This window comes from Falco peregrinus, chromosome 11 (assembly GCF_023634155.1).
Source record: "Falco peregrinus isolate bFalPer1 chromosome 11, bFalPer1.pri, whole genome shotgun sequence".
NCBI lineage: Eukaryota > Metazoa > Chordata > Aves > Falconiformes > Falconidae > Falco > Falco peregrinus.
In genome coordinates this window covers 25455557-25720031 of record NC_073731.1, presented here as the reverse complement: position 1 = coordinate 25720031, position 264475 = coordinate 25455557, and the positions used below count along the sequence as shown (strand labels likewise).

Sequence of the window (264475 nt, the reverse complement as noted above, 5' to 3'; positions counted from 1 at the left end):
GGGCATGCACTCTTATTTCTTTTATTTATAGGTTATGTATATATCTCCATATGTGTGCTTATATCTGTAGGTGAACACACTAAATAGAGTATATTTAGTTCTGGCTGTGTTAGCGCTGGCGTGATACAAGAGGTGTCCCCAGCTCCTCAGCACTGGTCAGCTGATGGTGGAGTTTTCCAGATGTTTGGGAAAGCAGCTCTTTCCCTGTAGCTGATGCAGAGAACATCCCTGCATTGTATGAGCAGTGTGACTGGAATCGCTCTTTGCACATTCAGCACCATGTTGCTCTGAGCATGCATGATTTGCCTGTCTGGAAAGGTAGAGGTTCCCAGCTAGTCCTCAGCTCAAAGCCTCCCAAATCCTTGCAAGGGCCTCTGTGAGCTCCTAGTTCTCTTCTCACACAGCTGGCACTACCGACTGCGAGGGAATGTCAGGGTTCTTCATTCTTCTGGGAACAAAATAATCCAAGAATTGGTTTACTCAGGGTAAACAGCCATGGTCTAGCTAGCATGCCAAAACAAGTTTGTTGACAAACTGGATATTAACCCAGTTTGGTTGCTTAGCTCATCAAAGTGCATTCACTTTTATCCCAAATAAGAACAAGGCTGTGTCTGGGGCTCTGCGTGGGGCCTGACTCTGCAACCCTTACTTGGTCAAAACTCCCACTGATGCAAGCCCGTCGTGGTAAGGATTTGTGTACGTGCTAGTGGTTGGAGGAGAAAGGAGTATAAACTCATATGTCTTCTAAACGTGTTTCATGGCACCAATGACTAAGAGAAAGCTTAGAAACACTTCCTGCCCTAGAATTTGAATATGTTTTGGTCAGTAATGCGTAGGAAAATGCTGGCTCATCAGAAATTAAAAACATAATAAAGTAATAATTCTTGTTATCTGAAGATCTGCTTTGCAGTTGTTTTGGTCATGGTTGTTACTGTTATCATCTTTCAGACTAATAAGGTCACTCATTCATTTAATAGCTCAGTTTAATTTTGTTTGGTTATTACTACAGGCCTCTTGTCTCCCCTGACTAAGAAAATGCAGGGATGATGACTGAGGAGCTGCATGGCAGAAAGAGTGGCCACAGAGATTGTCCCATCATCCCCCAGCCGCTCTCCAAAGAGACAAAACAGGAGATAGGCAATGGGCTGAGCACAAAAATGGCCTGCAAGAAGGATGCTCCAAACCCTCTGAGACCTACACTAAAATATACAGAAAGTTATTGCTGCTTCAAGTGTCACAAAGTCCTGCTTGGTGCCCAGCGTGAGTCACAGAGCACAAAGCAGGGCTCGGATGGTGGCGGCAGTGCAGCCCCCGCAGCTGCAGAAGGGTGCAAACAGCAGGCAGCAAGGGGAAGGCTGTCATTTTGGGAAGGCAGGAGCCAGCAGGAGTGTTTTGTTTGGGATCCACGTTTTGAGGGGCTGGAGGAAACCTTGACTCCTCACATCAGAAATGAAAAGGACCGACTGCTGTCAGTAGAAAGCCCTGGGTAGTGGTTGCGATCTTTTACCCTGATCTCTGAGAAACCTGCACAGGCCTGTGCTCATGCCTGGGTGAATACCCAGTTGCTTTGTTTTTTCAGGCAAAGGGAAAGGATGCAGAGCACAAGACTTAAGCTCTTACACCATTATTATTCTGAAATGTGCTCATTCTCTGCATTTTTGCCAGAAATGACATGTTTATTTATGATTAAACAACTTTGTTTAGTGAGGAAACTAAGGTGTCAGTCAGCTTTGTAGGCATTTGTCTCTCCCGAGGGGAGCTCCAGCAGTGAGTCAGCTGCAGCTCCCCAGCACACAGGCAGAACGGACTCGTTGCTTTGTGCCTTGTGGAAGACAAGCCCATATGCCTCCTTCTCCACGAAGCCAGCTGGCTGGTGCTTAGGCCACTTTTCTTCTTGGTTGCAAGGATGTGCTGGGTGGGAGCAGTGCAGCCAGGCAAGCGCAGAAACCCCGAGCCCTCAGGCTCAGCACAAGGCTGGTTTCCCAGCTCCAGCGCTCCCTCCGGACCCACCTCAGATGATCTGTAGTTCATTTAGTGACTGGCTCAGACTTCAGCACTGGGAGGGTGGATGTTCCACCATCTTAAGAGTAACTGAATCCCGTCCACAACTGTAGCAGTGATTTCAGACACTGACTTGAACGAAATCTTTTCCCACAATTTTAAAATTTAAATCTCAACGGCAAAAAGGTGAGAGGCTCAGAAATAATGCAGGAACAGGTGACCATGAGATGGGAATAAAACAGAGCAAAATCTTGGTCTCTATTGCCTTTCATTGCACCAGGACATGTGTTGCGGAAAATGAAATTAAAGACCTGGCAAATATTTGAGAGTAATATACCTCCAGCTGCATGCACATAATAAGACTGCAATAGCATTAAGGACTCCCGAGGTCATTACAAACTACAGATACAGGGCTCCTTGGATTATTTACTTTCATGAGGGACACTGGACAAAATGATATGTACTCTGAATGTATGTAGACTTTGTAAATATATTATTAGTTATAGTCAAGATTCTGATACTGCCGTAAGTATCGTTAGAAAGTAAAATCTTGGTGAAAAGTTAAATAACATATTATTTGGGGGAAATAATTTAAGCCTCCAAACAAATGAGGTTGTTGGTTTTTTTCCATTTTAATAGGGACATGCCTCTTACGAATACTCTTGTCATGTATATTCAAAAAAAAGTTTAAATATGTTTAACAGGCCAGAACTTGTCTCAAGGTCAATTGTACTGAAATTTATCCCTAAATGTAGTTAAGTTTAGGTCTTCACATTTCCTGGGTAGCTGCAGATTTTTATAGTTTTGATGCCATCGTGAGAAACTTCCATAAGAGTGTCCATGTAAGAATTTCATATGAAAACAGTAAATAAAAGCAGCATTTGTCACTGATCAGCCTGGATCTCTGGGAGGAGTATAACAGAATCATACAGAGCTTTACTGCGCACCTCCAAGGCCTCTGAAACGGTATCAGCAAATTTATTTCACAGAAGGAAGACTAGCTCTAAAAATCATAGGTTGCCAATGGTCTGAATAAGCTAGTAATGACATTTGCTTTGTCTCTGAGTGTGCCTCTGATTATTAGGCATTATATATTGGTCCTACATTGCTAAAGATCTCTGTACTGGCTCTTAATAATCATTGCTAAAAATAATTAGTTTCGATTGTTTCCTTCAGCTTTGATATCTCATCTTTCTTTTGACGCCCCCAGTCTCTACAGCCACAGCCAACTTCTTCCCACATCTGAAGAGTTTCAAAAAGGAAACTAGCAAGCCACCGTAGTGCTGAGGTAGAACCACAATGAAACCTGGGGCAATGGCATCTGCATGAATTTCAGCCCTTGTTTTCATCTGCTGCAGTCTTTTTTTGACTCTTGTGGCGTTCAGTAGTGGTTTCAAACTTGCTTTTTAAAAATCTCATTTTCTTTTTTTCCCTTTTTGTAGCTTGAGTTTAGATTGCTAGAGGAGGTAAGGCTTGGGTAATTTTCATGCATCAGCACTGACAGTACCTTTTTTGATACTTTATTGGAAATACCAACGCTCTTAGAAAAGACTACGTATCAGAGGGTAATAGCAACAAAAACATAGTGTAACATGTTGAAAATACCTGTAACCTACTGCAGTATCTTGGTATCCTTTTTACCTGAAAATATTTGTTATGAAGGCATGTTAAAGAGTAAAGTGACTATTTAAATACTTACAGGTACTTACAGGATTCCTATCACAGCTGTATCTGAGATATCACATAAGATGTAACACACCACTGCATTAGAACTGTGAACCTGGGAAGCTTCTCTAGCTGTTGCTCAGCTGTAGACCAGTGGTGCAGAGGGACTAAATATCCTGTCCAGGAACAGAGAGGAAGCCAGGGACAAAGGAGACAGCAGACTCTCTATAAGTAGTCCTTCGGGACCCTCTGGGTACAGATTTAAAACCAGCTTTAGATAACCCCAGGAGAAGGGGCAGGATGGCAGAAAGCCTGCAACAAGATGCCTGGTGTTCTGCCATTGATCTTCAGAGGGCCATCAGAGACCAGGAGTGGGGGAAGAGTTGGGAAAGGCAATTAACCTAAGTGGTCACAGATGTTCTCACTCTGCATCTGCCCTCTGCAGACTTCAGTGGTGTGGTTTCTGTGGAAACAGAAACTGTGCTAAATGGAGCTGCTATCCCTGGCAGGATCTAATTTTTCCAAAGATGTATTCTACAGTAGCGCAACAAGAGCTTGTTGATGCAGAAAGGTGCAAAGCTATGCTGCAGCAGCGTTGCATGTTCTGATGCAAACCAGAACAGCTTTTGATCCAGGAATAATGTCAGGGTCTGATATGAGGTAACCCAATAAATGATTCTGTGACAGGGAAGTCTCTAACTGTTGCAAAGACCCTACATAATTGTCAGTGAGTGCAGGGTCAGTCCCAACAGTCTTTCCTCCCCCCCATTTGAAAGTGACTAAGGAACGAAAGATTTCATGTAAACTCCTGACTGCAACATTTAAGCATATATGTGTGTCTGTGTGAATGAATATTTTTTTACTTACTTCTATTTCATATTTTTATAATATCTTGTTTGGTTCAGATACCTTGTTAAGTGGACTAGGTTGCATTTTACTGAGTCATTCTACCACTTTAGAGGCTTAAAATAGCTTGGGATGTTGGGTACTTTTTTTTTTTATCTCCCCCCCGAATGCCCCCCCCCAAAAAAAATAACAACCCAACAACAAACAAACAAACAAACAAGCAGTCTCCCTGTTTTGTTTTCTGCTGATTGCACTGAGCTGGCAGAATAACCTTAAAGATAATTGACAAAATGACAGGATAGAAGAAAATGTTGGAAGGGAAGAACTGACACAGGCATTCCTGGACTTTTTAACAGTTAAACCACAATGGCCTGTTCAAGTGAACACATTGCTCCCACAAGAGAAAGTAAATTTTATCCCTTCCAGAATTTGTATGTGGAACAAAATGTCGAAGAAACACTTACTGCCAAGAGTTGTACTGACCGTGTTTTGAAGCAGACTGAAGGCTAAGCTGAAATCTGTCCTGCCGCCTTGGAGGTTGTCAGAAGCAAAGAGAGGCCATCTGAGCCAGAGCTGGCCATAACCTTGGCTGCACAATAACCATCAACGTTTACTTAAAAAAGGATGGATTCTAGAGATCTCCTTTAAAGAGTCCTAAGAGGGTGTGAAATGACCAAGGGAGAATGATCGGCAGGAGGGTTTGCTTTGCGTGGACTCAGTGACTGCACAGGAACAACACCCCAAAGTCAGGCGCGGGGGGAGGGGAGAGGAGAGAGGGGAGAGGACTTTACTCTGGGTTACCTGGTCACCCCCGAGATGTGACAACTGAGCGTACGGGGCTGTAGCCTGCCACCATCATCTTGCAAAACCACATCATCTTGCTTTCCCAGCCTGTGAAGGGAAGGTGCCTGGGAAGAGACAGGAGAATGTTGCAAACAAGAAAAGAAGCACGTTGTCACATTTTACTTTTTAAGTTAGCCAGAGAAATAAGAAACAATGTCAACCCAATTTTCAGAATGAGCTAAAAATAAACCGAAGGGTTTATTTTTGGATGTACCAAGTTATCCAGTAGCAGCTCAGCTTTACAGCATGTAGGAATAGGATCCAGATTCTGATTTTGGTTATATTGCTGGAAGTTTTCCATTGGTTTCAAAGATAATTAGTAGTTTCACCAAAGTAATTTGATCAGAATTTGGCCATAGATCTATTGTTCCTTGATGTGATGCACTTCCACGTAAGTTTTAGTGGAAAAATAATTACTAAAAAAAAAAAATAGAAGCAACATACTTCACAGTTTTTTGAGGTTTAAATGATTTTAAGTGTGTGCTATATGTATGCTAAACATTATTATGCATTATATAAATGCATAATATCAGGCACGCTATTTTCGTCTTTGCCCACAGCACAATAATGACGTTTCTGCAGTAGGATGAAATGCAACACTATATTTAATAAAGGTTATGGATTACGTTTGTATTTCATGTTGTTAGGTGATATGCTGCTTCTGATTATCTAGATCACTGTTCAAATCTGGCAGGGGTTCACCATGTCCTCCTCTCTGACACCTGGCATGCTTCTGCTGCTAAAGGGAAAGTTGTTCCCCTCTGTAACTCATCAACACCACTGAAAATGCTCTGTGATGGTGCCAGCATTTACAGGGGTGAAAAAAATACCAGTCTTTATTCTGGGATAACCTATTCAAAACTCAACTAAGCAGTGTTGGTAATAGTGACGTAAAATGAATTAAGAACATATAGCTAAAATGCTGTCAAGTCCAGCACTCCAGCACCTTTTAGGGGCACTAAAAAGCTAACTAAAATATCTGAGAAGAAGTTTAGTAGGCTAATGGATTACTTAATATAATAGTTCCTTTTTTTAACAGAGATCTGGGATGGTTGCAATGAAGTATGGGACAGAAGATCTCATTGGAGTACCAAAACATTTCCCAGTATGGTTTGCAAGTCCATCTTTGAGAACACTGAAGTTTATTTCAGTTGCAAAACTGAAATACATATGTAGAAATTTTTCAGGTTAGATTTGTGTCTCAAGCTTAACTTTTGGCACTGCTCCTGTATTGCCAGTATCTGCCCCACAGAAGTACATTGAAAATCCACCTGATCAAATCTTAAGGCCTTCTGGTCAGTTTTTATTGAGCTCTTACTAGAAACAGCGTGCAGTAGTTCAAATCCTGATGGATAAAATGCAGCTGAGCACTCACCCTTCCCTCTGATTTCCATAGCAGTTGTTGCTGAGTAAGAACTGGATGCGTCTCCTGCTCCTGCGTCAGGACTGCTGACATGAACAAGTGGGAGGAGGATCAAGCTCCAGCAAGGACAGGCTTCAGAAGCTGGTCCATTCTTCTTTCACACGGATGGGAGTGTCACAGCGCACTTTCCTGCCTAATCAGTCTCAACCCAGCCTTGCACAACTCAGCCTGTTTTAAGCTTTTAACCAGGGTGTAGGAGTTCAGAAAAAAAACCACCTCCCTTCCCCCAAGAAAAATGTAATTGCAAGGATTTGTTTTGATGTAGCATGTACAGTAAACTTGAATCGCTGTAAGTGAACCACACATTTGTGCGACTATTTTTTCTTTCCCTAATTTTCATTCCTAGTTAGCTATTCATTTTATTTACCTCCTTGACTGGATCTGACTCCCAGTAAGGCTCGCAGTGGAGCTGCCGAAGCCATGATCCCCAGGGCTGTAAGAGAGATCCTCTCTGTTGACTCCGCTGGGGCTATCCCAGTATATACCAGCAGACAGTCTGGTCCCCATCATCATTAATGCAGACAGCCTTCCATATGACTCATCTTATGGGCCAAAGCAAATGTTAATGCACAGTAGTAATATCAAAATAGCACACGGGGATAGGTTCCACTCTCCTTGTAATTGTGTTACTTATTCTCTATAACACTTATTTGTTTTAATACTCAGAGAGATCAGGAGCCTGGCGCATTTAAGGCGTCCTACAAACAAAAGCCTCAATGTTACATGACCTGCACAAGAAACCAGGCTTATATGCAACTTCAGTGTCAAGATCATGGTCCTTACAAGTTCTCTAGACCTCTGGTGAAGCCAACACAGAGGCTTCAAATTTATTCTTCTGTTAACAAGGTCAGAATATGGATCTTGGTTATCATTATTGCCAGTACATAGCATGCCAAGATGTGGAGGACAAATGGAAAAGCAGTCTAAAATTCAAATTATGCAATAAATGGGCATAGCAAATAGCAAAGCAAGAATGGAATACCAAGGGACAAAGCCAAGAAAATGATTGTTCAGTTTAGGGAAGATGGTGCAACAAAACTGACTAATATTTAACAATTACATACTCACTGTAGAGTCATTTGTTGTGACCAGCAATAAGAAAATGAATGTCTAAAGAAATATACGGCTTGTCCCCCTTAATATAGCTTCAAAACAATACCATCAATGAATATGGGAATTCCTTGACAAGATGAAAAGGAATATAATCCTACCTCCGGTACTTATACAGACTCTTTTACCATGGCACCTGAACATCTTTCTCATAATAGTCCTCATATTCCATGCAATTGGGAAGCTTTAGAGCTGGCCCAGAGCAGCAGGCATCCCTGGGAGGGGGTAGGCTGCCAGGGGTGGCACAGCCGGGATGGGTTGTCCTAGCCTGAGTGACTGATCCCTACCTCCTACTAGCACAGCTGCTGGAACCATCACCCAGCAGCAGCTCTCCAGGGCTTCCCCATCCCATCCCACCCCATGCCATCCCATCCCACCCCACCCCACCCCACCCCACCCCACCCCATCCCATCCCATCCCATCCCATCCCATCCCATCCCATCCCATCTTTCTCTTCATGTTTACTTCTTGTTTCCCTGCAGCAGGACTACGCTGTGATCTCAGCCTCCTTCCGCTCTATTCCCAGAGCACAGAAGATCTGGAGAGAAGGCTGTGAGTGCTGCTTCTCTGGGGAAAGGGAGAGCTGTTGCTTTTTGGAGAGAGAAAGTAAACTCTTACTCTTCCTGTCCCCATCTGCATTTCACTGATCTTACCAGCCCTCCTCACTTCAGACATGCTCAGTGCAACTACAAAATTCTTTTTTACCCAGCTATCTCGGGATTCTTGGGAAATCTTATGCCCTTCATGCTAATGGGAACAGAAGCATGAAAGAATAAATGAGGCTATCCAGAAAGTCTACAGTAGAGAGACCCAAAAAATGAATCTTCTCACATGCAGGCTGTTACCTTAGCTACCGAGACTCTTTTTGCAGAGCTGTACTTTCTATATGTTAATCCAGGCTTCTCTTTTCTTTTTCTCATATTTTTGGGTCTTGAGTTCATTAAGAATGTTTTCTTGCTTCCTCCGACAATGTTGATCAACAGAAATTCATTTGCAAGTGTATCTAGGTAGTAAGAAACTTCTGCAAATATTTGTGCAAATGTTCTTCCAGTTCACTAACTGCATGCTTTGACCATCTTGAAACCTTCCTGTGGGTTGGAAAGACATACAGACAGGGGTTAGAAATGGTGCCATCTGACAAATCAGGCCAAACTATAGGCAGCTGGTATTCTAAGCAGTTGCCCTAATGCATAATTCATGAGTGAGCCGTTGGCTGCAATATGTTTTAGCCATTTATCAAATAATAACAAGCACCAAAGGCTAGATCCTGTGAATGGATTAATGGGGCTGATTCCTGCACCTTGGTATGAGGAATGTGTCTTGAGGCCCGTGTTTATGGAGCTACAAATTTGTTCTTTGATCTCTTACCAATAATAAGACTAAAGGAATGCAATTTTTGTCGTTAATATTTTGCTTAATGTTAGTCCAGGGAAAGGTTGTTAGTATTCTATAGCTATCTCATCAGTCGCAAGGGACATGTCATATACATTAAAGGATACAAATAAATAATTAGCATAAAAACTTCCTAATCCTAAAGTCAAATATTAACATCCTTCCTTATTTTTTTTCTTTTCTTCCTTTTTTTTTTTTTTGGCTTATGGTGAATTCTTAAAGAACCTAAGGCTGAAAGGCTGAGAGTGGTAGAATTTTGGCCAGAGATTACAAAAATAATGAGATAGCCATATGCCTGCCTGTCTGTGCCAGATTTCAGGCATATAAATCCACAGTAAACTCAAAAGTTAAATATGCAGGGAAGTGCTTTATGATGTGACATAGTCCTGGAGTTTGCTCTGAACAAAAGAAAGTTCAATACCTAGTACCTATAAAACAAGAATTTTTGGAGGATAAAACATATTCTTCTCTGGATTAAAGCTGCTCCTTTCTAAAAGTCTGTAAAAAAACCTAATTGCCATTTATAGAAACAATTTGGTTTATATAATCCTTTCAAATATGCCTATTTAATTATTTTTGAAATTGAATATTGTTAGATGTTTCTGAAACTGAGTTATGAACCTGTACATAAAACCTTGTAGCAAAAGCTCTGCTTTCACCTTGCAGCATTAGCATTTAGAGCATTTTAAAAGGTACAATAGTGCCGCACGTTCGAAGCAATTCCAAATTCCAATTAAAGAGTAACATCATGTTAAACAGTTATAAAGTTAAATATATGTACATAATTTATTAGGTATAGCATAAAATTTTTTTCAAATGTCTACACACATCTGAAAATGGTACTTATAACTCTATATTCATACCTGTATGCATAACTGCACACCTGTAGATAGACTAGGTAGAGGCGTATAGATAGTTCAGATACATTCCCAAGTCATCTTCAGTTTTGTAATGTGATCTGAAATGTAATTTCAGATACTAACACAGTGGGAAAGAACGTGATCTTTCATAACAATGAAGCAATTGTTTATTTTCTCCTTCCCATTTTGTTGCAGATATTAGACATTTTGGGTTACTTATTACCATGAGATAATTCATGCCAGTCTGCTGAAGGCACAAGCAAGGCAAAGTGTTTCCTAATTCCCAGAAGGCGTGTGTTATCTTGTGGTGTCACACATTGCAGTGTGACATTTCTTCTTGATACCGGTAAATGGACCGTACTGTATCCAGGATATAGCTTTTTGCTTCCGTTAAAATCTCACTTGTAGTTCCCTGCTTGCAAAATACTTCATCAAGCTGGATAGTACAGAACAAAAAAACCATGGAGTGCATGTAGCACTGCGATTTTAATAAAATCCAGAGAAAGACTAAACAGAAACGTATGACTGCTGAAAAGCTAAGGGGCTGGCATTTAGGTGAAAGTTGCTGTCTTTACTCTTGGGGGGGGGGGGGGGAAAGCATATTGATAATCTCGTGCTACCGATGGGCAACAGTGTGTGGATAGCTGTGTTAAAATAAATTGTGAACATAATGGAAACGTATTATTGCTAACTCTTTTCAGGATGTTGCTGTCGGAGCCTGACTATAACAAGGTTTCCTAATTTCAGTCAGAAAATCAGGTGAAGAGCCTTGTGCAAGTCTTTTCCTCCCTGGCTGCCTGTATTCAGTGCTCTCAGTCAGGAACACATCCAGGATGCATCCCAGTTTTCAGACGGCCTCTAGTACTGTCGGCTCTGCAGTCAGTCACTTAGAAAGATGGGCAAATCTGTGTGGTGGGCAGCCATGTTGCATCACCTCAACCACCCTCTGGGCCCAGAATAAGTTCTGACTTATTTTTCCACACATTGGTTTACTCTGAGGTGGAGATTCTCCGTGCTGCTAATGTCTGCTCAAGGGAGATGTAAAATCTCCCTTCTACGAGATGCAGGAGCAGAAAATAGAGGAAGACAAGCCCCAGAATCCATCACTAATTTCTGATTGCAGCATATTTTTCTCAATTCCCCTTAGCAGAGTCTCATTTCACTACTTTCAGCTCTTCATTTGAGTTTAAAGTCCACTGAGATCAATATACAATGAAAGTGGACATGAGAGTACAGATCAATGATGGAACATAGAGAGTGAAACAAGGATGGAAGCATGGAGAGTGAAAATGATGGAACAGACAGTCAAAAGGGTCTACTAATTATGGCACTTGGGGACTTCTTTCAGAAACTAAGGTTCTTCCAGATTCCCTCTAGAAAGGAATCTGCAGCCACTGGGCACCTACACTTTGTGTCAATAATTTATTGTATACTGCCGATGAGGCAATACAGCCCTTTCTTTATGTACAATTAGCTGTTACACTTGCAAATAAATTCATGCATATCGTATTATAAATGTGATCTTTAAACCCCAAATTCTTCTGTGTTTCAGAATCATCAACAGAGGAACCTCTTTCTTCTGTTAAATGGGGACATTCTCCACAGGGAAATCACATATACCATAGGAATGATCATGACCCCGGTTATCTTCTAAATACGGTCACAAATCATCTTTTCCTTTTTGTTGGTAAAAATCCCCCATATTACTTTGGAACATTAACAGGCAAAGATTTAGCAATAGCTTTTGGTGCTTCAAATGCTTTCCTTCAAGAAAAAGGAGGAAAAGACATTTGGACTGGAGGGAACTGGGGAGGCATGCTGACTTGAACACAGTTAGCTGCAGTAGCATGACCAACATGAAAAACAGATTTTTTGCTTGTGGTTTTCTTTTTCCCCAAAGTTGTCTGTGGGACTAGCTCCCCTACAGATGTATTTCTTAAGATGACAGCCTCTGCTTTGCGTCTGTTACATACAGACCTGAACATGGGCTCTGAAGTTTGAAATTGGATTTCCAGTCAGTCAGAGTTCAAGGAACACTTGGCATTTTGGCTCGGTTTCATAGCTAATTACATGGGGCAAAATCCCAGCTGTCTTGAAGTCAATGGCACAAATCCCTCTGGTTTCAGTGGGGCAAGAATGTCACGCCTTGCAGTTTAGAGGACAACTACAAAACCAAAAGAACTATGATTCTGACCATACTGTGTTTATATCATCTTTATTAATGCCCATGCTCATCATGTCATCAGTCTACTGGATCTATCCATTTCCCTTACTATATATTTGTAAAGGTTTCCCTGCCTGCCTCTTTCTGGAGTTCCTGTGATCTGTTCAAGGGGTGTGATCTTCAAACGCAAGAGACAGAAAGACCACTAGGAAGTCCATGAACTTGGATAAAATGCTGATAGCGTTCTGGAATTTAAATTCCAAATCCCAATGGAGTCACAAGGCAGATTCCATTTATTTTAATTGTCATTACATCAGTTCTTTTTAGTGCTTAAGGAGTACTGGACACCATCAGATAAGATGTGCCAAAAGTGTTCGTCAGAACAATTTGGCAATAAACTTCTGTGTAGCTATAATCTTTATTTTTTTTTTTATCAGCACATCTTCCTCAAATATTCCTGGCTATATATGGTATGAACTTTTTGCCTTTATTCAGCAATCTCCTTTTCAATTTCTCTTTTTCCTTAAGGCAGCCTGTACTAGGACAACATGAAAAAATTCTGGAGTGTGATCCAGTCCCTTGCATTCATATCTGATAAACAGATGGTTCTGTGAACTTCAGGCAGCGGAGGAATATCGTCACATTTATGGTTTTAGTGATAATGCAGACAGTTACTCCAAAACATCATATGTTACACCAATATTTTGCACCAACTGAGTAATGCGGAGCATTCTGCTAAGGCTCCTCAGTGTGCTTTTTCACAGCTGGGATGCTGTCAGCCCAAAGACAATGCCTGCAGCAAGGAGCCCCGCGCTCCCACAGACGCTCAGCTCACTCGAGGCTGGATGGCAGCCAAAAGGCTCCTGAAACATTTTCCATGGGCTACATGCTAATGTATATTGCCTATGTGTTAGTTCTTTCTAATGGCAGGATGGTTTGCAGCATAGCTGCTGGGCTGGCTTGGAGTCCACTCTGGAGGTGCAAAGGCAGAGGTCCCCTCTGTAGAATTAACGGTGTTTTCTATGCCAGCTATGCATTTACACATAGATACTGTGTTGCGTTACTTTGTTTGCTCAAAGCTCGTTAAACTATGTGGTGTTTGAATAGACCCCAGCCGTGGTGGTTTATAGCATCCTCCTTGCTGCCCACTGTTGTAGCTCTGACCTTGTTTGACTGAACAGTGTGGTGTTCAGGGAAGACAGCCTCCAGTGTGATGAGACGGCCCTGTATTCTGCATGCGATGGTTTCTCTGGCAGCATGCCATGGGATGGCCAGCATGAAGTATAGGAGCTGAGGGCCTGGAAATTAATGTCCCTGCTTCTTCTCTAGGTATGGGTTATGAAGAAACTGAGCAAGCACTTCAGAAGAGCATTTACCTGCAACAGCTGTGCCCAGTGCAGCACCACTTTGGGTGCAGCGGTGGGTGCAGCAGGGTAGAGGGGCCATCCTGGGGTCACCAACGAGAGCAGCTATTGCACGGAAGAGCTAAAAGTTCCACTCATGCCTGCGTCAGCAACAGGCACACACACAGAGAACTCCTCTCCAATTTCCACTCCGGACTGCTAATGGCTGTAGCAAGCCAGTTTTGCAATGGCTGATCAACTGTAGAGGTTGTTGTTATATAGGCATCTGTGATTTTGTGAGAAGGTTGCTGCTGTATCACTTATTTTTTATTAGTTTATTAGTTGCGCTGCATTTCAAACAGTTTAGGAAAAGTCCTTACTGACAAATGGGCTTTATCAAATACCTTTAGCAGGTAACATGTTAATACTCTGAGTACTAATAACATAAAAAATAAGATGACCACAAAAAATTAAATCACATACCCCAGGTCACAGGTTCCTTCTTTGGTGAAGAGGTAATTTATGCACACCTAAGTTCCTTTCACGCCCTTCATGCAAAGACATCATCAGTGAGAATGGTTGTTTCTTAGTGGATTTTGACGTATGTCACTTCAGTGCTCCATATCATGACAGACGAAACACCTTGCCTTATGGTTCTCTGCTTTCTAACACTTTTTATCCGTTGGTTGGACAGGAGAAAACAGTGGTATAATTCTGAATGATGTGTTTGCAGAGTGCTATGAATACGCTCTGGAGTAGCTGAAGTCAGTAGGAACACCTGTGTAAAAGCTGATGTTTCTTAGCATCCTGAGTCAGTCATGCCAAGCGCCTGGTGGGTTTTGAACATTTTTGTGAGTGCAAGAGAAAGATGCTGAAGGACTGGGGGAACGGGAATTCAAGAGATCCTCTGGGCATGTGTAAGCCAAAGAGGACATGTTGGCGAGCTGCCTCCTGTGGTCAGGAGACCAGAAAATAGCTGGAGGGAAGGAGTGTCATGTAAGCAGGAATATGTGTTTGCATTTACTCATACTTGCAGTTAATGGCATGGAAGGATATTATGCCATTTATAGGTGGTACTGCAATGAAATTTTGCAGCTGAGTGGTATCAGAATAAGTTTATTTTGTGATAAATAATAACAGAAAATAAATGTAAAAGTATAGGTAGCACATTGTTTCTTGAAAAACAAGCCCCTGGTGAATTGACCTTTTGGTAATTAGGTAGGTAAGTAATAAAACAAGCAGATGGTGTAAATTAATGGAATACAAATCAGGACCTCCACTGGAAAAGTGCTAGAGGTTTGCAAACCACAGACCACTGGTTAAGAATGACCACTGTAGGTAATGCGTTTGTTCTCAACCACCTTCTGCAGGGTGGGACTGCACATTGCATGCTGTGGGAGGCCCCTCCAATCCCCCCCGAATGGTGTATCTACTCCAGAGTGCAGTACTTCGGGATGTAGTCATTCAAGCTGATTATAAAAGAAGTTAATCCATGACATTCCTCCCCTGCAATGCCTGTGTCAGAGCTCTTTCCAGGGCAATGAGCTCCATTTCACTCCTCTGAGGATTCTCCGGGAAATGCTTTAGGGCCTTCTATTGGGTTACGTCCAGTAGCTGCTGGAACAGATCCTTCTCTCGCTCTTTTTACTTTTTGAACTACATGTTGGCCATTCTGCCTGTACAGTACCTACTGCTTCGGGGTAACTGTGGCATCGAAAAGCCTAAAGCAGATTTTAAAAAAGAGAAAGGGATTTAATATTGTGCCTTCTTAATATCAGTCCTCAGGCTAAATGCAACAAACCTGCTCCCTTAACACTGCTTCTTCAGTTCACACTCTGGAGTCCAGATGAGGCAGTGAAGTGTAATACAAATTGCTTTTGCTTGCTGTAGGTCTTCATGTGGCAAAGATGAGATGCTTTGGAACATGGCAAGACAGGGGACAATTAGCTAATTAGCTGGGGTGGGGTGGGGGGCTGTGGTGGTTCATGTAAATAGAGGACATCAGTCAGCAGGTTAGCAATTCTGCTGTACCCCCGGTTCTCTTTGTACAGGAGGATATTGCAGCCTCAGGAATCAGAAAGAGCCTTGCAAGGGTCTTGTGCAAGAGAAAGGACTTTGTCATGATGGTGGCCCAGTGGCTTTAATATTCCTCCCTGTGCTGGGCTCTTGTGCAATTTTTAGCCCTGCTGATTTGTGCAGCATTGGCTGCTCTCATAAATCTCCTGCCTGAATCCCAGTGCATACACAAGATCAAAGGAGCTTGCAGTGGGTTTTACGCTGTTTGTTTGGCTGCCTTCAGTGCCTGCGCTGCAGCCTTGAGTGCTCTGCAAATAGCTAACCACCACAAAATATTCAGAGCCTCTGCCTGCAATACTTCCAAAAAATTGGCCCAGCTTGTCCTTGGGTAGTTCACCTGGAGGTCTCTAGCTTTGCCTTGGTAGAGTGGCCAGCACGGTGTAGTCATTATTCCCTATTTGTCTTGAAAGTGTTCTCTAAAGGTGTCTGCATTCTGGTGGGTCTCCTGAGAGGCACCACAAAGGTCTGTCTGTACGAGTGCCAGTAAAACTTTATCTCTCAGAAAAAGCACGCTATGGTGCTGGTAGTTATTCTCCTTTAAAAGAATAACCAGTAGCAAATTCACACATAGTATTCCAGCCTGGGGTCTTTATAGACCCCAGAACTAACCCCATATGAAGTGCTGACCCCAAATCCTCTAGCTGCTAATCTAAATCTCACCTGGAAACTTGGCAAGTCCCAGCCCTAACCACAACTTGCCAACACTTACACACCATGCAGCTGTGAGGTGTGAGGCTGCAGTGACCATGGCCTCTGCCTGAGCCCACGAGCTGCAGCAACAGTTGTAGGAAGGAGAGGTATGGAATATGGGGTGCTAAGTACAGAAATTCTGCAAGACCATTAAGATTTGTTTGCTTTTGCTAAGTTGTTCCTGATGGTCACTTTCTTATAAGCCTTGCATGATGCCTCTGCTTTCTGCTATGCTAGTTTTCATTTTACCTCTGAAAATTGCTTTCAGATAAGACGTGATGAGGCAATTCAGCTTTGCTCCGTAGCTCCATTGCAGGGCTGCAGTCTATCATTTCATACTGCTGCTTGTGGCGGTCACGAACCACGCACTGCGATTTTATAGTCCGCACTTCTGTTAAAAGAGCAGCTAGTTCTGATTTCTTCAGGCTGAATATTTGCATGTTTATAGCAACCTGCTCCCTGCCTGTCTATGCGAAAATACAGGTTCTGTAATCTTCGACACAGCTGTTCACATGTGGAGTGTTTTCTGGAGACTCAAAGCTATGTGATCAACGCATGCATCTCCTATTCCAATCTGAAAGGTACAACTTTGTTGTTTTGTTAAAATCACAAATGGCCTGTATGCACTACACTTTATAGGGAAGCTGGTGGGGGCTGATAACGAGGTTTCTACCCCCACATCAGCCAGCCTTGCCTGCAACAGTGGCCTGTCTCGCATTCTCAAGCTGGAAGTGATAGTATACCGGTATGTAGGAGCACCTAATTTCATTTTAGCATCCATAAAGGGTTTTGATCTCTTCTGCAAAATTAACTCTGATTGTCATTTGATAAAGTAACTTGATGAACTTATAAAGTAATGGGTACAAAAAACATTGCAGCAGCAATTATCTTTTGCCAGACGATTAATACAGTGGAAAAGGGTTAATTGGGAAGTGGAACAAATAATCACAGAAATATATATACTGTAGAAACATAATTTTGAAGTGTTGTTGATCTCTTCCAACATCATCATGTAGTCAATTTTAACAGAGGAAATCAAGACAAATATAAGCAGTTACTGCTAGAGGTGAGCAACATACCAGTCTCTTAAAAACTTCTTAAAAACACTGACTGACTTCACATTCCAGAGACTCCACAGAGATCATTCCCTGGATAGTGTTATGAATCATTTGCCCATCCCAACGTTTTGTTTGAACAACTACTCTACTAGTCATCTGATTTGTCAGACAACTGGATGATGTCAAATTTCTCCTCTGTGTCTCACTTTGTGCCCCCAAGGCTGAGAAAATGGATTGATTTTAAAATGGGACCTATCGTGCCAAATTTCCTGAGCACTTCAAATGAATACTCTCGCTCAGTCATGACTAATGCCTTCTCAGATTCTGAGAACATGTCCGTGGCTTGCATGCTCTCCTGTTGGTTGAATAACAAAGAACCTCCATTCATAAAGAGATCTTTCAAGAAACTTCTTGTAAATCAATCACTGACAACTGCATAGTCAGTCTTCTTGGTCTTTTTGGGTTTTAATTAAAAAGTTACACCAACAAGTGATGACAGACACCAGCAGCACAGTCCAAATACATCTGAAGATGAGCACGCAGGGCAGGTTACTGTGCCACTCACAGAGTATCAGCTGAAAATGACCTGCCGTGTAGAAATAAAAGCCAAACATTAAAAGACAGATTATTTTTTTTTAGTTCTTTGTGGTTTGTCTAAAGCCAAAACGTGCTCTCTGCCTTTCTGCCCTAATCCAGGCCTACATGCAGCCCCAGAATAAACAAGCTGACTGTACTTAATCCTGCATCATTTGACAGCATGACATCAGCATTCACTCGGTGGTGCTAGCTTACAGGGAGTGGTGGAATGGCAGCTCTGTGTTTCTTTCCATTCGTATATTCCCCTGAAACACACTTTATTTAGTGTTTGCATTTTAAATTAATTAACATGTTGAGGAAGGAAGCCTCTGCTGTAAAGCTATCCAGCACTGAGTGTGTCTTTCCCTTCACATCACCTCCTCCTGGCAATTTTAACCAGCTTGTGAGAAGTATCGACATGCATCCTTGCAGGATGCCAACAGATGTTCATGCAAAACCAGTGAAGACCCAGAATTGACAATCCAGATGATACGAGATGAAAGGAAAGCAAGGCAGTATCATTTAGAGGTTAAAACTTCTCAGGCTGCCTTTCAACATCATAAAGAGGGAAAGGGAGAGAGAAAGGACAAATCAGTTTAAAATTACTTCTTTCAAGGCAGATAACCTTAAAAATAGAGAGAAGAAAGCTGCTGATTTGGGTCTTGTGAAATCTTCTGTCCCTAGACTCATAACGTGTGTAGTTTTCTGCTTGGTCAGGAAGTAGAGATTAAGGATATTGGCCCAGACTCACAAGAAAAAATGAGGCTCATTTGGAGACCTTTTTTATCTTTGACCCCAAATATGAAAGTTTACATTTTTATCATTCAGTTAGTCAACTCCGGATTACCTCAGATATAGGGACTTACTGAGGATTTGTAGAAGTCTTTTCAAAGGGCTTTTGTTGCTACACTATGAAGTAGTTCACGCTGGCAATTTCAGAATTCCCCACTGGTTTTGTTTTTGTTTTATGTCAAGAGGTGCTTCATACAGCTTAATATGAGCGTTATTATTTTGCTTTCCATTAATAATTCAATGTCTTAAGAAAGTGCCATGATTTTGTCTATTTTTATCCTTCCATTCTTTGTAGCAATGTCTGAGATTAAAGTAACTAGAAGAGGGTAGAACAAAAACAGATCAATTTTCTCAACTTTATTTTATCCCAGCACATTGCATAGCTTTTAATTTCTCACTTTTTATGCTATTTCACCTGCATTGCCACTTATGGCGTAGTTCTACCCATGGATCCAGCAGTACTGACTGCTGCAGTTATGTAGTATTTTATTCTCTGAACCCTGTTTTCCTTGCATTCTGAGTACTCAAGGCAGATCATGGCCTTAAAATTTAACTTTCTGCCTATTTTTTCATTACAAGAAGATCCTTTTAGTCTGTGCAGGTTTCCAGGAGTGCTTGATGCTTGGTGCACCAAGTATATGCAGTGAATATATGTGAGGTACATTACTTGCATGGCCCAGCACATTTTATAGCTGGTAGTATTTGAGAAATATATTTCACTGTAGAAAAGGCAGAGCACAATGTTATGCAGGCAGGCAGATCTGCTGGGAAAGCAATCAAAAATATTAAAAAGAAAAAAAGAGGAGAGAAAAGGTAAAAGACCAAATCAATGCTATGTAGTTAACAACTCTGTAACAATCAATAAACCCCTGGACTTCTCAGAGACAGGCAGGGCAACCACAAGAACATTTACAGAAAAAAAATCAGTAGTTACAGATCAAGAAATAACATGCTTATTCATAACTTTGTCATTACAGAGAAGTGATAAATTTGTAGGAGGAAGCCAAACGTATTTCCCTCCTCCCGATAAATGATTTTGCCCCTCTTTAAAGAGCCATAATTTCCCAGACAGAGAAGTACTCGTCCATATCTACCATACATTCTTTTGCTGAGGTTTGCATTATTGCCTAAAAAAACCATATGAAACACTTTGGCTGGACCCATAGCTTCTAGACTTTTCTGTAACATCCCTCATGACAAGGCAAGGGTAGCACTGTGGTTAAGGTATGGCATTTGGGCTCAAAATATAGGGGAGCAATCCTCTACAAGTTATCCCAGGCCTCCTTTGGCAGAGAGCTGTAGGGCTTGTTTTCCAAACTGACTTCTGATTTTCGTTGTGTTTGGGTTTGTTTGCCCAGTTGGAGGCCTGGCCTTCAACGCTCTCAACTCCATATGAAGCCCGTGGGACCCGCAGCTTCCACCATGTGCAAATCAAGGCCAAGATGCTCCCAGAACAACCAGAAGTGGCGTATCCCCAAATTAGAAGGCATGCTTGAAAGTCAGGTTTTTAATCTCTTTGCGATAATTCAGAATACCTAATTTAGGTGGCTGGGGACTTAACTGACTCTGTAAGGAGCCTAAGGCTCCTATGTGCCAAGCCAGAAGCTTAAAGGTTGGCAGTGTGAGTTTGTAATCCCCTGTACAATGGGATACCGTCCCATCGCACACGGGCACTGTGAGGCTGAACCCCTGCATGTTTTTGAAGTGCTCGGAGTGCGTCAAAGACAACATATAGAAAAGTAGAATAAGCCTCTGATGAGCCTCCAGTTATGCCAACCACAGGGACGGAGTGGCGTGCTACCAGTTCCCCCCCCAGCAAAACCCCTTGAGCGGGGCCAGGTTAAACTACGTGGAGAAATCCCACCAGCATCAATGTCCCTATGGCAGGCATAAGGGGCAATGGTGGGCAGCCAAGCAGAAGGTTAATATATTAATATTAGGGGCCTGAATCTCATCCTTTTTATTCTCGTTCAAACCAAAAGCATCTCTCCTGAGACAGATGGATTTGCCTCTGTGAAGTTCCTTCAGTGGAAATTAAAACCAGGCTCTGACTGACAGGCTCCTCACTTTCAGCTGCCGGTACGTAGGCAATAGACGTCGACAGTGAGAAAGGGCTTAAGATCTGTTTAATCCTCTTAATGACTTATTATATGTTCTAGTGAGTTTGATGTCATTTTGGGATATCATCCAAGACTAATAATAATTATGATACTATTGCATGAGGATTGGCTTTTGCCTTTACCGGAGCCCAGTGCAGCAGCAAGGAGGAGAGAGAGGAGGGAGGACACAGAGACCCTTCACGGCTTTTCCCCATCCACATTGTGCACAGGCACCCAGGGAAAACTCATTCTGTCGTCTGCAACACAAACATGCTTTGGATGAGGGTCAAAGAAAGAATAATGGCGACGCTGGCGGCTATAACTCTGCCAAACCCCTTCCTGATGTGGGATTTACAAAGGTTATCATGGACTGGGGAATAATTTCAAAGGACTTCTTTATTGCTATGGCCTGGGGCCAGGGGAATAAACCTGGAGCAGAGGAGGATTCTCTTTACCTTAGGCTATTCGTTCTAACTGTGAACACAGAGTGGAATTGGACCTACCAGCCTCTCCCCTCCAGAGGATCCCCAAAGTCTCTTCTTACAGCACCTGAAGAAAACCAGCTGCTGCTGGAGATGAAAAGATTAGAGCTGAATTTGCCGGTACCAAAAGCACATTGTGTAACACTGTGGAGGGAAGAGACTGGGCCAATGTCAGGGGAAATACGTGCTCCTATAACAGCAGGAGAGAGAAGCCAAGAACTGATTTCCAAAGCCCCATGTGAAATTCCAAGACTATAGAGATCTATTTTAAAAAAGTTAACAGATAAACTCACAAGTTAAAACGGGAATTTTTTAATTCTCTGAAGCCTGTGGTCTGAGGTAAATAGCTTGTCAGCTCTTTTGGAAGTCCCAGCCTTCATTTTTAAAAATGACTTCTATTTCTTAGCAGGTGGTTATTGCTTTCTCTAAGTCGGGCATCATCTAAAGCTCAGGTGAGGCAGTTAACTTTCCTCCTCCTAAAATCAAGGTTTGGGTGCTCCAGGGTAGGCACAGTTGGACTGAGGCAACAAATGGGAAACTCCTGGAGAAGGTGTTCGATGCTGGGAGACCACCACTGCCAGCAGGACCTCCTCAAGGGGTCTGGCCTTGTTTGAGCATTTTTACTTCTTCTTTTTTGCCCCCAGTCCCTCGTTTCTTTGAACTCTGATGACTGCTGGATCACCACAGCTGGTAGGACTCAGCATATGCCTTTTTTTTTTTTTTTTTTTTGCTTTCTAATGGAGATGTTGTGTAATCTTTGTGTCCTAGGCAGGTTGACATAGTTGTGGTTTGTATATGAAAGAAGGCTGGAAACTTTCTCTCTCTGCTGTCGTTAGTCAAAAGGCTACGGCACAGTCACCCTGGTTTGGCTGTGCCCTACCTTGCAGCATGGCAGAGGTGCTCATAGACCAATTTACCTTTTTTTTTTTTTTTTTACTGTGTTTATTGTGGTTTACTGTGCAATATACTAAAGCCCCAATTTCCACCCTCCCCCATCCTTTATTCATTTTCCCAGTCTCTTCTTTCCATGACAATCACAGCTGTCATCATTCTTTGCCTAAAAACAATTCCTAGCCAGTCAGGAAACAGGCTGAAATCCTGGGAGTGGCCATACGCTGCTGGCAGCTTTAATGCACATCCTTCCCATTGGCATTAAAGCTTGGGGTCACACGGAGCTGATCACCATGGACCGAGGGCAGGGCACGAACATGTGTGTGCAATTACAGGACTTACCCCTCAGTCAGTGGGAATTCAAAGCCCATCCCTAGGCCATTATTAATTTGGAATCTTGCCTTTTGCTCAGGTAATTAGGATCTACTTTTGGATGACGCTAAGTACACCTAAACTCCAAGTAACTTCAATGGAAGCTAAGACCGAGCTTTCCAAGCATTGAGCATAACAGAACAACAAGAAAACCTACCCCTGACCAGGTCTCATTGCTCGGCTAGTTCCCTGCTCAGAAGTGAGCTTGTTTCACAGCCCTGGAGCTGATCGTCTTGTCCTACGTGGTAAGACTGATGCAGAAGAGGTTTTCTGCTGCAGATTCCAGCCTGTGCAGCTCCTTCTTGGAATCGCTTCTGAAAATGAATTTACAGCTTCAAGACTACACCTGCACAGGAGATGCCTGTGGCAGTCAGTAGGGAATGTGGCTAATTAAATAGGAACAGATTTTCAAAGATTACTTCATCCAAGAAGCAAAAGCTAATAATTATATGGAACAAGATGATTACCTGGAACAAGATGATAAAACTGCTAATGTTCCTGTTTATAATATGACTGTGAAGTTTCTCTGTTAATGCTGGGCTGCAATGCATTACGGTTTATTTTCTAACAATACAAGAAATAATGCTGCCAGTATTCTGTCAGAATCATGCTTCTCTTCCAAATAAAATTCCACCTGGAATTGACCCATTCAAGTAACTCCCACGTTTTTCTTTGCGTTATCCTTACCTGGGAGGAAGGAACGCTTAAGAATGGAGAACTTGGTTTTGCCTCATATATTGATTATATGTGGGAACTTCAGTAGATGCTGAAGGATTGGTCCCTTCGTTACAGGAGGGAACACTCCCTCCCCCTCCATTTCTATGAGATGGCAAATTGCAGTCAGCAGGGTAGATCTGTGATCCTGTGCCTCCTCTTTTGTGTGATGAAAATGTGCTGACGCAGGGGCCACAGCTACCCCCCTCTCCTGGATTTTGTTTTAAAAGGAGAGCTCTGCCACTGTGTGCGCATGGTCAAAAGCTACCAGAGATCGTTTGTTCATTGTCAGCTGGGGGTGGGGGGTGATTGCAGGGTGTGCCCGAGCCATATATTCAGCCATTACACAAGAAAATACACCAGTTAAAATGTTGATATTTCATCTGTCATTACTGAGTTAACACCTCTGACCTCTCTGTAGCTCTGTGCAGGCTCCACTCTGCTCTCCACCCAGCCTCTATGCCTTTTTATTTATATTCACATTTTTTCTACCTTTCTCTATTTCTTTTCAAGAAACCTGAGGTTCTGGCAGCTGCCAGTTCTTACGGGAGCTGCCAATGTGTTGTACCACGAGCATAGCTCAGTACAAGCGCTGTCTAGACTCAACCACAGTACTCTATATTTTACTGAGGACCCTCTGCAGAACATTAAATTACTGCTTGTCTCAAAACCAACTCTTCCTCCTGCTTTACCATCTCCCACATCTTCCCTGACGCCATTTATAATGACCTCCGCAGGTTAGCTTCAAAAATTTGGAAGCATCTTGGCATCTGCCAGCCATGTGAAACCTGCCCCGAAGTGAATCTTGAGAGTGGGGGTCAGCATCACTGGGGGTTCGATGCACCACTTAAGTCTTTGCAAATTTTTTAATTCTTTCAATTTCTGTGAGACAGGTCACATCTTGAGAGCTAAGTATGACTTGGAAAGGCTTCTTGGATCAGGATTTAAGGCTTTATGTGGACCGTGTCTCAGGGCTGGGACCTGCATTTCTCTATAGCCTTTGGTGTGCCTGCATAAAATCTCCGACAGGAGGGATCCTGGAGTCTCTGTGTCCATAGGGCTGAGCAGCCATTTCCAATTAAAAAAAAACTTCGATAAATAATGGCTGTGTTTCGGTTGCTGTTTGTTTTTAACCATTTGTGCAATACCTCAAGCCAATTGGCAGGATTAATAGGTTAACAATGCTATATTAATTAATATCATAAAATTGCTTTGAAGGAGGGAAGAGCTAATTAACTACGAAGCATTAACACTCCAACCAAGGGAGAACCCAAGGGAAAAAGTCTACAGTGTAATTAAGAGAGAATACATTTTTCTTCCTGCCCTAGAGTCTTCCCATTGTCACAGTCACTAATGACTTTCACTTGGCTTTCTGAAAGGTTTTCTGCTCTCTGTCAACCGATGCCACGCATAAAAATACCCAGAGGCAATTTTTATTATTTTTTTTTCTTTCTCGACCTTTTTTTCTGGTGATACCCTCGATGCAAGCTATGAACTCTCCTCTTTCCTTTCCCACTGTGAAATACTTGTGCAGCTTCTTTCTTACACGGTGGTTAAGACCCAGTCTCCATCCGCCAGTAACACAGGCACGGCAGGAGAACAGGGCATGCCGCAGCAACCCATTCCGTTCTATACTTTCCCTTCCTACTGTACATCCCACATTTTTCCTGTGAATGTCAGATGACTCACTGATTTATTACAGCCTTTTTTTTTTTTTTTTTTTACCTAGTTGGCAGTCAATCTGCTTCAAACCACACTGCATTTTATTCATTTGCCGTTCGCTAGTAACAATCCTCAAGAAACAAACAAACAAAATGACAAATTACAGACAATTAAGGGGGAGAGAAATTAACAAAAATGTGCTTGCTTCTATAAAATTCCAGCTGTCCTGAGATGGGGTTTGAAATGAAAGCTTTCTGCCTTGCTTTTTATGTTTGGACTTCAACCACCTGCGCAGCAAATGTTTGTGAAGGTGCCCCTGAGTGAGGAACTGGGGAAGGGCACAAGGAGAACTCTCAAAATAAACATTGCATAAAGTGAAATAGCTACCTTCTTGCTGTAAAAATATCTCCATGCTAGCGTTTAAGCTCAGTTCACCAATGGCATCCAGGAAACAAACATTTATAAATGTCTAAACCGGAATTTACAAACATGCAATAACAGCTTCAGTGAACTAGCCAGCAAAAACTAAAATCTTTGTCCAGATGAAAATGCTTTAACTACACCAGTACACTTGAAAGTGTAGAACAAACAAACTAATAAAACCCAACTGTAATACTGAGGCATGTACACAACATACAGCTTATTCTCTGGTGAGAAGTATTTTCATGCATCTGCAGCAGTGACTTTGCCTAATTATTCTGTTTAAGAAAAAATAATAATATTCAATTAAATCTATTTTTTTAAAAGCCCAGGACTCCAACCTATACAGTCCTTCGAAGTTATTACGCTCCCCCGAGCTCTGCTTTTGTAGTGGAAAGCAGTTTGTCCAACTATACACCTGAGTCAGGGGGTTCAGGTCTGAGTCCAACATGGCAAATCCAGCTGTGTGGTATCGCCAGGAGAGTGCTGTGTCATTACAGAGTCTGTCTTTCAAAGGAGAGGTTAAATCAAACTCCCTAATCTCTGGATGAATAATCTCATTCTTTTCCTGAGAAAACATCTCACTGAGCAAATAGAGTTGAGTCTTGCCCGGACATGTTTTCTATAGGTGGGAATTGGTAATAGGTGGATGAGGGTGTGGAATGGCCCTTCTTGATGAAGTCTCTCTACATTAATCATTACATGTCTCATACACGACAAAAAGTGTTGATGGAATAGGTTTAGACATACTTCTGAGTTAGAACAAAACCCATGTCACAGCAGCTCAACAAACATTACTTTTCGTGTTGGTGGTTGTCTGGTGTGATGCAATGGAAAATTGCTAATAAAATTCCGATGTGCTGTCAGCTCCTGTGAACTTTATCTGCAGGCAGGAGGGTGTCACAGAAATAGAGCAGCTCCCCAGGTCTCACCACAGACACCTTCTGAGACAGGAGGAGGGGAAGTCTGAGATTACCATTGTGAGAGATGACTTTTCGCACAAAAGGAGGTTTGGCTTTGAGGGCTTTGCGTCTTTATTTTATTTACCCAGGGTTGAATTTCCTTTATCACCTTCTATTAGTCTGTTTAATCCACACGGGCCAAATTCACCTGTCAGCTTTATAGAGGTAGGCAATGCACCATGATCCCTGTCACTGGGCCAACGCTTCATGTGGGGAAAGGTTCTTGCCACCTCTTCTGAGAAGCTCCAACACCTATAGTTTGTCTCACACTTTGAAATCTGGCAGGAAGAAAGTGATCAGCACAGAAAAGTACCTTGGTTTCCTTCTGGTAATTTCTCTTCAGATATTGCCACAATGGAAATGATTGAAAACTTACTATTTCCTCAGTCCTGGAGGAACTGCTGAAAGAAAAAAAATATTGGCAGCACATCAAAATTGTAGCTGATTACAAATATTCTTAAGAAAGGCATTCACGCACCACCAACGCAGCTGCGAGAACTGATACGGCACTGGCAGCGCCTGGAAACTGCCGGAGCAGATGGAGCAGCAGGTCTGGGAAGGAAGAGCGAGTCCAGGCTTCTCCAGCCATCACCTGGTGGTGTTCCCTGCCTGAAAGACACCCAGGATCCTGCAAGAGATTTCCTCGCCCTTCCTCTCCCCACATTATTCCTTGCCATGTCCTGTGGGTGACCTGTAATAGGGTCTAGCGGACAGGCTGCAGGCTCTCCTGCCGGATATTAGTCCTTATCCCTTTTTAGAGAATCCTGTCTATTCTGTGGGTCACAAAAACCCCCAAACTACCTCCAGTCCAGCCCCAGGCTTCTTACCCATTTTACTTTGGGTTGACTGGTTGTTGCCTGAGGGAAGAGCATTGCAACCTGGCACTTACCACTTATCCCAGCTGTCAGCCCAACCGGCAGGTCATCCATAGCAGCCTTGGGAGAGAGCTGGAATAGGTTTGGGACTGTTGCCAGCTTTCCTCGGTAAGGCCAGGGAGGTAGAAGTAGCCTTGATGGTTGAAGTAACTGAAGGTGGAGCTGAGGGTCCCCTCCACCAGGCTGAACAAGTGTCCGTGCAAGATAACGAGTATCCATGGCTCGCTGGGACGTTCGCGCCTCCCACCTCAAGCTGCCTTGACACACAGCTCGCCAGGCATCACTCTGCTCTCCGACGGGAGAAAGGTGGCTCTAGGAAATGCCTTTGCAGTGGAAATCCTCAGGGTGGCAGGTTCAAAACCCAAACCTTTGACAAATCCTTTTGTGATATTTCCTTACAATGCCATTGTTATCATGTACCATTGCCAGTAAAATAATTTACTTGAGTCCTTAAAAAGTGGAAATACAAAATGGGTAGAAATCCATTTAAAGCTAAGGAAACCGGTGGGATAGCAGAGTTCACCTGGACTTTTGGTAGTGGAAATGAAGCAGAGCCTGCACTCAGCCACGAGTACTACAAAAATCATTGCTCGCTTTTTCTTCACAACCCTCCTCCTGGGCTTCTCCAGCTTGTCAAGTTTAGTGCAGTTGCATACTTAACAGCTATGCCTCAAGCATGTTCATTTAAATGTTCAAACCAGGAAGTAATTATGCAAAACCTTCTTGCAATATTCACCCAGTTCTAGGGCTGCTTCTCTGTATTAGAAGGAAAGAAAAACAGGTAGAAAAACATACGTTGCATGCAATGTTCGATATACTTTTTAAAACGTGGGGTTTGAGCCTGAGGAAGCAAGTGACATCTTCTGCTTCTCTTACATTTTTGCAGGGTGTGCATGAGTCAAGTTTGAGTGTATGGCCAAAAAACTGATGCAGACTTGTGAGCCAAAGGTAATATCCCCAACTTATTGGCACAAAGCACCTTCCCTTGCAGATACTCTTCACTGTCGTCATTTGGCTCTTTATTTTTAGCAGCTTCCAAAGCTGATAAAATATATATTGTTACAAACATTTTGGATGTACATTTTCAGGGCCTTACGACCATGAAGTCATTCTTGTGTCTGTCATTCTTTCCATTAGTGATGAGCCCAAGGTGCTGAGCTTATTTCTGAATCCAGATGGGTATTTGGAGCCTGGTTTTTCATCTGGGCACATGATCAGATGCATTCCCTGGCTAAACACATATCAGTATGTGCATTTTTTGAGTACAGAGAAAAATACAGGCAGCTTTATGTTAGTACTGAGTGAGATGATCAGTATTTCATTCCATGCAGAAGGCAAAATATGATGCAATTGTAATGAGTGAACATAAAAAGTGGAATCCCCACAATCTTCTGAAAATTTTAGCCTGTTCTATGTCTGTCTGGGTTCAGCATCTTTTCACACTTCCTTATTTTTATCTTGAGAAGGAAAGAGAGTTGTCTAGACTGGATCCTTAGAGCCAATTAGCAGGCACAAACACAAAGATTCGGATGGGAACCTTGTTATGCATTTGCACCCTGTGTCCTGCAGGATAATTCATTCCTTTGGGAATGCACATAGTACAGACGGCTATATTGTGCTACAAAGTCATACTGAAGTTGGTATTTAGGTCTTTTGAGACTGCCCAGGCTCTGCAGCAAGAGCCTGGGTAGTCTCTTGGGGCTTGTCCTGGAATCAAAAGTTGCAGTTCCTGAAAGCAGGAAGATAAATGCATGTGGTATTTTCTACGTATGCTGTATACATGCCAGCTAAGCTCCCTTTGACCTCAGCTTCAAGATTTATTACTTGCTGCAGAGTGATAGTTTCAGCTGCTACCCAGATCAGTGTTCTGCCTGGTTAAGGGACCCGGAATGGGTACAGGGTTTTTTACGCACACCCCCAGCAGGCAGCACACCAGCCCTCCAGGGAACACGGCAACCTGTCTGTAAAATGGGCATAAATAACCCTTACTTGTCTCCGGTGTAGGAAGCTTAATTAGCAATTTTAGATAATCTTGAGATCCTCAGAGGGATGGTGCATATGCCCATAGAGTGAGTAATTTGGCACAAATGTGTTAGCACACCTACAACTTTATTACCATGTAGATATGCTAGGGCAAATAGAGCAGCATGTGTCCCAAATGCTGTGAAGACAAATAGCTCTGGAATTGCCCAAAGGCCTCTAGCAGAAAAGAGGGATACACCTACTGCGCACATGCTTTATGACAGCACATACTGATATATCACTAGCCCACAACTTTTCAGCCCTATAGAAAAAGACACCCACAACCACGGGCTTTCTGGCAGCACAGGGATACACCTACAGTCCAAAACCTTTCAGGAACCCTTAGGGATATAGTCACAGTCGCTACTTACTGGCAACACACAAAAGATACGTCTGTAGTGTGCAGACTTTCTGGCAACACAGCTGCATCCCCAGAGCCTGGTTTCCCACGAGCAGTGATATACCAACCATACCACATCCCTTAAGGCAGAGAGATGATACAGAAACACCTCACATTGCAAAGGGAAATGCCTTTGAAAAAGAAAAAGAGCTTTTTTAAAAAAAAAAATACACTGGATAACAGGGGCTGTAATTGTTACTTAAGTGCCAACAATGTCAAAAGCAATCTGTGCGTGCAATGAATGCTCAACGTTAAGAAAATTCATCCAAACTGAATAGTCTGTATGTTCTGCTGAGCTGTACAAACCACGAGAACTCCCTACTCTTTGTGGTTTATGTTTCCACCAAGAACCCGTAATAATGAAAGCACTGACCTAGCAATCAGCGTTCTGAGTGCAGGCCCCGAGATTGCTCAGTTGGGTAGAATTTCTTTCTCTAGAAAAAGAGCATGTAATGCAATTAATCCAGCTAGTGCTGCACAGCACATTAGGGGACAGCCACTCCTCCGTTTGAACAAAACAGCTGGCATTCCAGTATTCCCTTATTTCTGAGTACTTGACTGTCAAAGCTGATGATGTTCTTTGACACAGGGAAGACAAAAAGCAAGGGAGGAGTTATTTAGTATTATACAGCAGATACAGATTTGTTGTTATTTAGGTTTATATCTAGAATAAAATACTCTGGGATTTACTTTAATCTCCACAATGGCCTAAGTCTGTTTGGATATGCCGGTGTTTATGCTATAGCTGATCTACTGCGGATCACTCAGACCCAGAGTTTTTCACATGGAGATTGTCCTCACGTTATGCTCAACAACTATTCAAAACGGGGTCCCGATTTCCAGGTGTTTTGCTGGCTGCAGCTGAGTGATGTGCTGGGTATGTGAAGGAGTTTTCTGTTACCTTGTGGCTTTTGCTCTCATCTGGGAGGGCAGCCAGGAGGGCTGGAGGCAAGTGGCTGCCAGGCTGCTGTTTGTTGTCTTGCTCAGTCCAGAGCAGCCATGCCGCTTGCCCAGCACCATGTCCTTCAGGGATTCCAGGAATGAACAGAACAGGACATATCTGCCACTTGCACACCGCCAAAGGCGGAGGAGAGTGGAGCCAGTACTCCCTGTGCAAAGAAGAATATTACCAGAAGTCATTATTAATGACTTGCCAAGTAATAAATCTATATCACTTAAATTTTGTCTATCATGCAGCAATAAAAGACGCCCATTACCCTGTAGGATGTGACTACACAAGGGCTCTGGAGAAATCCAGGTTAGGGCTTAGAGTTTCTTGCTCAGGCTTGTCTCCAGTAGACATAACTCACCAAGAGTGATTCTCTGCCTTCTCTCTAGCTCATTGCTATAGCCCAGTGGTCGACCAGCTGCACTGCACATGTTGGTGAGAAGATGCTGGCTGGAGTACGCCTTCGGGTGAGAGCCTGTGTGTAAGGGTGCTATCCACTTGGGGTAGATGCAGATTTTTCTGCAGCTGAACCTCATTCGCCTTCTTCTGTGGAATGAAAGGCAGAATAAAGGCCCCGTCCGTAGGCATTGGGGAGCCACAGTGACAGAAGGATTGCCCCGTGGAGCCTCCAACACTAGAGACTGAGAATTGTGAAGACCTGTGCGGTTATGAGTGAAAGGTGTTGCTTCCCTCAAGAACCTGCATACACGGCTGGAACCGTGAGATAAGCTTTGTCTAAAGATATTTGACAGGTCTCAAAAATGGGACTCGGCATAGCTGCTTCCAGCGCTGTAGCTTGTATGGGAGGTTCAACATAAAGATGAAAACAGAGGTGGCTGAAAGGAGACTGCCAAGGGACTGATGCACTTACATCCCGACACCTTCTCCTGGACCTTTGTGGGGCTCTCTGTTTGCTGCACCGTGGTTTTGTGGGGGCACTGACAGCATTCGTCGTGTGCTAGTGGAGCTGGTAAACTGCACTAGTGGAGCTGGTAAACTGCACTGTTCTGCTGTATGGTAAAATGCTATCAACAGTGTTTACAAAAAGAAAATATAGTCCATATCTTTATGGAAAGCTTGTAAAATAAGTTGCTGGCACAGCTTGTACTTAATGGCAGTGAGAACTAAAATGTATAACAATAATAATAATAATAATAATAATAATAATAAAGTAAGTCTTAAGGCTGGCATCTTGCACAGGAAATTTAAAATGAAATATTTCCAGCTTGTTGGGTTATGCCTAAGTACAGTATGTCTTGCTAGGCTATGTCAGGCTCCATTCCTACTTCAAAGTTTACTTTGATCTTCCTTTATTTACATTAGCCTTTGCCACAGTATTCACAAAGGCTTTTCAATGACTGCTCCAAGTCATGTATTACACTCTGCTAAGCCAAGATTTAAGTCAGTGTTGTGGTGGTGCACATTATCTGGAATAACGATAATACCCCCCGCAGTATGAAGTATTACCCTTACTCCTTTAACGCACACACGTCAGAATTTATGCCACTTCAGTGGTGCTTCCAGATAATTAGGGACAGTTTCTAACCCAAACTCCCCAAAGTTCTGTGAAAGTTGTCTTATAGACCCAAACCTTGTATTCAATATGCTTTTTCACAGTGTGCTCCCTCAGAATGGTCCATAATGGCACATAACAAGCAAAGTTATGGATTGCTTTGCCCAGGAGAGGTACATAAAAGATTGCAACAGGACAACCAGCCAAGTAAGGATCAAGCTGGCTATCAAGCACAGTGGCAGAAAGTCACTCTATATCCCGCCTATATGTGTCAGGGAAGCACAAAACCTGCAGGGTTTTTGCCTTTTTTGCTTAGCTGTAAGCAAGCTGCATGTTTGAGGGTGACACAAAACCGAGCCCTAAATGCAGAGTCTTTTGGGCATGTCTTGGCCCTCCCTTGCCTGATGCCATGGGCCAGGGCAGGCAGAATGGTGGCTGGCTTGGTCATTGCCATGGAAATCACAAGACAATGTGGCTTCTCTGTATTTCTAAACATCCCAAGGATGAGGTGGGAAGTTTCAGAGTGTTAGCTCTTCATTTTTTTCATTACTTATATCCAGGTCTACTTAGGAAGTATTGTAATAATAACACTGTTACAAGTGTCACCATAAATTTGGTAACATTTTGCATTGTAAAATCCTAGATTTTTTTCCCCTCCCACTGACTTCAGCTAAGTAGCTGAAAGGATGATGCAATGGAGATGACCAAAGCATTAGGCCATGAGTTTTATTTTCATTAAGGCCTTCTTAGATTCCTGTAGAACGAGGGAATCCTAAACCCAGCAGGTAAACTGGCAGTGAGTGTGAGAGGACCATGAATGACTTTGAATGCAGATTTTATTCTGTAATTTACGCTTGTCAGAAGGCTACACTAACTATATCACTCATGTAGGGTGTGGAGTATGAATATTCCACCACATTTTCCAGAAACCAGACAGTTGGTACAGAAGACATTATGCAAACACCGAGCTTCTTGCTCCCATTAAAAATCTGTTGCAATCCAAGTCATGTTCCAGACTTGAATGTGCTTAGGAAAACACAGAATTCTTTAGATTATTATTTTTTTTTTTTACTAGCTATCTACCGGGTTTCCATCACAGTTTAGAAAAACAATAGCAAACCAAAGAATGCAACCTGACAGCCACATTGAAGGGTAAGGGAGGAAAGCCAACCTCATGCCCTGCAAAACACACATAGGAGAATGCCTAGGAAAATATACTATTTTCCATAATGCCATTCTAAGAACAGTTGTATTCTTACTGGTATCTGTTGTTGCAGTAAGTTTAATTGACACCGCATTTACATAATGGATTTTTAAAAAACAACAATTTCACATTAATTACTGCAAAATGACCGAGTGGTAATAAATCAATAATGAGAAGCTATGGCGAAATATTTGGATGGGTTTATTTAAAAATAGACCCGGAATTACTACTTTGTGAGCTGCTGATTTTTCAGTTGATTGCATTATTTAAAATGGAGTGTTAAACGCTATGTAATTCTCATTTGATATAGCATGTGCAGATTGTGAAAGGAATGGACAGACAATTAGAAATCCAGGAATTTAGATGTGGCATTGGACTCAGTTCATTTTTCTGTAATTGTCTTGAACTTTCTGTGTCCTAATTCCTTTGCCTTTCAGTCTGAGGAAGTAATCTTAATAAAACACTGTGACATCACTATGCGTGGTTTTATTCACAAATACAATCCGTTCCCATTTTACAGACAGAAAATACAGTGACGATTTTCAACAAACACTGACCAGTGGGTTTTAACCTTAACACAAGCCTGGGAGTGATGCCGACTATAAACAAAGGTCACACCCTTCCTTGCCTTAGTGGATGGCATGCAGTTTGGGGAAAAGGTTATTACAGTGATGACGTGTAAAACAGAAGTAGGACGAGAGATGACTACCATATTCCAAACTGGAGGTAAAACTGGGGCTGGACGCATTACTCTTGTTACCACTGACACCACTCATCTCTATTGGTAAGGAAAATAAACAAGCGGAGAGATTGCTGTATATTAGAAGGCTGTGTCTGCTGCTTGTTCTGGGTTGACTGGTTATAAAATCAGCAGAGCATCTGGAAAAAGAGGCTGTAGGAGGTATTGTCTGTGGGAAAGGAGTCTGCAAATCCTGTGGAGCACAGAGGCACCACTGATTAAAGATAGGATGTGCTCCTTAAGCTCAGACAGAAACATAAACACTCCTAGACTTCAGGATATTCAGATTCCAGATTTGAATGCTTTCCATTATAAAATGCAGGGCATTTTTTTTTCAGGATCCAAATCCAAACTCCATCAAGTTCATAAAAGCATGAATGAAATGCTTTTTATACTTGAAGGCCTAATCTGAAGTGGCTATAAATCTTTCTAGGTCCTTCGATCTCACTGAGAATCTGACCTAGAAGTTTTTAATGTTCTGTTTTTTTCCTAAACTTCTGTTTAGGAAACTTAACAGCATTATCAGTCATGGACTGGAAATGTTAGAAATGGTTCATTAAACCTCACAATGCTGAAAATTTCATTTTAGAGAGTCATTAGTGGAAAAAATTTAATGACCAGATCTTTCTGTTCAAGAGTGTATTGTAACTCATAACAGCAGGCAATTTCTTTCCTGAGAGATTTTTTTCTAGAGGTTTTTATTTAACGGAATGAAATCCTATAGCTCCTGCTTGTATGATTTTTTTCTCTTTAAAAATAAAAAAGCATCGTAATTGCCATGAAAATTGAATTGCATTGTCAGGTCACCATCCTGGTTGCTGTGACCAACAGGGTGCCTTGCAAAACATTATTAATCTGGAAGGCTTTTCCATAGTAGGATCAAAGCTTTCCTGACCTGCCACAAAATCGTCTTGGGTTACACAACTGTAAAATAACACAGATGATGTGTTAAGAAAAGTATAAAACAGAAACCCTGTTACCCAGTCTGGGTGAAATGCCAGCCCATTTGGGTACCCCCGTGCAGTAAGCCAGCACAGATACAGAGTAAACTTCAACCGGGGAGAGGTTTAGTCAGAGAAAAGACAAAGCTAATAATTCTTAAGCACCAAACCGAAAAGCTTCAAGGGCCCTGTCAAAGAAATGTTCAGCACCATCTTGTGGCATTGTCACTAATTCAGCTAGTTGGTCTTTCTACTGTGGAAGCTACCCGACTCTTGTGGTTTTCTCCCCTGAAGAGACCCAGTCAGAGATTTCTCATTTATAAAGTAAGAGGACAGCTACAAATCTGACAAAAAGAGCGAGTTTAGGACTAGCAGTCTTGTTAAAGGTAAGATGTGCTCCTCGTGTTCAGGTGGGAACATAAACTTTTCAGCCTTGCTCTTACTACTTGAAAAGTGCGTAAAAGCTAAAATTAAGGAGTGTTTATCTAAAAAGACAGGAGCTAGGTGAGGTGACATCACATATCCCCAAAACATGATGGGGCAAAAGGCGAGAATGCCTATACTCAGCATAAAATTTTTCAGTCTTCCTGACAGGGCTGTGATCTGGGTCCTGCCTTCCCTTACGCTGCCAGCATCCAGGAGGAGGCTGGGATTCCATCACTCCTCTAGAAACAGGCTGGGGAACAATGCTCCTTCTGATGGCCTAGCCAACTTTCCTTTCTCCATAAGATGGGGTCAACTTGGTGCCAGCTATTACTGAAATAGAGCTGCTGCCACATTTGCTTACATATCTGATGCGTTACCAGTACCTAAGTCATTACTTGTAGAATGCTATGCAAGATGTTCTGCGTAAATGTGTATATAAAACCACATCATGCTTTCAGCTAAGTTTATAAAATACTCCCACACAGCTTCACAGCTTCAGCCCAGAGTTCAATTGGGCCAAAGAATGGAAAGAATAATTTATGGGAAGTTTTCAATATTTGGGACTAATGCTGCTTTGTCTCACTTTGTTCAAACAACAAAACCACCCAGCTGAATTGCCTTGTTTTCTCCACATCCGTGTGTGAATTAAATTCCACTGTGAGCTGCTTGGTTCACAGATGTGAAGTTTTTATCCAGTTCAGAGGAAACTCTGGAAAGTCATCCTATCGTTGCTTGCAAGCTGACGTTTTTCTGTCTCATCTACCTCGGTGCTTTTCAGCCTGTGTTTGTGAATAGTTTTAGTTCACTCTAGTCTTTGTTCTCTGCTGAGATTGATAAAACATTCCAACTTGAAACAGCACCTGGCAGGGGGGTTGTTTATTTTTAACACAGTTTGTTGCAGCAGAAGTTGTATTATTGTTACCAGATTAATTTCAGAGATCATTGGATTCTTTGGCTTCCACCCACAACTAATGTACACTGGTATAGCTCCACAGACATAGTATCTCCTGAGGATCTGGCTACACTTTTTAGCGTTCATATGCTACAAATGTTGCTAATGCATAATGCACATGTATATAAGTATCCATGCATTTTTCAAAGCCTTAGCTTTAAATCTTGAAGCTCATCCAAATCACTTTTATGAGCCCTTAAGTGGCAAAAAATTAAATAATTAAAAAAAAAAGGCGAAAGGATGTAGTACATTCTTCAATTCTGAAATTATTAGTTAATCAGAAAGCCATGATCACGCCTTGAATTAAAATGATGGAGATGATGTCCTTCTCATAATAAATACCTGCTCATGTTAACCTCTGACAGCAGGGAGTGTCCTTGTAGCTGGTTGCAGCCTTGCAAACATTTGTTGCACTTTGGTTTGCCCTTCCCCAGAAATCAGGAATGGGATTTCAAAGAGAATTAAAGTAGGGCTTTTGAGGCAGCACTTCAGATAGCATCTTTCTGCTCTCTGAGACTGCATTCAGAGCCACAGAGGATGCTGTACCACAGCTGGGAGACATGGAAGCCAGGGAACCAGCTTATGAACTCGTTGTGACTTGTGATACTGAATAGCCTAAAAAGACCCCTGAAGGGGTTGATAAGGGTAATGCTTTGTTTTTTAACAGCCCTTTCAAGCAGGGAGTGAACACAGGTTCTCGAGGTGCACCTTGGTGCTGTCAGCACCTGTGGTCTGGTGCAGTTACCTCTTTTCTAAAAAAAAATAAATTTGGGATAAGCCCAATTTTTGACCAAAGGTGAATGTACAGAGATATTTTTTTGACAAATACAGTGTTAATAGGTGTTGAATCTCAGATGTGCTTGATATTCAGTTTAGCTCTCAGTTTACTTGCTATTTAAGTGAGACAAGGCTGCACTTTGTTGTAAAGCTTCAGTCCGTAGCTAATGTAACTCCTTCTTTGCCTTTCACAATAAATCAGGTGAAACAGAGCTTTGAAATAAGACACATGCAGACACATGATTTGTAGTTAGTGGTCACTGCAAGATATTTTAAGTAGCAAAACAAGTGGATAAGATTACTTTACCAGAAAAATTGAAGTATACCTGGGAATGTATATTAACCAGATGGGTACCAGGAAGACTTCCCCATGCTTTTATGAAAAATTGCTTTACAAACAGATGCCTGATCTCTAGCTGAAGGGATTACAAAATAAATAGCAGACTTGTCCTTCTAACTGCAGCTTAGTGAATCATTGATGGTATGTCAAACTCGATGCACATCAATAAATTGACTTAATGTAAGTTATTGGGTTGGTTGTTTAGTTTTGGGTTTTGTGAAATGGAATTTCAGTCTTTCAGGAATATAGTAATGTGAACTGCAGCAATGGAGTATCTTGATGTACAGGAAATGAAAAAGGAAGAATTATCAAAATTCAGCAGACAAAAGAAATTATCTACTTTGGGCTAGAAGAGCAGACTGTGGCCTTACTAACTTATACAGGATAACTAAATGAATTAATATTCAGAAAAAAATTCTAAAGCTATAAATTAATATATAATAATGATAGATAAACTAAATGAAGAAAAAAATAATTGTTTTATTTGCAAAAATGTTAGAAAAAGATACAATACTCAGTAGTCAGTTACTGAAAGACATGCCCATGAATGCTTTCAATATGTTTTTAAAGAGAGACTTTCTCTCACCGTTGCCTGTCTGAAAACTTGACAAATGAAGACTGTTAGTTTTTAGTGCAGGATTACCGAAAACTTTTTTTTAAATAATATTATTCAGCAGCTATGTTTGTCTTTTTAAATTAAAATAAAGACATGTCATTGGCTTTGACAACAGATTTCTGTAATGCAGCTTCATATCCGTTATCTACCCAAGCCAGCAATTGTGCGCAAAGGGAAGAGGATGTTTTCTTTGAAAACAGAAATACACCAGTCCTGTGGGGCAGCGATGTCTCTCGGCTCTTCCTGGGAGCAATGCTTGTCCCAGGATACTTTAGAAAGAGGGAATTATGTATAATTTGACAAGGAGCAGGCCCATATAACCCTACAACCAACCTTAATAGCAAAGGGGTATGTTTGATTCCTGTGACATTGAAAGGATTAACAGCTGAGATTGAATTCAAACCCCTCTATTAATCCACTGGGCGAGCATAACATCGGTATGAGCACTGGCGGTGCACTCGAGACATTATTCTGTCACTGCCCTCTGTGCCTTAAATAATTTTCAACATCAGTAATCATGGCGTGTGGCTTCCCCACGCTTCTGCAGGACACCTCCCTGAAGGATGGGGCAGCTCCTGCCTTCACCTGCTGCAGCATCGGCATGGCTGAGAGGGCTGGCCATGGGAGGCTGCTGCCAGTTTCATTTCCTTTGTCTGGGAAAAATTCTGTTTTAAAATGCTTTTCTTCCAATTTCCACACCCGTGATCTCCCAGGTGGCTCCTTGAGGTGATGTAATGAGGGTGAGAGCTGCTTTCTCCTCACCACTGAGGGGACTTGAGCCCTCAGTACCCTGTGTCTCCTGTGAGCAGGAGAGGACCCTTCACCACCTCCTGGCAGTCTAAGCAGCGCGGCACCCCTGTGCTCAGGGTGCTACAGCATTGGCCTCCCGGCAGCCTCTGAAGTCCCGTGGCTCATTAAGTGCTCTGAACCTCCATGCATCCAGGGCACACGGTCCACTCCTGCTCGTGGGTGAGCCAGGTGGTCACCATGGCTTGACAGATCTCCCTCTGCAGCAACCGACCAGCACTGGTGGCTGCCCTGTGCTAAGGGAGGGCTCAGGCTGGGAGCCAGGCAAGGGTGACAGCCCTGCAGCCAGGCTGCATGTCACCCTGCGCCCTGCAGCCCTCTGTCCCCACAAGCAGCTCCCCATGAGCCTGGTGTCCCAGATTCAGCCAGGAATGACCACTCCAGCCCTGTGCCAAGGGGCAGCTGGAGGCAGTCCAGTGGTTCCCTCTGACTTCCTCCCAGTATGATCCACCTCCCCACCACTGGAGCAGGGTGTGTCTTGGTTTCATGATAGTATCTTATGGAATCTTAGTGCTAACATAAACATTTTCATGTAGGACCTTGCTGATGGTGGAGTATTCCTGTGGAAATTTTCAGGTGGAAATTTGCTGATGGGGTAATGCTGTTGTGGCATTTTTCTTGTAGTTTGTTGATGGTGGAGTGTTTTTGTGGGAGTTTTCATGCAGGAATGTGTTGATGGTGGAATACTACTGTAGAAGGACTGCTGGGTTTATTTTGATGTGCAATGTTGGGGAGGACAAGAGTGGTTTGGTGTGAGTTGGTGGAACCAGGACTCTTGACAGGGGCTGGTAGGTGCAGCACAGAGGGCAGGGCTGAGGTTGCCTGTGCAGTGTGGTGGGACTGGAGTGGAGAGCTAATGCAGGTGCTTTTCCAGAAGTGAGGAGAGTTGAGACATAGCTGGCTGCTTCACCCCTTCTGCCTGGGCTGAGGAAGGCCAGGTGGAGCTGAAGTGCTTCCCCAGTAATTTGCTGCACCACTGTAAGCCTGAATATACAGAAATCTGAGAGAAAGCATAAAGTTTGTGGGAAAATCTGTTTCTAAGCTAGAACATCTATTAAATAGGCAATGAAGTTTCCTCTGCATGGAGTAGATTTGGATAGAAGTGGCACTGTTAAACTTTATTTCAAGCGAGAATTTTGAAAGATATTGAAGTTTATTTCAAGAGCAGCCACTGTACATTATCAAATAAGATCATTTCTTATAGTGCTATTATAATATAATTAAATAAAATTCAGAAAGACTCTGGATTTAATTAAAGAAGAGGAAAGGCAACACAACTGTTAGCTTTGTAGTGAAAATGAAATAAAACCTGTCTTTCATGATACAGGAGAGTATTTTATTGTAATGCCTTGCCTACTAATTTACTTTGTATAATAAAGACTCAAAGTTCAAAGAAAATCTCACCTAAATGAGAAAGAAATCAAATAAGGTGGGTTTTGGTATTAAACCTGAACTACACCTGCTTGAGGAGAAAGGTGGGGGCTTGAAACTGGGAGTGGAGAATGTTGCAGTCAAGAAGGGTGTCTTCTTTGGAAGAGACGGGCTGTGCTTTTGGGAGTGATGGGGATGTGTTTTGGCTAAAAAAAGAACAACACTCAAGGCTTGCGTCCTATTTCGGAGTGGAGGGCAGTGCAGCTGTAGAGGCGGTAAGAAGGAAGGACGCTAAGGGCTGTATCCTCTTCGGGAGATGTGGGGTTTGTGGTTCAGAACAAGCACAGGTGGGCTGAAAATCAATTTTTAGAGTAAAGTAGAAACATGTTTCCCAGCCCAGGGCTATGCTGAGCCAGCTGCCCAGGCTCCCTCTGCACAGTGACATGATCTGGAACCAGGAGTTAGCGTCGCTGTGCAGAGGAATTTGCCTCATGATGAGAAATGCATCTATACGCTAGTTTAAAAGAAAAAAACCCTCACGCTACTGCATTTGGGAGCTGTTTGAGCAGGGGTTTTCCTATATGTGGCAGAAAGAGAAAGAGTAAATCAGACCTCCAAAGCTAAGGGGGTTGCACAGCTGTATTCCAGGTTCCCCTCATGTGGGGAACGCCTGTTGGCAACAGATGGGCTGTTAAAATGCATGGGAGGTGCTGGCGGCTCTGGAAAACGGAGTTTTGCAGTCTTTGCAGGTAGCTGGGATATTGGCTATGTGAACGTGTGAAGCACGTGCAGGATATTGCTACACTATTTAGATCAATTAAAAAATACAAATCACAAGACCATTGCAGTCAGTTCAAAACCCAGATACAGTGGGCTCCAAGGGAGGGCACTGAACCAGGCTGCAGTACCAGTGCAGGTTGGTTTCCCTGCTTGGTCAAGGAATCTCTAGATTCCCTAAGTTAATCTGTTTGCACTGGGTTTCCTTTTCCCCCTTTTGTTCAGTCACCAAAAGACATACAGAAAGGAAATCTCTAGGAGCTGAGGGGGGGTGGCGATGAAAGCTATCTCCCTGGTAAGAGGAGTAAGTGCAGCTGTGTGATGTACACCTGTCCCGAATCTTTTAATCTTCCCCCAGCAAAAATAAAACCCCAGCCTGCCACCTATAAAGATCATAAGTAAAATTATGGGGCACAAAGCACACGGAGCCACATCTTGCCAGCACCGGGCACCGGGGTGTCCCCAGGGCTCACTGGCTGCCCCCGGCGTGCCCGGGGGGCTGCGAAGGCCAGCAGCGCGTGGGTGGCTAGTGTCAGGGCCAGCGTGGCCAGCAGGCCCGGGGCAGCGGTCGTGCCCCCATGCCCGGCACCGGTGCGGCCGCCCCTCGAATGCTGGGCTCCGTGCTGGGCCCCTCACGGCCAGAGGGACGCTGAGGGGCTGGGGCGCGGCCAGAGCCGGGCAGGGGCTGGGGAAGGGGCTGGGGCACAATCCTGCGGGGAGCGGCGGGGGGAGCTGGGGGTGCTCAGCCTGGAGAGGAGGGGGCTCGGGGGGGCTGATGGCTCTCCACAGCTACCTGACACGAGAGGCTGTAGCGAGGCGGGGGTCAGTCTCTTCTCCCAGGTAACAGCCTACAGGACAAGAGGGAACGGCCTCAAGTTGCGCCAGGGGAGGCGTAGGTTGGATATTAGGAAAAATTTCTTCATCCAAAGGGTGGTCAGGCATTGGAACAGGCTGCCCAGGGAGGTGGTGGAGTCACCATCCCTGGAAGTATTTAAAAGATGTGTAGATGTGGCACTTGGGGACATGGCTTAGTAGGGGCTTGGCAGTGCCGGGTTAACAGTTGGCCTCAGGTGATCCTGAAGGTCTTTTCCCATTTTAAATGATTCTGTGATTCTATGGATAGCTGGAACAGCCTCGTACAGAGGTGAAAGAGCACTTCTGGCTCTGTTCCTTCTCAGATTCCAGATGAAAGGTGTTTTTCAGCCTTTGCTTGCAGAAGTTCAGCTTATGCTCCCTGGGTTGAGGGAGCGTGCTTCATCTACTGGTTTACATTGGTACACTGTAGGCTTTTATTCTGCTGGTGGTCTGCAAAACTCAGCGTCTCTCGTTTTAATCTGGTATAATGACTTGACATTTAAGTCACATTCCTCCCGTCTGCAGAAACACAGCCACAGAAAGCTCTCTGTGACAGGCCACTGTTAGCAGGGAAGTGCAAACAGGTTCATTCCCCTAGCTGCGAGCTGTGGTCGACTAGGACAAAGTAGTTAAAAAATGAAACAGTAAAGTTTCAGAGGTCTCCTATAACTGATTATTTCCAGCTACAGCCTGCTCCTAGGGTGACACTTGAGGAAGTTAATTAGTGGGTGTTTTGGCTGTCTGCTCAAATTATATTTCTACATTCAGCTAGGTCAGAGTACCCAAACAATAAAAATATCTTCTGAAAGTCAGAATGGATTGCTCTTTTATCCTCACTGCTGCCATTTTTCAGAAATCACTTGAGCAAATTTTGTAGCTAGAGGTGTAGGTGGACACCTCGGAAGAGAGCAGCCAGGCCAGGACCCACTCCTGTTCCTGAACCAGCGTGCTCCCACGTACTGTAAAAGAAATTGTATGTTCCAGGTTTTCATCCTCCACTTTCTCTGATGCACAACCAAGCCCAAAACACCTCACAGAAAGTTGTGCCAGGGGAAGAATCCTCTCTGTGTCTGCTGCAGCCCCCCAAAGCTCAGATTGCATGCAGAAAGGGGCCCACCAGAGAAAGCTCCTTGATCTGTCACAAGATAATAAAGCATGTTGCTTTCTTTTTTTCTTTATTTAATATTTATTTCTCTTTAGTTAATATCCTCATTCTGTTCATATTGTTCTGAAAGTGAATAACCTGTGCAGTTCTTGTTTTGCATGATACTGTTTCCTTAAAATGCCCACAGGAACCTGCACACACACATTTTTCTGTTGAGATGTCCGCTGGCAAAAAACGTTAAAGGTGTTGCTGTCTACCCTATTCAGATTTAAGGTTTTTCTTTATTTATACAGGAAGCAAGTATCATCAGTGACATTCACATCTGGGCGCAACTACAAAAATCCAAGAGTGTTTGTATCCAGATTGCAGGTTGAAGCTTTTATTTGAGAATGCATCATTGTTCATTCCCCACCTGTGGGCTCGTCTCAGTGAACCAAATTATTCCTGGACAGCCTCAAACTCCACGCTGAGAAACCTTTTACTTTCTGGAGCTACCCTGTTCTTTCAGTTAAAAAAAAAAAAAAAAAAAAGTCAGCACATTGACATTTTCTCTTCTGCTTTCAGCTGAAACAAATTACTCTTGCTACTAATAGCTGTTTCCACAGTCATGCACTGACTTCTTTAATAAAACTAAATGCATATAAGTAATACAGTTCAGTTGTTGCTGTTACTGACCTTGGTGTAATACCTCTGAGCTGGTGGGGGGTGGGGGGGGAAGTGGATTAGGAAAGAAGAGGACTGAAAAGGTACAAGATTGGGAAAAAGGAATGAGTTCTTAAATTACCACAGGTCAGACAGAAATGCTTAAGAGAAAAGTAAGATATTTAATGAAGTTAGAATAAAACTGGTACAGCAGCCTGAGTCTTCTGGATGTTGGCATATTTAACAATATGATCTGTTTAAATAGGCCATCCACAGAAACGAATCTTGGAAATGAAAGGAAGACAACACTAGATTATATTTTGCTAAGCCTAAATGTTATTATCGTCATTCAACAGGAAAGCAGACAATTTTCACTGGACTGGCTGACGTCCACCCCTGTACCATCTTTACCATTAGAAAAACTTCTCACAGCCCTTTTCCCAGCTCACGCTTTCCTTTGGCAGCCCCTTTGTGTTCCCACTCCAACTGCAGGTCTAGGATTTCACTCAACCCAAACCTGAATTGTAACCCTAAAAATAGCCATAATCTCAGGATTATCCTATATGGGCAACCAGCCATTACCCAGGAAAAAGGTTCTTACAACCCAGGTCTCTCCACAGCCCACACTTCCCATTGGGTGCCCATTTCTAGCCCCACTGCAGCTGCAGCTTTCCAGGCTCACTCTTTCTCTCAACCCTAAACCTAAGTTTTATTTAGGCTGAGCCTGTAAAAAAGCCCCCCAGTTATTGTCCAGATGAAAAATTTCTCATGGCACAGTCCTCTCGGCAGCCTATGCTTTTCTCCACTATAATCCCTTGTGTCATGGTTTTCTTAAATATCAGAGGTGCAAGAGGAAATCTGTGCAAACCTCTGACTTTCTTCATTTTCCTTATGTATCACAAAACATTTTTATTCAGTATCTTTAATCAGGCTGATGTGTTTAGTCAGGATTTCCAAGAGGAGCAGTCTGAAACTAAGCAGGTGTTGACGGTCTCTTTTTTGGTGTGGATCACTAATTATTTGTATAGTACAAACCTTCTGAATAATTCTTCCAAAGAAATAGCAATACCTGAAGTACAAAATCACAGGAAGAAACAATAACTATATTCAAAATAGACTCACCAGGAAACAGGAGAAAGAAGAAATTACTCCTGAACATGCACATTTCCATGGAAGATTTAACAAAAAATACAGGGGAGCCAATTAAATGCCTTTTTTAGAGTAGTATTTATAGATATCAGAGCTAGGTGTACAGACAATTTCCTTTGGAAAGTGGTGTAGTTAAATGGACGAAAGTTAAATTATAGTTCCTGTACTGGGGAATTGAATCTGCTACAGGATTGTCTCCTAAGTCAGGATATGCAGGTTTGCTGTAACTAATGGTTAAATTACCACAATTGAAAGAGTTGAAAGTTTAAAATCTTCCAGAATGCTAGGCCAGGTTTTTATTTGTTTGCTTTTCCTCCTACTCCCAAGGTCACAGATGTGCAATGAGAGCTGAAGGAGAAGGACATGCAGATATCTTGATAAAGAGAGTAGAAGCACAGTACTGATGAGATATCTGCAAGCTTAAAAAGCAGATATTCAACAGGTTTCAGTGGTTGTGTCAGAATTTTGTAATAGAATTTAGTATGTCTATAAAAATTAAAAAAAGCTTTTGAGTCCATCATTACACTTTTCTAAAAATTCCACTCCTGAATGTTGGAAACATTAGGTGATTTGAAGAAATGCTTGGTAGAAATATTTTTGGCATTAACAGAATGACAAGAGTTTAGATTGCCCTCCTGAAGGTGGTTGTAAAACTGTTCAAATCCGCAAGAAAGCCTGAGCTAAGCAAGACAGTGCATGGAAAATATCAACCTGCAAAATGAAAACTTAGAAAATTCATAGCTGACTAGCCCTGGAGGTTGAAATGAGAGCTGGGCAACATTTCTCTGCCATTGCGGATGCCACAAAGCCCTGGCAGAACTAGGTCATGGTGCCCAGAGACCTCAGCGAGGGTATCTGCCGCCCTCTAACAGCCACGCGTCGGAATCACACGGTGGTTTTTACAAGTAAACTAGAAAACACCCGAGCAGATCCTGCCCAGAGCTGCACACCCTCCTGCCTCCTGTCACTCCAGGAGCACGTCCTGCTCCTGGTTCACCATGGCTTTAGTGCATGCTGCTTTTGCCTGCCAGCCATCACTCCTCGGATTTTAAGCAGCCATCAGAAATGTAAAGGGACTATGAGTATATGCATAGCTTGGAGTCTCCCCTCCAACACCATCACACTTTACAACCAAACACGAAGAACCCTTCTAAAGAAGAAAGGGTCTTTTTTGTTGATTATTATTATTATTATTCTTATTATTATTCCCTCCCTCAGAGGCTGTGCCTTCTGCTCACGTGCAAAGTCTGATTGCTACTGAGTGAATGACAGCTGCAGTTGCATTTAAAAAAAAAAATAAATTCTCCCAAACTAAGTTTTAAAGGCACGTAATCTTCCTGAACCTGTAAAAAAAGTGTAAAAGCTAAGGAATCGATGTCCATGCTACAGAACTTAGGATATCTTCTCCCTAGACCCACATGCCTGATGTATATAAAGAATTACTGCTGTTTCGGAGATGAGATTGTGCAGAGGTGGCTCTGTTAGCTACTCAGTTTGTTTCCACTTCATGAATGTAATACTCTGACAGACTCTTGATAGGATAACAGCATAAATAAAAATACAGAAAATAAAATTTTCTTCCCGAAACCTATACAAGTACGGTTGCATAAAAAGGGGGTTAGCATCTTTGTAACGATTTGAAATTAGTATAATAGGTATATCCAGACAGGATCGTCTTGAAACATTTGTTTAAAATGTCAATTTAGAAAGTTGTTTATGTAAGTACTGTAATGGAACTCTCTTTCTGCGCAATAAACACACGCTGTTCTGTGCAGACAGTTTGAAAGGGTGAAGAGAAACTCTTTCCCTGCCAACATAATTTCTTTTGAGAATTTATTTTTCATGCTGTTTAGGTCTTCACATCTGAAGGAGAGGTCTAGCTAAAATAATGAAGCTGAATAAGACTGTTATCCAGTAGTTCAGTTCCAGTTTTAGAAACTAAGCAGCTAATACTAATGGGATTAACTCTTAGCCCACTGGCACACTTGGTGCTTGTGACACTGGCCAATCTAACAAGCCCATGGCACTATGAAGTTAAATAAATTACATAGAGCTTAAAGCTAGCAGCTGCTCTGTCTCCCTTCTTTATCTAGAGGTTGTTTATTTCTCTCAGGAGGCACAAATCATGCAGTTTTCATAGTTCTAGCCAAGGCCTGTACTCCTAACCACTTCATCCAGCCCAGCAATACACAGCTGCTTGCTTTCTGCATGCAGTACATCATCTCAGAGGCATTTATGGATGTTCCCTTTTCCTTATGTCTTCTAACAATGAGAGACTGACTTTGGTCTCTGTTTCTCTGGAGTTACATACAGAAATTAAAAAAGTTAGTAAAATCTCGCTGAGTCGAACAGAAGACAAGAAGATGTAAACGGGTCCTATCTTAACAGACATTAATTCTCCATGATTATAGAAACAAATTGGTTACCTACAGGGATTTAAAAAGCAAATTACTATTTGCTTAGCATTTGAGAAAACATGTTCACAGGTCTTTAAGTACGCCTTAATAAATTGGATTCTGATTTTGATGTGAGTTCCCATCTTGGTTAGGTGGGAAGATGATAGAGACAGCACTTCAACAGAAATGTTATGGCTGCAGCTTTAATCCAGTTTGCAAGTCCAGTCAAACCAACCCCATCCACACTATTTAAAATAATAGTGCCAACCCCGTTTCTGCTCTGGTCATGAATAACCACTGCCATGGATTAAAGAGGACTAGCAAAACTTTTTCCTTTCTAAAATGTCTGTGAGAATCTCTTTGGGTGCTGACTGTAGTTTTGTAACCTTCTGTGCACGTGTGGATAAGCCCCTTGCTACATGGATATTTGTTAGGAAGAAAGATTTTTCTGAGGGTGATAAGAGAAACCAGTTATCTGTTTCCTGCTGATGGGGTGCTTCCTCCACAGGACAAAAAGGAAATAATTTAGAGATCAATGCAGAAACATGAAAGAGAAATTACAGACAACATTGTCTATCTGTGTTCATCTCTAAGATATACTTAGTTTAGTTTACTTATAATCTCCTCTCTTACATTTTCTTTCATGTTTCTGAATGTGTAAAATAAGAAAATGAATGTGTTAAACAACGAATGGTAGTTTGCAGGCTCCAGTTTTGTGAAACTTTTCAGATACTACCACTACCCTGATCTCAGCTGGAAAGGGCTGTGTGGCTTACAAACAACAAATTTTGTGGTTCTCAAAAAATCACTGAAGAGCACTGCTGAGACTCAGCGCTGAGCTCTTCTGTTCTTAAACTGTAGATGAAAATCAAACGTAATGCTGGGCTGTAAAGCTTACTTTGGCACAGATGAGGTTGAGATTTATCTCTGTGTATCGGAAAATATGTCTACTGACTGTTGACCAGATGTATTTATTTCAAAACCACACTATATAAATGTATTTGTCCAGGATCTACTTTTTATTCGGTCTCAAACTGCTTAAATCTATGTAGAGAGGAACCTGCAATCACCTGTATTTTCATTTACTGTTCCATTCATGCCATCATCTAAGCTACTGCAGAAAATAACTAGCTTCACCTCTTGCAGATCTTTAACTAGAATCACCTTTTAAGCTGATGGTTGATAGACAGGGAACCCCATTTTTATCTAAATCATAGAAAGCTGCCTCAAGCATGATAAAAGAAGAATTATTTGCATGCAGAGACCTAGGATAATTTCTTATCACTTTGACTGCCCTCCAGGAAAGATGAAAGCAGATGCAAAGAAATTAAGCGTTTTGCCAAAGCTGTGATAAACCAATTGCTGTTAGAAACAAAACCTGCCCTGGCCCTCAAAATTCCTGTCTGGACACATACAAGTAAAGCTAAGACAAACAGTATGTGAAATTAGGGGTACTGGAAACGTGTATAGACAGTGCAGATGCCACTGCCCCATTTTTGCAGCATCCCAATATCCCTTAGAAATGTTGCAGGAATGCCTTCCCCTGCCCTAGAGGGCTTCTCTAGAGAAATACATGGCAGTAAGCTAAAATACCCAAACAAGACCAAAAGAATTCACTACTTGGAATAAGAATTTTTCTCTTGCTTCAGGGAATTATGGTGATACATTGAACCAGCATGATGTGGATGAATGTAGTTTGGTCTGTTCTATAAAAGAGACTCTGCTGACCCATGTCAAGCTGTCTTGCACCCCCAAGTCCTGCCACACCACTGTGGCTTGACAGCTCAGGTCTGCCTCTGGCTTGCACTCCAGTAGCGATTTCATTACAAGGATTTGTGGGTGGCTATTAGCACTCTAGCCAGTTGTTATGTTACATGTTACGTTATTCGTAAAACTTCTACACAAACCCAATATTCTACACACAAACTTTAAGGAAGCATTTCCCCGACTTCTTATGAATGCTTGGATAGAGACTGGTCCTTCTTTTGCCTCCTGGTGATGATCACAGACAGGGGGCCTATGACAGTGTGATTTTTTATTAACTACTCTTCACTATTCAGTATATATTTACTTCCCTCTTTAAAAGGAAACAAAGGACAAAAAAAACCCAACCAAAACTGAACAAAAATCCCATGTAAGTAACCAGTCACAGATCAGAAACATATCAAAGGAAAACTTGAGAACAGACTGTAGATTGAAAATAATTAATCCAAATAATCCTACAAGTGTTCAGAAATCAGGCCATGTTTGCAAAGAGTTTGCAGACTGAACAACTCAGTAAAATGTTCACTGGATAAGATAGCTGCAATGAATGCTTTGACTACTGGAAGGTATCCAGTTAGATCGACTACAAAGGCTCAATTTCTCAGCCCTTCAGCCAGATTTATCAGCCCTAAATCCCCCAGATGGCACTCAACTCATCCTCTAGATGGTAAATTTGCTTTGCTGACATTCAGGTTTTCTCTCATTAAGGATCATGAAGACTAAGCATCCGTTCTCCTCTATGTTTATCTCTCTTCTTGATATTTCTTTCAGATCTGTGACACCAAAGTCTCACTGTAATGAATAAAGACATTGAAAAGATGAACTTCAAATACAGAGAATGTTGGGGTTTTTTGCTTGATTGATAGCATGTCAGCAAAGTAGGAATGATACAGCATCTATGGATATGTCAGCTGCATTCTTAACAATACTGAAACCAAAAAAGTCCCTAACTTTTAAGCATCTCTCCAGACAGTTCTAGCTTACACGCTGAAAACCCATATATATAAAATATTCTACTGAGACAACCAATTATTTAAAAAAAATGTACTTCAGAGATATGGATTGTGTAGGAAATCCATCTTGTTGGACTCCGTTGCTGAATAAGCCTATGAGATTTAACTATCTTGCTTGACGTAAAACTCAAAGTAGTATCTGAAAGTTGACTGAAGAGATATCTCTGAAGTAAGATCTCTTAAATTCTGTTGCTGTTATTTAAGAGCAGGAGAAAAATAGAACAAATGATTGACTGATACCCACTACGAGCAAAGCTGTGTTGCTGAAAAGCAATCACCTTACTTATTTCTCTCTGCTTTTGTTTTCAGTATTCTGAACACCAGAAACCTGTGTTAAACTTGCTCAGATTTCACTCACATATTAATTGTAAGAATTCTTGGCCTGTACATTTTCCAGTCTAAATATTCAATATTTGAATTCTCATTCATACTGATTTGTCATAGCTAGACCAAAAATTCAGTGGGGTACACATATGCTCCATGACTGGGGGTGGTGTAACTGGTAAAATCACGATCGTAGTACAGGGTTTTTTTGGCAATGTTCTTCAATATTTGCTACTTTTTTTTCTAAGACTGTTTCAGCCTGTGAAATTATGTGCTGAAATATTCATGAAAAGTGAACACAGATGGGAATAAGTACTATTGCAGTGAATTAATGACAAAACATTAATACGCTCAGAAAAACTTGCATATTTTTCCTTGGCTTTTATACCTCTAGAACAATGATGTAAGAAATCAAGCCCAATAGCCAATGTGCTTTTTCATGGAACACTACACTCCGGATTCTGAGGTCAGGGAACTCAGTCAGTACAAAAGAATGAGAATTGGCCATGCTTAGTTAGCACTGAATGTCCTTATTGGAAGAAAAAAAATAATATGGGCTATGCATGAATGCAGTAGTGACATTGTTAGGGTTACAAAAAATATATGGTGAGTCCCCAGTCACTGCGCAGTCACCCAAGGCTGCTGCAGGCTTGATGTCATGCAAGCCAGGGTGGCACAAAGAGTCAGTGGTGGTAACAATTCCCCAGGACAGAAAACTGAACTATTAAATTCCCTCACTTTTTCTTTCCATATTATTTGTCTCCTATTAGAGGTGTCTGTGAGGCTGTGTTTAAATCAGGACCAGCGAGAGGCGGAGGTGGAAGGTTCTGTGGCAGCACTTTTTGTCCACTTGTTTGTGTTATGATAATGTCCTTGAAGATCCTAGATTTGGAGCTTTGCTGTGTCAGGTGATGCATAACTATAGAGACAGCGCTTGCCCTGAAGAACACCTAATTCTCTATTTATTCCTTCTGCTTGGCAACACACATCATTCCCTCTGTGCTTTCAAAACCCCTTTCTGCTTGGACACCTTTTGTTCTCCAGTGCAAATCACAGCTGCTTTTTCTTTTCCTTCTTGCTCCTGCCTGCTCTTCAGCTGTATCTTGTCTTCCTCAAAACTAATTTAGTTAATTCTTCATTTTAAAACCAGGCTGTGGTGCCTGGTCCACAGTTGCTTAGCAACAGCTGCCCTCCGCATGCAGGGATAACAGGCAAGCAGGGATGCCAGTGTGTGAGTCTGGCCCAGGAAGGTGAGAAATAAAGGAGCAAGACAGATTGCCTCCCTCTAGGCTTTGAGGTTGCACATTGTACTGCTACACGCTGGCAGAGATGTCGCAGGGGCAGGGTTTGCTTTCATTTCCAGAACTGGTTTTTCAAATAAAAAATACTGTCTCAGCGCAGGACAGGAATCAAGTGCACATGACAAAGTGCAAATTTTGGATGCATATATAGAAATCTAAAATATTCTATTATTAAGCATTAGGCATGGATTACAGTTAATCAAATCCCAACACTTACAACTTCACATAAGCCCGAAGTATACCAGGGAGGAATGTGATAACTTTATTACACAGAAATTAGAGGACTAAGTGTTTCAATGTCCAACTAGGAGGCCTGGCATTTCCAAGGTGGGTATGTAGGATTTATGGTACAGATCTCTTCTGTCCCAAGACTTGCCTTCCAAAAATGCAGAGGAAACTGTGCGAAGAAAACTTTTCTCCACTGTCTACAGGTATTTGTAGGTGGTAATATGCCTTGGCTCTCTGTTAAAATAGTGTTTAAACCACATCTTTAGGTGAAAATCAATAAATGCAAAAGGGAAGATCCTTGAGTGAGCAACATCAATCACAAACAATCAATGATGAAAAGAGATCCAGATTCTCTTAAAAAAATTACCACCTAAAAAATAAAAACCTGGAATATGAATTTGGGATTCAGGTTATCTACAGTTTGGGTGAAAATATTCTTACAATTGAAGGCCGCGATAGTAAACACATGTCTCCAGAAAGATTTGTGAATAAAATTTCAAGAGTAGTCGAGATACTAGTCTTCGTGCCTTCCACATTATCTTAAGTTGCAAAGGATGAATCTGGGGCAAGGCACAGCCAGACTTTTTTTAAGCCTTACAGGCTGTTGTAGAGAAGTTTCAGCTGGAGCTGCCTGCAGTGGCCCACCTAAGTGTAGAGAGGGGAAAAGGCTGCTTAAATCCAGGCTTAACCCAACTCAGGATGATCAGACAAGATGTACTGTCTGCTCCTCCATCTTCACTTCTATCCTGCCTTTGCTGTGAATCAGAACATCTAGTCTAGGGACAAAATGGAAATAATTTCTTCAGTATGTTGTTTTCCCTCCACAAACTCAGGTCTAGAATACACTTTTTCTACATGCAAGAAATGTAATATATAGGAAAAGAGAAATATGAAGTGCATCTTTCCATTCTCTGTTCTTCAAAGACGTTTACTCAATTTCATAAACTATCTGTAACAGCAGTAATGAATCTTCAGGCTTCTAGCCTTGTACCAGTTCTGCCTGGTGCCTGTGTGGGAGCTCGGGACAAAGAATTCAATGCCTTGTCCACTGGATAGACAGAAAGGTATGTTACAGATCTCTCAAGGCAAATAATTTTGTGACACACAGCTCTTTTTATATCTTTATATTTTTATATAAAACTGAATTTAGAAATATATATAAAGATATAAACATGAAAATTGATGTTCAGAGGTGACAAACCACTGTAATTTATATTGAAGCTTTGGCAAACACGGATATTTGGCATATGTGAGACAGACATCACATACTCAGGCATCTAAGGATGAAGTTCTATGCTTAGCTGTGATTACACAGCAGTGAAAGCGTGGTGCAAACACAAACGTTTGACTGAGATCCTCCATATTCTCTCTGTTCTCTGCATTTTATTGAATGCTTATTAATTCTTACTCCCTCCCCATGAGCGCTAACTGCATTACTTGGAAGCCATTTATGCATGTATTTCATAAGGTGATTGTTTGTATCAAGTTGACATTATGGTATAGAAGTGTCTGCTATAACTATAACTAAATTGCTGGTTTCATTTTTGGTTATTATCAAAGACCAAAGGCAGGACTCTACATATGATAGTATAATCACATTCATCCATGCTAACTAGCATGAAACAATCGGTAGAAATCATCACTGATGATGAAGAAAGCAAGAGTTTTACCCACAGTACTCCACAGATCTGTGGATTAACCCTGAGTGAATCACCAAATATTTCATTACCTTCATTTTCCCGAATGAAATTCCCTAACATCCATAATTATGTGTTTTTGTAAACAGCATTAAGGTCTCCAAATAACAGGACCTATGTAAATGTGAAGCATTGTTGTTACTGTAAATGTATTGTGAATTTTGGGTATTAATACTTTATCTGAACGGCTTCAAGAACTTTGCTTAATATTTACGACAGAGATTTTTAAAAGTTTTTTTTTTCTATAACTTCCCATATAATTTAATATTTAAAAAAGAGTAACTATAGAAGAAGGTATAACAAACAAACAAAAGGTAATTCAGTAACCAAAGCGGTAATGTGAGTTCATCAGGGATAATCCCTGTCTTGAAATATTTGTCTTGAAATCTGATTTTGGGTGGGATGGAGTTTATTTTCTTCCTAGTAGCTGGTATAGTGCTGTGTTTTGGATCTAGTGTGAGAATAATGGCGATAACACACTGATGTTTTTAGTTGTTGCCATGTAGCGTTATACTAAATCAAGGACTTTTCAGTTTCTCAGGCCTTGTCAGAGAGAAGGCTGGGGGGCAGAAGAAGCTGGCAGGGGACGCAGCCAGGACAGCTGACCCAAACTGGGCAGAGGGATATTCCCTATCATAAAATGTCATTCTCAGTATATAAATTGGGGGAAATGACTGTCCTGGGACTGGCTGGGCGTCGGTCAGCAGGTTATGAGCAATTGGGTTGTGCATCACTCATTCATCCCCCTCCCTTGAACTTTATTTCTCTCTTTTTGTTATCTCCCTTTCCATTACAATTGTTATTAGGAGTATAATATTTTACTGTATTTCAATTATTAAAGTGTTCTTATCTCAACCCACGGGTTTTACCTTTTTCTGTTTGACCTGTCCATCCCACTCAGGGAGGGGAGAGTGAGTGAGTGGCTGAATGGCACTTAGTTGCTGGCTGGAGTCAAACCACAAGGAATATTAACTCATTTGCTGAATTATCCATTACCTTATTTTATGCATTAATTGGTTTCTTGGCAGTTTTGTAACTTCTTTGTGTACAGCAAATCAGGCAGGGATGTGACAGTGTCTTACAGTGTTCACTGTTCCCTAAATAAGGAAATTTTTGTACGTGCCAAAAGTATCACTAAAGAATGACAAACCAGGTTGTCAATTTTTTGCATACTCTTTATTTATTCACTTGACATTACTAGTGACTGTGCATGTTACAGATCTAAAATGTCATCATTTCCCCCCCATAGGCTTTACATGTTTAATTAGAGCATCTTCAAAGTCATTAGCCATTCCTCAACAACAGTGCTTTCAACCTTTCCCACACTGTGACCTTATTTTCAAAGAACCTCCTTCCCATTGGCACACAGCAAGCATGTAATTTTATGCCCGTTCAGAAAATCAGGATTCAACAACTCTATTGAATAGGCACAGGATTATTCATCTGCTTAAATTCAAATCTAACCTGCATATTGCCTGAGGAGCCACAGATTTTAAACGTAAAAACAAAATGTCCCTGCTGTTCCTAAGGGCAAAACTGCTAATAGGTCCCAATTACTGCAACAAAATAGAACAGCTGAAGACATTTAGAAGTTGTCAGGGTAAGTTAAAGGCAGTTCTTTCAAAATCTGGTAAGAGATTTTCTGGAGTTTATAGCCTGTTACAGTCTGTGCCTTCACGACAGTCCAACTAGATTTGTTGGGAATAAAAACTCTCTTAGTAAAAATGCATTCAGTTTTAGAAGGTGTTTAAAGACCACCCAAAAACCCCAGACCACAACCCAAAATTTCAGAATGACTTGCTCAATCATTTCTGCTTTTAACTACTAAAGACACACACATACATTGTTATCTACCAAATAAGACGTGCGAAAACAAGCAACCATATTTTACACTAAAACAAAAAGCCCTGTAATAGGATCCATTAAAAACAATTGTAAACACCTGTGGACTGGGCAATTTCTATTTCTTCAGGGCCCAGAAAACATCCCCTGGTGTTCTCATGCATGTTTTTTTTTCTTCTCCTTGCCCTAGGGGAGATTTTTTAGGCTGTGGATCAGCTGTCAACACTATACCGACACCGCTCTACAGCAAATCTCGGTCATCACAATCACTTCCGCCACTCAGATGCCTCAGTTTCCACAGAAGGAACAGAAATTGGTCGACATTAAACCAAAACAAAAGCTCTCTATTCAGGCTGAAAGACGGCCTGTCCTCACTACCTGTTAAAGGTGTACCCTAGTCATCCGGGTGACATAGGCCATTAGGGCCCTGCTGGTTTATCGTTAGGCCTGGATGATCAAATTGTGTCAGCACCTCACAGCACCCTCCTTCAGAGCCGGGCCGGCTGGGAAGCTCTCGTGTCTCCCCTGCCAAGCACGCAGTCGCTGGCATCAGTGCCAGTTACTGCCGCTGGCTGCATAGGGAGCTGGCCCTGAGCAGCCCACACAGCACTCGGTGGCTGCTCGTCCTCCCGCCCCTGCCAAGCCCGGGCGGGCCCAGCCGCTCCCCGGTGCCGGAAGCAGAGCTGCCCCCGAGGCCGCCATTCCCCTCAGGAACGGCGGCGGGAAGCAGCGCCCGCCACCGCCGATCCCGCCTTTGGCAACGGCGAGCAAGCCACGTCGCTGCCCGGCGGGGAGGAACGCGATGCCCGCCCCGCGGCTGCCGCCACCTCCGACCCGGGTCGCTCCTCCCCGGGCCGCGGCGGCCGGCCCCGGGCGAGTGCCTAAGGGACCACGCCGCCCCCGCGGCCGCCAGCCGGGAGCCCGGCAGCTCCCGCGGGGGGGGGGACAACGAGGGGGGTGGGGGTGCCTCCCCGCGCCGCGCATGCGCCCTGCGCAGGGCCGCGCGGCGCCGGCCGTGAGGGAAGTGGGCGACCGCTTCCGGGTCGTGCGGCGGCGGCGGCGGCAGCACCATGTCGTGCACCCTCGTCCCCTTCGGCCACTTCCAGGACCTGGAGGCGGCTCGCGACTTCCTGTGCCCTCAGCGCCGCCCGGGCAGCGCCGCGGCCGGCAAGGAGAGCGGTGAGTCCGCCCCTGCGGAGCGGGGCAGCCGGGGGCCCGGCGGGGCCCGGCCCGTGTGGGGGCGGCGGTGGCGGGGCTGCTCCCCGCGGCCCCCTCGGGCCTCCGTGCGGCGGAAGCCTCGCCCCCCCCTCCCCCCGCGCACGGCCGCCGGGGCCTGGCCCCACGGTGCGTGCGCCCCTGCCCGCTGGCCGCAGCGGGGCTGCCTGGCGGCGGGGCCGGGGTGCCGGCTGGGCTCTGGGCTCGCTCCTCCCCGCTTTCCCCGCCGTCCCTGGCCGCTCGGGGCTGTGCCGGTGGCCGGTGGCCGGTACCCGCCGGTCGCTCGGCGTCGTTGCTGTGGCAAAGGGTGGGTGTCCTGCTGCAGCTGCTCCAGCTTCGCCTACAAGTTCAGACTTTCCTGCTGTCCGGAATTTCAGGTGTCCGGCCGTTCTCAGCTGTCAGTCCTTATGCTGTAGTGTGTAGGTGAAGCTCTTTGACCACAGACCCAGCGTGCCACAAACTTCGAGGTGAAAGTTTGGAGTTTTCTTGCTTCAGTTGTCTGAAAATGTTCTAGTAAAGTTAACAAACCTTACACATGCAGGATTACCTAATAATGCAAAATGTGCTTAAAGCATACGAAAGCTTTAGCTTGGCACTTAAGTTAAGAGACAGTCTTACAGCAACTACAGTGTAAAGTTGTGGAGCAGATCTCTGTTGTGTAAGGCAGCGCTGTGTTCTCAGCAGAGAAGAAGGACCAACAGATCCATGCTCAGGTCACACTATACAGGCAAATGAAGCACTGCCCGGTGTGTTAGTGCCGTGCCACGTTAACTGTAGTTGGCTAATGTTTTGGCTTTCTGGCAACAGCATGGAAGGGAAGGTTTGAAGAGGTTAGTGGGGATGTTTGTAAAGTCCTCTCAACTGTAAACAGAGCTATGAGAGAAAACAGCAAGGTGCTTATTTAAAAAACTTAAAAGATCTTGGGGGAATTAAAAGAGAGGGAGATCATAGGATGGTTTGTGGTGGAAGGGGCGTTGACAGTCCATCTAGTCCAACCCCCCTGCCATGGGCAGGGACATCTTTTAACCAGATCTGGTTACTCAAAGCTATGTCCAGTGTGGCATTGAATGCTTTCAATGATGTGACATCTCTAACTTCACTGGGCAACTTGTTCCAGTGTCTCACCGTCTTCATTATAAAAAATGTCTTACTAATATCCAATCTAAATCTACACTCTTTTGTTTTAAACTGTTGGCCCTTGTCCTGTCACTACAGGTCCAGGTAAAAAAAAATGATGCAATAGTTGTGAAAAAGTTTTAAAAGTACACTGTATGGTCAGCTAGTTAACTTTACCACTGAAACTTCTGTATGCATGGTGTTGTACTTCCTTTTTGTGTTTAAGATTGAATGTAATTTACTTTATGGTTGAAATCACTTGGAAGAAAATACTTCTGTAAGGATTTTATACAGCCAGCCTACATTGTGCAAAACTTTGGTAGAAAATGGTTATGTGCTGCTACTAGTGACTTCAATAATTAAAGCTCTGAAAAGTGCATACAGATTCCGTATGGCTGTTCTTTTTGTATTGTCTGTATCTAAAGAAGGGATTCTGGAACCAGTAGGGTCCTGTTAGTGCCTCTTGAATACTGAAGATAAACGCAAAATACTGTAATGTATTTGTGTCTCCAAAAAATTTCTTGCTGAAAGAAATTAAAGTATTTCTCTTGTATTTGGTGGTACATGTGAGAGAAGTTTGTGCAAAATAACTTTTGATTACTTCTGGAGTGGATTTGTCAAATGGCAGCTGTAAAGAGAGAAAATATTTATTATGTTGTAAAACTATAAAAATGATAGAAGCAAAGAGGGTGCATGTACTTCCATTTTAATGGGTTGGTTGTATTCTGGGCTATTTTTATATTTGCTCATGTAGTCAACAAGGCAGAGTGTTCTAATCAAGTGTTTTTCAAAATATTTCTCATAGTCTTTGAAATCTTTTGGATATGTGCCTGTACATATATATATATATATATTTTATACCACAGCTGTTTTCACAGTTCAGGATAAATGAGCATAAAAGTAAGCATGTGAGAGTTCCCAAAGTAACTTTTATGTAAGATTATAGATCAGTCATTTTTAAGCAGAATTCCTTAGTGCATTCATCTTTGACAGGGAGAAAACACTTCCACAGCTTGCAGAAGTTGAAATAAGTAAGTTGTGGAGGTATCCTAAGTCAGAGAAAACTGAGTTTGGGTGTGCAGAACAGGAGATTCTTTTCCCCTTAGGCTTGTTCCTTCAAGTCTGCTTTGCTGCTGCTGTGTGGCATAACCAACTGAACGGTTCAGCTGCAGCCTTGTTTTGAACTGTGGTTGAGATGAGGTGATACAGATCTTGCGTTACTGCTAGTTTCTTGGCCTTGCATCCACAGTTACTGCTCTGGTTGGAAATACTTCATTCAGTTTTTCATTCATTCTCTCTTCCCTTTTTTTTTTTTTTTTTTTTTGCCTACATACTAATCCATTCCTTTTTCTTTGTAAGCAACTGACTTGTTGCATGGCAGTCCATAATTACTGCCCTTTCTTTTTGATGTGTACCTTGACTTTTACATTGATCACATGGAAGAACTTTTTGCTGTAAGTAAAGTGTAAGTGACGAAGTGTGAGAACATAAACCAAATCTCTGCTTCTAATGTTGTGCACCAAGGAAAGAAAAAAATTCTGTCCAATCAAGTTTTTGTTTTTGTTTTTTTCTAGTGTACACACATGAAAAAATCCATCTTATTTGCAAAATGTGATAAAACTTCATAAGTGTAACAGAACTTTACCACTAAGAAATTAATGGATATTTAACTGAAAAGAGCAGAAAACTGACCAAAAAAGAGACATAACATTTTCTATAATCTTTATAATTTGAGGAATTTAACTACAATTTAATTAAAGTGATGATGTCTCTGTTCTTCCATTAGAGTCTGAGCTTGAACTGTGTGTTTTAAACCATTTGATAGGCTTGATGACAGCAATTCAGTGGCATAGCCAGGTAGGACTGCTCCTAGCTAAACTTTGGGGGCGTTAAGATGAAATAAAGAAATTGGTACTTTCCTGGTGTGTGGATATTTTTAGGTCTCAGGTGTGCTTATGTCCCATTACCTAAATGAAATTAATAAGAAAAAAAAAACCCCAAAACCAAACTTGCCCTTGGGAGTTCCCAGGCAATGTCACCTGCATCTGTGATGTGAGCTGGTCACTTTAGGGTGGTGTGTGGCACAACACAGCTTTGAGATGCTGCTGCTTATTAGGGGGGAAGAAAAAGTTTTCCCCCCTGATTTGGGGGGTTGCCCAGAGCTATGAGTTGTCACTTTGCTGCTTCTTTTTACAGTAGGAACAATGACTTAAGCCTGGCACAGAAACTCTTCTCCAAAATCCAGCCCTGTTAACACTGACAGTGTCCTAAAAAGTGCTCTTGAGCCTAGTTCCTCTAAACCAACATATTTGGAGTTGTGCTTGCACGCTTTGCTTTATCTGGATCAACTAATTAAGTTCAGAAATACAGAAAGCCAAGCTTTTCATTTCAGAATTGCAAACAAGGTTACAAATACATTACAAAATCAAATTCTAGATGGCATTTAGCAGTAGGGTTGTTCTTAACTGTTTCTGTATCCCTCTTACTGAATTTGGTGTGTTCCCATTCTGACAAGCTCTTTTGTGTTGCGTTTTTAATCAGAGTCTCCCTTTCCAGATTGCATTATATACATTTAAGATTCCTTTCAGTTTTCATATAAAATGTCATAAAAATACACTCTCTATCTGAATTGTGTTATACCTGTAATTGTTAATACATTCTGAGTAGTGGGGAAGAATATATGACATGCTCTCAACACACAACAGAATGGTGTCAGAGTACTTTGTCCAAATTACCTTTGCACCTGAGTCTTTTGCTGCTTTAAGCGCCTCCTTTACTGGGTAGACTTCCTTCTTTCTTGCTATAACTTAAGCTGTCACTTGGACCTGAAAGAAAGCTGGAATACGTATGTTTTATATGTAATCGGTTTCATTTCTTCCCTGTGCTATATAGCATCACAAAGCCCCCCTGCCATGGTACCTCAAACTTTGGTTTTGGAGCTGTTAACAACTGTAAGCCATGGGAATTTGCAGCATTACTTGAAAGAATCTTTGTAGTACCTGGGTTACTTTTAATTTGATCATCCTTTATTCTGTTGACAATAATTGTGACCATCTAAAGGAAGAGAAATTGCTCAAGTGGTTCTTTTTCAGATTTGTGAGGTAACTTAGTTTGTAATTATTCCCCCCCACTCCCTTATGGATGTCTGAAGTGATGAGAGAGAACAAGTGTAATACTAGTCTCAAAAGGGGCTTCCTAGTAATGCTGGCAAAATAACCGAATATATTTGTCAGTCCCCATGTTGGAGGAGCTTTGGTAATAGATGGCCTATGATTACTGAATGGCAAGAAGATGCAAACTATTTCTGGAATTCCTTGGCCTGCAGAGAAAAGAAACTGCTTCTATTTCTTCACTAGTTATGCAATCCAATGGTATCAGAATTGCAGTCAATATACGTGGAAAAAAATCTGAAACTCTTGCACTTCAGTAATAATGCAAGAAGTTATTGCATATTAACTTTATACATTCTTGAAGCATGGATGGGAAACAAGCTGGAAGATCATAAACCTGACAAACAACACAAGTGCCATAACTCTGAATGTCACCCCCTCTCCCTGCCCCCTTCTGTCCCACAGATTTTATTGCTGGGCAGGACATCATATTCCCTTTGGTCAGCTGGGGTCAGATGTCCCCACTCTGCCCTCTCCCAACTTCTTGCATACTCGCAGCCCACTTGCTGCAGGGCAGTGTGAGAAACAGAAAAGGCCTTGACACTCTGTAAGCACTGCTCAGCAACAGCTAAAGCATCAGTGTGCTTGTGTGGCGTGCTTGTGTCATCAAAAATCCAGAACATAGCACCATACCAGCTACTATGAGGAGAATTAACCCTATCCCAGCCAAAACCAGTACATTAGGATATGAAACCAAACTATGCATAGCTTGGTTTTATTTATCTTTTTTATACATACAAGGAGTGTAAATATTAGCTTTTTGGCTGAAGTAACTTGATGTTTATGGCAAATAATCTGAAACATGCTGAGGACAGATTGGTGTGAAGATAAACTTGCCTGTTGTAAAACTATATAACAATGTAGGTAGGAATAGTTTGACCTTTGTTGCTTTGGGGGTCCAGTTTTCAACATGTGCTCTTCTGCCTGGGCAAATACAAGCTTTTCTGGGCAGGCCCGTGCCAAGCATGTCCTGTGGTAGGTAACCTGCTGCGTAGAGCTGGAACATAGACCTGAGGGCAGGAGGGAAAGGCTTCTGCTGTGTGCCCCAGGTCATCATGCTGCTCTGGGAGGGAGGGCAGTGGCAGTTCTCTGCACTCAGAGTTATATTCTACCATTTGGGGAAGAAGTCTTAGACTGAGTAAAAACATCATTCATATTGAATTTGACCTGTTAAATGCCTATTAGACCTCATTGGTCTAGGTTTGTTGCTAGTGTTTCTCCTCTGTTGTCTTTAAAACAAAACTTGCTTATCATTAGATATTGTTCTTTTGTGTATGAAGTTTGATAAATATGCTTGAAATGAATTCTGTTATACATTAACACCAGTGGTGCACACGTGCAGCATTTAAAGCAGCTGTAAAGTTTCGGGTGTGCTGCTGATGGCATTTTAATGCTGTATGCTTCAAATTATAGAGTGAAGTGGTTCTTATAGATGCAGTAGATGAACTTGTGTTTTTGCAGTCTCCCCAGTAAAGCAAAATCTGGAATGTTGCTGCTGCTTTATCGAAGTAGGGAGAACTATTTACTGGACATCTGCTAGTGAGAGATGGAGGTGAATGGAAATGTAGATTTGCACAGGAAAGCTTGACTGTCCCAACAAAGGACTGGAAAAAGTGAAGAAGCTGCAAGTCAAGAACTTTTTAGGGCTTGTTTAGGTATTGGTTACTAGATAACGTATGTGTTCTACAGTTGTTAGTTCTGATCTGTAATGTTACTAAAGGAAATGATGGGGTATTTCTTAAAATCTTCATTGTAAACAGAACTTCAATCCTGTGTCATGTCTCAGTTGAACAACCTTATCAGGTGCCGGTGCGTGGGAAAGCCTCTGCAAACTGACAGCTTCTGTGGCACATTTTGTAATTAATTGGCACGGGTGAATAACTGTTTTGAGTTCAAGTATGACAGGTGTATCCATCTGTTGCTTCTCTGTCCATTGTTTCAGAGGTTGGTTGTCCATTGTTTAATACCTTGCTTCACTAGCCCTTGCATAGGTGAAATGTCTGAATAATATGGATGAGGAAACATTAATTTCTTTTTTAGAAGAGGATTAATGTATGGAAGAAAGGAATGCATGCAGGGTTTTGAGGAAGACGTGATTAGTGCATGCAGCAGCTGTCTATGCAATGTAGAGGATGGATCTGAAGGAGCAAGCTTGTAAACCCTTGTAAGCATGAGGAGGTGCTGGCTTTGCAGAGCAGGTCACAGTTCTGGAAGATCTCTGCAGCTTCATGAGTGGGGTGGTGCCTCACCATTACCTCATTTTTCCATCCTTTTTGATTTTTCTAGCTTCATCTGAGGAATATGACAACTATGAAAATGTAGCCATTTGCAAAGAGGCAGCAGGAGTCCTCACAGTTGAAGTTTTGTGGTGGGTGTTCAGACTCAGAATTGAAGTGGCCGAGGTTTCTTGGAAAGGTCGGTCTTTTCTGTGCTGTAGGGAAGGCATTGGCCTTACCTGTGTTTCTTGAATATCCTTATGTTTCTCTCTGGACGGTGGCACGCTGACAAATTTCTTTCCTCCGTGAGTTTTATAGGAAGGAGACTTTGTTGCCTTTTGAGATAATAAAATGCAAACAGAAGTAGCATTTTGTTAGCTATCTTAAATTAAGCATTGAAATTAAGTTACTGTTTTCTTCTTGTGGTTTATATTCAACAGTATTTGCCATAATTTTCCTCTATATATTTGTACACTGGACAATTCCCAAGCCCAAACACAAGATGAAACCGTGACCCTTGGAAGCTTGTTGCTTGTATAGTTGTGCCTGAAATAACTGTGCAGTCAGATCATATTGATGATGACACAGTGACCCTGGCTGACTCACACATTTTATAGATGGTATAAACCTTTCCGTTTTAATAAAGGTTGTTCATGGAGTAGGCGCTTCTGTCTTCTACAGTCTTGTGAAATACCTTCTCAACAACATTGGAGAAAAGTTTCTTTCTTAAGCTAAAATATTTTTTTAAAGTTTTTTTTTCTTTATTATCCATACAAAAGGTGAAAGATAGAATACAGATTTCTGTTTTGTTTTACTGGATTCTGCCTTTGGTGGTAAAGGAACCAGAGTTTTTAGAATAAATAAAATGGGAGTGTTGTTGATAGAAACGTTCTTGTCATACTGTTTGGCCATCCAAAATGGCAAAATCTTCCTTGCTTAAAACTAAATTTAAGCTAACTTGACACATGGCATTTAAACTTCTGAAGGTCAAAGTAGCCATGACATCAGTTATTGAAAAACTTGAAAGAAATTCTTGAAAAGTCTTGAAGTCTTATTGATATTACTGCTTCAGATTTCCTGCTAGTGCCTCTAGATGGAAGTTGGTGCTTGGCTTTTCTACTGAACTACATGACTTATTCAGCGATAGTGGCTTTGAGAATTGTACATCTACTGCTAAATGCCAGTGCAAGATTACCCTTTGCGTAGGCTTTTAAATTCATATCAAATTCTGTATTTTAGGTGAAAGAATTTCAGATGTTTTCTGTATAAAATGAATACATTTTCTCTTGTAAGACAACTGAGAAACAGACCTGACCTTATCAGTCTCCCATCTTCTCAGGTGTTTGAGGTATCTTGTAAGCTTGTGGTTTGACTGAGGTTTCTGAATGACGTAATTGAAATAGATCAGTTTCTTGTTATTTTTCCTCTGTGTTGTCCTGCAAAGGGGTGAATATCCAAGGCCCTTGTGCTCGTTGTCCCCTCAGAGGCCACAGCTTTAGCTGCATTGGGAGTAGTGGTGGGATCTGCATTACACTGGGCTCAGATGTTTTGTTGTCACAGACGCATTTTTATGTACTGTCAACCCCTGTTAAAATAAACTTGTGTTGCTACTGGCTGATCCTGCATTTGACATAAACCAACCGAAATCCACCATTATGGAAAGGAAGATCTTTTACTTATGTATAGAAATACTGTTTCTCAAAATTTTGCATATATGGTTCTTGTGGTGTGTTACAGGTCTTACGCCAGTTAGTAAAACATCTGGAGGCATATACACAGAGACCTGAAGGGTTGGAGAGAGCCTGCTGTCCCCTTACTTTCCCTCTGTAGCTGCCTAATACATACAAGATGGGACTTTTGTTGTCTTTGGAGCAGTAATAATTAGATAAACGAAGCTAAAGTTTAAATTTTGCAGTGGGGTCTTACGTCTCTGTACCTGCTGGAGAAAGTTTTTGTCATGGACACATAGGGTTTCCCCACCTTATGCCCTCAGTCTTTGCTTCAGCTTGCTGCGTAAAACTAGAAATATGTCTTAGCTTTCTTGAAATGTCTGTGAGAAACTGAGAAAACTCAAATTTGTTTGAATAACTTGTTAAAGTGCATAGAGGCCCTGTTGAAGGATCAATGGTGTGTTGTACCAGGCACTGTAAGATGTTAGTTACCCAGAGTTGTAGAGAGCGTGTCAAAATTAATTTGACACGGGTGTCATTACACCTGCTTCCAATTTGTACTTAGGAGATTACAGCTTCTGTTACTACTTTTCCATAGTCTTAAAAATTGAAGTAAATACAGAGAAGACGGCCATTTCTACCACTTCATGGTTCTTTCTGTAGAACTCGTTTAGTATCTGCCATAAACAAAGTAATAATGCATTGGTGGGGAAAGGAAAAACAACCACCAGCAATCCTTTTTGATTGTGTTTTTTGTTGCTTATGCTGTATTCACGTGACATATTTTTTTTTGCTTAAAGCAGGCAAATCAACAAGCTGGGAAGATGGTGGCTGGGGAGCCTGGGATGAAGCGGAATTACAAGAACCTGTAAGTTCATATATGAGTGTTTGTGGTGGGTTGACCTCGGCTGGATGCCAGGTGCCCACCAAGCTGTTCTGTCACTCCTCTCCTCAGCAGAATGGGGCAGGGGAGAAAATGAGATTAAAAAAAAATCTTGTGGGTCAAGATAAAGGCAGTTTAATGAAACGGTGGCAAAATTCCACCTGCACGGAAGCCAAGAAAAACAAAAGATGTTATTCTCTACTTCCCATCAGCAGGTGATATTCGTCTGCTTCCCAGGAAGCAAGGCTTCAGTACACGTAGCAGTTGTTCCAGAAGACAAATGTAAATAACGAATGCCCCCCCCTTACTCCTTCTTTCTCTTAGCTTTTATATCTGAGCAGAATCATACGGTATGGAATGTCACTTTGGGTCAGCTGCCCTGGCTACGTCCCCTCCCAAGGTCTTGCCCACCCCAGCCTACTCTTGCTCCTGAATTGTTTCTAAATATAGCTTGGATGTTACCTATTGTGTTAGTTATTCCTATTCTTGTATTCTGTAGGGCTTTTTTTCTCACTAGAGTATACACACATCTTTGTGCTGCTCCAGCTGGGGACATCTTTTTTGCCCTATAGTTAGCCAGAGACAGTAAGGCATGGTAGTGGAGTTATAATGGTTTACTATGAATGAATACAAATCAGAACCTCCTAAATCATGAACCACTGACACAAGCATCTTTCTAATGATCATGTAGTACTCCTCTTATGTTGTAATGTGCAGATGGTATTACAGCAGGGATCAAATTATGTGTTTAGGATGGGGCAGCACAGTTGCTTTTTAAAGAGTGATAAACATCCTTCTGCCCAACTATTTCAACTAAGAATAATGTGGCTAGTCTAGTATTTTTTGGTGGGGCTGAGACTTCTAGCTACGAGCTGACTTATATAAGTTGTTAGGGAATCTGTGTAGAAATCCTCTGCACCTGAGTGAATCATCTGACCAGAATTGCTTGCCCTGTTAGAGAGAACTAATGGGGTAGATTGAAGAATCCAGACTTCACATTGCTAACCAAACTCTTATATGCTGTATTTATCTCAATATGCTGGAAATATGCCCAAGAAGTTGGGCAGTAGCCTTGTAACTACTTATTTCAGCAGGGAAACAGATTTTTCAGCTGAGATGACAGGTTGAAATGAGCATGATGTTTCCCAGGGATGAATCACTGATGCTGATGTCAGGGCATGACAGGAGTATAAAACCTTTTAAGTAGAATGGGTATGCAGCTCCACTATAATTGCCATGAAATGAGTGTGTTTCTCAGGCCACACCTCTGTTATGTCCTGTAATGTTTATAGCTTCCTTAATGAGGAAAACAAATGCTTTTCTATTTATGTTGTAATTTGATAGAACCAGCGTGTGTTGCTAAGTTGAAATTGTCTTATTTTTCATTCTTTTCTTTAAAATGTCAAACTCTTCTGCTGGGTAGTTCACACCCTTCTTGCTAAAGTCCTCCTCCTTTGCTTACCTGTTTTCCTCCAAAGCTGCTAGTGGTTCCAGGTCAAAGCAGGTCAAAGTCCTTCCTTTTCAGAAGGAAAAAACTCTTATCCACAGCAAACAGGTTGTTCTGTGTAGGAGCATGTAATTATGTGAGTCTGTATGTCTGAACACGCACCAAAATGAGTGCATCAGTCTAGCACAGAGTAGAGAATTGTTAGTACAATATAACAATGAATTCCCTTGTTAAAACTTTTAACTGTTGATTGATTTGCATTATAGCTGGTGTAAAATCCAACTTTTCTTGGAATTACTCAAGTCACCTGGACAATTATCTATATAATGGAACATAGCAACTTTTGAGAAGTCATGGAAAAATTTTTCAAAAAAGAAAATAAAACCCCTTAAAATTTTAAAAGTTTTCTTTTCTTCCGTGTAAGGTGTCTTAATGGAACTGATTAGCTGTTTTGTAGGTATGACGATGTTGAAATCTTGTCTTAAATGCTAATTTAAATCATTCTGTCTTTCACCTTTTAAAGTAGTTTCTTTTGAGGAATTCAGTGCTTTTCCATTTTAACCCTTAGCTTACTTTTGTCACTAATGTGAGAAGGCCATATTTTATGTCTTTAGATTTCAAGTTGTTTATGCATACAGATAACTATTTAAATACTCTGAGATATAATTTTAATTCCTTTTTATCTTTAAACAAGCCTTTAATTTCTCTTTCTTTTTCCTTGGTTTACAAATCATTACATTAAAAATTAGTACAAGGCTTTTCTTTGAGCTTTGATTTTTGTGTATTTGCACATGATACATTTACCTCTGTCATGGGTATCCTAGAAAACTTCATCACCTTTTTGTAAAGTCTTGAAAAATGGCAATTACTGTGGAAAAATTGTTCCTATAGAACTTGGCATCCATCAACAGACAAAAATGACATGAAAATAGGTTGTCCGCTTGCATAATTCAAGAGATAGCATAGACAAAGGTAGTTAGCAGAATGCTTATAGTGTGCTAATGTAGACCTTATTCTTATGTGCACAAAGTGACTGTTTTTACAGTATAGCCTTGTGAAAGGAATTGAATACAATGAATAGCTGATTAAGAGTATGATATGCAAATTATTCCTACAATTTATGGTGTTTGTGGTTGTTGGTTTTTTTAATCTGCTGGGAGTAAATGCGTATATTTTCAAGTAGACGCAGCTTTACTACAACAGAATACATCACATAGATCAGCAAATGATCACACTGAAGTTGTCAGGTTTTTTATTTGTGTATAGCTGCTTTGAGACACTAGAGGATACAGAAACAATTTGGAGAGCTAGGAGGAGGTGGGATTGGATATGCTGCTATGGAAATGGAGACTGATCAGGGGATGGAGCTAAGGAAGCAGGAGTATCATCTCTGAGAGACCTCGAAGCAGACCACTCAAAACCCATTACCGACTTTCTGCTTTCAAACTATGGTTAGCAGGAGCTAGCTACCTTGTTTGTTCCACAAGCAAATATTTGGCTTGTTGCTCCAAGGAAAAAAGGTGCAATCTTGTTGCTTTTATAGCTCATGATGGTATCTAAGTTGTTCATTACCCAGCCTTAAACCCTTAACACTTGCCACTTCTTTGTTTGACTTTGTTTCTTTGTAAAGTTCCTTGTGGAAAGCCATGTGATACCTGTTGCGTGGTACATTACAAGGTTTGTAATTTCATGGCTTTAGTGTGAATGGCAGCTTAGCTACTTTCTTCATGTATGTGTACATTTACTTAATGCTGGTCAGTGTATGAGCTTTGATAAATTGTTAATTTATAACGAGAATAATTAAGGAGATTCTATCAAGTCCTTAATAATAACAAAACTTTAAATCTCATTCTTCTAGTGTCTCTGTTGAAAGAAGATTTTGAGGAGTTGAGTTAGTGATGAGTACTTCTTTGTTTTCCATTTTGTAAACACACAGATCAAATTCGTGCAAGGTTGATGCATTTCTCATGGCTTTTCATGCAAATTGGAGCTCTAGTGAGTTGATAAGTAATAGTCAATTCAGTGCTGGTATTGAGGGCAAGCCAAATTGTTGTGAATTTTTCGAGCATTGCTGTGTTTAAAAATTGTTGCACACATTGACTGAAGGTTTACCTGTAGGAAGAAGAGGAATCTAATTCCAAGAGCCAGAGAAATCACTGGCTTCAGGGCTGTGTGTTGTCCTTGTCACCAACAAATGACCTGATGGTAATAGCTAATGAACAGAAAGCAGTCTTTTTAGTGCGTAAGTATACATTCTACTAAGTATATGTGCTAGTATACTTAATAGTAATCAGGACAAGATTTGTCTCCTGCTAACCTAGTCATGCCTTCAAGAAATTTGGAGTGTTTTATAGTACACATCATGCATTTTCTAGGTACTACTCTATTTTGATCTGAGAAAACTATTATATCATGTAGAATTACTATATACTGTAACTACCCAGTTGCTTGAGATGCTCAGACATATTGACATTAATTGTGATCAATAAGAAAAAAAAAGTTTTGTGTTCACTTTAGCCATTAAGAAATAAGTGACCTTATTTTTATTTTCCCTTGAAAAAAATAAGCTAACTGAGCCAGTGTCACTTGGAGGAGGGAGTACTGAGGTGGAGTATTTTTGAGATTTCCACCTTTGATAGATAATAATTCTCCATCTTGAAGAATGGGTGACTTTATAGTTTACTCTAAAGTAGGGCTATTGGAACCTTTAAAGGTACCCTTAGTAATATATGAACACTGATCAGCCAGCTGCTGTTCACATGTGTGTTCTTGCCTGGGGTGGTGGTGCTATTTACAGCTGCGGTTGGTGGCACCTGAACGTGATGAAGGGAAACCTCCTGATCTGGGTAGTACTGTGCCATATTAAAACAAAAACAAGCTGCTGAAGCTCAGACTTCATAATTAGGCAGATTGCATTGAGTTGTCATGCTGCATTTGTCATTCCCTGCAAAGTTGTGTGTCCCAAACCCAATGCAGATTAGTTACTTATTTTTCACCAAAGATGATGACATAGCAGTACTCCTCGGAAAGTTCTTATTGGATAAAGAATAAGGAGGTGATTTAGCTCACTTGCTGCAGAACTGCTTCTGCTGAACTGTGCCACAGCAACTGTACCACACAGTGGCAGAAGTGTCCCTGTGTCTCAGGTTTTGGGTGTTAGACAAATGGCACACAACAGTTGTCCATTGGCACCTGGGAGATGATTCAAATGTCAGCTGTAACAGCACCCTGTGAATAATAAAGTGTAGTGTTTTCTAACCTTGATTATGATGCGATGATTAAAAATTGTCAGATTTAATGTAGGGTTCCCATGTCCTTCTTGGTGGTTAAAATTAACATTTTCCATTTGTTCAAGCTCATCTTCAGTAATCTTCACAGAAGAAGTTTGCTCTTGCTTAGTACTTTTCTCTTAAGGCTTCCTGTTTCATGAATTGAACCTTTTAAAATTTGCTGAAGTAGATATTATCGTATAAACCTTTTTTACTTAAAACTAGGCATTTCAGAATTTTAGTAGCATGTTGTTCCATGTGAATTTAAAAGAAAACATAAGAGTTCTTCAGAAAAGTCACTAAAATGTCTTGTTATTTTTATGGTTTTCAAGGTTTATAATTGGTACTTAATCTAAGAGTGATAGGATGTATTGTACAGAAAAGAAGGATTAGGAACAGAACTACATTTGTGAGATGCAAAACATTATAGTTTTATAGATGGTGTCTTTTATTCTTAATGGCAGCTAAATGGAAGCACAGTGACAAGGGAAAAGAGGAAATGCAATACGCTGTTGGCTGGAGCGGCTCTCTGAATGTTGAAGAAGGGTAGGTGTTGAAATGCAGCTGTGATTAAAATCTCATATTCATGTTTAATAATTAGTAGCATATGCTTTTTTACTTGTACTTTTTCTTTCATCCAAGTGCATTCATGGTTGTGTGTACTTTAATGTTGAAAACAGAAATGGAGTAACCTGTGTGATCAGAAACATTGCAAAAGTCACTCCTCATGCGTAGTGTGGTATCTCAGGGCAAGTTCATACAAAATTACAGAGGTTCTCTCTGCAAATTGGTGTATTTGCATGTAATTTAGACATCTTAAGAGATCTGGATTATCATGCTTTTTATACGTTCCTGTTCTAGAAGGGAAAAAAATAATTACTGTTTTTGATAAATCTACTTTTATAGTAGAGATTAAAGTTTGTTAGGGGATGTTGCAACTGGAAATGTGTGAATTTGTTTTAGGAATACTTCTTTTCATTTTCAAAACCTCAAGCAAATATAAAGTCAGCTTTCTGGTCAAGGAATGATTTTGGGCTCTAGTCATTTCGGGACTTGGAAAATTTGCTTTGGTCATACATTTGGTATTTATACAATATTTCTGCTTGATCTGCCTTCAAATAACCAGACAGATGCTTTCTTGGGTCTCCCATATGGATGAGGATTTTGCATTTTATTATTAAGTTTGCAGCCTTGAGTTGCTGTTTGCCTTTGAACATGCTTCCTATTGGCTTCAACCTTCTGTTATGCTGCAGGAGGTGTTGACTTAGTCTGCTTCACTCCAGTCTGTAAAAATCATAATCCTTTTTAATAAAACTGCTGCTGCCACACATTTGAACTGTTATGTACATCTCTTTAAGGTTTGTTTTACACCTCCCTCCATACCACCACTGAAAATACTTTGTCATCTTTTATTAAAAAAAGGAAAATCTGTTTTGGGGTGCATGTTTCTTACTACTATTACAGCCCTAGGAGACACTACCATATGGAACAGGTAGCTTTCTTTAGATGGGCGTGGTTATATTCACTGCATCTTGATTTAAGGTTTGCAAGTGTTACTGGTAGATGAGGGTTCTATTTCTGTGTGAGTATGGCAGTTACTGTCAGATTGTCGAAAGACTTGACTACGTTCTAGCCCCCCACTCCGGCAACGTTGCCTTCAACTGATAATGTTTTGGGGTGGTTAAGCTTTGCTATTGGAAGGTGAGATTTCACTTTCATTTTTTCATTTCAACTTAACATTGCTTTGAAGTTGTAACTGAATTGCAACTCATGTCAAACTTGCTTTTTCTTTCTGTTACTGTCTAGCCTAATTAATCACTCCTTGGGGAACAGAGGTGACCTGAAATGCAAATAATCAACAGTACTGTGGGCATTTATGCTTTTAAGTGCTCTTTGGGATGTCATTTTGAATTTATATGCTCTTTTATAAAAACTTTGTACTGCTGCTGTTGCCCCAGACAGTGTACAATTTTCTATCATGGTAACAGATAAATAACTTTTGATTTGAGATGTAGAGGCCTGCTCATCTGCTTGCCTTCTGCGTGGTTTCCTGCCATGCAATGAGCATGTTGAGTTATTGCATTAACTGGAAAGACCATGTTAGCCTTTCAAATGCTCTTCAAATTATAAAGCAGTGAAATGTGATGGGTATAAAGCCTACCTAATTACATAATGTATTAAAAAATATTCTGATAAGTATAGTTCAGTTGTGTTGTTTTTTTTTTTTTAAAAAGTGGCCGTTCTTGTTATATCATTTTTGATCAGAAAAAAAATTATTTACCTTTAGGTATATGAGATTTAACTTGAATCTTTACTGAAGAGTGATGGCAGAATAATCAGTCTGTGAATCATGAAAGACGGCATTAGCAAGGTGCAATGAGCACTCATGCAATCTATTTGGGCACTCTTGAACTTGTAATTGAATGTCTTTAAAATGAAAGGGGTTTTTTTTGCTTTTTGTATGAATTTGTTATATTGTGTGCTGCATTAATATATTCTTAAAATATTAAAAATGTTGACTTGGCAAGATCTGTTGTGTAGGGCAAAATTTCACAACTGGAGAAAAAAATATGCTTACTAGTTTTATCTTTCTGTTTCTAGTGAGTGTGTGAGTAGTGTATTGTGTATCCCATTGGCAAGTCAGAAGAGGTAAGGATTGATACTCTCATATATATATATATATATATATGTGCATCATCAGTCTCACTACATTACACTTTTATAAGTCTACAGCTTAGAGCAGGATTTGTTTTTAACTTCTGGTGTATCTTTGTGAAACAGGAGTTCCACAGGCCGTCCTGACTGGACCTGCATTGTGGTTGGCTTCACCTCTGGCTATGTTCGTTTTTACACCGAGGTACGTTTCTCAGCGTGGCAGGCCCGCAAGCAAACTGTTGTAATACACATCTATTTCTAGAAACCTTTTATTTCAGCAGATGATGTTTTTTGCCTTATCTAAGAAGAGGGGTAGTAATATTCATGTTTATTATTCCTTCTCTTCTAGAGTGGAGTACTGCTTCTTGCACAGCTTTTAAATGAAGATCCTGTCCTACAGCTTAAGTGCAGAACCTATGAAATTCCCAGGCATCCTGGTGTCACTGAACAGGTTTTGTCAGATTATTTCAAAAGCAAAGTGGCAGTGTTAGAGGAGTCTTCTCCGTGAATCCGCTTGTGTCCTTTACTAGGTTTTGATGGGATGGACAATGCCTTAGAACAAGAGACTGGATTTCTTGTTCTAGAAGTATTCATGCCTGTGTAGTCTGAGGATTCAGAATTTCTTTTTATTTTTTGGAATATTTTGTTAGCTCTATGGATACATTATTTTTCTGTTTTTCTCTGTGATAACATTGCAAGGGAAGGCGCTATTCATTTCCTGTTTATTCATTTATGTGCACAAAATATGATAACGTATTGATGAAAGGAGGAACTGTAACTTGACAAGTGCCAAGAGCTCTGTGTACTCATTCATGAGAACTTATCTTAATTATTTCACAGAGAAGATAGCTGAAAATTTAAACAATCTTTATAGGAAATAATGCTAGGAACCTGCATGTTGTTATGAGTATCATGCAGAGAAGGCTCTTGCAGATCTCAAGCTATTTAGTAGAAAAGCCATCTTTCTTTGTTCTTAGCTGAGTTGGCATGCTTTATGCAGAAAACTAACCAAGTTACAGAAATTTCCAAGTTTGCTTCATATAAGTGCTTATGTGATTTAGTAAGACATTTTCAAATCAGTTTTGAAATACAAAATCATTAAAGAATTTTAGTCTTGAATTTATATGACCAGATTATCACATTTATGTCCCCAAGTGGTAAATCAGGTACTAATCCAGTTTTGGAATTTGGCTCATAAAACCTTGATACTTGCATTCTAGATAAACCTGTTTTTCTGTGGCCTTCACAAGCTGCTTTAACTTTTGGGTTTTTTCCATAAGCCGTAAAATAATAAGCAAACGTAACAGTAATTGGAAGAAGATAAAAATATGGAATTGTGTGCCTCAGTAGCTTACCCATGTGTTGGATGGTTTAGTATGGGATTTCTGTAGTTTTGCCTTAGTCTGTTGCCTGTGGCTTGTTAGATATTAACTCTCTGGGTGTAATCCTCATCTTTGTGTAGTTAATAGTATAAAAAGCCAGAAAAGAAGCTGTTACAACAGCAATTTATTTATTTATTTTTGTATCCCTTCTCTAATTTTCTTCCATAGAATGAAGAACTGAGTATCTTGTACCCAGCAGCAATTGTGACAATTGATGGCTTCAGCCTCTTTCAGTCCCTTCGTGCATGTCGCAATCAGGTAGCCAGAGGTATGTTTAAGAGGAAATGTTTATTTCTGATTCTGTTAATAGTACTTTACATTACATTAAATTTACTTATGTTTGTTAAGTATCAAATGAAGGTGGAATTTGTATCTTCCTTGCTTGTCCATCAACATATAGACATCTACTGCATATGAGGAAATTTCTGCCTCGTTGCTGGAGCACAAGTTGTCCAAGTAGCATTGACTGTCCTTGTACATTCTCACTCTAATACTGTATACTGGTTTTGACTGGGATAGGGTTAATTTTTTTCATAGTAGCTGGTGTGGTGCTATGTTTTGGATTTGTGATGAAAACACCGTTCACAACACACAGATGTTTTAGGTATTGTTGAACAGTGCTTCCGCAGCATCAGGGCTTTTTCCATTTCTCACGCTGCCCCACCAGCAGGCAGGCTGGGCATTTGCCTGAAATTGGGAGGGGACATAGCTGGGACAGCTGACCCCAGCTGGCCAAGGGGCTATCCCATACCATATAGAGTCATGCCCGGCATTAAAAGCTGGGAGGAGAGAAGGAGGAAGGGGGGAATGTTGAGAGTTACGGCTTTTTACTTCCCAAGAAACTGTAACGTGATGAAGCCCTACTTTCCTGGAAACAGCTAAACACCTGCCTGCTGATGGGAAGTAGTGAATGAACTCATTATTTTGCTTTGCTTGCATGCAGAACTTTTGTTTAACTGTTAAACTGTCTTTATCTCAATCCGCAGGTTTTCTTGCTTTTACTCTTCCAGTTCTCTTCCTCTTCTCTTCCTCATCTCACTAGAAGGGAGTGAGTGAGCAGATCTGTGGTGCTTAGCTGCCCACTGGGGTTAACCCACATGCTGCTGTGGTGCTTCTTAGCATGTCAGACTGCTGATTTCACTGTCAGTGAAATGCTTTCCTTCCCAGTGAGGGCCTTCTGGGAAGTGATAATGCTCTGATGATATGTCGGTGAGGGTCACTGCTCTTTGTGTTAATGTCTATTGATAGGTGGTTTGATTGTGCAGCCCTTGATCCTGTTCCTTTACTATAGTGCCTGTTCATACTCTAATTTGGAAACAGGGTCAGTTTCCTGGGGTGAAAGGAGAACCACGTAACAGTACTGTGTGGTAAATTGCACGAGTATGGTGCTGTTACAGTTCTGCCAGATAAGATGTTAAACAGGTGCTGCTGAATTGTTCTCCCCAGTTTCCTGATGGTTGTTCTCATTGAACTTCAGAGTTGTCAGACTCCAAGCCCCACAGCAGACAATCATGAGGCTGCACATAGGTGGGAAGCACAGTGGATCTGCCAGAATGACAGCATTAGGAACTGTTGGGACAGCAGCACCCTTAAACTGAGGCTTGACTCTTACGTAGAAGGGGTGAGTGGTAAAGAACTAAGAAACGCTGCTGCCCCATCGTATGGGGATGGCCCATAGGAATGGATTGGTCACTCTTTCTTCCAGTTTGGGATTAAGTGACACAAAATGAAGCTAGGTGATAGTAAATTCAAAATAAAAAATAGATGTGTGTTTGTGTAGCGTGAGGCTGAGTTGTGGAATTCTTTGCCTGAGGTTGATATGGATGCTAAAAACTTGCTGGGGCCAGAGGGAAACTGATAGATTAGTGGAGAAGAAAGCTGTGGAGGTTTACTGAGTGCTTAGAGCTTACCTGTGGTGGGGAAGGTCTCTTCAGAAGCAGGTTTAGAGAAAGCATCAGGTATGTGTCCTTGTTCTAATATTCTTCCCTAGACATCTGGTTTTAGCTCTGCTCAGATCCTGGTCTGCCATGCTAAATGGTTCCCTGGGTCTATCCAACAGTGCCTGTTCTCTTAATCAAAAGGTAGCATTTCTGTGGAATATAAGAGAAGGCAAAACTCTTGTGAATCAGAACTTTAAAACTGGTATTCTGTGAATCATGCAACAAGTACAAAAGGAAACAGATACTGTAACAAGAAATATCCATCTGCTTTCACAACCAGAACATGCTCTACTCTACTCATTCAATGAGATCACCACTTGCAGAGAAGTGCTTACGCCTAGTTGTAATACCTGCAGCCAGAGTGCTATATCTTCTTTCATTCTTGATAGTTTGTTTGTTGTAATAGATACTTTTGAGAAGTTTCAATCTTTGCTTTATCTTTACCACTGTTGTTACCTCATGTTGCTGCATATCTAGTGAGTGTGCTGGCTTTGCAAGTTTTTGGCAGAGGAGTTTCCATTTAAATATGCCCAGACCACAGAAATAAATTTTAAAATTGTACAGAATATTAAACCATAAATGACTAGTAAAACAAAGCTCTCGGCAAGTACAAAATACAGTTGTGATGGAGTAAGTATCATGTGCAATTTTATTCAGTGAGTTTTTAAAAAATGTTCTAATTTCATTAAGGTAAGTATTTCAAAAGGCCATTTTTAGCTCAGCAGGTGTTTAAATGTATGTTAATTTAAAACAATGTTATTTTGTGTCTTCAGATTGCATCAGTTTTTTGCCCTCTTATGTTGTTCCTTTGTCTTTGACTCAGTAGGAATTTTTTTGTGTTTTATCAACTTTTGTCAGCTGCAGCATCTGGCAATGAGAATGTTCAGCCTCCACCATTAGCTTATAAGAAATGGGGTTTGCAAGATGTGGATATCATTGTTGACCATGCTAGTATTGGTAAGCATTTCTGTTTAATTTCAGATATTTGGCTTAAATTAAACCGAATATTTTCGTGCTGTGAAATTCAGAGTGAGAGCACTTAGTGGTACTGGTTGGATAGAAATAAATAGTGGGAGAAGGCTGTTGTAGTGAATGATCTCATTAACCATCATCAAAAATATATTTTACTTTCTCTTCTAGTCTGGTTGGGCCTCCCCTTTCCACTTGAGGGGGACAAAGGATGTTACAGCTGTAGCTGTCCTGTCCTCTCTTGTTTGGTAAGAAACAGCTGAGAGAGACTAGATCAGATGCAGTTACTCCCATTTCTGTCAGGTTAAAGAACTGTCTGGCAGGCAGGGTAAGACTGGTAAGGGTCTGTCCTGAGTCTAGCACATAAAGAAACTAAAATGTGAGATTGCTCCTTTCCAAAAAAGGCAAACTGACTTTTAGGCTCTCAGACTTTTACTCCTTAGGAATTTGCAGAAGCCCAGGTTCTTGTCAAACAGGCAGTTCTGAGGGATAGTAAGCTTCATTTGTCTCCCACCCTTTTCATAAAAGCAGGTAAGAGGGCAGAATGGGGCTAACAAGGCAGGTGAAGTGAATTGGGTAAAAGTGTTTTTGCTGTTAAACTCTGCTGATTTTTTTTTTTTCTTCTAAACAAACCAACTACGCTTTACAATTAACCTATGTATTTCCAGTTACTCTCTACTGTGTTCTTTGGAATTTCTGTGGTTAAAGCTGCTCTGGTCAGCCAAGAAGGCAGGAATGTATTTGGGCTTCTAGAGCAATTGCATGCCTTTGTTCTGAAAGTATAAGACATTCACTTTAATATTTTTGTTAGGCATCATGACACTGTCTCCTTTCGATCAAATGAAGACTGCCTCCAATATAGGTGGATATTATGCAGCTATAAAAAACAGCCCACCTGCTATGTCTCAGTATGTTACTGTTGGATCCAATCCTTTCACTGGTTTCTTTTTTGCCCTGGAGGTATGTACTACAAAGCTGACTTGCTGAAACTTTGAATAATTACTCCTTTTCTTTTCTGCGTGGGTATTTCTGAAGTATTCTTATGTTCATTTTATGCTGACATTTCCCCTTCTTGATCTTCTGAAACTGGAACGATTTGCAGTGGATGTGATAGTAATGTCTACCACAGGTTCCTGCTAATGAGAGATTTTTATTTTCTATCTTAAAATGAATGTGATAGTCAAGTAATTTTTTACGATTTGTTAATTTATTGCCAATTAAGTAACTGAAGTTTTTTTGAAAAATTATGTTGAGATTGTGTAAACATGCACCTTAGGGATTTTTGGAGGCCTTTTGGTCTTTGATCCTGTATACACATGGCCTGTGTATATTTGGGCATTTCACATAGTGACACTAATACTTGTACAAGAAAACTGTGACTTAAGCTGAACAATATCTGTAGGACACTTACGTTGTCTTCTGTTGTACTGGAGGAGAAGGATGGCAATGTAGCTGTGTGTCTTGTACATTCAGACTCTATGTGTGTGCTGTCCTTATCAGGGTTGAAAGCGATTGAAAATGCTAGACTCAGAATTTTGATTTTGTACTTGCTTTTCCGATATGTTTATGAAAAAACTGCTTACGTTGATATTTGCAAGGATGCCAAAGCCATACACCCGGTAACTCTCCATGATAAATCATACACAGGGTTTTTTTAACTTCTGTTGCAGACAAACATACTGAGCTACCAGTGACTTGCAGGAGGATTTTGAAATGGTAAAGAGATGTCAGAATGGCTTTTCTGGGGGCAATGAATTAAAATTTTGCAGTCTTAAAGCTATGCTTTCTGAGCTGAAAGTCCGTAGGAGGCCTGACAAACTATTCTGCAATTGAGTTCAGTGTAAGAACTATTTCTTGGCTTTCTAAACACTTTGTTCCTTCATTTCAGGGTGGCTCACAGCTGACTAGTTTTTGACTTTCTAAACACTTTGTTCCTTTCTTTCAGGGTAGCTCACAGCCACTGTTGTCTCATGTTGCCTTAGCAGTTGCAAGTAAACTGACTTCAGCATTATTTAATGCTGCCAGGTAATAAAATAAAAAATGGCATTAAATTATTTCTGTTGTAGTACCTACATGAATAGTTTAAGAATTTTTAGAACCGTTAGTATGATTCTCCTAATGTGATTTTCTATTGCAAGTGGCTGGCTTGGTTGGAAGAGTAAACATGAAGAAGAACCTGCCCAAAAACAGAAGCCAAAGGTTGAACCTGCAACCCCATTGGCAGTGAGGTGAGTTTTACATGCTGTCTCAATTGCTTTAGATGTCTTGTGTTTTTAATTACTAGAATTATTTTGAAAGGCACATAATTGATGAACGTGTTTTTCTTGACTTCAAGCAGTGATGATAGTTTGCAAGTTTTTAAGCTTTGTTTCATTTCAGTTTATCATTCTGGACATATAATTACCCATCTCCTTCACTTCCAGTGTGCTGGGTTCATTGTGACTGTGAAAGAACAGCATGCACAGTTTAATGACAGCATAAGTATGTAAATGTCAGTCCTGAAATTTATCACTGAAGTGCTTCAAAGAAGCTGTGTAAGGTGCTTGCAACTTACGATAGCGTAAAGCCCCTCACAAAAATTAGGAGGTATCCTGTTTGCCTGTTGATTGCGGAGAGAGGATAATGGGGGCAACAGGTTGTAGCCTAATGTTATCAAGAAAGCTGGTAAAATACTAAATTAATTCCTGATTGTTTTTCCTGATTTTTTTTTTTTTTTAAGTATTCTCAAGACTATTCAGCAATAAGGCAGGGCTTATAAAGTAACCCGCTGCTCTGAGATCCCTGCCAGACAACGCGTGACAAGACAGTCGCTTATCCTAGTTTCTGAACTTTGGTTTTCAGTAGTTTAACAGATCTATGAGATCTCTCAGACAGCACAAGAACTTTTTTCATGATTTGCTCTTAATGTTACCTGTACCTCTATGTTAACTTAAAAAAAGAAATCTTAGTCCTTATAAGATACTCTGTTTACTGTTTCTGAGGAGAAGTGGGTATCTAGTGTTTTTACTTGATTTTTTAATATTTTTTTTTTTTTAGGTTTGGACTCCCAGATTCCCGTCGCCATGGAGAAAGAATATGTCTTTCTCCATGTAACACTTTGGCAGCAGTAACAGATGGTTTTGGAAGGGTTATTTTACTGGATGTGACAAGAGGACTTGCAGTTCGCATGTGGAAAGGTGTGTTATGTACAACAAATAATATTCTTCCAACACTGTGGTGTCTTATGTTCAGACTTAGAATTCCAAGTGATTTTCCATTATTAAGACTTTGGTACATTGTGTTATTACAAACTAAAGGCAGATGTAACATAAAGTCCTTAAGGGTATTGTTGTAGTGATCCCTGAAATACTGATATGGTCTATAGTAAACATTTGATCTGTTTGGTTTAGATTTTGGTGTAGACTTTTAAATTTTTTCCCCACAGACTGTATCCCAATGGAAAGCTTTTGACCTGATTTTTTTGGAAGAGCTTTAGTGGTCTTCTCCAAGATTCTTTCTCTTGATAAGCTCTAGTATCTTCTTCAGTTCTGCTGAGAAAATAAACAGAAGTTTGAGAAATCTGTAAGAGGATACACAACTTGTTAGAGTCTTGTTTCATCATGGTGACTGCGCAGGGAGTGCTCAGTCTCTTCTAAACTGAGGGATTTTTATAAAATAATGCAGATGTTAAGCTCTCAAACTGTAATTATACCTAATGTTACGACACTTTATTTTCTCTATAGAATTAAAATTTTGCAGCTTTTTGGGAGATCAAAGTTTTAAGAACAGGTAGAAAATCTCTAGCTTCTCTTGTCTTCCCCCCCCCCCCCCCCCCCCCCCCCCAAGATTAATTATGAATACAGCAGCTACTTCAGCAGCTTGCTAACAGTGTAATAGCTAAAGTAATCATTTCCCCTGTGCATTCCCCTTCTCTCACATTTTGAAGCTTATTAGCTTTAATAGGTGCTTGCTCATGTTCTTGGACATGTTTTTTTTTGCTCATTACTGAGAGCTTCATATTATCTAGGAATTACTTTTAAGAGTCCCAAGCTTTATTTGATAGTCAGACACATATTTACAATTTGCCAGCCTTTCCCCAGTGAGGCTGTTGAGACGTGAAATAGCTTCTTTTCCTTTTTTTTTTTTTTTTTTTTTTTTTTAGCAAAACTTTCTACTGAATTAAATGTTTTGGACTGTACCTTTTCTCATTGAATTGTGAATACTTTTCAACCTTCTCAGTGTAATATATCTTGTTATAAACTTGTTTTATACATTAGTATTTCACTTGTGGTTTGGAGTCTTCATTTGTACTTGCTAAACCATTATGTAGTTTAGTCATGTCAGTAAAGCATCTCTGCCTTTTTTGTTTAGGAAGATTTTATCAGGGAAAGTATTTTCCTGACTGAGAGAGAAAAAAGATGAGTATGTTTATTGGGTTACTAAAAATTGCATTTTAATGATGGTAAGATATGAATGAAAATGTACATATCCTATTTAATAAGTTATACAAATTTCCTTCCTTAAATCCCTTTTTTGTTGATTTGAAACATGGGACATCTGGACACTTCACTTAAGAGATCTTTCTTCTCTGAGAGGCTTTTGCAGTGGTGTAATGTCCAGAGTCCAGACCTGATGAGTTTGGGGTTTTCTGTGGCTTCTTCCAGAAGAACTTGTTCCTTCCCAGGTCTTTGCAGGAGGCTGCATCTGATGGCCCTGCTCAGAGCCCGTGGACCACAGTTCTTGACAGGATTCTGGCTGCTGGCAGAGTAGCACAGTTTGAAACAAAGCTTAGGACTGTTTGCTGCTGGAATAGTACTTAAGTGGGTGGTGGTGTTTACTAATTGTGTATTAATTTCTGTACACTAAGGAACTTCTGCCTTCTTTTATGAAGGGTACCGTGATGCAGAAGTTGGTTGGATACAGACTGTAGAGGACCTTCATGAAAGGGAAACTGAGAAGATGGATTTTTCTCCTTTTGGAAATGCACAGGGTCCAAGCAGAGTAGCTCAGTTCCTTGTGATTTATGCTGCAAGGAGAGGCATTCTGGAAGTGTGGAGCACGCAGCAAGGGCCTCGGGTTGGAGCCTTCAATGTGGGGAAATGTTGTAGGTAAGAAACAGCTAGCAGGTAGGCATGTTGCCTGTGCTGCTGCCATAAAGTGATATGTGGATATGCCAGTGGTAAAACTGGAAAGTGCTGGCAGGTGCTTTTTGCATTGCCCACAGTGTTTCTACTGAATGCAGCTTGTTGTTTTATACAAGGGGACTTTGTCATGTTTCATCACTCTACCGTCTTTTTTGATAAATGCATTTAGCAGTTGTTAAACTTCAGCTCTATAAAATTTCAGCTCTATAAAATTTGTCAACTTTTTATTCAATGTGTAGAAAGGGGAAGGTTGCTAATTTTTTCTTCACTCTAAAGGCCACAGGGTTTTTTTGTTCGTTTGTTTCAGGTTGTTGTATCCTGGTTATAAAATAATGGGTCTAAACAATGTGACCAGTCAGGGGTGGCAGCCCCAGACTTATCAGATATGCCTCGTTGATCCAGTCTCTGGAAGTGTAAAAACTATCCATGTACCTTTCCATCTAGCACTGAGGTAAGGACTTTATGTGCTCTGTATGACCAAATGAATTTTGTTAGGTTTTTTGGAAACAATGTTTTATGTAGAGAAAGCAATTCTGGTGTTCCTTCTGACTAGTACTCTAGTAATAGTCTTATTGTTTTGTATGCATTGACTTGATTTTTATTAATGTGATGTTACTTAAAAGTAACATACATGATTAAAGGGTTTTTTTTCAGAATCCTTCACTTTAGTTCTTTTCACTCATACAATTAAAATTATTTCCCTTCAGTGATAAGAAGAGTGAGCGAGCAAAGGATATGCATCTAGTGAAGAAGTTAAATGCTTTACTCAAAGCTAAAACCTCAGATCCAGGTAGGTTCTCTTGTATAATTTCTTAAGACGGTACGTTGTCAAGTGGTTCTTGTGTTATCTGACCTGTAAGGATGCAAACCCAGGTCTGATTGTGCTACGTTCCGACAGCTGTATGTGCTATGAATTACGATCTTTAGCTTGTTTTTTTTTTTAATAAACTACCAGATTAAATTTAATCTTGTGCAGGGATCCAGTATAAGCCTTGTCTGCCCTGTAAATCTTAACTAAACTATACTTTGAGTGCTTGCATGAAACACAGTGTGGTTGTGGTCAGTTATGCTGTGTAATGGAGTTCAGCATTTGACTCTATAGGTATCCTTCTTTCTGTCAGTAATACACATATCTTACAAAAGATGGATTTGGTTTAAGAGGTGGCACTTAGCTGTTATTTTGTTTCATTTTCCCCAAGCTTGTTTTATCAACTTCTCTAATAGTGTCTTCATCTCTATAGATGCACGTGGGTTCAAGCTACACTGTGGTGTGGGTTGACTGACTTTTCAGAATGAGTTTGAGAAATATGAATTGAAGTTGTGACTGTATTTCTTTGCAGATCTGATTGAAGCTGAAGCAAAGGAATTAATACTTGATATCAAATACCCTGCTACAAAGAAACAGGTGAATACGTAGAAGCTAGTATACTTCAATATTAGGGAAAAAATTGCATGATCAGATTAAGAGTGCTAAATCTTTTTAAGTCTTTCAAAGTACGTTACTTTTTCCTAGAATTACTTGGAGGAAATAATTGAGCTATTTTGTTCTGATGTGGGTTTTGTGGGTTTAATTTTTTTCTTTACCATTTATTAATTGGAATTAATTTTGACTTGTGACTTCCCCAAGGCATCTTCTGTGCTAAAAGTCAAAGTAATAACAAGAGAGCAGACCTTTCTGTAGGATCAAAGTATGCCACAAGTATATGTGAAGACAAAATATAGATGAAAAATCATTGTCGAAGTTGCGCTATTGTTGGCTTACCTTATATATTTTTACAGTGAAATTAAGTAAATGTTTAATTCTGTTGAACGTCTGCTTAACAGGCTCTGGAAAGTATACTGACAAGTGAACGTGTGCCGCTTTCATCTCTCACAAACATCACTCAGACATTAATGGATAATTTAAAAAAACAGGGTAGGTGGATATTTATTTTGTAAATATGGAGAGGCGTTTGCACCTTGTCTGCAGTGCTGTAAGACTATTGTAGAACTATTCTTTCCCATAAGACTAGACTTGGTCTGCTTAGTTTTGCTGCTACATACTATAGGATGTTGCTTCTACATTATTTATTTCTTTAAAATGCAGACTGCAAATAGCTTGCTAGTAAGTATGCTTTGCTATGCTTGCTATGTGCTTAGTAACTTGTGATTATATTTTAAAAAACAAACCCAAACCCCCAACAACCGGGCTTGGTACTTCAATCTAGTAAAAGTTTCCTTCAGAAAGAAGCTTTCACAGACTTCTGTCTGTAGATGTTTTAGTTTGTTCTCTCTCCAAGGAAGGCAGTAAGTATATGGTACTTTGGATCTGTGAATTTTAATGTACTGGAAGCACAAAATCCTTATTACTGAGGATGTGAGCTCTGGCCAGATGCCTGGTATCTTTTCTTGGGAAGCTTTGCTGAAGCTATATTTCATATGTTAGTAGAGATTTCGGAGCCAGTGTCAGGAAATGTCATTTCCCATTCAAAATCTTGTTGCTGAAAGTCTGCAAGATTGTTTCTTTGAAATTAGACACTTTGATCTTTTTAAAATTGGGAGAGCCGCCTTTGTGCTTGAGGTGACCACATTTGGGAGACCCAGCTGGGGACTGAGGAACGGAGAAGAAGGTGCCTCCCACTTCCTTTGCATGTGTTGGGACTTCTCAGCAGCGCAGCTGCTTTTTCTTTGTTTTGGTTATCACTGGATTTAATTCAGCTTGTTAGATGAGGCTTCAGCCATAGGAGTCAAGAAATCCCTACCACTGTTGTGTGGAAGTCCTGAATAAGCCATTTGTTAATTAGAAAGGCTGTGTCCCTTGTCGTGCCTCAGTGAGAATGTGACAACATATTTTTGTAGTTTCAGAGCCTTGAGAGGATCTCTTTCTTTCACTTGTATCAGTGGTGGGGTTTCTGTTACCATTTTCTTGAAGTAGATAGAGGAGGTTGAGAGCTTCACACGTGAGTTCTCTACCTAATTTTGGTCTGACATTCTAAATCACTAGCATTGTCCATTTATATTGGAACTCCTAAAAAACTGAAGAAAAATGGAAACGTGGCCTTTTACACTGAAGAGAGATTGACAGAACTGTATACCTACTGGGGTCTGTTCGTGTATTTTTAATCTTTAATCTCTTATTGTCATACATAACATTCTCTCCTCACAGTCATAAGAAAGAGAAACTTGGCTGATGTTCTGGCCTTCTAATTTCAGAACAGTAGTGGCGCATCCTTCCACTTGTGCTTAGTAGGTAAAAGATAACGTGAAGGAGATGCTGGGCTCTGAATGCTGTAGTTGCAAAGAAAAGGTCAAGTGACTGTGTGGCAAGCTCTGTGCATTTCTTTTCTGTTTTTAGGATTTTTAATAGCAACGTGTCAAAAGTATTTAAGGGTTTGTAGGGAGAAAATCATGTTTAGAAGCTGTTTCAGCTGAAGACGATATATTCAGAGATATCTTTTGTATAGAAAGGGCCTCTCAGGATCTCTAAAATACTTTCTTTTAAAATAAATAAGTTGGCATAGAGATTCTGTCAACGTTATGTTGTTGTTAGTTTCTTATATTCTGATTGTTTTAATTGTTCCTGAAATTTGAATGTCAATAGATACATGAAATTTCCGACTGAGATTGTAGAAATACAAAAGGCAGTGTCTTGCAGAGGTGAAACTGAATTCATTTCAGTAGATATTAAGCTCTCTTCTGATGCGAGGAATATGCTTAAAATACTGTAAGAATGAATAAAATATTGTAGTCTGGTATTCTTGATAAAAGAAAATATGTTTGAGACTTAATGTATTTCAGTTTTTGGCAATTTCTGGTTTGGCCTTAAACCAGGAAATTAGAATAGATTTGTCTTTTGTTCAGTTCCACATTGTCAACCTTCTTCAGTTAAAAAATGAGCCTGATATCTTTCTCTAATACTTCTCGGAAAAAATAATTCTTGTTTTATACTGCTGTGAATTAAATATAGTAATTGCAGGCAGCAGCGCATCAAAAAATTACATTGAGAGATGTAAGTCTCTGCAGTTGTAATAAAGGAGAAGTTTAATGCAGCTGTGAAGTATGTTTCACTATTCCGGGCTGTATATTCAAATTCAAATGAGGTTTCATTTTTTTCTCAGAGCTTGAGTGTGTGGATGAAGGACTACTGCAGTTCTGCGCAAACAAGTTAAAGCTGTTACATCTTTATGAACTAGTTAGCAAACTAAATTCCCAAAGCATACAGAAAGACACTCCACCCTCGGATAATGTGAGTAACTTCAAAATGCAATTGTCTTATAGAATCGAGTAATGATTTGGGCATAAAAATATGTTTTCAAGGCCTTGGATAAAATAAGGAGGTAAGCAAGTTACATGTTTTTGTGGCTTGGAACTTTTAGTGAAGTCATTGTTTTATAATGTGTTTTTTTTCCCCCGCTGTGTAATTCATCTACCTAATACTCTTTAGCAGTCACAGAGTTGAGACAGTTCAGTCCTTTATCCAAAGCATATTCTTACCTTTGTTTAGTTTTGGAGGGGTGTTTTGGGACCAGTAGAAATAACAAATTCTGATACTTACTTTTATAGCATCATAATTTGGTTTGCTTTTGATAATAATTTGTAGAACTGCTTATACATTTGTAAAAGCCATGTGGAGTGGTGTTATATAGGCTTGTTTGCTCGATGGATGATTGTTATGTTATCAGCAGGATCTAAATGTGGGAAATGCATTGGTTGAAGTCCTTAAATATGAAGCTAGTCAAGGTCTTCCTGTGAGCTGTATGAATAGCTGATTTTCATAATCATCATCACAGAACGGTTTGCTTGGGTTGGGAGGGACCTTAAAGATGATCTAGTTCCAACCCTCCTGCCATGCCAGGGACACCTTCCACCAGACCAGGCTGCTCAAAGACCTGTCCAGCCTGGCCTTGAACACCCCTGGGGATGGGGCATCCACAGCTGCTCTGGGCAACCTGTGCCAGTGTCTCAGCACCCTCACAGTGAAGGATTTCTTCTCGATACCTAATCTAAATCTGCCCTCTTTTGGTTTCGGTGGGTTTTTTTTTTTTTTTGAGATTATTTAATCTTTACTTTTTAAAGACATCTTTAATATTCAAAATGAAATATTTTGCCTCTTCTGACTTTTGCTGTAGTTTTTACTGTGTTTTTCAAAACATCTGTTTACTTGTGGATTTTTTTGGCTTTTGCCTTTAAGGACTTGGCTAAACTGCTTCGACTGGAAGAAAAAGATTTTCGTAGGCTTGAAACTTTACTGGAGAACTACAAGAAAGAAAACACACAAAGTACTGTTCAGTTTGCTGATGAGAAGGATGACTCACTGTCTGTGAAAATGTTCTTAGAATATTTGGAATATGAAAAGGACATGATTAATGTGAAAAATATGGAAGATGGAGAGTATGTGGCTTTAGGTAAGAGCTACCAAACTGTTTGTCATATAACTTGAAGACTGATTATAATCTAAGATGGTATAAATATTCTAGCCTTAATCTGGTTTACCTTGAAGTAGTATGTGACAGTGCTACTTCCAGACTCTCACCTTTAGTTATAGGTCTCTCTACCTAGATGGATATTAATACAAGTTGACTATAACTGTGGATATAACTACCCTAAAGTGATGTTACGACTGTTTATTTGTTTATGAATGCCACTAAGTTGGACAGTGATAACTAGATACTTCACAGAGCAGCTGTATTTTGCTGTTTCTGGGCTGACTTTACCCTCAGAGATGGGGGAGCTGACTAGAGGCAGCATAGGACCATTAGGTGACAGAGTAAGGATTCCACATTTGTTGAGCTGAGACTTTGGACAATGTTGATCTGAAATATTATGGATGGGGAGAGCGTGTGGGCTGTCTGTTGGGTTGTATGATGGGGTTACTGTCTGTAGTCTGCTATAGTTTGCAAATCTGTTCCAGACTGTCCCCTTGGACAAGGTCCCCTTGGAGAATAACTAGTGGAAGCCGCTTGAGCTAAATTTGTCTCAAAGGCACTGTCTTTCCAGAAGGTTTCTTTTCCAGGGAAATTTTGGTGTGAACACGGAATTCTGTGCATAGGTGTTGTATGGCCGTCGCTTTGTAGCCTCCTGCTTATTTTAGCTATAATTGTCAGACTTTCAGAGGAATTGGGATTGAAAAGTTAGGCAGAAGTTTGGCTTTCGTCTGTAAGAAGATGAAAGGCTGTTCTGAAGCAATCTTAGAATTTGCATTTTCTCTACCATAACAATATATTTAGTTTTAAGAACGGGGATAGAAGTACCGTGGTTCAGCCATGGTGCCTGTAGTGGGGGTTGGAGTAGCCACGGTGCCTGTCGCCAGGGTTGGAGCAGTTGTGGAGCCTGTCATGGTGTCAGATCCAGACACCTCTTCCCTTGAGGGTGTGGATTGTGTTGAGCAGGGCTCTCCTGCCGTGTGGCAGTGATTTGTGTGTCTCCAGAATTGACAGGGTGACAGCATACTTCTTCCCAGCTATTTTACTAGTTGTTCAGGATTCTGTGCTTGTTCAGAAGTGAAATTCCAAAACACTGGAGGTGACCACTGTCCTAAGCACTTGCCCACACTATCACTGCCCCCCCCCCCCCCCCCCGCCACTCTCACCTGTCCAGCCTCGATGCAGATCTCTGGGTGGTATTCTTAAACAGCTGTTTAACCCAAAGCAAGACCTGAAACACATTCAGGAGACATAGCAATAGAAACATGCTGGTTCAAGCATCCTGAAGATATTAAAAATTCTGAAGAGCTATTGTAATTAGCCTGGAGGAGATGGGAAAGGTGGAGGAAAGTAAAAGGTGTAATTATTGGTCGTTTCCAATAGATGGCTCCTGAAGTACAGAGATGATGGTCACGCTGAGTAGAAATACCAGAGCAGTTGTGCCACCAGCAATTTTACCATTTTTTAGGCCAGTGTTACAAAGTACCACAGAATAATAACCTTAACCCAGCCCCCAGAGGGGATAAACAGCACATCAGGGAACACGTACGGTAAGTAAGGTGTTAGATAATGCAACTCTTGAGAGCAAATAAATAACATTGTGACCAGCGACTATTAAACTAATATAATGAATGCTTAGAACAAATTTGTTTTAACACGCTCTGGTCAGATCTGTTATGTCAACCCATCGTGCCCCATATTGGGCACCAAAAAGGACTGTCATGGTTTAACCTGGCAGGTAGCTAAACACCACACAGCTCTTCGCTCTCTCCCCCTGGCCCCCAGTGGGATGGGAGAGAGAATCGGAAAAAAAAAAGTAGAATTCGTGGTTTGAGATAGACAGTTTAATAGGATAGACAAGGAAGGGAAAATAATAATAATGATAGTGATAAAAAATTAGAATATTCAAAACAAGTGATGCACAATGCAGTTGCTTACTACCCACTGGCCAGTACCCACCAACTGATGCCCAGCCAGTTCCTGAGAAATGGCCCCTGGCCAGCTTTCCCCCCAGTTTATATACTGAGCATGATGTCATATGGTATGGAATATCCCTCTGGCTAGTTCAGGTCAGCTGTCCTGCTCTGTCCCCTCCCAGCTTCTTGTGCTCCTCCAGCCTTCTTGCTGGTGGAGTGGTGTGAGAATCTGAACTAAGTGTAAACACTGCTTATTGTAAACACTGCTTAGTGTAAACACTGAACTTGGTGTAAACACTGCTTAGCAGCAGCAAAAACATCAGCGTGCTATCAACACTATTCCCATCCCAAATCCGAAACACAGCATGTACCCACTATGAGGAAGAAAATTAAATCTACCCCAGCTGAAACCAGGACATCCAAGCAGTACAATAATCTTTGTTTTGTTGTAAATTCATTTTCTATATGACTCCTTTATTGGTAGGAACACTTGTGTCCTTTGTAATGAACCTTCTCCACTAAGGGTAAACCATTAGGGCATCCTGGATGTAACTTGGTCCTTCGTGTTGCACTCAGTGGGACCTGATCAATAGATGATCTCCTGTGTAAGCGTACGGGAAGAGGCTGTGGCTTTATGTTGTTCATAATGTTGACTAATTTTTGCTTCAGGCAGCTTTTTCTTCTGGAAGTGTTTGTGTGGGGAGAGTTCCATAGAAGAAATGTGTCGTGCATTGGAATCAGCAGGTTTTAGCCCTCAGATCCTGTTGGTAAGATATTTATTACATACTTTAAAACTTTGATGTAGTATTTTGAAAACAAAACATTGAAAGGAAAAATTCTGAATGTTGATCTTTGGATTAATGCTGTGTTCAAATATCCCCATGTTTAGTTCTTTAGGTATTTGTGTCTGTATTTCCCACTAAAGAGATGCCAAAAAAAAAATCTAGTTGCAAATGTGGATATTCTAGTGGGAATTTCTAGATTATGCCTTTAGGACTACAAGTGTTAAAATTTTGCTGAAGTTTTCTTCTACAAAGAAGCAAAAATTATGAGAGTAGTTAATTTCAGGCACTGATACATTTGTTATAATTCCTTTTTGCAAGCAGGGAAGTTTAAAAGGAATTAAAAATAAATTTTTCAGAATCGCTAGTAGTGTTCAGACAATCATCTTGGTCTTTCAACTGCATGTAATTTGTGTTTTGCTACTCTTCTTCCATCCACTACAGTGGAAATACATATTTCAGTATTATTTGCTTGTATTAGGATTTTCAGGGGTAGTATTAATAACTTTTACTAAGCTGAGATTGGTAGCATACTGGTATTAGCTGGCTGTGCCTTCAGAAGAGGGTGTTTCTAAGGTATCTTTCTAAATGAAAGATACAGGTTGTATTGTTTCATTTCAAAGTCTTCATAGGGTGTCTTATGCAATATTTATATTCATATAGTAAGAGTTCATGGGTATAACATTTCTGCTCTCTGCCACAAAATTTTTTAGAGAAAGAAAGTGTTTATATTAGGTATGTTGCAATATTACAGTTTCATTCAATTGCTTTAATTCCATATTCTATTTTTTTTTTTTTTTTTTTGCAGTCACTCCTTCTCAATTTATGGCTTTCCAAGGAAAAAGATATTCTAGACAAACCAGATTCTGTCAGTTGCCTTCACACTATGCTGTCACTTCTGAGCAAAATGAAAGGTGAAATATGCATTTGGGACATGTAAACACAACTGATATTATTAGAAATCTGCTACTCTGACCAGCCTGTGTTACCATTTAGGGTTTCCTCCCCCCCCGACCCCCCCCCCCCCCCCCCAGTTATGTAACAGCTGCATGCTGCATGTTGATCAACTAACCAAAAATGCAATCAAAATCTGAAGAGCGTTACAATTAAAGGCTGCTTCATGCCATGTAGTTTCACTCTCCACTAAGCTGACAAAGCTCTTATTTGGCACCAGAAGGTGACTGTCCTTCCTCCCTTTTTCGGGTGTATATTTCTGCCCCCCCCCCCCCCCCCCCCCTTGTGCTGCCTGCCTCTCAGAAGTCGTTTGAGTTGCTGTAACTTTTTGAGACACCATTATTCTAGCAGCATTTGTATATTGAACATCTCTCTTACTTCAGGGGTGCTATATAAAGTCAACTTGTCATTATTTGGGGTAAGCTATGTAAGGAATAATTCCTGATTCTCCCACCTCACACAGAGGTGCTGTGGATATATCTGTGCCAGGTTCCCTTACGTCTAGTTCACCACAGGGCACCACTGTTGGCTTGAAACTGGAAGCATGATTAAGCTACTGCTGCTGTCTGAATAAATTAGTTTTGCTGAACATGAGGCAGCCTGAAGAGAGACGGCCTGAGGGCGTTGAATATGTGTGGCATCTAGAAATCACAAAAGGAGCTGTCTGCGTTGTGAAGTGTCATTTTGTAATATTCATTAGATCTAGTAAGCACGCAGCAGGTTTTGCTGCCGCGTGATTTAGATCTGTTGCCTGTTTCCTAAAAAGGAAACTTGGAGACAGAGTAATTCACATTATGCTCTTTATTCTAAATTTAATTTATAATCTAGAAATTGTATGCTACATATCTAGAAGAAGATAATGTAGAGTAATTGGAAATTGCTTCTAATAAAAGCTGTATTAATACAAGTGCTGCTTTACTAGTTTGAACACCCGGTGACCCAAGTTGGGTGTCCCACCCTCCCTTTCCCTCCAGTGGCTATAGACGAGTCCTGGGACACTCAGTCCATTTCCCCCTGGTGGCAGCAAATGCGAACGGCTTGTGTTCAGTCTGAAAATAACGCAGCTGCCTTGTTGTCCGCTCACGTTGGACATTCCATCACTGCACAGATCGTTGACAGTGTGACAGAGAAAAAGGTAAGTCATTTTGGATGCCCCCCTTCTGTTTTATTGACTGTGTCAGTTCCATGCAAATTGCTGTCTTTAACAAAATAACATCCTCAACATGGGCACAAGCATGCACCATCTGGTAAGCCTGAAAATTTGTATTTGAATTTGAAGAATATCATGCTGAGGCGAATGAATGATACATCATAATTGTTTACTAAACATATTTATATATGTCGTGGGAACTGTACAGTAAGCTTTTGTCTTGATAGCAAATGATGTTGACAAGCTTAAAGTCTACACAGTTCCCACGTGAATTTGAGAAGTCCACTGAACTTTGGATGTTAAACCTGTTTTAACATAGTTTTCAATATTTTTTTTTAAATACGCTGGTGAATTTTCTTAGCACTTATGTTACTATGTTTTCTTAAGGTGATGGGTGTTTGGTTCTCTCGGTAATAAGTATCTTCTTTACAAAGCTGTGATTGAGACTGTGAAACTGCAAGCAGCATTGCAATTCAAGATGGAAAAGGTTATTCCATTCCTACATAGCACTAGGCATATGTGTGTTTTTCTACTTGACTGAACAAATTAGATGGAGTTTAGGTGATGTTCAGTCTTGTAAGTAGACTGCCTTATAAATTGTAACTAGATTACTGGGAAGTGTTTTAGTATTTTATTGCAATTAACTATTGCAATTCTGTATATTAAAATAGTCAGCGTTGCCCAAATAGGATTGTTGGTATGTTGCAACATACTATGCTTTACCCATGGGCTCTCTCCTGTATCACCTTCTCTTCTGCTCTTAAAAGAATAAAGGAAGAGCTTTATTTCCCTCAAAAATTCCCTCCTCTAAAGCCATTTATTCTGCTGCCCCCCCCCCCCCCCCCTCCTTTGTCCTAAAGCCTAGAAATCTTAATAGCCAGGCTTCTGAGAACTCTAGAGTTTACTGCCTTGGTGCACAAAGCTAAAAATCTGATCTACACCCTACTAGAAAGATTCTTGGGCTTTCTGGCAGGGCATTTGCTGATAAATGTGGGAATTAGCAAAACAATGCACAGAACTGCCATGTGGTATGATCCAGTGTTTCTGGGTGCATGATATGTATTTTTTAATATGGTAGGTAATTGAAATGTAGGTGGATTAATGTGTATATAGTGAAGGATTTAAAATTAAATCGTTTTGAAGGGATTCTAACACACTTCTCAACTAAATATGAACTTAAAAATGGGACTATTAGATGACTTTTCAGGTCCTTTGTTTCCTTAGGCTTCTATTTAAGAATCTGTGCATCTTGTGAGCAATGTGGGATATTGATTGGTCGTTGCATAGTAGTTGATGTACATACTTTGAACTAAATTATTCTTTAAAATGCGGTAGCTCTTGGGATATAGCTTTCAATTTTAACACTATCCATTTTTTTTAAACAAAACTGTGCTACTTTAATTGAACAGACCTAAACCAGTTTGTATGTTCTGTTAGTTTTCCCAAATAATTGTAGGTTCGGACACGGAGTCCTGGGAAGCACTTTCCCTTGATACTGAGTATTGGAAACTTTTGCTGAAACAGTTAGAGGATTGTCTGATACTTCAAACACTACTGCATAGCAAAGTGAGCAGAAGGACAAAAAGAGTGTCGTCACTGCAGACTGAGCCTTTGGGCAGGCTTTCCGTGAAGAAGTTGCTTGAGGCTGGGAAAGGTACGTTTTTTTTTTCTCTTGGAAAGACGGGTGATTGTGTTTCTAGTAGACTTCTGAGCCATCCTTACCTACTTAATGATATACACTGCGCAGGAAATGGTTCTGCTCGTTACTTTTCTTAATTTAAAAACCAATGCAAACCACATAGAATACCGCTTTAAAGTGGTAAAAGGGTATTACTGTGAAGACTGCATTGTAAATGTCTGATCACTTGAATGGGAAGTTTTCTAATTGGTAGAGTTATTATGTAATTAATGGTAGTAGTTAAAACTTGTATCTCTTCTCTTGTCCTTTGATTCTGAATCATAAATCTTGTGGGACACATTGACTATACCTCATACTTTTTTTTTTTTTTCTTTCTGTTTTAAAATGGCCTAGGAGGTATTGCTGACACTGTAGCAAAGTGGGTTTTTAAGCAAGGCTTCAGCCCTCTTGTACTGAATTTGGCCCAGCACAAAACCAATACGGATCGTACTGATGAATCTGTAGAAATGCATACCCCTATCTTTTTTGAGGAACCAGAAGAAGATGCAGGCTTGGAAACAATCCTAGGTAAGGAAATAACACAAATTTTTCAAATTCTAAATGCCTGCAGAGATGTTTTAGTTGCTACTATTGTGAAGTGGCAGAAACCAGAGTGGGAAGAGGTCTGTCCCGTGACTTTAGATTTTCTTTTTCTAGAGCTGCTGCAACTAGCGTATCAGCAGTTTCCATGTAGTCTTGAAGTGGATGTACTCCATGCACACTGCTGTTGGGAATATGTGGTGCAGTGGAATAAGGACCCAGAGGTAAAAAAATTTAATTTGCGGGGAGTAATGGTTAAGACCGGCTTAACAGAAGCCGTTGCACAAGTTTGTAATAGTTCATAAAAACTTTCGTTAAGAAGACTGATTTTGAAGGCATACTAGTTACCGTTTGTTTGTGATAAGTGGCAAGCAGGAGCTGATTTGAGAAAATGAATGCAGGGCCTGCGGCTGAATGGCACCTCACGAAGGTGACATACAGGACTGTAAGTTCCTAAGCTACCAGATTCTCAAAACTGTAAATGTGGAAACTGCATTAAAATAAGCAGTGTGAAGAAGGGTTTTGACTGTATCTTGGGCAAGTACAGAACAGTTTAAGTACTGCAAAAATAGTGATGAACCTTTCTTCTTTTCTAGGTATGTTAAAACAGACCACAGAATACTAGATTTGTTAAACTAGAATCCATTCCATTTAAAGTAGAAAGAAGGATTTCTTGAATATTCTTAGATTCCCTGGCCACTGCTTGGAATTGTCATAGGAGAAAGAAAGAAAAATTTCTTTCTTCCACTGCTGTCCTGTAGCTTCTCTAATATTGGAGAACGTTGTCCAAAGTTCTGATGATGATAAAATTGAAATTAGCATTCCTTAGATTTCTGCAGCATAACACCTTGCTATAGAATAGAAGGTTCCTTTGAGATTGTGAAAAACGTACTCTATTATTATGAAATGGAGTAAAAATTAATCTTCCTAGCACAAATGGATTTTGTATTTGAAAAGCGACTGTAGTCAGTGGAGGTACCTTTCAGCGAGGAGTATGTTAGCAGAACATATACTAAAACAAAGCCATGAAAATGGTGCTGAAATCACAGTGTGTTTGTTACTTTGCCATGCGTGCGTATGTTTGTCACATAATAGCAGAAAAGATTGAAATATCAGAATAACTTACAAGTTTTGTAACTGTCAAAAAATCGTAGCTTTAAACTAATCTGCCTGGGCCCTTTAAGAATCAATAGTTTACATTTATACCAAGTTTTGAATAATCTATTAACTTGCTCTTTTACTTTTTTGTTTTACATAAGGAAGCATGTTTTCTCATTAGGTCCATAGATCATCTAAGATGCATTGTTAACGCTCACGTTCAGCATGGTAAGTATGAAGCTATTATTAAAAAATATCTTTGTTGAAATTGTAAACAACAGAATAAACGACTGTGTTCAACTAGTGTGAATGTATACAGTTCATAGGTAGTGATAGCCATTTTTTCTAAATAAACCCTAACCAAAACAAAAAAAACCCCAATCCCCAACTGCTGACATTCAAGCTTTTGTTTTTCATGTTGAAACGCTGTTTCCATCAGAACCATGAAAATAAGTTGGTGAGATAAAAGTTTTAATGTGTTTAAAACCATTTAAAATAAAATTGCTCTGAAACTATTTTTTTCTTGTATTTTAGTGACACGTGCTTCTTGCAATTACTCTTCATGCATTTCTTGATACTCTTGATTTTTGATGGATTTCTTGATACTTGATACTATTTTAGTGAATGTGATGACAATTGCCTTTTTTGTAGACTGTTTATGTGTACAAATAAGGTGCACTCTATGCGTAAACAACTAGTCTTAAACCTTCTTGCTTAGCACCAAAGTTTGTCCTACCTACAATGTTTAACCCAGTTTACATAATAATTTTAATCAGTGGTTCATCGCATTTCTGACTGTTATTTCATCACCGAGGTAGTCTCCCCCTGAGAAATCTGAAATCTAAAGTACCAAGTATAAAGCAGTGAGGATAACTTACAGTTCCTTCTTGTTTCGTTCACCATCTTTTTTTTAACTGCCCTCCCTGACTTAAAGAAACTTTGGCTTTTCACGCCATTGCTAGTAAGATCTCTTTTCTGTTCCTTTGGAGTTTACAAGCTTGCGATTGTTCTAGGTATTGCTCTGATGATGTGGAACACATTCATAGTAAAAAGGCTCTCTTCTGCTACGTATCTAATGGAAAAGGTGAGTGCAGTGTTGTGACAGTATTTTTGAGGCTGAATTTTTATAATTAACTGAAAAATTAAACTAGTATTTTTAAACAATTGTTTTAAAAAGTCTGGGATATCTCCGATTTAAGCGTCAAAAGCCTGCTTATTTCATTTGTTATGTAGCTAACTTGGAATTGATGAAGGAATGCATATTTTAAAATATCAAAAACTGGAATGATCAGCTATAGGCAGCTTTAAATCACAGCTAATCAGCACAGGCTGATGTATACTGAAGACGTGCAGTGTTAGCTTGTAGCTGCTAAAGAAAAAGTATTTGTGAAACAGTTTGAAACTGTGTATGTGTCTGTTTGTATCATTTTACATCAGAAAACAATAAATAAGTTAGTGTTTTCTTTGTGCCTCTTTCCTGCTAAGTTATTGCCATGAAAGTTTCTGGTTCCCACAAACAGCAGCTTTTCCTAATGTGGTCCAAGTTTTGCGTGTACGAGTGCTTGTTTTTCAAAAGGCAGAACATTTTGCGGATGTTGTGGAGCGTTTCTGTCACTACCTTTGTGTAAATCAGCTTCTGTTCTAGTTGGCAGCTTGTTTGCTGTGGGGTTTAGCAGTCTTCTGTCCCTGCTGAGCTTCAGGTTTTTTCACGCTTAGAAATACAGCATGGATCTATTTATGGGAAGTCAGTTCTGTTTAGGACTGGAAGACAGTTTATGAAGGAAGAGTACTGTCAGTAAGTGATAGATCTGTTTACATTGTGTAAGGGGAATCTGCCTGTTGGTTTGCTGGAGGCAGAGCAGCAGCCAAGTGTTTTTCAGTGTAGAAGTCCAGATGCAGAGAGAGAAGCATTGACAGTGATTTAACAGATGGGGGCACACCCCCCCCCCCCCCCCCCCCAACAAACAAACCAGCAAAGAAAACCCCACAAAACCCAGAAGAATTTGCTGTCTTGTCATCTTTTTTCCTTCTCCTTTGCTCCTCTCATCTTCTGCTTTTGCTTTTTGTTTAGCTCTATGAATTGGGAGACTGTCATCTTCCTCGTTCCTTTCAGCAAACAGGCTCAGTTGTAGTAGGTGTTTCTTCTGCAAAAACTCTTCCAGTTTTTCTGCATGCCTTTATGGAAATCCACCACCATTACTTCTGCCTAGATTAATACTCACAGGAGAAGAGACATAAAGGCTTTTATTAACTGTTTTTGCACACATCTGTTACCTTAAACAAATATCATGTAATAACAAATGTTGCTATCTTTTTTTAATCATTACTTATGTATGCTTGAAAGCTGGGAGTTAGTCCTTTGGGTTTGTGTCATAGAAGCAGTAGCACACTCACCAGCTTCTAGAAAAATAAAGTTTCCAAATCTGTCGGTACTCAGTCCCATAATGGACAGCTGAAAGTTGTCTTGAATTCAGACTTTGAAACAGGATGATGGATCACTTGAATTGGAGTTTAAATAATCCTGTAACTCAGGACCCTGGAATCTCACTTCAGCTGTTGTTTAGACTCTGCCATGCTGTTGTAATTATTTTATTTTTTTGTGCTATGGAAGAGAGAACTTCCACTTACGTGTATGTGCTTTGTCGTGTGCAGCACGTGATGCAATTTACAGAAATCGGACCTCCTAGTAACATTCCTAAACAGGGGATGATTGAGGTGTGTCTTCTGAAGAATTCAGACAGGCAAAGCATGGAAACCCCTTTAGAACTTTGTTATTAGACCTTCTCTATCTCAATGAAAAGCGCTGGAGCATTCACTTTCCTTTTCTTCTTCCCTTGTTCCCTAGTGTGTGTTTCTAATATCACAGAGCTAGAGCCATGTAATACCAAGTGTATTATAGAAATCACTGGGAATTTTTTAGCTGCCTTTGAGATTTGAATTGAGGACGTCGGGGACTTATTTCTAATCCTGGACTTCAAGAGGGATGAATCAAGTATGGGCATCAGCAGTGTGCATTTCTGAGTTGTATGATCTGTCTCAAATCTTTTGCTGAAAGCAAGCTATGCAGTGTGTCACATTATGTAGCTGTAATGAACTATTTTCCCCCTCTGAATTAGAAAAATAGTAATAAAGGGTTAAAACATGGGGTAACGGTTACCTTATGATGAAAATTATTTAATTGTGCTGAATTATTATGTTTTATTAAACAGGTTGGAAAAGCTCCAAAGGACAGATTGTGCAGACGGGCAAGTAATACTACTTTTGTCTAAATGGAAGGAAAGAAATAAAAATGCCTTAATTTTAATACTGGTTTGTGATTTATTTCTGGAAGTTTCAAAAAAATTCAAAATACAGCCCTAGAGAAAATGTTACACATTTTAAGAAATGTAAATTAATCTTTATCTGACTAAGCAAATTAGAACAGTAGTATAACTTCAAATATTATAGAAGATAAGATTTCAGACTATAACATGACAAACTACTGTTAGTTTTCATGCGTAATTTCATTAGTTACTTTTTTTTTTTTTTTGGAAGACACCCAGTGTGCTCAGAAAATGAAATTTACTAGACGTGATTACTTGAGGAATTCAGTCTTCTTTAGAGATACAGTATTATAAATGGCTACATTTAGCTTTATTCCTATTTTTTCCCATTATTTCTAATTAGTTGTACTTCAGCAAATATTTGTTTACCTTTAAATAGAATAGGTTAATAAATTGAGCTTAATGTGTTTTATGTCAACAACTCTTCTCAAACATACAGAGCTAATAAAAGCCTGTTTCAATTCCAACTGAAACGATTTAAACCATACTCTTTGTTAACAGGACGTAGGTATGGGTGACACAGCGATGACAGCTTTTCTCGGCTGCTGTTCAGATCTTCTTCAAACATTGCTGGAGGTAAATTTTTATTTTTCCTGTAGCAGGTAAGGAACTTCACATTTAAAGAATATTGTTATACAAATTTCTGCACTGTTCAATTCAGACAAATGGGAATGAACTTCTAGTCGACGTGAAATTTTCTTCTTAATTTCGCTCCAGAGAAGTTGTGATTAAAGCAGTGTCTTTTGCATAGAAGGCCGATACAGAGGACACTTTGCATGTGACTACTTTTCTGCGTTGCTCTGGCAGGCTGATGTTAGCAGCGACGAAATGCAGGCTCCTGTCTTAGATACCGAAGATGCTTGGGTGTCGGTAGAAGGACCAGTATCGATCGTAGAGCTAGCCCTTGAGCAGAAACGCATTCACTACCCACTTGCTGAACACCAGTTTGTGTTATGTACTATCTTGTATGCCATCATGAGGTTTTCTCTGAAGAGTGTGAAGCCTCTTTCGCTGTTTGATAGCAAGGTATGTCTTTTGAAAGCATACATCTTAATATTGCTATCCTTCCTCTTGCTATCTATAATACATGCTAGCGTTCGCTCTATTAATAGTTCATGCACAACTGTCTGAAAGACATTAGTTCACTGTGGTGCATTAATGAAGTTGTCTCCAGAATTCAGGCTGAGACCCAAACTTGGTGCCTTTCCTTATGAATAAAAGATTTGTAGTGACCTCAGATGCATGAAAATCCGCTCCTTAATAATTAGCTGGCCTGAAAATACTGCTTCCTAAGAACACTGGGTGACTGTTTTTTTCTGGTGACTTTGAGAAGTGCCAGATCAGTCAAAACGTAACATTTCTGACCTTAAATATATATGTTAGTGTCGCTCTTGTATCTGTTATTGCTGGTGATTATTCCAGAATTCTGAGCATCTCAAAGAGAATAAGCAGCTTGTCATTTAGTGCATATAAACCACTTTTTAAATGCAGTGACCTTGTTTTTAATATTCATTACAATATATCTCCAGGAAAGCTTGACCCTGATACAAAGCAGGTACCACAGACTGAGCTTTCCTCCTCCTAGCCTTACCACACTACAATTTAAAGAAAAAAACAACAACAAAACAAAACCCACAGAGTACTGGTACAGACTTTCATTTAATTCCTGCTGTGGAAAAGATGATTTAGTCCTGCAATACTGTGCGGATTTCTTCTTAATGATTTACTGGAATATTAGAAGTGCAGAATATTACTCTGCTTTTGCCATAGGTTCTTGTCTGTGTGCAAGCTCTGATGAAGCAGTTGGGTCTGGTTTCAGCATTTTACCATAGATCAAATTCCATTGGTTTTATGCGCTTTTTTTTTTGCTTATCTGTTAGCAGAAAGCATTATACTACCTCTTGTCATTTAAGAATGCATACTACATCTCAGGAGTGAAATTAGATCCTGGTCCTGTGCCTCCTTTCTTTTACATACAACTCTTATTCTCAGCTGCTGCCTTTTTGCCTTCACTCACTCAAGATTTCCATTTGTTCTGTGAGCTTTATGAGACAATTTCTAGCAGGTCTTTAGAGAATCTTGGCTGATGGCTGAAAAAAGGGTTAAAAGTTCTGAAGGCCATTTATTACCTTATTTCTGACAAGGCAAGTCATTGTCTAGACTTACACGTTCATCACTGTCTTTTAACACAGGCGCTTTTTCGGTCCCAGTTTCCCTACCCCCTGCCTCAGTACGGAGCAGGAGTGCCAGAGATGCTTGGCATTGCACATGGCACTGCTGCAGCGTGATGGGCTGAAACAAGGGCTACCACGTGCCATCACTCAGGGCTTTACCTGAAATTTGATTCGTCTGGAGCTCCAAGAGACCATAAGATTCCTTACGGGTGTCAACTACACCAGTAGGGAACAGATGAAATGCATTTTTCTATCAGCTAGTTTCCATTTCTCTCTACATATTATGCTTGGTATGTTGGTCGAGAGCCAGGGACCGGGAAATAACATCCAAACTTCAGCTCCTGCTGGTAGTATATATCAGCTACCTGTAGTAGGCAGGCAGTCCGAAGTTTGAAAGCAAATCCTCGACATATTATGATTGCACGAACAAAAGTTTGGTTTTGTCCTGTAGCTTTAACTTACAATATTCATTTTTATCCTCGGAGAGAAATAGAAGATGCAGTACAAATTAAATGTAAAAAAATAAGTAGGCTTCTTAGCATTGGATCAAAATGGATTACTTGCATTCCCCTGTATCTCTGAGGCCTGTCTTTGTTTCTCAATTTTAGGGCAAAAATGCATTTTTCAAAGACCTTACTTCAATTCAGCTGCTACCTAGTGGTGATATGGATCCAAATGTGTTATCCCTACGACAACACGTAGGTATAAGTTTTGTACTGAAAGTTCTTAAACTTCTAAAATTTCGAATAATACTGAAGTAACCTGCAATTTTTGCTTCCAAGTTCTTGGTCAAAGTTGTGAGTGCAGTGGTTCAGACACTATGTTCATCACAAAAGGCCAAAGAAGTCTCAGAAGAGGAACTGTTTCCTTTTGAAAAGGGGAAGAATTGGCCAACTTTGGCTGTGGACCTTGCTCAGTATCTTCAAGTCTCTGAGGATGTGGTCAAAAGGCATTATGTCTGTGAGCTGTATAGTTATGGGATGGATCATCTTGGGGAAGAGGTAATAACAGCTTTTAACGATTTTAAGTCGATAACAGCATTATGTCAGATACTCTGCTAAAATTACTTTTTTCACTTACTTAAGATGCCTGGAAGGTTTAGGCAAGTATTATCAGGCTCAAAAAATCCCTAGGCTGAAAGAGCCAGGCTGGAAAAATACTTTTTCAAGACTGATAATTATCTTCATTTTATTTCCCAGCAAGAATCTGTGTATAGCAACTAGCAGAAACACGACAGGGAGTTATACTACTGGTCTAAACCAGTATGGCTTTCCTTAGAAATTTGACTATATTTGATAGTTTCAGGAATCTGCTTTTTTTTTTGCAGATTTTTTTTTTTTTGTTAATCTGTTATTTTAGGAAAAGTTTACCAGTCCTTGGACAAGAAAATCCTTCCCTTTCTTGAGGGGGGAAGCAAACAAGAGATTATATGGAAGTTAGGAATATGTTGTTGAACTTAACATATGTTGTAAAACCTGTCTCTTGTTCCTGCCCATTGCTGTGTACGGAGTAATTCTCTGCCTTTGTTCACACTTCTGCTGTTACGAAGCTTTTAGTAATGTGCTTTATTACAGTAACAGGTTACACAAGAAACAGCCTCCAAACTATTTGTCCTTTTAGTATTGAGAAGCTTCTTTTGATACAGCTTCTCCCTGTTTTTCTACTCTCTACTTCTCCCTGGTTTTCTGTTTTCAGGCCTACCTTCAGGTGGCTGACAAAGAAGTGCTTGCATCCCAGCTGCTTATACTGGCTGGACAGAGACTGGCCTTTGCTTTACTTCATGTGCAGACGAAGGATGGTACGGAACTCCTTGCCAGGCTTCCTCCAACACTGTGCACTTGGCTCAAAGCTATGGTAAGTTAAGCTCGATTTAGGAAAACGGGTTGATTTTCAGAAGCTTCTGTTTCCCAAGACAGAGATGACAGCTGAAGGGCCCTTTCTTACTAACGGAAACAAGATTTTGTTCTCATTTTTCCTGGTGGTAGTTCTGTTTCATGAAGGATAGAACACTTTCAGGGGTCAAAACATCAGCTTGAGTTGATAAACCTTAGTAATCTGTTTTATACAAGCTCAGGAGGATTTATATGCAGATGATCAGCTGTAACATTGCTCCGATTTGTTTATTCTTTTATATAGAACCACCGGGAACTTCAAAACGCAGAAGTGCCAATTGCAGTAACAGCCAAACTCATCAGCAAAGTCATGGAGCACCTACCGGAGAACCACGGGCAGTATAACCTGGCCTTGAACCTGACAGAGGCGGTAGAAGCCATCTCACAGTAGTGACGCTTTCGGTTGGCGCGGTTCTGCTGTGTAGCGGTGTAATGCGTGATTTCACACGACTGAGGCTGAACTTGCACTGAAAGAAACTTCTTCTGTGTGGCTCTTGTTTAACAACGAAAAGAACAATGCATCCCATCCCAGAATTTCAGAAGGTAATTTTAAATTGGAGTATATTTTAAATTCTGCGCTAGTACAGAGATGTTTAGTTTCTAGTACACTTGTTAGCATCTGAAATGCTTTGTTATTTATTTCTGACTTGAGTGCTTTTTGCGGTAGTCTATCTAAATTGGATATATTTGACAGCAGTTTTAGTCCGTTTACAAAATCACATCTTGTGAAATTCTGTATTTCATGCTGGCAGTAACTGCTGCAGTTTCAATGTTCCATGTATGATTTATTTTTCCAAACGAGCTGTAGAATTACACCCGAGGAATAATAATAATAATAATCATGATAAAAAGGAGTCTCTGAAGTTACCATGTAAAGCCAATACTGCTTTTTCAGAAGCTAGAGCTGGTGTTGGGCTCGTGCCTTGTAACTGCATTGTAGGTGACGATGACAGCTGCACTAGACAGGGTGAAACGTGCTGGGGCCTTACGCACAGGGAGAACAGCCCGCGCTAGAAACAGCTGGGAAGGAGAATCCAGTTCTCCAGACACAAATACGGACTCCTCTCGCAGGCCAGGTCTCCCCCAGTATTGTCTCTTAAGGTGCTGGGCTTCAGCTAGAACTGGATTTTCATCTCTCTCCTTTATTATTAACCTCTGCTGAGTTTAAGTAGGTCAAGGAACGTCTTACTGGAAGATTGTTCCCCCATCTTATCGCTGTAGAAGATGCAGTATGCTATAGATCTCTGCACATGTTAACTCGTAGTCAAAACCTGCTTTAAGTAGTTGACCCAACTTCACTGAAGATCTCTAGTACCGAGTACACTTTAGCCTTAAAAACCCTTTTATTTACAGTACCTACAGGGAATCATATAGTGAGTATCCTCACTATTGCGGTGGTATTAAACATGATTATCTTGCATCAGTTAGTACTGTTTACTGTCTACCTAAAGGAAGCCAGGAGAGAAAAATGAAATTGGTGTACACTTTTTGGAGTCAGCTGAAATTCCTAAGTCCATCGTGTAACCTGCTCCTCTTGCATTAGACATAAGAAACAAAGTATTCCGCCTTGCTGGAGACAGAATTTGTTCTTACCTTTCTGAAGTATGTGCTGCTGTCATCTAAGGGTTAGACTCCCCCTAAAAACCAAACTGTTATGTAGGTGGCTTGTTCAACCAGCCTCCTTCACCTATTTGGCATTGCCAGTTCCTAATTACTGCACTTTAAAATGTAGCTGTTGAAGGCTTCTTGAAGTTTTGATACTACACGAGATCATAGTAAAGAAAAGTAAGCGGCCAGCCCTGGTCTATGTTTTAGGTACTTCTGTAGTGACTGCCCTAACTGAGGTTAAAACAGCTGTAGGGGAGAAATGCAAGGCAAGATTATACAGGAGACTTTACCTCCTTGCCTGACAGCACTTCAGACTTCTGCAGAAAGGAGTACGCTAGAGATTCAGTCATCATGAAACCCAGGGAAAACCAAAACTGTTTCTTAGTTGCATTACACTCCTGCATCCTGGGAGAGCTGTGGAAAGGATTTTACTGTAAGTGAGTATCATGTCAGAGCTGACCCACTACACCAATCAAATCTGTAATGTATTGTAAGTAATATTCTGTATATAGTGCTATTTTGTGTCTAATTTGCTGTGGATTTGTGTAAATTGATTAATAAAATTTGAGGTTTCATTGTCTCTTCCTTCCTTTTAGGGAATGGTGGTCACTACCTTTTCTTCTTCTGTTCTGTTTTACAAGAGGAGCAGGCACTCCAGGGTAGAGAGGGACTGGTTCTCTGGGGTCCAGAGAAGCACCTGCTGGCAGTATAGAAATTAAACAACAGCTGTTTTACTGTGCAGTTCCACTTCAAGGGAAGTAAACTTTGAAAGAACACAGGCTGCTAAACCCAAGTAAACGGGTTATTTTGAACGACCCTTTTTATTAAGCTGAAAAGTGATATACACAGGTAGGTATATATACATAAGGTTCCCCCCAAACCAGCAGAAAACTCAGCCGGGGCTTAAGCATTTGGTTCTACAGGTTGCAGCACAGAGACCTTCTGGTTAGCCACCGCTCTGGTATACTACTCGAGACTTTGGAACAGCTTGTGCAGAAGCTTTTCATCTTCACGTGCTGCCTTTTCCAGCAATGACTTTCAGGCACCGTGGGCAGGGAGTGCTTGAGGAAGCGGAAGTGTATCTCCTGCAGCGAGGGCATTTTGCTTTGGCAGCGGGTAGGGCTATAACTTTATACGACGATTCTTCACGGATATCACCACCTGTTAAAGAAAGCGTTATTGCTGAGAGCGGTGTTCACTTCATGTGTATAGTAGTCAACTCGTAGGTGTAGGTGTAGTTAGCAAAGCATGGTGTAGTGCAGAGAAGTACCACCTGCTTAGCGTAGTAGCGTGCCTGGGGTAGTTCTCTTACCTTCCAAGTTTATGAGGAAGGTCCCTTTGATGATGTTTGCATCTGCAGGTGTTTCTTTAGGCAGCTCGCTCAGCAGGGTTGTCTGGGAAGCCATCATTATTTCATTCAGCTGTGAAACACTAGAAGTTTCTTCAGCCTGCAGTGCCTAGGGAAGAGGGTTAATTTTCAAACTTGCAACCTGGTTTTGTTCCTTGACATCCCTCCCATAGAAAATACTAAAGCAAAAGTAGAACCACTGTATGTGGTTGCCACAGCTGTCACAAGGAACACAAGTTTGCTTACGCACACCTGTGCCTGTGTGTGTGTAAATATATGCATATATACAGCTCTGTGTACATCCAGCATCAAAACTGGGGTCCGCTGCTGCAAGCTCTAAAATACTCCGGTCTTCAAAACAGATGCTAAGACACCGGTTCCTAGTCAGCGTGGGTGATTTGAACCACGAGCCTAATTCACTTACTCCTGCCAAGAGGAAGAGTCCAGACTGGAACTACAGCATCTAAGGGTCCCTCTGCAGAAATTTTCAAGTTACTTTGACCCCCAGAGGAAGAAAGCCCATTACTTTGGAAAGTATCGCCGGCGGCACTACAACAGGCGTTCTCAAGGAGTGCAGAGCTGGCAGTCACTACTAGCGTAGTCCAGGGGTCAGCACGGGGTCCGGTACCATCTAACACGTTAGGAAGCTGGATGACGGGGCAGAGCGTACCCTTAGCAAGTCTGCTGATGACACGGTGCTTGGAAAAGTGCCTGACGCAGCTGAAGGCTGCGCTCTTTCTCGGGCTGGAGAAATGGGCTAGCAGCAATCTCCTGAAGTTCAGCAAAGGAAACTGGTGCTCAGTGACAGGAGCCAACAGACAGAAATGGAAAGAGGAAATTCCAGGGAAACACAAACCCGCTTTTTTTACTCTGAGGGGGGTCAAGCACTGCCACAGGCTGTGAAGCCTCCACCCTCCAGTATTCAAAACCCAACTGCGCAGCTGCTCAAGCTGACCCTGCCTGGGCTACACCATCACCAGCCATCCCTTCCAGCCTCAACTATTCTGCGATTTCCTGGCAAGTAACAAAGCAGAAGAAAGTTTACAGAAATTAGTATTTTTTGCACAGACAACACTATTCTTAGTTGCATCTTTTACCTCCATTAACTCAAACAGCAATCCGGGCTCAATTACAATAACGACTTCATATTCCAAAGCATTCTTGCCGGAGATGGACCCAAGGAAAGAGTCTCTCATTGCACATGCACCTTCTATTGCTTCCTCAATGCCGGGCTTCTTCCATGTTGAGCTTGCATTAATCCAGCCAGTACGAAACACACCCTCTGAGCAAACAAAAGAGTTTTTAATTTAGTGTCTCTCTATTCATAAAACCCAATGGTGTACCTCTGCACTTGCATTCTTTCTAACTGTGTAATTAAACAGTGCACTAGAAGAATTGCTTAGAAATTATACGTGCTTTACCTTTCTTATAAGGGAGGTGCTGGAAAACCTCCTCTGCCAAGTGAGGAAGAATTGGTGCAAAGGATCGGACCACGACATCTAAAGTCTCTGCTAGCACAGTTTGGCACGAGCGCCGCTTAGGATCTTTTTCCTCTTCACAATAGAGCCTGCAAGACAGAGGTGAAAGCTGGAAAGTATTTGCACGTTCATGTTGCTGTTCTTGCTTAAGAGCCATAGTTCCAGGACTGCCACTGGAAGTGCAGAAGTCTGACCTAGCTTGCCTTTCTAAGGAAGTTTTCCTTAGCTGCCCTTCCTGGGCAAGCACAGTGGCGTGGGTACAGAACCATGTGCATATGCAGCCACGCTCCCTCATAGGAAAGGAGATTCTGTACGTGGCATGTTAATTTGCCTCACTTGTATGGCAGAGAATCTTTTCTCAGGGAGGCGGGTGAACCTGCAGCTCCGTTAGCCTTTTGCTCTGGTTCATCTATAAAATTCAGCATTAGGGCTTTTTTCTTTCCCCACCCTGCCCTTTACTTGCATTCTGAAAACTAAAGATCAGTATAACCTGCAGTCAGTATCATCTCCCTCCCCCGTGAAACAGCCCTTTCAAAAGTTACAAAGGTATCGGTCACATTCTTCGGATTCTTTACGTGTTTTTTAGATCAGTAAAAGACAGTCGGCTGCCCAGCTCAGTGCTCAAAGCCCTTCCCTCTGCCTTCCCGCGTTCAGATGCACTTGCTTCTGCGTAGAAATACACAACCAAGAATCTATCTCTAAAACTTCAGTTTTAAATGTCTACGCTTGATTACTTTGCAAAATGATTCAGTACCCCAAGTGGACAGAACACAGAAGCACGCTGATGACATTAACACTCAGCTGAGAGCAGCTAAGCTTTTGCCTGTGAGCTTTAGTGCACGAACACAGGATACGCAACTGTGAAATCTCCTCCGAGACACCCGCAGTCACTCGGCATTCGCCTGGAACGTTATTACCTCGATCTCAAACAGATTAACTTGTCTTTTCCCTTTTAAAGGCAGCAGTAATGAACTTACCTGTCTTTGACTGTGGTGAAATAAAAGTTAGACAGGTTTCTGGAACAGAACGCTTGCAATAGTCGAACAACTTTGCTATAATCATATTCTTTGTACGCCTCGGTAACCTGGGGGAGGAACAGTATATCGGTTTTCATCACGTGGCACATAATGACAACCTCTGATGAACCTGAACTTAAACTGTAAGAAGCAACACAAAGCCTTGGGAGAATCTTTTCTTTAAAGGTTGTTGGAGTGGAAAAAAAAATATGGTAATTTGGTTAACAATTCGGACAAAGAAATCATTTCAACTCAAAATTTGAGGGGAGAGGACAGGGGGAATCCCAGAAATTCATGTCTGTATCTTCTCATCCAGCAGAATGGTTCTGAGTGACAGGAATGACTAAATTTTGGACTACAGAAGATTTCCAAAGCTCTAGAAGTTTTTGGTTTTGTTTTTACATTTTTAAATATCTTACTCTGTTTCTATAGACTTCTGATTTCAGGCCTTGGGCCGGGGGAGAGCGGGAATGACTGGTCTATGTCAGAACCAAGTTAAGAATGTTAAAAACAAAGCCTTCCTCTCAAAACTTGCAATGTGCTTAAGGGAGTGCACATTGCATCAAAGAAACCTTTGTGGTAATCATTTGCCTACTTAACACATACTCTTTACTCATACTCTTAAAAGAATTTTCCCTAGAGGTATAACCCATGAAAAATGTTACACATACAGTCATCTAAAGACAATCTGCCCCTACCTTGCTGCCATAATCTTGCAATAAATGCAGCATGTATTGATCCACTATGTACATCTCTGAAGCGGGGATGGAATCGGTTTCTGGATTGAAGCCAGCCATGTTTCCCAGCATGAAGCGTAGTGTATTCCGAAGCTAGACAGAACCAGAAAAATCAAGCGTTAATGGTCTGCACTTGAGATGAAACACAAAATGGCAATATTCTATAATGAGTTAACTGAGGTTGGCTGTTTTTCAAACTGGTTGGTTGAACAGTTACAAAAGCATCACGAAGTACATAGGCCAAAACTAGTCTTTTCCTTAGCACGCTTTACTATTTGTTCCACAGATGCAAAAAGCTGTAGTATCTGCCTAAATGAGTTTGGAAAAACCTTCCTTGGTCTAAAGATTGAAGAGCTTTGCAATGAATCCTGCTCAGGCCACACAAAACCAAACACAAAGAGGACCCGTCGTTAGAATGACAAGTGTTAGCATATTGGGCTCTCACCTTGTTGATATCATCTCTTGCAGCATTAAGTACAACGGGCCCAATCAGAACCTCCGTAAAAACATTGGATTCTGCCACCCACCAGCGAAGAACATCGGCACCGTATGGGGGATCCTTGGTGTGATCCTAAGTAGAGACAAAGTCACATGAGCAGGGCTGCAGGGGGTCCTGCAGCATGGCGAGCAGCGCAATTCCGTGTCGTCAGTGCTGCAAACGTATCCCTACGTGTGCCCAGAAGGCCCCTGTATTTGGAGGCCTTCACCCTATTTTAGCAAGATTTACTGTTAAGCCAGGGCCACAATATACACTCACAGCAGCCTGTGTCCAGGCAGTGCTAGAACCCAGGTAAACTGAGATAAAATCCTTCGAACGCTTAACATAAAAATAGCAGTGTTAATATCTAAGACTACATACATTTTTTTCACCCCCTTCAGACTGTTTTCCACCCTGTTTTCAACCCTGAAAACGGCTTCTCTCCATTTTGAAAGAATAGTAACTATTGTGAGTTTATTGAATCAGATAAGCGAGTCTTTGTAAGGATGGATTCTTTCGTCTAGAGAGTTGCAATATCTGCTTAACAGCCTCAGAAAGAGTGACAGCAGGACTGGGGAGGGAAAAAAATTCAGAGCATCACCTGCAGTGCAACCTCCATGACCAGGGAATGAAGGACGCTTCCAGAGTCAATAAACAGCTTAGGCTGAGAGCAGACAGACTGCTGGGGTGCAGCCACTACTCTGACTGCTCTGCTGCTAGGCCCAGCTTGTGAGTTTCAGTCAGTTTGAAAGCAAAGGTTAATTTTTTTTAAATCCCCCCCATCGCTCCCTCAGCAGTGTTCCCAAGCAAAAATGAACCATTCTACATCCTCTATATAATGTGTTTTCTTTTCTCTTAGCACAGAACGAAGGCGTGGGGTGTGTTTGGCACTCCAGCCAAATGGAATCGCGGTGTAGCTGAGGTCTTTACAAAAGCCTTACAGAGTTCTGCTGTAAACAGGATAGATGTTTAGTGAAAAACAAGGCACAAGACAGCTGCAGAATCTGGCAGTGAAAAACTGTAACTAGGATTTATAAGAATCTCATGAGTTCAACTTACTTCACCTCCATTGATAACTACATCAGGGTCAACCACGTTGCCAATAGATTTAGACATCTTCTCCCCTTTCTCACCAAGAGTAAATCCATGAACTACCAGAGTCCTGAAGAACAAATTTCAGTGTAAAACAAAATCCCAGTGAAAAAAAAATAATAAAAATCTATGTTAAGAATAGGTTTCTAATGAGGGTATTCCTAAGTCAAAACATACACAAATCCTCTATCTTGATAAGCCTAAGACTTCATCCGTTGAGTTGAACCAACCATGAGTATGCTGTACTACTGCCCCAAGTAGTACATACAACTTCATTTTCCTTATTTAATTTTGCTATGCGAGCAACAGATTGTTTGCAGATATCCAGGGCACACGTATTTCAAATGAATTGAAGACCGAAGTAGCGTTTGCTCTTTAAGCCAATACATTGCCCAGATTGCGCAGCCTCCTTGCAACCAGGCCACGTTACCCTTCCCTTCCCTTCCATCTTCCAGGGGACACACGGTACGTCCCCAGCTCCGGTACAAGATGTGCACCCAGTGATTCTGAATTCCTTACAGCCTCACGTTCAATTCACAAGTCAACGATCTTAAGAGATTTTCATACCGCACCTCCCATAATAATCCCTTTGATCACGGGAGTGGGAGGGATGGCAACAGAACAGAGCTGTATCTGATAATACAATAGGATATACCTCAGTGACTGAGAAAGAAAACATCTATTAAAATGATGATGGAAAAAAATGAAGCAATAAATCCATTACCATCTAATCCGAGAAAAACTTTATACTGAAATCAGATACTTAGTAACTGCTTGATTTCTCTTATTTACACACTGCTGCCCACACTATCAAAAGCCCGATACTTAATAAATAAACTGGCAATGTGTTTGCAATTCACACACTTACTTATATGGTGCTTTTTTCCTTGCTGCCACGCTAGTTAATAGAGAGGATTGAAACCAACCTCCCAGCTGGTCTTTTCCTTCAAGGTATGTATCTGCTCTTTGCTCTGCACCTTTAAAACCAGAAGATTTTGTTTTAAGTATCAACCTATATCTTCAAACAATTAATACACTTAACAGAAAATCTTTGAAAGCGATTAGTGAAACTTACTCTGCTCTTTCTAAACCCAGTAGGTAAGTTGCTTTTAGAAATTGTGTAGAGTTACTCGGAAATGACACAAGCGATTCATTAGTATCAGATTTTTTTTTTAAATCCAAGACTCACTGAACCCCAAAATGTATACGCTTGCTTTCACCCAAACAAAATAATAAATTATGAAAATAGAAGCTAACATGCTCAGAGCACTTCATAAGAAGTTATCAAAATACTTCCCAAGTACTCCTAAAGAAACCGAAGGACCCAAGAAAAGATCACATGATTTGGAATTAATAAAAATCTATGCTGCAACCTGAAACTTCACCAGTTGGGAATTACTCAGGATCCAAGTCACAGATGTAACGTGCCTGACTAGCCCGTGTAAGGCATCAGGTATTTTCAGAGGAGACCAGGAAGCTTTGGCAGTGACCGCAGCTCACCTGCAACAGAACTTGTATTTCTGATCACTGGTGTTCCAGGAAAATTAAAAATTTCAGAAAATAAGGGTTAGGACAACACGGGAATCAGAAAGCCTGTTGTGGGAGACAGGGGTGTGGAAAAGCCTGGCTTGTTTAGCTTATCCAGGCGAAGGCTGAGTGGAAATATTACTCCCTATAACTACACAAAAAAGAGGAATGCTAGAGAAGAACAACTGGAGCTAATCAGTACTGCTGGCATCAGAAAAAAAGATAGTGGGCTACAAGGCACATAGTCTGGGTATTAACTGATTGCATATTGCAAACAGAAGAGCAAACCCAGCTTTCCCACAGGATTGAAAGAGGGCAGCAAAGTTTTAATCCCTTTGCTGGTGGCATTCAGCCACTGTACAAAAAAGGTACAAGACTTGTTGACTCAGGAAGTCCTTCCTCATCCTAAAAAACCCCGACAGGTTGCCATCAGAGTCGGAAGAGAGTAACATGGAGCACAGCAGAACACGCAAGTCGAAGTCTACACATGTGCCACGTTACACACATCTTTGGCAGGAATGCAGTTTTGACTTGGAACTGGTGGCGTAATTTTCCAGATATTCAGACAAAAGTAGTTTCTCTACTCAGTTCTTATCTACTAGCTCCTTTTATCCTCTTCCTAGGACCCCTGAGACAATGCTTCTTTCTACTGCTGACACACTGGATTTATTTGTTTAACTTCATGGAAGTTTCGATATTTAGATCCATCCTGCAATAAAAGGAAGTTCAACATTACAAAGGTTAAGGCCATACGGTGCCAGCTAGCTCGGGAAAAACGTGTGGGTGGGTGTTATGGTTTTTAAACACATTTCTTTATTTCTTCAAGAAAATCTACAAAGAGTTTGGGGGTTAAGAATAGAGTAAGTAGGGATCAGCCTTTGCGTTGACAGACTGCAAAAATATTTATAAGAACAAGATTACAAAAAAAAAAAAGGAGTATTTGTGGTGAGGAATAAAATAATAGTGGAAAATCTGTAACACCACATTTGTTATTTACAACTAGTTTACTAGCCACTGGTTTTTAGAGAAGTGAACTTTTCATGGAAATGGCAGTAATTACAACTTACAGGAGAGAAGAATTTAAACAAACAACTGATGACAAACAGCAAACTGTATTGGTCTTTTCTGACGGGAACTACATCTGGCAGGCTGGCTAATGTAGCTTACAAACTTAATGGAGGCCTGATGAACATTTTATCTCTGCAAAATACAAACATGGGTTTTGCCTACACAAAGCCTGCCTTTGAAGTAGCTCCCCTACCACAGTTTCATGAAAGTTGCAATGGTTATATATAAATTAATTAGAACAGTATGCAAGTTTCTTTGTAACTGGAAGAGTATGTCCGACAACCCAGAAGAGACTTTCCAGTTGTTTATTTTACACCGAGGTACAGTACATAGGTCATTAAAGAGAATTACAATTTATGATCCTTCTGGTTTAGATTTCAAGATTCCATATCTTTGATCTCACAGACTTTGACTTTTAGATTAAACGTATTGTATTTTAATGCCAGGAACGAATCAGCTAAGATAAATTCAAGTCACTCAGTCAGCACAAAAATTTTAACTACTTAAAGATAGGTAAGTTGTAAAATAATCACATTCATTCAGTTAAATATTACTCAATAAGATAGGGAAAAATGTTATGATGTTGAGAACTACCATCATCGTGATACAAAACCATGGGTAAAAAAAGCTGTGTGACTTTTCCCAATGGCTTAACACGCCACAGTAGAGTCCCGTGTGCATTTTTACACGAAATATTTTGAAAACTAATAATCTCAAGGTGGTAGTGCAGCTGGCACTCTGCCCATAAGGAAAGCATCAAGACCTGTAGGAGAATTTTAAGACAGAATTCTCTAAAGTGGATACTCCAAAGACAGCTACTGAAATTCAAAAGGCTGAACACAAACTGCACTTCAAAGCAAGCAAGAAAGAAAAGTCCGAGGCACCACAGCGTGGTGTATTCAAAATCAGCAAGTGCTTTTGAACCAGGTTTTGCTGTTGCCACAGCCTCTTTTTGGAGGCAGCGTATTAACACTCTTCTACCTCACAGCAATACTGTGTATTATTATCATACGTTATTCATGCATGAAGCATTCAGACTTAAATTTTAACATTGCACAAAAGAATATGGAAACCCTTCTTTCCAAAAATATCTGAGACGTGTAGCAAGAAACAGGATTAGAGAGCACAACAATAAACTGTTCAGTGAAAACAGCGTTAGGCAAACAGAGCACTAAACAAGCAAACAGAATTCCCAGAAAACTTCAGTAACAGTGAGTTTTTCAGAGCACGTTGCACTTGCGGATCTGCTCTCAATGGTGCGAGTGGGGTAGGTATTTATTTTATTTTACACGTAATCTAGTTATAACTGTACACTTTTGGGTTTGTGACTGCGGTTGCTAAATTTTAGATCTTAGTGTGTAAGTTGCACTCTCCTACCTGCCACCCTGATGATGCAGAACGGTTTGGTTAATTTGCCATTTAGCTAGAAGTGGTACCTTGGACAGACCTAGGCTGGAAAAAGGAAGCCAACCATAACTTAATGGAAAAAGAACAACTTTTAAGTCATTTCCATTAGAACTATCCCCCGCCTCTGGTAGGAAATGCACCAGGGAAAGCGTTACAAATACAACTGTATCCACACAATCTAGGGTTTAGGTCACTGAGCTTGCTGTCACTGGGCAATTCCTTTAACCTGTTTGAAACACTCATATGGCAGAATTTCCCTCTCTCCTTCCTCCTCCTTGTGTCCTTCCCAACCTGCCATATTTTTTGGAAGCAATCTGTGCAGCCATCAGCTAAAGGGGTGAATTTTGTAACTGCTGCATCTTATTTAGCAAGCTTGGGCACAGCTCGCTAAAGTCCAGTGAGAGCTCAGGCCTAAGCTCCCCAAGGTGCAGAGACACTGGAGAGAACAACTTATTTTTGCGAGAGTGGAACTGGCAGGGAAATCTGCAACACCTTTTATTCCTGCTGGTTACTAACAGACAGATCATTAATTTATAATTTTCCATAGCTCGAGTTCACGGTAGAGAGAAACAATTGACCATTATTCTCAGTTTTAGCCATCTATTCTACTCTCCAGTTGCCCTGGACTTAACTCACACGCTGTGAAATAGCCACCGCCGTGCACGACACTGTCATCAGAAGGCAAGCAAGAACCGCTGCTGTTATCGCTGATCTCCTGGCACAAACCCACCAGGCAGCAGTTTACAGGAGCATGCCAGCTTCCATATGCCTCTGTGCTTTCATGAGTTTGAGCCATGGGAAGTTCTTCCTGGTATGACATCCTTTAAGCAATTTTGGATTTGTGTATTTCATCCGTTTTCCCCCCAAAAGTACTTGGGAAAAGAATCCCATCAGTTTGTTTGTAAGCCTTGCCAATTATTTTTAAAGAAGCAGGAAGAAGTTCTGCAAAAAGTTTGAAAAGCTGGAGCATATTGGGAAATATAAACCTACTAATTCAACAGCTTCTCTTGCAAAGTGCATTTTTTCAATAAAAGATAAATTAAAAAAGTAATTTCATATGAATCACTGAGACTGTACTTCCACTTCTGGCAGTGGCTGGGAGCCTCAATTACATAGGAAAAAAGGTAATGCGACTTCCGTGCCACTTCTGAAGATAAAGGGGCTTGCGAGGTCACACTGTTAGTCCTTCCCCCAGCTTTTGAACCTGTGAGGCCACTCCAGTCACGTCAGACAGCAAAAGCAGGCGCCTTACACACACCAAGTTCCAGCAAGTTTCATGAAAATAGCTGAATAGGTAAAGAGGAACTTTTAATGGTTCCATGAAAGAAGAAGTCTGTACTGTGAAAGACCCAACGTTTATTAGACATTACAGAATCCATACGGGAGCCTTACATAAATGAACAGTGAATCTAGAGTATAGATTCTGCTGTTCCTTATAAAACAGGATGCCTTTCTCTACACAGGATTAGAGGTAGTTTTCGCATACTGAAGTGTTAAGCCCTTAAAGCACGCAAATATGTAACTGTGCATAAAATACCACTACTTTGTTTTACCTTTCAAAACCAAACCAGGAACATTTTGAAAAGTTTGAACCTTAATATATGTAAAATATATTTAAAAATACATGTTTGCTGATGGTACTGTTGCCTGAACACGTTGCTAAGAAATAAAACCTCTGGTAGTAACGTGTTTTATAATTCAACAAGATTGTTATCATGCAATTGTGTACTGAGGGATTAAAGTCCAACAGACTTGATGTAAAGGACCAGACTCCTCCTTTAGAAAGGACTCCCAACTTCAGACTACCCTCCAGGCAAACAGTGTATATTTCACATATTTTTATAGATCTGCTGACTAGAAACTACTGGCAGTAGGATCTTTATATAGCATATAGCAAGCATAAATATTTTAAGCCACAATATACTGCTTTAGTTACTGAAAGTAATGAGAAGTGAAAAAAGTACACCTATGCTGTTATAATTATAAAACTCACTTAGATTCAACAAATGATCTCAGTTTTGTTCTGCTTCAAATAGCACGCACAAGCAAAAAGTGAAATTTGTTAACTGAAAATAATTTAAGAGTTACTAGCTAGCAGCAAAGTACCTTGGCCATTTGTGTCGCGAAACTTAAAACAAACATGTTCTGATTAGAAGATATATGGTATACCACATGGCAGAATCAGTCAGAACGGAATATTAGAAAAATCTCAACCTCAACTATGCTGAAAATGCATTTGCCAACATTTAGTCCTTATCTTTACAAGCAAGAGCAGCTACACCAGAAGCCGTAACAGGTTTGCTGTTGGCATAACCTAGTTCAGTTTTGCTGATACTAACACCATCGTGCAAAACAATTATATTTTGTTTTCCAAGTATTTTAAAAGAAAGATCAACATATTAATTCTGTACCTTCCAAAACATGAGCCCAGGAAGTTCCACTGTCAAACCAGATGTCTAGGACATCCTGTCCCTTGACGTAATCCAAAACATCATGACCACCAGCCTACAGGAGAACAATTATTAAATAACGCAAACAGAATACTCTGTAATGCTTGCCAAAACTAGAAATGAAGATTTGGTTTTTGGACCAGTTTTGTACGGGCTCTGCTACCAATTTTGTGAGTGATCCAGATTATTTTGTATCGATTTTTCACAACAGTTTTCAGATAATTACTGAGAAAACCCAAAACAGAACAAGGAAAAATTACCAAAAAAATGGAGATGGCAGAGTAACACTACAGTTTGTGTGCTAGCTTAAGAACACAATTGTTAAAGGAACAATAAAAAGTTAGGAAAAACTAAATAAAATTTCTAATCTATTTTAATGATATTTAAACAGTTGATATATATTTGGCCTCATAATTTGGTTTATTAGGATGCCACTTTCCTCCTGAACTAAAAGGAGGAGGATGGAGTTCTCTGCCTGTGAGAAAATCTGATTGTGTGTATTCTGCCACGCTCAGATTTCACTTGCTGAATAGTCTTTTCACAGGACACCTTCTCACGAAGGTACAAGATTCAGAAGGATCATGGGAGCAGATGAAAGTTTTATATTATTCCCCATGGCTGAACTGTCTTGAGCGCCTTCTGTATTTGAAATTACCTTCAATTCAATTAGCGTCACAAAATTACCTTTGCTACAGCTTCTTTTGATAGTAGTTGTTCGATAGGGAGGGTCCACCATGCATCTGTTCCTTGCTGCTCCACTATTTTGATGACATCTGTGATAGTGTCACTGGGTTAGAAGGAAAAAAGACATTTATGAATTGATGAGTTAATCATACCTTTCTACAAGTATCCCTGATCCAAAGCGGTGAGATATACTGATAAAGAGATAAAGCTATTTAAACCTGTGATTTTCCAGCTTCTAATCCAGACATGACTCCACAGAGCTTTCTGCCTGTATTAAGACTTCCTACTTTGGTCTTCCAAGATGGGTAAGGTTGTGCAAAAACTGGACATATAGAAACCCGCATGTATCCAACGCAGCTTTTTTCTGCAAAAACTCAGGAACTGGGCACTCAGAAAAGATGCCCGCAGCTTAAAACCTAAAATCTACTGCACTTGCTATTTCTTGACCTTGAATTTAAAGAAACTAAACAACTATTGCCCTCCCTAAATATTTGCTCTCTTTGACAACAGGCTTCTTTTCTCCACTGGGTAGAGACTTTGAGAACTCACGTGGAAATGCAGTTAGTAAACTGCAGCATTTTGAGTAACAGGCATATACATTAGACTTCTGGTTGCCTGGATTCCCCTTTTTAGCAATTTATTTTTTAAATGGCAAGAAACACATATATAAATATATTAATTCCAATAATGTGGGAAACTGAAACTTATGTGCCCAGTAGAGGAATGATCATTCCTCATGCAGTCTGAAGGCAATATACGAGTTCATATGGTATAGTGCCAGCCAGGACAAAGGTACTGAAATAAACAGATACTACAGAAATAAGAAAAATAAACCCCCCAAAAACTAAGCGCTTTTTCTGATGTGAAGAGATAATGCAAGCACAAGGCATGCAGTTCTGTGCACTATTTGTGACAAATTCAATCATGGTCCCCAGTAGGTAAGGCTATGGGGAATTGATTTTTTTCTCTCATTTAATGCCAAGCCTAGACATAAATTAAGATAGCTTAAAAACCGAAACAAACCCCACAAGTCTGACTCACAGAGCACTGATTAAAGAGGTGATTTTTAAGGCATCTGCTGTATTCAGGGAGTACAGCAGATCATCGTGAACTGCCAACTTCAAACTAAAACCACTACGTTACCCAAGCCACCAGAGATTTGTTTTTAACTTGAGAAATGAAGACTTAACTAATTAACTAACTTCTTGATACGGTATTGCAAAAGGGGAAAAAGTAAACCAGCGATCTAACATATTTTTCTTGAAACCACAAAAGGCAGATGATCTAACTTCTTTAGTATCATCACTGAGTTTTGCATCTGGACTTCAGCACAGTATTTTTTCTGCGCTGCTAGTAAGTTGAGCTACATCACTACAACATTTAGCGGACTCTTACACACAGAGTTGAAGCATAAAACTCCACGTACTCCAAGAAGATGAAGAACAAATTATTATTTAATTGCATGACATGAGGTGCAACAGCAAAAATACATGCAGTTTTGCTTGTAATTGTAGGAATAACATTGCAATGATAGACCAACAGTTTTGGATTACTCAATCAATCACAAATTAATCAATTTACTTTTCAAAGTAAATTCCTGTAGAACACGCCAGAATGTTTTCTGGAGAGAAAACCCACTAACCAATAACACTCACAAAGCGACAGCCAGCCAGCATACCCCCGCCATTCTGACCCTTTCAGATGAGAACGGGTATCGTTCACCTTCTAGTTTAATTATGATAGGACACAATTTATGGCTTTTTAATATATCTGCAAACATTTATCTTGGTAAAACAACATTTAGGAGCCCTGGTTCTGAATGGTATCTTTTCCTTTCAGAAATATTTGTACAGAGGCCTATTTGCCTGTATTTCCAGCTGTGAAATGTTACTTCTCCAAGACAAAAGCAAACAACAACTCCAGTCCTGATAGATAACTGCTGAATAACCCTTACGCCTTGCCTCCCTCAGGCTAAACCTTCAAATTCAGAAAGCTGCCAGGAAAAAAAAAATAATCCAACAGGCCAAGAAGAAGTGTGTTTGTGCCAGTCAGACTCAACTATTCCACGGAATTTGTCTCTCTTGCATGTTCAGGACCTTCCACTGAAGAGGCTGGCTTTACACCCAGACCTTCAATGATGACCCAGACCGTAGCACCTGGGAACATTTTAGAAAAAGCAATGCAAAACATCATTTTTCACTCCTTGCCAACAGAAGGCTCCATCCTTGATTCTTCTCAAATACACTATCAGTGTATTTTTAAAGACAATTATGGATAACTAGTTGTCTTCAAGTGCGTATTTCAAGGGCTCTTTCCACAGTTCAATGTCTTCCTGTTACTGGCCAAGTCTTACCCATGGAAGTCACCAGCAGAAGACAGGGTAGCTAAATTAAATAGAGGAGTATTTACCCTCAGATGTGCTTATTACTACATCAGATGTTACTGCATGTTGAGTGATTCATGGAAGAAGTTATTCAGTGCTCGGGGCTCTGCCATCAAATTAGAGCCAGAAAATTTTTCTAATCAAGAATCACACCCGTAACTAGTAGAGAAAAAGCTACCAGCATGCCCTGCAAAGCAAGCAGAAAACATAAACGGGAACTAAAGTTGTCATCCACATAACTTTTCCATATTGCAAATACATTTCAGTAGAGGGACATAAACTCTAGTGATGAACTCATTTTCAACCCATATATTTTTCAAGCATTCAACAGGTATTTGATGATATCAACATCAGTAGGGATTTTTAAGAGGTGACAAATCCAGCTACAGACCAGAACTAACAGCTACCTTGGACACATGTAGGAGTATTCTCTTAACAACGTTTTCCAGCAACTGTCTGGATTCAGTTTGATTGCAGCAGAAATCTCAGTTTGTCAGATACTCTATGCTTGAAGTAAACGAGATACAGCCTGAAGGGCCAGACCTATCACACAAATATTTGGAGAAATTAACAACGGGGATGGAACCTGAAACATCTTGTTAGTGCAAACTGTATTACCTGCAGCGAAGATGAACTGTTCTCCTTTCCACTGGAGATGGGGAGAGGGAGAAGGAGGAAATAAAAACTTGCTATCAGTCTCCCTTGGGAAACCATCAGAAAACGACTGCCTTCATTTACAGTAAGTATTGCCAACGCCACACAAGAGTTGTCTACCATTGCAGATACACCGTTACTACAAAACCTACTACGGACTAACCTTTTAGCCAGCGTTATGCAACGCAAAGGCTTACATGATTTTGAAGACACATTTTCATGACACATGAACTAATAGATATGATTATGCTAACAGGTAAAGGTTTTCAGACAGCTGAAAAGGTCAGATTTGTGTTATCAATCACTCAGAAGAAATAAGGAGTCAGTGACTGTGAAGTCAACATTGTATCGAACAATATACTCAAAATTCTATCACAGTTTGAAATCAAGGGGGGAAAAAATTTTTAGCCATCTAAGGGGTTATTATTATTATTTTATTCAGTTTCCCTACAGACTAACATTAACAGGCAAGTGTTTTATAAGAGGAGACAGTTAAGACCAAAGATTTCCAGGATACCATTTCAACAAATACTTTTTCGTCCTGTAGTTTGAAAACCCCAAGACAAACAAACAAAACTTCCCCTCGCCCCGTTCCTCTGACCTTTTCCTAGGATCCTTATGATTAACTATTACCACAAGAGAGAGAAAAGCCTGCATCTGTATTGTAATGAGGAAGATTTTTGCCAAGTACCTTTATGTAAGGTACAAGTGAAAACCACCTTTCTCAAATAGCTACTCATCACTTTATAATCTGCAAGCTTCAACGTGAGCATGATAATTCACCGACTTAGCAATAAACACCATTGTAAAACTTTGCCCTGTATTCATACACTATCTAGAAGAACTTGCATTACGTGTCACTTGTTACGTTTTAACACTGACACCCCTACGGCAATTCACGCTACCACGACACCAGCCAATCACTCTGAAGTCTGATATTGATTATGCTGAACACTTATTTAATGTGTTAACAGAAATTAGGCAGCACTAAGATCTAGTCCGGAGGAGAAGAATACAGTGCCTGATGTTCTCTCGACCTCTTTTCGAACAACAGGGAAGTGGGCAAGTCACCTTCTTTTTTTATGTGACTGTCGATAGTGCAGCAGTAAGTATTTCTGTTACGGTAAGCTCCTATTGCTTGTAAGTCACTGAAATGTCTTAATATTTTAAAAAACATATTAGAGCACAGGGTAGATTTAGTTCAAAAAGTTTGGGGTTTTCTTTGTCAGAAATTGAAGTTACTTGTTAATCAAAGTCACAGAGAAGAGGACAAAAGTTCTCAGGCATTACAATAACCTTAGCAAAAGTACTCGTTATCACCAATATCTGAACCGCGAATTTGTAAAGAAGTTATTGCATGAGTTATTTAAGCCAAATTAAACTATGTATCTCACATTTATTCCTTGGTCTGAGCTACTACTGGAAATACAAATCTCTCATTTTACTTCTGGAGCTCTTTCTCTCTTCCATGACTTAGGGAATTTAAATATTCTCTTTAAATCTCTTAAATTTTGAAAGCTGACAAACAGTATCAGTGTTTATTTGTGCATGTTTTCTATTTAAAGTCTGGTTTTCTCCAGCTGTGCAGAAAAATCGCACAGAGTCTTACCTCTGTTTTCTTAATGAAAATGGCAATAATGAAAAAACATTCTCTCCTCTCTCTCTCATATAGGGTTTTCTTATTTTATATTTTTTTAATTCCTGATTGCAATATAATGTGATATACTCTGCATAAAGAATTTAATCATCAGTAGCATATTACATTTATAACTATGGCCAACAGTGTCATACAATCAAATGTCTTTTAGGGCTATGGGGGCCACAACAGCAAACAGGAAGACTGACGGAGATCTTGCACCAAACTTGTTGCACACAAGATTACAATCTAGCTCTTCGCTTTCACGTTAGAAAGACAGGATTGATGGTGTGGGAAAAATACTCCGTTAGAGACGAGCAGTTGCATCTTGAAAGAGAAGCCTTCTGCAACCTTTCACATGACAAATTCAGGGGAAACTCAGAGGGAAACACAGCAGTTTATTTTAGGGATTTATTTTTCTTCTTAAAAATATGTTTACAGGTGAGACAAACAGGATCACTAAAGACCAACCATTGGTGCTCTCATATGTAACAGCAACTCCATGTGGACTACACTGACTTCCAGTGGAGATGCTGTTACTTTTGATAGCCACTCAAAAACTCCAGACGGCTGCTACGGGAAGCACATTTATCTAGCATTCAAGATAAGAAAACAGCTTTTGTTTTGAAATGTAAGTTCTTTACTGTTGCTTTAATGCTGTTATTCACACAATCTGAATATGTAACTTCTTCAGCATTAGAAGTAAGTCAGCAACCCACTGCGATATGATTTTCAGCTATCACAAATTTCAGATATCACAAAATGATAATGCAAACAATAACAAAACACTTCGGCTTAGCTGTTTATTTCAGTAAGAACTGGTGTCCAGGAAAATGACCTATGAATTGACAGACTGCTTTCTAAATTTGCCTGTCATTTCTATAGGCCAATATTCTGTGCACTTTTCCTACTCTGGTTACTGAAGCCTGCTAAGCTAACTTTAAATACTTATAAATGAGTGGTTTACATTTTTCTTTGAAAATTGCACCTCTACTGTACAATGTTAGAAGTAAAGAGTACCGACTACAAATAAGCATCAAAAGCTGTCAGTCAAATGAAATAAATCTACTTTTCAAGCATATTGGACAGGTCTCTTTTTTCACCCACGCCAAGTGTCTCTCTTTTCCCCCCAGATCATTCCTAACCAGACATGCCATACTGCCTCTTTGTTCCTTCACCTGCCCCCGTGACTGCTAGGGCAACACCTACACACAAAGTTCGAGTTGTTAAACTGTTGCAGTTTATCACACTAAAATGCCCTGATTGCCACATAAGGTACAACCCCAGCAATAATCTCACACAACTCAAGCGCTTACAAAAGACATGCTTTTTAATACAGCTCACTGGCTTTCAAGGTAATTTCACTACAACCTAAAGGAATTTGCATGCAGCCCTCCTTTCCAATGCTTTCTGTACCAACTGGGTCAGCTCCTCGATGTTCTGAAGGAGCTATTGCTTCATGGTGCCTTTCACATTTAACTACCAACTGCTGAACTGTTTTTCACTACACTCTTATTTTGCTGCTAAACCACATATTTACCAATCTTAAGCAAGCACAAGTAATACAGTCAAGCCTACTCTTTAGATAAGCCTAGAACAAGTATTCCCCAGAAACTGTCTATTTTTTATGTGAACACACACTTACTTTTTAATACAGTAACAATTTTTGCCGTAAAATGATTTTACACCCCACAGAGCCTCCATCCATTTATTTCCTGATGTGTGTCAGCATTATTCAGGTACTATAAACGACTACAGTTATTGTGCTTTTTTCTCACAGGTATTGCCTGCTGCAAGAGAGTCAAAGTACGTATCTGTGCACCTACACACCCAGTCGTACTAGGTGAAGCTAAGGGCTAACTGCTTAAAGTCCATTCCCTGCTCCCCACACCCTAAGCCTCACCTCCTACTATGCTTCTGCGCTCAGCCCAGCGGCTGGAAAACGTGCTGGACTCTCTGAGGTGTGTTTATTCAACCCCAGAGTAAAAACAGTTCTGCAACACTACAGTCCATCTCCAGCTATGCAATCTTATCATCCATAATGAATCTGCACAAACGACTGTAAGGTTAAAGGTGTGTAAAATGGAATTACACTAGCATCTCTCAAGACAGAAAACAATTATGGAAATAAACAATTAATGTGGAACTGCACAATACTATTTCTATAAAATCATTCCTTAGAGGATATTCACAAGTCAAAACATCTGTTCCCCTATTACTCCTTAAAATGACAGAATAGCATCGTATTTGGTTGAGTTTTCTTGTTTTAAAGCATAGCTTGGATTTTCTCAGCATTGCATTGTCTGGAATTCCTGAAATGCATTGTTTGCAATATCTGGATACTATTAACCAAAAAGATGGCAGAATAAGGCCAGCATCTGAAGCTTTAGACGTACCAAATCATATAGCTAAAGGCCAGTCACTCGCATTTATCGAGGCTCTAATTTTATTCTGAAACGAGGTGCAGTTATTTATTCTGCAACCGATTTGGTTATTCCACTTCAGATATCTCATTGTCCCTACTCAATTGCCAAAATCTATTTTAACAAAATATCTGTATTGTTCAATTGACAGTGCTACAATTACAGTTGCATTCTATTCTAACTACAACCTGCATCTTACTTCTTGCTTAAATAGAAAGGCCAGTGATAACTGCCAACTCACTTAACTTGAAGATGAGGGGTGAAAGCAGCAATTACTATCAAGGGGACTTTTCAGGTAACTTAAATATCTAAGTAAATTGACTCCTATTGCTTATGTACAAGCCACCTTCAGCAATGAGTTTTCGCTTGTTCTAATTTATAGCTGAATTAGTTCTGTGGATAAACAGCTACAAGTAAAAGTACATATTTGTACTTAAAGAGTTAGAAGTCTTATAGTATTGTGGTACAACAAACAGTGCTCATTCTTTCGTTTTTCAGTACAAAAAAGCTAGACAAATACCTGTTTATCAAGCATTCTCCTGTGTTCTTCTGATAAAAAACAGGAATCGGGACACCCCAACATCTTTGCCGTGATATACACCAAAATGTCCTTCTGTCCAGCATTTCGAGCATTCTGTTCACTGCAGACGTAGGAATAACTTTCACTTTTTTCAGCACTTCCTGTAAAGTAGATAGTGAATTGTTGAACATGCTTCAGCATTCAGACACACACTGTCTGTGCTACCAAGTAAAAAAAGGTATGCGTCTACACTTGCACTCCCAGTACTGAATCTACAGTACAGTTCTTGGGCAACTGTCACATTTACTCTGTTTACTTCACTGCATCTTGCTCTTCAATAACACACTTTGAACGCTGTATACACTGTACCTTTCCCCACAGAGCAACCAACACCTTTTTGCCAGCTCCGATTCTCTAGCAGACACACCCCGAGGCAAGTTAGAAATGGCACTAGTGTCTCTAGCTGAAGATTAATAGCTCAGTGTGCCTTGTGCTCTTGTCTGCTTTGAAACCCCACCTTGATACATACTGCCTGTATTACGGAGTCTGGGGTACCACTCACTGCCAACCCTGATGAGTAACACCATATTTTCCTTCATTCTAGATACAGATGAATACGGAATAAACACCTCATGCCCTAATTAGAATGAAATCACTGTTACCCAAGACAGCCTAAGGTGCTGGTCTGAGTTTTCTGTGTGAATGTACATTATTTCAAAGAGCACTGTATATTAAAAAAAATATGTTTTACAGTTATTTAAAACAGGACTGTGGCAAAATTAACAGAGGAGCAAACAAAAATGTCTGACAATGCAAGGCTACCATAACAAAGGCAATTTTCATTGTAATAAAATTGTGTCTTCTGATATAATTACTTGAAACTTATTTTTTAAATTTTTTTTTGGGAAAAGCTCTAAGAAACTTATACATCTCCTGTAAATACACTGAACAAATCTATCAGTCAGTGCATTTGTTCTGCATTATATCATTATTTAAAAAAAATAACATCCACCACTTCCACAAATGATTAACGCTTCTCAACTACTGTTTCTAACCCTAGAGAATAACATATTCCGGAGTGAGCTATAGCACAGTTGCTTTGCTGATTCTAAATGGCATCAGCTGTCTTTAAATGTCTCTTAACAAAGCAAAATTATATACCTGTGCTGTAGCCTTGACACTTGCTGTGTTTACAAACCACTGTTTGCTGGCACGAATAATCATTGGTTTTTTAGTCCTCCAGTCATATGGGTAACTGTGCACATATTTCTCTTCTTTTAACAAACTCCCAGCTGCCTGAAGCATCTGAATGACTAAGAGAAAACATAAGGCAGGATTAAAATCGAATTTGAACATACTGCTACTGTTGACCTCAATTCATTCCTATAAATGATCAACACATAATAAGAAGTGGTTGTGCCTCATCCATATTCAAAATGGGTTCAGTTTATACAAACCCTCAAAATATAACTGCAGGAACGTAACCGATAAAGTAACAAATAGCTCAGCATCAAATACTCACCAGCTTCATTCCCTTCTTCAAGGACATTCTTGTTTTGAAGTTCAGGACCTGCAGCTTCCGTAAAAAACCCACCTTCATCTACAAGGCAATCCTAAAAATAAATACGTTAATCATGTCAATAAAACACCATGTGGCAATTGATCACCTTTTTTGTGTTCAAAAATGAGTTAAGTGCTCCGCTGAGTAACTACTTTTTTGTTGAATACCAAAGTATGTTATATCTAAGTACACTTCAGATTTAGTGAATTGCAATTCAGTAATCTACCAAGCAAGTGAATTTTACGTATCAGAAGAAGGGAGCACCGTTACATTTGCAGATATACCACAACTGCCTTACATCAAGTCACTGGTTAGTATTTAAATGGCTTCTCAAATTAACAGTGAAAACCAAATCAAACAAACAAACCCCCTCCAAAAAAATTCTACCCCCAAAAAACCCCAACCAGAAATAGAGTATAATCAGGTTTTAGAACATCAAGCTTAACCTCTTTAAAAAGGTAAAAGATGCACCTTCGCCTCCATCAAACCCAAACTGGTCTGCATAACTGAACTGTATTTAAAACAAACTTTACTGAAGAAGACTAGTAATAATGACCTACATAACTGGTGATTTACTGGTCTGCAAGACGCAGCTTTAAAAACAAATTTTGAGTCTGAGAGCCAGTATCTGAGAACTGTTGTCTGTACTAGCCTTTAAAATTAAACAAAAACAGAGAGAGAAGAGAAATCTGATTCTGTTCTACCACTTCCCTGTAAACTTTCATTAGCAGATGGATGAAATATTTCCTTTCATTTTGATGCAGACTTTTCCAAGGTTAGTCCTGCATTCCTGCAGACCATTAGTAATACTCACGTGAACGCTTCACAACCTTTTCAAGTTTTATGCACTAATTACAACAATCGCTTTAAGAGCACATGATCAAACAGTTGCAGGAAATCAAGGGCAACAGCTTAAAAAAGTACCGTTGGTAGCTGATGGTGGGAGGCTACGCTGTAGTCTTCCATACCATGAGCCGGGGCTGTGTGAACTAATCCTGTTCCTTTTGCCATTGTCACGTGATTCGCAGGTAACAGAGGGGAGACTCTGCCAGGAATTGTGGGATGAGCACAAGAACCATCTACCAGATCTGCACCTGGGGGTGGAAAAAAAAAGCCAAAAGAAAACCACAATTCATGCATTCTGCTTTTTTTATCAGAGAGCAGAAATGGAACAATTGCTCAGCAAGTGCACGCACAGGATACTATTCAGATGTACTACTACTATATTTTGTTTGTGGGTCCCTGTCCAAATGCTTTCAAATTCTCTGCCTTATCATCTTGCACAGTTTTTCTTCATTTGAAGTAAAAGCTTTTCTTCTACCTTAGACAATGGTATTCCATATACAGACACTTCACATACACCCATTCCTTGGGGACCACTACCTCGGTGTTCTGGAAACAGATCATAATAATGATTTAGAGGGCTAAAACCCTTGAATGTGGGATCTGTTTCTAGTTCTGCCACTAAGTACTGATATTATCATGAACAATTGATTTAAATCCTTTAAATTACATACAAATAAAGAGAGTACAGCACAAATGAAGCTGGTGATGATTTAGGGTTAAAAAAACAAACACACTACTGAAGAAATCTTAGTAGTAAAGACATCGTCTTCACTGAATGCTTTCTTCCTAGAAGGAAGATGTTTAGGAACTGCTGTCAGCCAGTTAGGTACACAAATACAGAAAGGTAACAAATACAACTAATTACTGAATATATGGGAAGAAAGTAAAAGAAATTTAATATTAGAACTTCCTCTTTTTCAAGAAGGTCCTACTGTTGTATGTTATCTGAAAATCATGTGATTCAAGAAGGTGGAACCTGTGAGAAGAACACCTCCAGGTAATTTTGTCATTAGGTAAAGCCAGGATTATTAAGCAGAGAAACAGAATTTTTTTTTCCCTCTGAAAAAGAAGGCATTGAAAGACATGAAAACAACCTAAAAAGACAAAATAATAGAAACAGACTCCTCACCTCCTTTAGATATGCATATTTCCAGCACTGAATCACTGATAAAGGCAAATGAATGAAGTTCACAAACGACACATCAAATACCAATTCATGACACTGGTTCAGAAGTCTGTCTATTAAGAAATATCACTATGCAGTTTGTCAGGATACAAACTTAACTGCTTCAGTTTGTCTGTACAGACAACAGTCACCTACGATACCTCAATAGTCTTCCTGGTTATGGTGAAGGCTTGAGATACCCCTTAACAATGAAAACCTTGAAAAGTAACATAACATGACAACAACAGCCGATAGTGCTACCGATTCTGCTACACCAGGAAACGTCAATGGTTTTTGTAGAATTTGGCCATCAGGCAGTCAGCAAGCATACTTGTAATTAGCCCTTTGTTCTCATCAGCCACGGATGAGAAAGACAAAATGCATTCAGTGTAATTAAATCTTGATACTGAACAGACTTCCACTCCATGCTTAAGTTTTCCAACTGTGAATCCAGATTTTAAAAGGTACTTGGAAATCTGTGCTACAAAAATTTGAGCTACAATACACCAACAGTAAACCTGATAGAACACTACTCCTCTTTGTATTACTTTAGTGAAATGTGTTCTCAAAACAAAACCAAACATAGTAAGACATCAAATCTGAAGCAGTTTTCAGACACGTACAAGCAGATTTCTAAGTAATTTAAGACTAACAACATCAAAACCTACCTTTACACGTTGACATAACCTCAAACTGCATGTCCAAAATGGCAGCCGTAGATTCAACTCTATCTGCAGCTAGAATGAAGTGTTCACCAGTAGTTGTACATTTCACAATTGAATATCTGCGATGAAAATATCTATTTGTGATACTAAGTAATTAGAGCACTATAAAGCTATAAATTGTTTAAATGCTCTCTAGAAGACACCAAAATACGTTTAAAGATCTACATGTCCAAATCACTCATAAACCTCAAAAGAATTTCAAGATAACATAAATCAGAAAGAACTAACTTAAAAAAAATAAACCTGAAACCAATAATTAATATATTAATAGAGATACAGAACAAAGCTTACGATTGTGTCACTTAAGAAGAAAAAAAACCCCAAACACAAAAAAGATGCCTTAAATAAAATGTAATGATAGTCCAGAACATTTTAACTTCGCTGATAAATATTGATAAGGACTGATGCAGATCACTGAACAAAGTTAAAGACACATACGCTGAATCTGGCATGTAACAAACTGCTTGATTGGCTGGCACAGTCCAAGGTTGCGTGGTCCAGACTAGTGCACTAGCAGGGGATGATCCATCTATAGATGTAAATTAGAAGTACATTACTTACAATTGTAACAAAAATAGAAATTATCAGTCTTAAAATCTAAACAGAAGCCATACCTATCACAGAAGTCAGCTTAGGCGGTGACTTTAAGAGGGGAAATTTCATATAGACAGAACGACTGACATGCTGCTCGTTGTATTCAAGCTCTGCTTCAGCCAGCGCTGTCCTGGGTAGATACCAAACAGAAGTTAGCACACTCGAACATGCAAAGCTGTTGATATTCTCGCTAAAATTTTGAAGACAAAACAGTAACTTGATTCTTACTTTGCTGAAGGGGACCAGAACACAGGTTTATAGTCCTGATAAATGAAACCCTGAAGAGGACAGGGAGGGAAAAAAGAAAGTTAGGAGAATCAAAACTCATGACGAATCAACACAAACTTCAAGGAAGGTTCAACATACCTTATCATACATTTTATAGAAGACTCTCAGTTGGTTTGCTTCATACTTTGGATCAAACGTACGGTAGCAGTTAGCCCAATCTGCCATTATGCCCCAACGAATGAAAGCGGATTTCTGCTTCTCAATTGCTCTTTCTGCAAATTCTCTGGCTGAAGGGAATAGTTCCATTAAGCTCATGGTTTAGGTCACTAAGATCAATATAATACCATTTGAAATATGCTACTGACATTTTTTTTACAAAAACCTGAGCTGAACTTATTTGAACTATGCACTAATTATCGATGTGTATTAAATAGATTATTATGGCTCAAAAAAAAATATGCATTTCAGAGAAGCAGTTACATAAAGTGACTGCAAGAGTAAAAAGATCCAGCAGTGACACTTTTTGACTAATACAGGGGCATAAAGCACAGATATCTCTAGAATAGAAACTTTCTTTTTAAGGAAGAGGGGAAAAAGTAAGTATTGAACATACGAAGAACAATTTCTCAAATAACATAAAATAAAAAAGTGAAAATTAACTACTACTGCTGATGCTGATCCAACCCTGTCAAAACAACATGCGTCTGAAAATAAGTTAGCCCATTTCATTGTTGCAATTTCAAGCTAAAGCAGTTTAAATTGCTCGCTACAAATAGCTTTGCAGCTTAACGTTGATGTCTTCCAATACATAAAATATTTGAAACTATTTATTCAAAACAGTATCCATATAATGCAGACTAACTTCCTCTGAAAGGATCATCCCTATAGTTTTGCGGTATTGCTAAAAACACAGTGCACAAACACATTCCTACTTATAACACTAAGCCAAGCTGTCCTGACGCTTTATTTTTACATGCATCTTTTTAGCTCCTAACCAAATTCAGTCTTTAAAAACCAAGAGGATGTCAATCTGATAAGCATCAGTTTCACGCCACTACACAGTTAAGCAAAGCAGAAATCCAAATCCTCTGCCCTGCCTTTGTTTTTTAAACCCATTGTCAGTGCTATGTATGTTCATTGCAGTAAAAAAAATCAAGCCCATGTTGCATTATCTCCTTTCATAAGATTCATTGTACTCGATCTACAAAAGAGGAGTAGGATGTACACATACTTAGGCCTACTTTTTCTATAAAGCTATCGCGAACAGTAGTTTACCTTTCCGTCGAATTTCCATTGGTGAAAGATTTTCAGCTCCTTTGACTTCTGACAATGCCTTCAACTCAATTGGCAATCCATGACAATCCCATCCTGGCATGTAATGTACTTTATAACCTCTCATCATGTAGAAACGATTAGTGATGTCTTTCAAAATCTGAAAAGACACAAGAGTCTGTTATCACTTCAGCTCCCCCATGTGGAATAGCTTCATTATTAATTATGATCCAAGCAAATATAAAATGCTGCATGATTTGTTTATATTTAAGATTATGCACTTGTGATTTTTCTTGTGCGTCATTTTGTACTTTGACAGAACCTCAGAGGACCTCTGATCAAAGGCATTCACGTTCAGTATAACCGAAATCTATAGTTTATAAACTTGCAAGACTTAAAGTGAACAAATCCTACTCACTCTCATTTTTAAAACGTTGACCTGGATCTACAGCGCTGGCCTAGTGCCTATTACTGCAGTCCAGGCTTTGGCACTAGTACTGCAAGAAGCTGTGGTCTAAAATGTGGTCACGCATTTTAGTCTTTCCCACCTTGTAGAATATGTAATGCTGTCATTCTCAGGACTATCTAAACATGTCCAAATATATTTAAGAGTAATATTTTAAAGCTGAAATTTGTATTTTAAAAGTCATCAGCATTTAGTCATTGCGATTCCATTGAGAATACCCAGATAAAATAAAAATAAATGCAATAGAATAAATTTACAAAATACTCAAAGGAAAAAAGAATAGCAAGGCACAGCTCAAACATGCATTGCAGTAACATTACATATACACACATAGAAATATACATTCACCTATATGTGTATGTGTGATACATTCAAAACACAAATAATCTGAGCATTTAATATTGCTTGGGAACGAATCACAGGCTGGGCTTTCTCTAAACAGACACTCTCTTTTTGCGGAAACATTCTGCCTCATAAATTAACACTCAGCATACAGGTACCACATACTACTATATGGTGTTTATGTCAAAGCATGGTATCTACACAGCCACAGTATTTGCTTTTTAAAAGCGCCATCTACCAAAATACCGAATGCTTTAAAGTGTTCTTGGTTTAAGTGGGAATAGAGAACACACAGGACATTATAGGAAGCGTTTACTACTTCAAAACTACTAGTAAAGAGTATGAACAAGCAAACATTTACTTTATTTAATGCATGGCCAACATGAGGGTCTCCATTGGCATAAGGTGGTCCATCATGCAGACAAAATTCCTGCTTTGTTTTCCTTTGCCTTTGCCACGAATACAGTTCCGAAAAACCGCATTTCTGTAGAGACAACAAGCAAACACCTAAATCATCACAGGTCTTTACGCTTCCAAAAAGCCTGCCTTTTGGCTAGATGATAGAATACTTAATAAAAGCAAACAAAGAAATTAACACACACGGAGCATTAACTTTTCTAAGTCTGTAAGAGGAGATGTTAGTAGTTTAAAGACATTAAAATGCCCGAGACAGGTATAATACTAAGCTGTAACATCATTATTCTGGCTCTCCACTGTCACAAGGGTCGTTCCTGCTTCTCCAAACGAAACCATAACAAACCTGCGAGTGCCCAGACCATCGGTAAGTAGCCGGAGACCCCGAGCTCCAGCTTTCTCCAGCGGCCAGCTCCAGAGGGCCTGGCCAGGCGCCCGCGGGAGCCCAGCCCCACCGGGGCGGCTGAGGCCGCAAGCGGGGCCCTGGCCCGCCACCCCGCGCTCCCTCCCGGGCCAGGCCCCACCGCACCGGCCAGGGCAGACCCCGCCCGTCCGGGGCCACGCACCCCGCGGCGAGCAGGCCCCGGCCGCTACCTGCTGCGTCTCCAGCTCGGCCTCGGGCTGCAGCCGCCCCGGCAGCTGCGCGGGGAAGCGGCTGTGCGGCAGCAGGACGGTGTCCCGGTACCGCGAGTCCTGCCGGTTCTCCTCCAGGGGCTGCCGGCTCTCGGCCTCCGAGGCGACGGGGCGCGCCCAGCCCCAGGCGGCCCCGGGCCGGGCGCGCAGCCCGACCCGCACCCGGGCCCCGGCCCAGGCCAGCGGCGGCGCCCGCCAGGCCCGAAACATCCTCTCGGGCCCCGTGCGACGCGCGCGGGGAACACTTCCGCCTGCGCTACGGCGAGCGGGAGGGGCCGCCCCCCGCACAGCGCGCTCCTCTCCCCGCCGCGGGGCCGAGCCAGAGGGCGGCTGTGCGGCGCTACCGGCCGGCAGGACCGTGAGGGCGGTTCGAGCCCAGTTGTAAAGGCGGCGGCGGCCGCCCAGCGCGATCGGGGCGGGATCTTCCTGGAGCAGCCGGGCCGGCGGAGGAGCGCAGCGGCCGCGGCCGGGAGCGAGGGACCAGCGTGGTTGGAGCGGGTGAGTCGGCCCGGTCACCCGCCGGGCCCTTCCCCGTTCGGCGCTGCCCGGTCACCCGCCGGGCCCTTCCCCGTTCGGAGCCCTGGTCAGCGCCCGGTAACGCTGCCCACGCTGGCCCTCCGGACCGCACTACAGTTCGCCACCGGGAACCCCAATTACAAGAGAATCAATCAGGAAGGAATAGGCTTTTTTTCCACCAACCCCCCCCTCCTTTTTTTTTTTTTTTTTTTTTTTTAATTTAAAAAAACCCGACAAACTCCGAAGGCCTCCCAGCACTTTACTGAAATGAGATTGTACCGTCTTTTTCCCCCTGGAAGCCTGCAGGCGAACCTCAGCGGGACCCTGGCGTTCCTGCTCCGAGTCCTAGCCTGCTTCTGCTGGGTAAATGCTGCCGCCTTCCATCACACAGAATAAATAGTTTATCTTTCGCTAAACCTGAGCCAAAGTTTATTGTAAAGAAACAGGGAGCTGTAGTCACTGGGGCTTTGAGGAGGCCAGAGGATGAAGTCCCAGTTCAGCACTGGCATTTAAAGGCGTGCGCTGTGCAATTGGCCATTTTCTCCTTCCGACAGGTGAAATTATAAATTTGGAAAATGGATGTTTGCAGAAAAGACACTGAAATCATAACATTAACAAATCGTTCATACTTGTTTTGATAAATTAATTGTAGCCATCCTGTGATACTTAAATATTTCAAAATTAACGTGTAACAAGAACTGGAGAACTCACTTATTTTAGTAGGTATCAAAGCAGGCTTGATTTGCCAGGTTGAGACCATTCAACAATTTGGTTACTAGGCTAGGAGAAATGATGGCTGGTCTTTGGAGGTCAAGGTAAGTTTTGAAAATAATACACAAATTTAAATTGAAGGACAGTTGCTGTGAAATCTTTGTAAACTGTACAGTTTTCTAAGAGTCAACCTTGTTTGTCTAAAGCAAGCAATATATTCCTGAATGTATAATGGCAGTATACATTAGACATTGCCCTCATCAGAAAGAATGTGCCATAAACTTATAAATAATTAGAGAACAAAACGTTACAGAGATTAAACACTTGTGATCAACTAGAACACACAGTTATCTAACCAAAAAGGTCCAACACACTAGAAAATGTGGCATGCAGGAGATGCAGCCCTGTAAAAATTTAAGGCACCTTTTGCAGTAGTAACATGCCCAGCGCTTCCTTAGTTTGTTACTCTGTATTGGGGAGAAGGGGTGTTGAACCTCCCATTTTAGTTTCTCTTAATAAAACATGTTTTTCATAAGAATATTTTACTTTTAAGGTTTGATTAGAGATTTCAGGTATAGGGTCACTACAGAAAGAAGGTATAGTTGTTTGCCTTAAGAACACCCCTAAAAAACGTGCCCCAGAAACTACTTGGGTCAAGCTTCAGGAACATAAGATAAATAGTACTTCTGTGTTGTTTCCTGAGTCTTTTGAAACTTTATGCAATCATTAAAAAAATAAAGCCTTTAAAACAATTTAACCTCATTTTACAAAGCAGGATCAAATATGCAGTAAAAGGACAAATTAAGAATGAGAAGCTGAGCATAAAAATCTTAATTATCTTCTGAGCTCAATTCTTTAACCCAAACTTCCCATCTAGTGTGCTTTTTTTTTTTTAACTGTCTCTCAGAAGTACTCGCATTCCAGTATGGAATGAGCTACATTCGATTTTCCTTCCTGTTAACTTGTTTCATATGATGGTACATAAAAAAGTATCTAAATTCCATGTGTTATGACATATTTTCTGTATGACTTTCAGTTGTTTGAGAGCTGGGTTTTGCCACAGGTAGCACACTGAGGATTTCCTCTGTAATCACTGTTACCAGTGCAAGACAGCCCGCGTGTGCGCTTTGGCTATAGACCTTGGCTATTTTACAGGACTCCAGAGCCCTTTGCTCCCATGCATGAGCTGTAAATAATAATTAACAGTAGCAGCTGTGCTTTTTGAATATACTTATACAATCACTCTACTCTTTTAGCTTCAGAGATATACAGACTATACAGATACCCATAACAGTGTTTCTAAATGCTGAAAAAGTTCTTAAACCAGCTAAACCTGTGATTTTGATACCTCAAACATTGCTGTTTGCTGTAAACAGATGTGAACTTGAGGTCGCATTGAGATCATCTACAGTAGCTAGCCTTATCACCTCATTATATTATACTATACCAAGTAGATACCTCAAGCAAGAAAGGAAAGGTATTGCGTAACAACCTATTGCCACTTAAGCAATACTTGCTGCAAATAATGTGAGGGAAGCCTAATATATCATCTTCTATGTGGTGATTAATCAATTCCTCTGTATTTTTTTCTAGCTCTGGGCTCAAGTGTCTACTTGGGGTATATCATTATATCATACATGTGAGCCCAACCCAAAAAAACACGTAATCTACACAGAAAAAACTGACAGGAAAACATTAAAAGCGATTAGCTCTGCCTTTTAAAGAATACAATGTGGTTATCAGTACTACTTTTTCCTGACAGAGAAAAGCTGAGAGGAATGGATGATGTTTTTTGCAAGTGTGAGAGTTATTCTCCTGTTTGGGAGCTGAAGGCATCGTGATTTGCTCTGATGTGTGTTGGGGAACAGATGTAGAAAACAATACAATAGGAAGAATGTCAGGACATGCTGTGTTGAGGAGAGGAAGGAAGATGTAATACATTTTCTTAAATCAAGAGTAGTAAAAGAAATGCAGAAAGGATGGTAAAACGTAAATAAACAGGCTTCTGCATACAAGTGCAGTGTTTGCAGTATCTTGAGTATCATTAGCCTATTTTGTGTCCACAATTAGGCCATCTACAAAAGCCTATTTTATATTTAAACAAATTAAAGTAGTGAGTAAAATTGCTGTTGTCATCCTTTCTTGAGCCTTGTACTTTAGTCTGGGCACCAACCAACTCTGTAGGTTTGATCCTGAAAAAATTACCTTTGTTCAAAATGTACAAAAAATGAGTACTGTGTGTAGATATATCCTTTCTTAAAATTTCTGATAAAGAGTTTCTGCTGCTGTTCTTGTTTAATGCCAGATTTTATTTTAGTGAGAACTAGGTTCACTGTTACACAGAGCATGGATATTTGAAAAATCTTCTCTAAAATGGCTATATATCCCTGTGTTTCTTAATTGTATTTTTAAAAAAGTCAAAGCTCACTTCATTACTACTCACTGGCAGTAACCCACTTTCCCCTTCCTATCCGCTTAAACTGTATCTGTTTTGCAACATTATATAAAATATTTTCTTCCTTGTCTTGAAATGTACAAGTTTGCTTTTTGTTTCTTTTCAGCTTTCAGTATGGCTTCTCCAGCTTTACTCATGCGTGTGGTTGCCTCTGCATATTCCATTGCAGAAAAAGCGGCAACAATTGTTAGAAATGTAATGGCTGCGGGAGATCTGGGGATAGTGGAGAAGGTATTACTTTTACTTTGTTCTAATTTAATTTCTCTTATTAATACTGAATTAGATACAGGTCAAAGTGGTATTTTCAGAGATCAGCAGCTGGGGAAAGAAATACAGTCCTCACCTCTCTTGATACAAGAAATATTCCTTACTAAAGGATTAAAATAGCACTGGAAGGAAATACAGTCCTTACCTCTCTGATACCAGAAATATTCCTTATTAAAGAATTAAAAAAGCACTGGAGAAGTGTTTTTTGACCAATATTTTTAAAGAATGTTCAGACACTTTCAAGAAACACACCATAATTTTGTCCTGATTCCCCTCACAAAACACAAGTTTTGGATAGCATGTCAGAAATCATAATGCAGCATCTTTCTCATTTATTTCCATACCTATGTTTTAACATCTGTAGTACAGCTTAAAGTACTGTGCCTTTGATTAATTTTGGATTAGGATAAATCAGTGCTGAGTTTCTTAAGCTATAAAGAACCTTAGATTTGATTGTAAATCAGTTTTCAATATAAATTTGGAGCTTCAACTTTAATTCTAAATAGGAAACAAAAATGAAATCAGTTATCTGCCTAAAGTTCTTAATTTGCTCTGAGTTAGTAAGATGCACTGATAAGCCAGGACCTTTGTTTTGACTATAGTACTAGAATAGGTGGAATTAACTTTTGAAATTAATTCCAGCTTTACAGGTATGTCACAATATTATGGACTGCATTAAGTATCTATATTTTTTTTGTCTTTACGTTGAAGTAATTGTTGGTATTTACATTCTTTACATTTAAGCAAGCACTTTCAGCCAGTTTTAAAGAAAAGCCTAATCCTTTATGACTTCTACTGTCAGTTCAGACAGTAGATACAAAAAGATTATTTTCCTTTTTCATCAGTTATCTTCACCACTATGAAAACTTTTGCAAGTTTTTCTTACACTCTTTTTTTCCTAAGCAATCAAAATCAGAGGTATGGGGAGAGAATTAAAAAAAAACACCCCAAACTGGAGACTAATGATCTGTGTTTTCAAAATTATTTAGATGCATAGCAGGATTCTCAGACACTTGTATGTACAATTATACTCTCCCACATAATCTCCTTTTAGGTTCTTGGAAAAACTAATGCAGCTTCACTACAAGAAAGCCTTAAAATACTTGCATCCAGAGGTACAAAGGAAGCACTATCTGTACTATGATTAACCTGTTAATTTTAAATGCATAATCAAGTTTCCTTAAGCTTATTTTTTAAGAGTCCAGCAAGTTTAAGGTAATTTTAACTACAACTAAATGCTGGCTTCTATCAGTTTAATTCACTTTCCCTTTAAATAAAATTACATGTATTAATATTATTTCCCAGTAAATCAGAAATGCATTGCTCAATCATATTTTAATATAATAAAACAGCAAATGAACACAGTTTAAGCTCTATAACCAATTAATACTTATAAATATAGCATAACAAAAATGATCAGAAGCAACAGGTGATACTGGTTCTAAACAGGACTGGTTATACCTACTTTCTATTTAAATGAATACTACAAACACACAAAATTAGATCAACAACAATGACCAACAGAAGAGGTTCCTGTTTTAGGGACTAGTGATTTCAGAATTCCTGCAAGCTTATTGTCAAAGGTGGCTGATGAAGAAAGAGGAAAAATGCAAGAGAGAGAACCTGTTATGTGTCTGTGCTTTATAGTCTGGTGGGAAGAGGTGCACAAGAACAGAAAGTGCTGTTTCTTACCATTCTCAGCGAGCAAACATCAAGACCAATTTCAATCGGCCTTACTGAAAGCTTTAGAAGAGCTAGGATGCCAGTGTTCCACCTTCTCCCTCAACACATTGACCTCCCATCCATTTATTTATCTCGATGAGGAATAGTTCAAATACAGTTGAATTTTTACTCTCCTGATATCCAGTTTTATTTCCCCTTGTCAGCTCTAAGCTCTCCATTTATATTGCTTCTCCTTTAGCATTTTTACTTCTTTTTTTCTCTCCCTTTTTTGGTAGGTAGACATTTTATCCAGCCATTCTTGCATTGTTGGTAACTGTTTTGAGAAACTATTTTATACTGGTTTATGTGCTGTGCTGAACAAAGGACATTCTCTGCAATAACCTGATCTTTCTAAGTCTAAGCTTAGTGCCAAATTCAACCCAATTTATTAGGGGACAAGAAGGAAATTCCAAAGAAAAGTACCAAGTTTCATGGAAGTAGGCAATCAGATATGGGACCGACTTGGTTTTGAGCATGCAAAAATTAACCCATAACATGATTTTAAATGGAATATTCCATTCCTATCTATAGCTAACTTCTGTAGTTGGATAGAACACACTTCATGTTGTCACCAAATAAGATATAAGCAGATAAAATTTTTGTTTGATTCAACTAAGATGCAAATCCTTGGGTGAACTGACTTTCTTAATTCCACTGCTAACAAGTATTTCTTACTGGTATTCTGTCCCTGGACCTAAAGGGCTCCTCCATTCATAGGTACGTGAAGATTAAGGCAGGGAAGTATTAATAACTTACCCAATTCCACTATATAACAGGTTATTAATGTTTAAGAAGAAATTACTGTAACCCATCTGGCCACATACATTTGGCTGCACTGCATCTTTTGGGAAGGCTTTCAGTCATTGTTTCATGTCATCTTGAGACACCAAATCCACTGTTTCCTGTCTAGTATTTTTGCTGGAAAAAAGTGTATGGGTGTTACTGTCTAGTTAAATTTCATTGATTAGTTTCTGGCCCTCCTTGGTCTTTCTTTGCTAAACTAAGGAACTGCTCACTACTTAGAAGATTATACATCATAATTGCTTCCAGTTGTTTCTTTTTTTTTAAACAAGTTAGATTAATTGGACCTTTGAATCGCCTTTTACTAACACCTTCCCTATATTGGCCCTCTGTCCTAATTTGCCGTGTCTCCCCAGTGAGCCTTAAAATATTTTTTCCTGTTAACTAACTAATTTTTTGTTATCTCTCCTCTTGTATTTATTTGGGTTCATACTTGTATTAATTTATTCTGTGTGGTATTTGCACAAATACATATTCCGTACAACTGCACCAGTGCATGAGAAGAACACAGCATATAAATATTGTTCTAATATCATACCAGTCTATCTTAGTTCTGGAGCATACAGGGAGTCTCTACTTTCAGTTTTTAGCCTGCCTCTCTCAAGATCACTTACTAGGTTGATGATTTATCAAATTAGACTTCTTTTCTATTACAAGGTAGATACTCAGAGTGATATATGGGCCATTGCACTGTGAGGTTTGTTGTTGTTGTTGTTGTTTGGAAATACAGAAATTCCTATCCATCCTTTCACAGACTGGAGCCAATGACTTGCAGACCAAAGCTGACAGACTGGTACAAATGAGCATTTGTGCTTCCCTGGCACGGAAGTTTCCCAAGGTGACAATTATAGGAGAAGAAGTAAGTACCTGGTTTGTTTCATACTAACAATTTAACTTGCTATAACTTGCAGTAGAATTTGCTTTGGCAGGTTTTAGGAAATCGTTTGGGGTTTTTTTTGTTGATTTTTTTTTAATAGTATTTTCATCCCATTTCATCTTTCCACTGCATTAGCTTCATCAGGTAAGCTGCAAGCAAATCCAGTTCTAAGGCAAATTCAAGTGACTCCAACACCTTTTTCCAAATAATTCTGAGAATCCTTTTGTTAGGAACTACCCACTGATGAGGTAACCGAGGACTTAATTGAAGATGGTCACTGTGAAGAAATACTGAAGAAAACTTGTCCTGCTCAATACATGGGAATTAAAGAGGAGGAGGTAATGCTATACATATGTTTTCCTATTTTACACTCTTAACTACATTACTTACTGATTTTAGCTAAGGATGTATTAAGAAAAAACATGATTTCAGGGTTGCCAGTTTTTCTGTTTAGTTTGAAAACTGAAATGTAGTCACAGGAATCACAGCTCCAGAGCTGGAAATGCTGCATAGCTTTGTGTACAATAACGAGAAATGGAAATTTGATTTTTACAACTTGTGATTCAAATTAATTTGGAAGGAATCTACTTTGGACATAAGAGAGTAATGTCATTTCCATGTTCAGTTTAAGCTTCCTATTAAGATATTTGCTGAGAAGTTCCAGTCAGTTTTTAAGCTTTTTTTGTGTAAAATACTACTGTGGCTTCAGCCGTATCATAATGTTGAAAATTCAAATCTCTATTTCCTTGCTGCTATAAGGAAATAAAAGCACTAAAATAAAATTTATTCTTTGCATGGTAATTTACATTATTTGCATTTGTTAATTTTCCTTACTTTTTTATTTTTAAAGCTTGTAATATGGGTTGATCCCTTGGATGGAACCAAGGAGTACACTGAAGGTTGGCTTCTCTTTTAATTCTGCTAATTAAAAAAAAAATACAGCAATGTAATAAAGTAGCACATACATGCAGATAGTTTTATGACAGAAGTTACATAGACTATTGTTTCTTGAGGCTGATATTGTTTCTGGCTTTGAGTTCTATGGAATTTTTTAATCATTCTATTCAGTTCTAACCAGTACTGAATATTTCTGACACGCTACTGAGTGTCCACCGGTATTCATCATTTCAGGGAGCAAAGGGCTGCCTTTGATTGCTGGCAGGTTGTGTTAAGTTTTCAGTCAGACTCACAAATTTTGCATACTTTGAACTCAGGGACTAAATCTCCCATTTGCACATGAATATGCTCAATTACATTTACATCTTCCTCTTGAAACAACCCAAATACCACAGCTGTATTTGTAGCCCTTCCAAATAAAACATCTTTCCGCAAATCATAATTTTTCAGTTATGGGAAGAAACTTTTTTCAGGAAGGCCTAATTTGTCCCCATAGACATAGACTCTAAAATTTATTAAAAAGAAAAACCTCCAAAATCAATATGCTGAAACTAATCTCCTGCTGCATCTTTTAGTGAAAAAGATGTACCAGTGTCAACACATTGCTAGTTTTGAATACTGTTGAAGAATTCACACCACAATTATAGAACGTCATCATATACTGCTATTTAGTTGTATCTTTAAAGTTTTCTCATTATGTGTTAATTAGAATTCTCTTAATAGAACTAAATTATATCAGGGGCATTATTTTTGCAGACCTTAAGGCTAAAAAAAATACTACCCAACCTATTACATCTGAAAATCCTGATTAGTATTTGCATTTTTATGATACCACCCTGTGTATCAACTTCTGGACTTTAATTGAAGGGTTGTTTTTTTTTAATATATATATTCTTTCTTTTTTTCAAGCATATCTACATTCATATTATTTCTGTACAGGTCTCCTTGACCACGTAACAGTTCTTATTGGAATTGCTTATGGAGGCAAAGCAATAGCAGGAGTTATTAACCAGCCATACTACAACTATGAGGTATTAAATGTATTGATTTGTTTAAAAGTTAGGTGATTTCTAACTGTCACTTCTAAGCCATTTCCAGTTAGTACCTTTCAAATGACAAGCAGTGTGTAGTGGAACTAATGTTGTAATATAAGGTGTTCGGTCTTTTTATTAGATATATACAGTTTTGAGAAACTGAATCTCAGGGACCTATTAACAGCCATACTGAATCCTGAGGCTTGTGTAATACAGTATATATTACATATATACTACACTTACTACTACACTACATATAAAGTACATACTGTAAAACAAGTACAGATCAGTGCTTTGGCAGTCTTTGCTAGATATTCTTTAGTAAATCCATGCAATACGTGAATGTGTGCCATAAATCTCCAGCCCTAAATAAACCAAGAGTACTTGTCACTGACAGCTGGGTTAGAGTGTATCAGGCCAGGTTTCAGGTATAAGTCCAGGATGGCCAACCTACAGGCATTCACACATTTGGAGATAATTTCAGTATTAATCTGTGAGGGGGAAAAAGCTCATGATACAGGCTGATGAATTAAACTTACTAAAATTGAAAGAAAAAGCTCTCGAGCTGATGTAATGCATATCATCAGCTGCATCTATATGTGGTATATGTATGATGAAACATTTAAAATTACAAGATATGTTCAGTTATGGATTGTGCCTGAAGTATGGAGATATACAAATAATAATTTGTCGGTCAATGGAGGCAGGATGTAACGTACCACCACAATGTCACAGATAAATGAGTAAATAATGTCATTGCCTTAGAGGGAAAGAGCGGGTTTCTCACTGTGGGCTCTAGAGTAGTTATTTTTACGTGCCACTGTTTAAATGCATAACCCAGTATTAATATTATACTCCCTGATACGCAAAGATGTCTCTAGGTACTTCTTTCCATTTCTGCTTTCAGTGCTGATCGCAATGATTACCCATCACTTGGACTTGTGTACCTTTTTTGTAGGCAGGAGCTGACGCTGTGCTGGGCAGGACAATCTGGGGAGTCCTGGGCATAGGTGCCTTTGGATTTCAGCTCACAGAAGCACCTGCTGGGAAACACATCATCGTTACCACCCGTTCTCACAGCAGTACCCTGGTCAACGAGTGCATCAGTGCCTTGAATCCAGACAGTGTCATCAGAGTTGGAGGAGCAGGAAACAAGGTATGAAACTCCAAATCTTTTGGTTTTACTGGAAGGTGGTATCTTTGGAATAAGAAAAAGACCTTTTAAAGAAATCATTTGCTTACTTGCATGAATGTACAGCAGACTTCCTCTTCCTTCCCCAGCTCATTTTTTCTTCATTCCTAGCATTCAGTCTGCTGTAAGGTAGACAGAGGTACAGAAACATTTGTAACAGTGGCTGTGGTGGTCATGGCTGAGGTCCATCTTCCCCAGTATTCTGTTTCTAGGGGAGAAAATTAAAAGTTATAACACCAGAATGACTGAATGGGAATTCAATTTAATGACAATTATAGACATTTCCTTCTGTTCATGTTAATACAGTTCTTATTCCAACTACCTAGCAGCACATACAAAAGGATAAAAATAGGAGTACACAGTGATATTTCCTTTGCAAAAGTTTTCTGCATATAGGGAATACTCATTTGCTACAGTTTGTAAAGCTTAGTTTTGTCATGGCTGTCATAAGCAGAGTGTCCAATCTCTTTTCTCCAATGTGTGCAAGGCAAAAATGGCAACAAGACAACACGGAGATAGTTTCCACTTTATTTTTTTTAGTACTCTCACAAGATGGGAATTCTTGTTTCTGAAACTAAAAGTACACACACTGATCTAATCCCTGTTTCCTGGTGTTATTTTTACCCATTTCTAAATGCCTAGATCCTTTGCAATGATTGCCACTCTCTATTCATAACAGATCATTCAACTTGTAGAAGGCAAGGCATCTGCTTATATATTTGCCAGTCCTGGGTGTAAGAAATGGGATACATGTGCACCTGAAGCTATTCTACATGCCGTGGGAGGTAAGTTAATAGTATTCAGAATTCCAAGATAAATTAAATTATATCAATTAAAAGCTATTTATACTTTTCATAGAAAAAAAGAGTTTCCAAACATGGAAAATATTTTTAAATAGTCATGATTCACTAGGAGCTTTGAGCCCTGTGAAATCAACAGTAACTCCAAAGGGACAGCAAATTATGCTCTGGAAAGCATGAATGATCTGTTTTGTCCTGGACTAATATGGTCAATAATTGTTAGATAATTAAAAAAACAGCAGGTCAAGGGAGGTGATCCTCCCTCGCTACTCCACTCTCAAGAGACTCCACCTGGAGTGCTGCGTTCAGCTCTGTGGCCCCCAGCGTAAGAAGGACATGGACCTGCTGGAGTGAGTCCAGAGGAGGGGCAGGAAGATGCTCAGAGGGCTGAAGCACCTCTCCTATGAAGACAGGCTGAGAGAGTTGGGGTTGTTCAGCCTGGAGAAGGCTCTGGGGATACCTTACAGCGGCCTTCCAGGAGTTAAAGGGCACTTGTAAGAATGATGGGTCTGACAGACTTTTTAGTAGGGTCTATAGTGACAGGACAAGGGGGAATGGTTTTAAAGTAAAAAGAGGGTAGATTTAGATTAGGTATTGGGAAGAAATCCTTCACTGTGAGGGTGCTGAGACACGGGCACAGGTTGCCCAGAGAAGCTGTGGATGCCCCATCCCCAGGGGTGTTCAAGGCCAGGCTGGACAGGGCTTTGAGCAGCCTGGTCTAGTGGAAGGTGTCCCTGCCCAAGGCAAGGGGGTTGGAACTAAATGATCTTTAACGCCCCTTCCAACCCAAACCATACTATGGCAAAAGCCAAAATCCAAAATTATGGGTATATTAATTTTAATATTTTAAAAATAAATGTGGTTTTTTTTCATTGGCTTCTATTTTACAGTAAAATCACACTGTCCTACTAACTGGATATAATAGTGTGGACACTGGATTCTTTAAAATAACAAAAGTAGGCCAAATCATGAGGTTGTTCCTTCAATGTACAAACTCCAAAATTGAGTCATTCATTTAATTCAGTGGTGTTCAGCCAACATAAGCCACTTCACCTTTCTAGGGGGTAAGAGATTAGAGAAGTTACAAAAAGTCTCGCTAACAAGTATCTGAATATGTTTTATTGTTATACTACTTCTGCTTTTTGCTTTGATAGATCTTTTACCACTGTATGCTAAAGTTGTGGGGTTTGATCTCCTAAATTCTGTCAAGTGAGGACAACAGTGTTCATAAATAATGACATTATTTAAGTCCTCTGCAGTCTCTGGTGTTGATAACTGGGATAGCTTTAAACAGGTTAGCTCAGGCACAAAAACCCACCAATCTGGGGCAGCAGTGCTGTATTTAGGCTCCTTGATATGTAGGTATCTCGTGGTTAAATTAGCTTTGATAAAGATCTGCGTTGCTCTTGCTAAGTAATTCTAGAAAACTAGTTTAAAACCAGCTGGGGTACTTCTATATTATGTTAGTTTGTTGAATAGATTTACCCTGGGTTTTACTTTAACTGAGGATTCTTGTTTCCTTCTTATCCACCATCAATGTAAAAAAATACTCAGGAAGTATTTTAATTAATCCATGCGAGAGAGATGTTGTTTTCTTTTTCCTGAAACACAAGTTAAGGTATTGTTGAAAGAAAATGAAACCATTACTTGGTTTCAGTCAATGAAAAACTGTCACATTTGAACTGGGAGCAAAGATACTTCACATCTGGAGACAGGCATGTGTACACCAAAGACTGACTGTTTTGTTTAGTTATTATCATTTGTACTAATAAAATAGATCCTCTCTCTCCAACTTTTGCTTGCTGGAATGTTAATTTTTATTTTCTTTGCAGGCAAGATAACTGATATCCATGGAAATTCATTTCAGTATAACAAGGAAGTGAAACACATGAATTCAGCTGGGATCCTTGCCACTTTGAGAAATTACGACTATTATTCCAGTCGTATTCCTAACACTGTTAAACAATCTCTTGTGCCTTAAAGCAGCAAAGCATCTTTGCTTGGCCTGGAAGGCTGAAAAAGTGAGCTTGGAAAAAAAGAAAGAAGATAACTGAGGTTGAAATTTTGTTTTATAGAATCTGAACTGAATTCTTACATTAAGGCGTTCAATAATTTCAAAATTACATAAAGAATCTCTAGGTATACAGTGGATCAAATTGTTTTGCTGCGTTTAGCAGACAACATCAAAACAGTCACATTTCTTCAATAGTTGTTTTCCATATTCTTTGGAGTATTCGTTCTTCATTACTGTGCTTAATATACTGTTAATCATAATACTACTGTCCAAAAATAATCTTGATATTCAGGGCACAAAATCATGTTAAGTCCTTTACCTGATCTTGCTCAATGATTTTTGTTGTATGTAGTCAACAAGGGTTTATTGTGTTAAATACAAATGCACTAAGAATTTGCCTGGATGGATTAGACCATTTATAAGAAAGTTGACAGTTTTGGTTCTTAGAAGTGAATCTTTGAATTTTTCGACCTGCGCTCAGTTTTGGAATGGCAGAGATTGCTATTTGTGGTGAGCTAGGTTGTCTGAGTTTTGCAGGAGCAAGGACACAGTCCAGCTGGGCCTCTGACATCTCAAGCAGGGGTTCTTGGATCACTGATCCATTGAAGATCAGTGAAGCATTAATACAGCAGGGCTCAGGACACCTCAGTCACCTTCTCATATGAGAGAAGTAGAAAAGCAATTTAACCAAGTTTGGTAGTAAATGCAACAGTGGTTTAACAAGGTTCAAGGGCAAGGTATACTTGATTATTTACTGCACAGAGGACAGGGTCAGACAAAACTGTCAGGGAGGTCCTCCTGTTGAGTCCTGAGGTTCAGAAAGGACGCCCTTGTGTTCTAAACTCCTTCTCAGAGGGGAGTTCAAGTGCGGCTAGGTCCAGACTTAGTCTCAGACTTGGTCAATGATTTATATTTAAAGGACACACATCCTGCACAATCAATCCTTTATACTACTTAGCTAAGATTTCAAAAGTTTAGCATGCTATTAATCGCTTACCGAGAATCTGTTGAAGCAAGGAGTCTCTCAGCCTCGAGGAATAACCTTGAGAGGTGTCCCGGCTCCAGGGGAGACCCTGTCGTGCAGCCTGCTGCCATGCAGGAGAGCTCAATGGGCCTTGGGCTGTCCACTGTTTATGGAGTAAGATAACAGGCTCATGGTTGTCATTGCATACTGACTACGTAAGTTAGTTTCATTCCCACTTAGCTCAAGTCAGACCTTGACCAGCACTGTTAGGTGGGCACATTTTCAGTATCTGTCTCCTACAAATTCAGTTTGAGTTGGATACAGCCATCACAACCACCACAGATAGTTATCACTTGAGCGTTGTCAGGGAAACCAAGGGCAGGATGGAGGGGCAGGGGGAGCACACCACCAAACACAGTTGAGGAGAACCTGAGGGAACAGCACCTCTCTGATGATCTGTGTCAGGGTCTATACAACCTCAGTCTTGAAAAGCTTTGGGCATCCTAGGTCACTGTGTTATACATGGGGACAACAGAAATGCCAGAACTTGAAAAATTTCATGTCCAAATTTTGAGAGAAATGAAGTTCAGGTGCCTTTCCAACAGCCCCAAGAAGTGAGGAACCTGACACTACCACTCCCCCTTCCTGTGGAACACAGGCATGTTAGGGGAGGGGAGAGAGCAGGGAACAAAGTTACCCAAGATGAACTTGAAAACTGGAAAGCCTGTTTCAGTCAACTTTTCCATAGGTGTGGGAGTTAGGAAAGCAGGATTCAACTCTTCAGCCCACTTGAACACAAAAGAGAACAAGTAGTAAATCAGCTAAAACTGGCAACCTTAGCCAAAACAGCTGAAGCCTCTTCAAGTTGAATTGAGGATTCTGGAGTATCTTGAACCAGTGGGGCCTGTATGTACTTTGTTTTCTCCAGAATTTGTGACCCTAGTCCCTCACACTCAGATTAAGGGAGTCTTAGGGCCTCCCTTTCCCTAACAAATGTGACACATACTGAGGCATACCATGAAGAGAGATCAGTTTAAACGGACAACACCATAGTTGTGCTTATAGCTGTGCTTTTTTTTCTGTTCTCTGTGTGGATACAAGAGTGGCATATATCAAGGTCTCAGGCTTGTGGTGTCACAGAGGATGCCTGAACTTGGCTGCTTGTTTACATAAAGACTGAACACCTAAGCTCTCTGAGCATTTTTTTAACTTAACCTCTCCTGACACTATAAATGGCAAAGTAGTCTGCAAGTTACACTGCACCCATTCTCATTTCCTCCCCGCCCACAAGATTTAACTCCTGTGAATAACTATACTCTTGGTCCCCTCAAACCATCTTTACGCTAGCAGTGAACTTCAAGATACAAAAAGCTATGTATTTCAAAATTCAGTTTTCAACAGTGTGTTCAAGTTACCTCTCTCATAGAATCACACAACATATTTAACAACTCTAATTGTCCTTCCGTCACAGCAGGGTAACACCAATGTGACTTCATTGGTTTAAACTTGGTTCTATTACCAGCAAGCAGGAACACCTTGACACCAAAAGATACGAACAAGACAACTCCTCCTAAACTGTTCCCAGTCTCTCCCAGTGCACACATGGAAAAGGATCTAAGGAAGTTCCTTCCCTAGTGAGGTCAGCTTATTATAACATTTGCAGACAAATCAGCAAGATTGTCACTTACCTCATTCTATCATCATCAGGCAGTCCATAATGCTATCATGACACTGGATTAAAGCTGCATATATAGGAACAACGCATGCTTTTAATCCTTTCATCTACAGCCTACCTTTCTTGTCCTTCCTCAAGCACATGACTAGTAAGAGCACGCAAGACAGATTCAGCCTGCTTTAATTACAGCCTTCTTCATATTTTGACCCATTGTACATTTATTCATTCCACATATTGATAGTGACTTAAGTTTGAACCACATAGCAAGTACAAGATTAATCTAATTTCACTGCCTAAATTACATGTAATTTTCACCTTTATCTTCTGCAGGATTCTTGGATATAGATGCTTTAGTGTTCACACCAAAGTCTTCACATGAATTTGCAAAGCACATTAAGATAGAACATAGAATGACTTAAACAACACAAAGCCTGCCATAATAAGTCTTTCCATGTAATCATTAAAATACAAAGCCACGTACAGAGTAATCTTCATCTATGTCTCTGCATCCTTATTTTCCTCTGAAATCTGCTGTTTGAAAATTTCCTCAGCACAAGCTTCTTTCTAATTCTGTAATTTATGTGCTTGCTCATTTAGTATTACCTCACTGGCAGCAAAACACAGCATATATCATCAGCTTCTACCTCATGTATAAAGACACTTATGTATGGAACCATTTTCCATGCTTACAGAAACTGTAAAACTGCTAAAACAGGAAAATATTAAGGTAAGTTGAGATAAAATCCAGCAGGAGGAATTAAGGATAAAAGCCAGCACATAAAGTTCAGTCATGCTTTAGCTATACCACGATGCCCACTGCACAAAAAAGCACTGGTCTACCAATCAAGCATTTGGTAATTTCTCTGCTAGCACATTAGGTGCTACAGTACCATCCATAAAATAGACTAGGGAAAAAAGCACAGTGACACTGCAACGTCCTTGCAACAATGTGAACTTGAATCTGTCTCCTGTGAAAAACTGCTGACACAGCATTTTTTGTCATTCATTCCAAGGCTCGCTTGACCCACTGCAAAATCTGTGCATTTGTGAGGAGCGTAACAAGTAACACTCTACGAAAACAGATAGGTTAACCCACTATACTCAAAAGCGTCGGTACACATTGCGCTGTTTGTTTCAGTATATACAGAAAAGGGATCAAGCTATCTCTACAGCTGCCGCCAGACACCTAGCTCATGAGAGTTTTTACGGTTAACGCCCGCAGAGCTCTCAGGACGGCTCTGCCTAATCGCCGGTGCAGCTGTGAGAAAAAAAACCAGCAGCCTCCGGCCACACCGAGAGGCAGGGCGGCCTCCTCACAGCCACCAAGCTCCCCTCCGGGGCTTCACTTAGCGCCAGCCGGCGGAGCCCTGTGCACAACTCGCTAGTCACCTTCCTGCCCGGCTCCAACCTCACCGCCTGTCCCCAACCGCGGCAGCCACCACGGGAACCCCACAGAGCGGCAGCGAGCAAACTACGCCCCGCCTCACGCGCCCCCTCATGGCTTCTCCCGCCGGAAGTGACGAGCCGCGGCTCCGCCCCGCGGTGGTGGGCGGGGACAGGGGCGGGGCCCTCCCGGGTGGCCCTTGCCGAGCTGGCGGCGCCGCGCGCCCCGCCCCACTCTCCCCTTTGGTTCCGGCGCGGCGCCGGCAGCGGTGGCGGGATGGCGGCGCTGAGCCTCACCGTCAGCGCGGGGAGCCCCCCGCTCGGTAAGTGCGGGCCGGGCCCCGCTCCCCCTGCTCCCACGGGGGGGCCCGGTGGGGCGCTGCCCCCTCACCGCCCGGCCGGCTGCGGCGGGGCCGCTGTGTTGCATCATGCGACGCCGCGTGTCCCCGTGTATGAGGACGGGCGAGGCGTGAGGGGAGGCCCGCGTCCGTCCGTCCGTCCCGCCGCCGCCGCCCGGCCCTGCTGCGGCCGGCGCCGTGTGCCCGCTGCGGCCTTGGCGCGGGCGGGGCGGGGCGGCCGGCGGGTCCCCAGGGCGACCCCCCTGCCGCCGAGGGGGCCGGTCCCCGCGAGCAGGCCGCGCTGAGGGGGCCGCCGGGGCTGCCCGCGCGGGGTCCCGCTGGCACCTGAGGCGCCGGGGAGGCGGCGGCCCCGGGGCCCGGCTGCCTGTCGGGCCCGGCCGCGGTGTGCAGGGCCGGGGCAGGGCTGGTCCCGCCGCGGGTCCCCGCGGGCCGCCTGTCGGGTAGCGGTGACAGCTGTCGGCGCCCAGCGCCGCCTCACGCTGGAGCAACCGCGGCGCCGGCAGACCGAGCCCCTGGGGTGACTTGGCAGGCTGGGGCTCGGTTTGCAGGGCAGCCCCGCGTCGGATCGCGGGCGTCTGAGCTCAGCCTCATCGCGGCTGGCTTTCGCTGTCACTTCTCATCTGCTGCTAAGGCTGGGCTCGCCTGGGGAGCAGGGTCGAAGTTGCACTGCAAAATCCTGCTTTTTCAGTTACTCGCTGTTCTTCGGTGTTATCTTACCTTTAAAAATCTGAGAACCTCCTTCATTGCACTTTCTGCCAGCTGGAAACGGCCTTTTATACGTATTCTATACCATTTCTCCATTTTGTTACAATATTCAAAATACATTTTCCTCCCGTTCTTCATCTTACTGATTTCTTTTTCATGCTGACGTTCCCAGGTGCGTTTCAGAGTTGAATACAAGCTGCACAATTACAGATTTAAAGAGTAATAATACATAAGTTTTAAATAACATTTCTTCTGATACTTGTTTGAGCTGCTTTGCTAGAAAAGATATGATGCAACGTGAGCAGTGATTAACATAGGTTTAGGGGCTTTGGAGGATTCTTTTATTTTGATAGCTAGTGAGTGGTACTGGAGATTTAATTCAGGAGATTGCATAATTATGTCAGAAATATCACATATTACAGATGAAACACTTGAGTAAACATTTGTATTGAGAAGGCAAGCATACTCATCCTATTCATTCCAACCTCGTACTATTCACCATAGTTGTGCACTGGGAAAAGTGTAGTAGCTTTTAATATCATTAGTATTAATTACATAGCTTGGTGTGCATAATACTTGTAATTTTCAAAGCACTTCCGTGCATGTTATTAAAATACTTCTATGTCTTACAAACATATTGCATAAGGGATGTCATCCTGACTTTCACAGATGGATAACTGAGGGATGGGAAGAAGAACCTTGACTTACTGTGGATAAAAGCTTAATGCCACAAGAAGGGTTTGCAGCTGAGCAGGGGTGAGAGCTAGGGAGTTCCTAGTGCCAGTGCTTTGTATTTAGGCCAGCGTATTAATAGCTTACAACATCGTCTGCCATGGGTAGTCTGTGCATTGCTCTAGGGAAGATAGTGTGCCGTACACTTCATGAAGACTAGCAGGTTAAATGCCTTTTGAGACCTAGAGTATAGTTCTTTGCCTAGTTCAATTTAAGTAATAGCTGCCTATTCAAAAGCTTGCTGTCTTTATATGTGCTTCTGAGCAAAGTAAAAGAACATGAGCTCCTCTACTTATGCTCAGCAGGCTGAATCTGGACCAGAGCCAATCCAGAAATACAGCCAAGTTAGCTCAGTGCTTTGTTTGAGCTGCTGTCGTGCTATAGAGCATCAAGATCAGAGAAGGTTTGCATCAAGCCTCTCTGGATGTGGGCAGAGCTGTCTTCCAGTTGATGATGTAGCCTAAAAACTTCTATCATTCTTTTACTTCTAGAGGCCATCCTTTATTGTCACTGGTGAACCACTTTGAAAAGCCTGTGTAACCCTCCTGCACTTCTACATGGATAGAATTTCTTGAGTTTTGAATGGCTAATCTTTCCATAAACATTAAATCAGGTTAAAAAAAGTCTCATCCTTGCTCAGAAAGCACTGGTATATAAAGTAATTGATCTCCTTTGATGCATGTATCAGGGCTGGGATAGAGTACATTACTGTTCAAAATTAAAAGCAATTTGATTGCATTCTCTACATATATTGGGGGACAGGACTAATATTATAATACCTTTAGGAAGCAAAATGTACTGCTGCCAACACTTGCTGAGCTCACTGCAAGTTATTGTATGCTGGACATAATCAATTTGGAGCTGTAAGACTTGCCAAGAATAAGAAGCCTTTTGCATATGAGACTGAACATTGATTTCTTCCCTGGGCAATCTTACTTGAAGGAGCCAGTTCAGTCACCTGGTCTTATTTGATAAGAAACATAGCTGTTTTGTTTCTACTATGAAAGATACCTTTCCTGGAAAAAAGTTCAGTATTTTTTTCTCTTGTTTTTTAAAGGAGTTCTGCTGACGGTAGAGCATGTGAAGAATGATATTGAAATTTCAGTGGAAGAAGGCAAAGAAACCATCCTCCGTGTGTCTGAGTAAGTGACTTTGCATCTCTCCTTCTAGCTTTGGGTCAGCAGTTTTAAAAATCACATGCTTGTAACACTGACAATAACCTTTTCAGGTAGAGGAAAGAGAAGAATACGGTTTTATTCATCGCTGCATTACTGATGCCTCCTTGTCGCACAGGCAAAACATTTACAATATATTCTAAACTTGATCTTTGAGGAAAGAGCTCTGGTATTCTTATTTGCATTCACATACCTCTGATCATTTGTGCTGTACCAGTCACTTCAGTGTTTAGATATTTGCCTTTTTGAAGGTGCCATGGATTATCAAAAGTAGGGCCATTTTATGTTAGGCAAGATTGGTATACATGATTCCTTGGACTTATACATATGTGATGAAAGGAATTCCAAAGGTTTATATGGCATTATTTTGGGTTTACTGCTGCATATAAGTGAAGGCATGATGTTATCTTGAGAAGTGCTAATTAACTGTGCCATGCTATCCAGTGTATCCTTCTGCATCCTGTAGGAAGGATCTTGGAATTTTTTGTAGAAATCTATTGTTTGTCCTTCTAAAAACACTCTGCCATTGGAATAAATATTTCCAAGTTTATGGCATGAAGGTTGTTTTTATGATCTGAGTACGATTGTATGGATATCGGAAATGCAGGACTAATGCTGTTGGTTTTGGGAAGCTGCACTGTCATCTTAGATTCCATATCAGGTAAGATACCTGGATATATATCAAGAGGAGATATCCTGATATCTTAAGTACCAGTGACACATCAGTGGAAATTTCCTGATGTCTAGTGTCTACAGTAAGGAGCATATTTTGACCCATAAATATTGCAGTCCTAACTTAAAGCATCTTAACACTATGATGAGTTTGGAATTAGTGATTATAAGTGTAGTTTTTGAATACTGGTTGTTTTTTTAAAGAACAGGGGGAAAATCTGTTGTTCACAGACTTGCTGACAAACTCACATTTTGTAAGCTATTTCAGTAGAAGATGCTGTTAAAGCCACCAGTGCATCATAAATTAGTATTCCTGAATGTCTATAGAATTGCTATAAAAACAACATAGTATTTTTATGTTGTGTTGCAGAGATCCTGACTTGATCCTCGTAAATTAACACAGACTGAGCTTTTCCCGCTGTCTTCTAACCTCAGGGAAAGAGTGCCACTATATATATATTTCTACAAAAAAATCAAAGCACAGGATGATTCACAATCTTCAATCATAAGGATTATTTTACTGGTTGCAAATATTGCTTTCTGTTTAAAATGTTGGACTTGAACTCAGATATGAGTTCTTTCCTTACTGTAATCTCATTTTACATGTTACGTGTTGTCTTTTGCTGTGGCTAGTGATGGCATGGAATTGTGATTTTGAACTGAAGCCAGAGGAATGTGGCATGTTGTACTGGGACTGAATTGGTACAACATTAAAAAATTTCAGTGCGTGTTATGCACATGTGGGATACAGCTTACATAAGAGGGTGAATTGGGTGGTTTTTTAATTGCATGAGAGAGTTTTCCCCTTAAGTTGCATTAAGTCAGATTTTGGTTCCGTTTTCCTTTCGGAGTTCAGGCATTGTGTGTATGTATATACCAAAAGTGCTGTGACACACAGGGATAATCTTGGAATAATACAAATTTACATACTTGGCTTTGAAATAGTATTTTATTAAATGATTTTATAGTACCATGCCTTCTTCCCACTGCATTACAAAAACACTCATTGTAACTGTAATTGAAATTGTCAGAAATGTAAAGCAAAAGCTCTTCTGCATTTTGGCCATGTGTGGATAATATCTAGAATCATGGTTCCATCAGATGGAATTTTTTGTGTGTTAATGTCCTCTCATCCCTGCCATTGGATTACGTTTCAAAAGTTATTCCAAACCTCAATATTGCATTAATCTTCTCTTGCTCAGTTGAACGATAATTTTAAAAATTGATTCTCTATTTTAAAGTCTGTTAAAAGTGTATCTGTAACTTGAGAAGCATCAGCCGAACTCATATCTCAACTAATGCTTTTGGTAAATGGATTTCATGGCATCATTTCTGCTGAAGCCATCTTATTTTGGCATGACTTTGAAATTCACTTAGGATATTTCAGGCTGATTTTTTTTCTTTTTTTTTTCAGGAGACCATTAGTTCTAATGACTTGACTTAAACAAGAGAGAACATTTTATTTATTATTTTTCTGGGTTATATTTTGAAGTTCAGTTAAAATCTGGTGATAATCTTTTCAGCTAACTAGCTGAAACTTTGCTGTCAGCTAGTTAGCTGACAAGATTAATGCTAATTTGAGATTATTAATTTTACTTTAGAGGTTATTTTTGATGGCTTAGCTTCAAAACTTCATGCTCCTAAATAAACCGGTCTGCTAAATGCTGATGGCTTTATGGAGTGTTTTAGCGTAGCTGTATCTTATCAGATAACAAACTGCAGTACAACTTTTCTGGTTTTTGTGAGCACATGCATACTTCAGAGTAGTATTACCATCTTGTCTTTTGCTTCTTGAATATTTGCCCTAGTATTTAATTATGTGGCATTTTATATTGCTTTTGAGAAACTTACTCTTTTCCTGTAACATTACCTTGTCCCTGGTTTATTCTTCCTTATTCCTGGAGTTAGCTGGCGCTAGCTGCAAGGAGCAGCCTTAATGTTTTTTAACTTCTTCAAAGAAAGGAGGCCAGTTAGCACTGTGTTTGGGTGGAAGTAGATCTTTTATTTCCCAAAGAAAATAAACAACTTTTTAAGCACAAGTTAGATTTTAGTCAGAGTAACATTGTTACATTTCATGTATTTATTTAGTTTTGCTGGAGTAATCAAGGGGATGTGTTTGGTATGAACTACTGCAAACAAAACTTGAGTTTTCATACACTTTCTGTAGATGCAGGTGTGTTAGAAATGTTTTTTCTTCTAAGTTTGAAAAAGCTTCATTAAAATCTGATAGAAGTGTGAAATTATAATAAGACATACTTTGTGTATGTTTAGCCCTCCACTGTGGCTTTTGGTTGTAGTTATATTTTATGACTCTTCTGTATACTGGATCCTAGAAGCTTGAAAAGCTAGAAGCAAAAAAACTACAAATGAACAAAGTTCCTTAGGTTTTAGTGCAGTTAATGTGACTGGCTGATCTATTTGTATTAAAAATAGGACTCATTATAATTGTTAATATATCAAGAAGTCTTCTATATCTTCTCCAGAACTTCCATTGATTTTTTGCAAGGCTTTTTGAGGGCTATCAAAAATTCTTTTGATTTTATAAAGGACACAATAGGTGTAATGGGAAGTACGGAACAATGGCAGAACAGAAATGAAACCTTGTTTGGACAAGTGTAGCATTCAGTCCATTAAACTGAGTGGAACAGAACACTTACAGGAATGCTTTTTGTTGATGTCAATGCTTGCTTAGAAGCAATTGGAGCTCTAATTTTGTAATTTACACCTATGTGGGACTGTGGAGATGAGTATTATCTGGAGAACTGATGGTTATGATGTATCTTTCTTCCAAAGCTCTTTAGTAAATATTAATGAAAATACATTTATCTTAGATGAGTTTGAAGTTAGATTTCTGACAGTACGCAGCTTTTTGAAATACTGTATGTGAAGGTAGAAAGGGAGATTAAAACAGAAAGAACTATGTTCTTTGGAGAGCCTTTCGCCTGCGGATCTATTGAGAATTTCCAACAGCAGAATGGGAAAAACAAATTTAAATTAGCCTTTTATTTGGAGAAGACTGGGTAAAAACCAGAAATACAGAGAGCTAGGTTTGTTCAACAGGGGACAGTCTCTATGAAGTGTGAATTGAGTAAAGTGAGTAACAAATAAACATGTTTTTTAACCCTGATGCTAGCCCTTAAAACCGTAGTGGAGACCTCTTGTTTCCTCTGTAGATTCTCTAGGAATCCCCTTCAAAGGCAGCCTTCTTGTATGAAAAGAAAAGAAAACAAATATTGATTTAGCTGCTTATATTCTGGAAAATATGTAGCTCAGGTTACACTTCTGCATTCTGTCAGATGTGGGGAGAGTTTTATTCTTTGAAAGTATAATTAGAGTTTTATTTTCTTGATTTTTCTCTGTCTGACCAAAATTGTTTCATGTTTAGAAGCTTGTTGTACCATCTGGTGATAGCAAATCAAAGATTAATATATCCTTTTGTTAGATTATTTTTTTTATTTTATTCTGGTGATCTGATACCTGTTGATTCACCCAGAAATTATTTTGCATTTGTTTTACACCTGTTTCAACTATGTGTATGATTAAAATTGAAATTGAACTGGAGGTAGTAATTTAATATATCTTTATCTTGCCTCTTTCTTTTTTTAGGCATGTTTCATTTACAGATGTGAATTCAATAGCTCGTTATCTGGCAAGAGCTGCTGGTTCTGCTGGGTTGTATGGTTTGAATCTGTTGGAACACACTGAGGTGAGAAGGAGTCATGCATCTGGGTTTTTTTTTGGGTTTTTTTTTGAATTTGTGTCTGTTGTTCTGCATTTTATTATTAGACTGTTTCCAGCTATGGGATGCTGAGGTTTCATTTTCTTAAGCTTGCTCCTACTTATAAAGAAGAGTTGTAAATCTGAGCTTTGAAAGGGTTGCCCTTTTCCACCCCTGCAAGAGCAACTCCTAACCTGACAGTTCACTAACTCAGGTTGAAGGTGGTGTCTGCAGTTTTCCCTCTTCACTTTCCTCAGCTCTGTTGCCATCAGTTGCTACCTTGTAACACTTAGTGTAACACCAAGGAACACTACTGAATTAGTTTTTGCTGTATATGATGGATAAACCCCTGACCCCAGTTTTATTCAGTGAAATGTGTTGAGACATCACCACACAGATGGACTCTTCCCTCCTGCATGGTCCTGTATTCTGTAACGCTTCCCTCATGATGCCATGAGGGCATCAGAATTTTTGTGCCGAAGAGGGAACTTCTTTGGTCTGCCTTGGTTATACAGGTTACAAAAAGTTATTAGGAACTGTGAGTATGATATGAGAGGGAATTCAGCTTGAGCTTAGCTCAGAATAATCGTATGCTGAATTTTAAGTTGGTAGCTGAAACTTACAGATAAATTGAAATTTGTTTCCTCTGAGATCTGGGGAGGGACTGAAGGTCTTGATTTAGCTCTTTTCTTCAACTACTTGAGGCTAGTAGTAATCATTCTTCAGCCCTTATAGCTGGTCTCAAGGGAAGTGTGTCTTAGTATAATGCTTGTAAGGTATTTAAGAAGTTGTAGGTTATTTTGTTGCTATTTAAACTTTCTGACCAAAACCCTTCTTTTAACTTAAGACCCAAGAGCTCTGCAAACACGCTTTCTAGACTGGTATTTTTGATAAAATACTACTTATTCACTTCTGCATCTTTCAAAAATAAAGTTGTAATTTGAGAATTACAGTGACAGCTGCATTTGTGGTGGAAATATTTTGAAGTATAACTGCAAATGACTGAAATGAATTCTGTGGTGGTGTAATTACATCTGTGCCTGCCACGTTGGCTTGAATGTTGGAAGGATTCCTGATGCGGTTTAAAACACTTGCACATGAAATAGGGACAGAGACATTTAGCCTTTTCCAGGGTTGAAGGATTCAATTTATAGACAGGGCTACATTATTAACCAAGGGCCTGATTCTTGATTTTTCTTTGTTTATGGATCAAGATACATTTCATTTTATAGGAGAAGACTGTTTTGCAGGAGAGAGGGGAGGGAAATGAAACGGAGGAGGGATTCGATTTCTTAAAATCTAGAAGGAGATGAGGCAGAGAAGATAGGGACTGAGGGGAAAATGGTGTACTTATGCAATAGCAGTACCAGGAAAATCAAATAGGTTGCAAATATGGTATCTAAATAGTTAAAGGATAATGAAGATTATTATATACTCTGTGTGATAAAACCCACTGATTATTTTTACCAGTGGGAATAGCTTCAGTAAAGTCAGTATTTTCAGCAGTTTGAATACATCCTGAAGGAAAAAATTAAATTTAATCATTTAGTATAGTTCTGGGTGAATCTTTCAGTATATGTTATTTTAAATGTTCTTTAAGCATATATTGTGATTTATTGTCCAATATAATTATGTTCCAGTTAGTATTTTCTGTTCAGCTATTAAATGGATTGTATATTACTTCTGTTTTGTTTTTTTTTTTTTAACAAGCTACTTTCTTACTCCTGTTGTAACTTTGACTATCTTTTGTCACTTAAAACTAGATTGACCACTGGCTGGAGTTTAGTGCTACAAAATTGTCTACAGACAGCCAGTTTCTTTCGGCAGTCCAAGAGCTCAACCACTGTCTGTCTCTAAGAACGTACTTGGTCGGAAACTCTCTGAGTCTTGCAGACTTGTGTGTCTGGGCTGTACTAAAAGGTATCATTGCATGTTCTCACTTTCACTGGCTTGCAATCGGTGTATGCCAGGAGTCTCCAATTTACCTTTTTCTGGATGCCAGTAGCAAATCTTAGCTGTGTGCCAGACTGTATACTATTGTGCATACTGCTCTGGCCTGTGCACTGCTAGTGATGGCAATAGTATAGGAAACACTAGAATTTTTTTTAAGTGGTTGTTATAGTTGAAAATTTATGAGATGTAATCATTGATGGGAATTTTGTAATTTCTTTTGTGTTAACTCTAAGAGTGTCTTTTTATTACGTGTTGCCTAAATATGAAAATTTGCTGTGGCCCAAAATTTTGGATTAAATATTTAAATTATATTGTAATCCAGAGTAAAATTATATACACAGACCTTTCCATGACGTTTTCTGAATAGAGGAAATTTCTTTGGTGTTTTGTTTGAATTATTAAAAGAGGTTTACGTTACTCTGTGAAATACCCTTTGGAGGTTAAAAGAAACTTTGATGATCTGTTTTTATGGGTTTGGGTTTTATATTCTCTTAGATGTGTATCTAAAGTTGATAGGTGTCAATCTACCATTCATTATAACCAGCTTCCTCTTGAAAGTAAAATGCATGTTCAAGATTAAAAGCTAACATCTTTTGGTATTTTTTCAAAGTTGCTGCTCTTGAGAGAAATCTGAAGGGAGTGTACTTCTTTCATAATTTTTTTTTCCTTTCTCTGTCAGAATCTTTCTAGTGAGGTTGTGTTCCTGGAAAATTAGACTGTGGAAATACAGCCCCTTAGAAATAAAGGGTATTATTGGTACATCTGATAAAGCTTAGAAAACGTCAAATGTAGTCACACTAGAGAGATATCCTACATTTATGTCTTGAATTCTGTCTTGAATAACGTTGTTATTAATTTTGAGGTGGGTGATACAAATAAAAATGTGTGTTCCCCAGTTGCTCCCACCTTCTGCTTTGATGAACCCAAGAAAGAATGCAGTATGTCTTGGGTTTGGGAAGAGTTTATTTAATTTGCTTTAGAGTTACTTGTGTCCCCGTGACTAAATGTCTTTTCAGAAGTGAGCATAAGTAGATTTTTTTTTTTAAATCATAATCTTTTTATTCTTAAAAATTGCTGTTGGTAATCATTCCATTTTTCTAATTTAATAGCTTGAAAAATTATTTGTTTTGTAACAGATAATAACATATGGCAAGAGCAATTACAGCAAAACAAAGCTCCTGTCCATGCAAAGCGGTGGTATGGCTTTCTTGAAGCACAGCACGCTTTTCAGTCAGTAGGAGCCAAGTGGGCTTCTGGTAAACCAACGGCTAAAATGGTAAGATGTACTCAGATCCTCTGGAGAGACTAGCTTTATTTGTGTGAATACACTATAAGAGATTTTTTTTTTTAAGTTAGAGATTTAAGAGCTAAAGAGAATCAGTTGTAGAGTAAATTCAATTTTTGTAAACTCTTTTTTAAAAATAAAGCTGTCACTTTCATGTTTAGAAAGGCATGAGTGGTGTAGTCCAGTGCTTAAATGGAATAATTTAAAAATGGCACCGCACCTCTTAATTAGCACTTCTCTTTAGTTATATTGTTTGCTCTTTCTAAAGAGGATTTTGAAATCCAGATAGACCTGCAAAGATTGCAGTCTTTAGTTGATTGAACTTGTTGATCACATTCATTTTAAGAACACTAATATAAGAACTTGGCTAGCATCTGTTTTCTTCTATGAAACAACTTGGTGGGACTTCCAGTCCTGGATCAAATTTGGTAACAGAAAAATTTAAAACTCCAGAATTAATCTTGTTTTAATGTACTATGAATAATGTGAAAGTTGCGAAGAGATGTATTTGGGGTCCAATATGGCAGCTTTTTGTCTTCTGGTTTGAAAGGAGATTTTGGTGCAAAAGGTGTTATCTAGAGTTTTATATCTGATTATACAGTTAACGCATTCTGTAAGTATGTCTCTTGTTTATTTTCAAGGCAACAGAAAAGAAAGCAGATGTTGGGAAGTTTGTTGAACTTCCTGGTGCCGAGATGGGAAAGGTCATTGTAAGGTTTCCTCCTGAAGCAAGTGGGTAAGAAACACAAATGATTTGAGAAGGTTCTATCTGTGCTTTTTTTTTTTTTAAAAAAAAAAAAAAAGTGTGCTTGTTGAGGATGTTAATCAGCTTATCAGACAAGACTTTTAAGCCAAATGAGTATTTAAAGCTTTGTCCACATCTACATTAGAGCTGAATATTTACTTTTCCTCTATACCTCATTGCACTGTTGCCTGAACTTGGAATAAGGAGGTTGGTTGCCAGCAGCTGACATGGTGCTGCTTGGCAGTGGGACAAGGAGAAGCAGAAGGATGGCATTTGCGTGGATAATGGTGGTGTGTGCGCTGAGAGAAGCTGTGAAGTGTAAATACATTCTTTGTGAGCTGGGTGAAAGGACTCACAGTGCTTCTTAACGAAGCTTAGATTTGAGAAGGGAAAGGAGTATGGGATAGCCTCCCTTTGGGAAGCTTGACACCAGATGTGTGACGAAGGGCTTATGCCCAGGGGTACAGACTGTATGTAGTCCCAAACCACAAACTCCTTAAAAACCACACAGTGGAGATGTGATGAGCCAATTTACTAAATACGAGTTTCAGCCAGCTTTTAATTTTCTGTTTCTTTTTAGAATTGTCTGATGAGCTGTAAAATTTCCATGATTGCATTTCTTCATTAAACTGGCTGTTCAGCATCGTGTGACTTCTGTAGTAGTGTTCCATACTCTATTAGTGCAGCATAAACTGTTGCTCAGATATCATAAGTTATGTATTATGTGCATGTATGTATACAGCATATATTGTTCTCACATTACTTCGTAGCTTTTAGTGTCTTAATTCTGGTGTTTTATTTAAAACACTGTTCTTTAGGGACACTATTTTACATTGAGAGTTATTTTTGTTTTGTGGATTTGTTTTTTTTATATTTAGTTTAAATTGACAGTAGCTTTTTAGCTTATGTTAAACATACACAGCAACCACCATTTCAGAAAATTCCACTCTTCTGAATGTGGTAGGTTCAGGTTATCTGATAGCTACTGAGTATCATCAACAGTTGGTTTAAGTTAGTCTGTAAAACTTGTGATAAGTGGAGTCCTGCCTTTATATCCATAATGACACTCTAATTTACAAATTTAGGTATTTTTAAACAGTTAACTACTAAATTTGTGGTAGAAAAAAACATAATCTACTTTTCATAAATGTAGGGTATTTCAAGAAATACCCTGGGTTGTTTTCTTTGTTAGACTTAGGTATTGCTTTCCATTCTTTCTCATTCCCTCCCTCACACACACAAATATTTGGCTGAAGTAGTGCTGGTGTATATATTAATTTTTTATTTCCTTTTTAGATATCTGCATATCGGTCATGCCAAAGCTGCCCTGCTAAATCAGCACTACCAAGTTAACTTTAAAGGAAAACTTATTATGAGATTTGATGACACAAATCCAGAAAAAGAGAAGGAAGACTTTGAAAAGGTATGATAAGAGAGCAGGGAAATCCACTCACTAGCTAATTCAAAGGTAAATGACATGCAGATCTGCTCTTGCACACTTTTTGTGCACTAGATTATTATATTATTAGTATTATACTTATGTCTTGGTCTTGGAAGAGATTTCTATCATCTTTACCTTAAAAAGCTTAAAGCCTTTTTACTGTTAGCTTATTTCTGCTCTTTCTCCAGTGTTTATTCTACAGTATAAAGATACTCAACTCTTGCAATACACTGTTGTTTTCATTGTATAAATACTGCTTAGTCAATAACAAGTGATTTGTTTCAGCTTTCATCTCCTTTTCTTTTCCTGCCTCTTTCTTGTATTTGTTTGAAGTCTGATCTCCTGTAATTATAGGCTGTGAATGAATGATAAGTGCCCGCCTCTCTTTTCTTTCATGCATGTCATGTTATTCTTACGGTTTATCCTTCCTGGACAATGGAGCATTACAACCATCACATCTGGTACAAAGAGGATAAAATTTTAAGAAAACTAGCTTTCCCAAATGTTAAAGTATACAATTTCACACTTTGCAGGTTATTCTTGAAGATGTTGCGATGCTGCACATCAAACCAGATCAATTTACATATACCTCAGATCACTTTGAAACAATAATGAAATATGCAGAGAAGCTTATCCAAGAAGGGAAGGCATATGTGGATGATACTCCTGCAGAACAAATGAAAGCAGAGCGTGAGCAAAGAATGGAATCTAAACACAGAAATAACTGTAAGATATTTTAAGCTTCCATCTTGCTTTCTTATTTTTTTAATTTGGCATCAAAACTTCATTTTTCTTGACAAAGATGGATGAGATGACTAATTGCATATCTCTACTGACAGGTGTAGTAAACTTGTGTATGTATGAATTCATCACCATTCATTACTACTTTTAAAAAACTGAAATTATAAAATGCATAAAAATGCATGCCAGTGTGGGAATCCCATAAAGTGGGGGGTGACATTGCATTTTTTTACTGCAGTAATAAAATGTGGTTCTGTATCAACTTCATAATACCTTACAAAACGATTTATATTTTTTATACTTAGGTGTTAATAAGAATCTACAAATGTGGGAAGAAATGAAAAAGGGAACAGAATATGGACAAACTTGTTGTCTACGAGCAAAAATAGATATGAATAGTAACAATGGATGTATGAGGGATCCAACTCTTTATCGTTGTAAAAACCAGCCTCACCCACGTACTGGAAGTACCTACAAGTATGTCCGCTTCCTCCTTGTGTGGCCTGTGATTTTTGCTCTTTTCAGGGCATTTACCATTCCTTAGTAAACTTCTTCTAATACTTGGAACCTGCTAGCATCTTTTCGGTCAGAATATGTAATGAGTCTCTTGACTTTCTGAAACTTCTGCTCATGAGGCTTAAAACCTCTGAGTTGGCCATTATGGTCAGCAGTGAATATTGTTTCAGTTTTGTCCATAAATATGTTGTGTCAGTGAAGATCTTTCAGTCGAAACATGAATTAAGACTTAATGGCCCTATCTTGGACAGCAGAGCTGTTTGCTTTATTTCTTGGAGCTTAAATAGAACCATGGCAATTCTGTGTTGCTACAATTTTACATTGCTGCAAAACATCCTTGATCTATTTACCTGAGTGGCTGCTTTGGTTTTCACAACAGCTTCTGTCTTTGTGCAGAATGAAGAATCACTGTGGTGTGCATTGAAGTAAGCCTACCCAATTGTTCAAGGCTATGGTTCAGGGCTTATTTGAAACCTCTGTTTCCAGCTATACAGCTCCCTTTTTGGAAACACTGATTTGATTTAATGTGTGTATAATAGTAGAGCTATTGCTGTGGGTAGGGGGTTGTTTTTAAACATGAAGGCTTTGCTCATTATTCAGTTAACTAATTATTCTTTTTGATATTTAAGTAAGAAACCCCTATAAGTCAGCATTTTATGTGTTTGAAAAGAACAATAGCAGTGTAGGATTTATTTTTTTTTTTTTAGTCTTGAATATTAGGGTTACAATGAATTAATTTCTTGAAGGTTTTCTTGTTTTAAAAAGTTACTGCCCTCTGGATCTTTTTATGGACAATTTCTTGTGTATGTGCTATTTTAGTCTTGATCTGAAAGTTTTCAGGATCATAGATTATGAATATTTATAATATATAAATATAAACTATCCTTAGTTTAAATGTTTACATGTGAAGAAAGTGTTTTGTGCTTCTGCCCTGCTAATTGAAGGTCTTTATTCACAGGGTTTATCCCACATATGATTTTGCCTGCCCCATTGTTGATAGTATCGAAGGTGTCACACATGCATTGAGAACAACTGAATACCATGACAGAGATGAACAATTCTACTGGATCATTGAGGCACTGGGCATAAGGAAACCATATATATGGGAGTATAGCCGCCTAAACCTCAACAACACCGTGCTCTCTAAGAGAAAGCTCACGTGGTTTGTCAATGAAGGGCTTGTGGATGGATGGTATGTTACATGGTTGTAGTTCAGCATTGTTCCTTAAGATACTCATGACTGATGCATGCATGCATTCTCTGTTTTGGACAATGCTTTGACATCAACGCAGCATGAATGAATATTTAAGCAGTATTTAAGAACACTGCTTAATTACAGTGGCTTCTGCCACTGGCTGTGCCACTACTGTCTCAGTCTATTTACTACTCTACAGTAAGTAATTCATATCCTGTAATAAACACGCGGTAGCTTATTTTTGAACTCTGGCTTTTGCCTGTAGATGCTACTTACACATTTTCCAGTCTGAGTCATTGGATACGTTCCTGAGCAATGCCAGAACGGGGCCTGAATTGAAGAACTTCTGGACCTATCCATCTAGTCAAACCTGCCCTGCTTCCTGCCTCCCTGCCTTCCCCCTGCCTTCTTTCTTTTTTTCATGTTTAACTGAATTTCTGCAGAGACTACTTGGTGGTATAGTAGCCTAAGTATTTTCTGGGAAAGGGTAGGCTGTGGTTTTACACTTATGCAAGTAGTTTGGAGTCTAGAGAGGCTCCTTTGTTCATTCCCGTGATGGGCTAGCTGTGGGAACATGCCATCTGAAGTCATCTCTTCATAGTACAGGAGTCTGAAGAAATCCATGGATAATGCTGTCAGACAACTGCTTATAGTGTTTTTCCTGGGCTGGTTTTAGGTTATTCTGTGCTCAGCCTATGAGAGCATCATTTTACACAAGTTCCTAGCTTGCCTGGTTGTCTTACTAAGGTGTGCCAAGTGTGGGGTTTGGGGTTTTTTTTCTGATTTTATTTTTTTATTGTGTTGAAAGCCTGGATTCCTAGCTTATGCACGGAGCCACTCTGCTAGAGCCAAAATTCTTAGCAAGGTCCTCAGCAAGGTTTGATTTGTGTTCCCACCACTGCTTATTTTGCATTTCAGATTAGGCCTTTTTATTTCTTGTATAAGAGAATAAAATAGAATTCTATCACTTATGTCACTGAGAGATAACGTTATTGTCACTCAAATCTTTCTGTTTTTTCTTGGGCAAGAAAGAATCAAGCCATGTTGTTTCAGGTTCCATTATTCAGGTGCCATGAAAAGGAAGTAATGTGATAGGGACATAACTTTGCCTTGCCAGTTTTTGAGAGACTTAAGATTCAATAGGTACAGGAAAAGAGCTACTTCACCAAGAGGTCCCTCTCTGGGGTGAGCTAGAAGAAAACCTGCTCATACATTTTTGTATGGATAAGAGCTCAGTCTTTTCAGTTAGATCTTCTCATCTAGCTCTTATTTCATGCAAGCAAAACACACTGAAGCTGTGCCTTTCATGTGTGGCAGTATTAGTAAAGCTTTTGATCAGTGTAACCCACAGGTAGAACTTAGTATGTGACACTGATGAAACATCTTTTTCTACTAGGGATGACCCACGATTTCCCACTGTGCGTGGTGTCCTAAGAAGAGGCATGACAGTTGAAGGGCTAAAACAGTTTATTGCTGCTCAGGTGGGTGTTCTGTTCTGATTCTTTGAATCTCACTTGAAAAAGGATAAGTTTTTGTGAAGTTTCAGTTAAAGTACTTGTCATCGGGATGTTTCTTCTTTTGAAGATATGCTGCTTTCATGTGTACCACCTCAACAATACGAACACCTGTGAACAGGTCTGGGCAAAATGGGGTTTCTTACTTTAAGAAGTGTTTATTTTGCAAGCTCAAAATGCCTTTCTAAACTGTTTTGATGAATGCAAACCATAGAGGGCTTGTAGTCTTTGAAGGACTTTGGTTTAGGTAAGTCAAAGAGCTGGAATGTTTATATTAATGTGAGTTTCTGGGTTTTTTTTCCAGGGCTCCTCTCGATCTGTTGTAAATATGGAGTGGGATAAAATTTGGTCTTTTAACAAAAAGGTATGTGCTTACTTGAATTTGTTGCTACTCCTGGTATTCTCTTTCTGGGATATGTAAAGAATCCAGCATTCATTGGAGTGCTTATCACAACAAGTAGCAGTAGCAGTATGTTGCATCATTTGGCACACTTTCAGGAAAATGGAATGTCCCCCCCCCGCCATCTAACCTGAACTAGCACTAATGCTATTGATTCTCCTATACCAACACTTACTTGCCTTACTTAGTAGTACGGGAAAGATAACGGTATTTGCTGTAAATCTGATATGAAAACTGCATTTCATTTTTCTGCTTTCAAGCTGCGAGCTATCTGTAAGAAGGTATTACTTAATGCTTTTTACCTTAGCATATAGCTTACAGTGCTGTAAGCATACATAACATAAGCGATCATTTTGCAGCTTCATAGCACAGTCACATTTGCTTATATAACAGGAGCTCTACAAACCCACTGAAAATGCATTATTCCTAGTTTTAAAAGGCTGCCCATTTCTGGTTTGGCTTATTTGTTAACATAAACAGAAATCTTAAATTTGACTTATGTTGGCCGCTTTTCTGTTCTGTGGCAAAAGGACCAATGCGCTGCGTATACTGCCTGTGTAGATAAAGCCAGCACTGCTGATGTTTCTGACTGAATGTCAAATAAGGAATATTGCATCTTGACATGGTTAGTCGCTTTTTGGCAGTGGATGCTTGGACACTATAATAAGGCGAATTGTTATAATGCTGATTGCATATTTTGTGTGATTGTGGAAACACCTGTTATTTTGCATTGGGATTCCTGCTTGAATTTGCTTAGACAGTACCTGGATCTGTTCATTTAAGTAGTTTTTGCTTGTCTGGCATGTGTCTTGTATTTCTTCATTTATTTTGCATTTGGTCTGCTACATACACAAAGGTTTATGAATTGGTTCTTTCTGTTGCTGCATAAATATATTTATGACTAAGAACTGGATTTTGGGGAAAAATCCACAGTGGGCTCGTTTTTTGAATTGGCTTTTAAACTGAGTTTCTTAGACCTCTGACTCAACTCCTTGGACAGCACCATATTTATTAGCCAATTTTGTTTACATGTATCTGTGCAGATAGTTTTCAATTTGCAATATGAACAAAACCAAATGGTTGCGTGCAGGTAGTTCTGAGCTCAAAGACTTCATCAGTGTGAGAGCTCTTACTTTATATGTTATCCTGTAATTACGTTACTGACTTTTTAGCACCTGTTGTCTGAGTAAGGATTGTGAGTTCTAATGAGTGAAATAAAGAGCCTGGTAATAACATTGTAAAATTCAGTCATTTAGTTATCAAAATTATGATATTAAATCACACAATACACCTATATTTTGAGATAGATACACAAGTCCTTTTTTTAAAGTGTATCTAACACTTAGGAGTCTGATTTCAGTGACTACAAACTTAAAAATGTAACTTCTTACAAGTATATCATCGTATCACCTTACTTGCTAATGCCACGTAATTAGATGCTAAATTTCTAAAATTGCTGTGTAGTTTTTCACTTGAGCAGGAATAAACTAAGGAGAGAAAAAAAGTAACTTTATATTAATAAAAGCAGGTGTTTTCCTTTGTTAGTTTCCAGTTAAACTGGTAGATCTCTGGTATTCCTTTTCGACCTAGACAACTGGCTTACTTGAATTATGTTTTTAAGTGCTTCTGAACAGTTTGACAAACCAGTGTTTCAGGTATGAAAATGCTGTGAAAAATTAGGTCAGCTGAGTTTGAAAGTGGGCAATAAAAATAAAGGAAGACATTTTAGTGATAGCTTTTTCTTGCCAAACTCATGTCGTAGAAATCCTGATGAAGTCAGTGTTATGATGTTGCCTTATTATAGTATCTAATGCGTCTGTATTAAAATGCCAGATTTAATTGGTGCTTCCTCTGTAGCCAGGCCTGTCCCTGATGCTGCTGGAGTACTGACCTGGAAAATTAGTATGGGATCAGGTCTTGTGCTTCTGGAAAAAGAACAAACTGCACTGATAAATTATTGCTTTAAATACAGCTACCTAGAGAGAAAGTGGTCCAGATGTAATAGCTAGCCTATGTGCATAGTATAACTATGTCAAAGTACATTTTGCTGTCTTTCCTATGAGGCATTAGCTTGTAATTTTGGTTACTTCTGGTATCAGTAGTGCCCAGTCCATAGTTTTTACTCAAAATATTTCAGTAAAGATGGGAAATTGTGAAGTATTACCACTGTTTTCTCCCTTTTGTCTTCTATAGCTTTGGATTAGAGTAACATTAAAGCAAACATAAAAAAATGCAGTAACATAAAGAATACCAGTTAATATTCCATTTTGGTGGTGGTTGTTTTATACAACATCTTATTTCTCTGTCAATGTCATATATTCATGATCCACCTCATTTGTTTTCTGTAGGTTATAGACCCAGTAGCACCTCGGTACACTGCTTTACTGAAAGATGCAGTGGTCCCAGTAAATATTCCTGAAGCTCAAGAGGAGATGAGAGAAGTGGCTAAGCATCCAAAGGTTCTTGCTTTACTCTCTTGATATTCTTGTATTGCAGATCAGTAAGGTTGGAAGTATCTTGGCTTGGAGCAGTCAGCATGGAGAGTCCTGCTTTTAACTTGCTCAGACAGCATGAGATAAAACCAAGGTGTATTTTTTTTTCACAGAATTGTCAAAAACTGGGCAACTACTGAACATGTTTGTTCTGCAGGAGGATGTAGGAAACTGCTTTTGTAAATAATATATAGAGTGCATATAGACAGTGCATTGAAAGGCCTCTGTGGGAGTTTTCAGAGGAGTGTGGAGTTGTGCTCAGACTGTTTTTATTATTGCTTAATACTAATTTGCACAGAGTAGTTTAAATATAAAATTTTATTCAAGCTTTATGGGTATAACACAGTAGATACTGTTTATCCATGAGAGTGAAGAATGCAAGAGACTTTTTAAAATAGTTAATAACATTAGACTTAATGTGAAGTGACATACTAACCTGTTAATTGCACCAGTCTGGATTTTTTAATGTCACTTTTAAATTTGGATAGCAGATAGTTATCAAAAGTTTGAACTTCCTAATTTAATACTGCTAGTATCCAGTAAACGGAATAATATCCCCGAGAAAGGGGAGTGCATTACTGATAAAATTCTCGTTTGGCACTACTGCTAGGAAGGATGCTTTCCTTTGAGTGTGGCATCTCAAATTGTACTTAAGCTTCACTGAAAGCATCCCTTAGATATCACACTTATACTGAGGAACAAGTGAATATTGCTGAGGTTTTGCTTAATTTCTTTGTTATTATTTTGTCACTCTGAGTGTTCCTGTAGCCGTTTCTTGTAACTGAGAGGTGGGCATCTATTTTGCCCTCTCCTCTGTGGCAGATAAACAAGGAAACAGTTTTAGAGAGTTTAGAGCAAGTGAGAATTGTGACTCTTATTTTAAGAGTCAAAAAGTCTGAAGTTTGGGGAGATGCAAGCCAATATACTGAAACACTGATATTAAAAATGCTGCCTCTAGTATATAATGAAATAAATACTGACCAGAGGAAACCAATTTCAAACTCCTGATCAGTTGAAAAAGTCTGAACTCCCAGCTGTCTGACTTTAAAAAACAAAAAAAAAAAGTTGTATCTCCATTGCTCAGAAGTTTTAAAGCTGAGTGTTTTTAGTGTTATAAGTGACATATTTCCAGTTTCTGTCTTTAAAAATCTATGCAGCTGACAGAAGCTTCACATTTGTTTCCATATTAACTATATAAAAAGAAAGAATGAGAGTTACAAAGTTATTTTTGAAGGGAATTTGCATAGCAGAATGGAAACTTGGGAAAAACTTACATAGTTTTTACCTGTAAGATCTTTAAGATGTATGGACCTTAAGGAGATGGGATATGCTATGGGTTGTGTTGGAGCTAGTATTTGATAGAAGAATTTTCTTTAGCGTACTGTCAGAGGAACGCATGCAACACTTATGAACAGGAAACCTGAGAGAGTTGTGGAAGAATACTGCAGCTTTGCATTACTGTTATTGTCTGTCTTCTATCTTCATCTATCTTCTATCATAAAGCAGTGTTTTGCCTCTACATTAGCTTTAGTCAGCTTCATATAATAACAGTCTCTCCTTTGAAATTAAAATCATTATTCACAGAACGCCGATGTTGGGTTGAAACCTGTGTGGTATGGCTCCAGAGTCCTGATCGAGGGCGCAGATGCAGAGACCCTAACAGAAGGAGAGGTGGTTACATTCATAAACTGGGGCAATATTATCATCACCAAATTGGACAGGTAACCCGTTTACTAGGAGCTGAAATTAATTTTTGCTTTTCAGCTTTTCGTTGATTTAAGATGTAGGTTGTAACAGTAAAATATTAATGCTTGTCCATATAGGTCCATTCTGTGATTCTTTATATAGATATCCACTTTGAAATATGCCACAAAACTGCATTTTAGCATAGAATGTATTTTACTATATTTTCAGGTCTGAAATTACCAGTCAGTCCTTGTAGTGCATGGCCCTCTCATCCAGCATTCTCCATGTTTCTACGGTCTTATTTCCACTGTGAAACAGCTTTTTCAGACAAAAAAAAACCCACCTGGAATTTTAACCAGTTTCACCCTGTAATGCATACTGGTTTTGCATTCTAAAAACCTGATCCTATCACAGTTTCTGTTGCAGAACTGTTGAGGTGGGGAAGGGGAGACCATTCATAATGTCTTTGAAATAGATGGGTTGAATCAGTGGTGGAATGGGGTGAGCTGGGACAGAGAACATAAATATGTAGAGAATTTTTCCCCATGATTTTTACTGTCTCTTGATATTTAAGATATCAAAATTAAAGAACTTCAACAGGAGTGAATACATACAGTCTTTCATTTCCAACATCTCTCAACCTTCAAGACTGAACTCTAAACATTTGTTTTTCAGTGAATCTATTGATGGTCTGTAGTTCCAAATGAGAACTAATCATTTGGGCTTTACTCTTATTTCTGTTTTCCTGTAGAAATTCAAGTGGAAAAATTGTGTCTATCAATGGCAAGTTGAACTTGGAGAATAAGGACTTCAAAAAAACGACTAAGATCACTTGGTTAGCAGAAACTCCACGTGCACCACTCATCCCAACTGTCTGTGTTAATTATGAGCATCTGATCACTAAGCCAGTTCTAGGTAAAGATGAAGATTTCAAGCAATACATCAACCAAAATAGTAAGGTAAGTTATCTTTTTGTCTCCTCTATTCCATAAAGGTTAATGTTTAGAGGGGTGTTTTGCCAAGGTTAATGTTTAGAGGGGTGTTTTGCCATCACTATTTCCAGTTACTCTTTTTGATCTAAAGATTTAATTTCTCAGACAAGTAAATCCTGTGCTGTTGTATCTCGTTTCCATGTTTCCTTTTAACCTCTCATAATTTTAAAATTAAAATTTGACTCATGGTTTTTTTCTCAGACATTACCTGTTTTTTACACATCTGGGACCAATAATCTGAGTTTTGGTTTTGGTACATTCTTACGATATGGCATCTTCTTGCTAGTACTTGTTCTGCTGCCCCTGGAATTAACTAACATTTCAACACTTCCAAAATCAAAAAATCACCAGTATCTTTCTACAGCTCTACTGTATTTCTTACTATTTCTTTGCTCTGTTAGATTTGGATTGCTTTCTTTTAATACTTGCAGCAAGAAGAACTGATGTTGGGTGATCCTTGCCTTAGAGAGTTAAAAAAAGGGGACATCATACAACTTCAGAGAAGAGGATTCTTTATTTGTGATCAGCCCTATGAGCCAGTGAGGTAAGCTACCTAAGAATGGCCTGAGCAGACTTCACAGAGTTTGCTTTAGCTTGCTATGTTCTGATGTTTTCATACATGCGTTGGCAAGAGTAACGTTGCCTGCAAATATTTTGCCCTTTACCGTGATCTTTCTGTGGAATATTTCTGTGGACTGGCATGGCTTTTAGTTTGTACGTTCCTACCTCTTCAGACTGTCTAAGCCAAGTAAGTACATGGCACTTCTGTGCACCCCAGCTAACCCACTCAGTGAAGAGATCATGCTTTCCCTGTGATTCTAAGTATATAAATTAAGAAACCATGTTACAAAATAAAACAGACATTTCCCCAATTGGTGTGCACATACTATTTAATTGTAACAGTTCTTTAGCAAGCTACCAAACATCTAAATTACGCTGCATTTTGGCATAATATTGTAACATAAAGAAAACTTGTGCATAACAGCATTCTATGCAGATCCACAATTGTGTAAATCTGGGTAACTACAGTTGTGTACAAACGTAAACTTGCAGTTGTGTGAGAGCACCTTGTAGAAAGATTTGTTTCAAAAAACATTTCGTATGCATCTTGTGTTTCCTTTATCGTTGTATTTTCTATAAACCATTTTATAGTCCTTACAGCTGTAAAGATGCCCCATGCATTTTGATTTACATCCCTGATGGACACACTAAGGAAATGCCAACATCTGGGTCAAAAGAGAAGACCAAAGCTGAAAGTGCAAAGAAAGAGGTAAACTTGTGTTTTAGAAAAGTGACATAAAATGTATTACTGTACATCTGTTACTGTACAAGATTATTATGCTGAATACTTGGCTCTTTTTTTTTTTTTTCCTTCTCATTGTTAAGGCTGGTTCAGCTGTAAAAGGAAAATCTACTCCACTTGTTGGTGATACCTCTACTCCAACCTGTACTTCATCTGAAGGTCACCTGGTTATGTACAACAGGGTGTCTGCACAGGGTGATACAGTTCGTGACTTGAAAGCTAAGAAGGCACCAAAGGAAGATATTGATAAAGCTGTGAAACAATTGCTGGCCTTGAAAGCAGAATATAAAGAGAAGACGGGCCAGGAGTATAAGCCTGGAAATCCTCCAGTATCTGTAACTGAACAGTCTTCAAAGCTTGAGACCTCTGGTACTCTGAACAGTAAAGCTCTGTATGATAAAGTAGCAGAGCAAGGAGAAGTGGTCCGAAAACTGAAAGCTGAGAAAGCACCTAAGGTGGCTGATTAATATTTTTTTGTTTGGGTTTGCATAGCCCTTTGTCCTCTCTTTCTGTAGATGAATGGGTGCTTATGGATCCATATTTCTCTAGTGATCATCATTTGGACTGGGCTCTGTCCTGTCAAGACTTGTGTTTTCCGATACTTCTCTTTTAGCTAGATGTGTTTGCCAAAATTTGTGTCAATATTCATAAAGATGCAAGTAAATTCCTATATTTCTTAGACTGCTGTTCTGAAATGTGGACAGAATTCACCCCACAGCATAAGCTGATTAAGTATTCACATATGGTCCTTGGGGTTAAAATGTCCTGCAGTATTTATGTATTTTTTTTATTTATTTAACTCAAGATGGTCAAATTATGTGACTTCATAGGATTGACTTGTTGCTATTTAGACCTTAAAAACAAAACAAACCCCAGAAACCAGAAAGGAAAAAAGAAACTAAAGGTCCAAATAGAAAACATAGCTACTAGTACCTGTGTTCTTTCCATCCTTTCTAATGCAGAACAAGAAAAGATGTGAAATAACACTCTTTGCTTGGTGGTTAAATACTGTTCATAGTAGTGTCTTGGTGGCACTGTAAAATCTAAATAAATGGGAAGGTCTGAACTAATTTATAGGGTTATTAGGGTTGTATATCCCTTAACAGGAATTACTTTGTTAAAAGTAGGAAACTAATAGAGAAAACTTCTCTGAACAACTCTATTAAATAGTTAAGAAAATGGAATAGGTGCACATAAACTGCAGGTCTTTTCATGAAAGTATTTAAGATGCACTTCAGTCTTACATATCTATATCTTTGTTCCTCCCTCTTTCTTCCCCTTTCTTTCTTTTTCAGGATGAGATAGGTGCTGCTGTGGAAGTCCTTTTATCCCTAAAGGCAGAATATAAACAACAGACAGGCCAGGAGTACAAACCTGGAAGCCCACCTGTGGTCTCTGTCCCTCCTCAGTCTTCTCCTGTTTCTACTCTTCCATCCCCATGTCCAGTAGACAGCAAATCTCTGTACAACAGAGTAGCTGAACAAGGCGAAGCGGTCCGCAAACTTAAATCGGAGAAAGCTTCAAAGGTGTATTAATAGTGAATACTTCTGAGTGGAACAATGTTTTCAGTTTAGACTAAAACCTCATTACAGGTTTTGTGAAGCTTGGGGAACAAAATATAAGCAAGTACTTTCAAATTTCCTAAAGCGCTTTCCCAAATTCTCTTCAGCTGGTATGACTGACTTAATGAGTTCCGTAATAGTGTATGGAGAGCCCGGAAAATAAACAAACTAGTCCTTTTTGTAGTGATATAAGATAAGTGAAGTAGAATATAAGCAATAACTTGAAAAAAGGGCTGGAACTTGAAAGCTAGAATGGCAATAATAAATTTGGTAGTAATTTGACAGTGGCCAGGGAACCATTCTTTATTCTCTTTTTTGTTTATTAATTCATATAAATTAATTCATATTATGTATATTTATATACATATAAAATAAATTCATATGTATTAATGGGAGAGTATTTGCTTCCATTCTCCAGTGTACAAAGTCATGGACTGCTGTATCTGGAGGGTGCTAAGCTGCCTGAATGGGAAGCTTTCATGGCACAGAGGTCAGCCCTTGCATATACTGCCTGATTCAGTCCTTTTGATGTGCAACTTGTCAGTATTCTGGCTACCAGGTTTTACTACAGAACTCAATAATGACAACTTACACTAACAAGTTAGCTCTAAAAGTTTTATTGTAACAGCAAAATTAGTGCAATTCCAGTAAAGGTTATGTTATCTTACCTATTGTGTTGCATCTCTCTTATTTCTATCTTTATCTGCAACTGTTGTTTTTCCTTTCTTGCTTCAGGAACAAATAGATGAGGCTGTGAAAATTCTTTTAAATCTAAAAGCAGAATATAAAGAAAAGACAGGTCAAGAGTACAAGCCTGGAAACCCACCTTCAGCTCCTTCTTGTATACCTTCTACTACTCTTCCATCTTCTGTATGCTGCAGTAACTTGGCACACTGTAACTTAGTGGATGGCAAAGCACTGTATGATAATGTAGCTGAACAAGGGGAAGTGGTACGCAGACTCAAAGCAGAGAAAGCTTCCAAGGTATAATAGTCAATAGAGTAAGCAATTGTAACTCCTGCCACTTTTTGCCACTGGGGGGAAATCTGTCACCAAATAATGATCAAACTCCCTTATGTTTGGGTCATAGCTTAGCCATCAAACTTGCATGGTCTGGTAACACCACACAAGACTATTCTGATGCTGGATACTTTCTTGACTCAGAGGTGTGAATTCTAAATTCAGCTGGTGTAGAAAGTCAAACTTAACTTCTCACATCTAAATTAATAGACACATGCATGGCAGACGTTAATCCTGCAGAAGTTTTTAATGTATTTTACTTTTTCTTGCTGTATTTGGGACGGGTGAAGATAGAAGTATGTAGTGTCCTGCAACAATAGTAAGACTTCAAAACTTGACAAATCCAGTGATAGTTGTGGAAAAGAACACAAGACAAACCTATATGTTTTCAGGAGCTGCTGGGGGTTTTTTTTGCTTATATTTTACCTTGCAGAATTGGTTTTGGTGTTGGATTAGGTTTTTTTCTGTGTGTGTTTGGTTTGTTTTTTTTTTTAAAAGGCTGTTTTCTGAAACAGTTTCTTGTATTTTTCAGTACAGATTCTGTTGCAGTTTTTAACAGGCTATAGCTGGCCAGGTGGGCTAAGCAAACGTTCCGGTACAATGTGCCAGCTCTCATATTCCTGTTGCTTGGAGAAGAGCTGTTACTTGAGTCCTTGCCTAATTATGAAGCACTGTTTATTGCTAGATGGAAATTTTATTTTCTTAGCCTGAAAATCAATGCTGCTTGTCAGTTCTCTCTAATTCTTATCAGTACATCTTGCTATTTGTCCTCCATATAGGATGAAATAGATGAAGCAGTAAAACTCCTTCTTTCTCTAAAAGCTGACTACAAGGAAAAGACTGGGCAGGACTACAAGCCAGGACATCCACCAGTAGCTCAAGCCGCTTTGCCTCAGGCATTGGACACAGTACCCAGTGGTCCAGACACACCTGAAGCTAAAGCTCTGTTTAGCAAAGTAGCTCTTCAAGGAGATGAAGTTAGGAAACTGAAAGCAGAAAAAGCAGAAAAGGTAAAAATGTACTGTAATCTAAAAATCTATTTTAAAATCAGTGTGATTATGGGAACTAGAAATACACATTTAGAATAGGCAGCATTTGAATTCTGCGATCTGAAATATACTTTTAAAATTATTCCTGTCAGATACAGTCCTTAAAATGGTAATGCATTTAAGTTAAGCATTGGTTTTTGCAGATTTTTTTCCCCAATGCTGTATGGATGCCCACAATGCCATACATAGATCTATTTTATTTCTTTGATAAGAACCACTTTATTCCTGTGATTTCTGTATAAATTTCTCCTTTTTTTTTTTTTTTTTTTTTTTTAATTCTTCAAGGAAAAGATAGATGCAGCTGTTAAGGAACTTCTTCAGTTGAAGGCCCAGTATAAGTCTGTTGCAGGAGTTGATTATAAACCAGTTTCGGCTAGTGGCACTGATGACAAAGACAAGAAGAAGAAAGAGAAAGACAACAAGTCTGAAAAACAGAGTAAGCAACCAAAGCAAAATGATGGCCCCAAAAAAGAACCTTTGCAAGGACAGCGTGGCAATGAGCTGTCCTCAGATGGATCAGGAGAGGGTCAAGGCCCTAAGAAACAAACCAGGTAAAGATACAATCTTTAAGCTATTCTCTAGAAACCTTAACTGTTTACTTCTATTCAGATTTAGAGTTGTGTAGGCTTCTCATTTCACTTGAAAGTGCGGACATGTGCAAAATAACTGTATTTGTATTTAGGATCAAAGCTTATTTAGTGTCAGCTGTACCTTGGCATCCTACTAAGGAAAATCCTGCCTAGCCTGTAGGAAGAATATAAAGCAGTGTGCACACCTAGTAACTGTGGGTATTGTTATTGTCATTGAGAACTTGGTATGCTTCTGCAAATGTGCTGCTGTATCTTGCTCAGTGTGAACCCTGGAGGAAAAAACCACCCTTATGCTTATTTCGTTGTACCAAGGTTTCCAAAATACTTACTGCAAGTACCATGAGAAGTACGTAGCCCAGCCCAGAGCAAGGTACTGCTGCTGTTAATGGTGGAACCAGTGATGATTGCTGTGCATTCCCTCACTAGCTACTACCCTGAATTTTAGAAGTCTTTGCACAGCATGTCTTATGCAGCACTATTTATTTCATCTTTCAGATACACAAATTACATGCTAAGAGACAGAGATGTGGTTATTTTGTATAGAAATTATGCCTGAAAAATGTATTTTTCACCCTTAAAATTTCTCTGTAGAGATGTAAAAACTTTACTTTTGTCTACTGTCATTTGAGTCTGGTGAGTTTAGCCTTCTTTAGAATCATGTAGTTTTACTGGTTATCTTTATTTTGATGGTAGGGTCAGTTTTCTGTCTAGAACAGTGTGACTGATGCTCACGTGAGTACTGAATTCAAGTTGCATATGTTTCCTGAAATTGTAGCCACTGGCTAGGTAAGAAATTTTTAAAACAAAGAGTAGAACAGCTTACACCCAGGTCTGGTTAATCTTAGATTCTTACTGGAGGTGCTTGAGATTCTTAATGCATCGTTATGGTGAGAATTACAAGGGTTCAAGCAGTAGAAAAGGAACTGAGCTCTTTTTATGAAATCTTGTTAGCCAAGGTAAGGAAATAATAGCAATTTGTAATAGGCAATATGTACTAAACTTTCAGGAGGAAAAAAAAAAAAGGAAAAATTAGCTTTATGAAGTAAGATTAAAATATTCTGTTCCATGGCCCATTTTTTCTCCACCCCAACCTGACCCTCCCTCCAAAAAAAAAAAACCAAAAAAAAACCCGCAAGGGTAAATTTCACTGCTAAATACTGTACAGCACAAATGTGGTTCTTTTCTAATACTGTAGGCTGGGTCTAGAAGCTAAAAAAGAAGAAAATCTTGCAGACTGGTTCTCCCAGGTAAGTGCACATCAGTTTGAATTAAAATACTTGCTTTTTTCTGTTTCCTGCATTTCTATCATGGTCTTACGTAGAAGTGCCTGGATTGAAGGTCTGACTAACTTCAGGAAGCTGTAAAAAGGATGAGTGTCAACCATTCCACCCCTCCCTCCTTATATATATATATATCGATACATATATATATATGATTTTCTTAATTCACATACGAACTCCTCTTTCATTAAGAGTACAAAACTTCAGTGAAGTAAGAGTATTTCACAGGCTTGGGAGTTTGATTTCACCTCAGGATGGTGTATAACAAAAGTCAGAATCTGTTGATACTGAATGAATTTGCTGGCTCATAAGGCTCAAAACAACCAGAGTAGGGATGATTAGTTTAGATTAGCCTACTTACGAAAGATGGTAAAGAGATATTAGTGGTGTACATTGCCTCTTGCTGGTATAATTTTAATTATACCCTAAGAAATAAAAATCTTTTCTGACATGAGCTAGAGACATTTGTTACAGAAGTGCAGTTTGTTGGTTCCTGTAAATTAGCTACTGTCTCTTATTTGGATTCTTGAAATTCAGTTTTAGTTAAGTGTGTTTACATTATTTAGATCTATTATTAAACTTAGTGTTCCTGCATAACTTTTTCTAATTACAAGAAACAGAAGCAATATCAAAGCATATCTTTGCTAACTTTTTGGGCACAAAGTTGTAAATAGGAGACTTTTCTTGAATTGCATGCCGCACAGATGAATTACTAAATGTTCTTTGTGTATAAAATTGAAACTTTAGTATCTAAATAATCTTTTGAAAGGTGATCACAAAATCAGAGATGATTGAATACTATGATGTGAGTGGCTGTTATGTTCTTCGTCCTTGGGCTTATGCTATTTGGGAAGCTATCAAGAACTTCTTCGACGCAGAGATCAAGAAACTTGGAGTGGAAAACTGTTATTTCCCCATGTTCGTGTCCCAGGCTGCCCTGGAGAAGGAGAAGACTCACATTGCTGACTTTGCCCCCGAGGTACACTTAAAAACTTTGTTCTAATCTGAGTACAAGAGAACCCAACAACTTAGTCTGTGGTTGAGTATGATAGTAAAGGTTTTTTTCAAACTTGCTTTGTTTGATTTTTATTTTTTTTTTCCCTCTCTTCCCTCACCCCCTTCCTTCAGGTTGCGTGGGTCACAAGATCTGGGAAAACAGAACTGGCTGAACCAATTGCTATACGTCCCACAAGTGAAACAGGTAGACTTCTTTTCATGCAGTTTGGCTGTAAATAACACAGTTAGAGGTATAATGTAGCTGATAGACAAGTTTCCATTTTAAAAAGCGGAAACCTGTTTTTTAGAACGTTTTCTATAACTCCTTACCAAAATTTCCTAAATTTGCTGCTGCTTATAGCAAATGTCACAGCATGTATGTTCCCTTAAATGGACTTTTCTAGGAAATGTGCACTCTAGGAATTTTTCCCTTAGTATCCTGAAGAATGATTTGATTTGACTGAACAACATTTGTTGTTCTATATTGTTCATAGGAAAATTTCTTCATCTCATAATTCACTTTAGTTTTGCGTGTACTTTGACCATGGCTGTGAAACTAGCTTTTACTAAAATTTCCTCAGAGTAATTTAAATAAACAATTTAAGACCTAAGGCTGGATGAGTTTTTAATTGAACCAGGTATGTTATAGCATCCTGAAATCTCTAGGTCAGTGAATTTCTATTTTGAACCTAGATGTATTTACATGCTCAAAGTCAGTGACTCAAACGTAGTGTCATTGGATGTTAAGCTTTGGATTGTACTTTGGCTAGCAAGCAAGCAGTTTTGCAGAGAAACAGGATGACATGAAAGTATTCTTTTCAGTGAAAATAGTATGTGTTAAGATAAAAAATGCTTTGTAAAGAGAATTAAACATAAAAGCATAGTTTTTACAGCAGAGAATTACATACAGCTTGTATGTAGCAGAAAGAAAGGTTTGGCATAAACTGGCTGTATTGTGCAGAGACCCAAAGCTGCTTTCTTTTTCCAGTCATGTATCCTGTCTATGCAAAGTGGGTGCAGTCACACAGGGATCTTCCTATCAAGCTTAATCAGTGGTGCAATGTTGTGGTATGTCTGTACATGATTTCTGAATAACTGTTGTATCTTAAGTGCAGTGTAGGACAATTATTGTATGTGGACGTGGCATGACGATACTGATCACAGCACGTATTTCATGGCAAAAGTGTGAATGTGGTTTGTGTGATTTGTTTTTCTCACTTTCTAGTAAAACGTGCTTTATCAATGTACATTTATATTGTTTAAGTAGAAATCTGTGAATAGTTGACTTTTTGTCTTTGCTGAGAATTTTCTAATACTTATTTATAAACATTATATTTAACAATAATTTGGCACTTCAGCATTAATCATGGTGTTCAATTATTTTATTCCTCCCCTCCAGCGTTGGGAGTTCAAACATCCCCAGCCTTTTCTTCGCACTCGTGAGTTCCTTTGGCAAGAGGGTCACACAGCATTTGCAACATATGAAGAAGCAGCAGAGGAGGTAAAAAGCAAATGTGCTGGTGCTTTTACTTTCACAAAATTACTTTACTCCATAGCAACACAAATCTTTTTACTAGGACCTCATGGAAATCTGTCTCCTTTTCTTTGGGAGTCCTTATGAAAAATGTCAAGTGTACTAGAGCTCACTGTTTTCTTAGATGTAGCCTGTGTCTGAGGCTTTAGTCTCTTCAAACAATATGGGGAGTCTGAAGAGTGCGATATATAAAGAATGCTTTTCCTAAAAATTATTTTCGTTAAAAATCTATATAATGTGTTCACATGTTAACTGCTAGAAATTTTAACACTTCCTTTGCCTGAAATACGGATGTTCCGTTGACTGTCATGGCATATCAAACTTTTAGCTGGAAACCAGAAGTTAATGTAACCATTGGGCTGGCATTTCTGCAGTGACTGTTCTTGTTTTCTGTTGTGGTTTATAGTTGTTGCTATTTGACACAGAACATAACAGCCAAAGTTTAAAGCGATTGAAAAAAATCTTATTTTTCAATCACAATCTTGAGAAAGCGTTAAATTTTTAAGTTTGTAGACTGGTACATAAAAGTATTTCATGATTTAGCAAATGCAAAATACTGAGTAATTCTTAAAGACAATATGTTCATCATAGGTAATGCAGATACTTGATCTGTATGCTCAAGTGTATGAAGATCTCCTAGCAATACCTGTTGTGAAAGGAAGGAAGACAGAGAAGGAGAAATTCGCAGGGGGTGATTATACTACTACTGTAGAGGCATTTATATCTGCCAGTGGAAGAGCAATCCAGGTGATTATCTATTAGAAGCTTTTTTTTTTTTTTTCAGTAAGTACAGTAAGATGAAAGTCTTAAACTGATGCTTGATAGACTTAACTTTCCGTTGAGTAGAATTTTCTGTGTGCATCTGTTTCAGGGAGCAACATCACATCATCTAGGGCAGAATTTCTCAAAGATGTTTGAAATTGTATTTGAAGATCCCAAGAAACCAGGAGAAAAACAGTTTGCTTATCAGAATTCCTGGGGCATTACAACTCGAACTATTGGTGTAATGACAATGATTCATGGAGATAACATGGGATTGGTGCTCCCACCTCGAGTAGCCTGTGTTCAGGTGTGTAAAAATTCCTTAAACTACAATTTTGTTTCCTTTCCTGTTGTGGAATTCATGAGCATTTCATGTTGGACACCTGGAAGACTTAACATAGTATAGGAGCTGTTGAATTGCAGAGCTTGCTGTATGTAGTCAATACAAATTATTAGGGTATTGTGGTGGACAAGCTCCCTTTAATAGTCCATCCATTTCAAGTAATTTTATCTGTACCATTTGGATGAAAAGGGAAATGTATCCTTCACTTCTGAGAAATTGAAAGAAATTACTGTGATATAGGGCCACAACATTGTTTTAAAGTTTTTTATAACTATGAGATAACTTTTTTATAACATAAAGTACATGTCATGTTATATTGCAGGTTGTAATTATTCCCTGTGGTATCACAAATTCCCTTTCTGAAGAGGACAAAGAGGCTTTATTGAAGAAATGCAATGAATATCGTAATAGGCTGCTTGGTGTTAATATCCGTGTACGGGCTGATTTAAGAGACAACTATTCACCTGGTTGGAAGTTCAACCACTGGGAACTTAAGGTACTTCTGTTTTCAGGAGGCGTTTTGAAGCTTGTAGGTGGGGGGTATATATGAGGCATGTTAAGCATGCCTTGTATTCTGAAGACAAATACTTCTCTAAGTGAAGAGTTTCTGCCTGATAATCAGTGGTCACTTTCATTAATAAATGAAGAAAAGATGTTTTGAGACTTGTTCTCTTCGCTAGGATTTACATGTCATTAGTGATTTTTGAACTTGCAAGTCTCCACTTCGTATAACTAGAAAATGAAATTAATAGAGCAAATTACGTGCATGTTTAAAAATGTCTGCTAATACTCAAGTGTCTCCAGGGTCACAACAGTGCTGCACACAGTGGAACAGCAAAGATAAACCTGTATGACATCAAACCAAAACCACCCACCAAAATGCATTCACACCCACTGTCTTCATTTCCAATGAAAAAATGTGTACAGCTTGGGACATGTGTTAGCAGGATGTAGAGAAATTAAGTTAAACTCAGTGGACTCCTAACTTATTAGTTAAATGGAAACTTTTGTTTGATGTTATATGGGAGATGAGAAATTACATAGTTTTTACCACCGAAGTTTATGAATCATAAAAGCTTTACATAAATAAAGCAGCTGTCTGTTTGTAGTCTAATATTCTATGTTGATATCAGGGCTATATTTAACAGAACTTTTGCTATCTGCTGTTCATGCCATTGGAAGTGTTCTGTAAAAACAGAATTAAAAGGTATTATTGGATGAACTAAAACATTAAAATGACTATAGAAGTCTTAATCATTCTTTAAAATTCAAAAAAAATCTTCAAAATCTTCAAAAAACTGGATTTGCACTATTGGGGATATGCATCTTAGTGTAATTTTAGTTGTGGTTTAACTGTCTTAGTATTAATTGCATGTTGGCACAGATGCAGCATCCAAGCTAGTGAAGCAAGGTTGGAGCAAGGTATAATGCACAAGTGAAGAGAGTGTGGATGGAAAAGACAGAAATGCATAAAAGCAGTGGACTATATTCTGATACTTTTCCAAAGAAACTTAAATGTGTAGAGTGATTCCATATTAAGATGGGGCTTTAGAACAAAAAAAGAAAGAGAGGTGGGGAGAGAGAGAAAAAAAAACCAACCAACCCAAAGACTTCTGAGAATGACTTACTCATTGTACCTTCTATAACTCCTAATGTTTTTTAATGAAGGGTGTTCCAGTCAGGGTTGAAGTGGGACCACGAGACATGAAGAGCCAACAGTTTGTAGCTGTTAGAAGAGACACAGGACAGAAGCTGACCTTTTCTGAACATGAAGCAGAAGATAGACTGAAGCAGGTTTTGGAGGAGATCCATGCTAACCTTTACAACAGGTAAATTGAGAAGTACAGTAAACAGCTGTGCTAATCGCAGATGCACTTCACCTGTCAGAAGAATTTCTCCCATTGTTGCTTCATTTGTGGAGAAAGACGAGTTAGGCCCATCTTTGTGACATTTCATTTTTGTGCCTCTGAAACTTGTTCATGTATAGTGATAGAAGTTTCCTGTTGTGCTACATAAAAAGAATATTAAAGGTTTGAAATTATTTTTTAAAATACTTATTTTAATTCATGTGAAGTGTTAATAAACAAATGCACCATAAATAGTTAATGGGATAATAGTGCACAGGATTCGTTCCTGAAAGATGCTTTTGGTAGGGGATTTGGAAAGACACAAAGCTGTCCAAGAAACTTCAGTAGTTGAAGTTCTGTGTTCAGAGGTATATTTTAGACCCTATATCCTGTTGACTTTCATAGGATTGCTTTCTTATAAGCAATCAAATGCATTTGGAACTGTTATTAGCACTTATTGCATGTGCCAAAATCCCTTGTGTGTCTGTCATTGCAAATTGTTGTTTGTAAGTACACTAAGAACAGGCTGCTGATCCAGCACCAACAGCAGATTGAGTTTTTCTGCTTTCTTCTGTGGTGATAGAAGTTGCTTACAAGCAGAATATTTTTACCTGGTGTCGTAGTTTTTAACCTAGTTAAAAAGCATTTTGCTATTTAGTTTTAGAACATGATTAAAAAAGAAAAATCTGCATCTATAGTACTTACTGTTTCTATCTATAGCTGGTTGGCGTTGAACTGACATGCACAACAGTGTGAATTAACACAGTGAAATGTTCAGCAGCCCGGAGAACACCCCATTGGCAATTAATCAAGATTTTGTCTTTGAAGGTGGAAATGATAGAAAGACATAACCTGATTCAAATGAATATGTATCTTCTCTTGTAACTTTTTGTTTTGACTGACTCTGCAAACTTAGTTCATTTGGCCAGTAAGGTTATGTGCATAAATCTGCCCTGACTGAATTTTTGGTTGTTTTGTTTTCTTAGAGCTTCTGAGGACCTAAAAAGTCATATGGTGGTGGCCAATACTATGGAGGACTTTCAAAAAGAGCTTGATTCAGGGAAGGTAAGGAACTTTACTTCATTCTATCCCAGGAAGTGCCTTCGCATATTTTCTGTCCCTTATAGATAATCAGGGGCTAGAAATTTCAAAGCTTTTATATGAATACTGTTGTGGTTTTTATGGAACTTCCCCTCACAAGCAGATGAAGCCTCTCCTATAGAGTTGCACACAAAAATAATCAGCTTTCCCAAAATTTATGATACACATAGCTTTCTTCTTTTGCTAAAATACTGTATTTACTAAATAAAACAGTGTTTCAAGTTACCACCACTCAAAGTGTAGTCCTATGCCAGCAGTGACAGGGTGTCTTGCAGTGACTTACAATGCTACAGTTTGGTAATTTGTATTTAGAGTGTTACATTTTTATCAGAAGGCGCTTTTCAGAGAGATTAATGTAAATACTCAGATTAAGATAAACTTACTGTCATTATCATAATGGTAACAGTGAAAAACACTTGTCAAATCTCATAATAGGGTTCAAGTAGGAGTTTAAAGTACATGCTATTTACGTCATAGAGTTTTACTTTTATGACCCAAGTAGAAGCCATTGGGTTCATTAATAATTACTGCAAGTCTGAAACCTTGGATTGATAGTAAGAATAGCTCATAATGTGGATGATTGAGCTCTACTGATCTAGAGATCTGTGAAAAATGTAAAGTTCTGACAAAGTATTTGTACTCTAGGTGAGAGATTAAAGTCTTCAGTAGAGAACTGAGCTGCGGCTTCTTTTTCAGAGGTCCACTGCAGAAGTTCTTAACCTTGAAATTCTGTCACAAACCTCAGCTTGTGAAATTGTACATGTATTAAGATTAATGTGGTCAAGTAGTAGGTTCTCTGGGATCAATCATTAAGGCTATGTTTTATAAAAAGAGATCAGCGGTTTTTGTGTATCAATTAGATCTACTCTGAAAACGTCAAAATTTCTGATGGAAAATGCACAAATACCAAGAATTCATAGTACTTTTGTTAACTTGCACTTCTGTTGCACTTAAATTCAATTTATAAGAAGATTTACAGAAATAATTATGAAGCGAGGAGGGACTGATTTAGCATGCTTATGAAGCTGAGGATGTAGAATTTTCAGATATTCTGTGTGCAGGTGCTCTAATAGTAGTACTACCTTTTTTTCCTCTGCATAACTAAATACAGGTGTGAAATATTCTGCTTCCAAAGAGCTTTGGGCTCTTTCTGCTGACCGCACCATTTCCTTGGTGCGAGTGTGTCTACAGCATCTGGTAGTCGATTTTAAAACCCAAAAATCTTTACTCTTGGCTTAACAAATAACTGTGCTCTGCATAGACGTTCAGCTGGTACTACTGCTCTCATGTGTTGTGATTTCAAGATGGCCCATCATGTACCTTTCACTTCTGAATTAAACAAGCACACTGAAACTATTTTTGACTGTCTTCAAGACAAAGAAACAGTTAAGGAAGAAATAAGCTCTTAAAAAAATCTTAAAAATTACAGTAAACTTGTACGTAAAAAATAAACTGAAATGAAGAATCAAGCTCATTCCAAGGGCAGCAGGAATGGAATGTGAAGCTAATTCTGTATTTGTGCATGCACATAAATTGTTGTTCTTTAATTTTGATGAAATACTGCAGAAACCCCTTTCTTCTCCTGCCATAGAGGTTCCAGATGATACCCTCTGCCTGTGGAGAGGGTAAAATGCCTCGTCTTCAATGTCCAACATTCACCATTGTGTACAGCTAGATTTTGGTACTTATATAACATAGTTTATTATAATCAGCATCTCTGAATTGAAAAAAAATTACATACATCATTTTATGACTGTTTCACTCTCTACTTACATATGTCGTGTGGACAAAATTTAATAGCATATGTATTCTGTAATTTCTTGAAATTACGGTGTTAACACTGACTGCTATTTAAGAAGAAAATTTGTAAGCTTAATTCCTGTTGCTGCTCTCCCCTTACTATAATTGCAATGTAGACTGTTAGCTCTTTAAAAATGCTGACTGCTTCTGTGTTCTTTTAAGTTGCTTGCAAAGCTTAGTTGAAACTTTAAGAATAATTGCATAGATATTTTTTAAAAAATCATCTACCTACAGTTTAATGCAAGAAAAGTGTAGTAGGCTGGTAATAGTTCCTTTTTTCAGTTGCAAGAAAGTGAAGCTATAAAATGAAGTCTAGTGAAGGTGTCTTCCAGTTCAAGGCAAATTGAGAATTTTGCACTAAGAATGCAATTTTGGTGAAAGCAAGCCACAGATGAGCAAACCTTATTCACAGTTTGGATAGAATTAAAATGCCTGAAGGCTTAATTTAGTAGCTGTTGTTGCCCTTAGCTGTTAGCATTACATAAGCGTTCATATGTGTGTAAGGGGTGTTTTTTTAACAGTAATCCTACTTTTTAGTAGTAAACAGAATTTTCACTGTGAAAGCCCTATAAAATGAAAAAAATCAGTGAAATAGACTATGAGACTTGGGAAAAGAGATTTGCTACAACAATTAAGAGTAGTACTGAGAAGAGTGTATGGGATTATTATTTCATCTTTCTCAGTTTTCTTCAGTTAAGCTAACGAAAGGAAAGAGCAGGAAAATAGTCACCACTTCACCCTGCCCCCAAGAAAAATGTGCTGTTGATGATTGTTTTCTTAAAATATGTATGTTCTTGTCTTACTCAGAAAATATGAAAATTCATAGTAATGGAATTAAAAATGAAACTTCATCATGAAAGCACTGTCTTGCAGTATGTAAGCAAGCATTTGTTCTGCAGTCTGAAAGTATTAAACTTTTCCAGGAGAAAACAGTGATTATAGTTTGCACAGAAGGAAGATATATTGGGTTAAAAAAAAATAAATTATAAAACCAGTACCCCGACTTGATTTAAATGCTGCTGTGGGTTGGTGTAGGTTTTTCCATGCTGCACTGTGGAGGGATGACTATGCTTATCTATTTCTCTGACAAGAAAGAACTACTAAAATTTTATTGTGGCAATTGGAACTTTTCCGGTTTTGACTGTATGTGAGATGTTAGGGTTTAGTAATCTTCCATAGGCAAGGATGACTTTTTTTTTTTTTTTCCAGACGTATAACTGTTGTTCTCTTCTTCCCCTTCCCCCCGTCCCCCATCCTTCAGATTGTACAAATCCCTTTCTGTGGGGAAATTGAGTGCGAGGACTGGATCAAGAAGACCACTGCCAGGTAAAATATAACTGAACTGGAGAGTATCACCAAAGTCAAAATCAAAATGTTTTGAATATAAAACAGGGATGTAAGATGCCTCTGGGAAAACACTGATGTACAGTCCTCACCCTTGACTCTTGCTGTCCTGCATAATTCAGTGTATTTACTCTCTTACTTGGGAAACTTTCAGACTGCTTAGTGTGCTTTTGAGGTTTATGTGTAATACGCTTTATTGCATCTTTATTTTTAAATGAAAGTATCTATTTATGAGTATGCTTTTATTTCAGGGATCAAGATCTTGAGCCTGGCGCCCCCTCCATGGGAGCAAAAAGCCTCTGCATACCTTTTCAGCCTCTCCGTGAACTACAGTGTGGGGCAAGATGTGTCTGCGGCAAAAACCCTGCCAAGTTTTACACCCTATTTGGTCGTAGTTACTAAATTACTAGTGAAAGCACCTTCTCCTTTATCTGTGAATTGAACTTTTTTTAATAAGACTGAAATAACCCCCAAACTTAATCAGTTTTGCGACTTTTTAAATGATTTAAAAAACAAAGCCATAAACCATAAACCTGCCCCAGTTGTCAGTCTTAGGCTAGCAGTAATTCACAGACTTTTCTGTAAACATCTCTAATAATAAACATGTATTGTGAGCTGTAATGTGCTTTGGTGTTTTTTTCTGTGTGGCTCAATGGGGAGCATAGGTATCCTTTGCTCGTCTTTTCTCCGTTGTGATGCATGTGTACATTGAGAAAATGCCTGAAAGACTGGAGAGAATGCCATGAACACTGTACAGTACAGTTTAGTGTGCCCACATCAACTTTATAGATAAAACATCTGCTTTTAATTTTGCCTTCAAATTTTTCAGTTTTCGGTACAGACTTGCTGCTGACTTGTAGGCGTGGTAAACGCTACCCTTTTTGAAAACTCCCCCTGGAGTCAGGCGTTTTGAGGAATATTTTCACCCACTTGTAAACAAATTTGAAAGCTCTCTTGCTTTAAATGCCACATTGTTTGCAAGATGCACGTGAATGGCATTCCTTGCAGGTATTTAGCAAAGCCCTATTTCTCTTACCTTATAAACTGGCATTTATACTTGTCTGTCAGTGATACTGCAATGAGCAATGCAAAGGCAATCCAAAGACAGGTATTTTCAGTGCTAAAGGTTTTAGGCTGTGGTTATATATGTGGTTATAGGCATGTTTCATAAAACCCTTTCGCTTCTCCTGCACTTAATATGTGTTGCTTCAGCAGAGAATGCTGGATGCTGCAGTTAGGAAATTATTTTAAAAATAAAATTACTTCCACTTTCCAATAAAGTTACTCACGCTCTGATTGAATTAAAAAAATAATAATTAGATAGCCCTGCCTGGCACAAAATAACTTTTGGATGACACATGCTTAATTTGTTACATTTTTCTCCTGTCTGTTTGAAGGCTGTCTACTTAAATCCCTTTCCCTGAAAACAGTTACGTGAAAACTGGGCAATTAAAAAGCTGGACCAGTAAGAACCTCCCCAGACTCTTCCTGGGACAATACTCCATGGCTGCCTGTTTCCAAAACCCTATTTTTATGTAGCATCAATAGTCTAAAAGTCTTTTAAGTATACAGGCAACTTACAATGCTATTCCCAGATCTTCACACTTCTCTGCTTTTCAAAAGCATGCAGAATGTTTGCTTTTGCCCAGATTCCTGTGGTCAGCCTTCCTAATCAAAATTCTCATTATTAAATCTGAATCAGTGGCATGTCCATTTTAGGATCATGCACCTTGGGGTAATACCCTGATTCTTCACAGAAAAGTGTGAAAATTATTAAACACTTCAGCTTGCTGGGAGTGCTTGAGCACTTGGAAATTCTCTGTAATATTCCTTTCCTGATGGTTAGTCCTGAAGGGTTTGCTTCAGTTGCATCTTAAAATCGTCTGCCTTGCATTCACCTGTATAGGTATTTTGTATAGTAGGTATTTATTAGGTATAAAGACGGTCGCGGAGGTAGTAATGAGCAAAGGATTTGGGGAATGATATGTCAGTGCATGCAGTCATCTTTTGTTTTCAGTTGACAATACCAGAAGAGTTGCCCTAAGGTCTTTCTACCCTGGTATGCTGTCTCTAACGCTGACTGGAATTACACTTTGAGAAAGAGAGTAAGTAGTAATATTGGAGTGATGTTTTTCCAGCCTCAAATGCTGGGTAGCTAAGACAAGTCTTGAGAGGAATTGCCTGCTGCAGCGTTCTCATGCTGGGGGCGAGGGGAGGCAGCAACCAGCAGTTTCAGTGTCCTCAGGCATAAGACAGGAGCATGCCGAGATTTTTTTGATGGAGCAAAACATTATTAAGAATAGATGAGCACTTTCAACTCCCATCAAAACGCTCTACAACACCGGTGTTTTAAAAATGAGATGTGGAAGCAGTTAATAACGTGGAGCAAAGGGAAGGCAAGACAAAGTCAGTCGCCAGCACTGCTGCAACTTTATCAGTTTGAACAAACAGCAACCTCTCAACCAGTTGACTGGACCAAATTCATGAGCAAACATGTTGACAACACTGTTCTTAGAAATGAGTTGCTCTCAACTTACAAAAGGGTTTGTCTGAAGCCAGGGATTTCACAGGTCAGCCCTTCCCCCCCCCCCCGCCCCTCTCTCTCCCCGCCACCCCCCCCCCCCCCCCTTTCCCCCAGCATGTTTCTTCCTGATCATAGTTGGGCTTGAAGTGTCTGGAATGTGGACGAGTCGGCAGCAGATCTCTCTGAGGTGATCTTCTGCAGGGAGGCTGACGGCTGCCTGGGAGAGGCACTTCCATCTGAGGTGTCCTTTCACCAGAAGTGCCATCCGAGCTATCAGCAAAGCCTTATAGAAACATCCATCCTCTTAACTGTACTGGGGTGAAGGCTTTCAGACTCTCAGTAGATTGTGTCTGTTAGAAAATAAGTATATGAATCAGAATAATGCACTACAGTTGATAAATGATAGGACTTTGTGTTTATGAGAACTGTAAATCTCTCGGTGTTCCTCGGTTCTTATATATGGATAAAACTGGGTTAAATAGCATAGTAAGGTGGGAGGTAGGGGATCTCCCTTAACATGGTGCTTCTCCTCATTGACAAAATAGAGCACACTTGGGCGTTTTAGCCGTGCTGCAAAGGGAGTGCTTCATTTAGCTTGAGCTCTTGTTTTGGCAGTCAAAACCTTGCGTAAGGCAGGACATTTGAGAGCTCTGAAGTTTGGCCTCGGTCTGTTCCCGTTGAAAGATGAATAACTCTTGAAAAAAATTTTCTCATTTTGGATGCTGTGTTGTTCAGGTAACAAAGTAAGCAGTTGAAAAGGAAGGAAACACCATAGAAAAATAGCTGGAATAGAAGTAGTAACACAGGTGGGAGACGATGGAGAAGAGCAAGTACCAGTTTGAATGTTGTAATTAGTTCTACTAATTCACCCTACCAGGGTTAGTGGTGGTCTTGAAATAGCGGCGGGGGGAACCCTCCGGAGTTGCAGCTGCAGTGTGTAGGTAGACAAATAAGTAAATTGCATCTGTTGGCAAGCAAGGCTTCCAACGAACTGGACTTTAAACGTAAATATTTTGGCTATTGAAATCCTGTGAGCAAAAAAATAAAAATTGGGGGTGGGTGTTTGAGTTTTTAAGTTAATTCACTTTGGGAAGCCTAAGGCCAGCAGGGACGGTTGGTCAGCTCAGGTTATCAATGTTACTATCTTATCTCTCGGTGGCTGTACTGCATGTAATTTCCTTCCATTTTTTCTTGTAACTAACCGTGTATATATGTGCGCAGGTGGGCATTTCAAACAAAAACTGGATCGTAAACTTTTCAAGGAAGGCACCTGGTCTTATCATCCATATTGCCTAGTGTGCTACGAGCAGCTAGATTTCCTTGGCAGCGGTTTGTGAGTGTGCCTAAATTAGGTGTACACCGAGGAGGAGCTTAACAGATGCTACAGTAAGTGACCAAAAAAAAGTTCACTGCTTCAGATTCTTACTCTGTTCTGGAAATGACACCAGGTACAAGCCAGGACGTCTGAAGCTCTTATTGCCCCCTTAGCTTCTGGTTGTGCTTTCCCCAAATCTGGCTCTTTCTTGCAAGTGTATGAGGATTACTTTGGGATTATGAGATAGACAGGGCTTTCTAAATGGGAAATAAATAATGTGCTTGGGGTTTGTTGTGAAGACTCAGCCTCCATGTCTACTGCCTGCATGTTTAGAAAGTGGCCTCCAACTCTGCTCCATTTCCACGGGCAACGTTAAAAAGCGCCACAAGTACAAGCAGTGGAGAACTCCAGGTTGCTAAAATGGAAGATCAGTTGTCTTTGAAACTTGCTCGGTGGACAACGAGTTCAATGACACTTACAGGCAGTTCACGTTTACCATGTTCTTAAAAATAATGACCACCCATCGTGTCTTCATCTGCAGGCAGGTCGTAGTATTTTCTCAGTACTAAAGTTACTGGTAACAGAAATGGTTGAAATAGACCTTAGAGGGGAGTTTTATGCAAAAGAAAAGCCTCAAACTGCTTAAAAATTCGAGCTGCCTTCTTTGGCTCTCCTGCCTGGGCCTAATTCATTTTTTTAGGACAGTGACATTAGGCAGGGTAGCAAGTGCTGGTGCTCCCAGCAGTGTCCCGTGGTTTATTTTGGGGTTTGTAGTAATAAAAAAAAAAAAAAAAAGCTTTCTGAGGGTGGAACCCTTACAGGACTGGAGCCTTCAGGCTGCCTTCATATGACAAATCTAGCTAAGCTGCCCTTTAAACTGATTTATTGCTTTACTGCTTCCTATAAAAGTGGCTCCTGCCTGTGAGCAGCCCTGACAGGTGAAGGGCAGAATCGCAGGCAGTGAGTTGTTCCTTGCACGCTGCGTCTCGCAGAACCTCGGAGTAAGGGGAAGAGAGCAGCCGCAATGGGCCGCTACTCGGGCAGGAGCAGCAGGCTCATCCTCATGTGTGTGGTGAGCCTCATGCTTTTTGCCGTTGAGATCTCGGTAGCCTATGTTGGCAATTCTCTTTCCTTAGCGTCAGATGCCTTTGCTGTTCTCTCTCACTTGATCTCCATGATCATCGGTTTGTTCACCGTTCGGTTCAGTCGCATCAGGTGGCACAAGGCTAACACTTTCGGCTTCAGCCGGGCAGATGTGCTAGGAGCTTTTGGCAACTCTGTTTTTGCCACCGCTCTGATGTTTAGCATCTTTGTTGAGGCAATCAAGAGGTTTATCAATCCTCAGAAGACTGAGAAGGCACTGCTCGTCCTCATTGTCGGGATTGCAGGTCTGCTCTTCAATGTGTTCAACTACGTTATCTTCATGGACTGCTGTTACTGTCACGCACCCCAAGGAGACACCGAAACAGGTAAATAACCTATTGCAGTTGCTCAACGTTCCCAGCCCTCTGCGCTTCTGCTTAATGACTTTTCTAGAGACTATTTACTGCTCCTCCGAGATGGGTGAGTATAATGTCGTTTTCTTCAGTCCTGTGTTAGCAAGGGCAATGGATTTTATGCCTGCACCCATACATGTTTCCAGCTATCACCACATGTGTTTCTCAGTACGTAATGTGTAAGTAGCGTAAGTGTTGACTTTCTAAAGCCTGCGGTGATCCCCAAGGGACATTTTCTCCCTAATCCACTGGCTGGCCAAACACAGGACAAAGTGTACTACCACCCTAAGGAGATACTTATCAGGAAATACCTAATCCTGAAATACCAATCATCCACAATCTCCTCTCTCAGCGCTTTAGTAATTCTGCTGTATTTTTTGTCTAGAATGTAGTTTTATTTGGAGAAGTGTTCCCAGTTTGCATGAGACAAAAGAATAGGTGAGGGCAAAAGGAGAGTCTCGGTCTTCCCTTAATTTGGGGGTAAAAACTGTTTTGGGACTGTCTAGATGCTGACTGAAGAACCTGAGCTGAAGTTTTCTTTGCTGAGGTTTGTTAACCTGTGCTTGGGAGAGCAGGCGGGGGAGAAACTCTGCTACATAAATCTTTTGCAGGAGGTTCTGCTGAGTGCACAGAGGTTTAGCCTTTCAGCCTGTTTTTTCTTAGCATAGGGTTTTGAAAAGTCTACATTTGGGAGGAGGGATGGGGGCTGGTTTTTTTATCCCTGCGGAAACTATCTCACTTTATTTGACATAAGACACACATGTGAGTTCTCTTTCTTTCTCTCTGTACGTCTGTATATATATACATATCCAAATATATTTCTTAAAAATAGAAATATTTCAGTTGGGATAGGAACCAGACATTTGCAAAGTGTTAACTGGACATCCTGGGGGGAAAGCTGAGAGAACCCGTCTAATAAAGCAGCTGCTTTTATGTACTGCTCTAGGTGAGGTAAAGTAAGTCTTATATTCGACTTTCAGGGCTTTGGAGCTAGAAATTACAAGTTTTGTTAGTTTACATTTCAACGTTTAATGTGTTTTCTGTAGGACTTAAAGTGGAAAAGATTTCTGTTCATTATTAAAGGTACCTCCAGATGGTATCGAAACTTTAACTTTACTGGTGTATAACACTACAACCAGATGCGCAACTTACTTTGCTGCCTGAGTTTAGATGCCTAACTGTTCAAAATCTGAGCTGCTGTTAGGCTAAAGTTGTGGTGGTACATGATTATCACAGGGGGTGACTGGAGTTTTTGTGAGGAGCCGTCAGTAATTCCTGACAAAGTCTCTGGTTTTGGTGGCTTCTTGGAAGACAGCTTTGAAATTATGCCTGTGGGTGAAGTCAGGGAGGAAGGAGACATCAGCACTTAAAACCAAAGGCAGAGAGTGTCAGGCAATTAGGGAATTAACTGATGTTAATGGCAACTGTGTAGGTAAGTGCCATTCTCACTGGATTTCCAGGATCCTGCTCTTAACAGCTCTCTGGGATGACACAGCCATCCCTCTCCTTCCGACAGTCTCTCGTGTCCAAATACCTGGCAACTCCACTTTGCTTTCAACTGAATTTCCATAAGCCAGGGATGAATTTTGTACCATCCCATGAACACAGTGTGTAGATTTGTTGGTGGGTTTGCCTCTCTGTTTCTGATACGGTGAATCTCCTCTGCTTGCCGTAGCGCCTACAGACAAGACAATGCTATTTTATACTGTAGAGGGGATGCTCCTCTCTTCTGGGCTTGATTTTATAATCCCCACTTAGGTAAAATTTCACATCTATTTCCTCTAATTCTCTGTTCAACCAGGGTGGGATTTCTATTAAATTTGTTTTAAAAGAAATGCTATTCCCCAAATAACTGTTCTCCGAAAAGTATACTTATCTGCTTTATATATATTTTATGTATATAATAAAACATGGAAAAAGAGGGACTCCATATCTCGTTCTCTTGTTATCCTGTATACGAGGAAAACATACTCTTTCCTGGAGGGAGAAGTGAAGGCAATATTTGAGTGTGCCAGTGCCACTAGCGGAAATTCGAGTGGATGGGCATGGTCTCTGAATCCTGCTGGTGCAGTCAGCTGTCCGCAGGCAACGCCCCAGGGACACCTGAGCGAACTCCTGGCATCAGTGATGGTTCACTGAAGGGTAAAGGTTCGTAGAGCAGCCCTCTGTCTCAGGCTCTCTGGGAAAGATGGAGAGCTGCTTTCAAATCTCTGTTCCCCCAGCAGGGAACCAATTTGGACAGCCCTCTCCTCTCTTGTGTGTGATCATTTGCATCGCTTTGAAAAATACAAAGCAAAAAATAAAGAGAGAGGTTCAGTTGTCTACTGCAGTATTGCGGGAACAACTAAATCCACAGAAACAAATACTTCCACACGTATTAGTGCCACGATTATTTGCAACAGCCAACAGTTCATCCAGTTCCTCTGTCGCATGGTCTACGGTTAGGGATAGAAACATTAGCTGGCGGGTTTCCTGGATGCTACTGACAGCAAGGGCAGAGCGAGCCATACCTGCAACAGGTGTGCTAGCCAGGTCTGAGATCCAGTGGACACAGAGGGTGATGTTCACAGATGCCAGCCCAGCTCTCTGTCCTTTTCCCTTGTGCTACTTCTGTACTCCTCATTTAGCACATTGAAACATCCACACCTCAGGTTGTCAGTACAAATATTCTTACTGAGCAAGTATAAATGCATTTTTCCAAGTTGCATTCCCTGCTTACCTGGGCAGACCCAATTTTCCTCCTCCACCCATCAGCTGGGTTTGGTTTGCCTCTCACCCCTTACCTTCTGTCCCTCCTCCTTCCCTTTTTTCTGGTTCTTGTTACCCTGTTGCTCTGTGTCCAACTCCCTGTTTTCATCTTTTGCTGCCCCCCCTTTGCCCCTCTCTCTCTAGCATTTGAATCCACATCTGTCCCCTCTGCCAGCTGCAGGCACCCATCTCTTCCCACCGGCTGAAATGGAGGTCTCCCTGCCCTCTAGGTCTGTCTTTTGCACTTAATTCAAACAGTGCATGTAGCTTCCCATGCTCCGCTGGGACTAAGAGCAGAGGTTGGCAAGAGTACAGGGAGGACACGCCCCTGGTTCTTTCATTTGATGCTGGCCCGGAGCCGCTCTTACAGGTATAAAATATTTCCACACTCTCTAAAGGAACTGCCATGTAGCGGGACTCGGGCCAGCTGGGCCATCCAGAGCAGTGTGGAGGGCAGAAAAGACTAGCTTTTGCTTTGACTTAAAATTCAGGAAATACTTGTTAAAACATAGAAATATTAAAGTTTCCTCAAGAAACTTTTGCCAGAAGTTAACATGAACAGAATGCTTTTCTTACTGTTGCTGTTGGAAATGAGAGAGCAGCTTTAGCCTGAGTTTTCTGTCAATTTTGAGGTCTTGTATCTTACGCAGAAAGTTTTGGCACGAAAATGAAGAATATGGCAAAGTAATAAGCAGCTGAAAAAAAAAAATAAATCAGGCTCTGATAATAAATACCAGACAGCTTTAATACTGGCCATACCCTTTATGGTCAGTCATAAAAATACAGAAGCCTGTTTTACTGCACACAGAGATCAGATTAGTCCTGTGTAGTTCGGTGTAATTGTCTCTCCTACTCGTTTATGTGCAGTTTTAAACTGTTAAGGGGACCACAGTCTGAGAAGCACCAGGTTAGTCTGATTATAGTAAGCCTCTGTTGTTTGTCTTGAGAAAATGAATAAAGGTTTCACACAGAGAAAACGTTTGTTCTGTCATCTTGTGATCTGTGGGGGGGAAGCAGGACATGAAGAAGATGCCACCCAGCCCAACCCGTCTGACACCGAGCTACCTGTAACGTGGCTGGGGCTGCGAGGAACAGCTCTGGTCTTCTCTTGAGAGACTTCGTGGTCTTTGCACAGTTCACTACTCGTTACATAAAGCACGTTCTGCGTTAGCTGCCAAGCCGCTGGCTTTTGTGTTGTGGTAGGCGCCGTTTGGCAGGCGTGTGTGTGAGCTTTTTATGTGGTAACGCTGCTGGGGCTTGACTCTCCTATCTCACTCCTCACTAGCAAGCCGGCCTCTCAGATAAGAGGTGGCATGCAAGCTAGCAGTCACATAAACCAAAAACATGCCTTCTTTCTCCTCCTGGACCTTATGCAGAGGGTGTTTGTTTATTCAGAGCCTTGCCGTGGGGCCTATCTTCTTCTCCAGGCTTTTGTAAGCAGGAGAGGTTTGGGGGGGGGATGTGTGGGGGTGAATGAAGAGAGGCACTAGCTTTGACTGGCTGGGTGGCTCGGGAAGGCACTTTTGCTATAATATTCTGAGCTAAACTTTGCATCTGTTGTTGCAAACATTGATCCCAGGGGAAGCAAGAACATTTATAGGCCCAAATAAGTGGGTCAGTGGCTCTTTGACCCATACCTTAATGCCACAGACCCTCCCAGCAGAGTCCTGGTGAGCAGAAGCGTGCAGGTAGGGAGAAGCAGTTGCATTCGTGGCGATGCTCTGCGATGCCACAGACCCAACAGGCTGCACTGCGGGAGACAGGAATGCACCAGGGATTAGAGATCCAGAAGAGAAGGTTTCAGTCCCTTAGGTTGTCAGTGTGAAGAATTTCATGATCACTTAATATACCTGCCTTTACAAAGAGAAAAATCAGTTGGCCTGGATAGGTTTCTCCCTGGAAAGTGATGCTGAAAGGGTGCCAGGCTATGCCAGCCTGATGGCTTGGAGACCTTTGTAAAGAACGGGAAGGAACCCTGGGTGTAACACCTGTAACACCAAACCTCTGGCTTACTGTGCTTTTCACACCTGAAAAACCTGAAAGCTTGTCCTCACAGTCAGCATGACTACCTCTATTTTACCTCTCTTTTGAGTATATCTTCAGCCGGTTGATATATTTTTCCCTGAAAGCACAAATCCTTCAAGCAAACATGCCAACTCATCCCCTGACTGCATTTGCAGACAGATGATTGTTGAATGCGCACACACTACATCCTCATCCTTACAGATTTATGCTGCTTGTGGAGTGCGCTGTGGCTTCCACCTCCTAAACTCCTAAAATCCCAGAGGTGCTAGTGTGTTGGCACGCAGGTAACCAAAGCCTACTCTAACCAAATATTTATGTTTTCTGGCTTTGATTTCTACAGCATTATTGGACATTGTCCTCTCAAATGGAATAAAAAAAGCCAAGAGAAACTCCCAAAGTAATTGTGTTTATCAGGGACATAAGACTGAACATGTATCTTTTCCAAAGGTCTACTTAAGTTTAATATGTGCCAGGTAATACCCACAAAATTCTTCCAGAGCTTTTCTGAGCAGCTACCCCCAAGGTAATCAGATCTGTGTTAACTTATATTACCTGAAGCTCTAAGCCAGAGTCTTTAAGAAAGACCAGACAGATGGGAAAGGACCGTGAAAGGTTTTTTAGCAATACGCTTCACTAAATTATCTTCAGATCTGTTTAGAATGCTTCACTTTCTTAAAAGAAACCTCAGAAGACAACCCGAGGGAGAGACCTTTTACTTTCCTCAATTGTTTTCAGTGAGAAAGTCTTGCATCAAAACAAGTGAAAGCAAATGTTTCGGGGCTACTTTTTTGGCCAAAATGGAAAGTGTGGAATGAAAAGTTTAAGCCTATAAGTAAAGCAAACACAGCATCCCTGAATGGCTTTTGCAACAGCATAAAGGTAAGATCAAAACTTCTGAACCTAGATTCCAACAGCACTGGTACCACTGAACTTTGGGTAACTGCATTCGCTCTCAACCTTGAACCAATTGAATAGTAAAGGGACAGACTGAGTTACATCACGGTATCTGTGGTGAGTTGTAAGGAAATGAAAGGACTGTAAGATAACTGAGTTCAAAGTCATGAACAGTTTCAATACAAAGGTTTTTTTTTTTAAGGCTAACATGCTATATGTTAATTGCAATTGGTTTTTTTGGATGGTGTTCTGCACAGAGTTTGCTACAGGCACGTTTGGTGTCTGCTTCAATCTAGAAATGCTGCTGGGATAGAAAAAGAAGTTTTTGCAGAAGGACTTAGGGTAATTTACAAAGATGAAATCAGTGAGTGGCTTTCTCCTCTTCATGTTCTTTGCAACATGCTGTGCTGCCTCCTGGCAGGAAAAGGTGTGTGTATATGGATATACATCCACATCTTTATATGGGAAACTTAATAGAACTACACTTTTTAAAAAGTGAATTATCAAGTAGCTGAAATATTCAGGGAAGCTCTGTCCAGGTGCTAGAGCAGATACTGACCGGATACATCTTTAAGTATGTAAAAGGTCTCTTTGTGTTAGATATTAAGAACAGGGAATGGTGTTTTGTAAGTAACAAACTGAACAACCATCTTAAAATAGAAAACAAATCTAACAAAACAAAGGCATTCCAGGCTAGGGATTAAATAATCTCACAGGTTCATCATTTCAGATTGACCTACCAGTGTATTCAAACCCTCTTTGGAAGGACACAAAAAATCCATTCTCCATGTCCAGCTAGCCTGTGGTCTGTCTCCGGGACAGTTTCAGGACCATCACGAAGAGTCACAGCTTCAATTAAAAAAGCCAGGGACATTCACACCTCTGCACTCTGCCAAGGACACTGATAAAACTTTCCCCCAGACTGCTAAACCCTTGCAGGCGTCTGCTCCCCGGATTGAAGCAGACCCCATGAACTGATTTCCCAGCTCTCCCACCCTTAGCACATGCCAAGAACCCCCGCCTCCCTCTGCAGGTAATGTTATGAGCACGATGGGAGGGAGGTACAAATAAAAAGAACAAAGAACGAGGGACCAGCCACCAGCAAACAGAATGCTCCTGTACTAACCATCTCCCACAACAAGGTCTGTGGGTCGGTGTTTATTTTGTGGTTCCTTTTGTGGTCATATTTATCTGTGGCGGACGCCAACCACATTGTTTCAGTTTAGATTTGCTACGGATCTGGCCCAGCATTCCTGATTTAAAGAAACAAGCTTCACAAGCTTCCTGAGAGCCTTCAGGGCTGTCACCAGGTCTTGTTGGAATGAAGCTTAAAGGTCCACTCTCACCCACCCGTTGCGTCTCAGGCTCTTGCAGCCTGGGATGCTGCCTTTAAATGTAACGCACCTTGGGTCAGCCTTTGCTTTTTAGTGCAAATGTAGTATTTTTCTCCCCACAGCCTTAAAGCAGCACAACTCCTTTATCACGTACAGCAATGTGTGGATGTTTGTTTATTCCATTCTTTAGTTTCTTCCAGATCATTCCTGAAATATCTTTTGTAAATCATTTTTATGATGGGTTAAAAAGTAATCTCTGCCAGGACTTTGATAAGCAGGATGAAGAGTGATCTCTCTTACTTATAGTGTTCATAATTAGGTCTTTATTTTCATGACTTTTTTTTTTTACTATCCAAATTTTATAGCACCACAAGGTTATGAGTGATCTTATTTTTATTCTTCATTCAGCAGCGGAAGAACATTACCATTGTTATTGCTGTTACTGTTGCCATATTTCATACTAACACAAAGATACGATATTTTCAAAGGCCGGTAATGGCTTCTCTGCAAGGAACAGCTAAGCAGATTTTAACCCATCACCTTGAAAATGGATAACTTGAGGAGGGTTTGACTGAAGTCTGCAAAACCGACAGTGGCGTAGGGAAGGCCAGTAGATGAGTGTTTGTTCTGTCCTCTGATAGAAGAACGTGGACATACTCAATGAAACTAGCAGGATCCAGGTTCAAGACAAAAAGAAAAAGTGATTCTTCACACCATGAGTAGGAGGTGTGTGATGCTTGTTGCCAGGCAATGTTGGTCTACATCAGTGAGTGAAAGGCTGGACTAGTACATGGAAGAGAAATACATTGAGGGCTACTAAATGCAAATATCTAGCTCAGAAACTCGCTGGAGGTAGAAATACTTGAAGGATGGAAGCATATTATGAGAAAGTATCACGTATACTTAACCCTGCTCTTACAGTTACTTAAGCAACCCCTTATGGCCACAGGCAGGGGTAGCCTGTTGGCTAGAGGGTCTGACTGCCAATAGCTAAGTGTTAAAAATTTTTGTGTTAGTAACTTTAGAAACTTGGTACTTGCACCTTACAGGACTGCTTTGCATCTTTGGGGTTCAGAAGGAAAGTTGTCTTGTTTGCAGTAATTTTACCAGTTTGTAATAATTTTACCAATTTCTGCTCTTGATTAGGATGAGGAAACTGCAAGAACAACTTTTGCAGCAGTATCGTAGCTGAAACTAAAGTTGGTAAATAATTCAGAAAACTAAGGTGCTTGGACAACCCTTTCTGAACCTCCTAAGAGGGACTTGTTCAACTCAGCATAGTTAGACTGGGATATCCAGGCTGATGGTTTTGTTTAATAGTACGGAGCTCGCTCAGGCAATCTCAGTCCTGGGTGGATAAGTGGAACTGTAACGTTATGTTGTTGAATATCTGCAGTCAGTGTAAAACACACAAGGATGCTAAGCATGCTGCAAAACAATCAGAAACATGATTCCTTTCTAAAAGGATTTGAGATCAAATAGTGGATAGTGGAAGTGGATCGGCACAAGCAGGACGGTAGTGCTGCAAGGGGGAAAGAGCCTGAGTGAAACCCCTGGTTAATGGGGTCGGTGCCTCCTACGTGCAGGATCAAGACTTTATTTTGGACTATGTGGAAGAAGATCAAGGTGCAAAAGAGCTACAGGGATAACATGCACTTCATTCTGAAAACAGGAATAAATTATTCTTGTTATTGAAATGATGACTTCCTGAACAAGAAGATTGGTGTAGCTTTTTTTGGATGGCAGTTTTGGGAGTTGTTTGTCTTGAAGTGATGGTGGGACCTGGGTGGAGAGGGCTGGGGAGGCTTGTATGCATAGTGGGGTGAGCAAAAGCTTGGATTTCCAAGAGGCTTTCCAAGCAGCCATAGTGTGAAGGGAAAGGCCCTTGTGTATGTAAGCAAGTGGAGAGAAGACGAGTAACAGAAAGCGGGAGAGAATGATCAGTTCCATAAAAAATGTTCCCTGAAGTCAGAAGACAAATGGGAATCAAATGTGAGGCAGTACTGGGAAAGGAGTAAAGGAAGAGTTGGGACCTTTGCCGTGCTTCTCCCTGAGTCTGTGGCTGACCTGTGTCCTGAAAACTGTGCGGCTTTGGTTCCCTCATCTACAAAAGATGTAGATGGGAACTGGAAAAAGTTCGGAGACAGAGCTGGACCTCTGGTCTAACCCAGCACAGACACTGCTCTGTTCCTGTGCAGCGTGTGGCTTGCAGACCGACGCTGTGCCGTGAGAGGCAGGCTGAGGTGCGTGAGCCTGATGGGCAGAAGGAAGCCTCCATGGGTCAGGGGCAGAAGGAAGCCTCCATGGGTCAGGGGCAGAAGGAAGCCTCCATGGGTCAGGGGCAGAAGGAAACCACCATGGGTCGTGGGCAGAAGGAAGCCTCCATGGGTCGGAGGCTCTGCATGTGCACTGCTCCTGACTTCTTCAGTGAGTCATCTGCAATTGTGCTCCACGCCAGCGGACTTAGTCACAGCCTCATTTGCTGAAAATAGTATTTTTAGCACTATTTCTTCAAAATAACTGATATATTTTGGTTTTTGAAGTGAGTTCAGGGCTATGATGTGTTACTTTTTCTCAAAGAGAATTAATGTATATTTTGTACAGAAGGAATAACGATGTTCCAGCTACTGTGTCATATCACTTCCTAAAATAAGAACCCCTGGAAATTCTTTTCAGTTCTATGCAGGTGCAATGAGCTGGGCTGCAGTGATATTTTTTCATTATTATTATTATGAGTGAAGTGCCAGAGGCAGAATTTTCTATCATTAATTACAGTAAAGAAGATACAGTCTGTCATTTTAAAGTTTATATCTAATAGTCTAGTCAACTTCCAGTAACTCTCATGTATTTCTCTTCTTCTTGTTCAACCTGTGTCACACTGCTTTTTATTTGGCACAACTGTTTTAAGATCTGTCATCTTATGTTGGTACATGTACTTACAGAGCTGAATGTGTATCGATATAAATTATCTGCTTCCACTGTTGTGTTTGTCTTTATGGTAAGATTATTTTCCAGACATTTATTTTTACGCATTTGTTAATTTGAATACTGCAGGGTACTTTGACTGCTCGGGCATTGAATATGTGAAGGAGATGTATGAGAATCTCCAGTTAACTGGGAATTGTGCGTGTGAATCCTTGCAGTTATGTGGGGGATGATTCCCTGAATGGCTGTGCAAGCCCACTCCAGAGGTTAAGATACATCTTGGGTTACAGCAAGAAAGGCCTTGGCGGTGTACACAGAATTGAGGTGGAATTGAGAGGCCTCATTTAAAAGATGTATTCAAGCGAGGGCTCAAACTCGATTCGCAGTCAAAATACAATTGCTCCAGAGTTAGAATAAAGAGGAAATTCTCAAGGGCTTTAATGAGTTTCCGGCTGTAGAGAACACCATCTTTGGGAGGGGGGACATGCTGGTGTTCCCTGGCTGTGCTGGCTGATTATCTGATAGCGATGTATATATATATATGTACATATAGAGAGATAGATATCTCTGATAGCTTTCGTCAAGCCTGGCGATATGTTTGATGTGGCACTTCAGCAGGTGCTGCTGTTGCTGCAGCAGTAACTCTGGCACCGGTGAGCCTCTTGCATACTTGCAATGCTCCAGACTCTTGCAGAATACCATTTTAAGGACATTATTTTATTTAGGTCTTATGTCTTTTATTTATGTTTATTATTTTGGAGTCCAGTCAGGTTATCAAGACCTCACAGTTGAGGATGACTTAATTTCCCAGCACCTCCTTTGATCAGTCAGTTGCTCCCATCATCTCGAGATGCTGTATTAGCAGCCTGGCTCTGTCCTTTTTCCATTTGCACGCAGGGGTGTCACATTCCCGAGAGCCATCGTAACAACAAAAAATATCTATGAGTACAAGACAGACTTACTCACTTGTTACACTTCTTATAGACTATCCTGTAGGTTAAAGAAAAGGCATGACATGATTTTTCTCACAGGGTGATGGTGCACGTGTAGGCACTGTTTTGACACCGGTTTCGACAGGCTGGCGGCGGGCAGTGACTGGCTCAGTAGATGGCACTCTGTCCTTTCAGTTGGCCACTAAGCCACCGGGGAAGCATCCCGGGGCGCGAGCGCTGGATCCGGCACCGATCCTGCCCCGGCGGCGGCGCGGCGGGGCCCGGCGGGCGGCCAGGGGCAGCCGGCGGCTTCTCTGCGGGCGGGCGGCCCAGCCGTGCCGGGGGGCCCTTCCAGCGGGGGCTGCGCCTCCCGTGGCCCCTTGATCTCCGGTTGGTTTCGGGTTTGGATTGTTTGGTACCACCGGCAGGTGCTCCCAGCGCCCCGGGCAGCGGCAGGGCGGGCGGGGGGTCCGCAGCTCCCGGCCGGGGGCGCGGTGCCGGTGGGGCGGTGCGGGGCGGTGCCGTGCCGGTAGGGCGGAGCGGTGTCGTGCGGTGCCGTGCGGTGGGGCGGAGCGGTGCGGTGCGGTGCGGTGCGGTGCGGTGCCGTGCGGTGGGGCGGAGCGGCGTGGTGCCGGTGTGGCTGTGCCGGTGTGGCGGGGCGGTGCCAGTGAGGCGGAGCGGTGCTGTGCTGTGCGGTGGCGGTGGGGCGGTGCGGTGCCGGTGGGGCGGAGCGGCGCCGTGCGGTGGCGTGTAGCGGTGCCGTGCGGTGCGGTGCCGGTGGGGCGGTGTTGTGCTGTGCTGTGCGGTGCCGGTGGGGCGGAGCGGCGCCGTGCGGTGGCGTGTAGCGGTGCCGTGCGGTGCGGTGCCGGTGGGGCGGACCGGTGCGGTGGCGTGTAGCGGTGCCGTGCGGTGCGGTGGCGTGTAGCGGTGCGGTGCGGTGCCGGCGGGGCGGGCGGCTGCCCCCCGGGGCAGGGCGGCGGGCGGGGCCTGTGGCGGCGGCGGCGGCGTTAAGGGCCGGTTCGGCCGCCCTCGCTGCGGCTGGCGGCGCTGCTGCCGGCGGGGCATGGCCCGGCGCTAGCGGGAGCGGGGCGGCCGCGGGGCCGGTGGCCGCCATTGCCGTCGCCATGGGGCGGTACTCGGGGAAGACGTGCCGCCTCATCTTCATGCTGGTGCTGACCGCCGGCTTCTTCGTGGCCGAGCTGGTGTCGGGCTACCTGGGCAACTCCATCGCCTTGGTGTCCGACTCCTTCAACATGCTCTCGGACCTCATCTCCCTCTGCGTCGGCCTCTCCACGGGGCGCATCGCCCGCCGCAGCCACCGCGGTCCCCGCGCCACCTACGGCTACAGCCGCGCCGAGGCGGTGGGCGCCCTCAGCAACGCCGTCTTCCTCACCGCCCTCTGCTTCACCATCTTCGTGGAGGCCATCCTGCGCCTCGCCCGGCCCGAGCCCATCGATGACGCCCAGCTGGTGCTCATCGTCGGCACCCTCGGCCTCGCCGTCAACCTCGTGGGGCTCCTCGTCTTCCAGGACTGGGGCACCTGCTGCCGCCGCCGCCACCCACCCGCCGCCACCACGGCCCGTGGCCCCCTGCCCGGGGCAGCCGATGAAGCAGGTGCCTTTCGGCTGCATCCTCGCCCGCCAGCCTTCCTCTCCCATGGCGACCTCTCCCCATCCCTTGCACCCTTCCCTTCCCTCCCCGTCCGCCCTCTCCCTCCCGGGGGCCCTCAGGACCCACCGACCTGCTGCACCCCTGGCTGGGCCCTGCCAGCGCCCCGAGCCCACCCGTGGGCCATGGGGGGTTTCGCGTCCAGCGCTGCCTCCGTCACCTTGTACTTTACACCCGGCTGCTGGGCGGCTGCTTGGGCGGGGGGAAGGAGGTGCTGCTCGGAGGGTGCTGCATGGAAAGTGTTCTGGCTTCTTGTATGTCTGCTCGTCATCTTTGAAATAAGTTGGTTTTGAGAAGGTTGATGTTTTTTCTGTTTGTAGAACTTATACACAACACAGCGTTTCTTCTTTGAATGCAGGTGATTCACCAAATGACCAAAAAAGCCCTGAAGAGGGGTCTGAGAAGAAAAAAGAGAAAAAGTCCGAAGCCTTGAACATCAGAGGTAAAGCACGGGAGTATAGTGCTAATATTATATTCACTTTAAACACTTTCTGGTTTCCATTTCAAACTCCCCCCCCCCCCCCCCCCCCCCCCAAATATCAGTAAGAAAAGAGCAAAAGCCCAGGACTCTTCTGTGTATATGGACCCAGTTATCTTTAGCAGAAAGGTTTTGGCTGTATTGATGCAGCAGAGATAATGACAAAATAGCGTGGTGCCGAATTGGCTCCAAGTGTGCTCACATTTTGGTTTTAATTCTTTAGAAAATCGCAGCTGAACTTTTTGGAAAGGAGGCAAAGCCTGCTGCACTAAGTTCAAGTCGCTGGAGGCTTTATGGGAGGGTAAAGCAGGCAGATATAAGGCGCTTCTTGGAGCATCACTGCTGTAGTAGTTGAACAGTTTTCAACTTCCAAAATGCTTTTGGGCAGAAAACAGAATTTCTTTAAATCCCAGGGTTGCTAATGTTTTACTGTCAGCAACAGGAAGGTGCTGAAACTGGTGCTTCTGCACGTTGTTTTTCCAGGTCCTTGAACTGTGAACCTGTCCCTCTGACAGGATCAGCCCTTCTTACATTGTAATGCAGCAGGTCGCCGGGTATTTGCAGAATGAAACAGTATAGTTACTTCTAGGAATAAATAAGTGTCTCATTCTTTCTGTATAGGTGTTTATATGCATACATGTTTACATATGTATTCTGAGCAGAACCCAGAGTGGGTGTCTTTGAGTATATTAAACATTGACTTTGTCCACAAAGAAAGTGCTATCAGAAAGTTGAAATGGAATGGTAGGCTTCTAAAGGTCACCTGTTAGCATCTGTTATACCTCCAAAGTCATGTAAATTGGCATCACATCAATTCAGCTTAAGAGGTTGACATGGCAGTCAAGCACCTGAGTTTGTTGTTGAGTATTTTTTGGTTTGTTTTTTTTTTTTTTTGGTGTGTGTCTATCAACCTGTCTTTCAAAAGTATTTTCAGAGTGACACAAATATGGCTGTAAGGAAGGACACTTCGGAAATCAACCCATGTGCTAGAGCCACAACACTTTCCTGAATGTCTGGAAATCAGTGTCACTGGATATTGTGGCATTATAGTGGTGAGATTATTGGAGCAGGAAGACCAAACTCACTTTCAGGGGTGGAAGAGAGAAGAATAAGAAACTGCTGAGTATATTTTAGAGAAGGCCTTGCCTGAGCAACAGTGCTTAGGCATAATGATGCTAGAAACTTTTGAGGATAAGGAGTTTTATGTCAGTTATTTTAAGATACCTGTCATCTCTGATTTTTAAAAAGAGAATTTTTCTTTAAGTGCCACTTTAGCATGTCATCTTTGCAAAATCTATTTTTGTTGTTCTTATAAATATTCCTTGCTTCTGTAGCCGCTGCTACGTGTCTCTCAAATTCTGGTTCAAAATCTGTTTTTCCTTTCAAGTTAGTTACATAGCTATGCTTACTTCATCATCACTTGGCAAAAAAATCTGTGCATTATAGAATTGGAGGGTCCCTGAAAAACATGGCTGGACAAAATGGATTGGCAGAGGAGCTGCTTCCTTGATTTTAAAAGTGGTGGGAACAGGAATCCATACATTCCGCCTGTGACAGGATTAATTACTAGTGTAAAACTATTCTTTTTACTTCTGGAGCATATGCAGAGTAGTTCAGACTTTCCAACACAAGCTGTTGGAAACTATGCATTACCTATGCCATGGTCTTACCATACTGACTTGATTTAATAAAAAGTTGTGTTCCTCTCTGTCTTATAACCATAGCTTTGGGGACTGATAGGGAAATGGGTTCGTTTCTGCGTAGGCCCTCATTATGTGGTGCGTAACCAAGACGTAGGTATTAATGATGTTAGTAATGTAAAATAAGCATTTTCCAAATTCCTTATTCTCCATTCATAATTTATGAAAATTCTGACATACTTTTTTCTTAATTCAAGGGAAGACTTTCTGAGACCTTTTCCTGTTCTTTTTAAGCTGTGCTCTCTAGTTAGTTGCCTTGGCAATTGCATCCTGCCTGTCCCTCTTGTTAGTGCAATAGCTGATAGCCCATGCTGAATCAGGATTATTTGTAAATGAAAAGGAAACACTGCAACTCTGTTAGGAGGAGTAAAACCCTGTGGGAGTCTGCCAAATGGGGCAGAACACGCCTGACTCCAGCAGAAAGAGCTGGGCTCACTGGAAGCTTGTACTTTCTTATCTGACCCAAGTGATTCGGCAGAACTCCAGTGGTTATTGCCTTCACTTCTCACACTGAAGATCAATGTTCGTGCACGGAGCTGGCAAGAAACAGCAGCACAGGCACAGCTCTAGGACTTATCCAGCACCAAGCATCACCAAAGAGTCAAAACTCCTCACTCTGGTGCTAATGGGTTTCGGAGGGAGCCTTTTACGGCTTTTCGAGCCAGGAGGAAATGATTAAATTGGAGTGAAGCTCTTGAAAGTGCTTGCCATAGGGATGTTGAAAGGAGATGGTCCATTTTATTCTCTTACAGGCGCCAAATAGAAATTATTTACGAAGAAATTAAGTTCATATATTTAGAAATGTTATGAATTAGGCATGGAGTGGAATGAAATCTGAGTCCGAACAGTAAGGACTGACAAAACTGGAGTGCATTTGAGCAATGACTGGAAGAGGGAAGGTTTTGTAGAGTAGTAAAGAAAAAAAAAGGAAGAGAAAAAGAGTTCTTCGATTATTGTAACTTTATAGCAAGAAGACTGCTTTGGTCAATGTAGTTGAAAGGGCAGCTAAAAACATGTTATTACAAGAGCCTGTTTTGTGTCTTTATCTTTTGTACAAAAACATATTTACAGATGTAAAAAGCGGTACCCAGCATTCCTCTTAATTCGGAGTAGTCCAGGCACATACTAAACCGTGGCATCCATGTATGACTGTCAAACCAGATTCTGAATTTCTGGGGTCTGAGGGCTAGTAGAGTTGGTGGGACAAGGTTTAATTTGACTATAATCAAGCTTGATCCAAAAATTGGAGTCTGAGGGCGTTTGGAGCCGTAAGAATAGATTTCAACAGCGTCATAGAAGCTGATGGAGGGGAATAACTGTTACTGGGGGTGGTCTGTGGCTCTCTCTGCTTCCAGGGTAGAACGGATGGATTTAGTCATCAATTTTTAATTGAGAATTGAGATTTAATGTGCCAGGATCTCTTAATAATCTGCAGGCATTTAGGCAAACACATTTTACGTTGCCATGGCATTGCAGTTGGACTGCAGTTGCCAGCGTACCCTACATGTTTAATAATGCATCCCACAATAATGCAGCTGTGATTCAGAGTCAGTATTTCACTTTCTTTTTTTTTTTTTTTTTCCTGAAAGCTGTTATTGAAAACTTTGCTTATGATGTTAGTGCCTGGAGTAACCGCATTTTTTCATGTCAAGTAGAACAGACTTGAAAAATGCAGCATTGCTTTCCTCCCCTCTCAAAATAAAAACTCACTAATGGAAATCGTGCCATTTGTTTCAGGTGTTCTTTTGCACGTTATGGGAGATGCACTTGGATCTGTGGTCGTGGTAGTTGCTGCTACAATATTCCATGTACTTCCTCTGGGGAATGCTCCATGTAATTGGCAGTGCTACATTGATCCAAGCCTGACAATAATTATGGTGTTCATCATCTTGTCTTCTGCCTTCCCACTTATCAAAGAGACCTCAATTATTTTGTTGCAGATGGTTCCCAAAGGTGTTAATATGCAACTACTGAGTAAGTCAAATTTGTTGTTGAAATGCGATTAATTTTAATGATATATTTCAATGCATATGTTATTTCTGGAATGACATGTTTGGCTTATTTACTCATAATAGCTCTAAATTCTCAAGGACTGTGAGAAATAGTCACATGCCTGTGTCCTAGCAACATGACTCAAATCTCTCTGGATTAGTTAAAGCATGCATTTTGAGAATGTGGTACTCCAACAATACATTAAAAATACCAGGTCTTGAGCTATGAATGCTTTGTTTGGGGTGTTAGTGAAAGAAACACCACCAAATTACAGCATTTCCCAACCCTGCAGCAGCTTCTTCTGAAAGGCTTCCAAAACAGCTTAGAAATTCCCAGTGGGGTTGGTTAATGTTGTGGCATTGGGGCATTGTTCACACTGGTTAGTTGTGGGGTAGCACTGGTTATTTCTGGAGTGTTACCATGCTCAGGGCTAAAGAAACCAGCAGTTGTGGAGCCTTTGGCCAAGGAAGTGGTGCTTTAACATTGCTTCTCTGAACAGCTGCTAAACTGCCATTAGGGAGCCTGAGGGATGGGTGAACCCAAAAGGAAGGGTGGCCTGCTCCTGTGGTCACCTGGAGGCTGAACTGAAAGCAGCTGGGCATAGACCTATTTTACAAAGTACAGCTCTTTCCAAAAGATAGTTCAGAGACTGCTGCCTTCGGATGAGGCTCTTAATGAGAAAGCTAGTAATTAGCCAGTACACCAAAGCCTCTAATATCTTTCTTTCATATCTTCCAGCTGACAGACTAGCTCGTGTACCAGGGGTTAGCAGCCTGCACGAGGTGCATGTCTGGGAGCTTGCAGGTGGGAAGAATATCGCTACTCTTCATATCAAATGCCAAACCCCTACTGATTACCAAGATGCTGCTTACAAAATACGGAAGGTTTTCCACGAAGCAGGGATCCATTCTGTGACCATCCAGCCCGAGTACATCGACCGCAAGACCTCCCAGCTACTGTGCAGCTCACCCTGCATCTCAAAAGCCTGTGACTCTCAGCTGTGCTGCAGCCAGCGGGAGCCCCCCCTGGCTAAAAGTAATGGCTATACCGAGAAAAATGATAGCTGCCTTTCTGCACCGCATAAAGACAATGGTTCATGTAAAAATGATATTGAAATCCCTATTGAGTACCCACTGGCAGAGGATAGCATTAAAAATGTGAAAAATTGTGATGCATCCGATGACAAATCGCAGCTGAGCAGTACACGACTTTAGGCAGTTCCCCCTACTCCACGTAATGTTTTTGTGGAACAAGCGTATCTTGGCTGGGAAGGGGGGCGTTGGTGGCTGTAGCTGAAGTTGGTGTGGCTAAAAGATTTCTGTGCTTTAGCTGTAAACCAAAATACGCCTGAAACCCCTTGTATCTGAAATAAGGGTTAATATTTCCACGAAGGATGTTGCGTGCGTCTAACGTTTTTTCTGATACAGCCTAATCCAGTTCCTTACCAAACCATGTGTGAGTTTCTGTCGTTAGAGTGGGTGGGCTGTGCTGCCCTCTGCACTGATGCTTGCAGTTAATGGCCAGTGGCACTGGGAATGAAACGCTGGCCTTGTCTGCTGAAGTGAGCTGTTCTCCTGCAAGCCCTGTGGCCAGTTAATGATTGTACTGGGCTGAGTACTGTATATTTATAAAGGACTTCAGTGGAGATGCTTTACTGATCCTTAAAACCCATTTTTGCATAGACAGTTCGTGTTTAACAGTCACGCTTGTGCTTCTGGCCAGTGGGGTTTGTGAATGAAATTAAGAGTGCCTAAGGGGGAGGGGAAGCACTCGGGAATTTGAACTTGCATTGTTTTCTTGATCGACTCCTGTATTTAGGGACAGAACAGAAGCTGGTCTTGTTTCTCTGCTGGCAATACTGGAGTCCTAGCCTAATCACAGATAAGTATCCTAAAGAATAGACTTGTCACGAAAGCAAAGAAATACTAACATTGTCTGTACTGATTCTAGCACGTGGAAGTGCGGGCAGTCATCCAATTAACTTTTATCTTGTTGTGATTGTACAACTCAGTCATTTCTTTTTTTTTTTTCTTTCCCCTCCTGACAACGGAAGCTATAATAGCCTCGGTCTTAATTCATCATTGTGTGGGATGGTTGCAGTATCTTAAACACTGAGTGTCTGTCTTCATTCATGCTGAATAAATAAGCTAATGTGTTTATTATGAACATTTAAAATCCTGCAGTTCTATGATTAAGGCATAACTTAAGATCATATTAACTAAGAAAGCCCCTTTGAAATTTTATGTGCAGTATTATCACTTAGAGGGAGCTTTACAGAAAATGACAGGGAATTTTTTCCTGGTTTAGTCTCAATTATTTCTTTAAAGTTCTAAGCCCTTCCCTTTGCCCTGTCTCTCCTCCCCCTGCACAAAGGTGTGTTTGGTAAAGCAGTTCCGTGGTCCTCGTGCTGCTTGCTCTTTTGAAGGCATGCAAGGGTGCTCTAAGGAAAACCAGATGATGTGCCCTGTCATCGGTGCTGGATTTAGGTCAGGAGTGTTCCCCAGGTTTCTGGGAGGGGGAACCCACTCCCTAATCCACACCGAGTATAATGTTTGGCCTTACTGGCTGTGCAGCTCAGATCCAGAAGGTTTCCAATACGTTTTTCTGTCAAAAGCAGCCTTTCAATGGTCCGTGTGGCCTGGGCAGGCTGTTTCATTCATTTATTCATGGAGACAATTTATAAAATAGTGGTCTCTTTACCTCAGTGACACCTTAACAGAACGGGCAAGTGGATTTCCTCCCTGGGCTGGGAAAGCACCAGTTTGAAAGCAGCCAGCTCCTTATTAATAGAGACAATTACATTAAGTCAATGAACATTAAAACATGCAGCAGGATATTCTGCTGCTTGGGAAATGGTATGTACTGAAGCAGTGATTGCAGTCTAAATAGCACATTTCTAGATTTGTAGTTAACCCTTTTAAACAGATTCTTGGGTGAATTAATATATTTTATAGCCTTCCATTGTAGGTTTGTGTTATTTAAATTAAGCTATGTGTTAGTATAATTAAAAGCTTGATCCTCCAGTCTGTGATTCTGTTGGCAGCAGCAGAAGTGAAGGCAGCAGGATCTTGCTTGGCAGTTATTGCATGAATTAATGTAAATCAGGAAATGTTTTGAGAATTGCTCTCCCTTTTGAAAGCGTGTGGCATAAAGTAAGACAGCCCTTTCTTCTGGGTATTTTTTTGTCCTTATTTCATCTATAATGATGTTTAAATGTCAAGGTTTAGATGTAAATAACAAATATATTTATAGGGGTTTTGAGAACTGGAATAGAAGGCTCCCAAAATAACAGCAAGTTCTATGGGAGAACTTGCTTCCAAGGTATCCTCTAAAACAACCACCCTTTCATAATTATGCATTTGTGTCTTAAATCAGGTATTTTATATATATATATGCATTTTATTAAATGATTGAAGGATGGAATGGCAGTAGTTTACTCTGAAATTAGAGAAAACTAGTATGTGTAATGTTGGGGCATTTGACAAAATGGACCATCTTTATCCTTCTACTGTTTGTTAAAACTGTGGGGTTTTTTTAAGCTTTTAAAAGTGTTGTAACCTGAAAATACAATGAAGTAATATTCTTAAACTTTTTTTCTTGTCTGCTTGAATGTACTGTAATTGTTGCCTGTGGATAAATATGAAAATACCAGGGATTATAGAAATCTTCAGGTCTAGAACTCAAGCAGATTTTAAATTTGCTTTATTATGTAAGCAAGCAAACCCAACAGAGCTATGTTATTGAGGAGATGAACTTTGCTTTTTCTGTGTAGCAACTTTCAGGGTATTCAGCTAAGGTTTCTGACCCGGTATCCTTACCTGCATTTGAGTCCTGCAACAAAATATTGTTCTTCTCTGTTTTAAGTGTGTCACAACTAGGCTGTACTGGGTGGCCCCTCTCTACTTCTGTAGAAGACCTCGTTCCAACCAGTGTGTATTTTGTATTGGCTTATTTCCCTTCAGTTCTTGCCATCTCACTTCTAATTCTCTTGAAGTAGGCTTACCTCATTTTGAAATACAGTATATTTCAGTATTTTCCCTTATCTGTGGGCACTTGTTCTAAATTCAGTTTTGTAGCCTATTGCACTGTCAGAAAATCTCCTTTTGGCTTCTTTAGCTTTTTTCCCCCCTCCAGTTCAGTAATGTAAAATTACTGATGATCGCAGGTTGATTGTGCTGCTTTGTCCTCTTCAAGTACTCCCTTATGATTGCGTTGTGATGGCATTTGGGTTCTCTTGCAGTGGTTACCCCTATCTGTTCATCACTGTCTGTAGCAAAGGAAATCTGCTTAAAATGCAGGTGAATTTCAACAGGTAGTCCAGTTTACGTGGCCCTCCGATCCATAACCAGTCATATGTGACCCAGTTGTATGACAATGAAACATTTGCTAGCCTTGCCAGATAGTTGTGGAGTACAAGTGAAATTTGCAATAAATTAACATGGCATTGAATACAAAAGCAATTTACTAGCCCTCATCAGTTATGGGTCTTTTCTTAAAAGTGAATCAATTTTTTGTCACCTTTTTGTATGCACCAAATGTGCCAATTTGATGGTTAACTTCTCCTTCTTCTGCAACTCCCTAAATGCATGCCTTGCCTTTGCTCTTCTATGTAAAGAAAAATATCTGATGCTATTTTTAGTATTGCCTTTTTTCTGCCAGGTTTTCAGTTCTCTTCCTTTTCCTTGTGTTCTTCGCAATACTTATTTTGACTTGTAATGCAACCAGAGGTTTTTTCCTCTTAATGTTTCCCTTATTCTTTGTCTCTTCAAAATAAGCAGTATGGTTTTGCTAGCCCTCTGGCCATGGTGATGTACCTATAATACAGTTTAGAAATACCTCTTTTATGCACCGGTTTAATTTTTGCACTCTGTTTTATTAAAATTCACCCACTTTTTGCTGCGTGATACACTTTACCATTGCAAACCACTTTTGACCCTGTTTAGCTCTTCTTCTTTTCCCCCCTCCCCTACCTGATTGTTACCCTTACTCTTCTGAATGCTCTTTTATTCTGAACTTTGAAGGGGATATGCCAACAACTGAATTTTCCCCGAAGTCAAGTTTACCACCCAAGGTCTATGGATGGCTTGATGTGAGCTACTCCAAGGACTATTTTATGTCCTCTGGTCTGTGTAGAAGTGTTGTTTGTCTAAATAGTCATCCTGACATGTAAATATATTTATATATACTCAAATTCTTTACAAACACTCCACCTGAACCAACTTTTTAAAGAAGGTTGGTCTGTAAACCTGAGAAGGTATAATGAAATCAGTAGGGTTCTTTAGTTGTTCATTAACACCTTAGGGGAAGGCTTGGCTCACTAATTGGAAAGCAGGTAAAAGGGATGTTTCTGAAAAGGTAATTCAAAAGCTATGAAGATTTCTATAGGTTCTACTACTTACTCTGCTGTACAGCGGAAGCACTTTCTATGTTAAATACTTTATTTGAACAGCGATACCTTGATATGAGGATGTCACTGTATAAGATTGTTACATTTACGGAGTTGTGTTGCTTAAGTTTCCTCCAGTTTTTCTGTTCATTATGTCATTTAAATAATGCGCCAAAATGTAATTTCCATGATTGCTGAATCAATGAACTGTAAATCTCACCGTGGTTTTGTTAACTCTAAGTGAAAAATTACTTAAAGTTTTATGTACAGTTATATTTTTTTCAAAATGAAGTTTGAATGTCTTATAAATAAAGTGTGTTTTTAAGTAAACCTGTTGTTCTGAGTTTGATGTATGTTAGCAATAGGGAGCTTGTGTCAGTTCACATAACTTTAAGACCTTTGTGTGAATAAGGTTTGTTCTTAACCTGTGAGCTTATTAATGCTGCAAATATTGTTATGGGTTTGGAAGAAAAGGGGACAGACACTCAAAAGCTTTTTCTCTGCAAGCAGCCTGGCGTTTCCTAAGCTGGAGGTGAATTTAGAGCCCATAACTCCGGGGTGCTGGGCAAGGATCTTGGCGGCAGCAGGATGGGCTCTTTGCAGAACGTGGGTGCTTTGCTGCTGGTTGCTGGTTCTGGGTTCTGCCCGCTTGTCTGGTGTTTAGCTTCAACTCACCAACCCTCCTGCCTTCTCTGTCTTCAGGCATGCACCTCTGTGTGCGTGAGGGTGCTGACGCGTGGAGAAAGTTGACTGTATGCATAACACCAGGTTCAGGAGAGCTTTGAGATTCTCACTTCGGGTTTTACGACCTGAATGTGCATATTAGAAACGAGATGAGGCCTAACACTACAAGTTTAGGTGCTGTTTTTGGAGCAGCAGTTGTGGAGGTGCCCTTATATGTTCCTCTCTCCTTAGCAACAATATCAGGTCATCTGCCACCTGGGTTCTGCCCCATTGTGTCCGATTCCCCAGCTGTCCGTGTACCTACACATTTTCGTTAATAGTCATCAATAAGGAGGCAGTAGTAGTTGTTCCTGGCTTTTTTTTTTTTTTTAAATCTTTTGAGTATGTCCAAATTGCAGAAACTACATCAATACTCCATAAAAAATTCAGTTCAGTTTCAGCCAACATGTTGCCTGTGGCCATGTGCTTTGTTGATGTTCCTCAGCGTGTAGCTGGTGGACCACTAGTGATTTGGGAGGCAAAAATGAAAAATCTATAAAGCAATTCCTCACAAATAAAATAATACATATACTCAGGAGAAAAAAAAATTCAGAAAATAAATGTTGAGAATTCAACCTGTTACTGGTCGTATACGAGAATGACCATAGCAACACTGCCCAAGTGATCCTGGAATTGCTTTTCAAAGGCATAAGATCATGTTGAAAAATACCATCTCAGGACAAGAAGAACAAGGGCTGATAGATTTGGAGCACGCAGTTTTAATCCTGACATTTAATGAACAGTTTCCCTGCTGCACGGACTGGCATAAGGCCCTTGAAATTCCCAGATGCAGAGGCCCTTGTTTTGTATCTGGCTCCTTCTGGAGCAGGAGGTATTTTCTGTATTGGAGGGCTTCTGCTATTTTGATACTTACCTACTCTCTGAGAAGCCATAGAACCAGGATGACTTTGGGCTGGATGTAGTAGGTTGCATTTTAAAAAAGAGCTTCTGAAAAAAAAAAGCCCAAACAACTACAATCTGTATTCTTTCTTATGCATCCAATGTTTATGTTACCCAAACGTTTATGCATTCAAGTTATAGTCTATATTTGCAATCACAGTTTGTTGGGCTTTCAGATGTGTGGTTTTAAACCCAACCCACATCCTTCTGTAAGAATATTTTAGGAGGGTGCTATGGATTCCCCACAGGTGGGTGCACAATGTCTGTCTGCTGTGGTGGAGATCCTGTTCTGATCCAAGGTTGCAGCAAGAAGTGGGGAAATAATGGTGGTCACAGGTGGGTGACAAAGGGTCAGCTAAATTCCCTGACCAATTTAGACTGTAGTTGGGATGAAGTTAATGAATCTTCCAGTTAGGGCAAGGTGGAGGTTCAGTAAACCTGGGAGTAGAGGGTGTGCAATGAAATGTTGAGGGACGTTAATGAGGTATTCAGTGGGGATGGGGAAGCCTCTGTCTCTTCAGGGACACAACCTTTGCCTTCTGATGCAAAGATGGAATTTATCGTTGAGTCCTAGCTGTGTTTTACAGGCAGAGAGTTATTTCGCTATAAAACTCTAGACGGTGAGGCAGAATTGTAATGCCTACTGCCAACTCTTCATAGGAGTCACTAGAGCAGCCCTGTAGGTTTGTGAATCAGCTTGTCTCTGCTAAAGTGATGCTGGCTGTCTGATGGAAGAAGCACGTATCTTGGTCAATAGACATAGCAGGCATTTGAATAACTGTGAAATGTCACTGACTACTTCTATATTAGTAAATTAATTACACCTGGAAATATTCCCAGGCACAGAGACCGGTCAGCATAGAAGAGCTTGCATCTATGCTAGTAAAATACTATCCACTTCCAAAGAGGGCGGCTCCGTGGTGATGGCCAACTGAGATTAGGTCCTTGACTCTGGACTGTGCCCGGGAATGGCTGGGGAGAGCAGCAATTGTCACGGGCTGTGAAATGCTTGAACAGCTTACTAATACAGACGATCATAGTTCATCCCCAGCTGCTGTTTAATTGATGAGGCCCTTGGTCCCTGAGCTTCTGCGCTGTTTTCCAAGGTAGCAGTACCTCAGTACCTGCAGACAGAAAAGGAGATGAAGCTGGTGGTGGTGTTCTTGGGACCTGAGGTTGAAAGGTTTCTTCTTTTTCCACGCCTGTGCCGTGCTGCATCGGTGCATGGGGTGAGCTGGGAGGGGCAGGGCTGCCCGGCTCAGCAGTGCAGTCAGCAGATAACGCTATCGTTGCGGCTGCTTGCATGGCTCTAAAAACAAAAGGCACAAAGCAAGTGGCACGTTCGATATGGTGTTGCACTTTGCTTTACCTCCTTCGAGTCCTAGTACGTTCTGCCCCCGCCCCCCGCGTAGTGTTCATCCATGTTTAATACAGCTCTGTGTCTGTTTAACAGCGTATCGCTGACCACCCCGTGTAGAGGAGATGGAGACAAAACTACGGCAAAAGGCTTCAGGGTAAGTGTGGGAAAATAAACCCGTGAAGACTTTATGCAAGTCATTGAAACAGCACAGTAGGGCCACAGCCGAGGGTAAGGAAATTTTTGTAAGTAAAGGATTGCATAATTTGAGAGGTAGAAGACAACCCTTTTTTCAATATACACCTTAAAAATCAGTCATGTAAAAAGCATCTGATGCAGATGAACCTATCCCCCGAGTTTTAAACCAGGCAGTACAACAGGTGGTGGGACATCAGCACAACAAATGCCATGTCATCCTGCAGAACAGCACTTGCTTTAATTAGATATTTCTCTTCTAAATTGCCGTATGAAGTAGGGATGGTAGCCTTTCTGCATACCCCAGTTTCCCTCATCCAAATGGTTCACAGAAACCATTTTCTTATGGCTAGGCATAAGAGCCCAGCAGGGTGCAGGGGCTACCCTGCGACAAAACACCCCCGGCAGCACGGAGCCTGCAGCTCTTGTGCTGGCTGCTGCACATTCGCACCCAGATGATTCTGGGGATCTTGCCACCTGGGGAACACCTTTCTACTTGTGAAAGTCTCTGGCACGGTGTAATTTCTAAGTGTGAGCAGGTGTTTGGTCAGCCCTAAATTATCTGGGTGTAGCTTGGTAAGTCGTGGCAGAGGGAGATAATCAGGACCCCCAAAATAATTGTGCGCCTTTGCACGGTGCTGAGAGGAGCTGCTGCCCAGCCCTTGCTGAGGAGGAAGAGGGTCCCGCTTGTCCCCCAGGGCCACTCCAGCTCAGGAGGAGACCTGTGGTGAAGCAGACCCGTGCCTGTGCTGTGGTGAAGGGGCATCACGCACCCCCCAGGACAAACAACTTCAGCTGCTGCTGGGGAAGAACTTGGCGAGGCTTTTGGGGAGGGAAGGGCAGGAACCTGCGCAGCTCCCATGGTGGCCCCCGCCACCCTGTTTTCTGAGCACCAGCTGTGCTTTCAAGCACTGTTTCTGAGGGCATCCAGAAGCGGGCAGAGGCGCGTACGTCTTTCTGCCTCCTACTCCTGGATGCTTTTTACGTGAAGGGAAGAGACTGACTTGGGTTGAGGCTTTTTTACAAATTCCACTAATTCCCATTGCGATTCCAGATGCGAGCTTTTTCATTTGTTTGCAGTAACTCTGATTTGCCTCTGTGCTTTAGTATCTGAAATACGAAATCCGATCTTAACCGACGAGCTCCTGACACTCACGGTCACAGTAAGTCCGTCTACCCCTGACAGTGACACCGGCTCATCCTTTATGTGAATACCCCGGTGCTGTATGTCTGCACTGGGAAGAAAGGAAAAGGCAAAGGCGGAGATCCCGAGGTATAGTTCTCCAAAGGGCTATAAAGTTCTATAAACGATGGAACGGATTATGCTTCCTCCTGGTTGTAAGGCAGGGTACTGCTCCTCCAAGAGGCAAACTGATCATTTGGGGTTAGTGGTGGGGCTGATGCGAGGGCTGTCCCCAAAGCCTGCCCTGGGCAGACTGGGAATCACTGTCCGTGCCGTTCCCTCAGCTTTGCCAGCCCAAGAAGGAAGGGATTCGGCCCCCGATGCAGGAACACGGCAGCAAGTTATCTGCTGGTGGAAGCAAGCACAAGTGTGCTGGCTGGAAGAAAGTTCTGGCTGTTTTCACTCGCTGAAAATTTGGCCCTGTGCTCCGCTCTCCTGCATGTGGCAGGGAACTGGGCTGCCGGCACAGCGAGGAGGGGTTACACAGCCACTCAGCGGTCACCTTAAGGGGATGGAAATTTATTTTTCTGGCTGCAATAGGGATCTCCAGGGGCCATGGAGCAGGATGGCAATGACCCCCCGCCCCCCTCCTGCTGATGGTGGTGCTTGTTCACGTGTATATATACATATACACCCATCTATATTATTTCTGGCAGAAGACAAAGGCTTCTACTAATTATGTTATATTTGCAGCCCCCCAGCTAACACTGGTGTTGTGTTTCCTTCTGAAAGACAAATGTTGTCTCTCTTAAGCACTCCGTGTTCTGGCCAAAGAGTGATCACGTGAGGCGGCAGCAGCGGGAGGCCGAGGGGAAGAAAGCGGAGCCCGGCTCACAGGGCTCTTTCAAAGCGGTTGTTCACTCGGCCAAGGAGGTCGGCAGCTTGCCTGTGCCCTCCTTGAATCCAGCATCTATCGTGCAGCCCCATGTCCATTGCTGCATGGGTAAGGGTAACCTCCTTTGTATGGGGGACATACACCACCCCCTCCCCCCCCAAAAAAAAATACGTCTGGGCAGATGTGGCCTCAGGACAAGGAGCTGTAAGGAAGTGAGGGATGGAGCACATCTCTCTCATAGGACAGAGGTGGTTTCCACAGCAAGTGCCAGTAGCAGTGGGTCTGATGAAATGGAGAAATGTCTCATATATAACACACACTTGCACCCATGTATGTGAATGTACTTATTTTTGCACACACACACACACGTGCGTACGCACACACATGTGATACTGACTATATATGACCATATTTGTTATTGTTACCATTCAGCAAATGAGAGTTTTTGCTTTAGTCACAGCGCCGTAGAAATGCCACTCGCTGGGTATACCCGATATGATATATCCTTCCAGCTTATCATTTTGAAATTGGACTGATTTAGTGTGTCAGAATTGCGTAGTTGCCTTTAAATTGTTGTGTGTCTGCCTGGTAGAAACTGCCAAGGTCTAGTGGCGGGGGTTTGAGTGTGTTTGGTGTCTTTTCTGTACCATTAATGAGCGCTGCCGTGTGGGTCCCAGCTGTGTGAGGAAGCCTTCTGCTAGGCACTGGAGTTGTGCGAAGGGCAGAGGCAAAAGAAGTGGAGTAGACTTGTGAGGCTCACTCTGACTTTCCCTGCTGTGTGATCTGGGCAGAAAGGAGCACAGAAGTGGTCTTTGAAAGGTAGCTAGACATGCATGGTGAGGAAAGAAGGCGGCATGGATGGGCAAATGCAACCAGTCCCCTGGGAAAGTCCTCCTGCTGCTTCTTGCAGTGGGTAGTTGCTACTGCACCATGTTTTTTGGTTGGCAACAGCAGCCATAATCTGACCAGCCTTTATCACCCCTCCCCAAGTGTGCCGGGTCCTGCTCCACCCTGGCTCTATCTGGAGACACCAAACTCTGGCACCTCCATTCCCTTCCATTATTTTCCTTCCACTTGCTTTTCTCAGATCCTTTCTCCCTTGTCACCCAGTGCCTCCCTAATCTCCTTTCTTCCTTGCCCATCTGTCTGGGGCTGCCAATCTCTCCCTCACCAGCGTGCTGCTGGCCACCTTGTGCTTGCTATCTTTCTGCTTGGAGTCCTCTCTAGTTTAGTCCTGGAAAAAAAAATCTTAAAAAGAGGTGTTCACAGTGGCCAGAGCCAGGGCTTGAAAGAGCAGCCAGCTTGAAAATTAATTTGCTCTTTACAGAACTGCTGCTCAGTTTTATATCTAGACCTGGAGGTTGAAAATACACTGCTGGCCATTTTTCTTTTTTCTTGAAAACTATCAAGTGGTGTGTTAAAGGTTAGAAAATTTGAAGATGTGAAAACTCAGCTCAGTTACCATGTCTAAGTAGAATTGTCTTTTACTACTACTACTGCTAACAAGAACATAAAAAGGAAAGGCTGTGGTGACTAGTTTCAAGCAATTCAGAGAAGGGGATCAATGCAAAGACAGCCTGCAATATTGCTACTTAAGGAAACAGTTGTGAACCCTCAAAGCTTTTGTGGGAAGCCAGGTAAATTCAGGGGTACAGGAAGAATTTGGCCAGAACCTTTTCCCCATCCTCCTGATGTCCACGCAGTGACTCCTGAGACAAAGCTCCCTTCGGCCACAGAGTGCTCACCCATGGGCAAAGACCACAGACACTCTCAAGACCAACTTTGAGGTCCTGTCCATCCACAGCACTGGCAAACCACCCTTTTTTGGAAGGTTTTCATCTTGTTTGAGACCAGGCTGGCTAGGCTGCAGCCAGACGGGGCTGCCACAAGGCTGACTGAGCCCAGCCCGCTCCCGTCGGCCTTTGCCGCCTCCAGCAGCTGTGCTCGGAACAACCCAGAGCATCCTGCTGATGTGTGATGGGTCTCAAGACATCAAAAGCATTTTAGAGAGCTTGGGGTGAAAACAAAATCGAGAAGGATGTGCCTGTGTGTGCCTCTTGTTTGTTTGGGGTGGGGAAGGAAGGAGGGTGTTTTGGGTTCAGTTACAATAGAAATTTATATGTGTTCTTTACTCAGCACTATGTGCTTTAGCATAAACCTCCTGACCCCTAGGGAACTGCTGCTGTCATGATAACAAGCAGGCATTATGAGTTAATGCCTGTTATAACATTTCATATGGTAAAAGATTTCCAGGGTTTACGACTTTGAACCTGTTATCCTATACCAGATTAATACAACTGTATTTACAAAAGTGATTACAAGGGCACTTCTCTCGAGATAGGCAACTTTTCTTGTATGAATGATTAAGCAATTCTGACTGATTTGACTGCCGTTACACTTTTTAAGCAAAGAAGTCTAACAGATCTTGACCGAAGATTCCAGGCACTTAGCCTTTTAATCTGGTTAATTAAAAATGGGGTTCTGCTGATTTGGAAGACTGGTGATTCTACCTTCACTGAGACCACGGGTATTGCAGGAGCCGTGGGTCTGAACCTCATGGCCCTCCACTGTGACACTCGCCACCGCTGCTTGTTTTGCCTGGCTGAACCGGTGCCTCTGTCCTCACAATCTGCCCCCCTGCTCCAGGCTTTCAATGATAAGACTATGTTAATAAGGCTGATTTGTGTTTGCCCGGTTGAGCATTGTAAAGAAACCCTCTGAAGTCTTGTTTGACTATATACTGAGGAGTAAATGTTTAAAAATGTTAATCTATATAGAAATGTCCTAAAGTTTATTGCTCTTAATATTACTAATCATTCCTTTACTCCTAATAAAGCACCTGAGAACAGTCAAAGGTCAGAGCCCTTTTTTCGCCAGATGTACTAGAAACATAAAATGAGTGACACTTCTGAACGTGAAGAGTTTAAAACGTACAGCAAGTTCTCAAACTTCCTGCTAATTTGGGGATTTTTTTGATGTGAGTTTTACTTTTGGTGGGGTTTGGTCTAGCTGTGGTGAAAGGGGTGTCAGGAGCTTGTGTAACTTTTGCTTCTTGCTTGCTTTGTCTTGACTTTAGGAGCCGAGTCCAGTTATGAGCTACTACATCAGGATTTATGTGTGTAGATATATTTTAATCAGTGAACTCATTGATTTCAGTAGCTCAATAAATAGCTTAGGCTTAGTAAAGAGACTAAGTTAATGAGTCCATTCTTCAGCTCTGACAGGAGTGCTCAGGCTGGCTTCCAGACCTGGTATCTATGCCAAGCTTCGTGCTTCACCTGCAGATTCCAAAAGGAAGGGATTTGGTCCCTGGTGCAGGCCTGTGGCATTCGAGGGATGATACCCTTCTGCAGGTTTTGAGTTGCCAGTATAATTCAATTAATGCTTTTCAAGAAATATTTCATGAAGTCCTATATGAAAGGCAAACACAAGCAGCCAGGAAACAACCTTTACTTTTGTGGAAATCGTGCTGAGCTGGAGTTGTCTGAGAGTATAGGCTCTACACTATCAGGAATTTTATTATCTGCCTGAAACAGATCCCTTTTTTGTTATCTGCTTACCACATTGTGTAGCCTGAAATCTGCTTTGGATGCCATACACAGAATAACTTCAGCATTTATTTCAAACAGTGGAGGTTTCTTATTGAGCTAGTAATCATCTACTTAGCCTGCCTTTTGAAAGCACACACACCTCTTCTTTTACACTGCCCAGGGACCTGCTGGGTCTGACCCTGGGGTTTGGGTTGGATGCTCAGGGCTGGGAACCCCAGTGCTGCTGTGGAAGTTTCTAATGGGCCTTGAGCTGTCTAGTCATATAATGGCTATCAGTAGGGCAGCAAAGAGCATCAACAGGGCATGGAACTATACCAAAGGTGGGGAGCTTCTTCAAAGGTGGGATGAAAGAAAAACTTTAAAATGAAGAGTGTGGCAATGCTCTGACAACCTGTTTCTCTGCTTTGATGTCACTTGTTGAAGATGAGCCTGTTGAAACAAGTGGCAGCTTAGTCCTTATGTGTCAGAGTAACGCTAGGAGGGTATTTTGTGAAGACTTCTAAAGAATAAAAATCTTTGCTGCTCCTCTTTTCAGTACAGCAAGGACTGGTACAGGGACTCCTGCTGTGGGAGGGGAGGGGCAGCAGGGAGTCAGGAGGACTCATCTGGTGTGGGTCGACTTGACCAACAGACAGGCTGCTCTGGAGAGCTGAGCTTCTTCACACCACGAGAGGTTTTGGGAGACGGCAAGAAGCAGCAGACTGCTGGCAGCTGACAGTTCCTGTTAGACTTGCTTTCCTGATCAGAAGCTGCTTCATGGCGAGAGAAACATAAACTTTATGTGGTAATTCCTTGGCAGGCTTGCGTGGTACTTAAAAGACGTGTCCCTGATGAGCTGCTCTATACTCGCTGTATGGGTTCAGTCAGACACCTACATCTCAGAATGAAATAAGCTAATGATGTAAACCAGACCACGCTTTAGTTTGTATTCAATGGAAAAAAAATCAGAATGGGTTATGGTATCGCTATTATTTTAGTGATATCTTTGGTTACACATGCATCTGTCAGGACCTGGTGCAAATAAGCAGAAAATAACATGACACACAGGATCTGATGTATTTGCCCTTCTGTAGTTGATATAATAGATTCCTCCTCATCCCCAGGTACTCAGGCTTTCCTTCTTAATCATTTTTTTCATGCACCAACTGTTGAAAGCCTGTCTTTTTCTGACATTTTTTTTTCTTTTAACTTACCTTTAGTGTATGATTTCCTAGGGATTTTGTTTGTTTACATAGGAACAAACTGAACTGGCAGTGCCCTCAGGGGGCTGGAGACACATACGGCAGTGGGGGGACCTCTGGCTTGAGCAGAGACCCTCTGCGTGTGCCAGCACTTTATTAGGATGAAGGTTTTTTTGATGGTGAGTTTCATAGACAGTCAATGAAGATGCTTGTGGGACATACGCTCCTGCCTGCAGTATTTCCATCCTTGTTTCTTTCTCATTTTCTTTCTTTTCTTTCACATCTCCACCATCAGGAGCTAGCCTTCCCCCCACTGTATGCTTTTATGTCTGTGTGACAGCAAGTCTTGTATCCTCTGCAGTTTCCCTATCCCATTCCCAGTTATCTCCTTTCACTGTCTCTATTCTAAGTTCATCTAGTCACAATCCTCAAGCGTTGGATTCACAACCCTGACAGTTACAGCCTTGCTCAATGTAAGTGCTGTATATATGTTTTTAGATTTACAAATAAGCTCAAGCAACATGCTGGGATTGTAGGTGGGAATCCCACAGCTCCAGCCTCCCACGCCGCACAGCAAGGCTTGTCATGATACAACTCCCAACAAACATTGTTTTTATAGGGTGGTGCTAAATATGCTTATGCCAAACACAAAAGGAATCTGTTTCAGCACATGGCCTCCCACTGTCCAGTCAGCCTTCAATTTGGTGCTTGCCTCCAGACATTTAAAGCAGCCTGCTTAGACTTTGGGTTCATTCCTGGGGAATGGAAGGTGACCCATACGCCTCCTCCCCACCCCACACCTATATACAAAATCCCCCAGGGGAAGATGACGTGTCAGTAAAACAGAAAAAATAAGTGGGAAATACTAAATGGTGGGAAGAACTAGGGCTGAGTCAGCCTTCTTCACCTTTAGACTGGGAGATCAGCATAATCTCCAGAGCCATGATGTAAGGGCCTGGCTCCAAGTGCTGCTTTCTTTGCCTTGACAGAAGTCAGAGATGCAAGCCTGATAAATACTGTACTGGGTTGGATCTTTTGCTTGCACTGGTTTTGTATTGGTGTTGCAAATGGAATTAATCCTGGTTTATGCTGGAATAAATCAGGGGAGAGTCTGTGCCATGGTATCCTGATGTCTCAGTAAGAAGTCTAATCTGAAGTGCAATAGATTTAAAATCCTAGTGAACTTACTAGGCGCTGGATCACGGACAAAGTTAAAGTTTACGATGACTCGTGCAGTTTTTGTATCAAAAGTGGGTTAGTTCTTGAGTCACTAACAAATAGCAATAATTACTCATGGAAGAGACAGAAATTGGTGGTCAAAGGTGAGATGAATCATGCTGCCAGTGAAGCTCGGTTTTGCTACCGACCTATGTCTTCCTAAGCCTTTTCCTGAAGAAATAGCAGTTCTCTGAAAAGCAGCTGGGAGAATGGCTTCAGGGGAGCCTACATCTTTATACGACCAACATTTTGCAAACAAAAGCATCTTGCTCTTGTTTAAAACCAGCATTTTTCTCTCTTTGTTGCCAGACCCAAATATACTTGTGGTTCTACATCCTTACACATTAACTTTGCACGGTGTGAAGCTTGTAACCCCAGGCTGTGGACCATCAGGGCTGTTCCTCCAGTGGTGCCCGGGAGGACCTGCAGCGTGGAGCAGGTTGTGAGGTGCCACGTTGGCTGCTGTCCCTCTGCCAGGAGGGGCATGGCATCGTATTATTTCCTCCTTGCTCTTCATTTTCATCACTTTATTAAAGGTACTGCCGGCCAAATTGTCACCTGTCACTTTGCCACCTGCAGCACTTTAGCTACAGGTAAGCTCTCTCCACAAAGGCAGCACCAGGTCTTTGCCAACATCACCCGAATTCACAGTCTGTTGAAGATCCGAGTCCACTGAAGTCCTCACAGGGAGTCACACACCGCGGACCCTGGGGTCAGGAGCCAGCTATATGGGTTCTTCGATGTGGGAAGGACCTCTTGCTGGATTGCTCACTCATCCTTTAGTTCAAGCCAGTTGTTTGAGGGAGAAGATAAATCTGTTTAAAGCACAGGCAGGTTAATATGTGCTAAGACCCCCTCTCAAAACAGCAGCACTTCTGTGGGCTCGGCACGCACAGTCCCAAGATAATAAATCCAAATGTTTCAAGATGTTGTTAGACAGAAGCAGATGAAACAGCGCAGGGGAGGAGATGCGCCGTGCTGGGTGACTGTAAGCTGGCTGGCACATTATCTCATGGCATTCCTCATACAATATTCCTCGTGTAAGGAAAGTATAATGAATAAACCAGTGACCTTAAGCGCAGCCTTGAGGTGAAGCAAGCAGCAAGGCTTGAAGCAGTACGTGAAGGAAGCTCTGTGCACAGGACTGATCCTTCTCAACTTCCCTTTCCCCCAAAACATGATTTAAAAACCTATGTCGTGAAATTTCTCCCGCAGAAAGAGTATCCTTTGGGAGTTCATTTGCAGTATTATGAACAATGCCACATATTCATCTAGCAAGGAAAAGCATTACAAGATTACTTATTACAATATTTAATAAGCCACTGTGATTATTAGTGGGTAATACCGAGAATGGGTGGTGTTAAAATATTTCTTATGGAAAGGAGAGCAATGCTGCTATTATCTCAGATGAATACAACAAATTTCAAGTGTGAAAATCTTAAGAAATGGATCAGCCAAGGTAATTGTTAAATTAGGTCTTTGTCTCAAAGAGATAGCCTGAGGGAACACATTTTCTCTTTGCCTGGGGAGACAGGTTATTTTCAGGTATTTGGCCATTTACCACTGAATGCTGATGTGGTGTGGAGATAAAAGCATTTTCAAGATACATTTCTGCATGATATCATTGAGGTTTGGGAGACGTAAACCATCCCAGGAAGGCTATTTTAAATCTAACTGCAGCAGATTGATGATCTTTGTTGACAGATGTAGATTTTTTTTCCTTTACAGTTGTTGTTTTCCTTATTCTGATTTCTGAGAACGTGGGAGGTTTTTGTTCGGTCTCTGCCTTGGAACACTAACAGTCTTCCTCAGGTGAGCTGTTTAGTAAAGGATTGAGCATGTCTGGTGGGACAAAGTTTGTGATGATGGAGGTGCCACCAATGTGCAGGGATGACTGAATATTAAGAAGGAGCTTCCAGAGGAAGTTAGAGCTCTTCCACAGTAAAAATGGTAAAATATGCCAAGTACAGCAGTAAGTATTAGAAAGCAGGACAGCGTAGAGAAAAATATTTCAAAGTCTGGGAACTATCTGAGAAAAGAGATATAAGAAATATTAGTTAAAGGCTATTCCATTCCCTTTCATCTGAATCCTTTCCTCCAAAACCTTTTTGAAATTTTTTTTTTTTGAACACTCATCTTCTTTAGGACTGTCTACCTCTGAGCCGGGAGAAAACTTTGCTGTTTCTAAAGGCTCAACACAATCACGAGTTAAAAAATAAACCAGACCGATCCACCACCCCAAACCCAGTCCCTTTAATTAAAGGTACTTCAAAAACCTTTTCTTACAGTCTGTTGAAATTAATTTTTAATCGTTTCTTCCCCAATGTGCATGATAGTCCTTGTTTCTTCTCTGTTCTGCAAACTAGAAAATCGTAGGTTAGTTGTTATCACTATTGCATGCAGCTGACAGTTGGCCCAAAGGTAGCAGTGCCCATGACGCAGGCACCCACATGCATTTTGACGTTTTAGGCATTTTAAATAAAAGCGAGAGAGGTGGCGACTAAAGAGATCACCTAGCGTGATTAACACTGAACCCAATGACTCTCATAATTTTAATAGGCAAGGATTTTCCATTGCACTTTCGCCTCTACAACGGGCATATCTGTTTTTCCTGCGGAAATGGTTGAAGTATTGCTAGCCAGACGTAAGACATGGCCTCTGTGTCCTGCAAGGAGTGGGATGTCCTGGACACAAGTCACGTACATCTGATCGCAGGGCGAGCCAACACTGATGAGTTTTCCATGGAGGCTGGAAGGTCACTCATTTAGCTCCTCTTTCTGCCAGTGCAGGACACTTCCCCACGTTAAATCTCTCTAGTGTGGTATCAGGGCAGGTTTCAGGTGGAAGTGGTTTCCCTTGCAGAAACCGTGCTTTACTTGACTAGATAAATGCTGAGAAAGGAGAGAGAATTGCTCTCCCATAGCCAGGAGATACGGTGTGGGGATCTGCAGCTAGAAGTCGATGTCACAAGACTCTCTCAAACCAGAAATGTTACTGTTTACTGAAAACCAGCAATAAACCAGAGGAAGAATGGGACACTTTCTACCAAATAGCAAAGGCACCATGGCAAAACCTCTGCCTACACAGCAGTTTTCACACTCGGATGACGCAGATGCTGGAACCCATTTGTGCGAGTTATCAGGGCAGTCTGGTGACAGTGAGTTTGCTCCCCCGCTATCAGCCTTTCCTAGTAGCCGTTGTGTTCACCTTATGGTTTGAGTTCACATACGAAGTGGCTAACAACCCTGTAAGAACTTGCTCTTTGTGTGTAAAGATGAATTGTATAACCTGAACCCTCCTGATCTCTGGATGCTATAAATGCTTCTATGTCCTTGGCACACATATTGCTTTTGCAAACAAGGCCCATTCAGTGCTCACCTTGAGCGAAGGCACCAGTCTCTGGGCTATCTGCACCCACAGGCTCTTTTCACCTTCCTAGGAGAGAGGTCACCTCTGGGGCACCGGCAGCATCCACTCACCCCATTCCTGCCTCCCATTTGTGTCATTCCCCAGTGCCCTGGATGAGCTCAGCCTCTCACTGTATAGACAAACAAGAAGTCATTTGCTCAAGGGTCAGTGTCAGCCCTCACAAGTGGTCGATTCATCTCATTTTTGAGCTGCTTTCAACCAAAGCTTCTGAGCACAGCTCCTCAAGAATCAGTAACAGTAGCAAAGCCACTAGCAGATTTTTTGGAGTGTCTGGCTTTCAAAGCTCTCCAAGAAAACACATCCTTTTGGATGAGTTTTTATGTGCCTTAGATTTCTTTCTTTCTTTCTTTTTTTTTTTTTTTTTGGTAGCTTTCTCATTGATCTCATTTTTTGAAAGTATTTTTTTGTTTTGAGATGATTCATACTTGGTTAGCAGTTTGGAGTGTGGCATGCTCGGATATATTGTGAGCATGGTTCTGAGGGGGAAAAGGCCATTACTTTATGTTAGAAAGAGAACAGATGGAGGGGAGGAGAAAGTCAGGGCTTCTACCCTGTGGGTGAACGAGGAAACGGATGCCCAGTGAACTCGTGCTTTGCTAAAGACCCCAGCTGCACTGATTGCACTGCTGGCAGCAGGGGTTCTCAGCACCCTCCTCTACCTGGGACCTCTCCGGGTGGGCTGCGGGCAGGGAAGGGCTGTGAGGGGTGTGTAACACTTGTGTAGAAGGACAAGAAGGACAAGAAGGACCCTCTCGGTGCCAGCAAGGGTACGTAGTTAGAGGGGAGAGGATCCCTTAGCCTCCAGGATACGTGTGCTTCAGCTTTTCCATTTGCTTTCATCCCTCACCCAGGAGCACTAGGAACCTCCTTTCTCCCGAGCGAGTGCCACCCACGCTTTCGTCAGGTGGGTGACTTAACAGACCCGTGCAACAACAGGAGGCTGGCCCTGGTGGTACGCCTGCCAGCGGCACTATGTAAAAGCCCACCAGCCAGCCCAGCTGCCCCCGCAGAGCTGAGGGGTCTCTGCTCCCAGAGCTGTGATGCCGGCGCCTGGTGCTGCCCTGGCCTTGCCTGGGTGTCTCTGCCAGCAGCAACCAGTTTGGGAGCTGGAGCTTCTGGGGTGACTGGTGGCCAGCTGGCGTGGCCGCAGGGTGGGCAAGGTCCCCAAGGGCGGTTTAACCTCCAGAAGCTCTGTGACTCGGTGGGAGGGTCACTGGGGCAGCGAGGCTGATTTTTGTGGTTTACACTTCTTGAAGGAGACGGAGGATTTTACAAGAGGACGGACTACCGCTTGCGTCGTGAATTGTCACTCCTCCCTCAATCTCAACTGAATCCCACTTTGTCAGAAAAGTCTTCCAGCTTTAGACGTATATATCCCACCTTTTCTGTTTTAATTTTCTCATTCAGTCGTGCTTTGATGCCGGGTTGTGTCAACCTTTTACTCAGAGCTTCCTTTTCATTGCAGACGTGGAGTACCGGCACGGGGGGCGGCAGGTGCCGCGCTCCGCCGCGGCCGGTGTTAGCGCGCCCCCTAGTGGACGCACCAAAAATGACCGGTGCCACTGCCTGGATGAGTGACAAAAATAGCCCCAAATTGGGGGGGGAAAGGGGCGGGGGGGGGGGGAGAAAACAAACAAACAAAACCACCCCCACCCCGCCCCCCGCAAAGGACGGCCACGTTTTCTTAAACTTTGCCACTGAAAGAAGATTTTAAGGTGATTGTTATGAGAAGGGATAAACATGGGCAAATTGCCTGTTGGGTGTCTTTTGCAAAACTCTTTAAAGCCCTTTTATTTAGACTTTTTTTTTTGCACTGAAATAATGAGATTGTTTTACATATTGTCACAAGTATCATCTTGGGAGAGAAAAAGATTTGACTCTTTTTGAAGTACCTTCTGGATGTTCAGGAAGAAAAAAAATAATCTGTTGTGATTTCTTCCTCAAGGAGAAGGCATAAATATTTTATTGAAATGACACTTCTTAATTTTTCAGTCTATTTCAAGAGATTTCAAGAGATTTTTCAAGAGATTTAAACAATTACAGCCAGGAAACAGCCAGGCTTTGTGCTCTAACAGGCATTGCAGGTACCACCTGCTTTGGGCTGGGGACAGCATGTGCCACTCATTACTGTCATTACTCATAATTAGCACCTCTTGTTAGGGGCAGAGCAGAAAGGATCCGGGTTGGTGGCCCCTCCAGCACAAAGGTGCGTGTTGAAGCTGCTGTGTGCTCTGCCTGTGTGTGAGATGCCTGGGTGTTGTCTGATGGAGGTCTGCTGTCTTTAGCTGCCCTGAAGAACTAATTTATAATTAATGTTTTCTTGTTGCTGCTACTGTGGCAAGTCTTTGTGGAACAGCCTGCGGCAGCCTCCGCAGCGAGCTCCTCTCTGCGTGACTTGGTGGTCTATTACTCCACATTTTCCTGTAGGATCAACAGTGTAATCCTGTGTGGCAAGAAGTGCTCCTTTGTGTAAATACAAACATCTATGAAGTTTTGGGGGTGAACCTCCAGGAGAACCGATGCCACCAGTGGGGCATACCTCCTGTTGCCAGCCCCTTGCTCAGTTTGTTGTTAGGAGTGGCTGCAGGCAGGAGTTAGACTACTGGAATCTGGTTCCTTATGGATTTGTGCTGTATCTCCTTTCATCCTCTCCCATGTCTAACCACTACGCAGAAGCTCTGTGCTCATCACGTGTCTATGCTGCTTCGGTAGAGGGGATCCATCCTTAGATCTGTAGTGCAGCTTCCATGTACAACCTACAAACGTTTTTATTCTCCAGATGTGGTTTTGTGCTCTGTCATTGGAGGGTCTCCTCTTTATCTTGTGAGGCTAACTCTGTCTGATGTGGAGGTTGACGTAGCAGTGCTCTTCTGCATAAGCTCTAGATGAAGATCAGTGTGTCTTGGGTCAGGAAGAGAGAAGAAAAGAGATGGAGGGGGGTGAAGAAAGGCAGTGCTTAAGGCTGAGTGACAACCTGGTGTCGCTACAGTCTCATATTCCCTGGAATTATAAAGCAGTTTCAGAGGGAGGGCAGTAACGTGGTTTTAAGTCACAGTGAAGCTGGTCCTACCTCTGTCAGGCAATGGAGGATCCCCCGTTGGGCATTGCCTACTAAATGTTTCTGAGCAGGGCTGCCTGAAGCTTTAACAACACTTGTAACTTTCCTGGATGGCACACACTAAGTTACTATCTTGTGGCGCTTTAGTCGGGATTTAAATTATAACTGAACTAAAGGAGTTTGTCATGTTCATGGATTGCTTGACGAAAGTATGAAACCACTGAAATGTATGGAATTACCTCTTCCTGGGTATTCAGTGCAGAATAAAAATGTTTGGATCGCTTAGTCACACCAGTCTTGCTATAGATAACACCGTCTGTGGAAAACTACTTCTTTTGCAAAGAACTACTAAAACATTCCAACAAGCTTTGGCTTCAACGCACCAGTAAGACTCATGAGCGCAGTTCCAGTGAGTGGTGCTGATGGAGTTCCCCACTCCCTTGTCTTCGTAGAGAAGATGCTTTTTCAAAAAAAGCTGGGATTTCTTCTCTCCTAGCCTGTGGATTTTCTCCAGATGGAATTGAAATGGAGGGTTTTCAATGACTGTTCTGACTGTCCTTCATGGGAACCGTTTTTCCAGAGATGGTGCTGAATTCAGCTGCTCGCAGAAACCCTACAAAAGGATGCTCCGTGTCCTGGAGAGCAGAACAACGTGAGTTCAGGCAGCAGCGAGTCTTACGGTTGGGCTGGATCACAGCTGACTTTTTCTCTCCATCCCCAGTCAGGGGCATCTTGCAGTGATTCCTCCAAGCAGAACAAGGTTTGCAGGTGGAGCAAGCTGTTGGTTTTGTAGAGGCTCCTTTGCTGTGTGTGCAGACAGACCCTGTAGTTCAGCCTGTATTTGGCTGTATGTGGTTGCTATATTAATAAATGTTCAAACTTAGTAGCAACCTTTTCATCTTCACTAGAAGGAACTGGATCAGGTTCTTAGGGAACTGAACCCACCCGTTGAAGCTGTCTGCAGGTAGCCCTGTTATTTTCCTTAGAAGTGAGCATCATCTGTGGAAATTACTTCTGTATTTGGGACTCAGGTTCAGGGAAGCTAAAGCCTAACACCCTGCCGTGGGCAGGTGAAGGGCATATCAGTGAAGCCTACAATGCATTGCCTGCTTATCTTAAGATTTGCAAAATTTGACTTTTATTCAATTGATTTTTGCAAATGTCTGTAGTGGTATTAATTGCCTTACTCGACTGTGCAACCCAAAGTAATCACCATTAATATGTTAATTAAGAGAATTACATATTTTCACAAAGGAATAGAGTATATGAGCTAATGATGCCCAGTCTCTGTTCTTTCCACATTTGAGTTGTAAATAGTGTACGGGAAGTGAAAGCAATTTACGCGATTATGTAGCCAGTGTAAGCAATTGGAGCCGACAGCCGGCGGCTGCCTGGGAAGTGCTGTTATGTGCCTCGTGTACACTCCTAGGCAGGCAGTTGACTCCAGAAATCCAAAGAATCCATAGAACACCCCAAAATACATCACCCATAGGGTTTCCCTGTTGTTGTTTTTGTTGTTTGAGGCTTAGGGTCTTTTTTTTTTTTTTTTTAGTTTCTATTTTTAATTAGTAGTTTATAACCTTGCAGCGAACTAGGAGTGCAATGCAACCTGCTAATTGGCAATCACAAACCTCTGTGCCCCGCCTCCTAAGATCGTGTCAACAGTGTAAACATCAAACGCTCCTGAGGCTGTCATGAAGTGGAGCTGATGGGGGGACTTTGAAGCACTGGTAAAGTTTTGGTTTTAAGTTCAAAAATCAGTGTAGTCCCACATTATTTTCTTTTACAAGTCCTGGCAAATACTCCTATTGACCAAGAGCATTTGTTTGTGAGGCTGAGGATGAAAAGCTGTAACGCATTTCTGAGCACAGGTGACAATCCTGTATCTGAAGGTTTCACAGCATTGGAATGACTGGGGTGTTGGAAGAACCAGGTTTGAAAATAGCAGGCTCAAGGAAGGGCAGTTCAGAAGAGCATCCATGTAGGTAGCTGAAAGAACTCCAGGGGACAGGCTCAATTTGGGCTGAGTTTTAGCTAAAGCACAATAAATAGGATTTTTAACAAAGCATTTTTAGACTCTGTTGAAAACAACTATTTCCCTTGAAGGAAATAAAACAGTTGCAAGCTTTTCACTAGTTCTAAGCTAAGCTCAGTGTCTCACATTTTGCTTGTGTGGTGGGAAACTGCATACAATTAACTTTGGAAACCTCACTAGGATTTAATCATCAGTGAATTGAACTACTTAGGTCATTAAGCATTCAGCTGTTCTGCCATCTCAGTGTAAAAGTGCGTGCCTGCTTTTCATGTCAGCTAGTGAGAGAATGCTGGAGAGCAGAATACAGAATTAATTGGAAAATTAGCATAGATTGAATTGCACTTGTGGAAGCTGTAAGTAATTTGGCTAGGAAGACTGGAAGCGCTTACTGGGGGATGCAGCAGTGTGGAGAGCAGGCGTGGATTATAAATGTACGGAGGATGTTCTGGAATGTGGTACTTCCAGAGCTGGAGAACAGGTGGAATTCATGACAGTGTGTAACATGGCGTTATTAAAGCTGTGTAACAGTCTGTCCGTGTGTCATGGCCCCCTGCCCCCCGCCGCCTTCTTTTTTCTCTCCGGTGGCTTTGTGTTTTGGGGTTGGTGTAATGCAGAGGGCGACTTTCACTGATGGCAAGTGTGTGTCAGCCGACTATTGACTAAGGGCGTGATTCTATTAGTTTACCTGGGGGCAGAGTTTTTAGTAGGACCTGTAGCAATAGGGCAAGGGGTAATGGCTTTAAACTAAAAGAGGGTAGGTTCAGGATAAATACAAGGAATAATATTTTTTTTTGTGCTGAGGGTGGTGAAACTGGAACAGGTTGCCCAGAGAGGCTGTAGATGTCCCATCCCTGGGAACATTCAAGGTCAGGTTGGGTGAGGCTCTGAGCGACCTGACCTAGTTGAAGACATCCCTGCTCACTGCGGGGGGCTTGGACTAGATGGCCTTTAAGGGTCCCTTCCAACCCAAGCCGTTCTATGATCCTACTTAGGAACCATTTTGCTGAAAAAGATAGTGAGTTTCTGTATAGTTAGTAGGTGCCACGGAGAAGGGGTAACGCAGCTGAAGAGCGAGCAATGGTTGTAATTTCTTCTTAGTCCTGGGGCTTATTTTTAGTCTTTGTATGGGAGTATCTATATTCTCTTTTCAAGTCTGCAAGTCTCCCCATAACCACAGTATAGTAACTCAGCCTATTGCCCACGGAGACTGTTCTTCTGCACTTATGCTCTGACAGAGGAGGTAGTGGAGAGCATTCCCAGGTCATTTAAGAAACGTTTCAGTCACAGACACACAGCTCTATAAGATGATAGGCGTTTTGATGTTTATGGTGTTAAAGCCATTACAAGGCTCTTTCTTAAACTGTTTTGGGGACACTCTGAATATGATTATGACTGTTAGCAATAATGTTGTTTGTAAAGTAGATGCTGGATCATGTGAGTTGTCTATGCAATTGGTAGGATATGGCTGATAGGAGTACACTTGTGCTAGAGAGCGGGTTGCATTTTTGTAGAATCTTCTCATGTAATGTTTGCTTGAGGTGACTGCACGTGTTTCTTGAAAACAGTGTTATGTCTGTTTTCTCTTTCAAATTCTGCAAGGTTTTATGCTATGTAAGTTGCACAAGATAGTATGTTCTTCAGTTATTTTGGTGGGAGAACCAGCAACACCTTAGCTGACTTCCTGATACCTCCATATTTTGGATGTGGAGGTTTGAAGGACAGCTGTAAATGCAACTGCTTCAAAGATGCAGCATGGAAATGCAAAACTAAATTTATTTCTAATAGATTTCAATGAACTATCTGCTATTTAGTTTGGTGTTGCCAAGTTAGCTTAATTTCTTAGCTGGAAGCATGTCTCTGAAAATCTTGTTGAAGGAGAATGGTTTGGAAGGTATGCTTCTAAGCATCTCTATATGTGACTATTTGGTGGGGTTTTTTTGGGTGACTTTTATCTATAGATGGAGTCATGAGGTGTAGGTATGGTAAAACATTTTAAGATTTCACATGCTTTTTGTTTTGAGACCTGTTGAGTTTGATGTGTAGTGATAGGGATGATATTGAGCTAAGCAGAGTAGATGACTGTGTTGATGGGGTGACACCTCAGGATCCTCGCTGGTGTTAAGGAACATCACAGTGTTCCCCAGTGTGGGTTTGTCAAAGCTTTGAGAACAGTATTGGGTCTTCCAGGCTTCCAGCAGTTTAGCTGGGAACCATCACTTGGTATTTCTGGTTTCACCCTCCAAAGGAGCAAACAGGATTCCTTCTAAGACCATACTGAGCTCCCCTTGGATTCTGGCAGCACTTCAGGTTTGGGGACCCATGCCAAGGAGCTCTCTGGAATTCTCTGACAGAATGGGGTGAGAGGGGAGAAAAAAAAAAGACTTGTGTTTTTTTGGTTTTTTTTTTTTTTTTTTTTTTTTTTTTTTTTTGCTTCTTGTAGGCAAAACAATTCTTTTGTTTAGGAATTTCCAGAATTTTTTTTTATTATTCTTCAGAAAAATCTCAAGTGGTTGAACTTTTATTCCATATTGGAGTTGGGTTGTCTTCAATGTAAAGCGTTTTCCAATGACTTCCAACTGGCTGTAAGCACAGAAGGGCTGGGAAAAATTAGGTTACGTGTCATATGTATTTGTAAGATTGGTTTCTGCTGTTCTCTGTTAAGCTACACCCTTCAAATGTTAAAATAGATGAAGAAAAGGAAAGACTTGCTACACAAGTGATCATATTTATTTGCTAGGTATTATCACACTGGTCTTTTGGTATGTGGCAAGGTAGCACAGATGTCCAGTTCGTTGCCAGCTCTTGTCTGTAGCATGACGTTACTCCGCACGCTACACAACATGAGGTGCATGCATTCCAAGAGACACATGATGATATTTTAATGGGGGAAAAAGTTAATTGCCAATTGAAGTGTGAACATAGCTTTCCTAGAAATATGACTGGATGGAATATGCTTCAGGAAAATGGAAAGGGATGTTTTGTATATTTTTTATAGGACAATTGAGTGCAGTTGTGACTAGTGTCAAGTTAAAGGTTCAGCCTTCTTGGCGTTTGCATGGGAAGCCGTACGTGACTGTCTTCTATCGTTTCAGTTCTGTGGCTTCATCCACATTGCAGCTGAGCAATGTGATTCTGTGCTGTTTAATATTGCCCGAGTAACACAGAAAAAGCCTGTAATGCAGGCTTTGCCTGTGCTTTGGGTGATGTATAGCATCTTTAGTCATACTGTGCCAGTGTAAGTTGAGAGGTGCAGCGCATAACCTGGTCTGCTGTCATACTAAAGGACAGCTGTCACACTTCTTGTCCCCATTATAGGTAAAGAAACACACAGTTTTGAGTTGAGCAATAAGGAATAAATTTTGAACGTTAAGCATGGCATTCTATGGTGCAAGGAAAAAAAAGGTAATAAAATGTAAATGAGAGTGTGCTATGGAAAGCTTCTCTGGAAACTGGGAAAATTATAGGAGATTCTTCTGTTGGGGTTTGGAGAAATCGGGAGTATAGTAAGTGTGTGTGTATGTATAAAAATATTTCTTCAGTCTTGAGGGGAAGAACTAGAAGAAAATCAAAATGAAACAGAAATGGACAGAGTTGTTACAGAGAACGAAATTTCCTATGCTGGTTTGTTCTGAGCAAGTGAAATGTATTTTCATGCTTTTGTGTTGAGTTTGGAACAATTTGTATTTTCCTCACACTTTCATTTTTAAGTAGCTGATATTTATGATATGACTTTTCTATTCATTTTATAAAAACTGTATTTAAAATATACTTCAGTAAAAATGGAAAATGTATTTCTAAAGCATAAGTATACATATAAAGTTCATGTAAAGTGTAGGTGTTGAATATTTTTATTCAGGTTGCTGGTTTTGTCCACATATGAATGTGTGTATACATACATATGTAAAAGGTTAATGGATAGTCTGGATTTTCCAATATTGCGCTCTACGTTTTCAAGCATATTTTAAGGCTCAGCACGTCTCTCACATTCTGTCCCAAAGCCATAGAGACGTCTTTGTCCAAGGATGTGTATACGTTTATGGAGGGTGTGAAGTTTTTTACAATTTCCTTGGCAACCTAACAATATTTACACCACCACAGTTTTCTTATGCAGTAAACATTTGCTGTTCAGCTGGCTAGGGCATCCCTGCTCCTCTCCCTCTGAGCTGTGTGACTGTGTTATCCCAGATAACACTTTTGATTTGTCATTTACTGGGCATATGCATGGATAAAGGAGCTGTTTGATCTCTGTGGGTTTTTTTTTTCTTTGCTTCATGGAAATGCAAGCAAGAATTCTTTGTGGTCCCATAAAAATTTTGTCAGGGGTGCTTATAGGAAACAGGGAAGACTTCCCTGGCAAAATACTAATTCTGTGGCTTTTCTTGCTGCTATTTCATATTTCCTATGAGAAGTCTTCCCAAATCCTTCAAAGTCTTTTTTTCTTCATTTGCTGAGGGCTGCTTCAGTTCTTCATTCACACAGCTTTTCTGCTTTTCAGAATGAACTCTTCAAAATCCAGAAGATGTCAGCATTTGTGCCTAAGTACATAATCAGAGGATACACTCAGATAGCTGGAGGAGGGTGTCTTTGCTGAGGTCACACAAGGAGAGATGCATGCTTTTGGAAGGGCCTCTCAGGAGCAGGGGCACCAAGACTGTGAAGGTTTCTCTTCTACCTTACTTGGGATCTAGGCTGGAAAACCAGCAGGAGTCACCTTCCCTCCTCTGCAGGATGGCACTTCTCTTTGTAGTGTGCAGTGGAAGCTGGAGGCATGAGGCAGCCCTGGAAATGTAAATAAATAATAATAATAGAGAACATCATTCTTACAAAAAAAAAACAAACCCAACCCAAAAACAAACAAAAAACAAAACACAAAACAACCACAAACCAAACAACTTGGAAAACTACTAGTCAGTGAAGATTTACTTTTGAGTTTCATAATAGCTAACCCTCCTCCTCTGGCCTGGGAATGCTATTTATTTTATTTTAAAGTTAATGTAAGCCTGCATTGTAACGTAGCTAACAGTTCCAGAAGTTCACGGTTCTGCCGCGGGTGTTGGTTTGTCCCTGTGTCAATATGTGTCATTGACCACGCGGTATGAACACAGCCTGAACTTCTCTACCCCTTTTCTTCACGATTGCCTTCTGCCCCGAAGGAAGCAGCAGCAAATTATTCTTTCTGGAGGGGAGATACTTCATTATGGGAGCACACAAAAGGCAAGGGCTACCTCAGCTGGCAGAGGAAGGATAACAGGGATTGCAGGATGCCACAGAAATAAAGGGTGGACTGCTTTGCAGGATGCCTCATAAATAGAAGCGTGGACTGCAGCATTTGTTAGCGCCAAAGGGACCATACGGAGCGGGCACCGGAGCCTTGGTGATGGAGGTGTGCTCCAGCCTCCCAGCTGGTGGGCTGTGCGTGCCACGTTTGGAAAGCAAATCTGGCAAGAACATTAGGTAGTCAGAGAGGTAAACGTGTCCCACAGTCATAGTGGTAGATGAGCGCAATTTCAGCTTGCTTCTGCTCTTGCTTCCATGGGTCATTCTTTAGTTATCTATGTTGTGTCCATCCATATTAGACTGTAAGGTCCTCGGGGTAGGAACTTGTCTAAATGATGCATTGCTATGCTCACCTATGACACTGTGCAAATAATTAACTGATGTAATTATTGTCCCTGTAAAACACCCTCGCCTGACATTGCTACTAGGCAGTTACTATCATCTGAATGCATTTGTGTCAACCAGACTAAAACCTTGAATCCAAAACCAGAGGAGGCTAAGCCCTCATTCGCTAGCATGTTCTATTACTTTGAAACATTTGTCGAAAGAAACCAAAACTTTACCCGTTAAACTTCTCCTTAAATACTTCCTGGGTTAGAACGACCAAACAGCCTGGGGACCAATGCTTGTCAATGGTGAGCATCTGGGAGAAGCAGGCTCTAGCCCATGCTCTGCTAAATATTAAAAACACTTCTACCTGAGGCAGATTAAAACTTGCCAAGGTCTCACAACAGCCCTTGCTAATACATTACTTTCTATTTTACCATCTTCCAAGGTGCTCATCAGTAGAAGATGAAGTTTCTAGGGATCATGGCCTTCCACAGGTGCTGACCTCCCTGAATGCGCTGTCATGATGCTCAATGTGTTGAATCAGGCATGTTGGCTCTTGGGAATTGCCCAGATCTGGAGCTGTGGGCAATCCCTGTCCCACCTGGCTCTAGAAGAGTTGCCTGGCTTTTTCTCATCCTTTTTCTTGGTTCCCAAAGTGGTGCAGTCCCTTGAGTATACGCTGACCTTACCAGAGCTCTATATACTTGCTGCCACAGAGTTAACATGAGGGGCAAATGCTTTTCTTTCACAGATCAGAGTAGGTAAAAGATCCCAAAGCCTTGAGGAAGGAGGGTAGAGCAGTCAAAAAGCTCTACCAAAGCTCTGCTCCTGCTACCTGAGCTTTTGGGGTACACTTGAGAACTTTTTCAGTACCTTTCCTTCCCAGTGCTCCTAGCAGGTCTGCAGAGGAGCCAACAAAGTGTTATTTTTGCAGAAAAGGAGCCCTGAGCTCTTGCAGAGAGCTAACGGGGGCCTGCTGGTTAGCGAAGGTGGCTGTCAACAGAGGGAATGTGCAAAAGTAACTTTATACCTAGAATGTGCAGGGACCAAACAGCATTAGTGTTGCAGAAAACCAACACAGACGTGTGCGTGCTTGTGCGTGTGGAAGCCTCGCACCGTGGTTTCAGAGAAAGGGTGGTCTTTGCAGAGAGCCCGCTGGTGGCAGCAGGAGCTGGCTGTGCCAGGGCTGCAGTTCGCAGCCTGAAACCAGCACCCAGAGCGGTGGTCAAGCTCCGCGGCTGGAAGGGGTCATCTGGGGCTGCCGGTCACTGCATGAGTTATTGCCTTTCTTTAGCTCCAGTGGCCAGTGTAACACCTCAACAGCCCCCTAAAAGGAGGAAACAGCCCAGGTCGCCCTCTTCCTAGCTGAGCACCTCAACTGCCTAACTACAGAATCAGGCTTCTTTCACTTTGTTTACTTCTGAGTTTCACCTTCTTGGCTATCCACTGAAGTACCTTCAAGAGGGGGAATGGACTAGAATCCCCTCTGGCTTATTCCCTGCTTAGTGCTGAGGCACAGCTTGGGAGGAGGGCTGCCGTGGGTTTGTGCCCCTCTTGGGTGGAGGAGCCCCTACGCCTTAGTGCCCTTTTGCTGCCTGGGGCTCGGCGTGGGCATCTTCTGCACCGCAGGTCCAGGCAGAGGGCTCTGTTCTGGCACAAGGAGACTGCCCTGCACTTCAGTTATGGACTCGGATGCTACATCTCATCGGTTGTCCTGCAACTACATAATGCTGTGCTGTTGATCCTGGGCTGAAGAGGTCTTGCGTGTGTATAGGCACTTGATTCAAAAAGGCCAGCGAGCGTTTTGTTGCAAAATTGTACTAAATAGGCTTTGTCACATGCATGTGCTTTAGTTTTTCAGCTCTCTGGGAAGCAGGTTGGTGTTCCTCTCATTTTAAAAATGAGGCCTGACTTTCTCCTGTGGGCTACAGCAGATGGTAGCTGTGCAGAGAAGAGAGCTGTGTGCTGTCCTCCGGCTGTGCTGCCCTGTTTTGGTGTCACCTCTGTGTCAAGGTCAGAGGCCAAGCTCTGCAGCTCTCCCAAGCACATCTACAGCTCTACTGAACTCAACAGGATCAAACACTTCGGAGAGCAGAATTTGGTCCTAAATATGCAAAAGATTTAAATGGGTGATTTGAGACACCAGGACAAAAGAGAGACTTCTGAAAAGTAACAAAAGGTTGTGAAATTGCTAAGGGATTAAGTTGTTTGAATCATTGTTCCAGCTCTATTAAAAAAGGTATAAATTCATTTCAATTCTTAGCAGATTTCAAGCTGCCAGTTTCTGAGCTTTCACAACCTTTGATGTGATTCCAGCTTTCTATGATGTAAGTGGATTATTTTTTCCTTAATTCTGAAGAGGCCATTTCCCTCCCAACCCCCTCCAGAAAAATACTGCAGCAATCACACTCTAACCGAACACTGATTTTTTTTTTTTTTTTGGCTCATTGTGAATATTAACCCACTCTCCACAGTGGTCTATTTTCTGTATACTCTTTCAAGACTTGAGTGTAAGATGAAGATACCAGTGGTAAACTGCTGGTTTAAATAACAATGATCCTAAAACACACAATAGACCATGCACTCCAGTTCCAAACTGCATACATAAAGAACAGTTAATCCATCCTTTAAATACAGCCAAGTTTGGAATGGAATATGGCAGCTTCTTAGCATGCAGAGCAGCAAAACACAATGTGGGCTGCAGCATGAGGATTATTTTATCCAACTGAAAGCAAAAGGGAAATGTAGACAGGAAGAATGCAATTATGTACCTGGACTTAATCCAAGACACCTGAACTGACATTTCTGTGCTGGAGGAAACAGCCCCAGAACCTTTAAATCAGGGCAAACAGTCCAGACTGTCCACCTTGTGCAGTGGCAGGGACCTCCAATGGTACCAGGGTCCTTCCTGCTGACATGGATAAGTAGGATCACTGCAGGTTCAGAGGAGACATCTGCCTATTGAACTAGTGGTGTTACAGCCTGTCTATTTCTAGCATGGTAATGCCTCTGATGGGAGCAATACAAGTTGTGAGAATTGCTGAAATCACAGTGCAGACAAGTGCGGTCGAAGATATTCGTGTGTATTTGGGACCAAAAATGATACAGCCTTTAACAGAGCACTGCAAGGGCAAACTTTGTACTTTCTCCATTTCGGACAGGTTGTACTTCCTTGTGGAGCATCAGCACCTTTTAAATTACACTGGCAACCAATGCCCCAAAGGGTCTGGTGGAGCATCCAGGAGCAGGGAGATGCAGAAAGCTTCATATGGGTGCTAAGGAAGAGCAACTACTCTGATGGGGCTATGACGGGGTGGACTTTCCTTCTTGGTGACTGGCACACTCTACAATGTGTTGTACTACAAGCCAAGGAGCTTGGCTCTTGTCTAACCCTAAAGAGTGGTTTAATTTTGCAGTGGAGCACAATTGCTGCAGATTAACCTCTTAGAGTAGACAACCTGCTTTGTCTTGCATAGCACTAAGTTTGTACTATCATGGCAGAGATGTGGAGAATTTGGGCAAATGCTCCTCTGGCTTCTCTGGTATGAGCTAACTTACAGGTGTGCTGAGGATCACCTCGTGCTGCTCTGGCAATGTTTACATTTAGAGTTTTCTGTGCTGTAAGCAACGTCTTTGGGCTTTCTGTACTAATTGCAAAAGTTGCTCTCATGAGCAAAACAGCAGTTTGTGAATTTAGATGTTTAGCTCTTACAAACGCCTTATCAGATTTTAATGAGCAATCGTAACAAGTCTCATTACTTGAGACTCACCAGTGATTCTCCTCTGATTGCTCTCCACTTCTTAGGGAAAGTCAGTACACAGGCTGTGAAGCTGATACTGCTGTGGTAAGTACATGCCTAATTTTGGGGATAGGTAGGAGTTTGGTTTTTGTGGCATGGAAAACGTTTTCTCTGCATAAGCATTTAATGAAAGAACTCAAATGCTGAGCAGATATGATTAATGTGCATTAGTGCAGACCTAAATTTTAGAAACAATTGAAAGTGGAAGCTTTGTGCTAAAGATACGTCCAGCTACCTTCAGGATGTTTTTCCTTAGGGAAAAGGATTGTTTAGTCTAACACCCCGTGTGCACTAGATGGCGCTATTTTATAGCGTGTGCAACTGTCATTTGTCCTCAACTGAGTTTATTACTGTGCAGGGAAGTTAGTGCTCAGACAGTGGTTACATTTGAAATACTGGTAAACAAAATCAACGTCTTGCACAGGATCTGATTACTGTCATTTAATATACAAACTGGCAAAATACTGAAACAACACTTGGTTAGGGATTTTGGCCTGGAAGCTGAAACCAAAGTCCATAGCTGAAGCTTTAAATCACACAAGCTAAACAAAAAATCAACGTTTTTGGAAGGCTTATACGGACCTTGAACCCTCACAACCCTCCGTAGCCCTTGGTCTGAGCAGCCATAGAAGCCGTGCAGGAGCATGACACCAGGGACAAGGAAACCCTATAGACATGCATGTATACCCTATATACCCTTGGGTGCTAACTGCCATCACCAGGCTCTGGATTTGCCCTAGAATGTACAGCATAACCATATGCTGCCTGGCTTTGTAACTTCACCGTGCTCATCTGTAAAATGAGGATTTCTCTTTATTTTCCCTCTTATTGGATTAGCTTGTAAACTGCAGCTACATTCAAGTTTCCCCTTTTTTTGGTTGGGGCCTCGCGACTGCTATTACTATGAATAATGCTACGTCGTCATGATGTATTATGGTCCCCAAATAGCCATAAGCTATATAGGAAACTGTGTCCCAGGATAATACTGGGTTTTTTTTACAGTCCAAGTAGATTTTCATCTGAATAATATTAGGATTCCTTTTGCAGAATAGCAGATGCTAGCTGTCTAAATTAAGTATACCTGAACACGGAATGACTTTGAGTTCCTCATTACTCTATAGCACCAAGTGCTAATGTCACTGATAGGGCTGTGAGATGATGAGAGTGAGATCCAGCTATTTCCCCCCTGCCCCATGACACGGAAAAAGTTTTTGGCGGCTCTGAACTACCAGGTCACATTCACTTGCAGCCCTTCTAGGGTTTGAAACTGGCAATCCATCAGTGATGGACAAAAGCAGTAACCTAGTGAGCCACCAAAGCACTCCTGAGAGCCAGTCTGCGAGCATTTCTGAGGCCAGGGTCTGTCTTCCTCCCTCACAAAGCCATTTCCATTTGGTTTTGTTCACTAGGTGGCACAAATGCGTAACGGATTGATTTGGGAAAGTTTTCTCTGCAGTTTTACCGTTGATGTTGTAAATGTGTCCAGGGTAATTCTGAATGCGTTTCAAGAATGATTTGGGGCTCCAAATTTCATTTTTGAAGGAAGACCCATACTGATACGTTCACCGGGGATGAGCCAGCGCGCTGAGTTTTAGCAATCTGAGCAACGCTTCCTCCAGTGCTTTGCATTCATGTCCCTCATGTTCATCAACACCTTTCTTCCCTTCTTGGTCTTCTCCCAGGCTGCAGAACCAGGGCAAGACAAATTTTCACTAAAAAACTTGCGTAAAGATGGAAATGCACATTTTTCTTAATTGAAGGGGCAAAATTCTTGGGGAAAAACTTCAAATTTTCTCAGGTTTTATATTCTCATCCACCTGTAAAAAATGTTACATGTAGATAATTAATTACTGGGACTTTATCTCCCATGCCTGCCACATTCAGAAGTAGAATAAATTGGCAAAAAAAGCAAAGATTTACCAGGAAGATGCATTTCTTGACCCTTGTTTCTCGTGTACTTTTGCCAAGACAAAACTTCAAAATGGAAAATGATCAGCTGAAAAGAAAGAGAAATTTAATTTTCCAGTTTCAGTGAGGAAGCTGGATGTGTCAGGGAACCAAATTTGTTTGTAGAACTTTTTTAAAAATAAGTACATCAATACTGAAAAAAATCCCATCAATTCCAGTCATTGGGGGGGGTGGGGGGGCGGGGGGAGGGGAAGTGAAGAAAGCCCCTAACTGGGTAGCAAGAACAGTGTAAACCGGACAGCATTAGAAGGAACACCAGTAGATGCAACAGATAGTAGCAGTGTCATTCCTCACCTGTGGTTTGGCTGGACGGAGGGAGCGGGGGCAAAGCCAGTGGCACAAGGATGGGAGCTGGCCTGCCTGCCAGCCATGCCACCACTCTCGGAGCTAGAAGGATCAGGCTGGAGATAGGCACTTTAGACTTCGTTCAGTGTTTGAGGTTCCTTTTCTGGCTTGGCAATACAGGTTGGCTTAGTATGTGTGCATTTACAAAGTGCTAGCATAAATCACAAAAGGTATGTGCCCTCTACTCCTTTCTCTAAGGATCTAATTTACTACTTAAGATTTCCACAGCTTCACCAAATTGGTGTTTTCCAAATATGACTTTTTTGTTTGTTTGTTTGACATATATTTACATACATATATACACACATTTTATTTTCTGGCTTGATAAAGTTCTTTTTGTTAAGGGATAATGAGCTCTTGGGTTTCTCTCTCTACCTCCATTGCTTAACTGAGAATAATAGAGGTGATGTGATTTCAAAGTTAAGGGTGAGTGCGAGACCTGCTGACTCATGAGGTTTGTGCTATGAATGAGGAGGGAGCAGGCAGTGGCAGAAAGCCACCACAACCATTAAAAATGCAAGTGGAATACTGAAGGTAGGGAGGGAGGGCTCAGGCTTTGAAAACGAGTAACTTAAACATTTTCTTTCCAAACATCTGTAAATTGTTAGTCTGATTTATTTTGAATTAAAAAATCTTTTTTAGCAGACTGACTGCTTATTTTAATTTCCAGCCATTAGACTTTTCAGCCATTTGTATTAGATGCTGTGCCATTGCCTTTGAAGCGGGAGGCAGGTGCCCCCTGCTCATCAGGTTTACTTGGGCCCTTTAGCAATGACTCCTGGATTTTTTTTCTTCCTCTGTGGACAATACCCTTCTACTTGTCTGATAAAGTCCTTGAGGCTGCCTGCTGCCCCTCTTGAGGCTCTGATACAGTTTTCAGTCCTGCTGAAAACAGCGTTAGCTCGCTTCCGAGGCCAGTCAGATGAATCAGTGTCTTGATTTAAAATAATGTTGCCAGATGCTATAACAAATGTGGGATGTCTGCCTCTGTGTGGAAGTAGCCAACATTACAAAAATTAATTAAAAAAGCAGCACTTTCCCCAGTGTTTCCCCTTCACTATTGGTATTTTGCTTTTGTTACAAAGCTTATGTTTCTTCAGTGAAATTACTTTTTTCTGGAAATCCCAAACTCACCTTGTGTAAGCATTTTCACCTCTAATTTCAAAAAGATTAATGGAAGGAAGGAAATGTGTTGGATTATATCTCTACCATTCACTTTGGTAGCTGATACTGACTGTAGTTCAAGTAAATGCCTGTGATACTGAGTTTGGTGTTCTGACAAGTGAAATAGCTGGGCTTGATTTCTCTTTTTTTTTTTTTTTTTTTCTTTTTTGGTCTGTGGCTGGGTAAGAACTTCCAGATAGTTCAGATCTGTGCTTGATATGACCTTTCTAGCAAATATGTATAACCCTTAAACTTGGTAAACATTTAGATCTGAATCTAGTTAGACTCATTTCTAGCTGAAATTGTATGCTGCAAAAGAAGAGTTAAACTTTTCTATAGATGATCAAGTTCAGCATCAGATGATCCACCTACCTATAAATTTCAAGTAATCTAATGCTGCTGAATTTTCCTTATTTTCAGGCCAACACCATAGGCATTAATATTATTTTATCCCAACCTATGAAATTCTTCCTTGGCATCTGAAACCCTTCCAGTTTTGCTTGAAAGCAGTAGCGAACTCAGCAGAGCTTTGGATGAACGACTTATTTTGGCACGTCCCAGAACTTACTCATCTAATAAAAGCCTGACCACCCTACAACTGAACCCAATATAGGCTGTGGCAATGACACCACAGGGTGTTTCACTTTTTGTGATTACTCTTCTCAGTAGCGCAAAGGTCTTTTGGGCCAGGACTGGTTTTCTGTTGACCATGGCCAGCAGAGAGTAAACGTATTTCCAATAAATGACTTGATCTCTGAGTGTTGTTAAGTTTGGATATCATAGTAGCAAACATGCATTAAAGTTTCTCCATTCAGGTCTCCATTCTGCAGACTCCCTTAGATGCTTGCCCTTGTAGGCAATATGGGCACCATGGTTACGTGGGTTTCATCAGGAATAGTATGATGAACATCTTGCCGTGTCTGGGGAAGTATTTAGTTAACATGTAAGTGAACAAAAATTCCCTCTGTCTCTGCCCATCTCCTCTGAACATTTGACAAAACATAGACTGACAGATTCCTGAGCAATCCTCCAAGACAATGGGTACCCCAACATTTTCCCAAAACTTCCCCTGTTCTTCCTTCTGTGACAGGTCCTAAGCTGTAGAGCTAACAGACTGCTTCCACCTAATACAAATATGACAAGTGCAGGATAAACTCAATGGAAATCCACGTGAAAAAATTCAGTGACAGAAATGTGCAAACATAGATTGAAAAAGTGTCTGTCTCTAGATTTTTCAGTGCTATTTATACAGTGTTTTGGGGGCCCTCAGAATTGAGGGATTTGGGCAAATTACTTGGTGTGGAAAGTGTTTAATGACTAAACATAAAATGCATCAGAAGCACTATTGGGTCTGAAAAGGTTAGGTCTGGATAACTTTAGTCATCCCTTTTATACAGAAGTTGGACTGAATATTTTGCAAGATCAGGTTTTGCCATGTTATTTCTATTATTCCCCTCCCTTCAATCCGTATATTGCAGTAACTTTTCTTTCTTGTACCGTTTCAGATTTTTTTTTTTTTTTAAACCAACCTTTCTGGAAGCTCATAGTTTGATTTATGCAAAGTTACGGTTGAAGTGTGATATGGATATGAATCAGGCAATGCAGCTCTATAAGCTACTGAATGTTTTATGATGTTGTACTCAGAAACTGTACTTTTGCAGAGAGTGGTGGACGAAAAGCACCTCAGCAAATCCGAGGGAATCCTAGGAGTTTTGCAGGGAGCATGAGTGACTTTCCCACATCTTAAGCAGCTGGCTCTTCCCTCCTATCAGCCTCCCATTAACCATTCCAGCAGCAATGGTCTTGCTGGCCTCTGATGCACTGACAAGATTGTATAACTTAAGAGCTTAGGGAAACCCACAGTAGTTGCTGCAATTTTTTCTTCCAGCTTAACTAATGGCTTTTGAAGTTGGAAATCTGTGCCCTGAGTGTGATGGATTTTGTTTGGAAATTGATCCCAGTGGATAATTCATTTAAAAGCGTTCCTAGAGACCAGACATGTCCAGGGAAACCTACTTAAAGCAAGGCTCATCTCAACATACAGAGCCAGTGCAGAGATGAGAGAAAGGATCCTTACATGTTAAAAAGACTCATGTATATTTAGTGTGTGCACAGTCATGCTGAACGATTCTCAAAGCCGCCTCCTTCCTTTTTTTTTTTTTTTTTTTAACTTCATACATCATTCTTTGAGCTGTCTTTGTATGCTCTCTTTCCCATGGCACTTGGCCAAGAAAGAGGACACAGGGCTACCCTATAATGGGAATCCAAGAGGAAAAGGTCAGTCACTCTCAGCCCACAAAAGAGGACTTATCAATCAGTTGTCAGACCAGGAGGCCAGGGCATCCGATGTTAAAGAAGTCTGAAACAGGTCATCATCAACACCTCGCAGCTCTTCTGTAGCAAGTGTGTGGAGGATGTGGGAGGGAACCGAGCTAGCTCTTTCTTCAGGTCTGAGAGAAAGTATCATTGTTGAAAAACCTTTTGATAAACTGTCTTGCAGTTCCAGTAAAAACTGTACATGAGGACAACTGTCTGCAGGGTTAGGCATCTTGGATCAGCAAAGGGAGGGGACGCGTGGGGATGGTGGAGAGTAGGGAATGCAGTTAAAGGGTTTTAGAAGAACAATTCTCAGTCTCCTCTGTGCTCCTAATTGTTCAAATAGCTGCTCTTCTGGTGGAAGATTTTTTCCATGTTTGTGTTCACAATCTTGCCACCAATCACACAAACCAAAAATTGTCTGGGAATGTATGTACAGAGCAGCAGTTGCAGCCAGCAATTCTCAAAAGGTATTGGCGCACCAAAGCTAGTATGTAGAACTTTAATGCAAGCTGGGTAACTCAAATCGAAGATGCAAACAATAATGTGAATAATTAACTCTGGGGAGGTTCACATCTGTATCTGAAATGTTCCAGCTGCCCTCTCCATGTGTACAAAAGACTGAACCATAGTGCTGGTTCCAAGCAGACATAATCTGGGAAAATTCAAGGCAACATGTAATCTTCCCTACTGGCAGACTTCTCCTGAAAGAGAACAAAGAAAACTGCAGATGTGAACTCCAGGAGCATTATGGACGTTCGTGGTTTTAATATGGATGCTATGTGTACAGTTCTTTTTAAAGAAAACAGAGAGCAGAGAGAAATGTTAAACTTCAGTCAGAGGGAGACTTTAAATCCATTTAGGTAGGTACCATGGTACAGATTGCTCTATTAAGGGCAGTTGGCCCTGAATCTATTTATATATATTTATTTATATATGTAGAGGAGAGGTTTGCTGCCTGGAGTCAGGCCTTGCGTGACTTCATCCATGATGCCATTTCCTGGGTTCATTAGGGATCATTTTAGTCTTGCAACACCTAATATTAAATTGAGTTTAGGCAGCAAGTACAAAGCTAAGGCTAGCGTAGATTCTGGTCTCATTTTGTTAAAGTATCTGTTAATGGCCTAAGGAGAAGGGTTTGGGTTAATCCAGAGATGGACTCAAGATGCTGCCAGTCTTGAATCTGGACACACATTTAAAAGCTCCAGCGTGGGGTGGGTGGAGGGTTACTTGGACCATTATAAATATTTCAAGATGATGAATAAACAAAGGATAGATATTTTGATTTCATTCCACTTCTGTTATCAGCTGCCAATTCTTTACAGTCCCCGCCCTAACTCTTCAGGCTAAAGCCAGACTGCAGAACTGTTGTAAACCTCCTCCTGACACTCTCTGCTATGACAATTGTTAGACTGAATCAGTTTGCCACGTCTCCTTTGGCTACAGCTGAAAGTGTTCATGAGTCACTGCTCATCTAGGTAACATCTCTAATGTACTCCTGAAGTGAACAATAGGTTTGATTGCCTCTTGTAGCTGATAGGCATCGTCCTGCGCAGGAACATTGGTGATGGAGAGGGAAATCCGCTTGAGGACCATGTTGTGCTGACCTGTGGTGGACTGAGGTGTGCTTCTTACTTATCTCCAGTGCTGCTTTGGGATGAACAACCACGGCTGTCTTCTCACAGAAGACCTTGTTTAATGTTTCTTTCTAGTAGTGTCACTGCCTAAGCCACTAGGGAAACCATGGGCAGTGTTTCTTGCTAATAAACCATTCAGGTGCTCTCCTGGAGAGAAGACATGCTGACAAAGTTGTGTTTTTTTTTTTTTTTTTTTAAAAGGGGGGGGGGGGGGGAAGAAAAAAAGAAAAAAGAAATGAAAGGAAGGAGTGGGAAATACAAGAAGTTTTCATGAGTGTTTTGGGTTTCTGGACTGTACCTTCAAGCATGTCTCTGAGTTGATTTGCAAGCAGAGAGAAGCCTGTGCTCTGAAGCAGCCAGATGTGAACCAGCTGTAAACTGAGAGCGCTGCGGCTGTGTTGGGGAAGTGTTGAACCTGCAGTAGTCTAAACCTGGCTTTCAGCAGGAGTTGTGCTCACTGCTGGGCTAACCATGATGGTATGATTTCATGTGTGGAGCTGGCAGGCCTGGAGAGCACGAGCAGAGCCACTGTACTTCAGTCCCCAAAACACGATGCAGATATGCCCTTGTGCTGGTAAGAAATGCTGGAATCTTTCCCCTGCTGGCAGTGCTGGGTTTACTGCCCAGAGCAATCCATTAATGCAAATGGACATATCCTACTCTGTTACATCCATGGGTGTCCAGGACATGTATGATGACCATCCATGAGTGAAAGGTAGCATTACGTTCAAAATTTTGTTCTGCAGAAAGAAAACATACCTTGTATACAACATCAAGTATTATTTTTGTAACTGAATTGCTATCAGTATAATTAACGAATAATTATTAGTCAAGATCTAAATAATAGAGAAAAGAAAAATAGAGTACACTTCTAGAATATATCTCAATAATGATGCAGTTAAAATTGCTATATGCACACCCCCTTGTACCTGCGCTTTCTCTGCTGTTATGCACGCCCCTCGGCTGCCCTCAGGATCCTGAAGTCACTGGTTTCAGTCTGGAAGTGGAGTTAGTATATCTTCAGTGTCCTAAGTCCTACACATGGAAGGCTATGATGATGGTGTTGAAGGCTTTTTCCTCTTAGTCTGTGGTAGATTTATATCTATATATTGTACATCTACAGTTTTAGATTTTTTTTTCTAACATGTTTTAACGCTTGGCTTTTTTTTTTCATTAGTCTGCACCTCCACATTACACCCAAATTTGCTGTTTGGAGTGTCTTGCATCTATTAGACGCTTTTTTTTTTTGTTCACTTTATTCCCCCTAGTACCAGTTTTACACATTTCCCAAGTCTGCAGTTCTTTGACTGGTGAGATGTTTACATCCCCTGGTCTCTAGTGCTGTCTTGTGCCTGCTCTCCAATCGTCCCATGCCTCACACTCATCTACTCTTTGACCTGCATCCTCACTTTCAAGTCTTCTGCTGCCATACCTTGCCTTTATTCACCTAAACTGTACTGTTATTCTAGACGTTTCATTCTATTCATTCTTTGCTACAGAAGAGCTACTGGTGACAATTACCTCTTATAAAAATGGTGGTTGTATGACATCATTAAACAAAGATAAGCAAAATAAAACAGATACAGCAATTGCCACCAAGTCATTAAAAAAATTACTTTTACAAGGGAATAAAGCTGCAAGAAGGCTCTAGGCAGGCTGAGACAGGTCCAGACAAGGCTTGCAGCATTAGTATGAAACTTGTGGTCTGTTGCTAGATATAGCAATACTGTATTTACTGAGTTTTAATGAGGAGGAGTGTGAGGTCATTGGTGGTAGTTAACCGCACCTTGCATGCTCTTTGTCCATCTTTGTTGGAGCAGGAGCTTCAGCTACCTGACAGTTGGCTCTTCTGCTTTCTTCTGAAGGATCCCTGCATTTCCAGGGGACCTCCAGCCCTCCATAACCTCATGGGTTATGAGGCATGAGGTGGTGCTGCTCACTGTTGTGGCTCAGAGGAATATAAGAATTCAGGTTTTCCGGCTCCAAAACATTCACTTCTTGTGAATGGTAACGAATCAACTGATATTTGCTGTTAGTAGCAAAAGGTTTTTGACAGACTCCTCGTTGTGTATGTTAAGGGACATTTTTCAGAGGCACACATGTAATTGGCATAAAGCACTGGAGGACTGTGTCTAGGTTGTGTCCAGATCTATAAATGTGCAGGAATCAGGTTTTCCATCTTACATTTTACTTCGTTACGTAGGAAAGCAGCAGGATCTGTGTGTGTTGGTTTCTTTTTTTTTTTTTTTTCTCCCCACCCAGATGTTATGAGAGGATACTTAATCAGTCTGCACAATCCCTAGGAAATATCCCGCTTGCACGAGGAAAGGACAATGCGTGACAGCCTCTGCACATTCCAGTTGGGCGGGCAGTGCTTTTGTCTGTTCTTTCATTTCTTTCTCAGGTGTGTGGCTATCTTTCATATCCAGCACAGTTCCGTTTCTCGGCTCAGTCAGGCACTCAACCATTTTGCCTAATTATATCTGATGTTTTACTCATAGCATTATGCTCTTCTTCAGAGGAAATGAAAAACAGATTGTCTCCTTGGCAGCAAAGAGTAACGAATGTGCTGCATAGAATAGCTGTTAGATGAAAAAGGGCCACAATCGGCCTCCATGCCAACCAGCGCTAAAGACACTGACAGAGAGGAGGCTGCTCTTAAAGCTGCCCCCTTGACATATAAAATTGCTCTGAAGTAAAGCTAAGGTTACTTTCCTGAGATGGAATTGTGGATATTTGACTAGGCAGAGGGTATTGAAAAATTTCCAGTAGGTTCTTAAAAATTATTTCAGTGACATTTCATTAAAATAGATAATAAAATGCCATGCTTCGGTAAGACTGAAAGACATTTCCTTATCTGGATATGTGTTTGTATTTTGGCTTTTTTTTTTGAGGCAAATTTTATTTATTAATTGGATATGTTGCAATTAAAAATAATGAATCTCTCTCTGAAAGCAAATATATATATGAAAAAAGCAAAATCAAATTAGATGCTTCACTTTTCGAAGCAGGGTATTTTAGTGGACCTGATTTTTTTTTTTCTTATTGTAAGTTTTGCCTCACAGGAAAATTGGGGTATTTGTCTGTTTTTAATGCTTGGTACAATTCCCTCTACCCTACTGAACTGAGACTCGAATTTGGCTAGTTTTGTGATTGTAATGGTGTCTATGCTATCTATGTGTTACCGTTTCATAAGGTATTTCAGATTCCTCTTATCCATATTACCAAGAAGCATTTTATTAAGTGTGAATTAAAGTAGGTGAATGTTCATGACTTTTTATAGAGGAGGCACAATCCAACACTTGATTTACTTCCTTTAACATTTGCAGTTACTATTAGATCAGAGTCACAAAGATGGAAGAATGAGCAGAAAAGCTGTCACAAAAAGTACTTAGCTTCGTGTAATTCCATCCCATTCTATTCCATCCTATAATGACTGTCAGGCTGTCTTCCAGGAATGGTGGCTGAGTGCCTCTGGGGACTTCCAGTGCTTTTTCCTGAGGAGATTCAAACAAGGGGAAGCCAGAAGTCCTTCACTGGTGCCCAGTGTAGACAATTCTGCTCTATAAATCCTTTGGTGGACTGAATTTGACAACATTGTGATGTGCGTTAGGCAACCTTTCTTTCTGGCATCGCTGCTGTTCTTCTTCCACTGTTACCTATTCAGTGAGAAATGTGAAACTCATGAATGATGGTTGCATGTTCTGTTGGTTATGCTGGTGAAACAGAGAGTTTTCGTATGACTTGACATACAGTTCTGCTTCTGCTCGCAGTGCACTCTGTTTGATACCTTCATAGCATATGTTGGGAACTGCGTTTCACATTTCAAGGAATCTGCAGTGATAGCTTGGATTGGGCAAGCCCAAGCAGAAGAGCCTGTAGAATTAGGCTCATCACACCAGGAGAGGTGGTGGTGGAGGTCTCTATTCCATCCCATTCCAAATGATTTCTCATTAACTTGATGAAAGGGAGCAGAAAATAATTATTTTTCTTATTGTGCTAGTAAGTTGCCCAAATATTTTGTTAAACCGAGTTTATGAGTCTGAATGTCATCACCGCAACCATGCTGAGTTTCAAGAATATGTAGTTCTTGGTTGTTTATTCTGGGATTTATTTTTTTTGTTTTGTTTTGCTTCTTTGTGTTAAGCATCTTAACTAATTTTACCTGCTATGCCAGCTCAGTACTAGAGACAGGATTGTTTATATCTATCTGGTTTCTTAACCAAAAATGTCTGCTTTTTTTTGGTATTGACTACTAAACCATTTTATTACTGCATCTGTGCAGATAAACTTTCTTCTGCTTTTTCACTGCAGATCTGACATAGCACTATCTTGCACCTTACCTTTTGCTTACCCAGACAAATCCTGGCCTTCCATCATTACATTAGAGCGCTGTGCAAGTGAGATGCTCATAAACTTTGCCTATCCTTCCTTTACTAGCTAGAAAGCTTCATCAAATATATCTTGTTCCTGTTATCAGTCAGAGAGCTCAGTCTCCAGCTAGATCATGAATTTCAGCTTTGAATTGCCACTACTACTCTTTCTTATTAGAAATATGTCAGAGAAATGCATTTTTGTTTGTATGTGCAAAAAATTGCTGGGTTTTTGGCTGGAAATGGAAAGTAGAAATCAGAATAAAAAACATTACCTCGCAGATTCTCAAAGTCCTGCATCGGGCTCCTTTTGGTTGGGGCACGCTGCTGCAGTGGCTGGGTTATCTCTGAACCAGGCTCCTCTGACCTGCGATACCTCATCAAGACAAGTGCTGATGGGAGTGCCCTGTGACTGCTCACCTTGCCTCTGAAAGCTGAACACCAAGGTCCGTCATGGCAAAGTAAAATCTGGCTTAAACTGTCCTGGAGGAGGATGGACAGCTATGACTACATGGCCATTAAAGGGACTGGGACAGTAACTCGAAATCAGGACATTTTTTATACCTAATGCTTTTATTGAAAAGTTATCATCTATGGATTTCTTTTTTTTTTTTTTTTTGTTTCGTTTTGCTTTGTTTTTTTTTCCTGGCTTTGCTTCTGATGTTACCGCTTTGGTAACCTAGTAGTTTGCCCTTGCAGAGTAAGGGGTTTATATTCCCATCTCTTCATATCTGCTGGGTTTTCTAGGTGAGTTGCTGAGTTATGCAAAGAGACCTGAGACTGTGGCAATACTTTTAGACCCTGTCCCTCTCCAGCTTCTCTGCTCCCTGTCCAGCTTCTGAATAGCAGTACCAAGTCCACCACTGCGAAGGCAGGCAGTGTCTCAGCACCAGAAGGATATGGCAGTGCAGGGACCTGCTGGGAGAGAGCTAGGTTTGGCCACCACTCTATCACATGGCAAAGGTAAGGAGAGGAGAGTAGTCTCTCATAATGCTGGAGATAGTAGCTATGTTGTGGAAAGAAAAGAAATATTGATTAGATCTGGAGATTTTACAGTGTAGGGATTATGTCCTGTAAACAATGCTTTGTTGTCCTCCACAAAGTTTGCTCTAACATGAGCTTAGGATGGCTGGTGACACTTTCCAACTTGTAAACAAAGCATATGGAATGGAAAGAAAATGAAGATAACACTGAAGTTTATCTTAATCTGAAGTTAACCACAAATGAAAGAGTTGCATGACATACCAAAGATTTGGTGTGCTTGTAATTGCTAACCTTGTTTTAAAGAGCAGCAGGGACTCATTCTTAATAGCTGCTTCAGTTTTCCTTTTTGTGTATTATTTTCTGAAGTTATGTTTTTATGCAGTGAATCCATCTCAGAGAACAAAAGCCTTTTAAAAAGTTTTTTTTTCATTGTCCCATACAGCCTCTGCCTTTCTACCTTCATGTTCAAATCATGTTGACATATCCACACAGCTGAAGTTGGCATTTTGACACATGTACGCATCATTTTCATCTGCTTCCTGGGGCTGACTCCAATGCCTGAGGTTTCTTTTAACACTCTGAAAAGCCTCTGGCTTTGTGCACGGCTGCATTCCTAAACAGTATACCAACTCTGAGGTTCAGGCAATGTTTACTTTGAGAAAGAACTTTTTAATATCAAAAGGAAAACAGTCCTCCTACATTCCATGTAGGTAGATGCTATTTGCCATTAAAAAAATAATAAAGTAATAATAATGATAGATGAAATTACTGGTTCGGAGGAATAGTCCTAATTACAGTTGAATCATGGCTGTGGGCTGACAAACAGGTAAGCACAACTTGTTTTGCAGAGTCAGGCATGTGATTAAGAATATGTCTTCTTGCTCTGCCCTTCATGAAAACAGGAGGACGTATTTCATTTTTATTGGAGACCTACTTAATATTTTCAGCCTTGGGGAGACTGGCTATAATGGGACAAATCGTTATCTAGTTTAAGTCCAGACCTCTATAGTGATAATCTAACTGTTGACTTATCAGCAAAGGATGTGGACCGGCGTAGAGTAATTTTTAATTAACAGTTCCTCTACAATTCCTCTACAGACCAGTACATCTGAAAGATATGTTGTTGATGGCTCTCCAAGGCTGAGCTGACTTCAAGCTGTAAGGGAAGTGACCGTTCCACTCTTGCCACTCCATCTAACTAGGTGCTTGGGCTCATCCTTTGCTTTGGCAACAGTGATCATGCAGCAAGTTAATCTGGCTAAAAAAGTTCACTTTTTTTTGGGTAAAGTTCCCATTCTGCCAGATCAGCTGATTGGTCTGTGTGATTGCAGGGCCACACTGTTGCTGGAATTTGCATGGGTAAGGCAACAAGTATGCACATGGGGTAAAGTCAAGGCACCTCACAGATTGGTATAATTTATCTGTGAAAATGCTTTACTAGATAAACAGTTGCAGACTGGGACCTTGCTCTTGCTGAAATGAGCAATAAAACTCCCATGTGGTAGGACTGGGCTCTTGCTGAATAAATCTGATGATGCTACAGAAGAAACATCTTTGCTGTCTGTGAGAAATGCATGTATCGTAGAGGTGAGGAGAACAAGAAACAGACATAATCCTTTTATTGTGCAGTTATGGTTCCCAATGCTGAGGGATTAAATCAATTATGGATAATATATGTTCTGGAAATTGAAGCATGTGGCATATGGAGCATGTGGAACACCTTCATGAGGTGGGCAGCAAGGAGCCAGGAGGGAATGGGGGAAAATGTCTTTTTGTATTTGTTGAATTCTGATCTTCAAAACCAAGAACAACGGTCGCTGGAAGAATGGTGCCATTAAGGATGATTTTAAGTTCAGGGGTTAATGTGTTATTTTCCCTAAACTTAGAAATGTGCTTTTATTTGTAAAGATTGCTTTCATGGACTATTAACTGACCATTTTGGGAACCAAGAAGAAATCTTTCCAAAGCCATATGAGGATATGTTAGTTTTACCCAGGGTGAATGTGATACAGGCACTCTTCCCTGCAAGAATGACCCTACTTATTTGTCTCCTGCTCGGCAGTTTGTTTTTGCAATAATCCAAATAGATTCAAAGGGAAGGAGGGCTGATCCATTTGTTTTCTTCCCACACAAGATGCATTTCAAGTGTTTTGCACTTTCGCAAATGTTGTGCAATCAATCTCATTCAAGGACGTGCAGTCCACAGTATTTAGTCCTGACAACTGTGCCGACGTGAAGAAAGAAGGTGCAGCTTTGTTGTTCTGAATCACTTCATAAAGACCAGCCAGTCCAAACAGATTTTATTTGGGTGTAAGGCTTTTTTTGGTGTTATTGCCAAGACGGCTTCATGCTCAATTAAAACCAAAACATGCTGAAGCCCTAAACCTTTTAGCAATTCCAGATCTGCTAATGATGTCAGATTGGGCAGTTCCCCACCGAGGAGACATCATTTATTACAGAGGCTGACATCAGTGAGAGACGATGGTTGGCTGTCAAAGCTCTTTACTGGAACATGGGAGAACTAAACTCAGTTTTCACCTTCCCCATGCAACCTTTGTGTGACCTTGATGAAACCACTCCGCTCTCGGGCTTGACATCATGGCACTTAGGGAGTTTATGACATACTCATACGCCGGATGGTACCTTCTGAAGAATGGTTAAAGTGCTACGCAGGAAGCTTGTAATCGTTGGTAATGTGCTTTTGCAATTTTAGAAGGTAGTTTAATTCTGGGTTATATGTTTGGGTAACGTTTCACCAGCTGTAACGTATTGAAATGTATCAAGTTCCACACAACACAGTAAATGTGCAAGACCACCGGGATCAAGCAGATGGATGCCTCTTTCTCGGAGCCTTCCATTTCTTCTCTAGCACTAGTTTTCCTTCACTTAAGCAATTTGAACAGAAAACAGCAGGAGTGTGTGTTTGTGCCAAATTGTCGTTTTGACGGCTGTTTAAGAAAGGTCTCTGATCATCATTAATTACATCTTTTCAGGTGCTGCAAATGATAAAATTGGGGAAATGAAGTTGATGACAACAAAAGTCAGGAAGAAGAACAGTCTATACCTTTTTCTGAACTCATTAAGTCACCCTAGAGAGTGTGGCTCCTACCAAATTTCACGATTTTGAGGTACCTGTAGTCTCAGTGCGTGTCAACCCCCACAGGCATGCTTGTGTTCCACAACTGCTTTTGATAACCAAGTGAATTTTTTCCTTAAAAATAGTAAAGCCTTCTGCCAAATGGCTGTCTGAACAATTAAATTTGAGTTGAAAAATGGAAGGAAAAAATATTCTGTTGGGTCAACCTGAAATTAAAGACTTGTGGCTTTGTTGGTTGGTGAGATCAGTTCTCATCCATCATATTTTTGTAACTAATTATTTTTCCATTCAAAATAAAATGCGTCAAGAAACATATTGTTTCGGTGAAAATAAATGTAGGTAAATTTGGTCTCAAAATGTTGCTTCAATATGGAAAATGGATTAATTCAATTTTTGTCTTTTCCAAAATTATTACTTTTTTGGCTGTTCTCATGACAGTAAGGAAAACTCAGAAATTTCAGGAGACAGCCTCTTGTGAAATTATAGTCTAACTTCCCAAGAAGGAGAGAAAGAGAGGAAACACATGATAACAGCAGGGAAGGTGCACTTTCTCAAAATTTGCTGGCATCATAGACTGGGTGAATATCTGTATTCATGTTCAGCAGTAACTTTTTTACAGAGGTGGTCCCACCAAAACTGGTCAGAACAGTATTTTATGTAAGAATGTGAGCTGCTGAAGGGTAGGAAGGGAAATATATAAGTTTGCCTTTTGCTTAATGACAGAGCTCAGATTTAGTTGGAGTGCCCTGCATATTTTTGTGTTGGTGTGGTGGATCTCCCCCCCAACCACCTCAAACTGTTAAGTAGATTTTTACCCTTTTGAGAAGCTTCTCCTAGATTTCTAGACTGCTGCCAGCATCTGGCAGAGGCCAACCTACTGCGCTTCCTGGCTGCAGTATGTGTGAGCTTTGATGTTAGCAGGATGCACAAGTGGATGCGTGCTTTTTTTCCGTGTTTACTTCGTGGCTTGTAAGGAAGAGCAACAGGTAACCAGCTGCCATGTGTAGAGTCCTTTCCTTGCCACTGCATGAGCTGGTCTTCTCACCATTTCAGATAATCTTTTTATTCTCCTGGTAGAGGAAATTATCAAAGTCAGTAGTTGACTGGTCTAAAAATAGCAACCCAAAATGTAAGAATCTCAGAGCCCAACTCCTAATGTCTATTTAGATTGTAAAGCATCCCGAGTTATTTCAAATAGTGATAAAAGGAAATATTGTCTTCCTATTAAAAGATAGAGATATTTTTGCTCTATTTAACAAAGGTGGAAGCTTTTTATATGGGTTACTTCTGTCATTGTTTTGATATGATATGTTGAAAATAAGAATTTGTATAAATACTGACTGTCTTTCCAAGACAAGTGCCTGATGGTAGAATAGCCTGCTACCCACTTTTCTTGTGCTAAGTAACATTAATATTCCAGCTTGGGAGCAGGCAAAAGAATGTCTCAGAGCTTCATAGAAGGTTATAGACTCTCTCACACCATACATTAGATGCTAAACCATGCTGGCATTTATTGTTCTGCAGACTTGTCAAATGATTTTAATGGGCTTTGTTTATCTACACTCATGCCCTAGAACTCCTGGCTAGGCTGGGCAGTGAAAGCCATGCTTGCCAGCAGTCCTGTGGTGTGACTGAAGAGCAAACAATGCATCATGCTCTGCTTTGAAGGTGCTTACAGCCATGGACAACATTGCCTAGACAGGCAAGGGATGGTTGCAGAACCAAGCTTGCTGTAACCTCTGTATTTCACTGTGTAG

The 264475-nt window shown here is 40.9% G+C and overlaps 5 protein-coding genes and 1 long non-coding RNA gene across 18 annotated transcripts; 5 read left to right on the top strand and 1 right to left on the bottom strand.

Moving 5' to 3' along the window:
* The first annotated feature begins 56486 nt into the window (after positions 1–56486).
* Positions 56487–105618, top strand: RAB3GAP2 (RAB3 GTPase activating non-catalytic protein subunit 2). Of its 3 annotated transcripts, none has more exons than XM_055816277.1 (35): positions 56487–56645; positions 65657–65721; positions 69302–69425; positions 70917–70998; positions 73054–73101; positions 73234–73309; positions 73457–73558; positions 74658–74757; positions 77288–77386; positions 78210–78358; positions 79344–79423; positions 79537–79626; positions 80435–80574; positions 82269–82485; positions 82829–82972; positions 83229–83311; positions 83862–83926; positions 84346–84436; positions 86619–86746; positions 87692–87905; positions 90509–90606; positions 91430–91535; positions 92550–92710; positions 94163–94379; positions 94758–94931; positions 95061–95167; positions 96203–96269; positions 97055–97125; positions 99251–99286; positions 99866–99940; positions 100172–100390; positions 102147–102236; positions 102321–102539; positions 103234–103392; positions 103675–105618. In XM_055816277.1, the coding sequence occupies exons 1-35, from the start codon at positions 56537–56539 to the stop codon at positions 103819–103821; spliced, it is 4152 nt and encodes a 1383-aa protein (XP_055672252.1). In that variant the 5' UTR covers positions 56487–56536; the 3' UTR covers positions 103822–105618. The 3 variants fall into 3 exon arrangements, with proteins under 3 accessions (XP_055672252.1, XP_055672253.1, XP_055672251.1); XM_055816278.1 differs by having other exon boundaries at positions 65654–65721; positions 77294–77386; XM_055816276.1 differs by having other exon boundaries at positions 65654–65721.
* A 222-nt stretch (positions 105619–105840) lies between these two features.
* On the bottom strand, positions 105841–149150 carry IARS2 (isoleucyl-tRNA synthetase 2, mitochondrial). 3 transcript variants are annotated; one of them, XM_055816280.1, is made up of 26 exons: positions 149133–149150; positions 148469–148598; positions 144708–144865; positions 144413–144505; positions 133500–133622; positions 132334–132490; positions 131197–131345; positions 131059–131108; positions 130851–130960; positions 130675–130765; positions 130180–130295; positions 128425–128594; positions 127462–127552; positions 127101–127252; positions 125940–126100; positions 118324–118426; positions 117601–117694; positions 112056–112164; positions 111155–111257; positions 110063–110188; positions 109579–109710; positions 108842–108948; positions 107808–107953; positions 107484–107668; positions 106351–106495; positions 105841–106199 (listed from the first exon to the last, which is right to left on the bottom strand). In XM_055816280.1, exons 6-26 carry the CDS (start codon positions 132458–132460, stop codon positions 106048–106050), a joined length of 2619 nt encoding a protein of 872 aa, XP_055672255.1. In that variant the 5' UTR covers positions 132461–132490; positions 133500–133622; positions 144413–144505; positions 144708–144865; positions 148469–148598; positions 149133–149150; the 3' UTR covers positions 105841–106047. The 3 variants fall into 3 exon arrangements, with proteins under 3 accessions (XP_055672255.1, XP_055672256.1, XP_055672254.1); XM_055816281.1 differs by lacking the exon at positions 149133–149150 and having other exon boundaries at positions 148469–148601; XM_055816279.1 differs by lacking the exons at positions 144413–144505; positions 144708–144865; positions 148469–148598; positions 149133–149150 and adding an exon at positions 134147–134423.
* Positions 134547–147864, top strand: BPNT1 (3'(2'), 5'-bisphosphate nucleotidase 1). 3 transcript variants are annotated; one of them, XM_055816282.1, is made up of 9 exons: positions 134550–134683; positions 137974–138098; positions 141412–141516; positions 141765–141872; positions 142385–142433; positions 143371–143462; positions 144424–144621; positions 145337–145442; positions 147290–147864. In XM_055816282.1, the coding sequence occupies exons 2-9, from the start codon at positions 137982–137984 to the stop codon at positions 147436–147438; spliced, it is 924 nt and encodes a 307-aa protein (XP_055672257.1). In that variant the 5' UTR covers positions 134550–134683; positions 137974–137981; the 3' UTR covers positions 147439–147864. The 3 variants fall into 3 exon arrangements, with proteins under 3 accessions (XP_055672258.1, XP_055672257.1, XP_027648963.1); XM_027793162.2 differs by lacking the exon at positions 134550–134683 and adding an exon at positions 135042–135064; XM_055816283.1 differs by lacking the exon at positions 137974–138098 and having other exon boundaries at positions 134547–134683.
* Positions 149151–151662: 2512 nt separating the features above from the next.
* Positions 151663–190966, top strand: EPRS1 (glutamyl-prolyl-tRNA synthetase 1). 7 transcript variants are annotated; one of them, XM_055816270.1, is made up of 35 exons: positions 151663–151816; positions 154347–154431; positions 158743–158842; positions 160618–160774; positions 161944–162083; positions 162734–162828; positions 164134–164260; positions 164812–165004; positions 165325–165496; positions 166494–166727; positions 168127–168211; positions 168549–168608; positions 168905–168925; positions 170993–171103; positions 172721–172857; positions 173574–173781; positions 174246–174358; positions 174976–175084; positions 175201–175572; positions 176413–176643; positions 177415–177663; positions 178479–178709; positions 179034–179299; positions 180534–180585; positions 181388–181597; positions 181747–181819; positions 182603–182682; positions 183014–183115; positions 183740–183895; positions 184020–184217; positions 184576–184749; positions 185922–186082; positions 187087–187165; positions 190263–190327; positions 190597–190966. In XM_055816270.1, the coding sequence occupies exons 1-35, from the start codon at positions 151771–151773 to the stop codon at positions 190745–190747; spliced, it is 5043 nt and encodes a 1680-aa protein (XP_055672245.1). In that variant the 5' UTR covers positions 151663–151770; the 3' UTR covers positions 190748–190966. The 7 variants fall into 7 exon arrangements, with proteins under 7 accessions (XP_055672245.1, XP_055672244.1, XP_055672246.1 ...); XM_055816269.1 differs by having other exon boundaries at positions 174967–175084; XM_055816271.1 differs by lacking the exon at positions 168905–168925 and having other exon boundaries at positions 174967–175084.
* A 16335-nt stretch (positions 190967–207301) lies between these two features.
* Positions 207302–218092, top strand: SLC30A10 (solute carrier family 30 member 10). Its single transcript, XM_055816485.1, has 4 exons — positions 207302–208152; positions 208565–208648; positions 212122–212358; positions 213115–218092. Exons 1-4 carry the CDS (start codon positions 207663–207665, stop codon positions 213588–213590), a joined length of 1287 nt encoding a protein of 428 aa, XP_055672460.1. The 5' UTR covers positions 207302–207662; the 3' UTR covers positions 213591–218092.
* A 2657-nt stretch (positions 218093–220749) lies between these two features.
* LOC106112762 (uncharacterized) lies at positions 220750–263168 on the top strand. Its single transcript, XR_008749308.1, has 3 exons — positions 220750–220899; positions 222045–222210; positions 262615–263168. It is a non-coding gene; the product is annotated as an uncharacterized LOC106112762 (long non-coding RNA).
* The last annotated feature ends 1307 nt before the right edge of the window (positions 263169–264475 follow it).

What these genes read in the sequence shown, in the direction of transcription:
- RAB3GAP2 (XM_055816276.1), top strand. Translation starts at nt 56,537, where the DNA reads ATGTCGTGCACCCTCGTCCCCTTCGGCCACTTCCAGGACCTGGAGGCG. An exon ending in CCATTGGCAAGTCAGAAGAG is followed by an intron (nt 73,102 to 73,233) that starts GTAAGGATTGAT and finishes TTTGTGAAACAG; the next exon opens with GAGTTCCACAGGCCGTCCTG. An exon ending in TGTTATCCCTACGACAACAC is followed by an intron (nt 102,237 to 102,320) that starts GTAGGTATAAGT and finishes TTTGCTTCCAAG; the next exon opens with TTCTTGGTCAAAGTTGTGAG.
- IARS2 (XM_055816279.1), bottom strand. Translation starts at nt 134,395, where the DNA reads ATGTTTCGGGCCTGGCGGGCGCCGCCGCTGGCCTGGGCCGGGGCCCGG. An exon ending in TCTATAAAATGTATGATAAG is followed by an intron (nt 131,109 to 131,196) that starts GTATGTTGAACC and finishes TGTCCTCTTCAG; the next exon opens with GGTTTCATTTATCAGGACTA. An exon ending in GTGTCAAGGCTACAGCACAG is followed by an intron (nt 126,101 to 127,100) that starts GTATATAATTTT and finishes TCTACTTTACAG; the next exon opens with GAAGTGCTGAAAAAAGTGAA.
- BPNT1 (XM_055816282.1), top strand. Translation starts at nt 137,982, where the DNA reads ATGGCTTCTCCAGCTTTACTCATGCGTGTGGTTGCCTCTGCATATTCC. An exon ending in AGCCATACTACAACTATGAG is followed by an intron (nt 143,463 to 144,423) that starts GTATTAAATGTA and finishes CCTTTTTTGTAG; the next exon opens with GCAGGAGCTGACGCTGTGCT. An exon ending in TATTCTACATGCCGTGGGAG is followed by an intron (nt 145,443 to 147,289) that starts GTAAGTTAATAG and finishes TTTTCTTTGCAG; the next exon opens with GCAAGATAACTGATATCCAT.
- EPRS1 (XM_055816269.1), top strand. Translation starts at nt 151,771, where the DNA reads ATGGCGGCGCTGAGCCTCACCGTCAGCGCGGGGAGCCCCCCGCTCG. An exon ending in CGCGGGGAGCCCCCCGCTCG is followed by an intron (nt 151,817 to 154,346) that starts GTAAGTGCGGGC and finishes TGTTTTTTAAAG; the next exon opens with GAGTTCTGCTGACGGTAGAG. An exon ending in AAGCAGAAAAAGCAGAAAAG is followed by an intron (nt 178,710 to 179,033) that starts GTAAAAATGTAC and finishes TAATTCTTCAAG; the next exon opens with GAAAAGATAGATGCAGCTGT.
- SLC30A10 (XM_055816485.1), top strand. Translation starts at nt 207,663, where the DNA reads ATGGGGCGGTACTCGGGGAAGACGTGCCGCCTCATCTTCATGCTGGTG. An exon ending in CGAAGCCTTGAACATCAGAG is followed by an intron (nt 208,649 to 212,121) that starts GTAAAGCACGGG and finishes CATTTGTTTCAG; the next exon opens with GTGTTCTTTTGCACGTTATG. An exon ending in TGTTAATATGCAACTACTGA is followed by an intron (nt 212,359 to 213,114) that starts GTAAGTCAAATT and finishes CATATCTTCCAG; the next exon opens with CTGACAGACTAGCTCGTGTA.